This window comes from Equus caballus, chromosome 8 (assembly GCF_041296265.1).
Source record: "Equus caballus isolate H_3958 breed thoroughbred chromosome 8, TB-T2T, whole genome shotgun sequence".
NCBI classification, from domain to species: domain Eukaryota; kingdom Metazoa; phylum Chordata; class Mammalia; order Perissodactyla; family Equidae; genus Equus; species Equus caballus.
In genome coordinates this window covers 20213732-20485497 of record NC_091691.1, presented here as the reverse complement: position 1 = coordinate 20485497, position 271766 = coordinate 20213732, and the positions used below count along the sequence as shown (strand labels likewise).

General features: G+C 46.0%; 4 long non-coding RNA genes across 10 annotated transcripts; 1 reads left to right on the top strand and 3 right to left on the bottom strand.

Moving 5' to 3' along the window:
* Positions 1–38249: 38249 nt before the first annotated feature.
* Positions 38250–49814, bottom strand: LOC138925342 (uncharacterized). The gene is made up of 2 exons (XR_011441362.1): positions 49515–49814; positions 38250–39607 (listed from the first exon to the last, which is right to left on the bottom strand). It is a non-coding gene; the product is annotated as an uncharacterized lncRNA (long non-coding RNA).
* LOC111774641 (uncharacterized) lies at positions 49808–236840 on the top strand. 3 transcript variants are annotated; one of them, XR_011441357.1, is made up of 8 exons: positions 49808–50130; positions 57215–57294; positions 110012–110153; positions 185656–185799; positions 187434–187581; positions 229721–229888; positions 229996–230132; positions 233222–236833. It is a non-coding gene; the product is annotated as an uncharacterized lncRNA (long non-coding RNA). The 3 variants fall into 3 exon arrangements; XR_011441356.1 differs by lacking the exons at positions 49808–50130; positions 57215–57294; positions 110012–110153 and adding exons at positions 223823–223978; positions 226947–227074 and having other exon boundaries at positions 185522–185799; positions 233222–236840; XR_002809712.2 differs by lacking the exons at positions 49808–50130; positions 57215–57294; positions 110012–110153 and adding exons at positions 223823–223978; positions 226947–227074 and having other exon boundaries at positions 185523–185799; positions 229724–229888; positions 233222–236835.
* On the bottom strand, positions 94081–96786 carry LOC138915311 (uncharacterized). The gene is made up of 2 exons (XR_011421113.1): positions 96596–96786; positions 94081–95754 (listed from the first exon to the last, which is right to left on the bottom strand). It is a non-coding gene; the product is annotated as an uncharacterized lncRNA (long non-coding RNA).
* On the bottom strand, positions 165989–187535 carry LOC102148554 (uncharacterized). Of its 5 annotated transcripts, none has more exons than XR_011441358.1 (6): positions 187374–187535; positions 183406–183512; positions 180709–180816; positions 177029–177266; positions 166655–166842; positions 165989–166248 (listed from the first exon to the last, which is right to left on the bottom strand). It is a non-coding gene; the product is annotated as an uncharacterized lncRNA (long non-coding RNA). The 5 variants fall into 5 exon arrangements; XR_011441359.1 differs by having other exon boundaries at positions 165989–166245; positions 187374–187519; XR_011441360.1 differs by lacking the exons at positions 165989–166248; positions 166655–166842 and adding an exon at positions 178802–178910 and having other exon boundaries at positions 175131–177266; positions 187374–187532.
* Positions 236841–271766: the final 34926 nt, after the last annotated feature.

Sequence of the window (271766 nt, the reverse complement as noted above, 5' to 3'; positions counted from 1 at the left end):
CAGATTCAGCCATCGAGGCTGCGGTTTCGTGGTGATGGAAGAGAGGGCAGATTGTATCCCTTGCTCCCCAGGCTGATGGCTGTTCAAGTCACACGCCCCCTCTCTTTCTGCGTCTTTGTGAAAAATGGTGAGATTTTGCTGGCAAACAGGTTTTTCTGGCTGATCACCCTTCGGATGGATGCTTCCCTTGACTGAGGCAAGCCAGGGACACTCAGGAATGTTTGCAGGCGAAGGATCAGTGGTGTTTGGAGGAGCCCCGTGACTTGGCTATAGACCCGTTTCTAGACCTGCTCAGGGTAGTCACTGTTCCAGCTGGTCAGTCCTGGAAAAGCAGAGCATCAGCCCGACTTACGGATTGGAATTTCATGACCAGGTTGAACAGACAAGCTGGCAGAAAAACGAGCTAAGGGTTTTGAGCGCAGATAGCTAGCTTCAGACTCATCGATTCCTAATATTGTGAACAAAGTCAGCCAGACAACTTCTCCAACAGAAGCTTCCTGCGCTATCTCCTGGGGCCCCTGGATAAAATCCTTGACAAAGTTGAAAGTACAGAATGTTTGGAAGCTGTTTTAACGATGGCAATTACGACAATAAGGGCTAAACTTCTTGGGAGTGAAATTAATTGACATTTGTAAAACATGCGGAAATCTTCCTGCTCTTCATGCTGGAAAAGTGTGAATCCTTGGGAGCTGGAGAGATGGAGCAATAGGATTGCCATCCCAGCTGATGGACAGATAAGTTACTTTTCGGATATGAGGAAAGATAAATCCCAGGGTGCCGCATCCTCCGCGGATGTGAGTGGGGACACAGAAACACACACACTCACACGCATTCGAACACACACAGAATTGAAAGCTATGGGGCACGTGGAATTTTTATCACTTCTTGTCCAACCTGATCCCCTACGGCAGCCAGATGACTTGAGAAGCCAAATCGAATCGTTATTCACCACCATGCTATTCATTTCCAAGAGCTTCCCATTGCTCTTAAGAGAAAGACCAAAAATTTTAACTAGACCTGTGAGGTCCTGCCTTCTCCTCGGCTCAATGTGTCCCAAGTGCTCAGTTCTGTTTTTTAAGGTGGATTGGATTATTGACCCCAAATCTTCACACTCCTGTATCCATATCTTTTGCCGCGTATCTTGGCCGTTCCCCTCACTTATGATTAAGGTGATTCCCTGGCTGTTGGTTTTGGGGTTGGTCATGTGACCTGTTTGACCCATCAAAAGTGGGCAGAAATGACAGCGGCCAGTTCTGACCCCAGGCCTGAAGAGGCATCCCATGTTTCTATTTGTCCTCTTGTGCCTCTGCTACTGCCAGTCAAAGAGCTTTCCCTTAATCAGTGGTTACCCTTCGGCCTGGGCCCCAGCCAGGAGGAACACACACGGAACAGACTGGAAGCCCACCTGCATCTGGGAGCTAAGGCCTGTCAGACCCACAGCTTGAAGCAGAGAATCCTAGCTGAGCCCGGCCAAGATCAGCCAACCCCAAAACACACGAGAAACCAATGCTTCCTTTTGATGCCACTGAGGTATTGGGGTTGTTTGTTTCACAGCAGTAGCTAACTGATACAAGACATCCTAATTTTCTTTTCATCACCCATTCTTGCCACACTGACTCGGGCACAGGACCCAGGATACTGCCTGGGTTGTCTTCCCCTCCTTATCACCTAAATAACTCCTATTCATCCTTCAGACCTTGGTTCAAAGCTCACCTCTCTTGAGAAGCCTTTCCTGACCCTTCAGGTTGGGTGTAAACCCTCAGTTATACACTCTCAGGACGCTTATTACAGTTGTACCTTTATGGGATCATTCAGTTGTCATCTGTCTTCCTCCCTAAAGCCCCATGAGGTCAGGAACCTTTTGTTTGGTCCACCTTTGCATCCCCAGTCCCTAGAACAGAGCACTTCCAAGCACGTCATAGATCCTCAATACGTTTTGTCGAATGCATCAATGAATGAAGGAGTTGAGCACAGTTTCTCCAGGTTAAAAATATTGTAAGTCTAAGGTGAACAGCTTATATGGTCTAAAGGACCAGTGGAGAAAGAGAGAATGAAGGGTATGAAACAAAGGAGAATTTGTACACAGCAGCACATCAACAGAGATGACTGAATGCAGGTTGAGAAGAATCTAGAGAGGAGATCAAACTAAGATTGGGTTGGTCGCACTCGTCAGTCCTTCCTTCAAGTACATGCCTTAGAGTCGGCCACACAAAGCCAGGGAAGACTTCCAGAGTGGGTGACCCTTGGGCTGAGTCTCGAAGATTCTAATGTAGGGATGGGGACAGTGCTGTGGCCGACTAGAGCTGGGAGACGTGGCGGAGGGATGATGAGCTCTGGGGCACAGAGGGATGCTTGCCAAGGAAGGGGGCTTTTGAACGGGGCCATATAGAAGAGTTTAGTTCACCAGGCGGTGTTGGAGAAGAGAGGAGATATTTAGGAAGGGCTGGGGGAATAGCACACAGAAAGATGGAGGGGCGTGGAAGTGTTTAGAGGATGGTGAGTGGTGATGGTACAAACCAGAGAGGGCAAGGGCAAGGGCGTAAGATTGCCTGGCTGGTTAGCAAATAACGAGGGTTAATATTTATCAAGCACTTATCCTGTGCTGTGTTAAACACTTGACACATTTTATGAGTCTAATCCTACCCTCACCCACCTCCACCACCAAAGAGGTTGGTCCTCTTGTCTCCCCATTTTACACATCAGGAAACCAAAGCACAGAGAGGTCTAGTAACTTACCCAAGGTCACAAGGCGAGGAAGTGACAGCGTCAGGATTCGAACTCAGCCAGTCTGGCTGCAGACCCTGTGTCTTAGCTGTTAGGTGACTCTGCCAGCAGCCCAGGGAATGCTAGGCTTAGCAGTCAGATTGCTGTTCTTGAGTGAAGATAAGTCATGAACGGCTTTGCCTGGTTCGAGGGGAGTGCCATGGCCAGCTGTGGGACTCGTGGGAGCTGGGTTAGGGACAGTAGCTCGGGGCGTGCATTGGCTCAACTGACATGGAGGAAATGGGCTCCCGGGGGTGATGAGTCAACGGAGTTAGAGGTCAGTTTAACAAGCAGCCACAGCTCTATTGAGTTCTCAGAAGCGGGAAAGGAGAGATTGGCAGCCTGTGGGAGAAAATGAGAGAAGCCCAGAGATGCTCAGGAAAAGATAAAGAGGATTTAAGTAAATACTTCGATGCTCGGGGTGGGGTGGGTGGCGAGGGAGCCCAATTATTTTTTATGCTCAGACCTCAGAGCAGGAGCTAATGGGAAAGTGTGTAACCCAGGGTTATGGAGTCTGGGTGGGGAGAAGTCAGATGGAAAAGATAGAGGTATCAGAAGGAAAGGCTAATGGAACCACACGGGAGACATTAAAAGGCAATAAATCTGGCAGCCTGGATGGTGTTTGCCCAGGAATTCTGCAGAGGTTGGTTAACTCAGAACCCTGCTCACCTGGGGCTGGGGCTGGCCTGGAGGGGGTGCCACCCGGGCTTCCAACAATGGGTTGGATTCATCCTGAGATGAATTGGATCCTGGAGGAGATGTGATTCTAGGCTGGGGGCAGCCCAGCGAGGCTTTGGAGACAGAAGGGAGCCCCAAACTGTGGGAGGCGGGGCTGGCAAAGAGGCTCCGTCACCTCAATCATTTGGGAACATTCTCTGGAAGAGTTAATCAGCCCGTGGGGAAGGGAGAACCACAGGATATAATTTATTTACTTACTCCCTGACAAAATCCTTCCCAGAAGGCTGTGGATGGTAATTCTCTGTAATTATATCTCGTGCGAGGCTCTCAAACGTGTTAACTCCTTCATGCTCACCTGGGAGAAATGTTGGGGGGGTGCCGGTGACCAACTTCGTCAGCCAGATGGGGGAAACTGAGGCACCTCGTGGGAGGAGCAGAGTTAGAACTGTGATCTCCCAAAGGGAGGAGAGAAAGAGAGGAGGCATCGGGGCCTGGTTCAGTCTCTCCTTTCTGTGTGATCTGAGGAAAGTCACCCAACGTCTCTGGGCTGTGGTTTCCTGATCTACAAATGGAAAGCTGGGTGCGATGGACTGTATGATTCCTGACTCAATAGCCTGTTGGTCTGGAAGTTTAACTTCCCACGGAGTTGCGGAGAAACACCAAATTTGTTGTGTGATTGTGAGGGTGGATTTGGGTCAGACTGTGGGGTGAACTTTGCCATACTGTCCATAGGAGACACTGAGTTGAATGCCTCGTGACCTTCAGAGGTGGGTAAGTCTAGGATGAGGCTCTCCAGTGAAGGGAAGCCAATAATGAAGGACCAGCAAAGCCAGGACAGCAGCCTCATGCCACACAGCAGTTTGCTTGTGGGAGGACCGGAAGAGGGACTGGTGGATTTCAAGGATGGCTGCAAAAATTCCTCCCACGTTCCTTTGCTCTGTTTCTGCTCCTCCTGCCATCAAGAGGTGGGGTCTGCTTTCCCTCCCCTCGAACCTGGGCTGATCCCAGGACCGACTTTGACCAAGAGGATACAGTGGAAATGATGCTGCGTATCGTGCAGGGTGGGCCTTAAGAGATCTGTGCTTCTGTTCTCACTCTGCTGTGGCCACGGTGCCACGGGAAGAGGCTCCACCTGGGCTCCTGACTGATGGGACACAGGTGAAGAGACAGGTCCCACCCGCAGATGTCAGACGTGTGGGGGAGGCTGTCTGGGGGAATCGCATCCCCGAGACTCTCCAGCACCAGCCCACCCACCAGAGATCATACGCCACGGCTCTTTGAAGCCCTTCCATTTGGGGTGGTTTGTTTCAGAGCAACCAGTCACGGAGAGAGTGGATCACTGAAGTTTTCCGGTTGCTAGGAACGCTGATTTTTCTCGCTTTTTGACCCAAAGGCTGGTGCCTTCCGCTCTTGATCCAGTTGGTTGGAGACACTTCTAAGCTGTGTCCTTTCACCTCTAAGAGTTTCGGCTGGCCTGAAGGAACGAAACAACAGCCAAGAAGGTTTTTTGTGAACCATGAAGCAATCCTAATGTGTTGCTGTGACGATTGTTATAATTTTTTCTAGCCTCCTTACTTATTGGGTTAAGGACAGGAATCTAGGTAAAGGAAGAGTGAAGTTAAAGAGAAGGGGAAGAGAGATGAGGAGGGGGACGAGAATTGACTGATGGGACTAGGAACTACGAGCTCTGCTTTCCATCCACTATCCTGTCCCACTCAACAATCCTATGAGGTGGACATTATTCCCATTGTACAGACGAGCAAACTGAGGCTCAGGAAAGAGAAGTGGTGTGTCCAAGACTGCACAGCCAGGCTGTAAGAGTCAGGATTTGAGCCCAGGTCTGTCTGGATACGATGACCAGACTCAGTCCATTGTTCACCCTGGCCCAAGCTTGTATGAATAGGGCTGGAGAGATGGTGGTGTCTGAGGTCACGGAACGTCTTTGGATTTCTTCTACCTTGCCTTTGCCTGAACCTGGTTTTGGAGAGACAATTAGAAACCAGGATCTTTTCTTTCTAGTTCCACCTCTGACTTTACATCAGGCAAGGTCCTGGTAGGAAACAGAATTCATCCCAGACTATTCAACCAGGAGAAGTTTAACACAAGCGCTATTTACAAGGGGGTGGGCAGGGTTGAGGGGATCAACAAGAGATGCTGAAGCTCTCTGGGGCTAGCCACAGTGGGAGCTGTTACCACCCTCAGGGCTGCCGGGGCCAGGGGTGGGGTGCATGGAGCCAGCGAGGGCTGGAGCCCTGGAGACGGGCTGCCCAGCATGAGCCACAGTCATGGCGGGTCACTTGAGGGAGGCGCAGAGCAAAGATACCCCGACCTGACATCTCAATCCACCCTCCCTCCTGTCTGCAGCCAGTGTATCCCATAAGCTGAGCCTCATCAGAAGCCAGAGGGCAAGGGCCAGGTGATGTATCTGCAGGGGTCGACCCCGGGGCGCAGGGCAGAGCAGGGAAGGAGCATGGATCTGTGGGGGTGGGGAGGCTGGGGCGGGGTGGAGAATAAGCAGCGCAGACTCGGCCCCCTTGCCTGTCCTCTTTGAGCTCCGACTGGGAACACGTCCAGTGACCTTGAGGCTGTTTTCTGCAAAGAAAGGGGACTCTTGGGTGCACGTCAGTAGGTGCACGGGGAATTTCCTGGAACGGCGGCGTGCTCCCCAAGCCCTGCGCCAAACACTCTCCACCTGTCAGCGCCCAGATAGGCTCAAGTGTGTCGCTGTCACGCTTGGAGAGGAATTCAGAGCATATGTGTCTCCCAGCCACTCTCTGGCCCCATTTTATCGGGAGTCTTATTTATAAGGTCATGTTTATTCGCTGAATTAGTTGATTTTATTATTTACGTGCTGTGTGACTTTCGGGATGTTGTGTCCCTTCTCTGGGACTCAGTCTTCTCATCGTTAAATGGAGGATTCTAATGAGAACTGAATAGGCATGTCCATGTACAGCTCTGCGACAGCGCCAGACACCAGGCAAGCACAGTGTTGATAGTTCTTTTTCTTCTCTTCATCTCCTCCTCCTCCTCTTCCTTCTCCTTCTGTCATGGGGGATGGACCCTGCGTATCAGAGAAAGCAAGAGAGGCCCTAAGGTGGGTATTCTTTCACCAAGTTGCATGACCACAAATAACAAACAAGGGGATTCATAATTCCCTGAATACTTCCCACGCGCAGTGCCCGGTGAGGGGCTGTTGGTATATTTGGTTTCTGACTTTCAGACAGCCCTGGGAGTAGGGCTGGGGGGACTGGGGAGGACCGGCAGGTAGTCAATTCCATGACTTCTGTGCTGATCAAGAAACAGAAGCTCAGAGATTTAAGTTGCCCGAGGCCACTCACCAAGGAAACAGTAGGACCAAGATGGAAACCCCAGTCTGGGTGGGCTGGGGGAAAACCTTCACTAATTACCTACGATGTGCTACGTCAAGGAGTGCAAAGCCAAGGGATGTTGGGAGCCCACTCTTTGGATCTGAACATGCCTGTGATGGTGCAGTCGCCACCACCACGCCCTGTACCCTACACTCCGAGTGGCTGAAGATGCGTCCTGGATGTTCTCTCCCTATTTGAGATGGGCCGATACTCCACATCAGTGCTTTGAGCTGTGGAGGAACCAGGTGGTGAGGGGACCACAAGGGCCAGGAGGAGTTAGGAGCGGTGCTTGAGTGAGCCGAGCCAGGGCGCAGAGAAGAGAAGAGGAGGCGTCATCTGAATTACTCCTCGGACCTGTAGCCATCATTTTAGAATAGTTTACTTTTTTTTCTTTAATTGTATTTGTTTGCTTGGGCTGCCGTAACAAAATACCATAAACAGGAGGCTTAAACCTCAGGAAGGCATTTTCTCACAGTTCTGGAGGCTGGAAGTCCAAGATCAAGGTGCTGGTTGGGTCCGATTCCTCTGAGGCCTCTCTCCTTGGCTTGCAGGTGGCCACCTTCTCATTGTCTCTTCTCATGGTCGTCCCTTTGTGCATGCATTTCCTAGTGTCTCTCTGTGCATCCTAATTTCCTCTAAGGACACCAGTCAGACCAGATTAGGGCCCACCCTAAAAACCTCATTTAACTTAATCACCTCTAAAGGCCCCATCTCCAAACACAGTCACATTCTGAAGTCCTGAGGGTTAGGGCTCCAACAGATGAATTTGGGCGGACACAATTCAGTTCATAACAAACTTCTTTAGAATTATTATTTTTGTTTAGTTCCAAAATTATATGAGGTTGAACCTAATACTCAATTGTTTTTGTTTTTCTTTTTTTGCTGAGAAAGATTCGCCCTGAGCTAACACCTGTGCCAGTCCTCCTCTGTTTTGTACGTGGGTCGCTGCCACAGCACGGCCACCAACAAGTGGTGTAGGTCCACGCCCAGGAACCAAACCCAGGCTGCTGAAGGGGAGCGCACTGAACTTAATGAGTAGGTCATGGGGCCGGCCCCTCATTTGTGTTTGACCTACAAAGATGGCCATTTCTTTTGAAGCCTGTCCTGTGTTCCATGCTGTGGAGGACGAGTGTGCACGCACCTCCTGGCAGTTGCAGTATCACGATGTCACTAGGTGGACACCAGTGACAAGTGTGCAAGAAAAATGGCATGCGGGGAAAAACAACAGTGGCAGCTCTCTCAGAACTAGGAACAGGGGCTTTCTTGCGCTCACACATGCTAATTTTTGGGCCACAAATCTTCCTCGTCCTTCACCCACACAGGCAAGTTGTGTGCAGTGTGTGTCCAACCTATGTTTCTTGCCAAATGGAGTTCACTTTCTTGTCACTTCCTCCCTCTCCTCTACCCTGGATGATCTGTGTTCCATAGAGGATCTCGTGATGGGAAAAGCAGGCAAGCTTGTCTACATCTCAGTGGCTGCAAGGATCTAAGCATCTTATATGTGTGAATAACTTCATCCTGAGGTCAATCCTATAAGGAGGCGTGGTCATTGTCTCCATTTTACAAAAGGGGAAAATGAGGCATGGAAAGATTATATAACTTCCCCGGGGCCATACATGCTAGTAAGTGGCAAAGTTGGGCCGTGAACCCAGGCAGACTGTGGTTCTAGATGCTACGCTCTTAACCACTTTGCTCTGGTGCCTTTTGTGGGTCTGATGAATCCAGCTGGGGACGTCAGAGTGAGAACACAATGAACTGCAGCTCAGACAGGTCACTGGGGACAACAGCAGGATTTTCTTTCTCCAGTGTCCATCCAAGGGACAGAATTCTGTATCTTAGGCCAGGACTTCCTCCAGTTCTTGCAGTCTCTTGGGCAACCTGCGTATGTGTCTGTGGCGTTGTTTCTAAGGGACTGGGAGTGACAACTGAGACCCGCTTTGTGACATGACATCATGGGAACTGGAGAGCTCAGGCACTTTGAGGCTGGCGTGGTGATAGTAATTACTGGCCTCCTAGCATGATAGGCAGGATGAATGAGATGGAGCATGGAAGGGTGTTGGCCCAGGGCCGGGCACTTAGAAGACACCCAGTGTGGCCGTGGTGGCTGGCCTTGTCCATTGTTCTGTAGTCTGTTAGTTCCAAGGACTAGAATACAAATTCTATGGTTTGGGGGTACCTGATGGAACTTGTTTTTGCAAGAGGAGACGGGGAGGATGAGCTGAAATTTGCAGAGCACTTACAGTAAGCCAGGCACTGTGGGAAGCACTTGACGTATCATCTCGTAATCTTCACAAACGGCACAAGGGAACATGACATCCATTTTACAGACGAGAAGACTGAGGTTCAGAGATGAACTTGCTCAAGGTCACTCAGCTAGTAAGTGGTGGAACTGGGCTTTCCGTCATCTGTTTTGCTGAACCCTTTCTCTGATGCATCACTGATTTCTCTCTGTCCACTGCATCATTTCTCTCGGCAAGCAAATGGGTCCTGATAACTCCAGAACTTTTTTTATTGAGGGGTAATTTGGGTATGGTGCAATTCAGCTTTTTTAATGCATGGTTCTTTGAGTTTGATAAATACACGCAGTCACGTCACCACCACCATGATCAAGACCTAGAACATTTCCACCAGCCCCCCAAATTCCCTTGTGCCCCTTTCAAGTCAGCCCCTACCCCGCTAGCCAAGGCCTCCCCACCCCAACCTCAGAAAACTCCTGATCAGTTTTCAGAATGTCACGTAATGAACGGAATCCTACACGCTGTAACCTTTATGCCTGGCTTCCGTCACGCAGCAGAATGCATTCAAATCTCTCCAGTCTAAGAAAACAAAACAATTTAAGAGTTAGTTCTTTTTTCCCCATACCCCATCCCCTTCTAGCTAGTGCCCTTGTTTTTGTTCCTCTTGAGATTGATGTTTCTTTATAAAGTTTTTTGGGTATGATGGCTTTACTTCCCCAGTCTCCTTTACTCTTGAATCTAACGTCTATCTGCTCCCACCAAGCCTCTGAGATGGAGACCACAGCCACCATGGTGTGCTTGGAGCCCGGACCAATGGCTGGTCTTCTTCTCCACAGTCACTTCAGTCTGCACTCCTTCACTCTTGGCTCTGCCTGGCTGACCCTCTCCTCCACGCCCCTACATTTCTTCCACCTCTCTCCATCTCTGGGAATCTCCTGGATCTCCCAGCATTGGTGTGTCTCAGTTCTGGTCCCTCTTCTCTTTAGTGTGCCCCTATTAGATGCCCCTACACAGTTCTACGACTTTAAATGCCAGCTATTTGCTAAGCTTAGTCTCCCCTCCTATTCTGAGCGTAGAAATCAACCGCCCCATCTGCTTCGGATGTCCCAAGCAGAACTCTAAACTCTCTCCTTTGGAGACTTTTTTCTCTAGCATGACAATTTTCAGGGAAGGACATCACTTTCCATGTTGAGCACGGGACCCAAATATTGGCTACTCCTTTTCTCTCGCCCTTTTATATTATAGTCCAAACTCTTACCTAATTCTGTCAAGCTTTCCCTCAAACTCTGTCTCCAGTATGTCCAGATCTCTCCGACGTCACAGCCACCCGCATTGCTCACCTGGAGACAGTGGTGGCTTCCTTGTGGTTTCCTGGTCACTTCTGCTCCTCTCCTCTCCTTTCTCAGAATATCAGCCACAGAGATCTGGAGACTGTAAATTTAGGTCACATTATTCCCTTATGAAAAACTCTCTGATAACCTCCCAGTACACTTAACACAAAATCCAAACTCCTTCCTGGGGCTGGCAAGGCTCCCCACCATGTGGTCTTTACTGAGCCCTTGGTCCTTAACTCCTGCTTCTCTGCCCACATGCGTAAGGTTAAGCCACACTGATCTTTTCTCTTAACCTTGAGCATTGGATCAGTCAGCTACTGCAGCACAACAAATGATCCCAAACTTAATGCTTAAAACAACAACAAGCTTTTATTATCCCACATGATTCTGCAGATCAGGAATCTGGGCATAGCTTAGCTGGACAGATCTGGCTCATGAAGTTGCTGTCACAGTGTTGACTGGGGCTGCTGTCATCCGAAGGCTTGACCGGGGCTGCAGGATCCAATTGCAAGATGGCTCATTCACCTAGGTGATAAATTCCCACAGGTGGTGGCTGTTGGCTAGACACCTCAGTTTTCCCCGATATGGGTCTCTCCATGGGCTGCTTGAGTGTCTTTATGACAATGTGCAGGCATCCCCCTGGGGGAGAGAGTCAAGAGGGAGCAAGGTAGAAGCTACAATATCTTTTATGACCTCGCCTTGGAAGCCACACTCCATCATTTCTGCAATGTCCTGGTAGTTATGCCAGTTGGCCCTATCTGATGTGGGAGGGGACGACACATGGCCGGAATACCAGGAGGCAAGAATCACCGGACCCACCCTATCCCCTTCTCTCTGTCTCTCACTCATCCTTTAAACCTTAGCATTGGAGCTCATCTCCTTGAACAGCCCTTCTCCAACTGCCTAATTTATTCATTCCACGTCTGTTCATTGAACACCTACCAGGTGGCAGACTGTTCTAGCTGCCAAGATAGGTGCCGCCTTTTTGTGCTTCTCAGTATGTCCTCCTGGCTGGTTTTCATCTCCTTTCCCAAAGCTTTCCCCCTTCCCACCCAGGGACACCATGTGGCTGCTTCATCATTTATAGTGACAGCTGAATAACTGAATTGCTTTTGGTTTGGAGGAGGTGAGGGAGGGGGAGAAATTTTTGCTAAATGGTTTCTCCTTGGATAAGTTCTTATCCAAGAACTTGGAAATGGTTCATCTTCTGCCCAATCGTGATTGGTTTCTGCTGTTGGCAGTCTTGCTTTCTGGAACTTAATTCTGTAATTAGCATGGAAAGGGAAGTTGATAGTGGCGGGGTGCATGTCATGTGCGGGGTTTCTTTTGGATGTGAGATCTAGATGAAGTGTTAGCTTGAGTTTCTCCGCATATAGCGAGGTGGAATAGACATTCTGGGTGCTGCGAATCTCCGAGTGCCCCGTCTGTGCTTCTGGCCTCTCTCTGGGCTGCACAGCATGTTCTGATCTCTTGAACCCAGTGGGCCTAAGTGTCTGGTCATCTGCTATTTGTAGGAGCACCTTCACTTCCAGGATCACCTTTGGAAGGCGTTCACATCCACATTTTGCAGATGGGAAAACTGAGGCTCAGACTGGTGAAGGTCCTTCTACTGGTTATCTATTTTTCCATCACAAACCACCCCAAACTATTAACTTCCCCATCTCTGCTTCATGATGTCTGAGGCCTCAGCTTGGAAGACCTGAAGGACTGGGAGTGATTTGAACAGCTGGGAGCCTGAAGCCTCTGAAGGCTGGCTCACTCACATGTGTGGCTCCAGGGCTGGATGACTCCAAGGCTGGGCTCTGCTGAGACAGTTGATCAAAACAACAACCTAGGAAGAGGTGTGTAGCTTGACACTCTTCACATCATGGCAACCGGGTTCCAAGTAAGACCATCTTGAGATTGAACACCGGAGAACAAGTGTTCCAAGAGAACCAGATCAGATCTGAATGGTCTTTTCTACCCTAGCCTTAGAGTCAGGCTGTATCACTTGCTAGAGGAGAATCCAGGCCTAAAATCTGACCTGGATACCCAGTGGGGAGATAGAGCTAGGGCATTTCTGGAGGAAAGACACTACCCCTCCCACCAACCCTGCCAATGGATGTTTTTTGAAGAGGTCACCTTAGGGATGTCCCCATCAAGATCATTCTGTGTGATAGAAAAGGTGTATCCATTATATACATATATTGGCAGCAAGGACCAACTCAGTGGCCTCAAGTTATAAAGATAATTTTTTTTTCACATAATAAGAGCTCTAAAAGTAAGGACAGTTAGTTAACTTGATGGCTCAAAAAGTCATTGAGATACAGGTTCTTTCTGTCTTTTCTCTCTGCCATCTCAGCATATCGGCTTTGTTCTTAGGTCACCTCTTCTCATAATCACAAAATGGCTGCTGCAGTTCCAGGCATCACATCCAGATACAACAAGGTTTAGCAGGAAAAAAAGGACAATATCTTTCTCTTTCACTTTTTAACAACAAGGAAATCTCCCACTAGAACTTGTCCCCAACCCCATCCTCTGCCCCACCCAGCATTACTCCTGTCTTTGGCTGATTCCTAAAGACATCAGTGGCAAGAGGAATGGTGTGACCATGCTTGGTTTAGACTAATGAGGATTTACTTGCAAGTCCCATGAGGACAAAGTAGACACCACCCCAAAGTAGGGCCTTTGCTAGCAAAGAAAGTGAGAAGCAGAGTATCAGAGGGATGGCTTTGGGGGAGACAATCCACATTATTTGCTAGAAAAGATCTATGAATGGAGCCCCCCGAAGGTTCTTGGTAAGCTTTTAGCCATTCCAGCCAGAACCCTACATTGTGGGCCCAAGTTCATATTCCTGGCTACGAAATAATAATAGGTAACACTCATTCAGGGCTCACTGTCTGCCACGCACGCACTGTTAGAAGCACTTTGCATGTATTAACTCATTCGATCCCCATAACAATCCTCTGATTGTTATTACCCCCATTTTATAGATGAGCAAACTGATGCCTAGAGAAGTTAAGTAACCAATCCAGCGGAGCCTGGCTAGACAGTGGCAGAGCCAGATTCAAACCAAGGCCATCTGTCTCCAGAGCCCTTGCTTAAAGGCTTCATGCTATGCTTCTCTCATTTGGGAATGAGGGGAACAAGGGGCAGGAAAGAAAAATAACCATACCCCATGAGTGTTAAGTGGCAGCACCAGGATTTATACCCAAGTTCGAATCACGGGGCTTTCCCTGACATGTTCAACCTGTCTATTTGTGTTAGTCATGGTTCTCTAGAGAAACAGAACCAACTAGATATCTTCTATCCTCTTATATATGAGGAGATTTCTTAGGGGAATTGGCTCATGCAATTAGGGAGGCTGGGAAGTCCCGTGATTTGCCATCTGCAAGCGGGAGACGCAAGAGAGCTGGTGGTATAGTTAAGTCTAAGCCTGAAGACCTGAGAATTGGGGACCCATGATGTAAGTCCAAGGTGGAGCCCAAAGGCCCAAGAACAAGGAGCACTGATGTCTGAGGGCTGGAGAAGATGGATGTCCCAGCTCAAGCAAAGAGCGAATTCATCCTTCCTCCACCTTTTTGTTCCATGCAGGCCCTCAGTAGACTGGATGACGCCCATCCACATTGGTGAGGACCATCCTTTTTACCCGTCTACCAATTCATATGCTAATCTCTTCTGGAAACACCCTCACAGACACACCGAGAAACAATGTTTTACCAACTATCTGGGCATCCCTCAGCCCAGTCAAAAAATTAACCATCACACCACTCATCCTAGATCACCATCCCAACTTTTCAACTTTGATTAACTGCCTGAAATGAACAGGGGAAAACCTCTGCTGGGGGAAAGGGGCGCAGAATAAACAGGACTGGGTACCAAATTGCCATTAGGGCCCCAGAGATGAAGCAGGCAGGGTGCACACTCTGAGGTCCAATGGGTTCCTTGGGCCTGATGACAGTGGTTTCATTCCAGGGCTAAGTGTGTTTGCCGATGTGTCCCGGGGGCTGGCCCAGAGAGGGGCAGAGCCAGAGACCTCAGTGATGGGGCCTGAAGAGGTCCTAGCGAGAGATGCAGGTCTCAGGCAGGGTCAGCCTCTCCGGCAGCATACAGAGCTGGACCTTGGGAGAGGAAGATGGACACATGAGGACATCCAACCCCTCCTGTTTCCCCACCCACTGCCCAAATCAGAGAAACAGGCCAATGGGTGGTTTCCTCCCCCGGGCATTCCCCAGGCAGGGACCTCTCTTCCCGGTCCTGGTTGGCCCAGAGGGCCACACACAGACATACAGACAGAGGTTTCTCTGAAATGGACTGTTAATTGTCTCCAGGTCCGGGAGTCCTGCGGAATGAGGGCTTTCCGGACTGGACCAGGTCACATGGGACGGAGAGACCCTGCCCCCACCCCCTGGCAACTCTCATTTCCTTGCCGACTCTCCAGAAATCCAGGTCAGTTTCAAAGCCTCGGGCTGCAGCCTGCCTGAGCATGGGGTCGCTTCCGGGGTCACTGGCTGGACAAGCAGGTCAATTTTAGCAGGAAACCTACATGGAAGTGATGCTGACTGGGTCAGGATTCTGGACAAGGGGGCTCTGGCCTCTGCAATAGCCTGATCTTTCCACTTCATTTTACACCTGGGGAGGCTTGGCCCTCCAGAAACTAACATTTGTCATTTATTAAACAAACATATGCTTAATAAATCTGCTCGTGTATATATATATATGTATATATATATACACGCCAGGTATGATGACAGATACAAATCACTATCGTTTGAAATCCTCACAACCCTGAGGAGACTGTTCTTTTGTCTTTTTTTTACAAATTCCCATTTTAATAGAGTTTTTACACATTCCCATTGAATAGATTCCCATTTGATGGATGAGAATGCTGAGAGTCAGAGTAGCTAGGACGCTTGCTCAGGATCACTCAGCTGGGAGCTGCCAAGCAGGACTAGTACTCTTCTCCTCTGGCCCCCAGCCCTCTTGTCAGTCCCACCTGGAACCTGAACCCAAAGGGCTGCCTGACAGTAGGTCCCCTCTCTCACCTGGCTTCCAGGACAGGAGAGTAGGAGGAAGCACGGGCCTCCCTCTGACCCACCCAGCCACCTACCCCAGGTGCCATTAAAGTTAATTGTTTTTACTGCCAGTTTAACATAGTCTTGTAAATCTTTTTACGACGTGGCCCAGGAACACGGAGCTGCATGCAGAAGTGGGGACTAAATAGACTCGGAAGGCAGAAGGTCGGGCCCCACAACCAACTGGAGGGCGTAAGATGGGGGCACCCTCGGCTCTCCAGGGGCACCCCCTTCCCTCAACCGGTGTCGCTTGGGTGACAGTTTTCTTCCAGGCGAGACTATGATGGCACCAGAAGGCCTAGATCCTCCAGGCCACCCTAGCTAACTGGATAGGTATCCCTCTTGACCGGAATCCAAAAGCCCTAAGGCTGGTGCCAGGTTCTGGAGACTTCGGAAAGGCTGGGGCGTCTCCAGAGCTGAAAGTATGAGGCTGAGGTTCTGGGTCTCTCGCAGCTTCAGGTGTGCGGATGGGCTGGCAGGTGTTAGGGGTGTGAGGCGCATACGTTACAGGGTGCAGGGACCTGGAGGTGTGGGTCTTCCCTTTCTTCCATTGCCTGCTGGGAAAGCCTGACCTTCCCCAACAGCCCTTTTAAGACGGTTTACCCCAAGTTAGTGGAGAGGAAGACAGTGGTTGCCCAGCCTCGGGCAGACCTTGGCTTCCGCTGGAAAGATTTCCTGAGTCTCCTCTCTCCCTTGGTCTCAGTGCAGGGCATCCCCATGCTGAGGCTCCGTTTCAGCCTTGGTAGAATGGGTATGTCATCTTGCCTCCCCAGGTCGTTGCTAATATTAAACAGCCTGCTACTCCTAATGCACCCAGCAAAGTGCCAGGCACACCCTAAACACCTGTAAACGTGACATCTTTAGCATCTTTAGCAATCACAATTAAGCCCAAAGATTTATGCAGAGCCACGTGACAGGTGCTGTGGATGTACAGAGAGGACAGGCGTCCTTGTCCTTAAGGGGCTTTTAGTTTGGGAGGACGCCTTATCCTCAGATGCGAGAGCAGAGGAACTTAGCATCCAGGCAGCATATAAAGCAGTGTTCTCGGAGGCATTCTGGGCCCAGCAGCCTCTGCACCACGGGGAACCTGCAGAGATGCAAATTCTCCGGCCTCACCCAGAGCTACTGAATCCGGAGCCCTGGGGGTGGGCCGGGCAATCTGGTTGTAACCAGCCCTGCAGGTGACTGTGATGCTAGCTAAGGCTGTAGAACCGCTGATAGAAAGAACAGAGGCACAGACTTCGGAGTGTGCCGGCGCAGGTTCGACTTCTGTGCTTGTAATGAGGCTTCAGCCAAGAAATTGTAGGAAGCTCCGAGGAGGGTGGGGTTGGGAGCCGGAGGAGAGGGAGTGGAGTGGGGGTTGGGGAATTGGCCCCAACCCGGAGAGGATGACAAGGGCAATCAGAGGCCTCTCCCCAGCACGGCATCCTGGTCGGAGGCTGAATTTCTCAGGGGGAAGGACCACTGGCCTCGACCCAATTCGGGGAGCTCCCCGAAAGGCTTTCAGAACGTGGCCACCCGGATTTGAAACCTGCCAACCCTGAGTTCAGGCCAACTCCGTCTCTTCCTGGGGCACCCTAAGCTTTCCGAGCCTCAATTTCCCCCATCTTGCGGGATCCCTGAGGCTCGTATAAGGCACCTAGGAGGCTGCAGAGTCCCGCGTCATGACCCATTTCCGCCACTGCTCGGGTCAGTGGTTTACAGAAAGCTCCTCTCTGGAGGGGTCGACGAAGCCTGAGCCAGAGAAGTGGGCTGGGGCGCGCGCCGCGAGGGGCTGGGGGATTCGGGAGCTGGCGCGCTGATCTTCTCCGAGAACACCCACTTATGGGACATCGGGCAGTGCGAGCGGGGCGTGAGGATAACCTCCAGGCTTTTCTCTAAAGCGTCCTGGAATTATCCGGGGAACAAAACGAATACAAAATTAGCTGCGAAGCTAATGAATTGTCTGGGAGGCTGAGGTGGGGACTCTGACCCGGGGAGCCGCCGGTCGTGGACCTAGCGGCGCGCACGGCTGTCCCGGCACAGGAGCGCAGGGCGCACGGCGCGGGCTTGGAAGGCGACCCCAGCCTTCTCCCAGGCGGAGGGAAAGGGCGAGGAAGAGAGGATCCGGGGGCGGAAGGAGGGTTTGGGGGGTGGGGGGTCTGTCTTGATCCTACAATGGGGCGTTCAATAGGCTTTCCAGGTGTTCTTTGAGTAGACCCCAAATAATGCCCTGACCTCCAACGAAGGATCCCATGAGCGAATGATCTAGCCCCTGCCTACCTTTTGGGGCTCAGCTTTTACTACATGCTCCCCGCGGCCTCCCGGCTGGGAACGTCCTCCCCAAGTCCCCCCGGCCTCGCTTCATTTCGACCTGGGACCACTCCGCCAGCGCCTCTGGTTTCCAGCGCGCGAAGCACATGGAGGAGGGGACGAGAGGGACACTGCCATCCCAGGGGAGAGGAGACGGAGGTTGGGCTAATTTCCCCAATCCAGACCCCGTATCGGAACAGACACAGCCTCGCCTCGGCGGCCACGGCCCGCCCCCTCCCCGCGCCCCCCGGCCAGGCTTTGAAGAGCGCGTTTTAGGAACTTTTCCATTTTCCTTCTGGAGGCGTATTTGTTCTTCTCAGTCACCTCGCTTTTTTTTTATGAGCTTCAGAGCTGATCTGTATGTCCTTCGCTCCGTGTAATTTCAATTTGAACTCTCCCCGGAGCGGCCTTTTCCCTCTTGTTGCCTGCCAAGTCGTTTGAAGGCTGTGCAAACATTCTCCTCCTGTCCGCCAGAATCTCGGTCTACACCCGCGAGGGGAGGCGGAGGCGGCTGCCCCGAGAGTTCCGGTGGATGGGAGCCTTTTTCTGCAGACGCCTTCCCCTTTGGAGCGTTTGGGAGGACAAATTGGGGGAGGGGAGGGGAACCATCCCAATAACTGCCCTGTGGTCCCTCTTCTTAAGGATTGTGATGTGTTGTGATGTGTGTGTGTGTGTAAACATTCCTTACCCCATATTCGAAGTCTTAGGAAGAAAGACAGTGGAGACGCTGAAGACGCTCCAGCACTTACTGAGTGTCAGCACTGTTCTTTCCATCGAGGGCCTCCATTACTTCTCAGCCAGCTTCCTGGCAAGGCGGTGTTAGCCCTAATTTACAGATGAGAAAAACTGAGGCTGAGTCACGAGATCAGTTTCTCAGCCACCCTGTTGGGATTCAAATCCCATTTTCCATTGGGATTCAATCCAATTAATAATTATCATTACTTATGGCTTACTATAACATTATTAAATACTTGTAACAACTGCCCTTTAATAAGCACCTATGATCTCCTCGTTTATTTCCTACAAATATTTCTCACAATGTCTGTAGGGATCGTGTACTTTCCACAGGACAAACAGGAAAATCGTGGCCCAGAGAAGTTGTGATCTGCCCAAAGTCACACAGTGAGGAAGAGCTGGAGTCAGGATTTGAACTTGGGTGGAGGTATTCCTACCACCAGTGTTCCTGCTTCTGGGAGAGCCTTTCCCAGCTCTCTCCTGAGTCACAGGAAAGAAATCCCAGGTTTTTGGGCCCCAGGCTGCATTTTCCTCCCTGAGGTCACTCTGGGGACAAACAGGAAGATTGGGGGGGGGGTACATAAGGCCATGACTTCAAAGGCAGCCACCACAGGGGTGTACAGACTTGGCTCTGGGTGGCTGGGCAGGGGCACCAATCTGCCACCCGAGGGCTGTCCACCCCTCATCTCTGACTCCACTTCCTTGTAGTCCAAGGGCCCAGCGGGCGGTGGAGGAGGCTGAGGTGAGAACTGGGTGGGAGGTCTGTAACTGAAGGTGGGGGGAACAGAGATCAGGTGGGATAAGAAGAATAAAGTTAACAACAGCGGCCAGCATTTATTGAGCACTTACTATATGGATGCATGGTGCATGGTTCTTTTCTTATGTTAACAGCCCTATCAGTAGGACTTTCAATCATTCCCTTCAAACACACAGAGAGGTTAAGCCATTTGTTTAGAGTCACAGAGCAGGTAGTGGGTCCAGAACTCCATAGGGCGGAGGCCCTCAATGGGAGCTCACTTCGGGTAAATCTGGCACATTCTGGTAGAAGTGGGTTCTGACTTTCTCTGATACAAGCTGTGAAACAGACTTAGAGGGTCTCGGGACAGTGGGTCCGGCACCCTCCATTTGGGGAAACCAAGGCCTGGTGAGCAGTAGAGCATGACCTACAGTCCCACATCAAGTCAGGAGGGGAAACAAAAGTGGAACTCAAGTGGTCTGGGCTCACTGCCTCCCTCCCAGGCCGGGGTACTTCCCGAAGCTCTGAGGGAAGAAGGAAGGGCGTGGCCTGAGACATACGGCGGTTTTTCTTCTGTCCTCAACTTACTGTGCGACTTTGTGCAAGCCGATCAACCTCTCTGGGCCTCAGTTTTCCCGATTGCAAAATCATGGAGGTACAGGGGGCTAGGTTAATTAACTGCTGAGGCACTTGGTGATCATAATGTTCTGAGAAGCTCATGAGGCCACAGCCAAAAAAGCAGATTCAGAGGCAAGTAGAAGCAGTCCCCAGGCCCGGGGTTCTGTGCAATCAGGCTTCCCAAACTTCTGGAGGGTGGGTGGCAGTGGCAGGCTCACTGGATCGCTGAGGAAGGGCCCTTTCTTTGGCAGGCACCCCAAAGGCCTCTGGATCCCAGCCCAGGCATGGCTTATATGGGCTTCCACATGAGAAGTGGGTCATAACCCCATCACTGGGATTCCTCTGAGGCCCCCAAGGTGGGGGGCTAAAGGGCGAAGGGCTTGGCTGGAGTGATCAGGCTTGGCCTGGGGAGTCACTAGGACCCGGAAGCTTTGCAAGCTAATGCTTGCATAAATATTCAACTGGAGCGGCTTATGTAAGTCCTGGGTTTAGGCCCACAAAGGCACGGCACACCCCCGCTCAGCCCACCCTACTCCTCCTCCGAGTTCTTCTTCATCTCCTTCTCCTTCTCGCTGCTGTAATTTAAGGGCTCTGCTTTCTCTAGCCCCTACTCCAAGCCACTGCGTTGCAATTTTCAGTAATAACATCTGAGAGTCAGAGAGGTGGAGGCACCTGTTGAAGGTGCTCAGCCAGTGAGGGGCCCAGAGACAGAGAACATGGATCAGACTAGTCAGAGGACAGAGCCAGGAGGAAGGGGAGCAGGCAGCACCGCCCATCTCCCTGCCCATATCTGGCCCGGAGCTGGACCATCCTTGACCTGATCACACACACCAAAGCCAGAGTCTCTGGAAGTGGATTGTACCTGCAACTATGGGTAAGTCTGTGACGTGGTCAATGTCTCCAGAAATGTGCCCATGAATGCTCTGGGACTGATTTATGGAGATATTTCCATTTCTGGTGACTCTGTGGGGGAGCAGGCCTTTTCACTACAGAAATCTCAGCTTTCCTTATCTGCTCCAGGAAACGACAGGGATAAAGGATGCCAAGGAGGGAGCTGGAGCGCATGGCGGCAGAGGGAGTCTGCCTGGGGGCCTAGCTGGGAGGAGCCTGGCCAGGACGCTTACTGTGGGCCCCAGTTAATGCTTCAACTACCCTGGGGGCGGGGGCGGACCTGGGTGGATAAACCATTGTCCCTCCAGTTAGAGTCCGACGAGGTCTTGGACTTACTTTACAGATCCAGAGAAGGGCACTGACTCGGCCAAGGCCACTCCAGGGTCAGGGATGGGGTCCGGCCTCCAAAGGTCTCAAACTTGCCCTTAAGCCGCCCTGTGGACTAGCCAGCGGGGCTGTGAGCCGTAGGGGCAGGGATCCTGGGGTGGGGGTGTGGGGGGTGTGTCTCCTTAAGGCCCCAGGGGTCAGGTGGGGGTGGTCCAGCTTTGACTCTCCTCCTGGCCTCCCAGTGCCCAGGCGCTCCCGGGCGGGTGCGCATTTTTCCAGGTTCTGGGAAGGAGGAAGGGAAAGCAGGGCCTGGAAGGCGATGCCGGCGTGGGGGGAGTGTGGAGGAAGGAGCTGCGAACAAAGGGGCCCGCGCTGGATCCGGCAGGGCCGCTGAGTGACGATCCACAGGCCCGGGGGGTGGGGCGGCTGCGGGGGAGGCCTGGGGGCGGGGCGGGGCGCAGGGCCCTCCGGAGAGACAGGCTCACAGAGAAGGGAGACCCAGACAGAGGGCCCAGATAGAGAAAGAGTGAGATCGAGAGAGGCGCACACACAGAAAAGACAGAGGGAGAAACACAGAGACGGAAGGATACTGAGCACAGAGAGACACAGGAGATACAAGGTAGAGACGAGAGACTCAGAAAGGAGAGACAGAGAAAACTAGAGAGACAGACCTAGAGAGCGAAAATAAACACCCAAAACCTGGAGACAGAGTCAGAGAGACATTGTGTCAGGGAGAAACAGATGAACAGCCGGAGAGAGGAGAGAAAGGACAGAGAGAGGAGGAGAGGAGAGAGAGAGGCAGAGGCCCAGAGAGGAACGGAGCAGAGATGGATGTGATCTGTAGCTGATGTGGACAGAAAACCAAATCGATGTAAATTCGCTTTGGTGGCAAGGATCTGAGGTTATCCGTGTTGTGGGTCCTTGTCTGTCCTGGTCTGGGGACATCTGTCCCTCAGGCCCCAGCATAAGGGACTTCGGCCACAATTTGTAACAGGGTTAGTTCCCTTTCCAGATAAAGTGGCTTTTATAAGTGGCCTTTAATGCCGTCCCAACCCCAGCACACCCCATCTTCAGTTCTTAATTTTCATCCTGCCAGCTGTGGCGTGGGCACCTGCGGATGGGCTGTCCCAGGCCATCTGCAGCCAGGCACGGCCTCCAGTGGACACTCAGAGAATCCATGTCCAGCCGCAGGGACCCCCTTGCGTGCGCACACGTGTGTGCACAGGGTCATACAACCTCCCTTAGTTACCAGCATCCTCACCACATGTGTGTGCACACACCGTTATGGAAGTCCACCACACGCACGCACGCTTCGCTCACTGCAGCACGCGTGAACACACATGCATTCAGCATTTGTTGAGCATCTTCCACATGTGGGGCGCTGGACAGGGTGTTGCAGATAGAGAAAGAAGGGGACTCTGTCAGTCTCCCCCTAGAGGTGGGGATGCCAGGGCACCCTGAAGACGGGGTGAGCCAGAGCGAGGCTGCAGGGGCCGCGGGCATGGGGACTGTCCCTCTGTCTTTGTGAGTGTCCAAAGTCAGCGTGTGTGGCAGGGTAGAGAGCTCCAGTCCCCCACTGCGGTCAGGGCCAAGAGCACCCGAACTAGTACAGGTGAGCTTGGGGCGAGTTTGGGGCCTCCCAGGGTATATATTCTGTCTGTTCCTCACCCCCAAGCCCCCCACTGTTATGAGCGATCAGAGGGCTGGGGGTCCCCTCCCTCCGTCAAGTCTCAGAACTGCCCCTCTGTGTCTGTTTCTTTGGGGAGTCGGTCCTGCCTGGCTCCTGGGCCCAAGTTGGGGACCCCGGCCTCTACCCCAAAGGGGATCCTGTGAGGAGTGGGGAGAGACACTGGACTTCCTTTTGTATTTGTCCAGCGTCCTGGGAGGGTGTGCGTTTCCTTCGAGCTGGGCTGAGGGGAATGACAATGCCCAATTGCTGCTCCCAATGCCAGCTGGTGTTTCATGTCAAGCATCCTAATGATTGTAATGACAGCTAACGTTTATGGAGCGCCCACCACACGCTGTGCTAAGCACTTTGCAGCTACTGTCTCACGGAAGGCTCGAAACAGCCCCGTAACACGGGAGGAGTGACTGTGAATCCCATTGTACAGATGAAGAAACTGAGGCCAGGGGCGGGGAAAGCACTGGCCTAAAATCCTATGGCAAGAGTTCACACCCAGGCAGGCCAACTCCAGGAGTCAAGCTTGCAACCTTGTAACTAACACCTAACCTTGTGGCCAATAGTTCTGATCTATTTCGGCAGCTTCTAGAAATTGACAAGATGTGGGGGGTGGGTGTGCATGTGCATGCGTGGGTGTCGTGGGTGGTGTAGATTCCAGGGGTCAGCCAGGAGCCGCCCTGGATTCAAACAGCAGAGGCCCAGGCCGGGAAGAACTTTCCAGGAGAGCAGCCATTTCCTCTGACGGCAAGGGGGCCTTGCCCAAGCCCCCCAGCTCATTTAAGCTCGGCTTTGGTCCTGCTGCAGGATTGCAGAGCGGCCGGCTCTGCGCCCAGCCTGCCTGCCGTGTAACAGGATAGTTTATATTATACCGCGGAGCAGAAATAAAACTACTGAGTCGAACATTGCTAACAGATGCCGCCGCCAGAGCCCGGGGTCCGAGGCCAGAGGCGCTTGCAAGCACCCTGGGAGGGGGGACGCCGGGAGTCTGGTTCCTCCAGACCCTGCAGGTTGGGAGCAGTGGGGGGGTGCTGCTGGAATTGGAGGTTTGGGGTCACAAAGAGGCTTTTGGAAATGGAGAGGGGAAGATAGAAAGGAAGGAAAGGGACCTATCTTTTCTTTCCCTTGCTCTCCCCACGCGTTCGGAACATTCCAAACTTGCGACCTACCGATTTCTCGATTTTAATGGCCCTTCCTTCCGTGAAGAGGGGAAGCCCAGGAAGTGGTGGTTTTTGCATTCCTGAAATCCCCATTAGTTCTCCTAAAATACCCCCAAATAAACACGCTCTAAGTCCCGTAAACTCCCTTCTAATAAGGCTCTGCCTCTAACCTCACAAGAGAGTTCTGGAACTTCCATCTTCACATGGCCTCCTAACTCATCTTTCCACCCACCCCCCCTGCTGCACCACTTCATCTTCTAGACCGCAGCCAGCACGACCTTCCTTAAGACCCGCTCTGGTAAAGTCATGCTCTTGCCCCCACATCTTCAGTGGCTCCCCATTGTCCACAGTAGAGCTTCTGAAAGGGTGGTCTAAGGAGTGTCTGCATCAGAGTCCCCTGGGATGGTTGTTAAACTCCAGATTCCTGGACCACACCCCCGAGCTACTGAATCCATCTCGTTGGGGCCTAGGAATCTGCATTGTAAACAATCTGAGAACCTTTCTGGAAGGAGGCAAGGTAACCATCTTTTAAATGAGCGCATTGTAAAGTCATCAGGGTAATGTCAAGCTGAAAGCTTGTGCAGGCCTCTTCACCAGTGATTCGACAGATGTTCAGAGCACCTACTGTGTGCTCGGCACCTGCTAGGGGCTGGGTGCTGGGGATACAGCATGCACGAGGTAATTAAGATCGCCAGTGTTGTATTCCCGGCGACTTCAGAGGAGGAAGAACGTGATGGTGGCTGGATGGTTCCGGAAGACATCATGGGGTGGCATCTCGGGGCTAGGCTTGATGGAACAGTAGGTTATCCCCAAGGATTCAGGGTCGGTGCTCCAGGCGGAAGGCTGGTGTGAGCAAAGGCTCTGAGGTAGGGAACTGCAAAACAGGGTGGAAGGGCCTGGCAGTTCAGCAGCATCACAGACTTTGGAAGTAGGTGAGAGGGCCGGCCCGGTGGCACAGCGGTTAAGTTCACACATTCTGCCTCGGTGGCCTGGGGTTCGCTGGTTAGGATTCCAGATGCGCACCTCGGTACCACTTGTCGAGCCATGCTGTGGTAGGTGTCCCACATAGAAAACAGTAGAGGAAGATGGGCACAGATGTTAGCTTAAGGCCAGTCTTCCTCAGCAAAAAGGGGAGGATTGGTGGCAGATGTTAGCTCAGGGTTAATCTTCCTCAAAAAAGAAAAAAAAAATGGGGGAAGTAGATGAGAACGATGGGGAAATGGGGAATCCATGATTCTGCTCTCTTTTTCTGCTCATCTTTCCTGGAAAGTCAGAGTGTAGGGACCTTATCTCCCTTTTCCCGGAAGCTCCTGGAGGTGCCTGCGTTGCTCTGGAAATGCTTGTTGAATGAATGAGAGAAAGGTGGTAAGAGAGCAAGGCGGGGGGATAAAGATACACAGAAAGCAAAGAACAAAGAGAATGAATGAGGATGTAGGAGGAGGAGGGAGAGACAGATGAGCCCAGTGTGTAGTTCATAAACTCCAGAAGCTGTTTGGAGTAGGAGTAAACTAACGTGTGTGTGTGTGCATGTGTGTGCAGCTATGGGTAATGCCTTAGAGGATATTTAGGGTCTGTTGTTAGAAACCAAAGCATCACAGACACGCAGAAGTGGCTTCCGCCCTACCTTCCATTCTCTCCTGGGGGAGGAAGGAGGCAGGGGAGGCTGACAGAAAGAGTGGTGGTGGGGCCAGCCCGGTGGTGCAGCGGTTAAGTGCGCATGTTCCACTTCTCAGCGGCCCAGAGTTCGCTGGTTCAGATCCTGGGTGTGGACACGACACCGCTTGGCAAAAGCCATGCTGTGGCAGGCATCCCACATATCAAGTAGAGGCAGATGGGCATGGATGTGAGCTCAGGGCCAGTCTTCCTCAGCAAAAGAAGAGGAGGATTGGCAGTAGTTAGTTCAGGGCTAATCTTCCTCAAAAAAAAAAAAAAATATAAATAAAAGAAAGAAAGTGGTGGTGGTGGGGGGAGTAGGGAGCCGACCTGGCAGGATGTTGGTATCAGTGTAGGCAGTTACAGAGAAAAGGCGGTGGGGTGTGTGTGTGTAACAGAGACTTTCAAAGCAATCAAAATAACTCTGATTAACATTCTCTCCCACCCGCTCCCTCTCAGACCCATTTCCTCCCAGCCAAGGCCCAGGGCAGACACGCCTGATTGTAACCTTAAGAGACAGGGGAAGCTCGAGCAATTATTTTTACACTAAAAAAAAGGGAAGAAAAAGGCCTCAGAGATGTGGCGTGCTCGGGGCCCCTGAAGAAGGGCTTGGAGACGAAGCGGGGCCCTCAGTACCCCATCTCGGAGTGCTCCGTCTCTCCCAGCCCCCATGTGGTCTGGCCTCTATCTTCTGCCCGCCTGTGACAGACAGGCCAGGCCAGGCACCCCGGAGACCACCCCCTCCCCGGCCGGGGGCCTGTCCCCTCTGAAACTGATCCCCGGTCTTTGGATCTAATTTGTTTCTCTGTCTGCCGGGTTTGGGGGGGTCTTGCCTGGAGACGTGGTGGTCACAGGTGACATCAATCATGTCTGCATCTTCCGAGGGCTGGGGATAGGATATCAGAGAGGTGACCAAGGATTTGCCACATGATTCAAATCATCTCAGCATTGATTAATTGGGTTCATCCTGAGTTTCTGAATCATAACAACTGTTTTTCTCCTTCACCTAACGTCAACAGGCCCTTAAAGGGGAAGGATCCGTTTACGCCGCGCATGTGGCGCATTAAGTTGATCAGCTCCGATTAAATGTTAAATGCTGGATGCGTTTGAGACAAACTCGATTTGCTCAAGATACTTTTCAAAGCTTTTGTGATGATTACACATCTCTCTCCCGCCTCGCCCCTTCCTCCCCGGCTTTTTCCTGGGACGTGTTTTGGCTTCAACCTCTGACAGATGGGAAGAAGGAGCGTGTGGGCTGATGGAGAGGGTTCTCTGGAGCGGGGGACGGGGTGGGGGAGAGCCCCCACAGGCTGTTTAAAAGAGATACAGTTTCTGAAAAGTTTAATAAGGCAGAAAACAGTCCTGGATGCCAAATTTGCCTTCTAAAAGCCAAATATGCGGAATGCCTCCTGCCTCGGATGGAGGAGACAACGGCATATCCAGGGCCAAAGAAAGCAGTTTTCTAGAGAAGAGAAATTATGTTTCTGTGTTGGTATGGGTTCTGGAAGCTAAATGACTGAATATTCTTGGCGTGGAGACAAAATCCAGTTCCGATGCAGACCGGTGAGAGGAGGATCAGGAAAAAACAACAAAGTTCAGGCTCGTTTCCTGTTCTGTCTTCCATGTGAAAGGAGATGCTCAGCAGACCTCCCATCATACTGGCTGTGTGACCTTGGACAAGTCCCTGTGTTTCTTTGAATCTCGGTTTTCTGGTTTATAATGCAGTCATAGGATACATAGGATTTGCTGGCCTATTAAGAAGTATAAACTAAAAGAAAGAAGGTGAGGGAAATGGAGCAGCAAATGCGGGGCTGTTGGTAGACGCTCGATGAATGGATGTGTGTGTGTCGGGGGCGGGGTGCAGGCAGACCCTGGTCCTCCATGTGCGTGGACTCCTTTGGTTCATAAAGTTTCAAAATGTAGATGAGCTCCAAGGTTTAGCCAAAGGGACATTTTGGGCTGTGATAACTGGTGGAAAACGTGACACGGTGGAGCCAGTCTGTGAGGGTGGCCTTGGCAGCTCCTAGCAATGTTGAGATAGTGAATTGGAAATTGATTAGCAAGTCTGGAAGGTTGTCAGGAAGAGTGGAGGCTGTTCCACCCCGTGTAGCAAACATCCAGGAATCCCCATCAGCAGAATTCTCTCTCCCAAAAGCACTTTCAGGTATTTGAAACGACCTTGGTCCTCTGTGAGCCCATACTCGTTCTTAGTGATGGAGAGAAGGTGAGCGGGGCCTTGGACAGGTTCCCCCAAACCCTGTGAGCTTGGGTAGGCTCTGGGGTGGGGTGAATCTCATCAACCTGAGCCACATTTCCGTGGCGGCTGCTGTGGCCTCTGCTCAGTTGCTCTGTGGAATGACTGGGCTTTCCTGGTGCCCTGGGGAACAGAGATGGGGACAGGCAGGTGACATGGGGACAAAGAGAGGCGGAGAGGAGGTGGAAGGAGCCCAAAGAGGGACTGAGAGAGACAGAATAGAGAAAGAGAGACAGAGAGAGAGAAAAGCAGGAGAGAATAGGACGGAGAAGAGAGAAAAAAAGCAGAGAGAGACAGAGAATTATCCACATGCACACAAATACGCAGGAAGGGAGCCAGGAGAAGGTCGGAAACACCAGACATTTCCTGCAAAGAGAAACAGAAACACAAGGACACGGTCACACTAGGGGAAAGACCACAGAGGGAGAAACGGAGAACAAATGAGCAGGCAGGTAGGAACCTTGAGACTGAGTGTCCTGGGCGCAGGTGCTGGATTTGGGATACTGACGCTCGTTTTGCCCCCGGAACGTGGAATTCCCTGTCCGCGTCACCAGGCCTTCAAAGTCCCCTGCTAGCCTGGCGCCCTTGGGGACATTGCTGGGATGTCACAAATGAGACATCAGGGCTTCGAGGCAGGATTACATCAGGGGAGAGATGAAGTGCAGGAGGATCAAAGGGAGCCAGCGCCCTGGATTCACTGGCGGGACTCCCAGTGGGGCCCACAGGCCTGAATTCCTGGCAAAACCCCCAGGAAACATTCTGATGGGCAGATAGAGATGCTCCAACCACAGGCTCCCCTCCCTCCTCCTCATCCTGTTCATCTTGTGTGTTCGTTGAAATCAGAATTGTTGAAATCAGAACTGAGGGTTGGCAAATGCAGGGCACGCTGCTCCAAGGGCCCCCAGCTCTTGAGTCTTAGTTGCTGCGTATGGAAAACCCCAGAGGAATGGTGCGAAATGCTCAGGGGGCAGAAGAACGTGCTGGTTTGGAGTGACACACATTTAGGATTAAAGCAAGCCGCATCCCCCTGAAATTTACTCGTCTCAAAATGGGGATGATAGAAATACCTCTGGCTGCATTGCCCTGGGCATAATGTGGTCACCAGCGCTGAGACGGGGCCAGGCCTGCTGCATAGTAAGCGTGGGGCACATGGCGGCTGGACAGTGCCTACAAGACAGAAGCCAGATCGCTAGCCCACGACAGGGGGTAATATATGGCATCTTGCTCCAGCCCAGAATTGAATTCAACCTCAGCTAGAGAATGAGAACATTGTGATTAGAAACAAGAAGAGAGAAGGGACAAAACAGCCTGTCTTCAAGTGCATGATGACAGAGCGCAGACTCTCCTGGCAGCCCTGGGGGCTGGGGAAGGACAGGGCAGATCATATTAATAACCATAAATTATATCTGCACCGTGATTTATGGCTCCCGATGTGCTTCCCATTGTATTATCTTACAGTGTCAGGAAGGAGGTACCGTGCTGACTATCGTTACAGCAGTTTTAATGTAATTGCTGCTATTAGTGATGACGGTGTTATCAATGTGATTATGGATGTTATTTCTCCTTGTTTTTAAATTGGGGAAACCAAGGCTCAGAGAGAGCAAGTGACCTGGCCAAGGAAGCCAGGATTTAAATCCAGGTTTTTTGTCATCCTGAGTCTTTTCTGGCTGCTCCCTAGTTTCATCTCTGAGGGAGATGACCTCCTTTCCATCTGCCATTTTGTCACCTCCATGCACTGGGAGGGTGTTGGTGCCTTCTCTCCCCAGTGGTCTACTCCAGTCTCCTCTTCTTGTCACCCAAGGATGAAGGGGCTCAAGGATCCTTCTTGTCTGACCCAAAGCCCTCCATTTGCGTAACCAATCAGCAATCCATCCGCAGCCCCTGCTGCCACCGTGGGAGCTCCGAGAAAGAAAAGAATTCCCACCAGCAGCTGCCCATTGCGGGGCGGGCAGGGGTGACCTGGATGTGGACTTGTCTGGCCTCATCTCTGTCTTTGACCCCAGCAGCAGCCTGGCTGGCATGTTCACCTCCTGTCTCCCCTTCACCACCTCCTCCTTTCCCTCAGGAAACCCACACCCTGCTCAGGACCGAGTTGATTTGGGGACCAGGTTCATTTACCATTTGCAGAAGGAGCTATTTCAAGAATGTGCAGATTCAGTCCGGGGAATGGCCTAGAAGGAGACTGGCTTGGCTTTTAAGCAGGAGAACAAATGAGCCTGAGCCCCCCCGCCTCCCTGTACCCCGTCCTGCGATTTCCTTTGTCTCAATCCGAAATCCCCCTTTACATGATCCCAGAGGCTTCCTAATAAAATAGAACTGTAACTTTATCTAAGATGAGCGTAGCACATGTAGCATGGATAAGGTGTAATTAATAACAGAAAATAATGTTTCCCCCCTCCTGACCTTTCACCCCCATATAAGTGTCTTAAGTTTTATGATAGCTAAGCACAAAATGTGTGCATCCGTGCGTGCATATGTGTGTGTGTGTGTGTGCGTGTGCGTGCATGCTCCAGTGTGCGCATTTGAGCTGAGCCTACGTGGGGCCAATACGTCTGTCTGGTGAGGGTTCACCTAGCCCTGGCTGGAACTGGTTTACGTTTCTCGGTAGACTGGCCTCTCGCTGAACCCAGGCACTGCCTGAAACTGATCTGATTTCTTGAAGTGAGGATTCTGTCGAGATCTCAAAATACCCTGTGTCTATTTCCGTGCAAAACTTTGGGCCGTGCAGAAGCTGAATATAAGAAAGAGGGAGGGCACGTGTGTGCGCATGTGTGCATGCACACTATCTTTTCAATTACCTATTATATTTCAGAACCCCAGCAAATTCCAAGGAGGGGGTATTGATAGTTATTTGTGTCCCTGGTAACGGGCAGGAAACCAAGATGAACATTTCATTGGTTTTGACACAGTAAGTCCTTGGGCATACAAGCATCTTGTTATGGAAAATGCTCTGTTAAGTAATTGCAGTCCCCCGAACCCCAGTGTGGCATCATTCTTGCTGTTTAAGGAAAGAAGGCAAGAAGTGCGCTTGGCCCAGTGAGGCAGGGGCTGGAGGAAACAGGGGAAGGGGTGAAGGGAGCCCCATCTTCCAGTCTCCGCAGACAGTCGCCTGCAGTCAACATTGAAGGGCATTCAAACCAATACTGTTTATCTTAATGGTTCCACAACTATGTTCGTTTTGAGTAATATTATCTTGCTTTAAAGGTCACTGGGGTGGCCGGAGCTGTTGGTTTCTGGTGATTCATTACGTTTGATGCTCGACTTTTCGAGAAGTCTGCAGCACCAACCTCTGGGTTAATGGAAGCCACACCATCCACGAAGCCAGTAGCTTTGAATCCTCCCCGGATGGGGAAGCCTGGGCAGGGCCGAGGGAGCTGCCTCCTTTTGATCAGCAGCGCTGATGTGAACCAGAGAGGTCACGCATGTTCGGGGCCCGCGCGTTAGCTCTAGTAGACAGCAGCAACTGGGCCCTTGACATTCCCTCCCACCGCAAGCCCGGGGAGTTTTGTTTTCCATGGCTGTCCCTCTCCGGGCTGACTCTTCCAGGACCCCTAGGGCACCACAGGAACTTTTTTTGGAAGATCCGGAGCCCTAAATCATTAGCGAAGGCCCCTTTGTCCACTCCTCTGGCCTTCCTCTTTCCATCCTTGGCTCCTTCTGACGAAGATAAACTAATTCCTGCTCCCCTGGGGCAGGCCTGCTCCCTGCTGTTAGGTGACAGGCTGGGTTTGCAGGGAGATCTCTTTCTCCCCGGGGAGTCATTGGCTTGTGGAGTTCTTTCATGGGCATGCTTGAACTCTGGAGGGCCCCCAAACTGATAGCCACCTCTGCTAAATTGATCATATATTTTTCTGTCATTATGTCATTCCGTCATCCTTCTGCAAAAGCTTTGGCCTGCCATTTTTTTTTTTTATGGCTCTTCTTCCAAGAGGGGTTCCATGGAGGGTGGGTCAGCGTGATTTATCTTTAAGGAGAAGCGAAAGAGAATTTCTTATCGCTGGGTATCAGAAGGTAGGATTTCCATCTTCTCGCCCTCTCTTTTGCTTTGGGGTTTAAAGGCAATGCCACCAGCTGGATTAAGCAGTTTAGGGAGTTCCTTAGGCTGCTAGCTTTGTGAAGTTGACAATGACCAGAAATTGGGGACTCAGCTGTCTCCTAATTTCACATCCTCCTAGATACTTAAAATCGCGGTACGCCACTCCCAGAGTGTGCTGCCGGGACAAGAAGATGTTGATCGGATTAAAATATTTCCCAGTGGAGGTTTTGAGGGTTTGGCAAGGATAATGAGAGGAGAAGCTCTTCAGAAACACGACTTGGAAAATTAAACAAGTAATATATATTACTATAGGAAAAAACAGAAAAAGCAGATACAGAAAAAGAAGAAAATGAAAATCACCTGTAATCCCACCACATGGGACTATTTGTATTTTACCATCTATCTTTCCCGTCTTTTGCATATGGTATATGCATTTTAAATGAAAATAACATCATATTGCATATGCTGTTAATGACTTTTTATTAGCAAAAATTATATATACATACTGTAAAATATTTGAATAATATGGAAAATAACCAGACCAATAACAACAACAAAAATCCAAATTGCAGCTACTGTTTACCTTCAGGTGAACATATTTCTAGATTTCTCTTTCCATGTTGTTTGATCATCTGCTTTTAAAAATCTTCACAACATAGAATAGGCTTCTCCCTGTCAACAGATTTGTCTCTGCATCATTATTTCTTAGGGGCAGAGTTGTGTTCCATTGTAAGGATGTACTGTGGTTTGGCTAATACATCCCCCACGGCTGGACAATTAGGTTGTTTCCAACTGTCCATAAAGACCTCTTCTGATGGTTTAGGTGGTGTGTTACCAATACTTTACTGGGGGGGATCTGTGTCCCACTCACAGCTCACTGAGCAAAGCTGCACCATTCCCGCCAACAACTCTATATATAGCAAGACAGAAATACAAATCTGCTAGGAAGACCGTTAGTAGCAGGAAGTCTAACAGTAGTTTAAACAATGGTGGGTTTATTTTTCTCACATGATGAGTAATCCAGAGGTTGCTGCTGCTGACATTGATCCAGCTTCCCTATGAAGTCATCAGGATCCCGGCTTTCTCGTTGATCATTCCAACATCCTTGGCATTTTGGCTTTTTATTCTTGTACTGTCTTCTTCATGTTCAAAGATGGCTGCCTCAGCTCCAGGCATCACATCTGCATTAAGACAGAAAGGAGAAAGGAGTGGGCACCAGAAGCCTTTTCTCTTCAGCCTTTCTCCTTGAGAAGAAATCAATACTCTCCCCCAAATCCTCCCCAAAGACCTTTGCATACATTCTGTTGGCCTAAACTGTGCCACAGGGTCTGTTCTAGCTGCCAAGGGGCCAGGAAAATGAATCTTTTCTTTTGAAGACCCTATTGTAGGAGACAGGAAGGGAGAAGGATGTTGGGAATGGATTTGGATCAGCTAACCCGACGGCTTAGCCATAGCATCCAAAACATTCGCACCAATAGCCAGGCCTCTTCTGGGGCACTGCCTTCACTTACCCATCCCTGACCCCATCTACTCTGACTTCCTGTGTCTCACCTCTTACCATCTCTCTAATCCCTGCTTCCAACTCTTCTCATTTCCATCTGGCCTCTTGGTTTGGGAGACATTTAGACTCCCTCAGCCTTGACTTGGCTTTTCACTCAACTCTTGCCTCCATTGATAACATGCTTTCTAGTTTGCAAAGTCCTGGGTTATTGGAAGGACTTGTTCAAGTGAGAACGGATTCAGTGCTGGGTTCTGCAGTGTGGGGGCTAGGAATTCTCCTTCTCTGAATTCCCACCCTCCAGCAGAGAGCCTGGCACAATTCATGCCCATTAAACTCCAATAGAGAGAGGGCAGTGGGGCATCTTTTTAAAACCCTAGTTATTTCACAGATCTAATAGCTGCAGGACTGGCAAAGAATGGCCTGAGTCAGATTCTTCCACGGCACATTTCTTCAGTGTCCTGAGGCTAAATCTTGATTTGGGAAATTTTTCCTGAGAGGAGACACCCTGTAGCATCAAGATCCTGCATCCTTGAGAACTCTGCTTTGTGACGACATCGTGGGGTACCTTTGACTTGAACTGTGCTCTATTTTTTTCTTGGGAGGGTTTTCTTTGCCTTGTGGCCCCAAAGACCATGTGTTAAGTGAGCTATAAAGCTGTGTGGGGAGTCAGTGATGAGGTTTGCTATGATTCTTCAGCTTGGAGCCAGATGTGGATCCATTATGATCATCCCATGATTTTGTTTACCAACGTGACTCCATGGCCTAGACAGAATGGAAATAGCTAGAAAAGCCTAGTTTCCCAGTGTTTGTCAAATAAAACTGGAGGGAAAAAAGTCACTGTGGTCATAAAGAAAAAATACATATAAAGTGAAGGAGAAAGATTGATGCTCTCTGAGAGCCTCTTCTGGCGCTGAGGGAGAGCACTGACATATTTTAGCTAACTTAATCCTTACAACTGTCATCTGAGATAGTGTTCTGGTTGCTCTTGCTGTGTAACAAATCTCCCCCACGGTTAGCAGTTTAAAACAACTCATGGATTCTGTGGGTTAGGACTTAAGCCAGAATTCAGCGGGAATAGCTTATCTCTGCTCCATGATGTCTCAGGACTCAGGTGGGGAGACCCTAAGACTGGTGGTGATTTGATGGCTGGCTCTTTTATTTCGTCTGAAGAGTCAAGGCTGGGATGACTTGAAGATTCAGGTTGCCAATCAGGGCACCTAATGGGGCCTCTGCGTGTGGCCTGGGCTTCTTCACAACATGGCTGCCTCGGGGTACTAGACTTCTTCCACGGTGATTCAGGGCTCCAAGGCCCGGTGTTCCAGCAGATAAGGCAGGAGCCGCATCATGCTTTTATGACCCCTCTTGGAAGTGCAAAGCATTCTTTCTGCCATGGTCTATTGGTTGAAGTAGTCACAACCCATCCAGATTCAAGGAGAAGGGACGTAGACCCATATTTGGATGAGAAGAGTGCCAAAGAATTTGGGGATAGGCTTTTAAATTACCAGAGGTAGATATAATTCAACTCTATTTTACAGACAGAAAAGTGAGGCCAGAAAGCTTTGATAATCAGTCCAAGATAACATGCAAAGTATGATGTAGGGCCAGAAATTGAACCCAGGGTTAGGGAATAGAGAACTGAATGTGCAATTAAAATTATGCATTTATTGTATTAGTAAAAAGAAATGATCCATACACCTGGCTAAGTGCAACCTGAGCTGTTTACCGAAGGAGGAACTGGCTCCTTGCTGGGAGGCTGTGAGCTATCGGACTGGACACACAAGTGGTCACGGTGACGTCAACTGGGTGAGTATTGTTGGCCCAGTTTGGCGATTCCTCTCAGGGTGGGGTCATGCTGGCTTTGAGAGGTCAGTCACTCCAGCACCTAGCCTTTTAGCAGGCTCTCTCATAAACCTCGCTGGACTCAGGAATCAATCCAGGGTTTGAAGGCAACAAAGACTAATACGCTCACGGCACTTTACAGTTTACCAAGGACCTTTATGTACAATGTGTCCTTGCCTTGAAGTAGCTATCAGATCGATTCCACCTGCCTGGGATGTGGGGTCCCCTTCCTGCCTCCTCATAGCCGATATGTGTGGAGTGCTGGTGATGTGTTAGGCACAGTGTGGAGTTCTCCACCCGGGTCAGCTTATCGAATCATCACAACACCCCTGTGCGGGCGGAGGTTGATATTCCCATGTAACAGACGAGGAAACTGAGGCTGAGGAACTCGCCAAAGGTCACCTGACTTTAAAAAGGGCAAAGAGCGAATTTGGACTCAAGCAGCGTGATTGCACCCTTATCCAATATAGTGGCTGGGTCGTCACTTAGATGCTCACCACGACTCCATTCAGGGGTGCTGGTCAGGACAACGCGGGCTGGCTGAGTGTGTTCCCAGGACCCCTGAAGACATCCCTGGGCTGCAGCCAGCAATCAGAACACCGAGCCTCCAGCCCAGGGTTCTCAGGCTCAGCTCTGTGGACATTTGGGGCTGATGATTCTTAATTGCTGGGGGTGGGGAGTGCTTCCCTGGGCATTGCAGGATGTTGGGCGCATCCATGGCCTCCACTCTCTAGATGCTGGTAGCTCCCCCATCCTCAGGATAGGACAACCCAGAATGTCTCCAGACATTGCCCAAGGTCCCCTGGGGGCCCAAACTGCCCCTGGCTGAGAACCACTGCTAGCCACTACTTGAGTTTGAAGTTTTAACTCTGCCTCTTAAGTATCATGTCCTCTTGGCCAAGTGACTTTACCTAAGTCAGCCTCAATTTCTCACTTATAATTCGGGAGGAACAATGGGACTTAACTCAGGGGGTTATTTCCATTGAGTGACTATTTATAAAGTGGAAAAAACAGTGCCTGGCACTGAATAAATGCCAAAGGAGCTGTTACTCGTTCTCTTCCTCTTGCTACTTGAAGGCAAGAAGCAGATCGTTTATCTCTGCAAACTCAGTGTCTGGTACCTACTGACATTCGGAGGATGTTTGCTGAATGAATATATGACCTTTAAGTACTGTCTGCCACATGCAAAAAGTAGACATGTGAGCCTATACCTAAGTCTGTCTGAAGTCCCCCTTCCCAGCCTGTCCGCAGACCCAGGTGTCCTTGGGAGGTTTAGAGCATAGAGGAAGCCCCAGTTTGATCGTGTGGAAAATTCCGTAGATGCCCTTTCTGGTCCAGATCGCCCCTCCCCGCCCCCACCAGCTGAAGTTCTGCAGACATGCTGGAGAAAAGAGAAGGGAAAGGTGAAAACGATTCTGAATGCGGCAGTGAAGTCAGCTGGTGTGTGGGAGGCACAATGTTCCAAACACAATTAAAACCCAATCAGGGTCCGGAAAAGTGCATTAGTGTCCCTCCAGGAAACGGCAGAGCACATGTGGCGTGGGCATCTCTCTGGGGGCCACTTCTTCAAAGGCTGTCATGACGGCAGTGATGGCCCCCACCCGGGCAGAGCCGCTCGCTCTGTGGCCCAGGCCTGAGCCTGGGAGCGCAGGATCCCTGCTGCAGGAGGGCGCCCGGGGCCGCCTCGCCTCTGCCTGTCTGTGGTTTTAACTCTTGGTCCACATATGTGGATGCCGAAGGGGAGGGAACCCTCTGAATCTCCGCCAGTGTCCACTTATTTTCAGGAAAGGATGAGAGTGGTTTACTCATTCAATTGACAAATATTTCATCTATGAGCCAGCACTGGGCTGGGGCTGGGGTTCTCAAATGGGGGCGACGTCCCCAGGGGACCTTGGGCGCTGTCTCCAGAAAACTTAGTCACAACATGGGGCGCATCTAATTTGTAGAGGCCAGAGATGCTGCTAAACGTCCTGCAATGCACAGGATAACCGCTACGACAAAGAATCATCCAGTTCGAAATAGCAATAGTGCCGAGATTAGGAAACCTAGCGGAGGCCCAATGATACATATATATGGTGGCAAACAAGATGGATGTGGTCCCTGCCCTGGCTGGGTTTCTGTCCACATAGTCATCTTAACTATTTACTTTTTTTAATTTAAAAAAAAATTTAAAAACTTTTAATTGAGGTATAATTGACATGTAACATGTTAGTTTCAGGTATACAACACAATGATTCAATATTTGTACGTATTGTGACGTGGTCCCCACAATAAGTCCTAACTATGTCTGTAAGTGGCTGGACTTGGAAGGGGTCCCTTTAAGAACAATGCTGGCCTCTGTTTTGTCCTCTGTCCAAGTGTGGCCTGGTAGCTAGTGAGCGTGTGTGCGTGTGTGTGTATGCGTGTGTGTGTGTGTACTCAGGGCCGTGGGAGGTGCGTGTTTGGACTCGTGGGGTCATCTGTTTATGTCTGCGTGCCTCAGTGTGCCTGTGTTCCTAAGAATTTCTCTGTCATTTCCTTCCCCTGCTTGCCAAAGCAGCATGGGTGGCTTGCTCAGACCTTCTAAGGTGGAATTTGTCACCAGACGAGATTAAGAAACCATTAGGGACGACCCTTCTTTCCGTCTTCCTCCTCGCCACTTCCACTCCCTTCCCTACCCTCCCTGCCCCCACCTTAGCGATGAAACGAGAGGTCAGTAAACTTGCCCCTGAGCCGAGCCTTTGAACTTGAAGTTTAGTTTAGGCTAACTCCGCCGTGCCTGCGTGAGTAGCCAGGAAGCTTTAAAAACGGCGCTGCAGGAGAATCAAAGAGCAACCAGGAGGGATTGATCCGGACTTTTCAACCTCGGCATCTCTGAGGTTCTGGGCCAGATGATTCTCGGTCATGGGGGGCTGTCCTGTGTGTGATAGGGTGTTAAGCAGCATCCCTGGCCCGGACCCACTAGATGCACCCCAGTTGTAACAACCAAAGACGTCTCCAGACGTCACCCGACAGGAGGTAAAATTACTCCCTGTTGAAAATCATTGATCTACAAATACACAGAACGACATGGGTGAATCTCACACACTTAATTTTGAATAAAAGAAGCCAGATACTAAAGTGTGATGCCGTGTAGCACCATTTATACAAAGCACAAAAAGAGGCAGAGTGAAGCAGGATAGTGGTGCCCTTTGTTGGGAGGGGAGACCACCACAGGGACTTCCAGAGACGTCTTTTTTTTTTCTAGATGCTGAGTACACTTATGATATATGTGCTTTTCTCTGTGTATTTTACACCTGAATCAAAAGCTGTAAGTGTGTGTGTTGAGGGAGAAACATATATTAAATGAACCCATTTGGAGAACAGGAGAAGGCTGTCTTAAAAAAAAATCCAAATGGCACAGGTTTCTTCTGCTTTCCAAACCCCGTGGAGGACGGTTTATGAGCAGCTTTATTTAAACGATTCTCTAGAATCCTTCCCGCTGTTTCTAAAGCTACAGGAACAATAAGTCTACTAAGCACGGGTCTGACTGAGAACACGTCATCAGCCTCTATACAAACACACATACACACACACACACATGCACACGCACCCCAAACAGAGATGTCACCGGGCTTGTGTTGAATTGAATTTCCTGCCTTGTGGATTCTCCCAGCGGCCCCTTGGAGGGGAGCAAACTGCAAACTGACGTGTGAAATGGACCAATACGTCAGGTTGAGATTTCTGAAAACAAATGGTCCTTTTCATCTTCTGGAGGAGGGGGAAATAATCTACATGGGCAATGGTCAGAGCTGGTGTCTTTTCACTCATTTAGAGGAAAGGCTGGCCTTACACCTCTTTCCTGAACCCTTGTCACGCACACCAGCCCATCTCCATCCAGAGGACCCTAGATTATTATTCTTCTGGCATTTCTGGTCTTTATGAACAGCAGTACAGCCACGTGGATGCCCAAAGCAAAATACAATATAAGCATTCCATATTTTCTTTAACACCTCTTTTTTAGGGAAACCCAAGGAAGGTTCTAGAAGTAAGGAGGCCAAGAGATGTGTCTGAGAGACCCCAATCTCCCTCCCAGAGGCCTCCTTAGGCATCAGCATTTGGGAAAAGCTGTGTGGATGCTGGCTGCAGCCTCCCCAGCTGGTCAGCATTTATAAAGTGGGCCACATCTGTTCTTGACTGTTAGCATGGGGAAGGGGAGGGGGTCGGGTGAGAGGAGAAAACCCCAAATGCTGGGATTGGTCCCACCTAGTGCCAAGAGAAAATTGCTTCTAAGTTGGAGTCATGGAGAAGTGCTTCGTTAGGAGCAGCGGGCTCTTCATCAAAATGCCCCTCTTAGCCATCTCCCGTCCCATTTCTTTCCTTCATTTTAAAGTCTCCAGGTTCCAGCCAGTCTTGAGATTTACGGCGTGCTTTGCTTTGCGAACACCCTAAGATCGTATTCGGGTGATACAGAGCTGAGGGGTTTGCAGATAGCCTGTGGGTTGGGAGAGAGAGTGCAATGTACAATGAACAGAGTACATTTCTCAGTCGCTCTTTCGTGCACATCCATAAAGTTCTAAATGCCCCGGCGCGTGTGGCAAGCACCTTGGAGCCTCTGAAAATCACACAGCAATGATCTCAGAGATGGCACCCCCCCGTCGCATGCACAGAGAGACATCACATGCTTGCAAACACACGCAAAAGACCCACAGGCCTGTGGCAGCATGTTCCAACACAAGCAGACCCATTTCAACATGGAAAACTGCAGACAGACACAAACTTGACGTTCAGCATCAGATCAAGATGGGGAGACGCGCCCTGCTTCTCACGCGCCTCCCTGCGGCCACTCCAAAGATTTTAAATGACTGGGTTTGGAGGGGCCCCTTTTCACCCCCGTTTCTTGCTTCAGTTTTCCTTGTAATACAAATATCTTCTGAAATGCAGCGCTGGGGCCGGCAAATTGCACTTCATCGTGCTTTCTTCATAAGACCTCCAGGCCCGTAACAAGGCAGAAACCCCCGGAAATGGAATGTCACTCAATCCGAAGCGTGGGCCCGGCCCAAGACCGTTTGGATGTTGCTGTTTCTGCCTTCACAGCTGCTGCAATAAACTTTCTGAGGGGGACTTGGCATCGCAAGCGTTCCTGGAGACCCTCGCCGAAGGTGAATGAAAGATGGATGAACCAAGGACTCGTGATGGATAAGCCCCCTGACACCAGGACACAGGAGGACGGGGGGTGGGGGTCTCTTGGAGAGACAAAATAAAAACTGGCCCCCAATCTTCCACCCTTTTCTCTAAGATCTAATTACAGATGTCTTGACATTCTTTCTGCATAGAGTTTCCTTAAAAGATTTGCCAAGAAGAAACATTTGGAAACTGTGTTTTAGGTATAATCCCGTCTGGGAGTCATTCTTGCTCGCTTTGTCGTTAGATGACAGAGCGCTTAATTACAACGAGCACAACGTACGCGGCGTTTGGAAAACCGGATTCTTGACCCACATAATCTGTCCCATGCTGACAATGGCCTTTTGGCAAAACTCACGTCTCTGATCTCATGTTAACTACTACACAAACACACTTATTGTGGGTACCGAGTTTATGTGACTGAGTTTTCTTGACACATGTTCACAATAAAAACACATTTTTCTCCCTTCCCCTGACCCTAACAGAAAAAAAAGATGAACATTTTTCAAGATGCTGTTTTAATGGCATGAAACTGTCCGCTGAGCTTTCACTCAGCTTTTGTTCTTTTTCTTTTCTCTTTTTATTAAAAAGCCTTTGAAACCAAGCATTCCTGGCTTGTAATTCCTCTCTTGAGCTTTTATGCTGGGGGAGAGACAGATTAGATTAGATTAAAGAGCAGGAGACACCTCATGAAATACATTCCATCTAGAGGCAATATGGGCGACAGGGTCCATTTGTATGTGTGCGCGCGCGTGTGCGTGCGCATGCGTGGGAGAGTGTGTGTGTGTGTGTGTGTGTGTGTGTGTGTGTGTGTGTTTCTTCTTGTGGCTTACGGATGGTCTTTGTACAAATACAGGGTTCTGGTTTCTCGGAATGCATTTGCTCCTTTAGGTTTCTCCCCTCCACAAGTCTGCAGTCTTTGATTGTGCCCCGACGTTTAGGGGGTCTGTGGCATTTCCCGGGGGGTAGTAAATCCTCTTATTAACTCTTCCCTTTAGCGTCTCTCAGTTTCTCAAAACTCCTTCCAAAAGCAGCAGCCGTTTCCTCACAAACAGCAGATGAAAGAGGGAGTCTGTTTCAAAGACCTTCTCCTCGCCAGGCCCCCCACCCCACCGCCGTTTGTCTGATGACGTCACAGCAGTAACCAAGGCAACGCACTGTGACATCACAACCCAGAGGCTACTGACCTTGGCCTGGAATTCAAAGGCAAAGGGGCCCATAAACTTCTAAAGCAGGCAGGAGATAAATATCTTTAGTCATAAAAAGAACAAACGAACTTGGAGGGGGGCGGCGGGGTGCTGGGAAAAAAAAAAAAGCAGAACATTTTTTTTTTTAGAAATACAGTAAAATGCTCTGCCAAGTTCTCCAGGAAGTGCCAGGGGCCATTTTGATGATGTGAACTAGGCTTTAAAACAGAAAGAAGAAAAATGAATGTGGCCGAGAAGAGTCGTTTACAATATTAGAAATCATCAGGTGAAGCTTCCCCAAACTGTAATCTGTAAAATGAATCAGAGCCGAGAAAACAACGAGACAACATCCGTTTCTGAGTGTGAGGGGACATGAGCCGCCAAGAAAAAGGGAGAAAGCCGGGGAAGGAATTTACCAAAAACAGAAAGTGCTCAGGGCAACATGGCGCCCTCGGCTGGATCCTGGAACAGAAAAATGGGTGAAATCAGAATGAAATCTGGAGTTGAGTTAATAATAATGTACCAAGGTTGGTTTCTTAGTTTTGAGCAATGTCCCATGGCAACGCAAGCTGATGGCAGAAGGGGGAACTGAACCAAGTGTGTATGGGGATTCTTATATCGTCTTTGCAACTTTTCTGTCAATCTAAAATTATTCCACAATAAATGATTTATTTTGGGGGCCGGCCCAGTGAGTGGCCGAGTGGTTAAGTTCGTGCGCTCTGCTCCAGGTGGCCCGGGATTCGCTGGTTCAGATCCTGGGCACAGACATGGCACCGCTCATCAGGCCATGCTGAGGCAGCGTCCCACATGCCACAACTAGAAGAACCTACAACTAGAATATACAACTATGTACTGGGGGGCTTTGGGGAGAAGAAGAAAGAAAAAAAGCAGACTGTCAACAGATGTTAGCTCAGGTGCCAATCTTTAAAAAAAAAAAAAAGATTTGTTTTTAAAAAAGGGAGAAAGTGGGCCACTGTGCTTCAGGGTGTATCCAGGAAAGCCTTCCATTTTTTGGTCTGGAAATTCTGCTCATCCCAGATGGTCTGCAGTCCACATACTCAGGTGCTGCATTTCCTTGGCGGCAGTGAGCACGTGGCAAGCAGGTGGCTGGTTAGACTCACGGGAAAGAGACAGAGGCTGGAGTTGCCTCTGGACAACTTTTAAAAAGAAAAGTCGGTCCCCGGGGCCATCCTGTTCTTGTTCTCGGAAACTTCCTTGAGTCACCTGGCCCCAGTTTCACAAGAATGCATCTTTCTCTAGATGTCCCCAGGGTAGGTGGACCACACAGCATGAGGAGTTGAGCTCCAGAGGTCAGGAGAACAGCACTGAACTGGGAGAGGAGAGACCCTGTCCGTGCGCCCACGTGAACTTCCCTGTGGTCTCGGGAAAGCCAGTGCTCTCTCTGAGCCTCATTTTCCTTGCCTGCCAAATAGGGATGCTGGATAGCACATCACATGGGCAAATAGACTTCATTGTCAGGTGGTGGTTTGGATCAACTGGTAGGGACTGGCTGGGGCCCTGTGCTGAGCCTGGGATCAGTGAGAAGGAGTGCTGTGATCCATTAATAATGTCTGCCCTGGATGTGGGAGGGGAAAGTGGAGGCATGTTTGCCATACCAGGCCCCTGCACACTTGGGCCTAGCCTCTCTGGGGCCTGTTGGTCCGGATAGATTCTTGTGCTTCCGCTGACCCCCATGTGGGATAGTAGACAAAACACAGTCCCTGGAGTCAGCCAGTAGTGGCTTCTAATCCTGGCTTTCCTCTGTGCACTGGAGGTTGTGTGGCCCATGACATTTGAGGAATATGAACCACCATGTGCTAGCCCCCTTGTATATCCCCTGCCATCTGGAGCAGATGGACAAGTTAATGGGCAACAGGATGCACTGTGCTGAGCACCATCATGACAGTTAGGAAGCGTGTTCTTGGAGTACTGAGTAGGACAACCTGCCTCCCACCTGAGGGACAGGCAAAGAAGACTTCCTGGAGGAAGGGGCATCTAAGCTGGATTCTGAAGAATGAGTAGGTGTTATCCTGGGAAGGGAGCAGAGAGAGATGTGGATGGAGTTTGGCTGGGCTCAGATCATCCAGGGTCTGGTTAGCCTCTTTGGGGAACTTAGGCCTTATTCCGAGGGTCATAGGGAGCCACTGAGGAATTTTATGCAAGGGAGTTTCATTAGCAAAAAAAATGTCTTTCTGGCTTCAGAGATAGATTTGGGGTGGATGTAAGACCAGAGGCCATTTTTAGAATCCAAGTCAGAATTGATGCCAGTGGAGCAGAGGGAGGCAGACCATTGACAGATGTTCAGGGGTTGAGTGGACGGGGGAAACTCAAGTTACTTAGTTCCCTGAGCCTCAGTTTCCTCGTTTGTGTGACGTCGGTTTCCCCTACAGCCATTGCGAGGTTCGAATGGGATGAAATGTGTGCAGTGCTTAGCATGGGTCCCGGTATACTGTAGGTGCCCCATAAATGCTGCCATATCCATTACTTCCCAAGAGCCCCACGATGCAGCCAGGGATCAACAGATCCATTTTAAAAATGGTGAAACTGAGTCCCAAAATGAAGTCACGGACTGACCAGCATCACACAGCAAGTTAGTGGCCGACCCGAGATCTGAACCCAGTATCTGCACGATTCCCAGTCCACGGTTCTTTCCTCTCTTCTCCAACCAGCTGCCCTGCCCTGAGGGAGTTTCCTTTTGAACTGAGTTATCTGATGTCACAGGAAAATAAGGTCTCTGTACTGGGTTGAATTGTGTCCCTCAAAAAGATATGTTCAAGTCCTAACCAGGATACCCGTGAATGTGACCCTATTTGGAAGTAGGGTCTTTGCAGACATAACCGAGTTAAGGGAAGATGATACTGGATTAGGGTGAGCCCTAATCCGATGACTGGTGTCCTTATAAGGCGACCCTGCTGACACCTTGATTTCAGACTTCTGGTCTCCGGGACTGTGAGAGAATCAATTTCTGTTGTTTCCAGCCCCCCAGTCCGTGGTACTCTGTTAGGGCGGTCCCAGGAAACTAATGCAGCTCCCTTAGAGACGGGTCTCAGTGCCCTGGAACGAGCTCCAGGAGGTTTGGAAAGGAGGGGAGGGGCCTGGGAGGCTGGGGGCGGCTCACAGGTGCTCTCAGAGTTTCCTTGGCCAGTGATGCGGTTTCCTGAGTGTGTGCCTCAGCTGTCTGGATGTCAGTGGGAAGTCAAAGCTTTGTTCCCCACGGTAACCTTGAGGGATGACTCAGCAGAGAAGAGGGCAGGCCTCGGGGAGGGCAAAGTGGTCCATTCATCTACAGAAGAGAGCCCGCCCCTGGCCCAGACGAGGACAAGGCGGAAAAGCAACAACAACATGGTAATAACCACAACAGCAAAAACTACTGCCTGCTTCGGGGACCACCCTGGACCAAGTCACCTGCATCTCCCACCTGGATGACTCCTGGTGGCCTCACTCTCCTCCCTGTCCCCACCCTGGGCCCATTCTGCATCAGCATCTGTTTTGCTCCTTTTTTTTTTTTTTTCAAAAGTCTACTTTCTTGAGGTGTGATTTACACAAAATAAAATGCACCCATTTCAAGTATGCAGTTCAATGAGTTTTGACAAATGTCTGCATCCTTGTAACCAGCAACACAATCAAGATATACAACATTCTTCTTCACCCCCAAAGTTCCCTTCTGCCCCTTCCCAGTCACCTGTGTATCTCCACCTGTACACTCTGGCCCCAGGGACCACTGATCTGTCCCTTTCTGTCCCCAGTGACCACTTTCTGTCACTATAGGTGAGCTTGATCGTTTCTAGAGTTTCATATTAATGGAAGCATCCAGTGCGAACTCTTTTGTGTCTGGCTTCTTTTGCTCAGCGTTGTAGTCTTGAGAGCTATCCTCATTGTTGCATGGATCAGTGGTTCCTTTTTCTTGGCCAGTAACATTCTATTATATGGGAGTATGGCAGTATATCCATTCGCCTATAGATGGACATTGGGTTTTTCCAGTTTTTGTCTATTGTGAATAATGCTGATACGAACATTCAAGTGTAAGTGTTTTTGTGGACATGCGCCTTTTTTCTTGGGCAGATATCTAAGAGCGGAGTTGCTGAGATATATGGTAAGTGCATGTCTAACGTTTTAATATAAATGACATAAAGGTAAACCTAAACTTAAAACTGTATAACTTCTAGAAGAAAACATACCAGAAAACCTTTGTGACCTTGGAGTAGGCAACGATTTCTTAGTTAGGACACAAAAAGCATAAAGCGTAGAATAAAAATAAATGACAAATCGGACTTTATCAAGATTTAAAACTTCTGGTCTTTGAAGGACCTTGTTAAGAAAATGAAAAGAAAAGCCAAAGTCTGGGAGAACGTATCTGTAAATCATTTATCTGACAAACGACATGTATCCAGAATCTTAAAAAAAGTCCTCTAACTCACTAATAAGAAGACAAATGACTCAATTTAAAAATGGGCAGAAGATTTTAACAGACACTTCCCAGAAGCAGCTGTGGGAATAGTCAAGAAGCACATAAAAAGGTACTCAACACCATTCATCAGGAAAATAAAAAGACCATAATGAGACAGCACTACACACCCAACACAATGGCAAAAATGAAAAAAGACTGACCATTTCAAGTGTTGGCAAAGATGAGGAGCAACTGGAACACCCATACTCTGCTGGAGGGAATGCAAAATGGTACAGCCACTTGGGAAGAATTGGAGAGTTTCTTCAAAGTGTGCTTTTGTGAAAAAGTGAAACCGGTTTCTTTTACCGTTCTCCAGTGGCTTCCCATGGCTCTAAAATAAAATCCAAACTCTGTACTATGACCTCCAAAGTCCTCTGTGATCTGGCTCCTGCATGCCCCTAGTTCACTCCTTTCAGCCACACTGACCTTTCTTCTGACCTTGAAGCCCAGCAAGCACCTTTGTTCCCTCTGCCTGGATGCTTTCTCTAGCCCTTCATATGGTGCTCTCCACGATCAAGACTCCCCTCAACTATCCTCTCCTTACACAGACCTTTGCTGATCAGCCCATCAAAAGCTGGTCCCCCACTATTTCCCATATTTTTGCCTTGTGTTATTTACCTCTGAAAATCTTATGCGTATTTGCTCACTGCCTACCTCTCCTGCGTGCTCTACTCTTCCAACTAGAAAGCTCCAAGATGGCGGAGACCTTGTTTCTCTGTTCAACACTGTGCCCTGTAGCACAGATCCAGACACACAGTAGGATCTTTATGAGTGCTGAATCCATAACTGTCTGTCACAGGGACAAGGAAAATGCAGCTAGTTTGTGGCAGTACTGGGATTTGAACCCAGCTCGCTCTGGCTCTAAAGACTTGGATCTACATCTTTTCAAGGCTCACAGTCAAGATGGCGCCGACTTCCTGGAGATTATGACTCCGATTGCAACCTCAGTGTCTGGACTCTCATGCCAGTCAAATGAGGGAAAATTTCAGGCAGGAAAAAGCCAAGGTAGGCTCCCAGAATGGGAAGAGCCCGAGAGGGAGCCCAGGGTGTGTGCGGTGGGGCCAAAAGGAGCCCAGCTGTGACTTCAGACCTTCTCCCCTCACTCTTGGAAGTCAGCAAGAGAAACAGGGTGAATTTGTAGAAGTCTTCACCCGTCTTCCCTACGAAGAGAGAAATGTTCTGAGGAGGATGCAGGACTGGGATGGGGTTGGAGACAAGGGGGCTGCTGCTCCTGTATGGAGTTCTAGTTGTCCAGACTTGAGCTGGACCTACGGGCTCATCTAGTCCAGTTCCCTATTCCACAGGTGGGGAAACTGAGGCCTGGGGACAGAGATGGAGGGGGACCTGCAAGCCTGGATTGGGCCTCAGGGTTTGGCTGGGTGGGATTTTACTGGATTTTGGTACAGTCTTTTTGAGCAGAGACCTTTGTCAAAGTGTGGAGGCAGAAAAGCAGGCAATGTGTGGGGGCTGAAAGCCTGGGGTCAGCCAGAGTGAATTTCAGATTTGGCTCTGCCATTTACTAGCTTGCGTCTTTGGGTGAAGATTTTCCCCTCTCTGAGCCTTAGTTTTCTCGTCTGTGAAATGGCCATGATGATACAATAGCCATTTTGTAAAATTCTTAAATTCATCACAGGAAGAAATAAATGCATAACTCTTGGCTCAATGCCTAGCACTTAGCAAGTGCTTAATAAATAGAGCCAATTGTGGTGATTATGATGGTGATCATACTTTCTAGAACTATAGTGAGCTTCACAGAAGAATCGAGATTGGAAGAAGACCAGTTATGGAAGGACTAGACAGAAGGTGTCGGTTAACTGCCAGGAGCCTGGGAGTCTCCAGAAACCCAAATTCAGCCATCAAAGCAGAGACCCCCACTTGGAGGCCCCCATTGACCTGACCAGTCCTAGAGTGATTCCCTGGGTCCCAGGTAATTGCATCCGGGGGGTGGAGGGAGGAGAGTCCTAAATAGCCATCAGGACACCATTGAAGAGTAAAGAACAGTGAGTGTTCAGAATCAGGAGTTCTGTTCTTGCATTTCATAACCGAGGCTGTGGGCAAGTTGCTGAACTTCCCTGTGGATCAAATCTGTAAAAATGGGAACCCCAGGGCCAATCCCTGTCCCCCAGGTTGCGGGGACGATGAAATGGAGAGGGGTGTCTGAAAGGAGAGAGCGTGGCGCCAGCACTCAAGAGGTCTCGGAGCAGAGGACGCACATGGGCTGCCCCGCCAGTGCTTTCCCTCCGCCTGAGCAGTTGGAGTTTCTGAAGCTGCCCACTTGGCTCCAGAAGAGAGAGATTCCCAGACGTATTAAGCGCTCTGGACATGTCCGAACTTGCAGGTGCCATTTTGAATCTGAGAGGCCCTCAACTTAAAGGAGCGAGTTCAGGGAAAATGCATTTGTGCAACTTGTAACCCTATTTAGATCAAGGCAGTGTCTCCTCCTCCCCCAGCCTGGGCTTTATGGAGCCTCTGAAGACCTCACCCATGCTTTATCTCATCTGCTTGTCACAATAGTCTGGGAGATAGGCCAGGCGGATGCTAATGTCCCCAAGATCCTGCGGAGAGATCAGTTGCTGGCTTCAAAGAGACCATCTGAAGGGAGGGATGGAGGATGAGTGACTACCACAACCTTGCAAGCAGTGAGGTCCCCTGGCCAGGAGGACTGTCACCAGGGGACTGTCAAGTCTTGGGCATTCATTCAAATGAGGGATCGATCTGAGATGGTGATGGGGTTTTTCCACTTCATTCAAGTCTCCCAAGATGCTAAGTGAAACGAGGAAAGTCGAACTCATTAAAGATAATTGGAAAGGAACAAGGAAGCTAACATTTATTGAGTTCCACCTGGGTACCGCAGACCCTGGGAGGTAGAACTGATGATACCCATTTGACAGATGAGGGAATGGAGGCTTATAGCAGTGAAATTTCTTGCCCAAGGACCACTCAGCTGTTAAGAAAGCAGAGGGGCTGGCCCCGTGGCCGAGTGGTTAAGTTTGCACACTCTGCTTCGGTGGCCCAGGGTTTCGTTGGTTCGAATCCTGGGTGTGGACATGGCACCGCTCATCAGGCCGTGCTGAGGCGGCATCCCACATGCCACAACTAGAGGGACCCACAACTAAAAATACACAACTATGTACCGGGGGGATTTGGGGAGAAAAAGCAGAAAAAAAAAGAAAGAAGATTGGCAACAGTTGTTAGCTCAGGTGCCAATCTTAAAAAAACAAAAAGCAAGCAGAGACTATTGTAAACGATGCTTCCTCCTTTCACTCCTATTTTCACTAACTTGTATTTAGCACCCACTATCTGCTTATTGGGGAGGGCTCCCCCAGCCTCCCCGACCTCCTGTTACATTTCTAGCTACTTGTTCCCTGGCTTCCAGCCGCCCCACCTTCTTTCCCTTTGAATAAACCGTGCCTCACTGCCTTTGCTTGGAAGACTTCTTCCTCCCCAGCTTCTGCTTATCTTTCAGATTTGCACATGCAAGGAAGTCCTCCCTGACCCCAAGAGAAACTCAGATTCCTACTCGAGTGCCCAGGATACGCCCTGTACCTCTCCATCGCGAAACTTATCACCGCTTGGAAACTTACCTGAGAGGTTCTTTGGATAACGTCCGGACCACGCTGGAAGACTAAGCCCCATGAAAGCGGAGAGCCCACATGTCTTGTCCATGGCTGGATTGAAACACCGGTGGAAGGGTAGGGAAGTTCCCAACAAGACCCCAGCCAAGGGAAAAAGCTCAAGGAACACGCAGGCAAAGAGGAAGACAGAAGGACCCCAGAGGTCAGTAGCTTCCAAGATGCCCTAGAAAGGGCGCTTTTCATGCCTCCTGTCCCAGCTATTCAGATTCCAGGCAAACGTGAAGGACCAGACATTCTCCAGGGCTCCCCTCATGAAGCCAATATGTATTTTGTATGCCATGTGTTTACGTTTTTCCCTTTGAAGACTGCCTGGGAAAGGCTAACAGTCGTGGAAGTAACAAACACTTGGTCTTCTCTTCTCTTGCCAAAAGCAATCTTTAATCACCCCACCGAGTAATGGGCTCAGAATAGCATAATGGAAACAAAGTACTTAAAATACTTTCTTGGGTGGATAAACACAGCCGAGGGAAAAAAAAAAATCTTACACGCCCAGCTTCGTCCTTTTCACCGTAGAGACGGCTAGGAGACGAGGAAGGAAGAGAAGAAATCCTTCCCAAACAAACAGGTAATTCTAAATAACCAGAATGCACATATTTTAGATGGAAGCGTGGTGGGTCATCCATCCTGAGGATGAAGTCTTAATATTTGCTGGATTCCTCCCCCCACTCCTTTTTAAACCTTGTCACCAAATGACAAAAAGTAGGTCTGACATGACCAACCAGTGGGAGGCAGTTCTCAAAGGGTTTTAGAGCAGAGTGTTTCTTTCTCAAATCTCTTTAGATGTGGGGCCATTGGGGGAGGGGCAGGCATGGCGTTGGGTGGAGATCCTGGTGATTCTGAATGTTTGCCTTGTGTTCAGAGGAGGGGACTCTTTGCTGATGCCCGCTGTGGCAAAAGCCAAAGCCGGAAAGAAAGTGGCAGAGCTCTGGGTTGTGGAATCCAGGATGCAGCCTCCTAGGGGGATGCCAAGTTTGGTATTAGAGAAAACAGATATTCACACTGCGAAGACAGACTCTTGAAATTGCTATCTCCTCCGAGCAGACTTCCTGGATTTCCTCAGTTGGAGTCCATCTCTCTCGACCATAAAACAAACAAAACAAGAACTAGGAGGTTTCTAAAACTTCAAAACTGTATTATCTTGGACAAGTTACTTATTCTTTCTGAATTTTAGTTTTTGCATCTGTAACATTGAGACAAACATACCTCCTTTGTGAGTATCCCTAGGCATAGAATTAAATACCCTTGGTCAGTTTCTTGCTCAGAGCACTTCACCCCGTCTGCCTAGAAGTCAGAATTACCCAAGTATGTCTCAGGGGCTCCTTGAAGTGTGAGGGAGCGGGGAAGGGAGACGTGGGCATGGAACTAGCATCCTTTTCCTGGGCTCTTGCGTCCTGGCCATGGTGCTAGACCCTTTTACGCATATTGTCTCTTGTGTTCCTGACAAGAATAGCGATTTCAAGGAGGTATCATTATATCTACTTTTCAGACGGGGCGACTATGGTTCAGAATGTTCAAGTAACTTGGCCAAGGTCACACAGTAAGTGGCCAGCTCTGCAGGGAACATGCTACACTCCTCACCCCCTTGTCCCCTAGTGCCGGTACAATGTCTGGCACATGGCAGATGCTCGCTGCACATGTGTGGCAGCAGTCGAAGTGCCCCTGACTTCCTGAATGCCCATTCACTGACTGATCATCTATGAATAACTGCAGAAGTTTTTGACTTTTTTTTTTTTCGCATATTGAACCTGATGTCAGATGGGGACTAGTTAATCCTGGAGAAAACGAACATTTTGGAGCACTTGTAAAAATATTGCACAATGGACATTCATGCTCCTGGATGAGAAGTGTGATATGTTTCCTAAAAATGTGCTCTGTGTTAGGGTCAATAGATACAGCCCATGTGTAAGGAGAAACGCACAAGAGTTACATTTGATAAGGAGGTTAAGGTCATCTTTGCAACTGAAAGGAGATTTATTAACACGGGCCTTGTTGTAGGAGACCTGATCAAGTTGGAAGCTTGGTAATGCTGGTCAGCCCGTTTGACCCTTAAAACTGGGGACAGGGGACACCAGGTGTCATTGGAAGTTTGATGATTGACAGTCTGATGTCCCCACATCTACTGGCCCCTGGTCTTTCTGTCTACCGTTAGGGCAGCCCTGGTGACAGCTGACACATTCTTTCCCATTTGTCGTCCTTTTCTAGACCCTCCCTGCCCTGTGGCAAGGTGAACCGATTGCTGGCTTTGGGAACCAAAAGAACTGGGTTGGACTCTCCCAGCCCTGACATTTGTCTTTGGATAAATCACCGAATCTTTCTAAACTATGATTTTTCTCAATTGTAAAAGCAGCAGTAGACTTGTTGTGAGGATTAAAAGAGACAACAGAAGTAAATGGTTTAGTACAGCACAATTACCAAGTATAGTCTTGTGTCGCCTAACGAAGGAGATGCATTCTGAGCAATGCGTTGTTAAGCAATTTTGTTATTGCACTAACCTCATAGTGTGTACCTACACAAACCTAGATGGGACAGCCTACTACACACCTAGGCTGTATGGTACTAATCTTACGGGACCACCATTGTATATGTGGCCCGTTGTTGACTGAAAGGTCGTTATGCAGCATGACAGTACTCGGTTAAGATTACTACTGGTGGTGTCAGCATCACACTCATTTATACAAGTGCTTATTGAGCGCTGTATCTTCCACGTGCCATTGTAGGTGCTGGCGCAACACAAGGAGCAAAGCAAAGTGCCCACGTTGCCGTGAGGGGAGATAGACAATAAAATTACTATTGCATCCGTGGGCGATGAAGCACACATGTACAAAAGGCAGAAGGATAGAGTGATGGGAGGAAGGAAGTGCTATTTTATTTAGAGTAGTCAGGAGGTGACATTGGGGCAGAGACCTGAAGAAGTCAGGGAATCAAGCTTGTGAAATTTGGAGGAACGGCAAGTGCAAAGGCTCTGAGGCCAGACCAGGTTGGCATGTCTGAGGAAGAGGCAGGAGGCCACAGTGGCTGGAAGTAAAGTAGTTGAGAGGCTGCAATCGCCATTGAAAGGGACACCATTCAAATGGTGGCAGGAGATGAGTCCGGAGTGCTGGGAGCAGGGAGGGGACCAGATCCTGTAGATGTCGCAAGGGCTTTGGTAGTGCATCAATTAAAGGGGAAGCTATGTAAAAAAGGAGTGACATATCTCTCTTCCCACTACCCTCCCCCCCAAATTCTATTCTGAAAAATTTCAAGCATATAGAAAAGTTGAAAAATTGTATATGGAGCACGCATACACCAACCAACTGGATCCTACACTTAACATTTTGTTTATTTGCTTTATCACACTCTCCTCATTTATTCATCCCTCTGTCCTCATCAATTCACCTTATTGTGTTGTTGCATTTCAGAGTAAGTCCCAGATACCGGTTACCTCATCCCCGAACACTTCCGTGTGCAAATCACTAACTAGACTTCAAGATTTGTTGATGGATTTCCTTAGAAGGAAATTTACATACAGTGAAATGCCCGAATCTTATCTTCTTTGGATTTTTTTCTTTGAATTTTGACAAATTTTTGACATACCTGTGCAACTCAAACCCATATCAAGATAGAGGATATCATCATCGCCTCCGTCCCCACCCCCAGCCCCTGCCGCCCTGCCCCCAGGAAACTACTATTCTGATTTTTCCCACCGTGTTAGTTTGCCTATTCCAGAACTTTATATAAATGGGATCATACAGTGTATGGTCCTGTGGAAGGCTTCCTTCACTCAGCTATACTTTGTATCAGTAATTTCTTTTTTCTTGCGGGGTAGTATTTCTTTGTATGGATATGGATATATCATAGTTTATCCTTTCTCCTGTGAATGGACACCTGGGCAGTTTCCAGATTTGAGGCGCCTTATGTTTTCAAAAAATCCCTCTGGCTGCAGGGTGGAGAATAAATTCTTGGGTGAAAAAGCAGAAGCGTGGAGCAGATGGGAGGCTGCTGTAATTGTTCAGGCAGAGATGATATGGTAGTAGCATTGTTTTGACCAAAGCGTTGAGCTTTTTATATGCATTATCTCAGTTAACAAACATCTTCAGGGCTTAGAAAACTCCCTACCCCGGGAGATAACCCATTCCTTCTGAAGGAAAGACACGACTGCTATGCTTTTCTTTCATATTCAATCATGTCAGTCAGTTTGGTCAAAGGTTTTCTAAATCTTCTCAGTTACAAATTTGCAAAGAGGAACTTTGTAAGTGGACTCTGTCAGTTAAGGCCCCCTGTAATGGGATGAATTGCAGAAGCTCCTCAAAGCCTGTGTCAAATGGGAAATGCCAAGAGAAAGATTAAAGGCTCTAAGTGGCTTGTGATCCAGAGGATTGGGGTTGGGGTGGAGTTAGATGGAAAGTTCTAATAATAACAGCTCGGGGTTTTGAATACTTACTACAAGCCAGACATGGTGTTCAGCACTTTCCATACATTTTCTTACATATGAGGCATGAATTAGGAGCGCTCCCATTTTATGGAGGAAATCGAGAATTTGAACCCATTGTAGCTGACTTCCGAGCGGGCCCTCTTAACCACTGTGGCTATACCAATTTCCTTTCCCTTGGAAAAGATGGATAGAATGGATGTAAATGAACAAATTGATTTTCTTTTCTTCACAATAAAATTGACCCCAATTTGGTTAATATGTTTTCTGAGATTGCCATTGAAAACAATATACTATTCAAAATGGAGGCATGAGTTCAGAGTGGGACTCATGGGTAGGGTGACCAACTCATCCTAATTTGCCTGGGACTGTCCCCATTTTAGCACTGAAAGTCCCAGGCAGACTGGGATGGTGGGTCATCCTACTTGTGGAGGATGGTCAATGTCCGTGTGGAATGTTTCAATTTGTCAACTGGATTGAGTTGCGAGCTCTTAATTGACTCCAGCATGATGAACTTACCCACCACGCACTCCTTTAGCTCCTGCTCTGCTCAGCCTTAGGCTATCTGTTAGATAAGACCCACTGGAGGAACAACCTTAGCAACTTGTACCATCCATCAGTTGGCGTTTGAAGACACACAGGCAAATGAGCGTGCTTTTCCCTAGAGGGCAGGGGACTAGTCAGTGGTTCTTCAATATTAACTATAAGCTTTGAGATCCGGAAAGTATTTTTTCTCTCTCTGCATAGAACAGTGTCTCTCCATCAGAGCTTTGCCGTCTTGACTTCACTGCCGTGGGCTGCATTTAGATCACGTCCTTTCTTATTTGGATCAGGACATTAGCTTGCTAAACACTCTGGAGCCTTCCAAATCTCATCCCTTAATTCTTCCCACCTCCTAAGTAGATCGCCAAAGAGAACCATTAAATGCATCCAGTCTCTACTTGCTTCTAATGAAGACCCTACAGGATATGATCACACCCAGGCTGTCTGATTTCAGGGCCTGCCACATCAAGCACTATGCACAAGGACAGGGACACATAGAAACAATAGGTCCGTGAACTCAGTTAAAAAAAAAAAAAGATTTCATGAGGCCCTCGTGTTAGATAAGCTAAGGGTAGGTGGAATAGTTTAGACTAGCTCTCTGTAGAGTGGAGCCTTTTCAGGTGCTCACCCCTTGTCTCCCTTGCCTGGAACTCTCAACCTTTCTAATCCTATTGCTTGAAGAGTTCTTGGAACTGTTGACTCGTCTCCATTTTCTACCCAATGTCTTGGCTCAAACCACCTCCCTCTCTTACCTTAATTTCCACAGGAGCCGTCTAACTGGTCGACCGCTTCCACTCTTTCCCCCTCCATCCATTCTTCACCTCCAAACCCGAGTGATCTCCTGAAATTCAAATCCGATCATCACTGTCCTGCTCTAAACCCTTCCGTGGCTCCCACGTGTGCACGGGATAATGTCCAAAGCCTTCCAGATCTGGCCCACGTCTCCCTGTCCACACTCATCTCTTGCCACTGGCTTGGAAAGTATTTTAAAGAGTTCGTCTGCTATCTCTTTCTTGAGTCTAGTTGATCCCAAGTTCCTCTGACTTAGTTTCAGATTTTCCATTCTTGAATGCCCCATCCATTCAGGGATGTGAGATTTCAGTGTGTTAATTCCGTCTCCAGGCTTCACTCTCTCTTGTCTCTCTGGGGCTGCTGCCCTAGCCTTGCCCTGGAAGGCAGAAAGGAGATCCACACCTTGAGGTATGTGGGTGAGGGCGAAGTGGGCACCAGCATGGTGGGGTTCCATCAATAAGTCCAGCCAAGAACCCCCTTGTGATGCTGATTAGTGGGGCTCCCCTGATGTCAGCAGAAATTCCAAGAACCAGCTTCAAACTAAAAATCATCATAGATTGGGCTTCCAAGTTAGGCTCTTGAGGCCCAAGGAAGAGCCCAAATGTATTCCTGAGGTTGTGCCGTTCTCACACCCATTGGCCGTAGATTTCGCCAGCCCCCATTGGCCAATGTCAGTTCCACCACATACCACTTAGGACGCCAAATCACAGCGTTCCTCTGCCTAACCAGTCCTTTTTTTTTTTTATTTTAAAGATTGGCACCTAGGCTAACAACTGTTGCCAATCTTCCTTTTTTTTTTTTAAGGATTGGCACCTGGGCTAACAACTGTTGCCAATTTTTTTTTTTTCTGCTTTATTTCCCAAACCCCCCCTGTACACAGTTGTATATCTTAGTTGCAGGTCCTTCTAGTTGTGGGATGTGGGACGCCACCTCAACGTGGCCTGACGAGCGGTGCCACGTCCGCGCCCAGGATCTGAATCCTGGGCCGCCGCAGCGGAGCGCGCGAACTTAACCACTCGGCCACGGAGCCGGCCCCTGCCTAACCAATCTTGGCCTCTAGCATGGACCACTTGAAAAAGGACTAGAAATGAGCTCTACGGGGGACGTCACCATCCAGGTGGACCCACAGGGGCTGATTAATTGACTTTATACTGTATCCTGGGGCCCATGCGGGGCCACTGGAAGCTTTATGGTAGACTTTTCTGGTACAGGCAGACTGAGCTCCTAGCCAACTCTCGTGGAACGCGGAAGAATGAGAAAGATAAAACACGAGCAAATCCCAAAGATTGTAACAAACACAAAACACCTCGAAGAGAAAAAGAAAAGGAAAAAAATTGGAACAAAGCTGACAGCAACCTCAGCCTCCACTGTCACTGAGCAGAAACTCAATTTATTTGGTGCTGGCTTGGAGATGTGGCACAGCTTTTGAGAGATGTACTGTGCATCCTGTCATTCGGGCAGGTAGAGATGTCTCGATATGATTGGGAAAATTACAATTTTAATATCCTCTTTCCTCCTTCAAGCCTCCTTGCCTATTTTCCACTACACGAGTCTCTGGCTGCACACAGTTAAATATAAATGAGTTCCACAGATCTTTGCGTCCTTCTCTATTTTATCCGAATGCCATTATTTGAGTTGGACTTTGTGTGTGTGTGTTTATTTAATCTATGCAAGGAAAAAAAGGCAAAGCCACATATAAATGAGGAAGAAATAGGACAGAGAAAGACAAGAGAATCTCCTCTGGAAGCCGGGAGTTAGGATATTTATGGGTGTTGAGAACCGATATTTTTCAAAGTAACCATATCGACTGTATTTATCACCTTCTCTGTCACAGATCTGTTATATTTGCATTCTTTCTAATCTTTATAAATCTGTGAGCTATGCTAGTTTTCTATTTCCTTTACAGATGAGAAAACTGACCTGTATTTAGTGAGATCGCCATTTGCCCAAGGTCTGGAAAGTGGTGGAGCCAGGTTTTGAATGCAGGTACGTAGGACCCAGATCATAAATGTGCATTTAACCAGGCTGCTGAGCACGTGTGAACCAGCAGCACATACATAGTGGGCGTCTACAGTTTTTCCCGCTCAGGGTCCTCCTTTTGTGTAGCTCACCCCAATTTCCCCTTTGGAAACCGCTCTTCCTCTGCTCTGTGTCTTCTGATTATAGGGGGAGGCTGACCCTCCCTCCCCAAGGTCTAGGGCACAAGGTCTGCAAGTTCACCAAGCCAAAGTGATTGGATGGCCATGTGACATAAGCCAGGACAATGAGATTCATTCCTGGGACTTTTAAAAGGATGCTTAAGAAATGGGAGCACCTTTTCGGCTGAGGTTGCTAAATTGGTAGGACGGGGATATTGTCGTTTATAAGAAGTCTGTATTCGGTCTTCATCTCTGTTTGTGGCGCAGAGCTCCTAAAACCCTTGGAATTTCCTAAGTGATGAGAGTGATAAAGGTGTCTTTTGTTATGTGAAGGAGGTGACTTTTGGGAGCATCTAAGAATGGGGGCTGGTTGTTGGGAGAACCAGCCACGTGATTAGAGGGTTGGAACTTTCAGTCCTACCCCTATGACCTCCAGGGAGGGGAGAAGGGCTGGAGATAGAGATCCATCGCCAAGGGCTAATGATTTAATCAATTCTGTCCATGTAATGAGGCCCCCATAAAAACTCAGCGGGAGGGGGTTCAGGGAGCTTCCAGGTTGGTGAAAGCGCGGGGATTGGGGGAGAGCGGTGCTCAGAGAGCATGGAAGTCCACGCCTTTTCCTACATACGCTCGCCTATGCATCTCTTCTCTCTGGTTGTCCCTGCCTTATGTTCTTTTATAATAAAATGATCATCTAGCGAGTGAGCAGGTTTTCTGAGTTCTGTGAGCCTCTCTAGCAAATTAATTGAACCCAAGGAGGCGGCCACAGAACCTCTGGTTTATAGCCAGTCCGTCCAAGCACCGGTAACAACCTGGGCTTCAGCTGGCATCTGAAGGGGTCGGGGGCAGGCAGTGGTGTGAGATATGTGGGATTTGATGCTGTCTCCGGGTAGATAGAGTCAGAATTGAATTAAATTGTAGGACGCCCAGCTGCTGTCTGAAGAATTGCTTGTTGGTGTGGGAAAACCTACCTCCCACAAATTGGAATTGGAATCTGGACACCTTTAATATGATATTGCCAATATAGTTGTTCATTTTTGAATTATTTTACTTTTTTGTGAGGAAGATTGTCACTGAACTAATATCTGTGCCAATCATCCTCTACTTTATGTGGGATGCTGCCACAGCATGGCTTGATGAGCAGTGCTAGGTCCGTGCCTGGGCTCTGAACCTGCACACCCCGGGCTGATGAAGCGGAGCATGTGAACTTAACCACTGTGCCACTGGGTCAGCCCCTAGTTGTTCATTTTTTGACCTATAAAACTTGCGATTTCATAGTGTTTGACGTAATATCACCATTTGTCAGGTATGGAAATGAGGCTCAGAGGTATTAAGTGATACAGAGGATGAAAGAAAGAAGCCTTCCAGGCCCCAGAGGAAGTAACAGAGTGGGAATCAGAAGTGGGTTCTAGTCTCTACTCTGCCTCTCCTTTGCTGGGTGAGCTTAGCTGGATGCCTTCCTGTATCGCTTAGAATTCCCTGATTGCAAGCAGCAGAGAGTGACTTTCATTAACTTAATGCAAAGAAGGAATTTACTGGAAGGATAGAAGAACAAGGTCTCTGAATGAATAGGAGCAAGGGAAGCTGGGTAGCAGGAATTCAGGGACTCGGCTGAAGACGCGAATGAGCGTCTTTAGTCCTTGCTAAGGATGTAAATTCCTGGGAGGACGCATATGATTGGCAGAGCTTGGGTCATAAGCCCGCCCTATGGTTGTGACGTCATGATTGGCAGCTCCACTTTGATGATGCCCAGTAAAAGAAAGTTTGCTTTTCCAAAGCAACCTTGAGATGCTCTTACCTGGATAAAGAATATGGATGCAGGCGAGGTAAAAATTTCACAGCTTCTCCACGCTCCCCCTTGATGAGTTTGCTTTTAATCTCTAACATGAGAGATTGGGTCACGAGGGTCTGTATGAGCCCTTTCAGATGCAATGCTTAGAAATTTTGATTCAGCCAGGCCTGAAAGAAGCTAGAAAAAACACATTTCTGAAACCAGGATTTTGCATCATTCTGTGGAAAAAGCAAAAGGATGCAACACAATTTTCCCCAGTCCACCACCTTGCTGCCTGCCTGGCGGGAAGAGTGGGGAGGGATATACTGGCTCTGGCATTTATGGCTTGTGTGTAGGTGGTTGTCTCCAAACCCCTCTGAGCTTCATTTTCCTCATTTCCAAAATGAGGATATCCACTGCACAGCGTTACCATGGGGGTCACAAGAGAGAAACATATTTGCATGATATTCAGTGCTTGCTATGTCCCAGGCACTGTGCTAAGGGCAGGGCCCACAGCCTTCCAAAGACATCTCCCAGCACAGGGAGGAAGTGAGTACCCAGCACACAGCAGGGGCTCCATACATACTCCTTTCCTTCCCTTTGCCTCCGGGCAATGGCATGACTCCCTGAACTATCTCCTCGCCTTCCTGCCCCGTCTCCCCATTCTTGCCGGCCAGGCTGTTCTGATGAAAGTCTGAAGCCTACAGGTGCTAAAGGCAGAAAGTAGCAGGTCTGTGGATGTCCCTCTCCTGCTGTCTTCCTGCAGCCAGTCTGGACAACTGCTGAAGGGATCAGGTGTGAGTTCAAGGGGAGAGAAGGAAATTCAAACTCTTTTATTAAAGATTGGTCCTGAGCTAACATCTGTTGATAATCTTCTTCTTCTTCATCTCCCCAAAGCCCCCCCAGTATGTAGTTGTATATTCTAGTTGTAGGTCCTTCTAGTTCTGCTGTGTGGGATGCCGCCTCAGCATGGCCTGATGAGTGGTGCTAGGTCTGTGACCAGGATCCCAACCAGTGAAACCCTGGGCTGCTGAAGCCAAGTGCGTGAACTTAACCACTTGGCCAAGGGGCCGGCCCTGGAAATTCAAACTTTTGGTATATGGAAGGTTCTGGAATCTCTCAGATAATATGTTGGGAGGGTAGATCCCCTCCTTTCCTTTTTCAAAGTGCTGAGATAACTGGCTTACAATGGACGGGTTTGAAACCGGCCAGCTGTGAGCTGCTCAGCTGACAGAGGCCACAGCTGGAGCAAGAGCTGGGGCTGAGTCTCTTCCAGCTGCAAACGAAGGGGTCAACACCTTGCAAAAAAAACAAAAAGTCCAGGCATCGGCTGGTGGAAATGGTCCCTGGGTTCATAACAACTGAAAGGAAGGCAAGGAGTTGTGATTGTTTTAATTGGCAGCTGTCTCTGGATTCTTGTTCAAGAGGGTTTGGAAATTGTAAGCCAGGCAGGTGTGAGTGTGCGGGTGTGTGAGTGCGTGTGAACGCACGTGTGTGGAAGGGAAGGTGGGAGAAAGCTGTACGTCTGTGAATGTGAGAATGGACAAGTCCGGGAGGAGAGGAGGCAGCTGTGTGTGTTGGCAGTGGGGGTGAGAAGGCCGGCAGCCCTCCTCTGTCTGTCCAGAGCAGGAATGGAAATGTTTCAGGCGCGAGAAGAACAATCTTTATGGTGTGTGCGCGCACATGTAGGTAGGAAAATGGAAAGTGATGGATGAAAGAACAGGAAAAAACCCAAACGTGAGACCAGAGCAAACCATGTGTGGTGCAGGAGAGGGCAGGAGACAGACCCTGAGCCAACCTGGAATGAGCCAGGCTCCATTAGCTCCCTCCTGCCCAGCCAGAAATAGTTTCCGGGAACTGTGGTGCTTTCCCCGCCCGGCTCTTGGGCCAGTGGGGAGATAAAGCTGCCCGCTCCGCTTGTCTTGGCTGCCTCTCAGCTGACACTGCTGACAGCCCGCTTTGATCTCGGGTTATCAGGGCCTGACCCTGTGCCCCGGGCCTGCTCTGCCAGCTCCCACCCGCCGCTCACCTCTGCCGAAAGGGCGTTCCATAAGGTCACTGCTGGGAGGGGCAGGCCAGCCCTTGTGCCCGCTTGGCCTTGGGCAAGCCTGGGTGCTTGATGCAATGAGGGCACCATCCTCTAGTCTCAGAGCAGTGGTGAAAATGGGGCCCAACGGGGGCAAAAAAGCTTTTGAAGTGGAGCCATGCAAAATGGCGCCCACCATGAACACATGGAACTTCCTGTGTCCTAACCTCACGCTGGCTGGGCCTTCACCGCAGATGAGTGGTGAAAGGAAAGAAAACAAAATGGCAGCCAGAAAACTTGTGCTGTTGTCTCAGACTGCTGCTGAGTCATTGGGTGACTTTGGGCAAGTCCTACACCTCTGTGGACCTCAGTTTCTATCCCCAGCTCGTAAAATGAAAGTGCTTTTGTCACTCTGGGCATGTCTTTTCAAATAAAATCATGTGCAGAAATCCTGTATGTAAAGCAGATTAAAGCTGAGAGGGATGGGTTGAGGGGATGTGACGACCTGGTACCCCAATACTCAACTTAGCCTCTGACCTCTGTCTTAGTTGGTGTGTTAGATTGCTGTGGCCAGCATAACAAAGTACACAAAATGAGTGGCTTAGAACAACAGAGCTTTCTTGTCTCACAGGTCTGGAAGCCAGAAGTCCAAGGTCGAGGTGTTGGCAGGGCCATGCTCCCTCTGAGATCTGTAGGGGGGATCTTTCCTTGTCTCTTCCTCGCTTCCGGTGGTTTGCCTGGAATGTTCGGCATTCCTTGGCTTGTGGATGAGTCATGCCAATTTTCCATCTTCCCGTGGCCTTCTTGCTGTGTCTCTTCGCATCGTCTTTCCCCTGTGTGTGTGTGTGTGTGTGTGTGTATGTGTGTGTGTCTCCATGACCAAATTTCCTCTTTTTATAAGGACACCCATCATATTGGATTAGGTGTCCCAAAGGACCTCATTTTTCTTTTATTGAGGTCATAATACTTTAGTACATTGTGAAATTTCAGTTGTACATTAGTATTTGTCAGTCACCATAGAAGTGCCCCTTTGCCGCTAGTGCCCACCCCCAACCCCCTTCCTCCTGGTAACCACTAAACTGTTCTCTTTGTCCTGAGGACCTCATTTTAACCTGATTACCTCTGTAAAGACCCTACTTCCAAATCAGGTCACGTTCTAAGATACTGGCGGTGAAGACGTCAACGTCTCTTTCTTGGGGGACGCAATTCAACTCATAGTACCCACTATACCTTTTCTAAGTTTCCGACTCATGGACTCTGAGAGCATAGTACAAAGCTTGTATTGTTGCTTTGCATCACAAGTTTTGGGGTGATTTGTTACACAGCTATAGTAACTGCAACAGATGGTTCAATTGCGAGAACGTAGATGCTGGCGTTACACCTATCTGGGTTCAAGCCCAGCTATTCCGCTTAGCGTCTTAATTCATTCTATTGGCTTCTCTGGGCCTCATCTCCTCATCAGAAGAATGGGGTTTGATCGAAAGCACATCCGTAAAGACATTAGCATCATAGTAGGTTCTTGATAAAGGTCTTTTCTCTCTATTTTCTTCCTAAATTACTCCTTGCCTCACTATTCTTGAGATTTTGCGGAATAAGTCTGAGGTTCTGAATTCTGTGGGATGCCCTTGGGTCCCGGGAACCAGATCCTTATTTCATGCCTCCTTGGGTGAGGGAATGCATTCAGAGCCCCTTCTCTGCTCAGACTTTCAAGACAATTTAGTCTGAGCTAACCTTGGTTTCTTGTTACCAAAGAGAACCAAGGCTTATGCAAAGGCCTTGCAGAACGCCTCCGACATCGACATCAAACAGCAACTACCCTAGTGTGTTCTGAGGAGCTGAGTGTAAATAAATTAAAACCATACCGGCTCCCTTTCCCTGTGAGCACACACATGTAATTTCATTACAGCCGGAATGAAGTGCTGCAGGCGAGACGTGTTTGGGGCTTGGCTGAACCCGGAGTGCTCTTGGAAGACATGCATCTGTTGGGCCAACTAAAGAGGAAGCCCTGTTTGGCTCTGTCCCTCCACTCTGCACGTTGGGTGATCCGTAGGCGTGGGGCTGGCAGGAGGGCATTTGGTCTTAGAAGTTCACGGGACCACAGATGTTTGAGTTTTTTCTCTTTCACTTTTTAAAATTGTGATAAAATATGCATAACATAAAGTTTACCATTTCAATGATTTTTAACTGTACAATTCAGTGGCATCAGGTACATTTGCCTTGTCGTGCAACCGTCACCAACATCCATCTCCAGAACTTTTTCATCACCCCAGACTGAAACTTGGTACCCAGTAAACACTAAGTCCCTACTCCCCCTCCCCCCAGCTCCTGACAACCACCATTCTATTTGTCTCTATAAGTTGGACTATTCTGGGTCCCTTTTATAAGCGGAATCATACAGGATTTGTCCTTTTGTGACTGGCTTATTTCATTTAGCATAATGTCATCGATGTTGTAGCAGGTGTCAGAATTTCCTTCCTTTTTAAAGCTGAAGAGTGTTCCATTGTAGGTATACCCCACATTTTGTGTATCCGTCCATCTTTTGATGGACATTTGGATTGTTTCCATAGTCTGGCAATTGTGAGGAATTCTGCTATGAATATTTATGTGCAAATATCTGAGTTCCCACTTTGAGTTCACTTGGGCGTATACTCAGAAGTGCAGTTGCTGGATCAGATACAGATGTATGTTTTGAGTCACTAGTCGCCTTGAAGATCTTTCAGATTTTGGATGCCCTTCGAGAAATGGACAACAGCTCTGTGAGATTCTCTCCCTCTCAGTAGCTCCATATGCACAAGCTCTCCAAATTTCATGTGATATTGGTGTCCCAAAGTCCCCCTGGAGCTCAAGTTAAGATCTTGTGAACTGAAAGAACCAGAATATTTTTTAAATGACTTAAAGAATAATCATCTAGTAATAGTAATCATAATAAGATCTAAGGATCACCTTGTGTAAGGCACCATCCAAAGTACTTTGCATGTATCATATAATTTTATTTTCACAATAATCTTATGGGATACTGTTAATATCCCCATTTTACAGATGACGGAAGTGAGGCTCTGAGAGGCTACCTAACTTATTCAAGACCTAGAAGCTGGAATTCAAATCCACATTTGTCTCATTCAAGGGCACCCTCTCTGAAACACTCTGGAAATAATCCTTAATGTCTTAATCAAGGTTTCTTGTTTGGAAGAAACAAACCCCTCTATAGACTGACTCATGCAAGATGAGGCCATAAGGCCGTCATTGGAAGGGATCAGAATGGGAAACTGGAAGGTCGGGATTAGATGTTACTTTCTTGGTCTCCCTAGCCCATATGGCTTCTTACCTTTGTTCCTCTCTGTCCATCTGTTTCATTCTTTCTCTTTCTTTGAAGAACAGTTTGCTCTGGTTTGGCACCTGATGGATGGCAATGGCCACTCCAGCCCCAACTGTACACGATTGCTTTCAGTTCCAGCATCTGATACTGATTGACCAGAGCTTCTGTGTTTCAATTCTTGTGAGAAATTTCTGGTTTCTGGGAGAAAGAATGGATTGATCCAGTTAGGGTCAAAGATCTATTCTCATTCTGAATAGCTAGAGGCTGATAAAGTGGGGTTACATGGTACTAGCTAACTAACTAACAAATGCACCTCTTCCACAGGGTTGTCAGCAATGAGGGTGTGGACAGGTTGGGACTCCCAAAAGACGTACATACATGTGATAAAAGTAGCAATAGACACATCTGTAAGATATAGAATACAGAAGGAGGAGAGAGTAACTTTTTCTGGAGGATGAAAAAAACCCATTTCTCAGAGGAGACAACTTCTGGGTTAGGGTTTGAAGGTTGACGAAGAGGTTTTCCAAGGTATGCGTGTAAATCAGGACAGGCCAGGTTATGGTGTGGTAATGAACAGACCTCAACATCTTAGCAGCTTGACCCAGCAAAGGTTAGCTTCTGGCTAACCTTGCATGTCTATCCCAGGTTGGTGAACACGCTGCTCCACACAGCTACCGAGGGGCTGAGAAAATGGCAGCGCCGCCATTTTGTTGACTTACCAAATGGAGCGCTTGGCCTCCTTGGTCACCATGACAGGAGAAGAGAGAGACTGGGGAATCTTGCGTGGGCTTTTATTATTTCAACTTGGAAGTGAAGCGTATAGCTTCTACCTATAGTTCATTGGCTAGAACTTGTCACATGGCCCCAACCAACTGCAAGGGACTGGGAACGGAGGGGAGCAACGGAGTATTGGGGAGCATGACTGTGTCTGCTATGAATGTGAGATCATTCTTGGTCAAGGCAGTGGTTCTCAGCTACGGGAGGTTTGGCGATGTCCAGAGACATTTTGGGTTGTCACAATGGGGGATCCATTGGCAACTAGTGGGCAGAGGCCAGGGATGCTGTTCCTCCCGCACCAAGGAATGATCTTGCCTCAAATGTCAGTAGTGCTGAGGTTGAGAAACCTTGGGTCAAAGGAATACCTTGAATGAAGGGACAATCGTGAAAGAACCTGGTGGACTGGGAGAAATAATATGGCATAGTAGTTAGAAATTGGGACTCTGGAATCTGTCAGTCATGGATTCAACTCCAACCTCCTTTCCTTACTAGCTACACGACCTCTGGTGAATTGCCTAACATCTCTGAGACTCAGTGACTGAAAATAATAGTAGAATCCATTTAGCACCTAGCCGGACATTTAGAAAGTGTCAGCAATGGCAGCCGTGTTATGGTCATTTACGTTTGTAGCTTAGCGTGGCCGGAGCATGAAGAATACGAGCGGTAATCATGGTAGATGTGACTGGAGATGTTGGCAAAGGCCAGAACTTGGGCCCGGGATGGGGGAAGCTCTTGAATACTATGTATGTGAGCTGACTATTTTTTGAAATTGAAGTGAAATTCACATAATATACAATTAACGATTTGAAAGTATGTAATTCAGTGGCATTCATTCACAGTGTTGGGCCACCATTGCCTCCCTCTAGTCTCAAAATGTTTCCATTATCCCAGAAGAACACCCCATACCCGTTAAGTATTCATTCCCCATTTTCCCCTCCCTCCAGCCTTAGGCAACCACTGATCTGCTTTCTGTCTCTGGAGATTCACCTATTTTGAACATTGGATGTAGATGGACTCATACGATATGTGACCTTTCATGCCTGGGTTCTTTCACTTAGCGTAATGCGTTCGAGGTTCATCCATGTTGTAGCATGTGTCAGCACTTCATTCCTTTTTATGGGTGAGTAATATTCCATTGTGTAGGTCAACCATGTTTTGTTTATCCATTCATCTGTGGTTGGATATTTGAGTTGTTTCCATCTTTTGGCTCTTGTGACTAATGCTGCTATGAATATTCATGTACATGCGTGGACAAATGTTTTCATTACTTTTGGGTATTTACCTAAGAGTGGAATTGCTGGGTCATATGATAATTCTATGTTTGACTTTTTGAGGAGCTATCAAACTATTTTCCACAGTTTTTGAGCGCTTACTCTGTACCACACACTGCACTAAATGTTTTTACATGTCTCAACTCACCTCGTCCTCACAACAATCCCATGAGGTTGGTTACTATTATTATCCTCCTATCCTAGTTAAGGAAACTGAGGCACAGAGAGGTTAAGCAACTAGGCCAAGGCCACACAGATCGTAAGAGACAAAGCCAGGAAAATGGGACCTCCCTGAAGAGTTTTGAGCAGAGAAACAAGTCAGATTTAATTTCTTCCTTGTCATCCTCATTTTCCCCTGCAGCATTTTCAAGCACCAACGCTGGAGTGGGGGACAGTGGAATTAGCTTGGTAGGAATTTGAGGGCAAGAAAAAAAAAATCACGTGACCACTCCTGGAAGAGTTTCATTTCCCCTCACGCGCTTGGGTGTGGACACACAGGAGGCACGTGGATAAACGTGGCGAGAACATGCTTTCTTGCTAAATCACTGGGCTGTTTGACAAGGCTGAGAAAGAACTTGGGGCAGGCATAGAGCAGCCTGGTCCAGGCATGCTCGCTCGGGGCCAGAGTGACGTGACAAACACCCAATTTTCCTCTGCAGTTTGGGCAGTTGGGACTCTCCTCAGCTGTGTGGGTTTTCCAGTGTGGGTGTGTGTGCAGGTGTGGGAGGTGGGGGCACCCGGACGTCTGGATTCCTTCTCTTCCCCCGGGGACTGGCGGGTGCTAGAGGGTGGGGCTGAGGAGTAGGTTTTTCCACTTAATGTTCCTGTGTTGACCACCCCCATCAAGACAGAGCCATCAGTCAGGGCCTCTGCCCTTGTGGTCCCCACGGTCCAGTGAGGAAGGCAGGCTGGACAGTCCTTGATGACACCAATCACTGTTCATTATCAATCCTTTATTGAGCACCTTCTGTATGCCTGCATGGTTCTAAGCACTGAGGGTCAGCAATGAGAGAGACAAGGTCTGGCCTCGTGGATTCTCTCCTCTTGAGGGAGATTGACAAAGAGCTACAGGAAGTGTCCGATGGTGGCAGGTGCTCCGGGGGATAAAGGACTGAAGGACAACAGAGAGCGGAGGAGGATGCTGGTTTGGATCAGATGCAGGAAGCTTCTGGTAGGCAAAATGATGGCCCTGCAGAAATGCTCACGTCCTATCCCTGGAAGCTGTGAGTATGTTACGTGGTGAAAGGGACTCTGCAGAGGTGGTTAAGGAGCTTCTGATGGGGGATAATCCTGGATTATCCAGGTGGGCCTGATGCAATCACAAGATCCTTATAAGAAGGGGGCAGGAGAGTCCAGAGAAGATGTGACAACAGAAGCAGAGGTTGGAGTGATGCAGGCCCATGAGCCAAGGAATGTGGGCAGCCTCTAGAAGCTGGAAAAGTCAAGGAAACAAATTGTCCCCTAGAGCCTATAGAAGAAATGCAGCCTGACCAACCCATTTCACACTTCCGACTGCCAGAACAGTAAGATAATAAATTTGTGTTGTTTTAAGCCACTAGGCTTGTGGTATTTGTTACAGCAGCAGTAGGTAACTCATCCAGACCAGAATGAGGTGAAGACCTAAGACTCACTGGGGAAGAGCATTCCAGGTGGAAGGAACAGCTAGTGCAAAGGCCCTGGGGTACGAAGTGAGATAGTGCAGCAAGTGTTCTGATAGAGTTTACCTAGAGCATGCTTTGGGAACACACAGGAGTGCCCGGGTATTTGAGACTCGGTAATCATGGAAGAACTCCCAGAGGAGAGAATATGTAGACGGAGCCCACAGGGCTGTAATAAAAGCACAGGCTCTTGAGAACAACTGACCTGGGTTCAAATCCTGGCTGTGCCACGTGTGAAGTGGCTTTAGGCAAGCCACTTTCCCTCTCTAGGGCTCTGCTTCCTGATCTGTTACAAAGGCTAGCAATAATACCTAGTGACATAGTTGTGAGCTAATCGTGTAAAACCCTTAGTCTGTGGCATGTTCCAGGAGCTGAGTTCATGCTTGGTGTGAGGAGGAGGAGGATGAAGAAAGGGGAATGCATCTTGGGTGCAGGGAACTGTGCACCGCCCACTTGATGCATTCCTTATTCCACAATTTAATGCAGTTGGGGTGCCTCTCTAGACCCGCTTCTCTGCTGGCTCATCTGTGTCACTCACAGGGTCTGAGGCCGCCCTCAGGCGCCTTGCCCGGGAGACAGTTTCTGGCCAGTGGTGTGATCGTAAGACTAGCTCTGGGCTGCCTGTCCTCCTTGCAGTCTTGCCCTGGAAAAGGGGCAGGAGTGTGGGATGATTCTGTGCAGTCTGGCCCCAGCAGCAGCAGAGCGCATGGAAGGAGGAAAGAGGCTGAGTCGAACAGGCCGGGCCTTCACAGGGTGGCCACCTGCCCTGTGCCGGGCTCTGCCAACCTGCAGGCGAGTTATAACTGTGGCTCTGCTTCCCTGGAGGGCAGCCCGGGTCCTGGCAAAGGCTTGCCAACTGTATGCAAACAGAGTGGCCTGGATCCGCCTTTCAGCCTTTTCACAGCCTTCGGGTTTCTCTAGGCAAATGCTGTGCTGTGACATTCATTTTCTTTCCAGGCTGCGTACGTGCCTGTTTGGAGATGCCCCCACGTGGTGGGCAGGTGAGTCAGAAGGCGCTTGTTCTTGTCTCGGGGCTTTTGGACGAGGGCAAAGGATAAAGGTGGATAGGCATATGGGCATCCGAGGGGCCGAAGGGGCAGCAAGGGGGGTTTGCAGGCTGCCTACTCAAAGTGTGGTCCTTAGACCAGCAGGACTGGCCACCCGCGAATCAGAATCTGCATTTTTTTTTTTTTTTTAAGATTTTTTTTATTTTTTCCTTTTTCTCCCCAAAGCCCCCCGGTACATAGTTGTGTATTCTTCGTTGTGGGTTCCTCTAGTTGTGGCATGTGGGACGCTGCCTCAGCGTGGTCTGACGAGCAGTGCCATGTCCGCGCCCAGGATTCGAACCGACGAAACACTGGGACGCCTGCAGCAGAGCGCGCGAACTTAACCACTCGGCCACGGGGCCAGCCCCCAGAATCTGCATTTTAACAAGCTCCCAAGGTGTGTGGGCACATACGAAAGCTTGAGAAGCACTGATTTTGGCCGGTGGATCTCAAACTTCACTGTCCTTTGGAAATCCCCAAGAAGCTTTAAAAAATATTCACAGGTCCCACCCCGGAGATTCTGACTTCTCGTCTGAGATGATCTGAGATGGGGCCCTAACATTTGTATGTTTCGAAATCTCCCATGATAATTCTAACGGGGAATCACTGAGTTTTTACTTAGAGTGTTGGTTCTGAGATATTTCATACTTCGGAGTCACTAGGAGAGCATCTTAAAGCATAAGCTGCTGGGCCCCACCCACGGTGGGCTGGTAAAGGTTTAACCCCAGGCTCTGTGGGGTGGGCATGGGGGTCGAGGGGGAAGCCTGATCTGTAGCCCATTTCCATGCTCTAGATCTTCCCACTGTGGCTCGTGTGATCCGGTGCAGGCTGGCCCCACCGGCCACACCCTGGGGTTTCTGATTTAGAAGGTCTGGGGTGGAACCTGAGAATCTGCATTTCTAACACAGTCCCAGGTGGTGCTCATGCTCCTGCCCACTTTGAGGACCACTAGGTTAGCTGAGAAGTTGGAAACGTGGCATCTTGAGGGCCAACTCGAATCAATTTGTGGTAGGTCCTTGGAGGGCTGGGTTGAGTAGGATCCTGAGGCTGTGTGAAGCTCAGTGAGAAAAAGGGCCACACTCAATTAGCCAGGTCTCCCACAGGCATAAGATGGAGGCAGTGGCTGGCCCTGGATTCTGACTGCTACTTTATGATGCCTTTATAAAAATAGGAGTGAGGGGTTGGATGGAGTTCCATTTCCTAAGGACATAGAGGAATTAAGAAGAAAAGCTTCATGTGTGCAGGCCATCTCAACTATTTATTTTTTTGTTTGTTTTTTGAGGAAGGTTAGCTCTGAGCTAACATCTGCTGCCAATCCTCCACTTTTTTTTTTTTTTGCTGAGGAAGACTGGCCCTGAGCTAACATCCATGCCCATCTTCCTCTACTTTATATGTGGGACGCCTGCCACAGCATGGCTTGCCAAGCAGTGCCATGTCCACACCTGGGATCCAAACCGGGAACCCTAGGCTGCCAAAGCAGGGTGTTCGAACTTAACCGATGCACCACCGGGCCCGCCCCCCCCATCTGAACTATTAAGAGTAGCACCCATAAATACCAGAGCAGGTGAACATGGAAGATTAAAGTTGGAAGAGTCCCCAGAGATCAATTTTGGTGCAACTCCCTCATTTTAGAGAAACGGAGTCTTACAGAAGAGACGGGCTCCACCCAAACACAAACATCCTGTTTGTTCGGATTCACTTGGCCTAAAGCTCTCAGATCTTGAAAACAATCGGAAAAGACATTTACCAAGAAAATTACTCAGGCCTTCCCATGCCCAGCTCCGGGAGAGGGCCCATCAGGCAGCAACTGTGGAGGAAGTTTTTCCAACCCCAATGGCGGGCCAATCCGTGCCCTCCGGAGGCATTCCAGGAGCAGAGAGCTGGAAAACCAGAAGGGAGGGACCCCGAAAGCGGGGGTGATGGGAGATAAGAAATTCCGATTTCAATCTCCTTATTTCCTGTTTCCTTGGACCCCGGCTGTATATAAACTGTATGCAAATGGGTTTACTTTACATTTTATTTCAATCGGAGTCACTCAGCTGTCAGGAGCTGTATCAACATGCCAGTCGGGCTGAAGAAACCAGCGTTTTGAGTGGAAATATTTCAGATAAACAGACACAATGTTATGACATATCCAAACGACCCTAACACGGGAAGGCGGAGTGGAGATGGCGGAGGAGGGGAGGGAGGTAGAGCCGCAGAAAGTGGATCCATTTACCCTGGCACATGCGCTGGATGGTCAGCTGAAGACGGAATAGGTTATTTATTACTTGCGTTGCGCGGCGGGAGGGGGGCGTTTCCCTCCTCTGTGGCGCTAATGCATTTTGTCAGCTGAGGAGCAGGCTGCTTGGCGGGTTACCACGCACATTTCTCGCTGGTGTCCCTGCTGATTCCGCAGGAGGAAATCAGGCAAGAAAAGAAAAGACAAACCCACCGGATTAACTTAATTAGCGATGGGGAGACCAGTTGCTGGGCTAAATCTAACAGCCCGTTTGAAAGTTGTCCTCCTTTTCGATTCTCACTTGGGCTCTTAACAGACTCAATTCAGGGGAGCCCAAAGAGATGCCCTCGTTTGTGGTCGGGGCTGGGGTGGGGATGTGCAGGGAGGAGAAGTGACGGGGCCATTAGGGTGTCCCCACCCTACCCATCCCACGGGATGTCTAGTTTTTAATTTAATTTTTGGGGTAAGTAATACCATTGCCTGGTTCAATAACCAAAAATGCAAAAACGTGTTTAGAGAGCTGTCTTCTCTTTCCCAATCCACCGATTTTTCCGTCTCTCACTTCCCCAAACACACACAAACAGATTGTGTGTTGTTGGGCTAGGTCTGTTTTTAGTTCCCGAGCCATGGGTTTGATAGGATCTGTCTAAAAGAGAGTTCACATTTTCCTTAAAATAATAGTTACTGCTTTTCCGGCACCTACTGTGTGTCAACTGTGATGGATTTACATTCATGGCCGTTCCCAACCCTGCAAGGCTGGAGTTATTCATTCACCCCACGTTGGAGGTGAAAAGCTTGAGGCTCAGCAAGATGAAGGGCACACTCATGGCCATACAGCTGGCAAGGGAAAGAGCTCAAACTCAAACTCAGCGCCGTCTGGCTCCAAAGTCTGTGGGTTTTTTTTTTGTGAGGAAGATTGGCCCTGAGCTAACATCTGTTCCAGTCTTCCTCTTTCTTGCATGAGGAAGATTTTCACTGAGCTAACATCTGTGCCGGTCTTCCTCTATTTTATGTGGGATGTTTCCACAGCATGACTTGACGGACGGTGTCAGGTCTGTACCCAGGATCTGAACCCATGAACCGCTGGGCCGCCGAAGCAGAACACACAAACCCAACCACTACGCCACCAGGCCAGGCCCTCCAAAGTCTGTGTTCTTTCAACGACACCAAGAGCTTGGTCGAAGTTGGGAGGGAAAGGCTGTGCGGCAAGGTAACTCTGGGAGGTATTGGGAGCCGTCAGCCAGGCTGAGCTTGTCCCCCTCCCCGGAGATGAATTTGCCCAGGAAAAGAACCATGTGCTTGTTCCAATGTGGGACATGCTGGCAGCTGCCTCGGGGGTGTGCTTAGAAGATGTTGGCAAGTCCCCCACCGCTCAAAAATGTCTCCCCCTGCCACCTGTCACACGGCCTCAAATTCCACCATCAGAGAGGTATGCTCCTGGGCTTCAATTAAAGACTTTTTTTGGTCACGATTTAAGTGTAGACACTAACCCCAGGGAGGTTATACCTACGCCCTCCACCGAAAGCCCCCTCTTGGCGGGGCAGCTGGGCCAGGACATTGCCTGGGAGGTAGCTTTGTGGTAGGGGCATCCTGGGGGACAAGGGGAACCAGGAGAGGGGAGGTCCGTGGGGAGGTGAGCAGACCCGTGGCAGATCCCAAAGTGGGCACTCAACCACAGTGTGGACTGTGGGGCTGTTTTCCCAAAGAGACAGCCCCTCAAGGCCCCACCTGTCTCACTGCCAAGCCCCACTGCTGTGTTTTCGGCTGGAACCCTAAATAGCCATGCTCGGCGCAGGGGAAGCCCAGAAGCTTGTCATGGGGTCGCAGAATGTCACAGCTGCCGTTCAGCCAGTCTTGAATGCCAGTTAGTCACGTTCCTTCTTAGCCCTTTTTTCCATGATTACACCACCTGTAGGATTATTCTCTTAATATTTTCCTCCAAACGGACTCCCTTGGAAAAAAGAGAAACATCTATTTTAAGCCCAGCAGGCATGAGTTTCCTCCCCAATAAGGGATACAGACAAATTCAAACCCTCTAGCTTCTGGGTGGCGAGAATTTTTTTTTTTAAGAGGAAAATCGGCGTGAATGAAGAATTAAGAAGAAGTACATTTCCTTGCATCTCTATTGCTTAAAGTTTGATTGGCTAATTATATTTTTTCTAGTTTATGTTGAAATAACCATTAGGGTAAAAATTGATGCTCATCCATATGCTAGCATAAATCATACGATAGAAGTATCATATCTTGCTCAAACCTCCCATTTTGTATATGGAGAAGCTGAGGTTCAGAGAGAGAAAGTGTGTGCAGAGGGACAGTCGGCTGGGAGCAGGGCTAGGCCAGAGAAGCATCCTGGAGAGACAGGAAAAGAAGCTGCACGGGGAGTCAGGGGACCCCGGCTCCAGCTCAGAAGGAGGAGCAGAAACAACTTCTCTTTCCTTCCTGGGCCTTAATTTCCCCGACTATGAACGAAAAGAAGGATGCTATTTTGGGTTCTTCCTCTGCGAGTCTAGGAAGAGGGGGACCAAGAGATGGTCTTGAAGTCTCTGGAATTTTTAAACATTTTTTATCGAGGTGAGATTCACATAATGTAAAATTAGCCTTTTTAAAGCAAACAATCCCGGGGCGTTTGGTCCATTCACCATGTCGTGCACCCACCATCTCTATCTAGTTCCAGATCATTCCTGTCACCCCAAAAGGAAACCCTGAACCCCTTAAGCAGTTGGTCCTCATTCCTCGCTCCTTCCACCCCCTGGCAAGCACCAATCTGCTTGTCTCTAGGGGTTTATCTTTTCCGCTCGTTTCATATAAATGGAATTGTACGATCTGTGGTCTTTTGTGGCTGGCTTCTTTCCCTTAGCATCACGTTTTTGAGGTTTATCCACGTTACAGCACATATTAGTACTTTATTTCTTTATCTGGCTGAATAACATTCCATTGTGGGGAGAGACCACGTTTCGTTCATCCATTCCTCCGTCCATGGGCGTTGTGGCTGTTTCCACCGTTTGGCTCTTGTGAATAATGCTCTATGAACATTCACACATGAGTGTCGTGTGGATGTATTTTTTCATTCCTCTTGGGTACACAGCTTGGAGTGGACTTGCTGGATCCTTTGGTAATTCTGTGTTTAACTTTGTGAGGCCAGTCCTTGAAAATCTGCGGCATGTCCTTGAGCGTGTGCAATCAAGGAGGTGGTCCTGAGCTTTTTCATCAGATTCTCAAGAAAGGATAAGCTGCCTAGAAAATGCTGGCTCCCTCGGTCCCTCTAAGATCTCTTCCGACTTTGATGACTCCCAGCTCAGCGGCACCACCCTGAGAAGGCCTTGTCTTCCTTATTCTGTTGGCTTGCTTTAACCTGCCTACTGTATGCCAGGCAGTGCGCGGGGCGCGGCGGATACAACTGGACGGGCTTCTGTTGGCTGTGGGGGCAGAGGTGGGAGGACTGGGGTCAGGAGGCTCCCGGGAGAAGGAGGCCCTAGCTGAGTCTTGAAGGTTGCCTGAAAGACAGGTGGGCAGAGGTGGGAAGGGTTTTTCTGAGCGAGGGAGGAGACGGTGCACCCTCGTCCCCTTGGCAGGGACGGAGCTGGCTGGAGCTGCCTTTCCTTCCCCTGGCGACTCAGAGATGCTGGAAGCACCAGGGCTTGGAAACGCGGCCTCCTCACCCCACTGGCTCATCAGTGTGGCAGATGCGGGCCATTATTCTGATTGCTGCTGAAAGTGGTGGCGGGGGCCCAGGGCACGTCTGAGGATCACACTTTCCCCGGCCCACGCAGAGGATCTGCCCCCACACACCCCAGAGGCAGGTGTTCCGCCAGCTTCCCACACAGGCCTGCCAAAATTGTCCTCTCGCTATGCAGCACGCACGCAGGCGTGCTATTTCATCCCTGGGCTGCTCTCCGGGAGCAGCTGGCAGGGCCACCCGGGGCGTCTGCGGGTGGCACAGGGGATGGGGTCTGGAGCCCCAGGCTGACCCGCAGCCCTTGGGCCCCAAGCTTCTCCTTCTGCTTGTGTGCCCGGGTTGTAGGTTTCTGGGCACCTTCGTGAGAGAGGACAGGCTAGATCTGGTTTCACAGAGAATTTAGAGGGACAAAGCCACGCAGCGCTTTGCTGGAAGGCTGGCCCCGTGAAGAGTAGTGTCGTTAACGTTTTATTTATGGTGCCCTCCTGACTGGTCTCGCAATAGGCCTCTGGGTGGGGCACCAGTCAATCACCCCACCAACCCTCTGGGCTGACTAACCAGCATTAACCAGCTAGTTTTTCTTTCTCTTACAGGGGACCAAGCATTATTCTAGAAGCTGCAGGAAATGGGCCGTCCCATATCTTTTTGTGTACTCTGTGTGTGTGTTGCTTTGTTAATGTAACTTGTCATGCGGTATATTGGTTTGTTACTGTGGATCCTTCTTTTTAAAAAAATTTGACTTGTGATAAAAAACATGGGACAAAAATTTACCATCTTAACCATTTTTAAGTGTCCCGTTCAGTTGCGTTGCGTATATTCACCTTGTTGTGCAACAGATCTCCAAAATTCTTCTCGTCTTTCAAAACTGAAACTCTGTACCCATTAAACAACAACGACTCCCCATTTCTTCCTCCCAGCCAGCCCCGGGTAACCCCCGTTCTACTTCCCGTCCCTATGGATTGGACTACTCTAGGGACCTCCTCTAAGTGGATTCATACAAGATTTTTTCTTGTGACTGGCTTATTTCACTCGGCATAATGTCCTAAAGATTCGTCCACGTTGTAGCACGTGACAGGATTTCCTTCTTTTTAAAGGCTGAATAATGTTCCGTTGTGTGTATATTCCACATTTTGTTTATCCATCAGTGGACGTCTGGGTTGCTTCCACCTCTTGACTGTTGCCTGTAGTGTTGCTATGAACATGGGTATGGAAATAGTGGAGCCTTTCTTTGTTTAAATTAAAAGTGAACTACACAATTAACAAAATTAATAACACTTCTTATTTATTGATTGAGTATTGAGGTACAATTGGCATACATTATGTTAGTTTCAGGTATACCACATAAGGATTCGATATTTGTATATATTATGAAATTTAATAACACTTCTTGTAAAAAAATCACATCTATGCAGACAAGACTAAAGCCCCTTTAGCCAGCTCCTCCAACCCCCCATTGATAAATTAACTGCTATCATTTATCAGTTTTGCTCTATCTGTCCACATACACGCACATACATGCACATATATGTGTACGTATGTATGTATATCTTTAGAAAAAATTATGTGTGTACGGTCAATTCTGCTATAACTTGACATACGCATTCCCCAAATCACTGACTATGCAAAATTGCTCAATAAAAACCAAGGAGTTATGAGAAAAATAGGGCAATACTCAAAAACGTCATCAGTAACACATAAAACAATAGGGTCCTAATCAAAACGATAGTGCCATTTTACACACGTTAAATGGTGAAGAAGCTCATAAATACTGCAATGAAAATGGCATTTTACTTTGGAAAAGTCCTGAACTTTTCTTGTGGAAGTGGCGTCAGAAGGGTGGCAGCTTGTGAATTGCTGTGAATTGGTGGGAAGAGGTGGTCTGAAATCAGAGTTGTAAACCAGGGGGGGTGGGCGTGGCTCCCGGCGCGCACGCCGCACGGGGGGCAGCTGGTGGATGTTTGAAGGGGGGTTCTTGTGTGCTCAGTTCAGCTGGGCGCAATGTTCTACCCTGATCCAGTGTTGCTTGCGGATGAGATCATGCATGAACAAACACAAAATTTGGTTATGCTCAGATTGTCTCCAAACATATCAATCACGCTGGAACAAATTTATGTTTTCAAAACAAGCAGAACTGATGACACGCACACACACAAACAGAAATACATGGTACTTTTTTGGGGTGTGTGTTAGTATGTTTACATAAATGGAGTCATACTGGATGTATCAGTCTGCAACCTATTTTTTTTTTTTTTTTTTTTTTGCTCAACGCTATTCCTAAGAGACTTTTCTGTATTAGTCATGTAGACCCATCATATTTTCGCTGCCGTATAATGTTCCATTGAATGAATGCGCCCCATTTAGCTCTTCCTCTGTGGATGGTCATGTATGCTGTTTCCACTGGGTTATCGTCACATCTAAAAGTGGATTCACTGGGTCCCCATGGGACGTACACTTGATGTATTTTTTTCCCTTTAAGAATATCTTTCATTAATTAATTATATTGTGGTCAAATGTACAGAACAAAATCGACCATTTGCTTATTTTCAAGTGTCCAGTTCGGTGGCGTTAAGTACGCTTGCGCAACCACCCGTCTCTAGAACTTTTTCATCACCTCAAACTGAAACTCTGGACCCATCAAACAATAACTTCTGGCGTTCAAACCCTGGCCCACCACCTATTGCTGGGTGACTTTGAGCAATTTCTGTTCCTCTCTGAGCCTTGGTTTCTTCATCTGTAATTTGAAAGGAAGAACATATAGCTCCTGGATTTGGGCTGATGACTGCATGAGGTGACACAAGTGATGAGCCCACTCTTTCCTTGGTCCACTGTAGGTTCTAGTAAACAGCTTTTATTGTCATGTGAAATTGACCATATGTCCCATTATGCTCTGCTCTGATTTATCTGACATACAGTTCCTGTGATTGGGGGTGGTACATGGCATGGCTTGCTGGGGGACAGAGCTGAGGGATGGTGGAGTCTGGAAAGCTTCCTAGTGACGAGACCTTCACCCACGCTACTTTTACAGTTATTATTTTAGATGGAAGTTTCCAGGCCCCTCCCTGCTCACCCCCTGCCCCTGTCCAGGGCCCAGGCCAGCCCTCGGGGCTTTTGGGAGTGACCCATTTTCAGCCTCGGTCAGTGCCAGCCTGCCCACTGGGGCTGCCAGTTGCTATGTGCACAGTAGCAAATGGATTGAGGTCACGGAGCAGATGGCAGTAACTTTCAGTTGGGATCTGCCAGGCTGCGTCGGAACCAGTGACCCGGACGTAAACGGGTATGCGTCGCCCTCTCTCCCACTTGGGTCCGTAACTCTGAGACCTTGCCCCTTTCCAATGCCTGGTCAGGCTTCGCCCCAGGGCACCAGAGTGTCCTTTCAGGCTTCTTGGGCTCTTGTGAGTAGGGAGGAAAACCACATTCTCACAGGCAGCAGCCACATCTCAGCCCCTGGAGCTGCTGGCCTCACACTTTTTCAGGGAACTCAAAGCACCTTGGTCTCTTCATCTCATTATTCTGGTACATACTTGGGGGTTATCATTACCCCATTTTATAGATGGAGAAATAGAGGCGGGAGGAGGCTGACCCGGGGATCCCTTAATGCCTGTGGGTCAGAAAGAATTTATGTGGCCATATCTAAACACTTTGGTGAGTGGCTGGGAACACAGGAACTATTGGCTGGATTAGATCAGTGAAAAAAAAAAAAGCTACTGTTAAAACATTCCCAGTTGTAGAAGTATTTTTCCACCTTGTAATATCCTAACACTGCAGGCTTTTGGTTCACGGCTCTCGGAGAATTTGCAGGAAGCTGGGGATCCTCTGCACACAGATGCACAGATGTGTCTTACTCTTGGCTTTATCTACAGAGCCTAAAGCAGCACTGGGCACATGGTAGGTGCTCAAAAAAATATTTATGGAATGAATCAATGACTTGCTAAAGCTGTGGCTAGATGCCACTACAAAGGGAACAGTAAAAGAGAAAGAGAGAGAAGCCTTTTCCCATGCTCTTGATCCTAAGAAATTTAGCTACTCCTGTTCTACAGATGGGAAAGCTGAGTTACGGTTCTCAAGATGTGGGAGGTCTTACATAAATTCCCAGGTAGCTTGACTGTTAACGCAGAACGTTCCCATCGACTTGGCAGCCTTGGGACCAGCGATAGATGGGTTTGTAGTTGAGGACAATCCAAGCTGGAAGAAAATTCTCAATATTTTCTGAATCTATACAAAGACTCACTATAAAATGCTGTCTCTCTGAGGGTTGGTAAGATGCTGCCCTACTGTGTCCTCAAGAAAAGCGTGCCATGTCTTTCCAACTGATAGAAGCTGGAAACTTCTGGGGAAACGAAGGAGATGGATCCATCAGAGTGAGCAGGAGGGAAGGAAAGAACATCCGAGGCAAGATGCCCTTGTAGTGACTTTTCTCCTCTTTCTTGACCTCAGCTGCTGCACCAGCGTCTCCACTGGTCAGGAGATGGTGTGTGAGGAAGGGCCCGGAAGGTGTGGAACACGGTAGAAGGAGCTCCGGACTTGACATCTGAATTCTGGCTCGGTCCTACCCCAACCATCCCCTCACTGCCCTGGGCCTCGGTTTCTCGACTTATAGGTCAAGGATGGGGCAATAACACTGAAACTTCGGGGTTGTTACTGCAGTAGTTTATTGGATACCGTGTGGGGGAAATGCGTGGCACGTAGTAGGTACACAGCTCCTGCTAGTCCAGAGGAATCTGATTGGTGGACAAGAACTGGGGCCTTTTGGGGTTATGACCCTGAGATTTTCCTCAGAGTGCAGTGGAGGGAGCTTTACGAGCCATCCTCATAAGGACAGCTAATGACAGTGCTGCTTAATCACAGCTCTGCAGCAACACTTTCATGTAGAGGGATCGCTAGTCCTTCTCCAGCCACTGGCTAAAGCAGGGACCTGACCCACTCCGCCCTAATAGCACCACTCCTTTTATAGACTGCCTTTCATCCTGGCATCAGGCAGAGCTTAATAAGCATGATCTGTGGCCCCAACTCCACCCCAGCTTGCGGTTGAGCGGCCACATTATTAACCTTGATATTTTCTGCCCTAGGGGAGGAACTGTGGCACCAGAGAAGTGAAGGGACTTGCCCCAGGCTCTGCCATGAGCCAAACCAAATTCCGATGCCCAGTGTGCTCCTCTATCCTGTAGGTGCCCTCTTGGGAGGTGCAGAAGTGGCATAGAGTGACAGCTGGATTGTGCTTTTAGACATGCAGCATGACGGCTGAGATCCTTTTGTAGAGATTGAAAGAGATGATTTAATTGTTTACCTGTTAACTGGTCGTCTTCTCTCTACTAGATTAAAAATTCTGTGAGATCAGAGAGTTTGTTTCTCCTCTTCACTTCTATATCCCCAACACCTGGAACAATGACCAGCACACAGCAGGTACTGCATGAGCCTCTGGACTCATGAACAGATAAGTATAATATAGACTCTACTATGGGCCAACCCATTGACCATGGGGCGACTTCGAAGAGGAGAAACCATCTGAGCTGGGCTTGGAAGGAAGAGGAGCTCTCCAAGTGAAGACAGAAGCACATTCTGGGCAGATCATAAAGCAGAGCCAACGTCACGAAGGGAGATCCGAAAGTGATGGAGTTTAGGAGACGTGAGAAGGTCCAAGTGTCGGGCGAGAGGGGGTGAGTGATGGGAGGTGTGGCTTGAAGTCTTCGTTAGGCCCATATTCTTCAGTGAGGAACTTGGTGTTTGCTTTGGAGGTGACATGGAATGACAGCCAGCTTTGAACTTGAGCAAGACCCGCTGGGCAGTGATGACATCAATGGCTCGGGGCCTGTAGCCCATGGTCCTTGTCCCAGGGGAGAGAGGCTGAGGCTCTGAGCTAAAGGCGGTGGCCTTGAGAATGGAGTTGGTGGGCAGGGGATAGAGGCGGACTTGTTAAAAAAAGACTAACTGGTTGTCTCCACCCTTCATAAAGCTTCAATCATTCCATCCAGTGGGGTCCACACTTCCCTAACCTCAATAGTCGCTTGCTCACAACCATTGCTTCTCTGCCTTCTAAGCTGGATTTAAACAATGGTTGGCAACTTTTCCAAATTCCGTAATCTTTCAAAAAAAGATATTTTTTTGTGCACTTGTCAGACACTTAATCCGTAAGCACTTAATGAAAACCAAAAAATATCTTCTTCACCTTTCATTTCTTGGAGCTAAGCTCCAAGGCCATTGGACCGTCGCCTCCCTACCGTGCAGTACGGTGGGAAGAGATGGGACTCCTGAATTCTACCCTTGTCTGCCGGATGTGTGGCCTTAGGCAGGTTCATGTTCCCTCCCTGGGTCTCAGTTTGTCCATCCGTAAAATGAGAGGATTGGGTCATCATTAGTTTTTTGAAGTGTTTTCTATAGAATGCCTATTGTGATAGCTACTCCACTGAAAAAGGCAGGTGTTGTTGGTGTAATATATTGAGGAAACAGCGTGTTTTCTCTTCCCTGGCTGAAGATTGACGAAGATCATCTGTGTATTAAAGGCTCTGAGAAGTCCTATAGTCAAGGAACCATGTTTAATTTTGTTCATGTCATTATGTCTCCAGCAGTGGGACAGATAGAACTCGGTGATGACAGAACTCTGAAATCCTACAGGACTCTGGTTTTGTGATACTCTGGATTTGTCCAGAATGTTCTTTCAGTTTGAGCAGGCTGAGATTCCATGAGCAACTGCCCTGAATCCCGTTGGTTGAGTCTTTTGCTTGTGTTTTCCACACGGAGTAGACTGGCCTTGGGGATCTCAGTATCTCTTCCATCCCCAAGAACTCACCAGCAACTGTGATGAATGCCTGGGGCCAAGAGGAAGGGTGAGCGCTACACTGTGTGTCCCCATTCCAGACCCTCCCGGTCTCTCTCTTTGTATCTCAGATTTGACTGTCCTTAACCCACATCTTCGCAGGAGATGGTTCTTCCACCCCTGGTCCCTGCATCACAGTGAAAGATCATGTTCCAACGTGATCCATATTATTCCCACATTCTCCCAACATCTGATGACAGCTTTCCTTTCACAAACCACTATGGCTGGGGGCTGTTATATGAAAAAGGATTCTGTGGTGAATAGGTTTAGAATTAAAGAAAATCCAACAAATATTTTTTTTTTGCCCACAGGGCTTTTCAGAGCCTTTACGTGCTAATGTTTAATATGAATCTCTAAGGCGGGGAGTGTCAAGAATGCAATATTGATCACGGAGCATTTTTCCCTCTCACAGAGTATCTCAAGGCACTGGTTTGGTGGATGTCCATTTTTGGAAAGTCTGCCTTCCCAGGTTTGTTTAGGTCTCGAATGCCTATTTCTTGTGTATTTAATATTTCTCATCTATCAGTAAGAAAGCTTGCTGAGGGCAGAGTCCAGCCTTATAATCCTGTTGCATCTTCTTCCAACGGTTGTTTGTTCACAAAACCACTTATTTAGTGTACTTTGGTGGGCCACATTTGGGACTATGTCTTTCTTTCTTTCTTTTTTTGGTGAGGAAGATTGGCCCTGAGCTAACATCTGTTGCCAGTCTTCCTCTATTTTGTATGTGGGATGCTGCCACAGCATGGCTTGATGAGTGGTGTGGAGGTCTGTTCCCAGGATCTGAACCCACAAACCCTGGGCCACCAAAGCTGAGCACATGAACTTAATCGCTACACCAATGAGCTGGCCCCACGACTATTTATTTCTTTACAATGCTGTATATTTGTTGTTTTTTGCTATTCAACATCTACATATCTTTCCTATTTGGGAGAAATTCCAAAATAGGAGAGAGGTGGTCTCTATCTCCCTCTACACAAGCCAAGGAGGGGCAAATTCCCTCTCCCCCTTCCCTAGAAGCTAGGATATATCAAGTGATTACTGCTGGGCCAATTGGACATTCTTGCCTAGGACAGAAATCTTGGCGTGACATTGAAACTATGTAGCATTTATTCAGGAGCAGTGGACAGTGGTGGTGATGGTGAGAGCTGGGGCATCCTAATTTGCCTACTGCTGTGCTACGACATTGTTTGGGGTTTCAGCCTCCTAGCCTCCCTTGTTTCTTGCACACAATCCTTCTTGAAGATTCTGTCCTGCATCCCATGATCCAGTATCCTGAGCATTTATTTTCTGCCTCAGTTGGAGTTAGTTGTTTGGAACCAAGAATCCTGACTGCTGTGTCAAACCCATCCATGCCCACACCCATGTATCCATCCATTCAAAATATCTATCCATCCAAACATCCATCCATCTATCCATCCATCATTTACCCATCCATTCCTCTAACATAACAGACACTGAGCCAGGCACTTGGCACATTCCTAAGGTAAATAAATCAACAGGATCAGGAAACAGCAACAAACAGATGCCATATTCAAATCTGGGACTTTGTGGAGAGTTTCATGAAGGAGCAATTAACAAAAATGTGGGCTGTGTTTAGGAAAAGGGATGGTATAGAACTCCAGAACTGGAAATATTACCACCCTCAGACCTGAATGCGTGGAGAAAGGAAGCAGTTTTCAGAATCCAGAGATGGTATATGGAGAGGTCTGATAGCAGCTGTGGCCTTGGGTAGAGGGACACAGTCAAACTGTGGTGACCTGGCAGGGAGGGGATGGGAAGAAAAATGCCTTGTCACCACACTCCTCCCTCCCTCTGATCTCCTGCCAGTGCAAGAGAAAACATTGAATTAGGCCATAAAGGTCAGCCTCCCATGCAGAGAGCAGGATGGAGAAAGGTGGAGAGTCTATCTGGAGGATCAAATAGAAGACACCTGGCACCACAGTGTAAGGGGAGTCATGACACTTCTCCGCTCAAATCTTTCTTGTAGATTCTGAGTTGTCCAGCATCCAATCTAAAACCTTTATTTTCTGCCTCAATTAGGGTCAGTTGTTTGCAACCAAGAATCTTGACTGCTATGACAAATGCATTCATCCATCCATCCACCCATCCATCCATCCATCCATCCATCCACCCATCCATCCATCTATCCACCCATCCATCCATCCACCCATCCATCCATCCATCCATCCATCCCTCCCTCCCTCCCTCTCCCTTTCCCTCCCTCCCTCCCTCCCTCCATCCATCCATCCATCCATCCATGTATCTAGCCATCCAAACAGCCATCTGAACATCCCTCCCTCCATCCATTCCTCTATCCATCCATCCCTCCATCTATCCATCCATCCATTCATCCAAGCATCCATTCATCCAAACATCCATCCATCCAAACATCCATCCATCCATCCATCCACCCATCCACCCATCCATCCCTCCACCCATCCACCCATCCATCCACCCAAACATCCATCTAGTGGGTTTACACTACACATAGATAAAAGCCAAGGTATTAATGACCTACCAGACCTTCTATAACTTGTATCCCCTCCATTTCCCACCTGTCTTCATCTCCCCCAACTCTTCCCCTTGTTTCCTCACTTGAGCCACACTGACCTCCATGCTCCACTCTAGAAAAGCTCCTGCCCCAGCACCTTTTCACACGATGTTTCCTTTTCCTGGAACACTTTACCCTTACATATCCCCCTGGCTCCCTCACTCTCCTGCTGTCTCCCCAGCCTCTCCAAGTTTTTACTCAAATGTTATCTTCTCTGTTCACCTTTCATCCAATGGCAACTCCTCCCTACCACTCTCACTTATTTTCCTTAGCACTTTTCACCATCTCACATACTGTATATATTATTGGTCTTTGTTATTTATTGTGTGTCCCCACTCTCTGCCCCGACCTCCTGGTGGAATATAAATTCGAGGATGAAGGGATTTGTCTTGTTCTGTTTATTGCTATATTCCTAGTGCCCTGGCATAGAAGGTGTTTGGTAAATATTTATTGAATAAATGAATGCAGATATGGAAGCAGCTCTGTGAAATTTTCTGACCTGCTATTGGAGGGGATTCAGCTAAGCTGTGAGAGTTTCTGCAAACTCATGTCATCTCTAGTGCTGCACAGGCTGAAACTCAAATCAGAGTTAATGTGCTACTTGTGCCCTTAGGGGATGTCCTGAACTTTCCATGCAAGCCATGGAATTGGCTCTTAGTGACTTCTTGTCCTGCTTAGGAAAACCTGAGGGCAAGGAAGGGAAAAAGTGAGCACTTCACACATTTCATCTTCAAAGAGCTTAAGAAATGCTCAAGCAGTTAATTCCCCGGGCCCTCTGGGAAGTGGATTCTATTGTTTCTGTTCTGGCAATAGGGAAATGAGTGTGCTCAGGAGTTCTGTCATTTTCCCAGGACCACAGAGTGAGCTGTGAGTGGTGTCCAAATTGCATGGCATCCTCTGAGTTTCTGGCTGAGAGGCCTTCTATTTCCCTGTTGGTGGGCAGAGGAGTGGATGGGAAATGGTATAGACAGTCTTAGATGGTACCTTTCTCCCATTGTCAGAGGACCTTGGGATCTAAAAACTTAGGAGTTCACAAAGAAATGGAATCCACCAGAACTCATCTATCTTCTAGTGTTTCAGGTCTAAGTTGAGGCTTAAGTGTAAACTTGATAAATTCAGAGGAAATGAGCTTTTTCCCAATGCAGGTCATGGCAAAATAGGAAATAGATGCTGTGCTTGGCTAATCAGAGTCCCACCACAGTCCCAACACCTATGCTGTAGACTTTTCCTTTATCTCTTTGCCCCCAATGTTTACCTGATTTCCCATACCATCAGCAGTCTACTCTCTTGGAGAAAGGCCATCAAGAAGGTTAGCTACTTTGTATTAATAATATTGATGGGTGCTCCAGGGAATTTGTGTTCTTACAGGTATTATCTCCATGCCAATATTTTTCTATATGCTTTGGACTGAAAGTTGGGAGACCTGTTTTAGATTCTGTCACTAACTTGCTACGTATCAAGTTGGGTTTTGGTTTCCCATCTAATGAATAAATAATAACAATAAAAACACTTACATAAATATTTACCATGTATTAGACAATGCTCTGTGTGCTTTAAACATATTGTCCTACTTAACCCTCACAATTCTATGAGATAGGAGCTGTTTTTCTTCCACTTTTACAAATGAGGAAACTGAGGCATAGAGAGATTAAGTGATTAATCTCAGACTCAGAGCTGGAAGATATCAGAAGAGGGATTTGAATCCAGGCAGCCTGGTTCCAGAGTCTGGACTCTTAACCGCTACAGTATAAGGATTGGTTTGAACCACACATAGGAAGAGACTTCAATGAACAAGTCATTTCCAGCATAGCTTGTATTAAAATAACCCTTCCTCCAAAAACAATGATAAAAGCTGGACAAAAATACATGAAACAACTATTTATAAGAAAAGAATGCACCAACACAGAATTTGTGGGAATACGAGAGAGAAGGGAAGCATACTGAGATCTTCAAATTTATCCCAGCGTTTTCTTTAAAGACTTTGGTAAATTCACGGTGCAGGGGGATAGAAGATGAGCATAAAGTAGCCATCTTCCTGGGCTGAGGAGATAGAGGTTGAACTTTGGGGCTTCTAAAGTGGCTGGGACTTGAGAGGCATTTTCTGGAGAGGAGGGAACCACAGAGATATGAACCCAAAAATGTGTGTGCACTTTTTCCTTGAGGTATTTGCTGATTCCAAAGCTACTTACACATGGATCAAGACTTCCAGAAACCCAGAAAATAGTAGCATCTGGGAGGCTGAAGAACTGAGCATAGAGAGAACAGAAGCCCTTGTCTTCTGGGGAGACAGACGTTCAAGTTCAGTGTCCACCAAGGTGAAGGAGACCTCGTGAACACACCTGGTTTTCAGGAGTCATGAAATAAGAGTAAGTGCCACCCCTTAAGACTGAGAGCAAAACTGAATTGGAAAAGCCCAGAAAAGCCTAAAACAGAATCAAGGTCACATGCTTGTGGTCAATCTGCCTTCTGCACTCTCTGAAGGAAGTTAATTTCAGATGAATGGTTGAGTCAGACCTCAACCATTTTTCATGCATGATGTCCAACGTACAACGAAAAATTATGAAACGTACTAAAAACGGACCAAATGACCAAGATCAAGAGGAAAAAAACCCCCATACAATCAACACAAACCCACAGATAATTAAGGTAATGAAGTTATCAGACAGGGAAACAAACATGTATGGTTAAAATGGGGGAATTATCTGACAGAGACTTTAATAGTTAATATGTTTTAAAAATTAACAAAAAGATGTTGAATTTCAAAAGAGATCTGAAATCAATTTTTTAAAAACAAGAATCAAAGCAAAATTCTAGACCTAAAAAAAAAAATCTGAAATAATAAATCCCTAGATTGTTCTAATAGCTGATTAGACACAGAAGAAGAGAGAGTTAGTAAATTAAGAGAGAAATCAGTAAAAAATAAATATGCAGGATTGGGGCATAGAAAAATGATGATGAGTAATACAGAAAAGAGTGTGAGAGACATAGGGACTAAGTGAAAAGGTGTAAGAGACGTATAATTGGAATCCCAGAAAAAACAAGAGAAACAATGGGACAGAAGCAACATTTGAAGAAAAACTGGATGAGGATTTTGATTTTCCAAAAGTGAGAGGGACATTAAGCCACCCATTTGAGAAGTTCTGTAAAGCCAAAGCAAGTTCAATATAAGAAACCACACTTAGGCACATTATAGTGAAACTTCTGAAAACTAAAGACAAAGAGAAAATCTTAAAAGTGCCCAGGAAATAAGAGACATTCCCTTCAGTGAAACAGTAATGAGGCTGATGGTTGATTTTATTGAGGACCCTTGTAATATTCCAAGTGATACAAGGCTCAGATTGAACTCAGCTGAAAAGCACATGGTGATAGATTAGTAATGTCTGCCATGTACATGAAAGGGAGGAGTGACAATATCAATGCCACCTGTTTATTCTCTTTGATGTTCGTCGAGATTTCTTTCCCCTTTGTAAACATGGAGTGTCTGCTCATTACGAACCACTTTTCTGGATCCAGGCAGGAATACAGAGATTTAAATAAGATTCCAATCACTTAGTTGTAAACTCGAATGGCAGAGGTTTGGGCTATAGACAGCTTTGAGTTTAGATCTTAGTACGTTCTGCACTTACTAGCTGTGTGACCTTGAGCATGTCACTTAACCTGCTGGATCATTAGTTTATTCTGTTTTAAAGTAGATTCAGTAATAGTATCTCCTTTCAGTATTATTGGAGTCTTAAATGAACTAATGCATGCAAAGCATGCAAGATGATAGGTCCTCAAAACTAGGTTGGTATTATTTTTACTGTACATAGGAGCTGTCAGTCTCCAGCTGGCTGCTAAGTTCTGCTCATGCAGTGAACTTTTTTTTTCGCTCAATTTATTAATCACCCACTCTGTTGAAGGCAACATGTAGGATGGTTGGGTCCACAAAACAGATATAGTTCCTGAAATTCCTGGATCTTACCATCTAATGAACTTTGAGAACAAATGAATGGGCATCAGAATGAGTATTTTTCTTTGACTCTCCTGGAGTTTCTAAAGAGTTTCTATGGTGTATCCCCAAGAGGAGACATCCACAGGGACTACAGCCATCATTCATGAACTTCAGGTAGCTTGTCTGTAGGATGTTCCGCCTCTAAGGACATGTTGGGTCAGGCCAGCGGTAGCCACATGTGTCCCAACCTTCTTCCATCAAGGCTGCAGTATTGACTGTTTCAGGATCCAGAAGAGGATACTTCATGCCCTGAAATCCTTTGAGTTACTGCCCAAGATAGTTTCAGTCCATCCTTATCTCCATCTATGCCATAGCAATTTCAGCTGCTGGTGCTGTGGCCAATCATCTCAATTTCACCCTCCATCTTCCAGGTGAAGCATTGGCCAAAGAGATTGAATAAGGAGGACATCATAGTTTCCCAAAGGTTCTGACCAGTCTGTTGGCAAACAGAGAGTTTGGGGGGTGTCCTCGAGAAGGCTGAGAAAATGCCTATGATGCCTGGTTCCTAAGAGTCTTAGTATAGAGGAGCAAGATGTGGCTTGGGGTCAAAACCCTGGCTCTGCTAATGGCCAGGTGACATGTCTTTTTAAGTCAATTTACTGGTCTTTGTCAGTTTCCCCTCTCTATGAAATTGGTTTAACGATGCAGCCTTATCGTGAGAACTATCAAAGATGCGCATTGAGTCTCAGCACAGTGTAGCGCCATATTTTTGCTATTAGTCTATTTCGCATGTTCAGGGGATCTGGAAATTCCTGCCTCTGGAAAGACTCCCCACAAGTATTCTCATCAAAACACGAATTCATTCCCAGCCTTGTAAGGACTCGACGTGAACCCATTCACCTTCCTGTGAACAGAAAATGCTAACACAATGTTTTGGCCCCGAGAGCTGGTTCTGTCAAGAGTAGTAAAATGTTGTGGTTAAGCCCCTAGAGTTGTTTGGGAGAAGTGAGAGGTCTTGGGGGGAGCTAACAGGAAGTGTCTGGGCAGACCTCAGAATGTAGCATTGGGAAAGCTATGCTAGCAATTTGCAGCATCCAGCTGAATCTGGGTGAGTTCAGCTTCGTGGGCATCAGGAAGTCAAGAAGAGTGGTTGTCCCTCGGTCCTCCTGGGGCTGGGGTCAGCATCTGTGCTTGCAACTGTTCCACAAGCCTGGGTGTGGCAGAGATAGCTAGGTGTTCAACAAAAATTTGTGACCTCTCACCATTTCCTTAGTGAGGAGTTGTCACTTGGAGGTGATTGCACAGGCAGGGACTGTAGTTCCTGTCCCCACCCCGTCTCAAGCAAGTAGGGACACATGACTGGCTCTTACCCATGCAATATGAGTGTGTCATTCCTGGGCTAGAGACTTTAAAAAGCAATGGGGCTTCTTCATGCTCTCTTCTTCTGTGTGGTGATTGACTGCAGAGGACTCCGAGGTCCCAAGGGGTGGTGGACCCACAGGATGTCACGTGCCCTTGTGTCTGAGTCATTGTGTGGAGGAATCCCTACCCTAGACCTTTATGTGGGCACAAAAAATAAATTTCCATTGTGTTAAGCCACTACCATTTTTTGGTTTATTTGTTACAGCAGCTAATGTTGCCCTGATACCCCGAGTTAGGTATCCCCAAATTCAACAGATCCTTAGCCCTCCTGCTGTCTGTGACGCTGGGCCTCTGGGAGGCAGTTCTCGCTCCCCACCGCCCTCACTCCACCAGCTGTATCTTGACTCTTTACATTTGAATGAGTAAAAAATATTAACCATACCAAGCGTTGGTGAGGATGAGGAGGAACTGGAACTCTCATATGCTGCCGGGGGAGTGTAAAATGGTACAACCACTACAACAGGTTGGAAGTTTCTTAAAGAGTTAAACATACGCCTACCTTACGATCCAGTCATTTTGCTCCTAGGTATTTACCCAAGACAGATGAAAGCATATGTTCAAAAAAGACTTGTACACACATGTTCTTAGCAGCTTTATTTTACTCGCTGAAAACTGGACACTGAGTCCCCAGTATTCCCTAAGTGCCTGCTAAATGTCCTGCCCGTAGTTTCCACGAAATGTCCTAGAAAACTCCCCACTTTGGGCCTCACTCTACATAGAGCCCCTTAGAAAATCTTGAATCCCATGACTTCTTTTCATCTCCACCACTGCTGTAGTCCAAGCCACCATTTCCCAAAGACAATGACCACAGTATCCTATCTGGTCCTTCCATCTTTCCTCCTTTTCAATCTTTTCTCAGCATAGTGGCCAGGGAAGTCTCTAAAAACGTGGATCTGACTACAGTCATGCGCCACATAATGTTTCTGTCAACCATGGACCGCATATACGATGGTCGTCCCATGTGTAGTACCGTATAGCCTAGGTGTGTAGTAGGCTATATCATCTAGGTGTGTGTCAGTATACTCTATGATGTTTGCACAATGACAAAATCGCCTAACGACACGTTTCTCAGAATGTATCCCCATCATTAAATGACTCATGACTATATCCTTCCAATTGCTTCCCAATATACTTAGCATAAAATCCAGCATCCTTACTGTGCCCCACAAGGCACTAGATAACCTGACCACTGACTCTGTGGTTACTATCACTCTTTCCTTGACCACTGGCTCCAGCTACATTTGTCCCCTTGCTGCTTCTCAAATACCAACTCCTCTCTTCCTTAATGAAACCATGTGCTTTCCATTCTCTTTCCTTCTAAGACTATTCCCTCAGATCTGCCACATAGCTTCTTAATGGTCTCTGCTCAAATGTCACCTCATCAGAGAGGTGATCTCTGGACACCTCAGTAAAGGAACCCTCCACCTTACTTTACCTTACTTTATTTTTCTTCACGGTACTTGTTACTATCTATAATTATTCTGTTAACTTTCTATTGCCGTTTAAAAAAGTGACCACTAACTTAGTGCTTTAGAGCAATGCACATTTATCAGCTCACAGTTTCTTTGAGTCTGGAGTCTGGGTACCCCTTAGTGGAGTGCTCTGCTTTGGGTCTTCTCAAAAGGCTGCAATCAAAGTCTTGGCTGGGCTGCATTCTCATCTGGTGGCTTGACTGGGTAAGGATCCACTTTCAAGCTCACTGAAGTTTTGGAATAATTAATTTCCTTATAGTCACAAAAGTGAGGGTCCTGGCTTCTTGCTTGATGTCAGTTAGAGGCCACCTTCCGCTCTTAGAGGCGACCTGCAGTTGCCTAACGTGGCTGCTTACTTCATCGAGCCAGAAAGGAGGGTCTTCAGAGTGAGTCAACTAGCAAGACAGTCTTACATAAGGTCAGAGAAATGACACTTGCCATATTTGATTGGTTAGAAACAAGTCATAGGTCCCACTCATACTAAAGAGAAGGGGATGACAAAGCCATGAACACCGAGATGCAGGAATCATGGAAGGCGTAACTTAGAGTCTTTATATCACAATTCTATTCTATTTTTTTCATTTATTTCACTTTTCATCTATAACCTTCCTCATTAGCTCACAACCTTCAAGGCTACAGGACCTTATGTGTCTTGTCTGTGACTATATCCCCAGCACCTGGAACAATTACCGGCATATAGCAGGTATTCAAAATATATTTCTTGAATGAAAAAAATTAAGCTTATTTTAATTGAGCTAGCTTGAGTGAATTTTTGTTCCTTTAAAAAACAACAAAATTGGGGGCTGGCCCCGTGGCCGAGTGGTTAAGTTCGCGCGCTCCACTGCAGGCGGCCCAGTGTTTCGTTGGTTCGAATCCTGGGCGCGGACATGGCACTGCTCATCAAACCACGCTGAGGCAGCGTCCCACATGCCACAACTAGAAGGACCCACAACGAAGAATATACAACTATGTACCGGGGGGCTTTGGGGAGAAACAGGAAAAAAATAAAATCTTAAAAAAAACAAACAAACAAAAAAAAAACACAAAAAAACAACAAAATTGCCATTTGAAATATTGCTTTGAGGTTTAAAATGTGGTATCAATGAAAGAGCTTTGTAAACTGTAAAACATTCTGTAAATGCTAGGCGCTATGCTTATTATGGTCTCACCAGCTCATCTTCTTGGAAAATCATTGTGGTTTTTTTTTTTTAAATTAGTGTTGTACACTAGTTACTTCTCATTCTCCTTCTGCTTGGGAACATTATGGGATGCATTCCCGGTCCCTTAAAGTGGCCATAGGACTTGCACTGGCCATTGAACAGCAAGTGGTTGTGATGTATGTCACTTCTGGATGGAAGCTTTAAGAGCTGGCATGTATGATGACACTATTTCCCTTTGCTGTAGTGACCCACAATGCTTTTGGTTGTGGCTTCTTACTTCTTACTTCCTATCTCAGCCTCGGTCCCTAAATGCAGATGATGCTGAGCAGAATTCTCAGCTGATTTCAAAAGACATCACAGGGAAAGCAAGAAACAAACTTTTTTTGATTTAATCCACAGACATTTGGGGATTGCTTATTACTGCAGCATAACCTGGCCCATCTCGACTGATACAGCAACCAACCTTTCTTAGATAAATAGCTCTTTTATCTTGTGGCTCTTTATCCTGGAACAAACCAAATAAAGTTGCTCATGTGAGCAGCAGCTCGATTAAACAAAACCTCCTATCTGTCTCTGTGACTATGAGTTTGCCTTGTTCACAGTATCTTAACATGTGTGGGAGGTTACATAGCCACTCCACGTACATTGGATGTATTATTCTGAAGAATGACTGCCTATTGCTTTAAGGTCTGTACCTCTTTGCCCCTACCAGCCTCCCAAAGTAAATTTCAGGCATCCTCACCATGGCCATATTAACCCTCTTGCTTCCAACCCAAGACCCTGCTACTGGAGATCTGCACATGCCAAGTTGCTCCACTGAATTTCAATGCTTAACGCAGTTCCCCAGGACGCCCTGCATCCACCTAACTGAATTTCTCAGACGTCGCCCAGCATTTTGAGACCATCCCAGACATCTCACCATTTTTCAGATGAAGCTCCAGCTGTCCAACAAATGGAATGCAATGTTATTTAATCAGAGTCATAGGCTGAGGAACCAGACTCTGCGGACCTAAGTTAACTACCATTACGGCTTACCCTAGATCGGCAGAATCTGTAGAAGACTCATAGCAATGATTTTATTTTACTTGCCACTTCACAGCCCAACCCTTTTGTCCTACCACTCTCTCCTCATGTTAATTCCCGTCTTAATGAAGCCGTGTATACCAACCAGCTCTGTTGCAAAAGGCAGTTTTCCATGAAACCTGGATTTCAGTCAAGTAAGAGCTTTCATTGGAAGGAGCTGGAATCAGCCGACCCCACCAGCATGTATTTTTCAGATGTATCTACTCTATGACACCAGAGAAAACTGGTCCGTGTTTAGCCTAGTCGGGTTTTGAAGGCACAGCTGGTGGGGAAGAGGGTGTGTGTCTGAGATTCCTTCGCCCCGCGTTTGGCCTCCGTTAGGATAAGTCATCCCCAAAGTTATCCAAAAGCTCATCATGAGGGCTGGCTTTGGGATAAGAATGGCCCTTTCTCACTGTGGCTTTTATGATTAATACACCAGATTCATAAATACACATATGCATTATCCACACATCCATTTTTATATCAATAGCAAATGCTTTCCAGATGTGTGTTTGAGGTGACAGGCTCTGTGCTGCTGACTTTTTATTTTCTGTTAGGTCGCAGACCGGCCTGGCACACAGCCTATTGTTTTTATATCAAAAAGACGGGTCATACCTGCTTAATAAGCCTGAGGAATTCGCAGCAACCTGGGGGAAGTGAAGGAATGTGGCTTTCAGATCCGATTAGAGAGATGTGGCCAGGTCTCCAGGGTTCTCAGATTCAGCTCCCTCAGCCTACAATGTCATCCATTGTCTTCCTGGGCCGTGTGCTAAATGATTCAGGCTTCTGTACCCCCTCTTCCGTAGCCTGTGTGTGGAGCCCCCGAGCCGTGTACGCCCACAGGGAAGGTAACCACTGAGCTCTCTCTGCTGGCTTTCTGGTCTTCTGTTGTCTCTGCAAATGCTCTCTGTGGTGGCCTTTGTAGGGGCACAGAGAAGGAGGCCACAGGTGTGGATGTCTCTTAGGGAAGTCCAACTCCTCCCCAAGTTTGAAGAATCTTTGCTCTTTGACTTTTGGGTGACAGAGATCTCCAGAGCATGAGCTTTACAGTTAGAATCTTGGTCTGGCTGTTTACCAGCTGTGTAACCTTGGGCAAGCCCCTTAACCTCTCTGAGCCTCGGGTGGCTCGTCCGTATAGTGTAGATCTTAACACTTCATATCTCTTGGGTTATAGTGAAGATTAAATGATATGATGCATGGAAAGCTCTTAGCACAGAGTCTGGCATGTAGTAAACCCTGAATAACGAGGACCTATTGTCATTATCGTGATTACTACTCCTATTATTATGTTAACTTACAATTTAACAATATAACACTGATTTTCCCATGGTGGTCCCTTGGTTGAGAATTGAGTGGGAACAAACACTTTCTGGAAGTCCTCCCTGGCCCTACCTTAAAGTTTCTCTTGAAACATCCCCGTTCGGGAACTATTTCCCAGAGCCCTGGAAACCAACACCATGTCCTGATGGTCTGGAGCCACATCAGTGACTTTGAACTCTAGGCAAATTTTTTGTTGTTTTTAATTTTTTTCTTCTCTTTTTGGAAGGGCCCGAGCTGATTTAGGCCAGATCAGAGGTGCGACGTGAAGCCCGGGCCCCGGAGCCAAAGCTGGGTCTATTTCCCCTCTGATGGAGGCCTTCCTCCTCGCCAGGGTGGACCCCAGCGGGGCACATACGAGGCACTCAATGAGCGTGTGTCGAGTGAGTGGATGGGGAGGGGGCTTAGTGAAGAGTCATGCCAGAGGGAGTAATAGTATGACAATGATAATGAGAATGAGATCGTACCACTCATTTTCCGAGCGCTTAGGTACTCCACGGCAGGCAGCCGGCAGGCGTCTACCGATTTTCTCATTTACTCCTCATGAGGGGGACACGATGAAGCTCTTTCAAGAGATAAGGACACTGAGGTTTAGCCTGAGAGCCCATGATGGTCAAGGGTAGAGCCTTGGTTTGGGCCCAGGGAGTCTGATTAAAGGGCTCTTGCATCCGTCCACCGCGTCATAGGCCTGCCTGACTCAGTTGTCCAAGTGTTCAAGCTTTGAACTGAAGTCCCCACGGAGTGACCCTGCTCCCTTTCAGTTTGGGGTGACACAGGTGGAAGCATGAAACCGGAACAGCAACATTTCAATCCTCTCCTTTAAAGAAAGGGACCAGATGAAATAAATTATGTCTGTCAATAGATTAAACAGATCACGCTCTGAAGGAATTCTATGAAATCTTCAAAAAGGATGAAATAGATCTTTACAATATCCTCCAATGATTTCACTGTTGTTGAACAATTATATACATTACATATCTATGTTTCTATATACGAAGAGAAAAAAGTCTTCAAGGAACAACTACATATTTAAGAGCGGGTTAAATTTTATGTATATTATTCCAGTTTTAAAAATTAGATTTATATTTATAATTTTTATTTAAAGTTTATTTATACTTTTTGAATTAAAAATAAATCATAAGCCATAAAAGGATATACAGTGAAGAATTCCCCCTTCTGCTGACCAGGGGCGCCCAGTTCTCTTCCCAAAGAGCAATTCAATTTCTCATGTGTCGTTTTAGGAAGAGTCAGTTATCAGGGGTTTCAATTAGAGGGAGAGAATTTTCCTTCTAATGTATATCCAGTTTGTATCTATCGTTTGAATTTTTGACAACAAGCTTAGTGTAAAGAAAATTAAAAGTGGGGCTGGCCCGGTGACATAGCGGTTAAGGGCGCATGTTCCACTTCGGCAGCCTGGGGTTCACTGGTTCGGATCCTGGGTGCGGACATGGCACCGCTTGGCGAGCCATGCTGTGGCAGGCGTCCCACATATAAAGTAGAGGAAGATGGACACGGATGTTAGCTCAGGGCCAGTCTTCCTCAGCAAAAAGAGGAGGATTGGCAGTAGTTAGCTCAGGGCTAATCTTCCTCAAAAAAAAAAAAAAAAAAGAAAATTAAAGTTAATTACAAATAATCATTAAAGGACACGAATACCCCACCTTGACCATCTTCTATGTCTCAGCTTCAGAAGCAGATGCTAAGAAACTGTCCCAGAGAGTGGGACGACTAGCTGTGTTCCCTGCTTCTTCGGTAGCTACAACAGTTGATCCTTCAACTCCAACTAAGGAGAAAATCGTGGGGAGGCCTTTGATCTCTGGCCTCATCACCTTGACGCATCTCCCTGGCAACCACCAGGCCCCACGAGGTGGAGAATGCCTCTCATTGTTCCATCCTCCCCACCTTCACTCCACCTTAATTCCTGTGCGGGTTCCATCCCAGCCTTCTGTGGGCTTTGATGAGCCACGAAGACATTTGTGTAGATAAAATGACCCACTTCCCTCCTCAGCCTCCTCACTCCTTTCTTTGCTTGCCCCTCTGTCTACAAGGTGCCCCCATTGCCCTCATGGGCCCGGGTTCAAATCTCAGTTATCTGTGTGACTGAGTCCTATGAACCCTGTGTGGGGAGTCACTTTGCACCTCAGAGCCTCAGTTTTCTCATCTGCACAATGAGGATAATAGTGGTACCCATGTCTTAGGGCTGAAAACCAAACACCTTCAAAGCACAGTGGCTGGCACACAGCAAGTAATTAACAAAGGTGTTGTGTCTTTATTGAGAGAAAGCCTGGGGGCCTGGGTGACTTCTCTAGATTTGGTTATTAGGGTTGACCTCTCCATAGTGATTGAACTTTTATTGGCAATCTTGGTCTATCTATCTATCATCTATCTATCTATCTATCTATCTATCTATCTATCTATCTTCCTTTATTTTCCGTGTTCTGGTTTGATGGATGACCTTTCTCTTTGACACAAGCACCTGTTGGCTGTCTGTCTCCAGTGATCCCATCCTCTCATGCTTCTTCTCACCTCCAAGGCTTTGCATGTGCTGTTCCCACTGCTCTGAATGTCCATTCCTGTCCTCTCGTCCCCTGGTTACTCTGGTTTGCCCTTCAGATCTCAGCTGAGATGTCACTCTCTCCAGGGTTCTTCATTCACCAAGATGTTCACCTTAGCAGCTCCCAATCTTAGTATTTATCACATTGTATCACGATTTTCCCTTTGCTTACTTGTAACCCACTCCCTCAGTCTGTGAACACAGGAAAGCTGGATCTGTGCTCTGTCCAGTCTTTATCCCCAGCCAAGCATCTGACCTAGAAGGTTTTCAGTAGATATTTTGGTATGTTCATTTAACAAATATTTTTTGAGCTGCTACTAAGTATCAGGCACAGTGGTCATGAACAAAAGAAGAGGATGCTTACTCTCAGGGAGTTTATGTTCTAATGTGGGTGGATGTGTGGATGCTGGACTCTAGAACGCCTGATCGTCAGCAATATGGAACTTCTTGTAGTTATCTGGGCACGCTTGGCATTCCCATCTCTGTGCATTTGCACGTGCTGGTCTCACGGTCTGTAGCTCCCTTTCTCCAACGTCTGCTTCACCCCGCACCAGAGCTGGGGGAACAAATCACCAGGGAGAATCACCCCTGTGATTCTCATGCACTTGAAAATTCCATCAAAGCAGGGTCTTGAGTGTGTGGGCGCCAACTGGAGCACAGGCCCCAGAGGAGGCTCTCTCCTCCCCTCTGAAGCTCCAGGACCCAGGTCAGCTTGGCACTGAGAAGGCCCTTCGCGAACATGTGCTAAAGAATGAGTGAAATCATATTTTCGCTCTTTCTGCTTTTGGCTGAGAAAGGATTTCGTTTCCAAGGGGCCTTTTGCACAATTCTGATCTCATCCAGTGCTCGCCGATGTGATTAATTTAACACTGAGAGGCTGGTGGGTGAGGCCTGGCCAGGGGCGCTGGAATTATCCAGAAACATGTTGCTATAGAAATGCCAAGTGACCTGGTGGAACTTGCACGGCCCACTGATGTTAAATAACATGTACATTGTTTATTAACAATATTGATTGATTTTTATGTTAAAAGAGGCATTCCTTTCCCATGTAGAAAATGTTTAAATTAAGTTTTGTTGAGAAACAAACATTTATGCCATAGATGCACAATGGCAAATTTTTTGGGGGAAAGGGGAATTTATCCAAGGCTTAAGGGGAGGTAGGGATGGGGGTCGAACAGGGAAACAAAATAGAAAGAGAAAAATATGGGCAGGCTGCCTTCTACCCCAGGCAGGGCCTGGAAAAACCCTATCTGTGGCCAAGTTATTTTGCACGATTGTGTTTGATGAAGGCCCAGCTGGCTGCTTGGCTTTCTCTCTGCTTCTGAAGAGGGATTATGCTTCCGAAAGGGGGCATTCTACGTGGAATCCAGGATTCCTGACTCCTTTTCTAGAATTCTTTTCCTTACTCCACAGTCTTTCAAACCCAGGGCATGATTCCAGATATTGCTCTCTTTTTGAGTGAAAGGCGATCTTACCAGTTCCAGTGGTAGGAAATTCATTTCTGAGAGCAACAGATGAACTTATTGGACTCCTCTCATGCTCTCTATAAAATGCAAGTGTAGCTCAGGGTAGGAGATTCAAATATCTTCGAGGGCTGGGCAAGTAGGGCAAATGAGTGAAGCTGATCAAAGATGTATTTGTTAGGCGGGATTCTGGCAGGGACCAGATGGTACTCCCCAACTGGGCCATTGGATAAGCGGTTACTCAAGCGACTGTTTTCAAATGTCTGGGAAGGACGTAGGGGACTCACAGGGTAGGGGGAAACCAAGCAGAAAAGTACGGTACCCTGAGGCTAGGTGGGAGCGCTTACCTCCCCTAGGCTGAAGGAGAAGTTACTAGAGATGGCAACGCTATGGAGTGGCCCTGGACAGGAGACCTGACCTTGGATAGAAGGACTCAGCCAACCTGCTGAGACTGAGTGCCCCCACAGGGAGGGAGCTGGGGAGTATAGACTCCAGTGTCACTTCCACTCGCATTTCTTCCCCATGTCTCCTGTTGGCCAAGTCCAACTTGAAGTCAAAGAAGGGACTCATACAGATCCCCAAGGATCAATCTCCAGGGGCAGAGAGGAGGGCGGATAAGAGTGGACAGTGGGTCTGCAAGGACACAGGGAAGATGGTTAACATGGTACATAAGGCAGGTTTCATTTCTACAAAGAAATACATCCCATGTTCCTTGAAAAACATGGCTTTCTTTGCTACATTAATTTCCCTATGTCTTGGTTTCCCATTATCTAAAATGGGAATAATAATAATAATAATAAAAGTATCCACTTACCAACCCCCAGAGAGGAGTTATATTAAACGAATGGATTCCTGTAATGAACTTAGCATATTATTTTATTACACCATCGTGATCCTTTGTTTCTCTACTTTTCAAAGTGACATGGGTACAAGACCTATTTTACTGTCCCTTTAATTCTTCCGTAAGTAAAACAACAGTGAGAGCTCACTAATAGAGAGCAAATGACTCTGAGACACAGTGTAAGGAGACAATTGGGAGTGGTGGGGACTGTGGCAAAATGCAGGGTCCTGTCTCAAGGCACCACCCACCACTCACCTCTAGCTGATTACGACCTGGTAGGAATGTAGGCTGAGTGTTGCCAGAACTTTCAAGTTTTCAAGAAAACTGAAAAACTGGAATTTTTATGTGAAAGCTTCTGACTTTTTAAATGTTGGCAAATGGTTCAAATTTTTAAAAAAGTATATCGTCTGAGCCAACATTCGGTGAGCCAAACAAAACAGGTCTGGGGGCTGGATCCAGCTCACATGTAGCTGGTTGTCTCTTTGGTTAAGCTTACGCCCGTGGACCAGAGAAAGCTGTTGGCTTCTCCAGGAGGAAAGAGCATGACCTTGGCCCCCGGCAGAGGCCTCATTACTGAAGGCCTGAGCTGAAAGAGCAGAGATAAGATAAAGCATCCTTGACCTAAACTGTTAAGAGCTGGAAGAATGCATAGGAAGCAGAGACATTTAGCTGGCAGGAAAGGCAGAGTGAGTGACACTGGCCTTTCTCACTAAAAGGAGACATGGGGTGCATTTCACAGGATGCCAGTTCCGCTATCACATTCAGGACCCCAAAGTAGCCAGAATCCTGGTTTCATCTGGACGTCCCCATGAAGTGATTTTCCCTTCGGCCAGAGTTTTTTTTTTTTAACGTTCTTTGTAGGGGGGCAAGGAGAAATAAAACCCAACTCTGTGATAGTGTATCGATTCAAGGAATTAACATCAGCACACATGCAATATGCTTCTCGGGAGAAAGCGGGCTGCAGGCACTGCTCCCACGTGCTTCAGGGCTGTCCAACTTAATACACCCCTGGAGCGGCTTCAAGCTCTCCTCCCGCGGCCTTCCCTCACAAAAAATAAAAATGCCGGTTTGAATTCCCCATCTTCGGAGACAGACCGAGTGCACAGTCATGTATAGAAATCCTCTCCCCGCGCCCACATCTGTTAGACACATTGCCACGGTGTACTCCGGTTGTTCAACAATGAACAGAATTATTTCCTCTCATTACTCCCCATGTCGCTTGAAAACCGCACTCGGAAAAAGAAAACCACGAAGGGGGCTCCGCCAATCAAACAGCCTGGCCCGCTCGACTTTCCGAACATGGGAGCTGGGGGGCGGCGGGGAGGGGGGCGCTCGGGGCGGACGTGGGCTGCGTGGAGGGGAACAGAGCCACACTTGTGATGGATTTCTGTTGCTTCCCGTGTGTGTGTCTTTTTGTGTGTCTCAGCATGTGTGGGTCCGCGCACGTGTCTGCACAAATGTCTGTGCGTCTCTCTGGGTGTGTGTCTTTTTGTCTCTATCTGCCTGATGGTCTGTAAGTGTCAATCTGAGTGCTGTGTGTCAATTTCATTTCATTTCACTTTATCCTGCCATTGTTTTCCAGCTTTATTGAGATATTAACATATATGTAAGTTTAAGGTTTACAATGTGATGATTTGATACACGTATATATTGCCAAATGATTACACAATAAGGTTAGTTAGCACCTCCATCCTCTCATGTAATTACCGTTGTGTGCATGCGTGTGTGTGTGGTGAGAACATTTAAAATCTACTCCCTTAGCAACTTTCAAGTATACAATACAGTACCGTTAACTAGAGTCACCAGGCTGTGCACTGGACCCCCAGTAGTCATCTTATAGCTAGAAGTTTGTGCCCTGGGACCAGCGTCTCCCCATTTCCCCCACCCCCCCAGCCTGGCAACCACCATTCTACTCTCTGCTTCCATGAGTTTGGCTTGTTTAGATTCCGCATAGTAGTGAGAACATACAGTATTTGTCTTTCTCTGCCTGACTTATTTACTCAGCACGATGCTCTCCATGTTGTGCCAAAGGCAGATTTCCTGCTTTTTTATGGCTGAATAATATTCCATTGTATGTATATACCACATTTTCTTTATGCATTCATCCGTTGATGAGTGTGTGTCTCTTTTAAATAGCACCTATTTACCGAATGCTTACAATATGCCTGCCTCTGTACTAAACACCTTCTGAATGCGCGGGCGTTCCTACTCAGTCTTTACAGCCACCGTGCCTCAGAGATTGAGATCTTAACTATAGATGACTAAGCTGAGGCTTGCTCGTCCATTCATCCATTCACTCAAATATCTGTTCAGTACCTCCTGTGCACAGGCACTGTCGCGGACACGGGGGGAATGGCAATGAAGCAGACACACAAAGTCCCCAATGGCGGGGCTCTCGCATCTGAGTTGGGAAAGGCATGTTATAGACCAGTAAACAAATATTGTGTTTTCAGAGCTGGTGAGTGGTGGAGCTGCAATGTGTTCACAGAACTTGTTGACCGTGAGTGTTGTCAGTTCGAGCCCTGAGCTAGAAGTCCAGCAGGTGCCATGGTTGGCTTAACCCCTTTGCAAAGAGCACACCTATACCAGGTGCCAAGAGGGCCCAGTATTGAATGCTCCGTTTGGAGGTCGCCTGAGTCATTTGCCTGTAGGAATGATGCAACCTTCTGAGTCTGGGGTCTTGAAAATATTACAGCGCTCCAAATGGGGGATAAACTAGGCGAGACCCACTTTGTGCCTCTTTCTGCAGGTGCAGTGGCTGTGTGTGTGGAGACACAGATCTTGCTCTTTCTGTCCCGGATTCAATCGGACGCTGCTAAATGAAGGCAGGCTGCGGGCATCACCCAGATGTGAGCTGGAGCATTGGCGCAGCCACTTATGGGAGGTGTGACCTCAGGTGAAAGAACCACAAATTGGGCTCGAGGAGGATACAGATGCTTGGCTTCTGTAGATCTGGGGATTGTGGAGCTGAGAGTGGACTATGGGGTCCTGAGCTGACAGGGAGCCTCAATGAGTTCTGGTATCATTTCTTCTCTCCAGGAAACAAACCGAACAGAGTGTTCACTTAGGCAGCTGGATCTGTATTTTTTTTTTTTTTAAAGATTTTATTTTTTTCCTTTTTCTCCCCAAAGCCCTCCGGTACATAGTTGTGTATTCTTCGTTGTGGGTCCTTCTAGTTGTGGCATGTGGGATGCTGCCTCAGCGTGGTTTGATGAGCAGTGCCATGTCCGCGCCCAGGATTCGAACCAACAAAACACTGGGCCGCCTCCAGCGGAGCGTGCGAACTTAACCACTCGGCCACGGGGCCAGCCCCGGATCTGTTTTTCTTGGGAAGCACCAGGAATTAGGCACCAATTTCTTGTTTTAGGTCTAAAGGTGAGGAAAGGGCAATCTGGCCCTCTAGAACCACTTAAGGTATTTCAGGTGGTGAGCCTCCTATCCCTGGAGGCATGTAAGCAGAAGCTGCAGTATTCCATGGAAAGGAGTCTTTTATTGGGTAAGAGGTTGAACTAAATAATCTCTGGAGCTCTTTTCAATGCCCAATTCCAAGTTTCTGTGACATTTTGGAGTTTATTATATTCAGGGCAAACTGACTGAGATATATGCAGCATCCACCCCTTCCTCGGAGACTTAACCACTCAAGAATCACTTGGCAAGTTTTTTTTTTTCCCCTTGAATCTCAAGAATCCCTTTCTTTTGGTCTAAACTCAGGCACAAAGGTTGATGAGGCATTTAACCTACAGACATAGTACAGTGGAGTGGTTCTGAGCTGGAGTTAAAATCCTGCACTACCACTGACTAGCTGAGTGACCTTGAGCAAGTGACTAAATCTCTCTGAACCTCTGTTTTCCCATCTGTAAAATGGGGCTCAGGATAGAACCTGCCTCATAGTGTTGATATGGTGGTTGAATGAGAGGCTTCTTGTAAAAGATTATCAGAGTGCTTGACACAGAGTCAGCCCTTCATAAACATTAGTTATTACTATTATTTATTCAGCAGATATTAACTGAAGGCCAGTTAGTTATCAAACCTGAGGAATCGCGGATGCTGTTCGGAAAACCCTTATCGTCTTACTCTCAGGGGCATCGAAATGGACAGAGGAAATGCAAAGCAACACACCCCCCCCCCGCCTCTCGAGTTTCAAGATGTCTTTCCACGAGGTCACCTTTGGATCAAATGCAAGGCTTGGGTGCTGCTTGGGTCTTGCTTTTTTCAGAATCGGCTTTTCCCAACCAGACTGCACGTGCTATTGATATGTAAGATAGCGTTATTTATTACTTGTTGAATGCCCACAGTCTGTTCAGCCCTGTACAAGAGATAAAGGAGATAAGCCCCAGCCCCCGGGGCTTTGCGATTTAAGTTGCACAGACTCCAAGCGCGCCAGCTGAGACAGAGTTTGGATGCCCACGGCACGTCAACTCTCAGCTCACTCATTCCTCCCACAAAGACGACGATTAAGTGAGAAGCTGAGCTCAGGTCTTTGCAGAGTTTTTCTCGATATAGAAAAACAGTAACAGCAGATGCTATTAAAAATTAATTTAAAAAGAACTCTTTCTAAGCTGGAAACCACAGAGCAGTAAGTCTCCACAAACCATGAAACTGAGCGGATTTTGATTTCCTGTGCTTTACAAGTCTCTGACTTTAAAAATCTACCCTCTAAATTATTTACCCTATGCGGGTGGGGAAGGGAGAATGATGACTTTTCTTTTTTTTTCTTTTTTTTTTTTTCGGTGAGGAAGATTGTCCCTGAGCTAACATCTGTGTCAATCTTCCTGGATTTTGTATGTGGGATGCTGCCACAGCATGGCTTGATGAGCAGTGTGTGGGTCGGCATCCAAGATCTGAACCCATGAACCCCCAGGCTGCTGAAGCAGAGTGCTCGAACTTAACCACTATGCCACCGGGCCGGCCCCTCTGTAATGATGACTGTTTTAAGGTGGATAAAGAAGTACAAACGTGTGCCATTTTGCTTGGAAGTTTGGTGTGTTTAGGATCTCAGGCTTCTCCTGTGTTCTGGCAACCATGATGCTCTCACTGTGGTCCGTGCTCAGTGACATCATGAAGATGCTCCACAAGAGAACATTCCTTCAGTGCCATTCTGTTTCCAAAAAGAAGACAGACCCCAAACACCCAGTGGAAGAAGTATCTGGGTGTTGTTAGCAATGCAGTGGGCTTGGTCCTGGCTGGTCAATTCTGTCCAAAATTGCAGGGAGATTGGCCAGGGATGAAACACTGAGAGGTTCATCTGAAATGGGAGCTTCCCTTCTGTGGTCAGTCTGATCCTTCACTCCAGAGGGAAACTTGGGACTTACCCTGGACCCTTCACTGCTGCATTCTAGGCAGCTCTTCAATCCACTCTGCTCACACCCTGGTCCAGGCCACCATTCTCTCTCGTCTAGAAGACAGACCGACTTCCTAACTAGTTTTCTTTTCTTGCTGCTCTGTTAGGTTCTGTTTTGAACATCCATCCATTCATGCATAGTAAATGTCTTACTGTAGTTTGGCAGATGCATAGCAAAGTGCACGTATGGTGAAGGGCGCAGCTCCATAATGTTTTCCCCAGATGGAGCCAGCACCCAGGCACACAATGTTCCCAGCTCCCCGGGAGCCTCCTCATTGCCCTTCTCAGTCACCTCACCCCACCCAAGGGTAACTGCTATCCTGACTTACATAGAGAGGGCTTGACCTGGTTTTGAAGCTTCTATAAAATGGAATCATCCAATGTGCAGTCAGTTCTGCTATCACACTTGTTTTGAAAATGCAATTTTGTTCCAGTGTGATTAATCTATTAGGGAACAATGTGAACGTCAGGCAGATTTGGCATTGGCTGATGTGTGATTTTGTTGCAAGAAACACTAAATAAATGTAGAGAACAGCACCCAGCTGGCCTGAACCCTGGGGAAATACACAAAATGCGGACACCTCAAACATCTGCTGTCGACCTCAGTTCACTGTGTCTGTGATAAGACACACTCATCCATACCTGGAGTACAGTTTCCCATTTCAGACCACCCCTCCCACTGCTCCACAAGAACTCACACGCTGCAACCCTCTGATGTCACTTCCACAAGCAACTTCAGGGCTTTTCCAAAGTGCCATATTTATTGTAGCATTTATGCACTTTTTTTTTTAAAGCATTTAACATATGTAAAACTGTGATACCATTTTTATTAGTTTCCTATTTTTTTAATGCATCACTAACAAAGTTTTTAGTGTTGTCCCCCTCACCCCATGTCCCCTGCAAGCCCTGTGGTTTTTATTGAGTGATTTTGTGTAGAGCAGTGATTTTTAGGTACGCAGATGTCATGTCATGGCAGAACGGGCTGTATTTTTTTTGTCTCTGGCTTCTTGCTTTCACTACAGCTCATGTTTGTGAAATTCATCTATGTTACTGCACATACTTGTGGATTGGTCATTCTCAAGGTTGCATTTTATGACATTTGATAAGGATAACACAATTTATTTATCCATCCTACTATGGCTGGGCATTTGGGTTATTTCCAGTTTTGGGCTATTTCAAATAGGGTGACTATGGACGTTCGTGTCTGTGTATTTTAGCATTTCTCTTGAGTAGGAGTAGGAGTGTTGACTCTCAGGGTGGGAGCACATTCAGCTTTACTAGAAATTTCCCAACAGTCTTCTGAATTGGTCGTACCAATTTACCCTCCCAGCAGAAGCTAACGAAATGTCCCAGGTTGTCCATTCATTTGCCTACTGTGATAAAGTATAAATATCTGGTCTTTATCCTTGGTTCCTGGCACACAGCTCCTAAAACTCTTGGCCTTTCTGGAGAGGAGATTGTCCCTTGTATGATAAGGAGATGCCTGGTAGCTGGGGGCCACTGGGTAGCTTCAGAATAGGGGCTGGTTACCAGGAAGACCAGGGCATGACCGGAAGGTTGGAAACTTCAGCCCTGCAGTCCCACTTCTGCGGAGGGGAGAGGGGCTGGTGATCGAGTCGGTCACCAATGGCCAATGATCTCATCCCTCATGCCTTCATAACGAACCTCCATGAAAACCCCTCAACAATAGGGGGTGCAAAGCCTTTGGGTTGGTGAACACGTCAAGGTGCTGGGAGGGTGGTGTGCCCCAAGATGGCATGGAAGCTCCCCGAACCCCAACCCCACCCCAAACCCTGCCCTATGCATCTCTTCCATTTGCTTGCTCCTGAGTGGTATCCTTTATAATAAGTCAGTAAACACAAGTGAACTGTCTTCCCGAGTTCTCTGAGCCATTCTGGGAAACTGTTGAACCTAGGGGAGGGGTTTGTGGGAACTCCTGATCTGTAGCCAAGTCAGACAGAAGCGTGAGGACCCTGGGACCCAATGTTTGTGACTGAAGTGAGGGCCATCTGGGGGGACTGAGTTCTTAAACGTGGGGACTATGGCACTGACTCTAGGTAGGTAGTGTCAGAATTGAAATGAATTGTAAAACCCCTAGTTAGTGCCCGGAGAGCTGGAGAATTACTTGGTGTGAGGAAAAACCCCACACATTTGGTGCCGGAAGTGTTGTGAGTAAAAAAAGTTCACTAACATTTGTTGTTATTGGATTTTATTTTTCCTTTTAGCCATTCTGATGGATGTCTGTCCTCTATTCTTAACCCCTCCAGTAACTTCACCCATCCAACAGCCAGAATGAACTTAAAACTCTAGTCATGTCCCTTCCTTATTAAAAACCCTCAGTCACTCGATAGCGCCCTTAGGATAAAGTACAGACTTACTTGTGGAAGCCCTGACTTCAGCCTCCTACCAACTCATCTTTCATTTCTCTTCTTCTTGCTGATTACACTCCATTCTATTTGGATGCCTTTAAAATCCTTGAACATGCTTTGTTCTTTCTTGTAGCTCCATCTTTGAAACAATGTACCTTTTGACTCTTTGCCTGGAAAGCTCCATGTCAGCCCCACTCCTTTCTTCATAATGAACTTCTGAGCATCTTTCACGCCTCATCACGTCAGGATCTAACTGAGCTCTCACATTAGCTTAGATCAGGAGTCACCAAACAATGACCTGTGGGCCAAATTCGGCCTACCGTCTGCTTTTGTTAATAAAGTTTTATTGGAACACAACTATGCCCATGCATCTACACGTTCCCTGTGCCTGTTTTTGTGTATAATGACAGAGTAGAGTGTTGACACGGAGACCATATGGTACACAAAGTGTAAAAAATTTGCCATCTGGCCCTTTGAAGACAAAGTTTGTCACCCCCCTGGGACAGATCACCCAGTTTATATGATCCAATAGTACTTTAGAATGTTTCACTACACATAGTTCCGTTTAATGCCTCTGGTCTCTCCTGGAACTTGATTTTCACGAGAACAGGGGCTTCCCTTGTTCTCTGACGTAGCCCTGTCTGGCAGGCATGGTAATCACATAATAAATATTTATGGATCAATGAATTAATAAACCACGATTAGTTAAGGCAGATATGGCTAGTTGCTTTTACAATACTCTCTCTCTTCTATTTCCTTAGAAATAGAACCCCAATTTTCTGTGGGCAGCAATGCTCCCATCAAAAAGCTGTGTTTCTGAGCTTCCCTTGCAGCCAATATGTTCATATGACTAAATTTTGACCATTGATAGGTAAGCGGAAATGTGCACAATGCCTTGGGAAGACTGATTAGGAGAGTTGACTCAGCTGATAAGTGCACCCTTTGTCCTAAAATTCCTCATTTCTGTACTTGCAATCCGGAATGTTTATGTAATGGCAGGAGCTCTAGCAGCTGCCCTAAATTATGAGGTAACTTGGAGAAGGAAAAAAAAGAAGATCCTGCCTCTACCTTTCTGAAAACTTGATGGAATTGCCATATTGTCCCTGCTTGTCTATTTCAGGGATTCTTTTATGAGAGAAAAAGTGAAATCTTAAGTGTTTAAGTCACTGTAGTAGGGCTTAAATACCTAACCAATATAATTTGGGATCTTATTTCCCTTGATTTAGCTCTCTTTCTCTCCCCACACTTGGACTTCTCCTTTGGTAAGGCCAATCCAGACAGGTCCTTCCTTTTGTGATACCTTTCAGACTTTCATCTTGGTCTGCTGCTGCGTTTGAGCTCTGATGTTGCAATGCTCCTCTGTCTGACAAACTCCTGGCAATTCACCTTCATTATGTAGATCTCACCTAACAGTTTTTGACACCTGGCATCTACCTAACACTCATAGCTTGGAGAAAGGGAGTGTTGCTAATGGTTTGAGAATGGGAACCAAACTTCCCCTCCTTTGATCTTTATATGTTCATTTATCTGAGAGAAATTTTCAAACCTATACTGTGTGCCCGGCACTATGCTAAGCACAGCCCTCAGGGGGCTTACATTCTAATATCCCAAAGGGACAAAGACCATTTCTTTTGCTTAAAAAGAATCCTATTTATCTATCTATTATCTGTCAACCATCAATGTTCTACCTATCTATCCATCTATCTACCTGTTAAGACATTTCGTGTCATAAGAGGGAGGTTTCAAAATAAAAAGATGTTTGTAACAAAAAAGCATAAATGACAAGAAGATTTAATGCAGATGTTGGCAAACGAGGTCCTGTGAGCCAAATCCAGTCCACCTCCTCTTTTGTAAGGCTCGAGGATAAGAATGTTTTTTTTTTTTTTTTTACCTTTTTCGAAGGTTGAAGAAAACAAAAACAAAACAAAAACAAAGGGAGATTAATATTTTGTGAAACATGAAATTTATATGAAATTCAAGTTTGGGCATCATTAATAAAGTTTTATGGGAACACAGTCACACCCATTCACTTATGGCTGCTTTTGCACTAAAATGGCAGAATCGAGTAGTTGTGACAGAGACCACAAGGCCCACAAAGCCTAAAATATTCACCATCTGACCCTTTACAGGAAAATTTTGCTGGCCCCCAATTTAACAGAATCCCTCTTCATCTCAGTCCCAAATTAAGTGGGAAAATACTGTAATTACTAGGTCGGGCAAAGACACTAAGATGTCTAATGGTTGCTTGTAAGGGACTTTCAAAGTGAGTAGGTATTTCTGTAATCATTTGATTTTCTACTTCTCGCTTAAAGTCTGCTAAGAAATAATTCAACGAGATCATCATTTCTGGAACTTTCACCTGGAAAAATTCGAGAGATCTCTAAAATGACATATAATTCTCTCACGGGGGGGAGAAATGGCCCCAGAGAATGACTGTAGCTCAAAGACTTACCTACATCCTCCTTTCCAATGACTCCGATAGCTCAAGCAAATCTCTGGTTTTCCCCAGGCTGATGAATCCACCAGCAAAGGGGATATCTGATTGCTCAACGCCAGGAGTGGAGACGCGGAGGAAACCCGGGAACTTGGTCGGCCCAAGCTGCGCATGCTCCCAGGGCGGCCTTGGAGGCCACGTGTTGCAAGCGCACCAGGTATTTGCAAAGTCAAAGTCCCTGATCGTAGCCTTGGTCCAAAGGAACTCGGTGTTTTTCACTGTCATTGAAGTTGATTTGTTTTATATTTACCCTCTGGGGTCAGGGAAGTCTGGATCTAACGTCAACCCCTCTGCTCTTCCCTGAAGCATTTCTAGTCCCTTCTCCGCAGTGTAAATGGTCCACAGTTCCTCCATTCTCCTCTCACCCTTATTTTGCTCCTGTCATTGGGCCAACTCGGAGAAAACCTTCACTAAGCATATGAAATTCTTGATCACTGGGTCTGCACCTAAGCGGAGTCAGTCAATTTCTTTTACTTTTATGACCCTCGATATTGCTGTCATTATTTTGGTAACATCACGCGCTGGTAGCACCTAGCATTATTTTCTTGTAAAGAATTTCTTTGTCTCAAATCTGCTAAGCTAAATGAATGTTTGGCACCCATCTCAACGAAATATTTTTTTTGAAACAATAAGTGCATTTGTCAAATAAGAGAGAGCAGAGAAGGGGACTCTTGAAGGAGTGAGAAGCATTTTAACTTATTAAAATGGAAATTCTGGCCCCAGGGTTAAAAAAAATATTACACATGGTATGAATTCATTCTCTGCATAAAATATTTTAAACAATACAGAAGAATATTGAGTAAAATGTTCAGAGGTCCCTTTTCAGTCCCCACTCGTGCCTCCTTTTCTCCTCCCTGATGATCTAAGGATGTCAACAGTTTGGTATATATCTTTGAGCTCCTATTTCTGTGATAAGTTTTTTTTCCCACGGATTGCTTACATTTGGCCATGATAAACAACACTGCTATGGACGTATTCGCAAATGTGCAAGTAGTTTGGCAAGATTCCTAGAGGTGAGAATGCTGGGTCAAAAGATGGGTATATTTTACATTTTGATAGAGAAGTACCAATTTGCTTTCCAGAAAGACTGTCCTCATTTAAACACCCAACAGGATTGCATGGAAGTAATCATTTCCCTGCATCTTCACCAATGTTGGATGTTATTAATTTTGACAATTTTTGCCCCTTAGGCAAAGAAGGATAGCTCATTATTATTTTTTTAAATATATGAAATATTATATGTTTATAAATACAAATATTTATATGAAATAAATTAATATACAGTAAAGTTTACCCATTTTAAGATACAGTTTGATGAATCTGACATGTATCCATCACTGTAATCAAGAAATAGAACATTTCTATCACCCAAATGTTCCCTGATGCCCCTTTGTAATCAATTGCCTTCTTCTGCTTCCAGCCCCTGGAAACCACTGATCTGTTTTCTGTTCATTTAGATTTATCTTTTCCAAGATGTCATTAAATGGAAATTATTACGTAGTCTTTGGTGTCTTACTTTTTTCACTTGAGAGAATGAATGCTTTTGAGATTTGTCCACATTTTTGTATGTGCCCGTAATTTGATCCCTTTTCTTGGTGTATAATATTCCATTGGATGGGATATACCATGATTTGTTTATGCACGCATCAGTTGATAAACATTTGGGTTGTTTCAACAGTTCGGGCTATTGTAAATAATTATGTTATACATATTCATTTTGAGGTCTTTGTGTGAACATGTTTTCATTTCTCTCGGGTGAATACCCAGGAATGGAATTTCTGGGTTATATTGCTAGTATATGGTTTACTTCATAAAAAGGGGCAACCTGTTTTCTAAAGCGGCCACACCATTTTGCATCCCCATTGTATTGGTTTGCTAGGGTTGCTGTAACAAAGCACCGCAGACTGAACAACAGAAATTTGCTGTTTCACAATTCTGGAGGCTGGAAGTCCAAGATCGAGGGTCGGCAGGGTTGGTTTCTTCTGAGGCCTCTCTCCATGGCTTGTAGATGGTCATCTCCCTGTGGCTGTACGTGATCATCCTTCTGTACATGTTCGTGTCCTAATCTCTCATTACAAGGACACCAGTCAGATTGGATCAGGGCTCCCCCACCCCACACCGCCCCAGTGACCTCATTTCAACTCAATCACCATCTTAAAGACCAGTCTCCAAATACAGTCATATTCTGAGTTGCTAGAGTTAGAACTTCAACATCTGAAGGTTGGGAGGGACACAACGTGGTCTATCACACCCATCAACAAGGTGTGAGGGCTTCAGTCATCGAACATATTCACCTGCACTTGGTATTATCAGCCTTTTTAATTTTCGTCATTCTGCTGGTGTATAAAACTCATTATTGTTTTAATGTGCCTGCTTTTTTCTTTTTAAGCAAAGAAGAGCACTGCTTTCCGTGAGTTTGCTCAATCCTGTTCCTAAGAAGGTCAGGGTCATCATTGTATCCCCATAGTGACCACTGTGCCAGCCCTTCCAAAAGGCTGTGTCACTGTCATTAGAATCCAAGAAGGTATGGATGGTTCGGTGCAAAACTTTTACTGCTCCTCGCAAAATGACCTTTGTCTAACTGATGCTGTGAGGTCTTCACGCACTCTTGGAATTAATGAGAAATTGTGAAAGCACTTGACGTCAGGCGCAGCCAACACTTGGTGAAGGCTGATGGTTTCAACTTTTTCAAGATAACACTAAAGAGGGCAGTCTGGCCAATGGGAGAGTCTAGAAAAATAGAATTAAATAAAATGAGGCAAAGATTTGTGACATGAATGAGAGATGCCCTTTTTGGGGCGGGGGAGCAGGGTAACTCATCAACATATTGACTAGATTATGATCAAGCTTGCTTAATGCGACACAAGTGTCATTCAAGATAAAATTGGGCATTATCCTGGGACACTGGGCTTCAACCAAGAAGAAGGAACTGACAAGTGACATGCCTCCTAAAATTATCCTCTCAAGTAGTAGGATATATAGATACCGATACAGACACAGATTATTGCATTACTGTCTCTATATCTACCTATGTGTCTATCATCTATCTACAGCCGTTCCTTTCTGTTTGCATGGATGCTTCCATTTCAGATTCAGTGTACAAGAATTTTCATCCAGTCCATCCTCCCATTTCCCTCTGCCCGACCCACTCCCAAACCCAAGCCCACAAAAGCGACTGTGATAGATGTAGAGTGATATTACGATTGATTGGCCTGCCACTGATGGCGCATACGTGTTTTGTCGTTAGTGGGGAGGCTGAAAGGGGGCCGGGTAATAGAATGATTTGGCCTACAAGCCAGCTCCTCCTTGATGAACAATCAGACACAAATGTCAATAACAATTAGATTGTCTGTAAGCTACAGTCACTTAGGGCTCCCGGAGCCTGTCCACAGGGCCTGGATTGAAACCCTCAGCCTTGTGAACTCCAAATCAGGTTTGGCATCGGGAATGAAAAGCCATCAGCAGTAATACTATTACAAGGCTGTCGGTCAAAGAAGTGCAAAGGGCTTTGAATCGTGCTCAGGCTCTCGTGTGTTGCAGGGCAAAGAATGACTGCACAGCACCAGGAGATGAGAGGGAAAGCAAGATAGGGGCTGGGCAGCACCAAGGAGCACAGGAAAATGGGCAAGGAGTGATATTGCTTACAACCATGGAATTCGGAGTTATGGAGTCCTGGGTTGGAGTCCTGGCTCCACCATTTATAAGTTGTGCGACCTTGGACAAATGCTGCCAGTGCCTCAGTTTCCTCATCTTGAAATAGAGATGTAATAGGACCTAAAAGGATTAGGTATTATTTTATAGGGCCAATGTGCTAAGTTATCATCATAATGAATTATTGTTATCGGCAGAGCAGCAGGAGGTCAACAAAGTTAGCTTCTGAGTGTCTGGCATGTGGAAGTGCCAAAAAGCTTTTAAGTGCCAAAGCTCATGTCATCTCTACCACGGCCCATTTTGCAGTGGAGCAGATATAATCGTGTATGTCCAGCACCTAACTCGATGCCTGGCATTTAATAAATCATGATTATCTTCACAAAACATCTCCCCAGGATGGCGATGCAGGGGGCACTAGAAAAAAGTGAAAACCAGAAAGTGGTATCGCCCAGATCGTTGAAAACTCTCATTTTCTCAGTCCCTAACCTGCTGAAGAGCTCCATCTTTCAGGCAAGAGGGAGAGAGAAATGGAGTGTAGTGGGAAGGAAGATGGCCTGTGCTGGGACCTGCTTGCTGGGCGTCTCATCTGTGTGAATCAGACTTTGCGTGTTGGAAGGAGAAAACCTGGGGGTGGGCAAGGGCAGGAGGAATCAGGATTTCAAAGACAAGATCCTTCCCTGTTGAAGGAAGAGGTGTGAAGGTGAAGACAGCGTTCTATGCCCTCTGATCTGGGTGTTGGACAGCCGAGCAATGGATTCCTCTCCGGCGTTTGCATAGCAGGGACCGTCCCTAGCTGTGCCAGGTAGAGTGTGGCCTTGACTGATCTTAATTCCAATGGCAAATCTGCTTATTTCTTCTGGCTACTCTTGCTTTTTCTCTAAGCTCAGCCCTTGGCCATCTTTTCCACTATTTTCCACCATTCTTTCCAAACTCAAACGCTCTACACCCTCTAGATTGACCCGCTGATCTTCCCATCAACAAAGAATGTGGACTTGAGGTTGGACAGACTTTGGGTCAAATTCTGGCTATATGGCTTGTTCTCTGTGTGATGTGGGACAAGTGGCTTTGCCTCACTAAGCCTGAGTTTCTTCATCTGTAAAAAGGGGGAAAATGGTACATTTCTTGTACAGTCGTGGAGTGTCCATGGGCTCATCTTATGGTTATCTATTGCTGCATAACAAACCTGAATATTAGTGGGTTAAAACGAGCTACAATTTATTTTGCTCATAAATCTGCAACTTGGGTAGGGCTCCGTGGGGACAACCTCTATGCTCTACTTGGTGACAGCCGGAGCAGTCACCCAGCTGGAAGGCTGGGCGCTGGAATCATCTGGAAGCCTGCCCACTCATGTGTCTGGTGGTCGGGGACGCCTCAGTCAGGTCAGACAGCCAGAACACCTACAAGTGTCATCTCCATGTGGCTTCCTTATAAGATGGTGGCTGGGTTCCAAGGACGAGCATCCCAAGAGAGAGAAAGGCAGGTGGAAGGAATATTTATTGCCTTTTATGACCTCACCTGGAGGTCACAGAGGGTCACTGCTGCTGCTTTCTGCTCGTCATGAAAGTCACAACATTCTGCCCAGTTTCAAGGGGAGCAGAAAGACTCTCCATTGGTTAATGGGGGAAAGTTCTGGAAGGCCATACGGGACTGGCAAAATGCAGTGGCTGTTTTTTGGAAAATCCAGGGTGCCACAGTTGATACCCATACAACTCTTTGAACAGTAGCTGGCGCACAGGAAGTTGATGTTATCTCACGTTCGAGTTCTTTCTGCAACAGGAAATTGCAGGATCCCGGAGCGCAGAGATTCTATAGTTCTCTGTTACTCTGCGCCGTGCAAAATGCGCAGGCGATACTTGGCAAGTGTTTGTTGAGTGATTAATGAGCGATTTTCAATACTTCAACCCAGTGGTTCTCAGAACTGGCTGCTGATCAGAATCACTGAGGAGGTTGGTAAAAATATCCTCAGGTTCTACCCTCGACCTACTGAATCAGCATTCCCAAGGCCGGAGTCTGGGGACAAGCACATTTTATGACCTCCTCCAGTGGTTCCCATGTAGCTGGTGGGAGGACCAGCATTTCCAAACCATTGATTGAACTCAGGAGAATCCAAGATTCTAGGAGGAAAGAGCTAGCCCATTTTGCAGATGGACAAACTGAGGCTCAAGGGATGAAGGGACTTGCCCAAAGGCATACAGCGAATTAGAGTTCCTTCTGAGAAACAGTGGGTGCGGGAACTCCAGATACCGCGGCTGGTTGGGAGGGAAATATTTTTGGATCACGGGTTTGGCGGTGGCGGGGAGAAAGCATTGGCGGTTCTTTAAGTTGGCAATTCCCAAATTTGATCAATCCATTTGCTTCCCTTCCTTTTATTCTTTTGCCACATTTGAGTAGCATCTGCAGTTAATTCACCTCCTATTTTTCTTTAAACGGACTCACTTTTTTCCCACAAGTAAATCTGACCCCCTCCTAAGTAATAATAGCCAGCAAATCAGGGGCACGTTGACCTAGTTCCATGCTGGTTCTAACACAGACAGAAATGCGTCTGTGACTACTTAAACTGAGACAAGGTTACACGCACAGCGCCTAAAATCGTGTTGTGTACAGTGAGCGGTATGAGTCTCAGGCGGGATCAGCTACGTAATTTGTGGGCTCAGTGCAAAATGGAATGTGAACTGTGCAAAATGAAAATGCAGGGCCTCTCGTTCAAAAATTATTTAGAAATTCAAGGCAGGGATAGCAGAGCATTACACCAAGCTCGGGGCCCTTCTGCGTGCAGGGCAGCCGTACGCCGGTGAAGCCAGCCCTGCTGTAGGCTTTGAGAAATGCTGTTTTAAATAGGGCCAATGGGCCAGCTTGGCCCAGGTTCCTGGAGCAAAGGACATTGGGATCGGCCACCTACCCACATTCAAGGGGCACCCAGGAATCGAAAGGCTGGATGTGAAGTGTGGGGTCTTTATGCAGCTGGAAGAACACCTGGCCTTGCCAAGCCTCTAGCCTGGGGATTCTGAACCCAGCAGAGCCAGGAGACGTGTTCCAGAGACAATTCTCTTAGCCGGACCAGGAGAGATATAAGACAGGGATGTTCTCCAAAGACGAACTCAGAGTAACGCCTTTCTCTGTCTGCTTGGTGGGGAGGTCTGTGTGGTTAATACTTATGTGCGGGGATAAATATTTTCCTTCCATTGTCATGGAAGAGGGAAGGATAACGGAGCAGAAGGGGGTGGGGGAGGCAGGAGAGAAGGGATGGATCCAAAAAAAAACAGGGAAAAAATTTTAATGTGGATTTATAGAACCTGCAAAATAGTTTCAACATCCTTTTTGGCCTGGCTGTTGCTCTCTTACCTTCACGTGGCTGCCAATATCTCTGAAAAACTCGGGTTCCTGGCTTCATGGGTCGAAATATTGGGCGTATGCGTTGCTCAGAGCAAAGCGTCAGGGGACCCCTTCCGTTCTGTGGGTTTCGTGTTCTAGGACATCGGCAACAATTTTAGAAGCGTTGCTGTTTCAACAGGGTTGGTATTTCACACACGTTTTTAAATAGAGACAGCCGAGCCCAGAGCACCAAAATACCCCTTGCAGGGCCAGCTCTCCCTCCGAAAAGCCGTGAGGTTGGCAGCAATGGTTTCTGCGGCTGCTTAGAAGGAAACCAGTTCAAGCCGTTTTCAATTCACCAGGAGATTCTGTAGGAAAATCATGTTTTGTTGTAACGGATACTAGCTCTTACAAAAATCTTTGTCTTGATTTTTTTTTTCTTGCTCTCTAAAAGTTGAGCCAAAACAAGGAAATAAGTAAAACTGCTATTGAATGGAAATTCAAGCTATCGAGCCCCATAGCAAGGCAGTAGGACATTTTTATAAAAACTGTCATCTATCCTCTGCCGCACACGGGACAGTCATGGCGTCCCAACACAATCCTGGTGCTTTGGAGAGGTTGTTTATTCCATTCTCAACCGTAGGAGGCAGGGATGTTATTTCCCATTCCTAGAGGCCGAAACGGAGGTTTCAACGGATGAGGGGACTTCTGCAAACTGCACAATCTGTAGGCGCTGAAATCAATATTTGAATCCATGCTGGTCTGACTCTCGAGCCCCGTAGCGAAGCAGGGGCACGTTCATACCCTTAGGCAGACACATTGCTGTCATTCACTAACTTACGCCTTCAACAGATATTACTATGTGCCGGGCATTGTCTCAGGCACTGTTGGTACAACGATGAGCAAAACTAAATGCAGTCTGACTTTCATTGCTCTGTAAGATGCGCCCCCTCAGTTTTCTTCTGCCCCTTCAGGTGGATGCCACTCTGCAAAGTTCACTTGGAAAGCCATCCGCCTTTTGCTTTCCTCCGTGTAGCAGCTACGCACTGGGCTTTAGTTGTGGGTGGCTTGTCTTTCTTCTCCAGCAAACGATGAACCCCAGAACCAGGGGCTGTACCTCGAACTTAGCCCAGGACCTACAGCATGAACAACGGGTGTTTTGCTCTGCTCAGCACCCCCTCTTCTAGAAACATCTCTGTGCGCTTCCTTTTGAAACTCCTCCTCCCTAACTCCAAACATGGGGCTCCGGCAGGAGCAGCCAGGCTCAGCCGTCCACCCCTGGCTCCAGTGATTGGTCCAGGCGTGAGCATGTGACTCAGCCTTGGCCAATCAAATTGCTTCCCCAGGGTTTTTCTCAGGGAGCTGGACGCGCAAAATTTGTCATCGTTGTTCATTCAAGTGCAGCTACGATTCCTGCTTCCTGGTGGGAGCTGGCCTTGAAAGAAGTAGATTGAGGACTGCCAGGTCTGAGTCCTTGATTCTGAGCATCTCTAGGCCAGTTTCACCTTTGCTCTTTCTGTGGTTTGACAGGAGAATTACTGTCCTTCGACTTCTCCCCTTGGATTAATTTCAGTTTGAGTTGGCTTTCTCTCGTTGACACCCAAGGAGAGCTGACTGACACATCCTACGTAACCGTCATGTCATACACGTTGAAAAGAGCTGGAGTAGCGTGCCAAAGCCATTTATATCAGCTCGTGTGAGGCATCAGGCCACAGACTTAGGGGGTGGGTGGGTGTGTATGGGTGACAAGAGTGGGCAGGGGTGGTGGTGCAGGCACTGCTGGGAGAGTGAATATCACAGTAGTTGAAAGTCTGGGCTTTTAGAGACTAAAGGTCTTGGATTCAAATCCCAGCTGCTATCCAAGACTAGCTGTTTCACATTGGGAAAGTTGCTTAACCTCTCTGAGCCCATTATCATTAATACTAAGGGAAATGGGAAGGGCCCTGCAAGATGGTGTGTATCTGGGCCAAAATTCCTGGAGCTGAAAAGTGTCTAAAAGATCCCCACATCGTCTTTTGTGCTGGTAGCTTGCCTCATCACCTTTCACTTAACATGCATTCAGCACTGATCGAAAGTATTCTCTGTTTACGAGACATCGGGGGTACACCATCAAATAAAATAGACGTCGTCCCTGCTCTTTGGGAGTTTACACTCTCGTGGGTGGACCTGTAAATAAGCGGTTACAAACCTGTCCTGAGACAGGAGATGTTCAGGCTGCTGTGGGTGCATTTGTGAGGGAAATTGGATCCACAAACCATAGTTCAAGGAAGGCTGCCAGGGGAAAGTGATGTGTAAGCGCAGGCGTGAACAATGGGTAGAAATAGACCAGGTACAAGGGTGTTGAGGTAAAGACGGGGCTCCTGGTAGAGAACCCAGCACAGACAAAGGCTTGGAAGTGAGACTGAGCAGGGCTCCTTTTAGGAAAGTGACAGTAAACTTAGCATGGCTAAAGGGTGAAGTAGGAATGATCAGAAATGGGACTGGAAAAGCAAGTGGGGGTTATGCTGAGTCTGGGGTCTCATGTTAAGATGGTAAGACTTTTATCTTTTGAGCCATGGGGTCTCTTTGAAGAGTTTATGCAAGACCATTCCAGGTGTCCTATGGAGGTTGGAGCAGAGAAGAAATCAGACTAGAATCCTGGATCCAAGATGGAAAATTCTTGGAGATCCCAACCTTCCGTTTTCCAGATGGAAAAACTGAGCTCCCGAGAAGAAAAGTGACTTGGCCCAATGTCACAAAGCTGGTGAGCAAAGGGCTGGAACCAGAGCTCGGGTCTCTGGATCTCAAACCAGTGCTTTTTCTTGCGCCTGGAGTTCACCCACTCCAAGCCCCAACCTGGGCCATTCTGGCCCCTTGCAGCTCTTCTGAACTTGGGAAAATCTCCGATTCCTCACGTACACACAGCCATGCTGTCTCAGGAAGCTCTCAATAAATTCTTTTTCAGGCAACGCCTTGCTCCCATCTCTGCAAAACAATGTATTTATTATTGCTAAGCCTTTTCCATCTTTGAGAAGAAAATGCATACCACATGACTCCCCAAAGCCGAGTGGTCCCGGTTTACAAATACAGTACGTTAATAGCTTTGTAAACATTTATTCAGGATGACAGCTGAGGGAAACATGTGGCATTAATTAGAAGGCTCAGCAACGCGGCCTATTAAGAGGGAGGTTAAATCTGAATTAGTTAGTTTTGCAGAGGCAAGAGGCTCTGGGGAGCAAAACTTCGCTGTAATATGTTGTGACTCTGTTGATGCAGGGTGTGTTGGGGCGCACGGGGGTCTTGGCTCTTAGTGAGGAAGCTGTGTCTGGGTAAAATGGTCGCTGAGTCCTTGGGCTGCAGAATTGTCGGGGTCAGCCTCTCCTAAGGTCTCTGCCCTGGGTGCTGGCACACATTGTGGCTTCTGATGGTGGGACCGTCAAGCCACAGGGCGCTGAGAGCTTGCAGCCCATCAAGAGAGCAGAATCTGCTTCCCCAAGGCTGCTGGGTTGCGGGCAGAATGGCTTTCCGGGCTGGGAGTTGCCTCTTCCTCTGGTTTGCTGTTGTCTCTCCTCTTGCCCAGCAGAGTTCCCCCATCACAGCGCTGAGCATGCCGGATCATCTCTGCCCGGTGGTACCCAGGAGACTGCGTGCTCTGCGAGTCCAGCGGCCCTCCCGGTGCCATCTCCTCTTTGTCCTGTAAGGCTTGGCTTCAAGTAGATTCCTGAGGGGCTGTTTCATCTCAGCCTCATGTTCATGACAGGTTGCAAATTTAAATGTTTGTATCCCCAAACGGTTGAACATCTGCACACAGAAATGTCCTACCAGCATTGGAAGGAGGTGACATTTGTCACACGACTCTAAACTTATGTCCTATACTTGGAACACATCCCTTGTCCAGAGCTATACATGAACATCCTTTTAATTTTCATAAATCTTTTAATTACCTTGTGACTAGCACAGCGACATTGCTCTGTTTCCCTTGCGGTGGTGCTCAATGTGTTAGTATGTTACATGTAAATGTTACATTGCACCCAGGTTTACACGTGATTCTATTTAGACCTTTCTTCATCTGTGAATACTCTCGAGAGCTTCTAAATATGGAAGGGACCCAGGTCTCCTGTAACCTCCAAGAATCTGGCTGGTGCCCTGTGAATATGTGTTGAGTGGATACATGAAAAAAGGAGTGACTTTGGGAAGACGTGTCTTCTCTGGGGCTCAATTTTACCTTCTGTATAATGGGACGATGGGCAAGGAAGCGGGGCTGGCTAAGCGAGGGCTGGGGATGCAGTGAGCTGACTCACAGATATCTGGTTTCTGCTCTGTTGGCTCTGCCCACAGGACCCTCTGGTCCCTCTGTCCCGACACCCCTATCTTTGTCTCCCCCCTCACCAGCTCCTGGTTGAGCCATGCTCCCATCTTCCCACTGCTCTGAACAAGGGCTCACTTGGTGTCAGACTTGGATGGATGACCCAGAAACAAATCTGAGCCTCCTCCCTTTTGGCACCGTCTCCAAACCACCACCTTCCCCCTCTCTTCTCCACTCACTGAGCAGGCACCGGAAGCTTGAAGATATGTTCTTTCTTAGTGGTTTTCAAACATTGTTTTTTCCTATAAGCAAACAAGATCAGTAATGCAATATTTACACTAAGCCAACCAGTAGTGGCCCTGGATAAAGTAGGGGTAGGAGGCTTCCTCTCCCATTCTGGATTCTAGGATGTTGCAAAGCCCTGATGTTAGCAATACCCCCATTTAATGGATGGAGAACCTGTGGCCAGGAGGGGAAGTGCCTTGTCTGGCTGGGAAGTGCTGGGGCTAGAAGCCAGCTCTTTCCACTACATCTTGTCTAAGAGGGCAAGAGTTGAAAAGAGCCTCAGCAGTAACTCTGGTAGGGATCGTTGGAGGGGTAGGTAACATAGAGGTGACAAGGGGGTGGCCAGGAGCTAGAACCCCTGGGTTCCAATCCTGCTTTCACCTCTTAGGGACTGTGTGACCCTGGGCAAGTTGCCTTGTCTCTCTGTGCCTCAGTTTCTTCATCCTCAAAATGGGGGCAATAATAGATACCTCACTGGGTTGTTATGAGGGTCAAATGAGATGGGACACGTATAAAATACACAGCACTGGAGCCCAGCACCTAGTGGGGGCTCAATAAATGTCAGCTGTCATTGTGAACGGGGCCCATTTGGGGGCTGCCTCCAAGGAGGGAGGGTGCTGTGGAGATTAGACCAACGAGAAGGTGAGCTTTACAGCTAAACACTTGGGTTCCAATCCCAGTTCCCCACTGCCAGCTGTGTGACCCGGGGCGGGTGTCTTAACCTCTCAGAGCCTCCTTCCCCTCCTCTGGGATGGTAAGAGAATCTACTTCTCAGAATTCTCATGAGGACTAAGAGAAATCAGGCATGAAAAGCCCCATCCCAGGGCCTGGCATCGAATGTGTCCCCAAACCATGGTGGCTATTATTCTTAGTGCTGTATTTCTATTCTTCTTGATGATGGACATGGAGCGGAAAAGTCTTCTCTTTCCAGTTCACCAGGTCTCTCTCTGTGATAATAATGGTTTTTATCATTCTTATAATTATTACCAACCTAAAAACTGCCCAGGTTCAATCATAGCTCTGCCACTTGAAAGCTTAATCTCTTCGAGCCTCACTTTCCTATGGGTTGATACCAGTACCTTCTTCATGGTGTGGTGAAGATTGAAATGGGCTACATATGAAAGGCGCTTAGAACAGTGCCTGGCACGTAATAACCCTTCGAGGAGCATTAGTTTCACATTATTATTATTTATGATTGAAGAAAGCCTTTCACACCATCAGCATTGTCAGTGTTTGGCTCAACCTGGTGAAGTAGTTGGGGAAAGTTATAATCTGTGCCATTTGGCAAAAGAGGAAACTGAGTCTTCGAGAGATTAAGACACTTGTCCCAGCTCACAAGACCTATAGGAAGATGAGCAGGGACTTCAGCTCTGTAGCACGTCGCATAGAGCGTGGTGTCTCTGTCCCGTGCTCCTGACCTGGCAGTCCTCAGCTGGCCCTGGGAGTGATGGAAGACTCAGGAATTAAGGGATGGCAGCCTGCGGCTGGGAGAGGAGGCCAAGCCGGGTGGGACTGCAGCCCGTGGCCACTGCCCTGACTTCTTCCTGACTCTCTTCCTGGCATGGAGAGCAGCCTCTCATGGGGTTTGAATGCAGCAGTGGGAGCTTGGATTAGAACCAAGAAGCACATCTTGGTTACAACGTGATGTCACAGGTGACAAGAGAGGCTGCGGGGACGCCTCTTCCCAGGACTTCTAAACACCTCTCCCTCTAAAGGCTAGGAGTCAGGCCACCATGTTGGCGAGCTGGGCCTGCACCAGGGAGCTTGGGCTGTGTCCACTCTGCCACGGAAATGCTGTATAACCGTCGTGAGTTACTTAGCAACTCAGGCCTTCCATTTCCCCTTTGATATAATGACCAATCGTCTCAGAACCAACTTGCTTAAAAAGTCTCATCTAACTTTTCTTAATAGCCGCCATTTATTGAGGATCTCATATATGCCAGACACTGTAATACCGCTTTGTCAGGTACTCCCATAATCCTCTTGACGATCCTACTCTGCTTTGGCAGGTCTGGGTGGAGCCGGAGCGCTTGCGTTTCTCAAAAGTTTCCAGGTGATGCCAATGCTGCTGGTGCATGGACCACTCTGTGGGTAACAAGAGTCCAGATCAGCACTGTCCGATAGAAATATGTGAGCCATATAGGCAATTTTAAATTTTCTAGTAGCCACAGCAAAAAGGAAAAAGAAACAGGTGACTTTCATTTTGATATATTTTGTTTTGCCCAATGTAACAAAAATACCATTTCAACTCAATATAGATATATAAAACCAGTATAAAAAGGATAAAATACAAAGATAAAAAATGAAATAAAAGTATTTTACATTATTTTTTAGTGTACTAAGGCTTGGAAATCCAATGTGTGTTTTATACTTACAATATATCTCAGTTCAGACCAGCCTCATTCCAACTGTCAGTCGCCACACATGGCTGGTGGCTGCCATATTGGATCACGTGGTCTTTGGGACTGCCTGGCTTGCAAGTCTGGCTCTGCCACTTGTTTGCTGTGAAATTTGGGTAAGTTACTGAATTTCCCTAAACTTCAGTTTCTTCATGTGTAAAATGAGACTAAAATCGAGGTCACAGCCCCTGGCCAGATCATACTTCCTATAGCTATCAGGTTCCCCAGATCTGAGACACAGCATCCCACAGATATCTTAAGGAAGACTGAATACTTCCAAGACTCCTCAGACATTTTCTGACAATTTCATTGGACATTCACCCACTCCTTGGGTCTGGGTAAAGAGGGGCGCACCTGGGTTCTTCTCCGCTGGTTCTTCATTGTGTGGACGAGTTTTGCTTGTTTCCTGGAGGGCGCAGTTCCTATTGGCTGGCTGGCTGCTGGAGGAGGAGGCAAGGGATGGGAGGTAGGGAAGGGAAGACCTGGGCAGAAAGGCGGCCCAGCCTCTTGAGCATGCACAGTTTGTTGCAGTTACATTGAATAGCAGAGGTCCAGGTTCTGCGCTGCTCCTGGCCTTTCAGGTGTAGAGAATAAAAATTAGGTAAATGCGCAGGCGGATGAGCCGATTAATGGAGGTCAAGGCCAACCGACCGCAGGGAAAGAACCGAGACTAATGGGCCGTAGGTCTGCCAGGCTGCCTTTATAAACCTGCCCGGGGAAGCTTCTTTCTTTTCTTTCCTTTTTTTCTAATGCAGAAGGGGGAGGTGGCTTTCATTTATCCTGAGTATTTAGGCATTTCCATGGGTCCTCTGGACCCCTGGGCCCTGGGACTGCGTCCCCCTACCTCTGCTCCCCTCCAGCATGCCAAGGAACCCTGCAGATGGGGCTTAAGATTGAGAAGTCCCCATCCCTTCCCCAGAGAAACGGGGATGCTCCCCTTCCATGCCAGACCTCTGAGGGCTGCCAGACTCACGATGCAGCTGGAATCCCAGAGCAGTGCTGAGGGTGGGAAACGTGGAGACATCTTCTGGAGCTGGAATGGACCATGTCCCGCTCCATCACACGTTCCTGTCTGCTGGGTCTGTGGCAGACATGGGATAGTGATCTTAAACACACACACACGCACACGCTTCAAAAGACAAAGGAAGTGTGTCGCCTTTGGATGGCTCATTGGGTCGGTGAAATGGCAGAAGAGAGTTTTCTCCCATTTTCTCCACCCAGGTCCAGCTTTCCAAGCACGTTGCTGGCAAATTCACGTGTTGGCTTTCTGCTTTTCTAACTCTCCGTGCTAAAGAGAAAGGGTCATGTTTAAGAGAACATTTGAAGCACAGGCTTATGGGAGAGCAGACTTTTTCGTAGGATATGGACCAGACATCAGAAGTCCTGAGTCCAGTTCCGATTCTGCTGACCACAGAGTGGCCAGGACCAAAGACGTCACTCCACTCTGGGCCACTGTTTCCTCATCGTTAAACTGGGAATCATAGTATTTCTCCTGCATGGAAAGATTTGAAAGGAAATCTTTCTTGGAAAGACAACCAAGTCCACGTCTTTATTAGCGTTATCAACCCCTCGTGTATTTGTAGACGGGGCATGCTCATCTTCAATTTTTCTTTCGTCTATAATTTGGGAATCTTGAGATTTTCCTTGTAGAAGGATGGAGAGACAGAAGTAATGGCCATGGAAAGGGATTGTGGTTAAAAGGTGGTGGGGATGTGTGAAGTGTTAATAACCACAGCTCAGGCCAGGTTCATAGCTGGGTTCATGGCCAGGTTCATGGCCCAGTTCACGGCCACGTTCTGAAGTTGGCCTCCAAATCCTGTGCTTTAAGAAAAAGAAATCATTATTGGAGCTGCCAAACCAATATTAAAACCAGTGGCTTATGAAAGGCCTGGCAGGCGGTTCTGGGGATCTTTTTGCACCTCTTAATTTTGCAGCGAGAAGGAAGCGTCTCATCTGGGGCAGGTCTTACAGCGACACCACAACCAGAAATGGAAAAGATTTTCTCCAGTCGATTGTCTCATTTCTGGAAGTCTGAGATGGTTCACTTTGGAAATGTCCCAAGAAGCAAGTCAGAAGGGTGAGTTCCCCAGCTTCCACATAGGAAGAGATGCCCTCGTGACTGAGTGAAATAAGGTGACCTTTTAGAAACCCAGCGATGCTCGTAAATGGATCCCGGATGCCTCTGTTATGTGTTTTTTTTTCTAAGCAACATTTTACTCACATCAGTGAGGGAAGCCCAGCATCCTTGAACGCTGTCAGTGGGAGGGAAAATGGATAAATCCTTCTGGAAGGCAAGTTCCTTAAAAATGCACAAATTCCAATTCTGAGAGTTTATCGTGAGGATGTAATTGGAGGAGTTCACCGAGGTGTGAGGACAAAGACGGGCACTACAGCATTGGGGGCGGCAGTAAAAGCTGCGAACAGCCTGTATGTCAGCAACGGGAGGTTGGCCATGAAATGAGGCCGAAGTCAGGCACTGGAAGATTAAGCGCCTGTTAAAAATTACTCTCTCCTCTTTCCCTTCCACCTTCCTTCTTCATCTCCTTTACTCTTTCCTTATACAAATGCTTGTTGAATGCCTCCTACATCCCAGACACTTTGTATATCTAAGTGGACTGACACAGAAAGATGTTTATGATGTATTAAGTAATAAATACGTAATAAAATAAGTTAAAAAGCTAGTTTCATGGCTGTATTATATGATCCAGTCTTGTAAATGTATATTATATATTTATATAACGGGATATGAAATAAAATGTTTGAGAAGGCATGCATGGAAATATCACTGGTCAGTTTTCACAGGATGTTGAGATTATGGGTGACTATTATCTCTTTAAATCTTTTGCTTTATCGGCATTGTCTAAGTTGTTTATGGTGAGATTCTGTTCCTCACATAATTCAAGGTCAGAGAGGCTCTGCGTGATTTGGTCTGAGCCTCCCCTTCACTGCCTTCGTCTCCCATTACTGTCTCCCTGGCCTGCTCCAATCTAGCCACACAGCGTCTGTGTTCCTTAAGTGTGTCAGACGTGTCCCCACCTCAGGGCCTTTGCATGTGCTGTACATTCTGCCTACAGTATTCTTTTCCCAGGTCTCTGCCAGCTCCTTCTGGTCATTCCAGTCTCAACTCAAGTATCCCCTCCTCGGAGAGACCCTTCCTGCCCACTGAATTAAAATGAGCATGCCCAGCACATTTTATTGCATTCCTGTGTTATTGTCTTCACAGTACTTATAATCCTGAAATTCTCCTGGTTTTGCTCTAACTTGTTAATTTTTGTCTTTTCCACTTGAATGTAAGCTCTATGTGCACAGGGACCTTGTGTTCTTAGCTTCTGGAACAGAACCTGGCACATAACACGAAATCAATAAATATTTGCTGAATGAACAAATTCTGGGAAATATATATTCAAAAAAGAGGATTATTAAAAAAAAAACTCCTTCTTTTCTTGCTTGCCAGAGACTTGTAGGAAACCGGTGACCTTCAGCTGGAAGATTCTCTTTCTTCTGTCAGTGCACGATTTCTGATCTTGCAAGTGACCTTGTGTAGGCCCATATCCCAGAACCTGCAGTGCCCAGGGTCATGCAGGAGTTGGCATCTGCCCAGCTGGAATGAGGCACCAGACTTCTCATCCATGGATTGCGTAGTGAACAGTTTAGGAGCTTCAGACACGCAAGGTGTAATTCTTGCTTTCTGGTTGATTTGCTGGGTAACATCTGTCAAGTTGCTGAACCTCTCTGGGCTGCAGTTTTCCCATGTGTGTTGTGAGGGGGGAGATCCTATCCATTTCCAGACCATCAGGAAGCTAACACCACACCTTATGTGCCTGTCCACGTCTGTCTTCTTTCCTGTTGGGCATCATCTCCATTGTAAACCTCCCAGACCAGGCCTGGATAGTGGGAAAGGAAAAAGAATAATATTTGAGCAACTCCTTTGTGAACGCTGTGTCAACCTCATGACAACATCCCGAGGTGTGCTTATCCCTGTCTTACAGATGAGGAAACTGAGGTAATGACTTGCCCTGGGGATCAGAGGGGGTAAGGGGCAAAGAAAGATGTGACTCTCTATTTATGACTATAGCATTGAGGCAGGTCACCTCCAAGTCATACAGACACAGTTCTCTGTGGATGCAGATTTCCTTGTCAATCAAGCCAGGTTGCTCAGCAACCGAGACTGACAAAGGTCTGAATGGCCAACTCCCTTTAGATGTGTCAGAATTATTTTTCTGGAGGATAACAGGGTAAAGATTTAAGGGAAGAAGCTTGTGAAAATCCAGGTCTGCTGCAGCCATGTCCTATTCATACCCTTCCAAGAAGCAAGCCGGTTTGGTTATTCACCATCGGGGCCCATCCAGCTTAGTTTCAAGAGAGGAATTAAAGATCGTGGGAGGCCAGCTCTAGGAAAACACAGCTCTTGGCATTGAGCTGGAGGCCAGAATCTTCTAATGTAAAGTCATGTGTTCATGGTCCTTAGCCAATGGAGGGCAGGAAGTGGGCTCCAGCCTTTCTTTTAATTAAAATTTTTTTTATAGAGGTGAAATTCATATAACATAAAATTAACCATTTTAAAGTGTACCATTAAATGGCATTTAATGTATTCACAATGTTGTGCAACCATTCCCCCATCTCGTTCTAAATCAACGTCATCACTCCAAGGGAGACCCCAGTCCCATTACGCAGTTTCTCCCCATTGTCCCTCATCCCACCCCATTCCCCACCTCCAGCCCTTGGCCATCACTAATTTGTTTTTTGTCTCTATGCATTTGCCTCTTTTGGATACTTCATATAAATGGAATACTACAATATGCAACCTTTTGTGTCTGGCTCCTTTCACCGTATAATATTTTTGAGGTTTATCCATTTGGCAGCATGTGTCAGTACTCCATTCCTTTTTACGGCCGAGTAATATTCCACTGTATGCATAGACTGCATTTTGTTTATCCATTCATCTGTTGATGGAAACTTGGGTGATTTCCACCTTCTGGCTACTGTGAATCTTGCTGCCGTGAACATTTGTGTACAAATGTTTGTTCGAAGACCTGTTTTCAGTTCTCTTGGGTGTATATCTAGGTGCAGAATTGCTGTATCGTATGGTGGCTCTATGTTTAACATTTGGAGGAATGGCCAGACTGTTTTCCAGAGTCACTACACCCCTTTACGCCCCCACCAGCGACACACAAGGAACCCAATTTCTCCACATCCTCACCAACACTCGTTATTTTTCATTTTATTTTCTGTTTCTTTTTTCTTTTTGTATATTTTTTAATTGCAGTAACATTGGATTATATCATTGTATAGCTTTCAGATGTACATTGCAATATATTTCGAATTCTGTGTAGATTACATAATGTTCACCGCCCAAAAACTAATTATAGTCCATGCCTTCACATGTGAGCCTAGTCACCCCTCTTGCCCTCCCCCCGCCCCCCTTCCCCTATGGTAACCACCAATCCAATCTCCATTGCTATGTGTTTGTTTGTCGTTGTTTTTATCTTCTGCTTATGAGTGAGATCATATGGTATTTGACTTTCTCCCTCTGACTAATTTCACTCAGCATAATATCCTCAAGGACCGTCCATGTTGTCACAAATGGCCGGATTTCGTCATTTCTTATGGCTGAGTAGTATTCCATTGTGTATAAATACCGCATCTTCTTTATCCATTCGTCCCTTGATGGGCACCTAGGTTGCTTCCAAGTCTTGGCTATTGTGTACAATGCTTTGATGAATGTAGGGGTGCATGTATCTTTATGCATTTGTGTTTTCAAGTTCTTTGGATAAATACCCAGCAGTGGAAGAGCTGGATCATATGGTAGATCTATTCTTAATTTTCTGAGGATACTCCAAACTGCTTTCCATAGTGGCTGCACCAGTCTGCACTCCCACCAGCAGTGTACGAGAGTTCCCTTCTCTCCACACCCTCTCCAACATTTGTTGTTTCCTGTCTTGTTAATTATAGCCATTCTGACCAGAGTGAGGTGATACCTCATTGTAGTTTTGATTTGCATTTCCCTGATAGCTAATGATGTTGAGCATCTTTTCATATGCCTGTTGGCCATCTGTATATCTTCTGTGGAGAAATCTCTGTTCAGATCTTTTGCCCATTTTTTAATTGGGTTGTTGGTTTTTTTTTTGTTGAGCTGTATGAGCTCTTTGTATATTTTGGATATTAACCCCTTATCCGCTATATGGTTTGCAAATATCTTCTCCCAATTGTTAGATTGTCTTTTCCTTTTGTTGATGGTTTCCTTTGCTGTGCAGAAGCTTTTTAGTTTGATGCAGTGTCATTTATTCATTTTTTCTTTTGTTTCCCTTCCCTGGTCAGACATGGTACTTGAAAATATGCTGCTAAGACCAATGTCAGAGACAGTACTGCCTATGTTTTCTTCTAGAAGTTTCATGGTTTCGGGTCTCACATTCAAGTCTTTAATCCATTTTGAGTTGATTTTTGTGCATGGTGTAAGGGAATGGTCTACTTTCATTGTTTTGCATGTGGCTGTCCAGTTTTCCCAGCACCATTTATTGAAGAGACTCTCCTTTCTCCATCGTATGTTCTTGGCTCCCTTGTCGAATATTAGCTGTCCATAATCATTTTCTTGATCATAACCATCCTAGTGGGTGTGAAGTGGTGTCTCATTGTGGTTTTGATTTCCATTTCCCTGATGATTAATGATGTTGAACATCTTTTCATGTGCTTATTAGCCATTTGTATATCTTTTTTGAGAAACATCTATTCAAGCTTCCTGCCCAGTTCTTAATTGGGTCATTTGTCTATTTGTTGCTGGGCTCCGGGCTTTCTAGACCTCATCTGCTGTTTTGCTGTGAGGCCCACTGGTGAAGGAGCCAGAAGCAAAGACCTGCCCAGATAATCCTTGGACAAAACAGACTCAGGAAATGAAGGGAGGCTGTTCAAGTGACTCTAACTTTTTGAGTTTGGCCAAATTCGCAAAGAAGCTTAGAAGCTTTCCTTCTATATAGTACTAAAAAGACTTCTTCAATTCTTGCTCAAAAACACTCCAAATCTGAGACACGAACAGTTCTTCTCCTTATGAGAACACTCCACACCCTTAAGTCCCTTTAATCACTTATAACACTGTCTCTTTATCTCTCATATGGAAACAATATGTACTATTTTCCATATGCTGTAATTATCCCCTTTGATAAAACCATGTGCAAAAACATGCACAACACGCCAAGTATTATCCACCTGGCCCATTTACATATACTTATTTTTTTTTTTCTGCTTTAGATCTCGCTTCACGTATTTTTACAGCCACATTACACAGCACCCGTCAGAGAGACAGTAAATGGAAAATGTACCGTGATTCCAAATTTCCGTCTCTCCTTTCATCTTCGGCTTCTTCCCTGTAATTCCATTAACCCGTCACACCAAGAAAACAAAACCTGGAGCCAGGGATATCTCTCAACACCTCTGATGGAGGATGTGGGGCTAGTTGTGTCTTGGCATCGGTAAGGCCTTGGAAGTCCTGGAGGAGGGCCTGTCTTAGCTCACCTCCAGCCACCGGCCTGGGGCTGGAGCGAGGCCCCCAGCACCAACCTTACTGGAAAACTCATTGTAGGTCTCTGGCGTTTGATCGGTTCCGCTACACTCATGAGTCTTCGGGGAAAGTAGCGGAGTGTAGCGACAAGACCCTTGGCTCTGGAATCATGAGACTTTAAGTCAAAATCATGAGTCCTGCTCTAATGGATGTGGGACCTGGGGTGAGCCTCTGAAGCATTCTTGGACTCAGTTTCTTTGACTTTAAAAAGGGGGCAACAGTAGTGCCCACTCACAGGGTTTGTGTATGATAAGGATGGCCAATCTCGACCATCTTGTTACATGCCAAGCCCTGGAGACGTTTTACAACTTTAAAATTTAACCCTTTCCAAAATTCTACCTAAAGGCTCTTTTTGGCTCCATTTGCAGAAGGGGAACCTGAGGCCTAGGGACATGACTTTAACTTGGCCAGCTTCACAAAGCCGGCTCTTGGGGGAGCTGGGATGGGAACTTCTCTCCTTGGCGCCGCCGTCCTCTGTACTCTCCTGTTTCTCGGATGACGCCAAGTGGTCACTCTCCTGGAGGGGCTCAGCAAGTGGTAGCAGAGGTCCCACCGCATAGTAAATGTGCTGTGTTTATCCCTTTCCTGCCCTTTATGGCTCAGAATGGATCCTCCAGCGGGGGCCTTTCTCAGAGACTGGAGTTCAGGAGGGCAAAACGGAGTTCGGTGAGGGATTCGCCTAACGTTGCCAACGGCTTTCAAAGGTTTTGGGGTCTACAAAGCCCCTGAAGAATTTGGCTTTGAGCGGTTTTCCCCTTCGTTTCTAAATCCACAGGCAGATTAGGCGAAATGGAATCCGTATGTTTCTGATTCATTTACACTTAACTCATCAAAATGTTCCTTTTTATGAGCTATTTGATGTCCAGAAAGCCTTTTGAGTAGATTTTATAAGCCTTTTAAAGACTTTTCTCTTAGAAACAGGCGGTTGCATTTTGCCAAGAATAAACAAACTTGAACCTCAGAAGTGCAGAGCTTGCCAAGGATCTTGATGCCAGAGGGCAAGTTTTCGAAGTCACCCCTTCCTCGATCCCGACACCTTCTTCCATTTCTCCTCCCCGCCCCCCAATCTTGGCCCCTCTGGCTTCCTTGCAGAACTCTTTGCCCCAGTTCCAAACGTTTGCTCTTCCCCTCCAACATACTTCTTTCACAGCCGCTCACCTTAGCGGCAGCAGCCCCCAGCATTCCATCTCTCGCTGCCCCATTTCCTGCCTGGGAGCAACTGAGAATGCACGAAAAGGGGCAGTTAATCCCCCAGAGCTCTGAAATCAACACTAATGCGTATATCCTTCATTTACATTTACAAAGAACTCTCATCATTCCATGTGATTTTTTTTTTTTTTTTGAGGAAGATTAGCCCTGAGCTAACTACTGCCAGTCCTCCTCTTTTTTGCTGAGGAAGCCTGGCCCTGAGCTAACATCCGTGCCCGTCTTCTTCTACTTTATATGTGGGACACCTACCACAGCATGGCTTGCCAAGCGGTGCCATGTCCGCACCCGGGATCTGAACCGGCGGACCCCGGGCCGCTGAAGCAGAATGTGTGAACTTAACCGCTGCGCCACCGGGTTGGGCCCCATGTGATTTTTATAACAAGGGCGGACAGGATAGCCTCTCTGATTCCCATTTTATACTCGGGGAAACTGAGGCTCTGGGGCCTAAGTGATTGGCTAAGGTCCTCTAGGTCAAAGGTGGTGAACTCTTAGTCTGTTCATGCTGCTATAGCAGAATGCCATAGGCTGGGGCCTTATAAACAGCAGAAATTTATTTCTCACAGTTCTGGAGCCTGGGAAGTCCAAGATCAAGGCCCTGGCTGATTTGGTGTCTGGTGAGGGCCTGCTTCCTAGTTCGTAGGTAGTCAGGGTCCTCACATGGTGGAAAGGTCAGGGTGGATCTGTGAGGTCTCTTTCGTAAGGGCTCTAATCCCATGCATGAGGGGTCCACCCTCACGATCTAATCACCTCCCAAAGGCCCCATCTCCTAACACCGTCCTATGTGCGTTCTGGGGGGTACGCAAACACTCAGTCTATAGCAACTCCAAAGACTTTTTGTTTTGTTATGCTCTGCCACCTCCTAAGGATGGCTCAAAGACTATCTACAAAGGCTATCAAGGGGCTGTTCTTTCTAGGATGTTAGATCTAACGAAGAACCTTGGAAATCAAAACAAGGTTTAATGTATTATTAACTGCTCCCAACAACTCTGAGGGTCAGTGACGGCGTTTCCATGCTACAGATGAGAAAACTGAGGTTCGGAGTAATTAAGTTATTTCCATGAGGCCACACAGGTAGGCCAATGAGATAAGGTATTAAAAACCAGACTCACCCAGCTGGTCGTCTGTTTCCTAACAGGTGTGGATGATTCCAGATCATCCAAGGACTGAAAATCACTGATTTTGAATCACACGGGGAGAGTTTTTCCCCCTTGCAAGCCTCTTTCACGTCTCGCTGGCACAGAGAAAGTCTCACTTTCATCCCAATGTGTCCTTAACGCCTCTCTAATGCTTTCTGTTCTCCAGTTTGTAACATGGAGAGAACAGGCCTCGTGCTTAGAACCTCCCACAGACAACACCGTCTAGATAAAATTTAATAGCTTTGATTTGCTTTCACTATTTTTCTTTTTTAAGGTTACCTTTTATTTATGGAAGTGACACTGGATTTATCTATATGTAATTTTCTTGTGAGATTAAGTAAATGAAAGGAATAGACTTAAGAAAAAATATAGTAAGCGAATGATCCTGCAGAGGGTGAAGATGGCAAAAAATGCTGAAAGTGGCACCCAAATGACTGATGTTTAGGAAACACACATCAAATCCATTTTACAGGGCGTGAAACTGAGTCCTAGAGAGAAGCGACTGGCTCAAGAAATAGTGGGAGGGTCAAGGTAAGAGCTCAAGCGCCCTGGTCAGCTTTGGTAGTTCGGATCACGTCCTGGATGGTGTTTGCTTGGACATCTTTAAAATACTCAGGGGTTTGTCCCAGGGGATACTTGAGTATTGCCGCTACCATCATCAGTATACGCAGCATGAGGGAGTGAGGAGGCGAATGAGTGAATGAATGAAACGCTTGATGACTTTCATCCTAGTCCCTGACTTCAAGAAAGAAAAGGTATCTTAGAAGGGATCAGGCCAGGCTGGACTGGATCTCAAGTTGATCTTAACTCCTCCAAAATGTAGAGGTGCCTTTAGTCTTAGACCAATGGTTCCCAGCTGGGAGTGACTTTGTCTCTGGCCGGCACCCCCCGCCCCGCCCCCGTCCCGCCCCGCCCGGGGACATTAGGCAATGTCTGGAGATATTACTGGTTGTCATAGTTGGGGGGGGGGGGAGTGGTGTGCTACTGGTGTCTAGTGGATACAGGTCATGGATGCTTCTAAACATTCTTCAATGCTCAGGACAGCCCCACAACAAAGGATGATCTGGCCCAGAATGTCAATAGCGCTCAGGTTGAGAAACTCTCTTTTAAGCACCCGGTAGGATCATGGAGATTTGACAGTAGACAGGGTCTGAGGATGTCTTTGAGAGCACAATCTTCCTGAGTAATAAAAATATTGTCTTCTTACTGGCTGGCACCATTTAGTGAGCTTTCCCACATTTCCGTTTTGTTGATTGGTGCATAGACATGCAGGTATGTATTTATAAAACAAGATATTGATCAGCAGGAGTAGTAATTTGTTGACAGGTAATCTTTGATCACTGTGATAGTGCAAAAGTGTATTTGATTCCTGGATCCTCAATTTATACCTTAAATTGCCCAGCAGAAGCCCTCCGGATTTCTACAATAAATCCAAAATTTTTTGTTTGTTTCAGAGGAGAGCTTTTATGAAATATTTCTAGATAACTCTGAAATTATTTTGCCTGTCATTGCTCCAGGCGCTGGTCAGAATCTTAAGGACTACAATACAATACTAACATCAAAGAACCATCCATGGTCAATTGTATTGGTCTCTTTGCGTGTTTCTCTCCTGCACCAGACCATATGCTCCGTGAGGATAGGGGCTGTCATTTCATTGCAGTTTCCTCAGTACCTAGCATCTTGCCGGCCGCCTAAGAAGGGGTTAGTGAATATTATTTAAATGAATGAATCATATTTCTTAAGCTCATATTCTGTGCCAGTATTAAGCTATATTTCCCTTTTATAGATAAGAAAACTCATGTTCAGGTGGGTTAAGTTACTTATTCGAGGGCACACAGCTAAACTCATGGAAGAAGACATCAAGAAGTATTATGGACGGAAGTTAACTGGCCTTTCCATCCTGCCTAAAAAGAGCATGCGCCTGGCTAAAGGCTCCAGAAGATCAAAGCCTGTGCTACCATCCATCTGCTATTTATCCATCATAAGCAGGGAGAGCCTCAATCGTGAGAAAAAGGACAGGAAAGGAAAAGAGTGTTGTCTGGAGCATTGACTTTGAGGGACCTGAGTCCTGGATCATACTCAGTGTCTTTGGGGTACTTACTCTCAGAATCTCAGCCTCTTCATCTGCCAAATGGGCAGTCAAGAGTACCTGCCTCATCAGCCTGTCATGAAGGGAATTGAAGGACCATGTCCAGAGCCCAGGTCCTGGGTAGGTACTAAGAATTCTGAAAAACGTGAGCTCTTAGTAATGTGGGCGTGTGTGGGTGGCATTTCCCTTTAAAGAAAAAGAACCGCGTTTTGCTTTTGTGAGGTCTGACAGAATAATAGCAGTTGAGTGGTGGAAAGACAGAAAGCCAACTTCCTTTCTCCTCGAACGCTGAAAAATTAGCTCTTTTGCTTGAGAGCACATAGACCCTTGAGAAAAGTAAGACATAAAACACGAACAGACAGCAGATGCTGGGAGAATGCCATCTTTTTATTGGCACTATTAGGAGGAAATACATGAACTGTATAATACCATCATAAATACAGTTATTTGTAATGTCAAAGTAACAATGCCAGCTACAGTGTTCGTCTCTTTCATTCCCTCCTCTTGAAATGCTCCATAACCAAGCAAAAAATCACAGGAAAATGTGAATAATATTTTCATTCATTAGGGGTTTATAATGTTATATTAGCAATGTTAACCAGCATCCTTCGGGATGAAGTTCTTTACCTTCTTGCGAGAATATTAGTTCCTCTTTTTGTCTAAGCAGCAACGTTTTTTCTTTGAAAAGCGTTTGTAAAAGAATGAGGTGCTAGAGTGGATATCTTGACAAACCATCGAATGGCCCTCACACCCGTCCCCACCCCCATCCCAGTTGGCATGGGAACCTATTCTTCAGGTTGGGAGGAAATCATAATTTACTGGAGCAGAGAGTTATTAAAGTTGTTTTGAAAAGAAAAGAAAGAGTATTTTGCCCTTTTATTTTCTCTGTTTCTCTTCCAGGTATACACACACACACACACGTAAGCACATGCACGATGTTCGGACATCTGGTCAACCCAGCATCTTGGGGACAAAGACTAAGATCATGCGTCTCAGAACATCTAGTTGACGTGAGAGAAAGAGATACACACACACACACACACACACACACACACTACATCCCACCACTGTCACCAAACAACACAGTAAGGGGTATCTTGGCTCCCGAAAGATGCGGTATATTGACCGTTGCCATTTTCTAAGAATAGGGGCGGCATTCCCCAAATCCTGGGATTAAAGTTACTTGTTTGTCTCCATTTTTCTAAATTTAACATGCGATTGTCCCCTACAACTGAATCTATTTTGGATATGATTCTAAAATGGAACAGATTGTAATTTTTTGTTCCATTTTCAAGATTTTTTTTTTTTTTATCTGAAGACAGGAGCCTAGTTTAGCCTATGGAGGGGAATTGGTTTTTCTTTAAGTTTTCAGTTCAATGGTTTAAGACCAGAAGTGAAAATATTGTTTCTATAGGCAGAAGAGAAGGCGGAAATGGTGGCAATTGTATGCGTGTGGGTTGGGGCTGGAGAGTCAGTGTGGATAAAATTAACTTTTAATACCAGAACGTTTAAATCTGAAACAAAAAAGGAGGCAAGTTTCTCTCTCTCCATTGTGTCTCCTCCTAGTTTCCCACTCCCCGCTTCTCCATTATGAAAAGCATACATGCTGACTCTCTAAAATTTGGAAAATAGGTAAAGTATAAAGAAAAAAATCACCTAGAATCTGAAAACACAGAGGAAGCCACCATTAAACATTTTCATTTATTTTCTCCAGGTTGAGATAATCCTGTAAGTACAATTTTGAGTTGCTTTTCATGCACTGTACTGTCATGACCATTTTCTCCTGTCATTAAATGTTCACGAGTCATCATTTACAATGACTGCGAAATACTTCATTGGACCATGATTTTACTTAACCATTTTTAGTTGATGGATACTTAACTTTAAAAACAATTTATTCTGATAAACATCAGTGTAGTGACCATCTTTATGCATAAATCATTGCCCCGACGTTGAATTCAAAGACCAAAGAAGCTCAGCATGGCTGGTGCATAGAACGTAAGGGGTGAGACAACAGATAAGTTTGGTGGATAGGCAAGAAGTAGGTCTTGCCAGCCACTGTATTCCATGCTAAGCGTTCTGGACTTTATTCAAGTAATAACGATACTAATGATGATGATGAAGATGATAAAATAGGTAATACTAATTGAGTCTTTCCTATTCACTAGATACCTTTCCAAGTAGTTTTTATTGACTCGTTTAATCTTTGTAACAACCTGAGCAGCATTGAAGCGCAGAGAAGTTGAGCCATCTGGCCAAGGTTATAAGGCTGGTAGGATCCCAGAGTGAAGAAGGGACTTAGCTGACCACTTTGGCCCATTACCTTATAGCAATTGGGAGCGACTGGAGGATTTTGGATGGGGGCTGAGGGGCACAATGAATGGATTTGCTTATTGAGAAGGCCTACTCTGTCTGTTATGAGGAGAAGGGATGGAGGGAGCAGGAGTGGAAGCAGTAAGACCAAGCCAAGAGAGGGATGGAGGTAGTGAAAGCTGGTGGCAGTGGGGATGGAGGCAAGTGAATGGATTTAAGGAATGTTTGGGAGGGTGGATCGACGTGACTTCGGTCGGGCCACAGAGGGGCAGGGAAACTGTAAGACTGCCTTTCAGACTCGGGCAGTGAGGTAGAGGGTGCAGTCATGTGTTGAGCTGAAGGGACAGTTGCATGATCTGCCCAAGGTCACCCAGCTACTAAGTGGAGGAGGTGGGATTCTGAGCACTAAAGCCTGGAGTCTATGGAACTGGAGACAGTTTGGGAGAAGCAAGCCGTCCCGAATGAGAGTCCTTTCAGTAAGTGGAGGAAAGGAGCACAGAACCAGATTTGAGGGGGGAGACCAAAGAGCACATCCTGGAGCATCATCATGTCAAGAATGTCGTCCTTTATCTAGAGGGACTAGAATACAGAGCCTAGGTGCAGCCAGGGGCACCCCACATCAGTGATGCCCCGCACCACACATGCACATCCTCTTTGCGTGAGGAAGAGCCAGGAGACAGGAGGAGATGGAGGATCAGGAAGGGGTCACGTCACTCATTGCCTTAACTCCAGGAAGCTGCTCAGACAGAGGCGACGAACTCCATCCTGGGGCTTCTGTACGTGGTGTGACGGAGGGTTGGGTGCCTGTTTATTTTGAGGAGACGGGTACCAAAGATGGGTTAGGCCTTTCAGTATAAATCCAGTTGAGTAGCTTCTCTTTTAAGAATTTTTTTTGGCAAAGGAGGTAGCAAAGTGGGGAAAAAAAATATGAGTTTTGGAGAGTAGCCATTCTAAATTTGAATCCCAGCGTTTCCATGTTTTGTCTGGTGATGATGGAAACGCTGGTTTACCTCCTTGAACGTTTATTTATTTAACCATAAAATGGCAATAATATAGTTATCCCAAATGAAATTATATATATATATATATATATATATATATATATATATGCACATACATACACACGCAACCACAGAGCTTGAGATATATAAAATATATCAACATGAGCTCTATTTTCTTTCCCCTACAATCTAGACTTGAACTTCTTCTCCACTTGGAAGACTCTGCTCCTCCTCTCAGTGTTCATGGGCTTGTAATTTTGTAGTTCCTAAGATGAGAGTTGGCCCCTGCTGGGCTGGTGGACTATCTAATACTTGTGTAGCTCTTTATAATGTGTAAAGCACTTTCCATAAGCATTCTCACTGTACACGTCTTATCACAGCGCTGTCACTTCAGTGTTAAGAAAATTCCCATTGACTTGATGAAGAAACTGAGTCTCAGAGAGGTAAAATGACCAGCCCCGGCTCCAGAAAAGGTGCAACAAGGACTTGGAGCTTGGTCTCTTAAGTTTGGATTCCTTGCTCTTTATATAACCCTTCTTTCTCTTCTGTGGTTCCAGGAGGAAGCGAAGCCCTGAGCTCCTGTGCAAACTGTCCTTAGTTTAAAAATAAAGCACTGCGTTTCCATTACAACAGCCCTGTGTGGCCTGGGAATGGATTGTGCCAGCCAGGATTTCATCCTTGTTCCTTTTCGCATGCTGGCAATGACCCTGAGAGCTCAGAGATGCTAGCTATAACCCAACCAGCACTGAACCTTCATCCTTTCCTCCCCATCAGCTCTCTCTCTCTGGACTCAGAACCCGACCCCTCCATGAAAGTACGTGAGCCTACAGAGGTTGTCTATTGTGTTATTTGTGTTTGTATCTGATAGACGATGACCAAGCAGGAAGCATCCATGACAGAGGAGCTGATATTAAAAACAAAAACAAAACCTAGAAAACCAGAGAAGGTCAGTGCATCCTGAAAGGACAAATGAGTGCCTTTTATAAAGGCAGGACGTGTAATTGGTACAATTGTGACTTTGGAGTCAGGTGACTCTGGGGCTGAGTTGGCACTTTGCTGTGCGCAGCTTTGAGACTCAGTTTCCCCATCCACTAGATTGGAATCTGCAGGCTAGCAGAGGTTTTCCTCTGCTTCGATGGCTGCTGCATGGCCAATGCCAAGAACTGTGCCTGGAATGTAGCACTGTTCTGAAAATATTTGTTGAACGAATTGTTGAATGAATCTGTCAAACAAAGCTAATAATACTTCTCTCCCCAAGGTGTGGTGAGGCTGTAATGCGAAGAGGCCTGTGCACTCCTAGTTCTGTGGCTGGCCCTTTGTGAACGTTCTGATTATTGCTATCCTCTTTGGTGGTAGAATAGCTTAGTTCCATTATAAAACCCACGTAGGGGTGTTCGGTTCCCCCAGAATAAGGTGCTTTGCTGATCGCCACTTTGGGCAAGGGAGGAAACAGTGTCCACTGATATGCAGAGAGCAATGTTCTTGTGAAAGAAGGGAGAGGTCACGTTCTGTTGCCTCCAGCTCTCGTGGCCGGGCCACCTCCACCCCAAGTCTTTGCGAGTTTAGCAAACGTTTCTGAAGTGCTTAAGGGAAGAGGCAAGACTTGAGATTTGGCTCGCAGTTTCGTGTAGTTCGAGGGGAGGCTATTGCAATGAGCAAAACCAGAGAATCTGGTAATTAAAGACCCTCTTGCACTTTGCAGAAGGGACCTGGGGATTTGGACCTGGTGTTCAGCCAATTGTCAGTTTGGGTAATTGCGCTTTGATGACCCTGAGGTTTCCCTTGGGATTTCAGGAGACGTAGTTCTGTCTCATAGCTCCTGAGAGCCCTCAGCTTCTGTGCAGCAGGGCCACGTGGCAACAGTGGGAGGACAGGTTGGGTTTTGTTACCGGGAGAGTCAGTTCCATTGGTGAAGAAAACCAATACTTGATGGCTTCACTACAAGGCTGTCCCAACACAACACCACACTCCAATGCTACGTCAGAGTCCAACTCAACAACACCCTGAAACGAACACGGCATGGACCCCAACATGCCATCTGAAATCATATCACAACTCAACATGGCACCAGGGATCAAAATAATACTATGGAAACACAAGATTATGCACCAGTATTCCACTCTAATAGTACACACAAATCCAACGTCTTCAACACAGCACACCTCAACACGAAGTCTTGTTCAAACGCAGCGTAACTAATAAATCACTCTTCAACCCAGCATGGCTCTCCAAGACAGCCTTGGTCCAACAAACCCCCAAGCCATCCAGTGCCGATTCAGCAATACGTAATTGGCCCAATGAAATGGAAAGAAAATACCAAATAGAGTTATTGCTTTGGAAAACCCAGTCTTTCTCCTAACCAAATTTTGTGGCCATGTAGGACTGGGGTTTTCCCAGCCTTGGGGAATGAAGAAACCAAAATCTACTTCCTTGGATTTGCCAACATGCAATATTTCCTCTGACCTTGACTGCTGTCTCCCCTTTTTCTTGTTCCCTTGGCCACCATTAGGTTTGACTGACCACGATCGGGATGTTGGTGCCAACTTAGGCCTTGGAGACAGCTCCAAGAGAGAGTTGGGAGGAAGGTGCCAGCCTGGGGCACGCTGTGGATGGGAATTCTCAGCCTCGCTGGAAAGGGGGCTGTCCATTGGCAGCTCTGTGTGGTCTGCTTGTCCATCCAAGACAAACCTCAAACCCAACACTTGATTTGGCAGGCAGGGGAAAAAAATAGAACAAGGTTTGCTCCCTTTTTCAAGAAGTGGACCCAGGGATCCCAGGCTAGGCTCCGCTCTTGGTCTTTTTCCTTTTTAAACAAACCGCCTGGCTTTTAAGATCTTCAAAATCCCATTAAAGGCTTTTACCCCTTCATATATTGGAGGCGTTTGATGAAAGAGGGTAAAGTGAAGGGAAAAGATAATGGGGCCTCAGAGAACAGAGACCAGAGGCCTTAATTTTGCCTGTCTCCCCTGCCGGTAATGGTGTTGGATGTAAACACTGCCCTGGTGAATGCTGGAGCATGATTACAGGATGGCTGGGGAAAGAGGAAGTGTTTGCAAACCGCGAGGAGGAATGTCGCCCTTTGAAGGAGTTTGGCATTTATTTTTTACCCCCTCCGCTGTCCCCCCACAATCCCAACCCTACTACTTTTCTCCACTGCTTTCTTCTCTGGGTTCCTTGTACTGTAAACACAGTGACAGAAATTAGATGTGGGCAAATCTGTTAAACATTTTAAGTCGAAGTGGGGTTGGCAGTTGTCTCACTCCGCGGGATATGCGAGACGAAGCTAATAACTCCGTAATGGGTCTTTTGTTTTTGTCTGGGGCCTGGTGGGAGGGAAGTGGAGGACAGGGGCCAGCCACGGCTGAGGAGGGGGATGCAGGATGGAAAGCGGGGCCAGGCTGCTGTTATGGAACCAACCCAAGCTTCCAACGTTGTGGGGCCAAGCAAGTTCTGGACCCTCAGTGCGTTCAAAGGGCAGCCAGTGACCACCACCCGTCAGCCTGCTCCTCGCCCCTCATGATTTGGGGAACACTCTCTGGTTTCCCAGTCACAAAACACCTCCTCTTGACAGCTTCATGCTGCAGGCTTCTGCTGCCACCTCTTCATTTGTTCCATCCATGAAATTCCCGGTGACGTCAATGGGGTTCCATATGCAAAACACGTGCAACCCGTGGGACCGCTCAGCGACACCAGGGAGTAAAGCATTGGCTCTGTGGATTTTATGCCTACATGTTTGGCTGTCTGGAAACCTCCACGTGGGATCAAGTTCATGTTCTTAATTCTGGTCAGATGGTTGGAGTGGGAGCCTGGAAACCCACAGCTGGAAGCTCCATCAGGTGATCATTTAATTAATTCAACTGATACATATTGAGAGCATGCTATGTAGTGAGTGGGGCATGGTGCGAAATAAGACAAGTTTGGCCTTTGCCTTCATGGGGAGCTTAGAGTCTAAGGTGTTGTACATTAAATCAATAATTTCACAAATCCTTATTTAATCACAGCATCTTAGGAGCTACAAAGAAAGAGGAAGCTGTATGCTATAAAAGGGTCTGGGCAAGGAGGTAGGGTCGGTGGTGCATTCCTTACATTTAATAGGATGACTGTTTAATCCAGGGGTTTGTAACCTGGGGTTTGAGGACACTTAGTTTTCAAGAGTCCCGTGAATTCCAATGCATCCACTGTCCTCTGAGCTATCCAGAGTAGATGTTTCTTCTCTTTTCCTGGAACTTTCCAAGAATGGAAACATCACACTCTTTCATCAAAGCCCATTAGGTGTTTTGATCCTCCTGGCTATGTACCAAACGTCATTTTGGTGCTTTGTTAATTGTAACTACAATTGACAATGGTAGAGGCAGCTATATGATGTCTACTTTAGAGAAGGTACTGTGCTAAGTAGGTATGTTGCCATACATAATTGATTTCATTTTCACTGAAAGCTTTAACAGAGAAACGACAGCTCAGAGAGGTTAAGTCAATTCCCCAAGGTTACACAGCCACTAAATGATGGAACCAAGATTCCAACCCAGGACTTTACATTCTTAGTCCATTACTCTTCCCCAGGAATATCCTGCCTTTCATAGCCTTTCTAGTTTATTGATAACTGCCTTTTACAATGGATTATAAACCTACCAAAGGCGAGGAATATACTCGTTAACTGCTTTGTAATCAACATCCTCAGCAATAAATGGAGAATTTACATGTGTTTTCATATGTGGTTGGTTCTGTGCTATCACTGGGGATACTTAGCACTTGTGTCCAATTATAATCCCTTTTCTATTTCTGTTTATTGAAATTCCATTTGTTGTCGGTGGCACAGTTTAATCTGTGAGTTCCAGCCCTCTCTTTCTCAGATTTAATGCCCACGCTCCCTTTCATCTGTTCTCATGACCGTCACCTCACTGACCATTGCCGCTACTCTAGTACATTCTAGTACCTTTGGATGCTCTGGTTACTGCTTGCACAAAACGGAACAAGGTTACTCAGAAGGAGCCGTTGTAGAACTTCCCAGATGGACTGATATCAAAAGGAAGTATTTCCAAGTCTTAGCAGAGCGGGGATGAAAGCTGTTCCTGGGCTACAAGAATTCATGAGGCCCCTGGCTTTGTCAAGTCACCTGGAGAAGATGTGGCTACATTAATGATTGCCACAAATTCTTTATTATTCCAACTTTGAGAGGTGGAGTCTAATTCCCCTCTTCTTGAACTGGCTGGACTTTAGCGACTTGCTTGGCCGATAGAAAGTGGAGGGGTGCCCTTCCAGGACTTCCAGGCCTGGGGCATAAGAGCCCTGCAGCTTCGCCCTGGGCCTGTTGGCACACTTGCTCTTGGAACCAACAGCCAGGCTGTGAGGAAGCTCAGGCAGCCCACGAAGAGGTTTGTGTGGACAGGGACCAAGGTCCCAGGCTGACATGACAGCCTTGCCATGTGATGAGTCATCTTGGAAGGGAATCCTCCATCCTCAATTGAACCGTTCCATCTGACGGATGCTCCGTGGCACAGAGATGAGCCATCTCTGCAGAGTCCTGAGTTGTAGGCTTGTGAGCGAAATGAATGATTATTCTTATTGTAAGTTATTAAGTTTTGAGGTAGTTTGTTACACAGCAGTAGGTAACTGGAACAGACTGGTTGTCTGCCTTCCTGAAGCAGAGTAGGGGCTGATAAGCAATGGGAAGGCTTGGGCTAGCATAAGTAATTTTCAAAATCCCCTCACTGAGCCTTGCTTTTCAAGCAATGCTTTATCCTTAGGAGCTTTTCTGGGAATTGATGCAGAAGATGATTGGGTAGAGCTTCAGGTCCCCTTTCTTCTTCTGCTTTAACTCTTTTACATACTGGGATCCTAAGAAGAGCTAATGGTTAGCCATTTACAAAGTGATACTTCTATGAAATAATTAGCCTACGCACACTCCATGGATTAACTCATTTATCCCTCATAACAACCCTTGAGGTAGGTACTGTTACTGTCCCCATTTTACAGGTGAAGAGATTGAGGCACAAAGAGATTAAATAACTTTCCCAAAGCCACGTAACTGGTAAATGACGGACCAAGAATCAAATTTAGGCAATCTGGTTCCAGAACTGATGCTCTCAAAACCATTCTCTGTACTATTTTTACACAAGTTTTAATTTGAACCAAAAGATTTTCTGCTAAAACAAATGCCAAAAATCATTGCACTTAAGCATTAAAATTTAATATTTATTAAGTATTTATTAGTATTTATTTAAGTATTAAGCATTTGTTTAATATTTATTAAGTATTTTCTATGACCTATCACAGTGCTAGACGTGGGATTTGGAGATAAAATTGATAATAATTACAGCTAGGCATTGTGCTAAACGCTTTGCTAAAATGTGTTATCTCATTTGATTTTAACAACAATCGTGTAAGGTAACACTATCATTATCCCCATTGTATAGATGAGGAAATCAAGACTCAGAGAAATTCAGGAACCTGCTTGTGGCCACATAGGTGGTCTCACCATAGAGTCTGTGCTCTTAACTGCATTGTTCTTCGTTGTGGCCCTCTGATTTTTTGATCTAGTTGGGGAGACAGACTAACGAACAGATGCAACATGATGACATAGGTACTCTAAATTGGGGATCTTATAAGGTGCTGGGTTGGGAGGGCATAGAGGAGAAAGTACCCTACTTTGCCCAGGGAGATGGGGAAGGATTTTAGAGGTGGTGACAACTCGGAGACTCCTTGAATAATTAGACTTGGCCAGTCACACAAAGAGAGGTCCTTCCAGGTGGAGGTGGAGGCAAGGTGGGGAGAGGGTACAGCAAGTGAAAAAACTAAAAAGAAATGGTAAATGAGAGGGCCTAGCAGCAGCTCCGCACTGCCGGAGGACAAGGATGCTGGAGAAATAGGCAGGGCAGACTGAGAAGAGAGTTTAATGCCATACTAACTATTTTGGGCTCATCTCTGCCAATGACAATGCTTTCCAGGGGTGGACACTGACTCAAAAATAAGCGGACATCAACACGAGCCTGTTTCTTATCCAGCCATTTTGGTTTCAGCCCCTAGCCACTGTTTAAAAGCAGCATTTGCAGAAAGCAGAGGTCTCTGCAATTCATATAAGCCTGTCTCGTGCCCCAAGAACACATCATTTATTTCCTGTAAGTGCCTGTCTCACTCTTCCTCAAATATGCTCAGGGTTACAACTTTCTCTGCTTCCTGGGGGAGTTGCCCACTCCACACAGTAATTACTCACTCCATAAAGGCTGTCTCCAAACCCACTTTCGCAACCCTTTTTTCCTGACCCTTTGCAATGACCAGTTAAAGGGTAAGCCTGCTGTCTCTCTACTTGTGAAAAACAGCCGCCATTTTGGATCTTGTCTGGAAATGGATGCTCCTGGGGGAAAGCATCTTTTTCTGCTCCTTCCTTTTCTTAGTTTGAAGTCAGCGTAATTTATTTTGCGCCTCGCCACTTCTTTCCTACACATCCAACCGGGAAAATGGAGATTTATTTCCTTATAACTTAATTATAAAATTGATCTCAAGCCCAAGTCTTCTGATGTTGAGATAGATCAGAGGGGATGAATACACGCGTCTAAGTCATGCATATGACTGTGAATACAACTTCATTTGTCTTCTTTGGGTGTTCTTCTCATTGGTGAGGTGAAGACATGATTCCTGCTTAATTCATCTCTATCACACCCAGTGAGGTAGAAGGGACGAATATGCAAAAACATCTCACACATTATAAGGCAAGCTGCAAATAGAAAGTATCAAATAGTCATGATGTCGGGAGTAACAAAACCAGTGATGATGGCAGCTGGAAATGAGAAAGAATCGTTAGATAAGAGCCAGATCGCATGGGTTTGAATTCCACCTCCTCTATTTAATAGCTGTGTGATCTTGGGCAAGTGGTTTAGCCTGTCTGTGCCTCAGTTTCCTCAACTGTAAAAACATGATTAGCATCTTTCTCAAAAGGTTATCCTAAGAATGAAATCAATTCATGAAGACATGCTTAGAGTAGTGCTTGGCACATCATAAGCACTATACAAATATTTGTTACTGTTATTATTATTGTGTCATTAGTATTCTTTACAACTTGTTTCAACATTTGTCTCCGGAAATCTTGACTTCTTTGATGATAAAAATGTCTCTCCAGTTTTAGAAGCTTGCATTCTATACTATATCCTGGATAATGGTAAAAGCTAGTAATATCAAGAACTTGGTAGTAATGGACCCCTGAATCCTCAGGAAAGACTGTTATTTACAAAAAGGGATTTTTGCCATCAAGAGCCTAACCATCCCAGGCTCCTTCTAGACTCTTTGTTGCACAACTTTTAAGGGCTTAAGGCAGTGGGAGTTGAAGCAATTCTTTCTGATACACTTCAATGATTCACTCTTAGTAGGTCGTTGATAAAAACTGCTCATACATTTATGGCAAGAAGCCACTTTTGTGGTTTTCATAAGTGTGTATTTTTATTCATTAGAACCTTGTTAGTAATAACTCTGATGAAACGATCTGATAAGGTTCAGACTTGGCCTCATGATGAACCAAAACGAACACTTTGAGACCTCTGGCTCTTTTTTGTTGGCCATGCTATGCTTAGTTCTTGCCTAATACTCACCCGAGGGATGGTAAAACTTAAAAGAAAATAAAAAGAGGGAAAAATGTATGAAAGAGATTAAGGCCCGGTATGAAAACTATTTTTATAGGCAGTTTGGCCTTGGCTTTGAAGTTCAATGGGGAGTGATGTATTGCTATCAGGTTGGATTTCACACCTATTCAGTGCTGTAGCCAGGTAATGATGAACAACCTCCTTCGGGTATAGAGGCATGAAACAAAATTAAGGCAAGCTGTGAAACGGCCCCCTTGCTGCAATTTCATCTCCAGGAGACATTTGGATTTGCCAGAGTGTGTTTAAACATTTTTTTCCTTTCAATTAGAAAGATGGTGTGACAATATTTAAAAAATATATATTTGCAAAAAGGAAAAAGCAATAGCCACTCATAATCCTAACACCCAAAGACAGAAACATTTTCATTTCTGCCCGTTAGTCCTTAGTCTTGGTCCACGAGCAGATGTACGATTACAACGTTGCATGCAGAATTCACTTTGAAATGAGTTTCCGTTCTTAACTAGGCATTTTGTCATCCTTTCCACCATGCTTTTCCCAGCATCGTTAAAAATCCCAACATCATTATCTTGCTTGGAAAGTGAGAATTGCTGCATCGTGTTAGATACAAGGTGTCCTGTCTCAAATGGTACCCAGCTTTACGTTTGTGTCATTAACAGTTTTAAAATGGAGCTATCGGCATGTTGCATTTCTGCAACAAGCAGCATTAACTTAGACCCTTTGTCCGATGGAAAGTCTTTGTGTCCAATATTGGAAACAGAGTTATTCATGGGACTTCAGGTTGTCACAGTGAGACACCATCCACCCTCCCAGATGCCCCCATTGTGGACTGCAGCTCTTCTGTCCCAGAGCCTGCCGTTGGGCTGGGAACGGAGCCACCAACTCATTGCTCAACTAGCATCGCTTCATGTTTATTTCTTCATCTGCAAAATGGGCTTAATAATAGTAGGGGTGTTGTGGGCCAGATTAATTAACGTTTGGACAAGTTCTTTGAGATTCCCTGGATGAAAGGTGCGAGGGAAGCGCCGAGTTATTAACACAGAGGCATTTGCTGTGACTAATTTAGGACTCCCCGTGTTTCCCACTTGGCAGCCTCCACGGTCATCTCTGACTCAGGAAATACTTATCGGGGCAGGAGATCCCCCCAGCATCAGGTCTGGTGTGTGATGGCAGAGGGAACGGGTCGCGATGACTTTGAGTGGGAATGTTGCCTCACTCCTTGTTGGTGGTCTGTCCTTCCATGTTGGGAGCTATAATTCCGCCAATGCATGGCCCTTGGCTGGGCTTAATGATGTAAATGGAGAGGAATAACAGGATGGGTGAGGATCCACGGAATGGCTTCACTCCAACACAACCTTTCCCTCTGTGGGAAACATGATGACAGCCAGCTCCTTAGGTATCCCAAGAGCCTGGAAATCAAGCAAATGTGAAACAGGAACATTCAGCAGCTACCTATGAATGGAACAGATGGGTGATGAATAGATCTTACACAATGATGCCCACCTGGTCTCCGAAAGGCACAACCTGTATGGGATTGTTACTAAAAGAGCTGAAAAGAAATGCCCCCTCATTATTCTGCTTCTCTTTTCATTACACTGTTCAATTACACAGATGATTATTTTTTAAATAAACTTTTAATTTTAGAATAGTTTAGATTAACAGAAAAATTGTGAAGATAGTGCAGAGATTTACCATATACCTCACACCCAATTTTCCCTATTATTAACATTCTATGTTAGCATGATACGTTGTTGCAATTAACCAATACTGATATATTTTATTATTAAGGTCCCTACGTTATTCAAATTTACCGAGTTTTTACCTAATTTCATTTTTCTGTCCCTGGGATCCCATCCAAGACACCATATTACCTTTAGTCATCATATCTTCTTAAGCTCCTCTTGGCAGAGACCGTTTCCCAGACTTTCCTTGTTTTTGATGACCTTGACAGTTTGGAGGGATGCTGTTCTGGTATTTTGTAGAAGGTCCCTCAGTTGGGGTCAGTTTGATGTTTTTTTCATGATTAGACTGAGGTTGTTGGATTTGGGGAGACATGCCACACATTCCCATCACAGCGTCTCAAGGGTACATACCTGTCACTGTTGAGGCTTTTATCACGTGACTTCATTAGTGGTTGTCAGGAGCTGATGCCTGTTAAAATTTATTTTTATACCATGAACCGTGTCAAACCCATAGAAAAGAATATAGTGTAATTACTCCATCAATGTGTGTTTTAAACTCCATGAGGACTTGCTTTGGATGTTTCTAGCCCATAGCTTTGTGCTTGCTGAGCACCTAAATGAAAGCAGGAAATGAGCCTTGGCTTAAAAAAAAAAAGGCTGAAAGAAGATAGATGGTCCACACTGAACTTAGAAAAAGTGGAATCAGAACAAGCCTGTATCCGTGTTTGATGGGTGAATGAATGAATGAATATTGTCTCCAGCAGGTCCCGAAGATAAGCCGATTGGCTGGGGTGTTCTGGTCCTCATAGAATATTTCTCTCCGTAGTGGCGGGAGTTGACAAGAGCCATTGCCTATCGCCCAACGTGCACCCTCTGCTTTGATCGTGTATGTACCAAGCCCCTCCTGGTAACATCTCTTAAAGGAAGGGAATATGTTGATTGGTTAGCATAAACATGCTGGTTCTCTTAGACACCCTACTCACTTAAATCAATGAAGTCATTGACATGTAGCTTCATTCCTCTCCTTCTAGAGAATTTGGACTTTGCCTGCATGACTCTGCTGTCATTGATTCATTCCACAAACGTTGGTGGAGTGCCTCCTGTATGACAGGCACTGTATTAGACCCCCGAAGCAAGACAGACTTGGCTCCATCCCCAAGGACCTCACAATCTAGCAGAGAAGAACACGGTCCTCTTTGGATACATGGTTGGCTGGACAGTTACGGTCTCACTGAGGGATGCGCTCACTGCTTTAAAATGGCACACAGTGCTGGACAGAGCAGGAAGCCTCTTGTCTCACTTATTATCCTGGTGTTCTCTAACTGCAACAGAGGAAAACAGGTCCACCTATGAAAGGTGGTGGGTACCTGTAGAAGAGGGGACCGTCATCACCGACCCGTATCAGAGCAGAAACAAAGCTGATTGCCGAATCAGCTGCTGACTTCATCTGTCCTCCAGCCTCACTTGAAGGTTTAACTCACAAATCTGAATGCCCTGATCATTTTCATCAGACTTGCTCTTTTTCTGGTATAACTGAAGTTTTATTTTCATGCTCCCATGAAAATCTACTCCAGTATCTTCATCAGTTTAGCTATTTCATTAGTCAACCCAGAAGTTACTGGTAAGATGCCCTTCTGCTGGATAAGGATTTGCAAAGCTCTTCACCGAATCAGGCGTTATGGGGGTTTTCCCAGCTGCAGGATGCGGAAGGGCTCCAGGCACACTGGGTCCAGATTTTAGCTCTGCTCAGTGGCCTGGACTGCTAACTCTTAGTTTCTTCAGCTACAAAAAGGAATGAAAAGCCCTATTTCCCAGAATCTGTAAAAGATACGATATTGGTAAACTCCAAAGTCCTGTAGTAATGGGAAAAAAATATTTGGAGAATCACTAGATGGTAGCAGGGACTTTGTGTTGCTCATGGTTTTAATCCTCAGCACTTAGCACAGGGCCTGGCACGGAGCGTGATGTCAATGACTGCTTGCTAACTGAATGAATGGATGGATGGATGGAAGGAAGGAATGATGGATAGATGCATAAATGAATGAACGGATGGATGGGTAGAGGGATGGATGGATAGATGAATGAATGAATGATGAATAACTGAATGTCTAAGAGTGGTAATCAGGGTCCCTCCTACAAATGAATCTTTTCTCTCCAGTTCCTTGTGATCAGAGGAAGGCAATCATCCCAAATTTGGCTTCAGCTTTACAACTGTTTTGTGGCTTGGAGCCAGCCGACTAACCTCTCAGTTGCCCGACTTGTAAAAAACCGATAATGACACCTTCTATGGGGGCTGGTGGTGTAGTGGGTGTTGAGAAAATTAATTGGGTGGTGGTAAACGGCTTTGAGATCCCAAGATGAAAGGTGCCGCAGAGGTGAGCTGTTATTATCCTTGTTCCCTTGAGTTTCCTTTCACCACTTCTGCCTCCCTCGAGGTGGCTCCTCTCAGCCGCCTGGGGGCTCCTGGTGCCCCAGAAGTGAGCTTTACTTGGAGAGGGCAACTGTCTTTCATTGGACTGACTCTTCCCTGGGGTCATTTGGCAGAAGGCTTCCAGGTGAGAGGCATATAATCCTAGGAACTTGCTCGTTTCCTTCCAGAAGGATTGATTTTCCCAGATACCAACCAGGCCCTGAGGTGCTCAGCAGCCTGAAAACAGACTCTCGTTTCCCCTTTCCCGGCATGATGAAAGAAGGGATCCCTCTAGATCCTACGTTTGAAGGTCCCACCTGTTGGCAAGACCTGGCCTGAGAACTAGAGACCAGGTGTCTACCATCTGGTATCCAAAGAGACCTGGGATTTACATCCACTGCCAGTTCACAGCCTCCCTCCTTTCCATATGTGGCACCACGTGTTGAAGGCATGGGATACATGTATCTTTCAGTTTGTGCATTTCTGCTAGAGGGAAAAGGCCATAGGCTTTGGAGCTAGGAAGATGGTCTGGATCCAGCACTGTGTGCCTTGGACAAACTGCTTAGTCTCCTTGATGTTCTCTTTTTTTACATCTGTAAAATGGGGATATAATGTCGACCACACAGGATTGACGGAAGGGTTGATTGGGATGGTGCATCTTAAGGTGCCCTGCAATCTGGTTTCTTTTTCCTCCTCCTCTTGCATTCTTTTACTTCCAAGGCTGCTCCTGGGATTTCTTTTACTCTTAATGAGACTTGCTTTGTTTCTTGGGTTCCCACCCCAGGAAACGTCAAGTTCCTGGATCCAGAAACATGGGCCCAAGACTGATCTCACTTTCGACTCCCAATAGACCATCACTGTCCAAGGTCAGACTTTCTCCATTCTGTCCCCTTTCTTCTTTCTCTACCTGCCCCACTCTAGGCTAACCCACCACCTTTCTCTCCAGACACTGGCAACAGCCTCCTTGATGCTGTCACTTTGCTACCTTCCGCCTTCTCTCTGTAGAAGGCCTCGAGATCTTACAATATGCATTGGATCACACCATTCTCCCATTTTAAGCCCTCCAACACCTTCCCATTGGAACAGATGTCTCTGGTACCGCCTCATCGCACCTCCTCCGTCCACCTCTGGTTTTTCTGTCTCTTCCTCTTCCTACTCTCCCGTCCTCTCTCTTTGCCTATTTTTTCTCTTCTCCTCAAACTCCTCCTCTGCCTATTGGTCTTCCTGTCTCCTTATCTCCCTCTTTTTACCCGTCACTCATCTTTCTCATGAAGGCCTCTTCCCTGAACTGGCATGACAGAGAATCCCATATCTGTCATCACCACCTCTTGGTGTGGGGTGGAAGGGCATCAGGAAAGGCTCAAATAATGCATCCTTCACTGCAGACATAGCCATGCTTTGGGGAAGCCATTGAAGCTACCAAAAGCTGTTTGCCCACGTAGTTCTGATTGGAGAGTGACCTGGTACCACCCCTGCTTTCCTCTGTCCACCCCTACTCTCTTTGCCATGAACATGACACCTCAAAGGGTGTCTTCTCTCTTGGGAAATTTTAATAACTACCTTGTCTCTATTATTGTAGCACCTTATTTCCTGAGAATGAAAAGCAATCATATTGTTTCTTGGCTGTGAATTTCTTTTGGAGAGTGACCATATTTTATACATTTTTACATCTTCAACAGGGCCAGCACAGTGGCTGGGACATAGCTGGGGCTCAATCAATATTTGTTGAATTGGATGGAGTGAAGCAATGATGTCCTCCTGATTGGGGTCTTTCAGACTAAATCCTTTCTAGTTCTCACCCCTCCCTAAATGGATCAGATCATTCTATAGCCATAGGAAGCTTGGAAACTCCCTAGCTTTGGGCAGGGAAATTCCCACCCCAGTGTGGTTGATTCCAGATTAATCACATTGGTGATTTTCCTGCTCAAGGTGTCCAGAGACAGACTTTTTCACAGATGGACTCAATTGTCCTTTCAAATGTTTTATCTTTGGCCCTGTGTGCATTCTTCTGAATGTCCATTCAAACCCCCATTTCTGTTTAACTTGAAACCTGCTGCTTCTTGTTTAGATGTAGAGAGTACCTTCTTAGGGTGTTTGCCTTCAAATTACTCCCAGGGTTGAAGATAGCAGCTGAGATTTTCTCTCCTCTTTTGTTTCTGTAGACTACCAGTCTCTCAACATAGAAAGGAGAACTGGCTTCTGGTTCTGGCTCTGCTGCTAATTACTTTGAGCAAATCTCTTCTTTCTCTGGATTGCTTTCCTCACGTTAAGTGAAAGCCTAGATTAGATTAGAGATCCACAAGCTATGGCCCACAGTTTGTTTGTGTCAATAAAGTTTTATTGGCACACAGTCACTCCCACTGGTTTAACTTTGTCTATGGCTGCTTTTGCATTAGAAGGGTAGTGTTGAGAATTGCCACAGGGGCAGTACAGTTCGAAAAGACTAAAACATTTACAATCCAGTCCTTTCCAGAAAAAGTTTGCCAACTCTTGGAATAGATGGTTTCTTAAGGCCCTTTTAGTTTTAACATTCATGCCATGATGTTTAGCTGGCACTACTGAACATTCCTTATAAACAGGCATTGCCCCGTTGTGGGCGATAAGTGCCACTAGGATTCCTGGACATGACTGAGAGGGTCCCTGTCTGACATCAAGCCACAGGAAAATCCATCCTGAGCAAGTTCTTGTCTTCTTGTTTCTCTTCCAGTGCTTCCCACTGCAACTGGGAGAGAGGCTAGGTTGGTGCAGGAATGTTGAAGCAGGCTCCTCTCTGGCTCATTTCTTTAGGCATGCCACATAGTCAGCTGGAATTCAGTCATACTGTTTTGCCCCTCTGTATGGGTTCATAATCTCTTATGTGAAATTCCTAAATCCAAAATTCGCTGAAAATAGATTTTTTCCACAAATCATGTGATAGCCATACTTAACCCAAGAAGGTATGAGATCGTTGTTGGCCTTCTTAAAATCCGACTTAATGTGAATGTTGATAGGTTGTACTGCAGAAGTAGAAATGTATTTAATCCTGGGTGCAGTCCTGGGGGGTGTGTGCGCCATGTTCCCTTTCTAAAGTCTGGAAATTTCTGAATTCTGAATCACATCTGTCCCTGAGGTTTTGGGTTAGGGGTTGTGGACCCCTATTTCTTTTTATGATTAACTTTTATTTATGGCAAGCATTCAAAAGTGTATAAAATGAGTTAATTTAAGCAAAAAATACACAAAGTAAATAATAAGAAGAAGGGTGCTCAGATCTGGCTTAAATTGTAGTGTGGTACAGAAATGACTAAAGTTTAGGAAAACCTGTGCTGAGGGGTATTTTCCATCCCTTTAATGACCTCTCAACTCTTTTTTTCTCCTTCTTTTCCTTACTCTACTCCGTAATCACCAAGCCGCTCTCTTACTGCCTCCAAACCCAGAGCATCTCTGTGTGATGGTTAGTTAATGAACAATCCCGTCTTACCCATAAAACCATATGTGGCGCCAAGAGCTCATTTGACATTCCCAACACTTTCAGAGACCAACTTCGAGGTCGCCGAGGACCCTTGCAGGAAGGAGCTCCCCCGGAGATCCAGGGTCGGGGGGAGGAATTGCGTATCTCAGAGTCAGGGTCCTGGGGAATGGTTTGGGGTGAAGGTGGTGAGGTGGCTTCGAGGTCATACTTGAAGAGCATGGGTTCTGAAAGGGGCCGGTTCAACCCTTTTGAAGGGCAATATCCCTGGCTTTAAGTAGTTCTTAAAACGCCAAACATTAGCTCCCACAAATGAGGGAGGTTTGAACCTAAACCCGATTACAGCCCAGAGTGGCGAGGCGTCCAAGGTGCTATAAAGAAATGATGTTATAATGTCCAAGGGATGCCATTAAAACTCTGTTTACAAACCAAATGTGCCAGAGAATGGGTCAGGGAAAGAATTATTAGCAACAAAGCTATTTGATCTCTTTTATGATCCAGTGAGTCATATCGCTCCGTGCTCTAGAAGGTGCATAATGAAAACCTCAAGCCTGTTGATTTATAAACAGGCCCAGAATTCCCTGTTCTTTAACCTCAGATGCTCTCTTAAGTGTGACTTACCCTAAATCAAATGTGACATCAGATGCCACTGGGCCTCTCCCTCCTCCCGAGAGGTAATTGGAGAGGTGATTGGCGTGTAGTGTGCATAAAATCCCCATTCAAGATGACGGATGGCTGTGGGAAGGGTCAATGGCCAGGACTTAGAGACATGGCTTTGTTTCTGTGTGCCCCTTATCTGCAGGGCTCGGAGATCCAAAGCTGTCTTTGTTCAGGCTCCTGCATTCTCAGTAGACCCAGGAAAGGGAGACTCAGGGGTGGACATAACACTCTGTCCAACAACCACAACTTTGGCCCCTTCTCCCTCTTAAAGAGGTTACGAGGAGCAAGACCAATCTGGGTTTCCATCTGAACTCTACCCATTACTGAATGTAACCTCAGGGAAGTTACTTAAGGCCTCTGAGCTTCACTTTCCACACCTATAAAATGACACAGCCATGGTTAAAGGGGTTACTTTGCACCCGCACCACGCTAAGCTGCTTTCTACATGCCACATGCCAGCTCTTTCAATCCTCACAACCACCATGCTGACGTGATCATGACCTGACCGTGTGGTAGACACTCTTCTAATAACTTTTTTTTTTTCAAGGTTTTATTTTTCCTTTTTCTCCCCAAAGCCCCCTGGTACATAGTTGTGTATTTTTAGTTGTGGATCCTTCTGGTTGTGGCATGTGGGACGCCACCTCAGCATGGCCTGATGAGCAGTGCCATGTCCGCGCCCAGGATCTGAACCAGCAAAGCCCTGGGCCCCTGCAGCAGAGTGCAGGAACTTAACCACTGGGCCATGGGGCCCGCCCCTGTTCGAAGAACTTTGCATCTGTTTGCTTATTTGATCCTCACAATAACTCTATGAGGTGGTGCTAAGATCAGGATCCCACAGAAGATGCTGAGACGGGATTTGAGTGTAAGTGGTTAAGTTGGGAAATCTCAGGATGCACCATAAGGAAGTAAGAATATTAGATTGTAATGGGAAGAAGCTAGTCAAGCCCCAGCCTTTGCCCCATAATGTCAGCCTCCCTACTGTGAGCAACTGGGGATCTTTAGGAAGAGAGAATAGAACGTACCCAGAGATGTCTCACCAGAGGGTGAGGAAGTTGGGGTAGTTATGTGCCAACTCTAGTCCACCATGGCGGGGGCTCCTTCAGGAGTCGTAACCCCCGGCGCTCCCAGCTTGCCCCACATGCAGGCCAAGTGGGTCCTGGGGGGACAGAGAAATCCTTCAGGCAAAGACTTTTAAGTGCTTGCAGTTGGAAGCCATTGCGTTGGCCCAAATGGGAATGGTGTAGAGAGGGTATGGGGGTGTCCCCACAGTATCCACTACAGGTCCATGCTAATGACAAGAAGACTGAGCCACAGAGAATTTAGAGTCTTCCTAAAGGCTCCCCAGCTGGTAAGTGGGGGAGCCAGGATCTGAATCCACTGGTCTTCTGACTTCAGGGTCCCCAGTGAATGCTCTGGGCTTCGCGTCATAACCTTTCACAGAAGGTACTGCTGTCCCATTTCACAAATGGTGACTTGGAAGTTCGGAGGGGTGAATTGACTTTGTCCCATAGCAAATTAGCCACTGGTCCAGGACTGAAACTTAGCCCCCATTGACTTCAAAGTCAGAGTCAGCTTCAGCACGCTGCATCCCTTTTGTCTGCCAAGGGATCCCGAGTTGTCCTGAGTGGGAGCAATGCCCCAGTGTCTTGAACCAGAGGCTCAGGCTACAAGGATAGGAAGAAGGTTCAGGCTGTCTCATTTCCTTAAGGTCATCATCATGGCTGGAGGTGAGGGGAGGCCATGGGCAGAGCTTGGCCTGTGTGCCCAAACTCACTCAAAGCTCTAGTCCCATTCAATCTGATTCCAGTCCCTAGATCTGGCATGACTCAGCTCTTTATTGCTTCCGTCTCCTCTTGTCACCCAGGTCATCCTTCATGCTATTTGGGCATGTCAAAAATTATGCATCTTTGAAGCAGCACTGGCAGGAAAGTCTATAATTATGTGTCCTAAAATGGGATCTTTGAGGCCTTTAAGCAGAAACTCTACCTCCTTCGCTCCTTCCTCTTTGCCTCCCCTTCAAGGAGTGACACACAGAAAAAAAAGAAAGTCCCACCGGGCTCACAGCACCCTGGCAGACAGGGCAGAGAGCTGCATTAAGAAACCGCACGGCGCTTGTAGATGCTCTTGACATGCTGTGGTTTTCTGGTCCGCTTTGCTAGACCGGGCCCAGCAGTCCCGGAGCAGTTTGTCATTGTACTTAAAACTCACATCACATCCCGAATCAGCCTGTTACCCTGCGGAGCCAACTGCCTGGCCATTTTCATGCAAAACCAGCAAAAACAGACTGTCTGGTGAAGTCAGAAAATACACAGACGCCTGAGCATCTTCTTTTTTGCAGAAATAATAAATGACAACAGCACTGAGACTGACTGGGGCCGGGTGATGACAAGAAAAAGCCCCAGTATCTTCTAAGCCCTGGTGGGAGATTAGGCCTGGCCCTTGATGATCTTGGGCACGTGCCTTCCTCTCTCTGGGGCTCCTCTGTTTTCTCATCAGTAAAATGAAAATGTTGGGCTAGAAATGAATCTGAAGTTTCTTTCCAGAATTTGGGTATTGTATGAGGTTACTGGGGCTGCCGTAACCAAGGACCATAAACTTAGTGGCTTACAACAACTGAAGATTACTCTCTCACAGTTCTGGAGGCTGATGTCTGAAATCAAGGTGTGGGCAAGGCTGGGCTCCCTCTGAAGACTCCTGGGCAGAATCCTTCCCTGCCTCTCCAGCTTCTGGTGGTGGCCTGCAACCCTTGGCTTTCCTTGGCTTGCAGCTGCATCACTCGAATCTCTGCCTCCGTCTTCACAGAGCCTTCTCCCCTGTGTGTACCTCTGTTGGTGTTCATGGTTCCCTCTTCTTATAGGGACACCAGTCATATTGCATTAGAACTCACCCTGCTCACATCTGCAAAGACCTTATTTCTAAATAAGGTCACATCACAGGTACCAGGGGCGAGGACTTCAACATACTTTCTGGAGAACATACTTCAACCCAAAGCAGGATTACTGAGTGCTTTCCTAGTAAATTGACTTAGGGAGGTTCATTTCTGAAATGTGAACTACGAGACGTCAATGGCTTGGGCTTGATGGAGAAGAAACTGGCGAAACAAGAGCAGGGACCAGGATTAACTGCAACCAGGGCTGACATTAAGCTGGGATGCAGTGGTACCACTTTACAGGTTGTTAAAATAGCAGGGGACCTACCCTCTGGCCCTGAGATGTCTCTGTCCGTGCGCTCCCCTGTCCCCTGGCTGCCGTGGTGACAGGATGATTTGTTCAGAATTTTTCCATTACTAGAGTTTCTGATTGGTTTTGGTGACTATGCTGGGCAATACAGGGGACCCATTGTGATGTCAGGACACCTTCAGTGGAAGCCGAGGCTAGGGTGGATGAGTGCCACCTTCTCCCACATGCTGGCCATCCACTATAAACTCCATGAGAGCAGGGATGTTTGTCTTGTTCACTGATGTATGACCAGTGCCTGGTTCAGGCAATTAGGGGCTGGAACCTATAATAGATGCTCAATTAACGTTTGTTGAACGAACACACAAAGTCTTGGACAAAGCCGATGACAAACCAAAGGAAGCCTCAAGAAGGAATTTGCCCGCACCAAAATACTCTCTTAAAATGTTCAGAGTTCTAAAATTTTGAGTCTATGCATTCAAAAAACAGCCATTTCATAACTTGGGGTGCATCCAACCCTTTTACATCTTTGTAGCCACTGAGACATTGTCCCCATTTTCCAGCTAAGGCTGCTGAGACTGAGAGAGGCTGAAGGCTGGAAGGCTTCAAAAGAAGTGGCAGCAACTAGAACCCTGGCCACACCCTTCCAGCATGGCTGGGCCTTTTCTGTATTCCACACTCTAAGGGAATCACGTGATTTGTCTCCCACCTCCACCCCATGCATAATCACATATTTCCTCGTGTGATTACATAAGTAAAGCCTGTCACCCCGACAGACTGGGAACTCTGTATTGTTCAGATGCTTGAAATTGTTCGTGGCATTGAGTAGGTGCTTGTTGTAGGCAGTTTCCAAGATGGCCCTCAATGAGCCTTGCCTTCTGGTGTTCTTGCCCTTGTGGAGTCCCCTCACTTGTTGAATAGGGCTGACCTGTGTATCCAAGGACGTATTGTGAAAATAATGGTATGCAACATAAAAGACATTGCAGCTTCCACCTTGCTGTCTCTTAGGTCACTTCAGGTAGCACATAGCTGGCACTCAAGAAAGATGTGTTGTTCTGTCCTCTCTGCGTCTGTCTCTCTGCACTATTTTTGGAGGTCTCGCGCTGTTTTACGGGTTCTGTCCTTGTGTTGTGTGCCTTCGCTGCTACACCTGTGGTTCCTGGCTTTCCCTCCCCCGAGCAGATGAAGTGAACTCACCCTCCAAGAGACTTGGAGCTGCCAGGACTCAGACCCCCCCCCCCCCACCCCACCATCAGCATGAGCCTCCTCTGTTTGGAGAGATGAGAATAGCATTGGTGACTTGCTTTCCTTCCGCTCATAATTGCTAAGCCTGTGTTTCACGGGGTAAAGAAACCTCCTGGAGAACCCATTCTTTGCTCCTTGGTCAGCAAAGAAACCTGCTTTCACCCCAATTTTGGAACTAAAAAAGTCAGTTCTGAACCAAACTAAAACTCATTTCCACCACTCCCCTGCATGGGGACCTTGGGCATGTCACTTAGCCTCCCTGAGCCTCAGTTTCCCCATCTGTAAAAAGGGAACGACTGTAGTTCTTACCTTCTAGTAAGGACTTCAACAAGACAGTGCTTGGTACTATGTTTGACACTAGTAAGTGCTTCATAAATATCGGGTGGGTTACCATTGTTAGTGTTTTTATCGTGTGAGGTGCTAAATTATGCCTCTCTTTCCTAAAAGATTTCGTTCTCATGGAAAACATGGCTCCAGGCGAGATGAATCTCAGTTCTCCTTCCCACACATACCATACAGAGCACTCCCTTGAACTTCAAAGAGAAGCCCCTGCCGGGAAGCTGGGCTTGTTATAAGTGCGTGCAGCGGGAGAAAGATGGGAGCTGCCACAAGGACCTCTGAGCAGCTGTTTGGTATCACACCGGGGTGGCCAAGCCTCCAGGGACAGGCTTGTTTACTCCTCGCAGATAACATCTCAAATGGACCGTAGGGAAGGATGAGAAGTATGCTCAGGGTCAACCTTCACCTTTGTAGTTGTTTAAATATCGATTATAATGCATCTGAGGCTGATTTGGGCGAGGGTGAGGAGCGAGCGATGTGTTTGAAGATATTCCATCTATCCACTTGGAAACTTCATTTAGAGAGTCTTAAATCTCTTAACAAAATGGGCAATTCTCAACAGTCGTTTTTCTGGTTAAGAAAGTGTTAAGCAGCTCCTCGTTAACAATGCTGATTGTTGCAAACTCTTTTTAAGGTACTAAAGGCCTTCTCCATCTTAATTAAATTTGCCAGGGAATATTAATAGAAGATTGAGCTTTCTCACTGGTTGGAATGGGAGCAGGATGCTAATTGGATTTCAGGAAATCAGGATTCCACAGACAGAGATGGTTGGGAAAACAGCTTGTGTAAAAAATGCGGTCGTTGTCTCAACAGCAGGACTTCGCAGGGTCATCATCTACTCATAGGCATTTTGATTTTTTCTCCCTGAGAAGGATCGAGTAGGCCACATTTCTGCCAACACCTTTGGACCATGGAATCTTTAATTTATGAAGCACGTTGTAAGATTAGCATTCTGGGGAACATTTTGGTCAAGGCTATCACATGAAATAAAATAAATAAAGTACTTAGAACAGTGCATACAGCACATATAAATGCTTGGTAAGCAGCAAATATCGTTACTGTTCTTACAGAGGGGGGTTGAACTTCAAAGTCACCTCCAGGTCTCAAAATATCTATGATTCTAGATACAGTGTCCTCACTGAAAGTGATGTGGGCTTGTTGGCTTGGAAGAATTGAAAAAAAGAATTGGAATCTAATAACTAATCAGGCAAGTCAAATAATCTCCCAGATAAACTTCAGGACAGCCATTGCAGCATTTGGACGAAATGAGTTGTCTTGCAAAGGTGGTAAATTCTAGTGGACCCTGGGTTGAAGCCGTGTCCTACTTGGACGTGCATTAGCTAGGAACATATGGAAACCACCTCACTGCCTGGGCCCTGGGCTTCTTAACCACCCAACATAAACAAGAGATGAAAATATCGTCTTGCCGTTCGAAGTGTGGTCCACAGACCAGCAGCGTTGGCGTCGCCCGGGCGTTCTTCTCTCTCTTGCCGAGAATTAGGTTCTTTCCCATATCCTTCCCGCTTTCAGGTTTTGTTTGGCGCCTTGGTGAAGTGGCCGCTTACTTGGCCAGATGTACCTAAACAATTTGGAGCTCCAGGTCAAGAGGGCAGTTCCTGTTTTAGGGAGAAAGCTGGTGCTGATTCTAATTTTCATCTCTGGTTCTGCTCTGTATGAAAAAACCTCATCAACCTGGAAGACGAATGTTCCTGCTTTCAACTCGGAGTCCCCTGTCACCTCCCTGACCCCTGGTTCTCTCTCTCTCTCCTTCTCTCTTCTTTTCCATAATAAAACAGCAACATGATCAGACCCTGGAATGTGCTTTGGCACGAGGAGTAAACTCAGGCAACTTGGTTTACTAACTGTTTCCATGGGAGAGAACTTTTAGGGCCAAACAGATATTTACAAATATTGAAAGCACTGTGCGGATCCCCAGCAGTGCCATGGCTGTCTGGAGATAAATAGCTTCTCAGAGAAGTTGTGCTTTTCTCCACACCCTCTCATCTTCCATCCGGATCATCTATCCTGCTCTCAGCTGGATCATCTTATAATGAGAATGTCTCCAGACGAAATTCTTCACTGCCTTTGGGAGTTCAGGACCTGAGAACATAGGATTTACTACTTTGGGGGCTGAGACTAGAAATGGGGTTTTGAAAGATGAACATTTTGGTGTATTCTGTGATTTAGCCAGCTGAGAGTCTTTGTGAGTAGAGATGAGCGTCCCTTAAGGGGTGTTCCCAGCTTCACAGTTCCTCAGAGTGGTCAGAGGGCTGAGTTCAGAGTGATTATAGTCGCATCTTCTTGCTCCATGTATTCATTCATTTGACAAATGTGCAATGAATCCCCTGCACATGCAAGGCAATGCACTCAGACCCGGAGTTACCACATTATATCTGTCGGGATTCTGACAGAAAGTAAACATCATTGAAAGTCCTTCAAGCAGAGATAATTTAATGCAGGGGACTGATTCCATAAGTGATGGAAGAGCAGAGGAGGCAAACAGGGAAAGTGAGGCAACTCACAGAATACCAATAGGAGGAAATCACTGCTACCTTTATGGAAAAGGGGCAAAAAGAGGAACTTGTATTATCAGAGCCCAGGTGCCAGGACCTCCAAATGGAATCAAGGCCATGGAGTAGCTATAGCTGCTACCAAAGCAGGATGGGTGAGTGGAGTAGGAAATAGTTCGGCAGCTTCCTCTTGCCTCCCTCCAACTCTTCCACTGGTGCCTCTCATTGGCTGAGCCTGCCAGGAAGCGAGAAGGCGAAGGAGCTTGGGAAATGTAGTTCCCTGTGATTTGGAGCAGGCACAGGGCTGGCACAAGTGGTGAAAATGGGTTCTCTTGGAAAGATGTGGGTGCCAACTATTGTCTGGCCCTGCCCATACACTTGACATCCATCTCCCAAATCAAAAGTGAATGTAAAGGGTGAGAGACGACGATCTTCCAATTTTTGTTTTTCATCTGAAAATTTGGGAACTTGCCAAAGAGAAAGCAAGCTCACACCTCAGATGAAAACCCACTTAGTAGATGAGCAAAAACTTGGACGAATGAGTGCCCCCCAAACTGAACGTAACACTGTGGCTTCCTCCAGCCATGAAAACACCTGTCCTTGTACTAATAAGAAGTAATATTTATTGAATGCTTGGCATGTCATTGTGCTAAGTGCTTTCCATGCATTATCTCATTAAGCCTTACATCATTAGCCCTTGCATCAGTCCCATGAGGTAGGTACTCTTATTGTACCCAATTTAAGATTAGCAATCCAAGATCCAGCTAGGTTAAATCGCTTTCACTTATCACATTGCCAGGAACGGGTAGAACTGGATTTGGAGAAAGTTAATCTGACTTCAGAACCCCTATTTAACCACTCCTCTATACTGCCTCTAATTTCTTTGTTTTGTACATGGGAAATGCAAAATGAAGGTGTTTTTAATTGTGCAGCCAATAAAAGGAAAACGACACTATCTTGGGTAGGATATAGTTCTGCTGCTAGAGGAGCGACCCCAAATGACCATAGCTTAAATGAGGTTGACACTTATTCCTCTTGCACAGGAGAGACTGTGCCAGCTGGTATGGCAGCTCTGAACCTTGGAGTTTTCAGGGGCTCAGCCTTCTTCCATCTCTTTTCTTCATCATCCTTGGGTATTTTCTTTGTTGACACTTTTCTAGGTATTTTACACCAAGTCTGTAGTCTAGCCAGTGGAAAGAGGAAAATGAAGGCAGGGGAGAAATGCCCCTTCAGTCTTGGACATGATGGGAAATAGCACACATTTTTCTTGGTCCCATTGACCAGAACATAATCATGTATTCCCATCTAGCTGCAAGGGAGGCTGGAAATGGGCAGCCTGGCTAAAATCCAATTATTCTATCCATAGAATAGAAAAGGAAAGCTGATATGGAGGGACAACTCTGATTCCGCTTGCAGACACCTGTCTTTTTACTTCAATTTCCTGGTTGGGAAGCTTTTCCATGTTTCATCTCAACTAATGTGCAAATCTTCAATTGGGGCTTGTTTTGTCCACAATTTACACAGGAGGTGCCTGAGACCAAGAGAGGTGAAAAGATTTGCTTCAGGTCACCAAATGAGTCAATTATGTGGGGAATGAGGTCTGAAGGAGAATTAATTTTATAATTGGTCATTCACTTCTGAATTCTCTTTTATAGTATAGATGGCTTTTTGCTTCCAGATATAACCTCATTACTGTGTTAGAGTTAGATAATAAATTCTCATGTGATGAAGACCCCAGGCCTATAAACACCCTTTGTTTCATGCTCATTGCTGTTCAACTATTAGAAATTATGACTGAGAATATTACAAACCCCAGTCTTTTGATATTTGCACAATTCCAGCAAGTCTGAACTAAATAATTCATATGAAACAATAAAAAAGTAAGTGGGAGAGCTTGAGTGTCTGCAGGGTTTAGTGAAGAAATATGTGGTTTTGTGGACAGAAACTCACCCAGTCTAGCTCAAGCCAAGAGGATTAACCGTAACATGCATCACATGACATCCTGTGCACTCTAGGGTTGGAAACGAAGTTTAGGAGGTCCCATTAGTTGGGAATTCATTGTCTGAGCCCATGTTGCAGAGAGTTGTATAATGAAGCAAACATCATCATGATATGAAAAAAATTACCAATAAACTCATCACTTATACACATATTCCCTCCCAACACATCCCCTCCCCCAACTTTATACAAACGTAGCTACCCACCAGTGCATCGACACCTTTGCTGGACACTCCCTCATAGATCGCCAGCTGCTGTAGGTGTCTGACAGTACTATGCAAATACGATGCAAACGGATTGCAAAGTGGAATTGCAAATCTTGCAAAGGATTCAGGATTTCATAAAGTGGATGAAAATTTTGCTGGAGAGCATCTCTAATTACAAGCAAAGCATTTGATGGATGAGAATGTGGTAGCATCAGGCCAGTTGACACGACAGGTGCTTCAAATGAGAATGATTTGTGTATCAAAGGATTAAGAGAGGATTTAGGAAAATTTATGAAGCCCTCCAGTATTCCTGAAAAATTACCCTCTTTATGATCCTGCTGCAAAAAGTCAAATGTGAAGGGAATGTGTCATCTTATGATATTGTGTTATCTATCCATCTACCTCTCTATCTATCTATCTAGTCTCAGAAACTTGCCAAAACTTGATTCAAGCTTTGTTCATCCTAAGAATTAGAAAATGATTGACATGGCTCGACTGTTGTTAGATATGATAAAATAACTTTTTAAAATGATTTTCAGTTTGAAGAGTTTTCAAACTCCTGGGTCCCTTGAATGGTTTATTAGATTGTGAAGTTCGTTGAACATTCCTTCCTCCAAGGTGGGGATGGAGATCTTGACTTGCCTGTCGGCCATGTAGCTTTAGCCGGCCGGAAGGGATCGCTGTGCAAAGGAAATGTGGGAGAGCATCAATTCTTGGCAGCCTTTCTGGGCACTCGAGTAATAAGGATGCTGCTGCTGCTGCTAACAAAAGCATCAACAAACATTAATTAGGCTGTTCGTATATTCCAGGCGCTATGTCATGTCATTCAGTCCTCACCTAACTCTACATGGTGACTACTGTTTTAGCCCCATTTAATTGTTGAAGGTATTAAGGTTTAACAAAGCTAAATATTTTGCCACTAAGGTTCAACATTTGGTCCTTTGGGAGACTAAATTCCCTCTTTTTTAAATTGTAGTAAAAACACAACAAATTTTTAAGTGTACAGTATGGTATTGTACACAGATCTCTAGAACTTATCCATCTTGCATCACTGAAACATGGTATTCTTTGAACAACACCTCCTCATATCCCCTCCCCCCAGCCCATGGCAACCACCATTCTACACTCCAATTCTATGAGTTTGGCTGTTTTAGATTCCTCACGTACGTGGACTCATACAATGTTTGTCTTTCTCTGACTGGTTTATTTCACTTAGCACGATGTCCTCTAGGTTCCTCCATGTTGTCGCCTGTGGCAGGATTTCCTTCTTTTGTTAAGGCTAATACTCCATTGTATGTATATACCACATTTTCTTTGCGCTAAATTCCCTTTTGATTCTTGCAAGTTGATCAAACCTAGAAAGATAATTGGGAGACACTGTAGCATGGATCTGAGAACCAAATCAATCAAGAGTCACCCCTTACTAGTTAAAAAACGTTGGGCCAGCCCGGTGGCTCAGGGGTTAAGTGCGCACGTTCCACTTCAGCAGCCTGGGGTTTGCCAGTTTGGATCCTGGGTGCGGACATGGCACCGCTTGGCAAAGCCATGCTGTGGTAGGCGTCCCACATATAAAGTAGAGGAAGATGGGCACGAATGTTAGCTCAGAGCCAGTCTTCCTCAGCAAAAAGAGGAGGATTGGCAGCAGATGTTAGCTCAGGGCTAATCTTCCTCAAAAAAAAACCCTTGTGAAAGTGACTTAACCTGTGTCACATTATTACCACTATTTCTTTGTGTTGAGAGCATTTAAGATCTACTCTGTTAGCAACTGTAGAGTATATAGCACAGTATTATTAACTGTAATCGCCATGCCGTTCGTGAGATCCCCAGAACTTACTCATCTTGTAACTGGAAGTTTGTACTCTTGGTTAGAATGATATTGATGTCGTTTTTCTTCTTACAGTCTCAAAGCCAAATCTAGCCAAATCTCCCTATCTCTCATCACCTCTCCCGAGTTTTGCTCACAAGAATAACTCACATATGCACTTCAGGTTACAAAATACAAAGAATGTTACATTTATTCTCCTACTTTAGACCCACAGTGGCTCTGGGATGTAGGAAGGAATGACTAACCCCATTTGCAGATATAGAAAGTGAGGCTCAGAGAGGTTAAGTGACTGGCCTAAGATTACACAGCTAGTAAGCATTCTTTCTCATAGTGCTAGCATTATTCCTGACCCCAAACTTCTATTCTACTTTCCCAGCCTGGTCTCACCATCCACTACTCACTGTAAGCCTGCCGATGCCTGTCTTACAGCCTTCTTGGTGGAGGCAATTGCTTATTTATTCTTGCCTATTTCCCTACCAACTTAAAATTTAGCAGTGTGAATTAAGTGAACACTAAGTTGGTCTTTTCAGTGAGGGCACCCTTAGGTCACTTAGATACCAGGCTGTCAGGAAGGGCTAGCCATGTCTCTGCAAACTCAGCAATCACACTGTTGATGCTTTCCTTATGTATCATCCAAGCATGGCAAATGCAGTTACCCGGTGACATCCGTGCCCAAAGTTGAACTTATTTACAGTAACTACACCTGCTTCTCTAGCCAGGAGCTCCTGTGTAATTGAGTGGACCGGGCAGGAATTAGATCTGGGCCCCTGATCTATACAGCCTGCCCATAGCTTAATCTATGTCAATTATTTCCGCTGATCGCTGTTCTGGAGCAAAATGTAACCATGTGGCTTTTGAAAGGCCAAAAGAAGGGGCAGCAGCTGATGCATTCAGAAGAGGGTCATCAGGATGACATGACTTGTCAGTCCTGCAACTAGAATAGCTTTGGGGTGGGCTTGGTTATTTTTCACATAAACTCCATGTGACCTCCTCCCCTTTCCTGACATCCTGGGCACTTTCTTCTCCAAGAAGCTTTCCGTTCCCCCCCAACAGTATCCACCCTGTATTGGCATATCTTTATTTGTCCATCTCTCTGACTAGAGTTTCCTGGACACAAGGATTGTGTCTTGTTTATTTCTGTATCACTGGCATGTCATTCAGGGCTTGGCACACAGCAGACGCAGAGGGATTGCTAAATTGTTGAACTGGAAGTAACTGGAAGGAAAGGGGCGCCACCCTAATGCTCCATGCCCTCCCCCACACAGTTTCCTTCTTCTTTCTCACTAATGTCAGCATAGGGTGCGACATAATTGGTCGTCAGTAATGAACTTGGTGTGCCAGCATTGAGATGGGATGTGAAAGGTCACCTGAACTGGCCTGGAAACAAGTCCTTGATCAAGGGGTCCAAAGCTTTCTTTTTTCTAACTGGGACCCTGAATACTGTAGTTTTCTTTTGGAGTGTCCAATTGTATAATTACCAAATTGAAGGCTCTGAGAAGTCCTGTCCTAATAAAGAAACTAGAATCATTTCTTTAACTTAACATTCTACTAATTATTTTGACCATGGGACCATTTTTTCATGTCACCTCCTTTAGCAAAGTCCCTTTGAAAATGTCATGGTGGAGGGGTGTGTGACAGGGTGGGTGGGGGCGGGCTTGGTCTCTTTTGGAGAACTTTATTGTTCTCTTCGTAAGAATGTAGTTTGCCATGCATCCCTGGGTTCTGTCATCCAGGTGCTCTCAGACTCACCCTCTATTAGCCATTACTGTGTTGCTTGCAAGTGGCAGAAATTTAACTAAGGAAAAACAAAAAAGAACCAAAAAGTAATTTATTGGCTCATCTAACTGTAAACTTCAGAAATAGACCTGGTTTCAGGACTATAAAGACTCCAACAGTAGCACTCTCTCTCTCTCTCTCTTCCTCTTTTGCTCTCTCTCTCCATCTTTAACTCTGTTTCTCTTTCTATATTGGTATTGTTTTCTTCTACAACAAATGAGCTTATTCCTTCACTGAGCATGGGAAGGAAAGGGTCATGGTCACAGGCAGTTTCGAACTTACATTATCCCACCATAGGAACTCCAGAGGAAAAAACTCCTTTTCTCTAGCATTTTTGTAAAAATTCCCCAGGCAAAGAATATGATTGGCCAGTTTGTGTTAACCCCTCCCCCTTCCCTATGTCACTCATTCTGGCCTTTGGGATAGGATTCTATAATATGCAGTTTGGGTGACACCCCTGCACCAATGGACAGGGGGCTGGGAGAATTTGTGATTTTCAGCCCCTAAAACCTCAGGGAATGGGTTTCCCAAAGAAAGAGGGAATGCTCTTTCAAGAAGACAGGTTGGGCATGGAATGCCAGGCAGGCAAAAATAACAGATGCCATTATACCTTCTTATGCTATCCTCTTGTAACTTTTGACTTTTGTGTTGTGGCCCTTCAGGAATTTACATTATGCAAGATGACAGAAGTAGTCATTTGCTCTCTAGCTGGGCCATGCTCAGTTAGCGAGTCCCAGAGAATTTCTTTTGGGACGTGAAATGAATCAATATTCCTTGGATCTGAGGCTCAGTCATCTCGTAGAATAGAGCTCTCCTTGAGGGAGAACAAAATATGTCACAGCCTAAAGACGTCAGCATACCCCAGGACCTCATTTTACCAGGCATCTCAGATCCTACTGAGTGAAGTAGGTTATTTTTTTTCTCTATGGAAAGGCTACTCAGGTTAGTCCACCAGTATAACCACCTTGAGAAAGCCTAACGTGACTCTCTCAGCCAGTTATCATTCCCACAATCCCCTTCTGTGAAGACTGAGTGATTTTCTTTTGAGGCGGTGCTCACATCGGCGACTACTTGAATCAAGGCTCTTTGGCGTTTGAGGATATATGGCTCCTCAAACAAGTTCAAGTTAAAAGGAGTTTTATTGTAAGATTATTCTCAATACAGTCATGCGCCACTTAACAATGGGGATATATTTTGAGAAATGCATCATTAGGTGATTTCGTCATTGTGCGAACATCACAGACTGCACTCGCACAAACCTAGATGATATAGCCTACTACACATCTAGGCTCTATGGTACTCATCTTATGGGACCACTGCTGGATATTTGGTCTGGCATTGACTGAAACGCCATTATGTGCTACACGACTGTACTAGAAAATAATATTAATTATTATTATTAAGGGGTATAAATTATCTCAGAGCACAAAGGTAAGTGGGAGAAGGACACCTTGAGAGATCTGGAATTGAGAACCGGACAGCAAAAGCCACCATTTCTCCCTCTCCGGGGCCCTCTGGCCTCTTTCATCTTTGCTCTCCTCTGGAGTCCACTCAGTTCTTCTTGCACCTGGCCCTTCACTGCTCTGGGTGGCTGGGCTTATGGCCTCATCACTCCCCATCACGACCTCTCTACGTCCAGTGACCCATATCAACCAGCAGCTTGGTTTACCAATTCTAAATTCTTTGAACAGGATTTATGGCCTGGATCATGTCTTGGTGGACAGAGCCCTATATGACACACGGGTGACTGGCTAGCATATGGATGGTCTCCAGTGGGTCAGGTTTCCTCCCCCGGACCAGCCTGGGGCAGGGAGCATGTGACCTGCAGCCTGCTCATTGAAGGCTGTGGACAGGCATTCGCCCAGGAACTGTGGGCAGCCAGTTGACTTCTTTCTTACTCCACACTATTAGGGTAAGACACTGGGCTAGCATGACCCACAATTTTAATAAAATAAAGAGAAAGCACATCTCCAGTTCAGCTGGCAAAGCATGAATGCTCACTCAGTTCAATAAATGTGTCTGGAGGGGCAATTATGTGCCCAGCACCCGGTCCAGCAGCAAGACTAATCAAAGGTAAATTCTTTCCCCTTAAAACCTCAAAGGTCTATCACCCCTCTGTACAACACACCCCAGAGGAGAGTTTTCATCCATTTGTACAGGAAGGAAGTACTCAGAAGAGTAGTACCTCCTGAGACTCTTGCAATGACCAGGTCCGTGCAACAGCAATTTGGGACAAAGCATGCTAATGAACACCAGCTCATATTTGCATAGTGATTTATCCAGGGGGATCTAACATTTGACAAAGCTCACGCACATGCTGCAGTGTTCACGGTTACCTTGCAAGGCAATTGCCATTATTGTTACTGTAGATGAGGAGACAAGGACCAGAGAAGTTGTCCAACCTTCCCGAGGACCCCAGCCTGAGAACTCAGCTTAGTCTTCTGCCTCCATGGCTTGTCCTAGCCTTCGCCACAATAGCAGTGATGAAGGCTGGGTGGCGAATGCTGGACCCATCCTGTATCTATATATTATTTTTCTTCTAATGAGTCACTTAAAATTCTACATGTTAGTTAATATAAGATGTTCCTGCCATGACATGAGTTCTATTCTTCTTAATTCATCTTAGTGTAATAAGCGTTAAAATGGGACTTTCTGAGGTTTGGCTAGGGGTCAAAAGCAATCAGTCTGAACATTCCCAGCTTCCAAAGGGAGGTGTTAAAACTTCAACCACTTGGATGAGCGGTCCAAAAGAGTGGGTGGAAATAAGATTTCCAACACTTTGCCCTTGAGGGTACCCGAAGGTTCCAGGCTGACGCTTCCTGCCACATGGTCCGCTTGGCCCACATCTGCTCCATGGGCAACGTTCACACTAGCTTTGTCCCCTGACTGCTGGAAGTGCAGGGCTCTATCCACAGTGGTTATGTCTCCTGGCTCCATCTCAGTCATAGCCTCTCCTGGTGAGGGGACTTCAAGGAAACCATTCGATGAGCTTATCTACTGGTCTTTATTTCCTCGGGACCTCAGCCGAAACTAAGACAAGAAGAGAGTCCTATTTTAGCATCTTGGTACCCTTGAGCTTTCTTTCCAAATGCAAAGAACCCCTTTGGTTAATAAAGGAGAAATATCTGAAATCCAGGTTCAAACCCAAAGTTGATGATGATGCTAATATTAATAACTGATGCAATTTATTGAATGTTTCCCATTTGACCAGATTTCAGGCCATGCATTGGCCGCTACTCATGTAATCCTATTTAATTATTGTCACAACTATAGGAGGTAGACATTATTACGCACTTCATAGATGTGGAGCTGAGACTCAGACAGAATAAGGAACTTGCCAAAGACTAAGCAAGAAGTCAGTGTTACAGGCGGAACTTGAAGAGATGCTCTCATCATGAATTCCTGGTTGGGATGAGCAGGTGAGGCCCACACTTAGGACAGGTCTGAGCTTCTGGGTCTTTATAAGGAACTGTCTAAATTTCATTTTTCTAGTGATTTATCCCTGTGAAGACTTTGCTAGCAGAAATGATGCTCAGTCTTTCTTTTTCTTCCTTCTTTGCAGAATGAATTCAATATGTCTATATCCACATCTATGTCCATGTCCATTTCCATATCCATACCCGTTCTTGTACCTATATCTATACCTACATCTACGTCTATACCTATTCCTATATTTTAACTTATCCTAAACCAGGGTTTCTCAGTTCTGCTACTACTCACATTTTTGGCTGGATAATTTTTTGTTGTTAAGGGCTGTTCTGGGCATTATAGGATGTTTAGCAGCATCCCTGGGCTGTACCCACTAGATGCCAAATAGCATCCCCGCCCCAGTTGTGACAGTGGAAAATGTCTCTAGACATTCTCAAATATCCCTTGGAGAGCAAAATTATCTCCCTTGATTGAGAACCACTATCATAGAGTAAAGAGATGACAAAACAAGTGCTGACTTACTTTTGGCTAAGGTCCTAAGATCATAGATTTCAAAGGACCACCACATTTCAAAGCAAGGGGCTAAGTCACCTAGGCAAGATTTTCAAAGGAAGTGACTAAAAACCAGAGAGTGGTCCCAATGGCCTTAACCAGAGGCAACTCAATGAACATATCCTCCAAGTCATGCCACAGGGTAAACCTCCTTCACCCCCACTTATAGCCCAAGTCATGACTTCTTCCCTGGTTTCTTCTCTCCATTTATTCTTGGCCTGTTCAGGAAGGGGATGGCAGCACTCGTAGTCTACTCATTTATCATTTTAGTTGTTTTGTTTTTCAGTCCACAAGCTGCCCTGTCCCTATCTAATCAGGGGGCTGCTTCCTGTTTTTGTTCACTGCCATTCGTCCTGCTGGAGCGATTTTTATCATCAAACAGTATGAAAATAGAATGTTAGGAATTGGCACCCTTCTCCCGTTGAAAGGCCATGGGACTGACCAGTTGGCTTGGGCAGAAGATACGGAAACAGCATGAGATCCAGCCACATATTGTCTGCAAGACAAATACCAAAGTAGCCCTCTCGTTCCCTTCACATGGACTCCCCTCAAAAAATAAAAATAATGATGCAATTTGTTTAAACCTAAAGACATGTATTTACAAGCACTTCATGGTCCTTCTTCCTGGAGAGCGGGGGGAATTCTCATAGTTTGATGAATGGGTTCCTTCTGCCATCTGGAATGTGCACGAAGATGGGCATTCCCATTCAAGGGTGGCTCTTGACTTCCTCCCTGGTCAACGTCTGCAGCCCGGAAGGAGCCATGGTTCTCAGTATTGAAGGAGAATGGCGGTTTGTGGATGAGGACGTTGAGTTCAGATCTCTTGGTGAGCAGGAAAACTCAATGACGTAAAGGCCTGAAAAAGACTTTTTCTATAGGTTCAGCCATTTGCAGGTGCGTGACCTTAGGTTACTTACTATCTGCCTGGTGGGAGAAAGGGTGGCAATGGTTAAAATGTGTTTTGATGCCATCAGTCCTCCTCGGTGACTTCTAATTCAAAGTGTTGGGTGGGTGCTCATGTGTCAAGCACCTACTGGGTGGCTGGCATCAGGGGAGCTGCTGTGAGGGAAGGGCAAGAAACAGGAGACCAAGAAGGAGAAAGCATAGTCTCTATGTAGTGAACAGTTCCACATTTTTCAAGACTCAGCCGTATTTGCATTTCTTTTACATCGTCATTGACAAACCCAGCTTCTCCATCTCTTATTCCTCATTAAACAAAAAAATGACCCCAAGTTCAACACCCCAATGAGCCCATTTCTTACACATCATTACAAATCTGACCTATGGCTGTAAATATGTGGCTCACATGTCTTCATTCTCCATCCCAGACCCAAGGCAGACATTGCTAATCAATCATGACATTCTTTCCCCCAATTTTTGCTGTGGCTTTAGGATCCTTCTCAGAACAACACTCCAAAGTCAGAGGTGTTGTCCTCTTGTCCCCATTGGAAGCTCCCATTCCTTCAGAAACTGTCAGCTTCATGCTAAGCAAAGAGGAAACCAGTTGAATTAATTCACACCAATGTGCAAACTGCTCTTTACCTTTTCCTTACTTTAGACTTGCCAGATAAAATACAGAGTGCCCAGTTACATTAGAGTTTCAGATAAATAATTAAGAATTTTTAGTATAAGTATGCCCCCAAGTATTGTATGGGACATACTTGTACTAAAAGATTATTCATTGTTCATCTGCAATTCAAATTTTACTGGGAGTCTTGTATTTTTATTTGTGAACTCTGGCACCACTACCTAATGTCCACTTTTAAAAGCTGAGTTGGGAGGCTGTAAACTATATAAATCTGTAACATTGCCATTTCAGGCCTGGGCCACGAAGAGCTGAGACTTTTCTTGTAGATGTTGGGAGGGGAAATAATTTGGGGTCTGCTGTTGGTTGGGAAGGAGAGTCTTTCTTCGTTTTGAAATTACACTCCATCTTCCCACTCAGCCTATAAGCCAAGTAGTGGGGACTGAGACACGTCAGGCTCATAAAAGCTCAATAACTTTTTTTTTTTTTAATTAATGTTATGATAGATTACAACCTTGTGAGATTTCAGTTGTACATTTTTGTTAGTCATGTTGTGGGATAGCTTTTGGGTAAAAGTCTCCTTCAGCATTGCTTTGGGAATGGGAGCTGGCAAGACAAGTTGTTTCTAGCCAACCAAGTCACCTGCTCTGTCTTTGAGGATGTGGATTTTGTGCTCAAGAGCACAGTGGTAAGATCAGGGAGGAGGAAGAGAGGCAGAGCCCCGGGGATCTTAAAATATCTGTGCACGATTTAAGATGCCGAATGCCAACATTAAAACACTCCTCCACACCTACCTTGGCTGTGTCCACATCGCCTTCTCAGACAGAGCTGGTCTTTACATGGCACATACAGGTATGGCCTGTCTGGTTGTTTCCAGCAGGCACATTTTCTGATGGATGGCACCACACCCCGCAAGATATGAAGTGTGTTGTTACTATCCCTAATTTTAAAGCGTGCAAAGGTGACAGGTGGGCATGGATATTTGATAGCAAGTTCTCTTCCTTGAACAGTGGTTCTCAAACTTTTCTGCACATTTGAGTCACGTGGAGAGATTTTACAAATCGCGATGCTTGGATTACTCCCCAGACCAATCAAATCAGAATGCCTGGGGGTAAGGGCCAGGCATAGGTGTCTTTTGAAGTTATCTAGATGACCAATGTGTGGCCAAATTTGAGGACCACTGGTTTCTGCTAGATGTGTTTCTTCTGCTCCAGCAAACGCGTTCTCAGCTAGACATCCAGGGATGTGACTGGGGGAAAAGTCGCCCTTCCTTGTCCAGCCAGGGGGAGGACGAGGGAGGGGGGTCCCCTCAGGATAGAGTGGCATTGTTTTGTATCAGTTTCTGGCTTTCTAGCTTGGCTGGGCTGGCAGAACAAAGAAGGCTTCATGCAGGACAAAAGCCCACTGTTTCACCTAATGAGGAACAGTTGAGAGGTCTGGAGACAGCACCCCATCAGTGAGGGACAGAGGGCGGCAGAAGAGAGGGTTGTCGGCCCACATAATGAAGACCAGTTGAGAGGTGCCGGCCAGACACCAGACTCGCCTTTCTTTGTGAGCCCCCAACACCACCCCCTCCCACCTCTCCTGTCTCAAGAGGCTTGGCTCTGCTTCCAGAGAGAGAGAGTGAGAGACATGCTTAGATTCATCTGTCACAGTGACGGGTCCCGACCCCGTGACCTCTTGAGCCGTGCCCTCCGGCCTCTGGTTTTGACCTTTCCAAAGAGCCCTCAGTCTTTGGCCAGAAGGTCCCTATTGACTACCTGCTAGCGGCCACCTGCTGAAGCAGCCCCTGAGAAATTAAACCCGGCAAATGGTTCACCAGGGAGTCTTTGAGGCTTTGCTGGATGGAGTGCTGTGTCCGGGGCCCATGAACCAATCTCTCTAATTGTCTGCTGCAAGACACCTTTCCACATCTTTTTAGGACTTGGAGCTTCGTTGAACTTGGAGGCTTGTAAAAAGCAACACTGCGGGACCAAGAAGGAGGAGGAGAGTTGTTGGGGAGGCCTCTAACTTCCACCCGCTTGTCTCCAGGCCTTGCTGGGAAGAGGAGGGCATGGGCAGGCAGATGAGCCAGAAGGATTTTACTCTCCCAGGGTGCTGGCTTCCAGAAACCCAGCCAGCTACTGTAGGAGTCCCACTTTTGGACCTTTATGGGAACGAAGTGTCCATAGCTCCATAAGCAAGCCTGCATTTATCCAGACCCTCGAGTCCTTCCCTAGGTCAATGCAGAGGTTGTACCATATGCACTCGCCATTTTTATGGGTTAAAAATGGTCAAATATTGGAAGTTTCATATAATTTAAGCTAATAACTAAATTTGGGTAAATTGTATCTTCTCTAAAGAAAAAAGTGAAGATATATCAGTGATATCTCTGTTGTTGTAGAAGATTACCCTCAACTTAGAGGCTTAAAAGGACAAACATTTATCATCTCACAGTTTCGGAGAGTCAGACATTTGGGAGCTGCTTAGCTGGGTGGGTCTGGTTCAAGGTCTCTGGAAGGTGTAGTCGAGAAGCCAGGGCTGCGGTTTCACCCGAAGGCTTGACTGGGGTTGGAAGATCCATTTGCAAGAGGGTTCACTCATAGGGCTGTTTGCAAGAACCTCCGTTCCTTGCCAAATGGGTCTCTGCACAGGACTGCTTGCGTGTCTTCATAACAGGACAGCTGGTCTCCCTGTGAATGAGTCATACAAGAGAGAGTGAGGAGGAAGCTGCGTTACCTTTTATGATCCAGTCTTAGAAGTCACACCATGGTGTTTCCACAGTATCCTCTTGGTTACACAGGTCAGCCCTATTCACTGTAGGAGGGAAGCATACAAGTATGTGAACATCAAAAGGCAAGGGTCATTGGGTCCCATCTCAGAGGCTGGCTTCCACAGAAGGAGCTTGTTTTCCACCCTCCTCTGCAATGTAATAATTTACTGCTCCGTGGCCACTTGCTCTCCACACTTCCTGATGCATCTTGATAGTATTTGAAGGCTGAGTCTCTTTGTCACTCCTCTCCCCCTGCCTCTACTGTATTAAATAGGAGTCCGGCTAGCCAGGAGCTCTTAGAACTTGTAGCTAGAGGAGCAACTGGAACAGACAGTGTCAGCAAACACAGACGTCCTTCGCTTTCGGCCTCCAGGGTTTTGGTGCTCAAATCCTCATTTAAGGAAATTCCAAGTCTGACAAGAGGAACAAAAGTATGGCATTTATTTTGTGATTGATTTATTAGCTGTAGTTAAGCCTCTCAAGTAATGCTACCTTGTACGCTTTCCCACCAGCAATCATATGTCACCTACTAAGCAAGAACGAGATAGTCGTAGCTGGTTGTATTTATTGGGTATTTATTGTGTGCTGGACTCTTGCCTGAGGGCTTTGCCTCCCTTATCTCATTTAATTCTCATAATGACCCCGGATTGTAGGCACTATTATTGTCTTAGTTTATGGAAAATGAGACTCAGAAAGGTTGAAGATTGTTTGCTCTCACATGACTGTTACAGATTTGGAGTTTGAAAGCAAATGTGTGACTTTGGAGTCTGAGCTTATAACCATGATAATGAACCACCTTGAAGGACGAGTGGGGAGGTTAGAAGAGATGGCCCCTAATATCCATTCCACACTATGATTCAGTGATTCCAGACTTGGTTCCTGCTATGTCATTGCAGCTTAGGCTGTCTGGAAGTGAACCCTGAGTTGGAGATTAGCATGCAGGAGGTTTATTAGGGAGAGCTTTCAGGATCTATATCTGTGGAAGGGAGGGAAAGAAATCAGGATTAGGTGGAAGAAACAGCTGAGCTGCAGTGCATGAGGGACAGCTTCAGTCAACCCTATGGGGTGCTCTGGAGCTGAAATGGTCCTTCATAGGTGTCCCAAGATGTCCCAAGTCTCACCCCAAGTTGGGGTGAGAAGTCTGGTCTCTTATACCCTCACGTTGACCAGTCACCAAGTGTGGACCTCATCCATTTTGTCCTTCTTCCATCTTGGAAATCCCCAAAGAGGGCTAACTCCTGAGGACCACTCCCAAGAACGATGAGAATAAGTACTTCTTTCATAAAGGGGGATCTGGGTGGCGTGTCACATCATTCTATGTCAATTTCTAACTTAATTGAGAAAGCCATCCGTATTCACAGGCTCATAGGTATAAACACAGACACGTCCACACCTGCACTCATAATTGGCAATACCAGGCGGCACTAGATTATAAATTCAGCCATAAGAACTCACCTGAGTGTTCAGAGGAAGGGAAAAAATACACTTGAGGGTTTCACAGGAATTTCTTTCCTCGAAACTGCCCCCAGTTATCACTCCACTTCTACCCTCGGCACAGATATACCTGACCAGCAAACAAAATACCTATGTACATGATACACAATGCAAAAATATACACAGATTCACAACAGAACACACACTGTATTGCATACCTATATACAGACACGATCCATTTGCACACACACAACAAAAGCATACAATATCCACACATGCATTGACACATGTTCACAGTACACATATGCCCATTCAAACACAATGTATAGCTACATTCACCCAACATGCCTTCGTACATCCACAAACGCAGATGGTGGAGTTGGTCTAAAGACAGTGAGAAGATCTCTGAAAGATGAAATTATCTTTGAAAATCTATTAAGTTGCCACATTATAAGAGACACATGGGGACCTAGACAAGTGATGGGAACAACGGAGGCACATCTTACATCTTATGTCTTCCCCGGAGCATAAGACGCTCGTTGACTAGAATTGTGGGCAGAGTTCTGCTTATATTATTTACTGTATTTCTCTCTGCCTCTCTCTCTCTCTGTCTTTTTCTTCCCACCTTTCTCATCCTCTCTCGATAGCTGAATTAGTGTCAGTGTCTGTACTTTATCACATTACCTAGACACACACACACACACACACACACACCAACAATGGAAGAGAACTCCATCAAAGACAGAAAGCCAAGAATTCCCATCTTTCCTCTCTGGAGTCTCTTCATCTGAGTTCCAGGTCACCAGATCAGTGGAGAAGAGCCCCCAGCCATGGAGCAAACATTGCAGACCTGCCTTGTCCTCACCACCTCCGCATCGGGCACTGGGGCTACAAGCCTAGTTGTCAATAGGAGGAGAGTGTGGAGGGAGATTACCAGGCCCGGCAAAGCCCTCTATAGTAATTGCCAGTCGACCTCTTATTCCAGGAGCAAACACTTTGTAAGCCTGAAGGGGTCATATCAGATCCAATAAGGCTGGCTTCTCAACTTCACTCATAATTGGAACAGTGCTTTCTCTTCCCTTTCTGTTCTTTTCCTTAAGTAACAACTCTTTCCTTCCCTTTCCCACTTCCCTGAACCCTCTGTCTTTGCCCGTTCAGCTTTCATTGTTTTGAACAGATCACCCCTGTCTCCACCACTCCCAGAACACCCCTCTTCTCTCTCCGGAAGACTCATGCTGACTGTGGGCTGCCCCTCTCTGAGTTCACCCTTCATTTTTCATTAAGGGCTTCCTTCTGTCCCCAAGTCTCATTTCAACCTTCTCCTCCTGCTTTCCTACAGCCCATAACTCTCAGGTCAGGGGATTAACATGGTGATTTATCTGCAAAATTCCTTGAGTGAGGGATGAGGAGGAAGGAAAGCCCAGAGAGACCCTTGTCCCTGCCCATTGAGTGGTTATTCTGTACATTTAGCAAATGATGAAATAAGCTCTAGGGGTCTGGGATGGGGGGGAGGTGACTGGATGGTTTGCATTTGCTTAGGGGATATTGTCATTCTGGAAAGTTCCAAGATTTTCTCTCCATCCTCTGCCCAACCTATACATATAGCCTGGTCCATTTTTGCTAGCAATCTAACTCTCAGATGTACCCAAGGCTCTCCCAGCTCATCTACTTTCTTTCAAGACCCCCTAACCCATATGGTAGTAGCTGTTAGTTCTGTTAGGACCATACTTAGGAAAAGCACTGGGCAGAAGACCCAAGAAACTGTCTTCCTGTATCACCTAACAAGGAAGGAGTGAGGAAGAAAATAGGAGGAGGAGATAGAAATAGAAAGTGTGTTCAGAGTCTCTCTCCAACCCGCCTTTGACTATGATAGTTATGATTTGAGATTAATATCCTTAAAGATTTCTGTAAAGATATTTATTCATTACCTGTAGCTCCTTCTGTCATCGGTGCCTTTTCCACTAGTTGGGAAATCCAACAACATTCACTCTCGCCTGGATGGCTTAGAATCCCACGCCATCCGTTAACCAGCCAACCTAAACCAAAGGCACAGCTTGTTGATGTAACGTAAGAAACGGCCCAAGGCAGATTCTCTCACTTTTGTCTAGCCCACCACTTAATATTTTGAGGCATTTTGAGGGTTCCAGAACCTCAGGGAGGAGGGAGGTGGCAATGTCTCTTGGATACGACAAAAACGCAGAGGGAATGCTCAGAGGGAGATTGTGGGACCTGCATTGTGTGGTCCCTAGTCACACTTGAGACACAGATTAGACGCTTACTAAGGAAAGGTGAAGTGCATTTGGTTGGGGGAGGGCGGGGACCCTGCATGAATAGCCTGTGGGACCTGTGCTGTTGTGTGATTGCTGTTGATGTATCCAGAGGCTGGAGGAGCTGGGGAAGCTGAGCTAAGGAAAGAATAAAAATAAACATGGAGCGGAGAGAAATTGGCAAGGTGGTGACGGAGACGAGTCCCCAAGCCACCCCCTTCTTGCGTCTTCCCTTCATTCCAGCTGTTGACTCAGAAGACTTCAGGGTGACGTTCTAAAATGAAGCTCCGAGTTCACCAAAGGGTCCTTGTTCCAGATTTTTCAATCCCTCATGGTTTAACCTTCTCCACTTAAAGCACTCTCCCAACGCCCTTTATTGCCTCTTTTTCAAAAGGGTGTCAACAAGCCATTGGAGATCAATACACATTAGTCCATCTGTTTTCACTTTGAGGTGCTACATTCAGCATATGTCTTGCAATTCTTCTGATTGATTACTTTAAGCACTGCCATTTGGGTTTTGAGTCAGAGTTCTCTTGCCTTTCTGCAGTCATAATGTAACTGGTAATGAACCAAGTTTTCCAGAAGAGCTCGGGAGAACATCGCTTCTCCCCAGTTTTGGCGAAACCAGAGAATAAGGGAGCATGCTCCCATTCTGAAGGCTCAAACCAGGAATGTGTTCTCTGATTCCCTGACTTGGTTCATCCTTTTGGGTACCACTAGCTACCCAAAATCTAGCCCATAAAAATCTGTTTATTTATACAAGATTCCACAGAACTGTTTGACCTTCTCAAGCCAGATGCGAGCGCAACTAGTCGAATACGGAAGATGAAATGGTGCATAATGAAACCAGGAAGAGACTAACCCAGGTGTGGCATCCCCAAATGTATTAAGTTAGCTATTGATGATGGACTCTGGAAGGCTCCAGCAATGGTGTTCTGCCAACAAATATTTTACATACAAAATATAATGGCATTTTGTAATAGGGACTCTCAATGCTCAGCCATTAATTCCTGTCTAAGATGTGGAGTCAGATGACTTGGATCTGGGATCTTTCCATGGTTGCATTTGTGGAGGCAAAAGTACAAATTACTGATGGCGGACCAAACCACATCATGAAACCCCTAATTACCCATGTCCACCGAGAGGCGATTTAGCACGGATAATACAAAAATGGATACCCAAGATGTCATTTATCTCGGTTTTGGCTTATGTGTGATGACTGTTTCTTTTCGCATCAGATTTTCCATAGTCAATAATGTTATTGTTACCATTATTATTATTAATTTTACATAAAATCATAACATTGCAGAATTGCAGAGCCAGAAGGAATTTGGGGGGTTTGTCAATCTCCTGATTTTCAGACTGTGTTCAGTGAAGGTCCAGGGTATGGGAGAGGAGGCCTGGGGAGGACAAAGGGGGATGCAGTTCTCCCATCGTACGGATTGCAAAACTGAGTCCCAGGGAGAGAGAGGGTGAGACCTTCCAAGCCGATTAGTGCCAGAGCTGGACCTAAGACCCTGCTCTTCTGGTTCTGAGAGAAAAAAAATAACTATAATGTTAAGATTTAAGAGAATTTTTCCAAAATGCAAACCAGTCTCAAAAGCTGACCAATAGCACTTACAGAGTTTTAAAAGGTTTGATCAGAGAGTCATACCATGAAGATTTCAAATACAGAACGTTTAGTAGAAATTTTAGTTATCATCTATTTTACTTTATCAGAGTCGACCTGCAAATCAGAGTTATAAAAACATAGAGAACAAGTGTGCCAGCCAGACTGCTGGCCAGGGCAGTGTGTGTGTGTGTGTGTGTGTTTGGAGTGTGTATGGATGGAGTGTGATTGTATGGTATATGTGCCTAGAAGGGGTGTCTGTGTGTGTGTGTGGTGTGAGTATGTTGTGTTTGTGGGTATGTATAGGTGGTGTGAATGTATTTGTGTGAGTGGTATGTGTGTCTGTGCAGAGTGTGTGTGTGCGAATGTGTATGTGAGTATGTGTGTTTTGTATGTATCTGCATGGTGCATATGTGTGTGTGAGTGTAGTGTCTGAGTGTGAAGAGTGTGAGATATGTATGGGTGTGGTGTGTCTGTGTGTATGCAGTGCGGATAAATTTGATGCACATGTATGTGTGTTTGTGTGTCTGTGCATGTGGTGAGGGGATCTTGGGGGGTGTGTGTGTGTGTGTGTGAGACACTGAGAGCCAGAAAGACTTAGAGACACATTGAGAGAGGCAGAAACAAATGTCACAGACAGACAGACTAAGACAGAGAGATTTGCAACAGAAGTTCTAAAGGGGAAAAATAAAGACAGCCTCCCAGGAGAAGTGTTCAGTCTCCGGAGGCAGAAGGGTCTAGATTCTTACCTCGTTTCACTGCCTACAGTCCATGATCTAGGGGAGGACATGCCACTTCTTCAAGGTACAATTTCCTCTTCAGTAGAACACGTTAATCACAGTACTTTCCTGAAAGGCTTGCGTTGAGAAGGACAGGTGATAATAGACAAGATATTCAGTAGAATGCCCAGCACATACTTAGTATTTAAGAAATGGGAGCTATTATTATTATTATTTTGATCATTTCTATTTTTATGACTATTATTACCCAATTATATGCCAGTTATACAAAACTAAACATTTCCAATAAGGTAGAAATCCCTATTTCTGTCCCTATTTTTCATCCCCTCTTTTTATTTGTTTCCAGAATTCTTAGACTTTCTGTAAAAGTCTCCAGATATTTCAGGAGTGATTTTCAAGGATAGCAGCTTCTCAAATATAAGCTATCATTGCCATTATTTATTTGATTATTGAGGAAAAGAAAATCTACCTAAAGTAATGAAAGAATGGTAATTATATTCTGAGGGCCCAGATCTGTGGTCTTCTCCCACTGCAAGGACAAAAATTCTTCTTTTATTCATCTTTCAGATTTGGCCGATTAAAATTATTTTCCCCGGGTTGTTCCGGGTAGTTAATAGGAGAATTTGGATTTAGGGAGAGAAGAGAGGAAAAGGGAAGGAAACTAATATTTACCTCCTTATATCAGAACATTTGTGTAGTTTATTTCAGTAAATCCTTAAAAGAATCCAACGACATTCAGATTATCATCTCCATGTTTCAGACAGGGGCACTGGGACTTTAAGACATGACATCATTTCTTGCCTAAAGTAGCACAACCAGAAAGTCTCAGAGAGTGGCTGCCTTGCTGCACATGCCAACCCAAGAGTTCAGTTTTCCCACGAAGGGACATTAAGAAAAATAACAAACCAAAGAGGGACTCAATTCCACCCAGTAAAGATGGCGGCACCTGCAAATTCAGGATGGATTTTCAGGGTGTGGCTCCATGATTCTCTTCATAAAGTGAATGCAATAGCTCCCTGGTGGCTTGCTTTGCTTTCCTTGTCTTCTCTACAGACCAACAGAGCACCCAGCAGAGACAGAGCTCAAAATGCGCGGACCCCAAATTTACCCAGCCGAGGAGCATCCAATGGCCAATAATTTCCTGTCTCCCAATTTGGCTAGGAATCCTTTTCTTTGGTAATCACCCCCATTTTTCTTTTTCATTGCTCTTTTCTTCTTCTCACACGTCGCCCTTGGCGTGCTTCCATGCCACCCAGCTCCTACAATAGAAGGGATACGAGATTTTCCCCTAAAGGCAAATTCCTTGGGTGTTAAAGTTGCATTGTTTTAAAAAGGCTCATGGTGGCTTAGCCACAGAAGAATGAATATGACGCTTTTGCTCCTCACTGGGGAGGTGCCTGTGGGATGGTGTCACCTGTCAGTGGGAGACAAAGAAAGTTGTGTTCTGTCACTCTTTGACACTGGCAACTCTGTTGGCGTCACTGACCTTGTTTGTTCAAATCCCGCCTCTTGTCTGACAGGGTGCAGGCTTTTTTTAGGCGCTTTTCCAGATTTCTTTTGTGAATGCCACCCTCTGTGACAGAGATTTGGGGTTTTAGGACCCCTGTTTCTGGTGGCTTCCATGACTTCATCTTTCTGCTTGTTGCTCCTGAGGAAAGGGGTTCACACGATAGGGAGATTTGTGGCTCTGCTCAGCAGCTTTCAGAGTTGGCGGAATAAATGAGGGGACATCTTTTCTCTTTTCGCCTCGACCAGAATTTTGGGGTTGAAGAAACCACGCCTAGATTTCTTATCTGCCTACCTTCCATCAACCCTCAGATAAATGAGAACTAGTCTTATTTAAAGCAAGCAAACAGTGTCAATTATGAGGCTTGTGACTAAGTTAAAACAAAAACCTAATGAGTAACAAAAGATCAACATTAAAATGGTGGAGAAGAAAATTCTAGAATCCTCCTTGGTGCCACTCTTCCTGTGTAATCCTAAAAGTATGTAGTATTATATTCTACAAGCACTGACTGAATACATACTACATTTTAGACATTATAAAGCAGTAAACATACAAGAGCAAACCAGACAGACTTGTTTTCTCAGGGTGTTCATAAGCCACTGGAGAGGACAGACATCCAGGCAGTATTTCATCAGTATGAGTCCAGGGAAGAAGGGTGTACAGCAGGAAGGGAGTTTATAGGAGGAGGTCTTAGCTTTGGGGATCAGTGAAAACTCCCTGTATGAAGTGACGTTTGGATTCTCCTGCACCAGGTCCTCTTTCTCCATTCTGCTAGACCCAAGCTTAAATGGTATCATCTGAAAACTGAATTCGCTAACCCAGAAGATTCCATGACCATGACGGGGATGATAAACTCCATTAGCTCTGGACCATCCATCACAGCTCGACACTCAGAGGTGATGTCAAATCTTTGATAACAAATCTTCTTTGTGGTTTGTTTTCCATCGTGACAGGATTGTTGAGTACAGATCTGTCCTTCTATTTTATATGAGTAGTTAGTGATGGAGGGAGGCCTGTGTCTCTTTTCTTCCTCTGTATCTCAGATCTTCATTACAAAATGGTAACTAATATAGCCTATTCACTACTCTTTCTTGTAGGGGTTTAAGACCTATTAGAAACGATTCAATCCTCTCACATTTCTGGAGACTTATGAGGGGGAAAGACAGAGCTTTCATTATCACTGCGATCAAAGAGGAAAAGTAAGAAGACTTACCTCAGTTCCTCATTCTCTAAAACACTCAAGAGTTGGAATACCCATACACAGGAAAAAAATACCCTAAGAATTAGTAGATTATGACAAAGTATATCCCAACTATCATATAAGCAAACATTTGTATCAAGCTTCCATATGCTTTTGGGAAAGGTGCCTCTTCTTTTCATACCCTAATTTTGTAATTTGTGAAACCAGAAAGCTGAACTAATTAATCTCAAAGTTCACTTCTACCCAAAATTTCAAGTTGATGCCTTAGACCTTAAAGCATCGCATGGCATTGATACTCTAAGTCCTAGCCCATAGGGACTTCTGAAATAGTCTTTGATATACAATATTGGCTAAGCAACTGGACAAGCTTCAAAACATGACCTTAAGTAGAGCTGCAGAGAAAACCTTTAAACAGTTCCTTCTCTGAGGCACCATCTTGTTTTGGAAGACAAAGGTAGTCTCCTATAATCTGGGGTGTGGACATATTCTGGGAGCCAGTTTGAGAGACTGGTAAGGCAAAGTAGAGAAATTGCCATGGTAGGCACCCAATGAATGTGCAATAATTGGCTGATTCCATGGATGAGTGGATGGATGGAAGTCTTCATCTCCTACCTGGGAGGTGGTTCAATCACTAAAGTGGACCTCAATGAGGAAATCCATCTTTACTAAGATGGAATGGGTTCAATAACTGGTTTTCAAAGCTCTAGGTTCAAATCCTGCCCCCTCCTGCCATATATCCTTACTTGCTACGTGGTCTGGATGGGTTTAAGTAACCACTCTGACCCTCATATTATTCAATTGGTGCCATTTTTTGTGGGGATGCAAGGAGATTATATATTTAAGAGTTATTGGCTCATAGTGCATGCCCAATAAAACTGTTGACTCTGATTAGGACAATGATTTCTTCAACCTCCTGAGAAGCAGTTGGTCAAGTTGATAGTAAAAGTAATCAAGAATGGGTGCAGCTAGTTCGTTTTCATTGCAAACAGTCTGCACTTGAGAAAGAAAGTCTCTTTCATCGCACACCAGTGTCTCATCTTTTCATTTCCTCCAGTCTATACTTTGTCTTTCTTTAGAGCTTTTGCACGTGCTGTTCCCTCCACTTGGGACGCTCTTCCCTCACTTCCTTTACCTAGTGAGCTCTTGTTTTTATTCTCCAGGCCTCAGTTTAGATACCTCGGTCTTTCTCCAGGCGACCTCTCCTGCTCTCCTCCACCAAGCCCTGGTGACCTCTCTCATTGTGGGCTCCCACACCCTGTACTCACCCACCTCGGAACACTTAACCTATCAGCTTGCAATTGTCTTTTCCACGCCTCTCTTTCCCGCCAGACCTCAAGATCCGGAAAGACGGAGCCTGGGCGTTGTTCACTGTTGCATCCCCAGCACTCAGCCCAGTTTGGAAACAGACCAGACCCTCAACACACGTTCGACGGTTGAGTGAAGAATGCCTAGACCAATAGGAGCCCTCCGCAGCACGGTGAGTCTAGAGGAGTGATTACAAAATGGCAGCCGGGGATTACTTAGAACGGGGGCTGAGAGTCCTTGGCCTGCTACCATTTGTCCTCTGTCCAGCAGGCCCTCCAGTGAGGGGTCCGTTTCCAGTCCTGGCGCCATCAGGTATGGAACTGTGTGAGGGAGGCTCCCCCGTGGAAGCAGAGAAAGTCCCCTGGCCTGCCTAAAGGAGGCCTGCTTCTCTCAGCTCCCCAGGCCCCACTCCCTCCATTTTCCAGTCTGGGGCCCTGTCTGAGTTTGGAGTCAGGAGGGGACTGTCTGCACCGTTTGTGGAGACAGCGAGGGAACATGACGTCTCACTCTGGCCCCAACCCCAGCGCCATTGATGTTGGCTGGGGATCAAAGCCGCCGTTCCATTTTTAACCTTCATCGGGCCCCACCTCACCCTGAGCATGTGTTCCCGACATTTCATTGTGTGCCAGGGGGATAAACAAAACCCACCCCCTGAGTCTAGAGAAGGATGCCTTCGGGGGAGCTCTGGACCCGGCTGAGGCAGATAAGTGTTTCTCCCACCCAGGGCCCCCCTTGAGTGCTGGGGTTTTTCCTGAGCTTACACGACACCACGTAAGGGAGATGGATGGCTTTATTTTTGTGCAGAACAAATCTACAGATGGTGACCCCCGACCAAAGGAAAAAAAAAACAACTTCGTGTGCGGAGGCGGGGAGGAGCGGGCTGGGAATTCTATCCTCGGCTCTCCTCTCTCTGTCTGGGTCTCCTCTCTCTCCTCTGCTCTCGGGTGTCCTATAAATGTCGCCAAAGTTCCCATCTGTGGTTACTGGGGAAATTGACAGGAGACCATGTTATTTTGAAATTATCTGTTAATAAAGGGACAGGTATCTACGTGCTTTTAGAATTTTCAAGCAATTAGAAAAAAGGCATGAGGAAGAAAGATGGTGTCTGGTACAAAGTAGGAGCTCAATAAATGTTCATTTAAGGAAAGAAGGAAAGAATACATGCCCTCAAAGTCCATCACTATTAATATTTTGGTGAACATCCATCTATATATTCATGTCTATTCAAAGTACTAGACAGACTCATACTATAGTCATACACGATATATTCCTACTTTCTATATATGCGTAATAAATTCAATACCATATACATACATAGTATATTCGTAGCGTATATATACATACATGGTGTACATGTGTGTACATATACACATACACTATGTGTACATATATTATCTACTACACTCCTGTGTACTATATCATAATATATACCATTATGCTCTAAAAAGCCTGGTACTATGTCCATATTATACGTGCAAACAGGATCAAACTCCTAAGGTGTTTCACAATCTGCTTTTTTTCACCATGCCCTGGACATCTTTCCATGTCTATGAATTTAGAACAAATCCATCCCGTTTCACGGCTACCAAGTAGCCATTTGTGTAGCTGTGCTATCACTTACCCGACCAGTTCCAGAGAGCCAGTTTTGAAATCCCCACCGTAAGGTAAGCTCATGCATAATTTTTTCTCTTGTGATTCTCTGTCTCTGCTGTCTTCGGGCCATTGGATTTGAGGTCAGAGTTTCTCGCTTTCTCAATTGCACCCTTGTCAGCGCTGGGAGAGTGGACGCCCATTTGCCGGAATCCATCTGGATTTCTCTGCTATGCTTTGGCTTGGACAAAACAGTTGTCTCCTTTTTGCCTTTATCCACCTAATTTGTTTCCACATTTGTTTCTTTGTGGTGGCAATGACTGCATCAGACTTTCAAGGGATGGGGTCTGGAGATGGATAGTTTCTAAAAAGCTCTTTGTGTGTTCTGATGTACTGCCAGAACCAAGAAACAGGGAAAGATGGAAAAAAATGACCTCTGATTTCTAAAAGGGCCAAGATCTCACCCCCCTTTGACTTTGGCAAAGGGACTTAACTTGTATGCAATGCTGTTTCCTCAACTGCAAAATCAGGGAAATTATAATGGGAGCCGCTTTGCGGGGTTATTATGAGAAATACGGTAATTAAGTACTTGGTGCAAAATAGCTGCTTACTAATGTCAACTTTTCTTACTTTCTGAGGAGTGTGGATGTGGGAGATAGTAGGTTCTGGAATTAGCCATATCTGGGCTTGAATCTGAGCTCAACCTCTTCTCAGATGACTAACTTAACCCCTATGACTTTCCATTTCCTTGTCTGTAAATTGGAGCTGAAATATTCATCAAAAATCATTGTCCCAAAGCTTGAAGATGCATATGAAGGGCCTAGTCCAGGGCTCTCAAGTGATGGCTGCTCTTAGGGTTTACTAAATTCTAACCCTCCGTCTCCAAACTCTAGGCAAGTATTGAATTGCCTGCTATTGCCACACCTGTGGCCATGTTTTCATAGCTTTCTTGTCCTAAGAAGATGCCCGTTTAACATGTAGAAAATCTGGAGACCAAAGTCGGAAGCTTCATTCTAATCCTGCCGTACCTACTGACTTCCTGAATGATGTTGGACAAGGCGCCTAACCTCTCACTTTATTTGTTTCTAAATTGTCCACTCTGTTCGTAATAAAAACAACTCTGAGTATATCCTCGGTACTTAGCAGTTTATGGAGCATCTTTCACAGTCATTATTCTATGTGAACTTTCCAGCCAATGAGTTGAGGTTTATAAATACACATTTAATAAATCAGTGGTCTATCAAATTCAGAGTTCTTTTGGAAAATTTTTAGTTTTCTTTATTAGGAAGCAAGCTGTGGGCAGAGGAGTGGGAATGGGTGTGGATACTTCCTGGGCTATTAAGAGTACTCATTCATTTAACAAGCATTGCATAATTGCTTGTAATGTGCTAGTCACTGTACGATTTGGGGATAAAGGAAGGTGTTATCATTACTCTTGGGAGTCTCATTGTGAAATGGGAAAGATGTACATGGAAACAGTTAATACACTGGAGTGGCAGCAGGTCTTTTAATCAAGGTGTGTGAGGGGAAGGTGGAGGAGCGAACAATGCTGCTTGTAGGGCTGGGGGTCAGGGGTGACATTTAGACAGGCTTCAGGAGAAGGAAAGCCTTGAATCATCCTCAGTGATAAGAGTTCACTAGGTCAAGATGGCGTTGATGCTCTGGAGTGATGGGATCAGGAAGGGAGCTCTTGGCAGATGGTACTGTAGTCTAAAGGCTTAGAGGCAGGACCATTATGGTGTTTTCAAGGTATTCCAAGAACTCAGTAGAGCAATCTGTGTGGGAGAGCAGGATATGAAGCCAGAGCAGTCAGCAGGGGCCAGAGCTTGGAGAACCTTGTGCTCCCTGTTGAGGAACTGGTGTCTTCTGAGAGCAATGATGGGTTTTACATGGAGACTACAATGGCCCGTGTTGTGTTACTGGATGAGTAGGTCGAAGGTGATGACTTGGTTTGCGTTCTCCAAAATGCAGATCCTGAGACAAGGATTTGGGTGGAAGTGATTTACTTGGGATGTGTGCCCAGGAAGCACTGGGAGGGAGCGGGGACGTGAGTGAGAAAAGGGGACAAAGGCAAGGACGGGTGCAGTACAGGGCAAATGGGGCTCCATCCTCCAGGTCTCTGGGAGACACTGTGCTAATCCCAGGCTTTTTCTACTGTGGGTGAGGAAGCTGGGTATTTACCCAGCGGCTGCCTCCATCCCTGGTTGAGGGATGCTCCTGGGGCATCCACTCCCTGGCGTTTCCTGTATGTCCCCCCCGGGCTGAGCATACTCTGAGTCAGAGAGCACCCTCGGACAGAGACATGAGGTGGTTGAGGCAGGAAGTCAGGTATAGGGACTGTCGCTGAAACTTCAAGTGACGCCTGGGGTGGACTGAGGGCATATTGACCGGGCACCAACTGGGGGTGTCATGAGAGGAGACAGACAAGTGGAGGACCAGAAGCAGGGTGACCAAGAAAGACAAGATAAAGGCCTGAACTAGGGCAGTTATAGCAGAGATGGAGGGGAGAGGGCTATCGATTTTACCGAGTCGTGCCTGTAGCAGTCCGAAAGCTGACAATGGTCCTTCAGAATCGCTGAGGTGACAACACGGGGATTCCTCAGCCTGGGAAGGCAGGTGGCACCTACCTATATATATCCACTCTAGATTGCTCTTAGTTTTATTTTTTCCTTCCTCCTCCACTCTCTGCCTCCCTGTGTCTTAGACATCAAAGGTTTTGACCGCCTTGTTGACTCTCTTATCCTGTCCTCCTAAGAAACAGAGCCTCCGTGATGGTCAACTTTATGTAGCAGCTTGGCCAGGCTATAGTCCTCAGTGATACGTTCAAACGCTTATCTGGGGGCTGCTGTGAAGGTGTGTTGTAGAGGCGATGAAGGCCCGTCCATAATCAGGTGGTTTTAAGTAAGAGAGATTGTCCTAGGTAATCTGGATGGGCCCGATTTAATCAGATAAGAGGTCTTAGGAACAGAATCGAGACTTTCCTGATGAGGAAGAAATTCTGCCTGTGGGCAGCAGCTTCAGTTCACGCCCAGGGGTTCCAGACTGCCCTTCCTGATGGTCTGCCCTACAGAGTTCAGACTTGCCCAGCCAGCCGCCATAATCGTGTAAAGCAAGTCCTTGTCACAAACACCTTAATCAATATCTCTTAGTGGTTGTGTTTCTCTGGTCAAACCCTGATGGCCACAGCCTCCTTCTGGGAATTGTGATGGTAAGTTTTATATGTCAACTTGACTGAGCCATGGTGTATCCAGATATTTGGTCAAACGTTATTCTGATTGTTAATGTGAAGATGTTTTGGGATGAGATTAACATTTAGATTAGTAGATGGAATAAAGCACATTGCTGTCTCCAATGTGGGTGGGCCTCATCCAAACAGTTGAAGGCTTAAATAAAACAAGCAGACTGACACTTCCCACAGTAAGACAGAATTCTTCCCGTCTGTCTACGTTTGAACGGAGACATTGACTTTTTTCCTGCCTCTGGACTCCAATTGAATCGTTGCCTCTTCCTGAGTCTCGAGCTTACCAATCTTCAGATGGGAACTATACCATTGGCTCGCCAGGTTCTCAGGCTTTGGGATTCAGACTGGAACTAAACTGCCCGCTCTCCTGGGTCTCTAGATTGCCAACTGCCCCTACAGATCTTGGCACTTGTGAGCCTCCACAGTTGTGTGAGCTAATTCCTTGTAAAAAATCTCATTATTAATCGCTGTATCAATATATTCCATTGGTTCTGTGTTTCTGGAGAACCTTGACTAATACAGAAAATTAATATTCTTTGTGTGTAAATGTCTTGAGCACAAAAGTTGTCACATGACCAGAGCTTGGCCAGTCAGAATCCTATTTTGGCTCATCTGTTCTCCTTTGGTGCCTTTAGTTTTGTGCACTGGTGCCACTGACACCTTCTCTGAGCCTGGCTTTGAATGGGAGTGAGGACTCAGGTTTGGCTAACCTGGCCCTTCCTTAAATACTGCTTCTACAACTGCTCCTTAGATTCTGGAACTGCCTCTGTGTTTGGGTAAGAGCTGTTCCACCTGCCCGGACTCATTGTAGAAGATTTAACTCTTGTGTTTGTCTCTTCAGGATTCAGTCTCCCTTACTTTACCAAAAGTACCTTGATTTTTCTTGGGAGACTCTCCCTCCTCCAATTTTAACTCATGTGATTTTAACCACAGGCTCAATGATCAGGCACATGACCCAGTCTAGCCAATGAGAGTTCCAATTCCCTTTGACCATGGTGATTGGTGCAAAGCTGGGCACACGGTCTAAGCTGCCACGATCACAGCCAGTGAGGGGAGGCCCTTGGGTTTTCACTGGAACTATTGGACAACTGGAGTTCTCTTCCTAAGGGCTTGCCAGGTTGGTGGGGTGTCCGCATGAATCTGCCATCCTGAGAGTAAATTCAAGAAAATAGAACCAAGAGATGGGGAGAGAGACTACAACTTGATGACATCCTTTGAGTACCTGGATCCAATCATGCCTGCAAGTGGACAGCTCTACCCCTAGACTTTTTAATTATGTGAACCAACAATTATTTTTATTTTCTTAGACCCATTTGAGTTGGATTTCTCTCCCTTGCGAACATAAAAGTCTTAATTAAAGTCTTAATAAAGCCTTCGGGGCATAGCCCTAGCTCCCAGCATTCCAAGTTCCCTCTTTCTGGCGGTAGGTATCAGAGATGTTGAGATCTGGAACCATCCAAATAACAACAACTGCTACAACTTCAGCAACAGTTTATTGAGTCCTTCCATACAATATATCACTAACTATATCCCTAGGCACTATTACTAACCCTGCTTTATATATGAAGAAATCGAGGCCAGATAAGTTAAGCGACTTGCCAAAAGCCACACAGCTGGTAGGCAACTAGCCGCCAGTCTAAGGTCTCTCTATCTGCTGACTCTGCATGGTCAACATCAGCTTTCCACTGCTCCTGCCTTAGGAATTGGAAGTTCCCCACTGAATAGGCAGAGATGTGAGTTGAACTTTGCTAAACACCCGCTGAGCATCTGTAGTGTCACCTCATTATCAAGGTGTTAGGGGAGGTCAAGAAACAGACAAGAGAAAGGTCGTGCTCTCACTCTGAGCTTTTAGCTCATCTTCCCTCCCAGCCAGTCTGCCAGACTGCCAGCCTTGCTTGGAGAAATGTCTGTCACCAGATACTCACCCCATCTTGGAGTTTCTGTATACAATCTGATTTCCTGCCGTGATTGGAACCTCCATTATGAGGGCCATAGCAGAGTCTGCCCCACAAAGTATCTATACACAAACTCACTGTCTCCTGAGCCCCCAGAATCCAGACTGTCAGGTGTACTTATCTAGATATCTCCTAAAGCTTTGAAACATTAATCCCATTTGCTCCTAAGTCCTGGGTAACTTCATGCAAAAAGCAGGGAAAGAGTCCTGTCTTGTGGCTTTCCGAGATTAAAGATTTTGATAACATTGAGTGGTACCCAGCTATTGAAGTTCTAATAGCCATTTAACTGAGCTTCTGCACCAGCAGATGCAGAGTTAAATACCAGGATGTGTCTCGAGTCAGTAGTTGCAATTAGAGATATTAAAGCCAGTCCAGTATTCCAAAAAAAAAAAAAGTTCCCAGCCAATATAGTGTTAATGGTCGGTCTGCTAATGGTCTTAATGGCTGCCTCTACAAATGTGCAAAAAAAACCCACTTCTATTTCTCAGTTTGGTTTTAGCTATTTTCTGAACTCTGCTGGGCAGGGAGAAGGATAGAGCGTGGGTAGGGGCACCTCTGGGGAAAATGGGAAAGTGGTGATGGACTGAGGTTCAGCAGGATAGCACATGGTTTTCTGCAGCCTAAACGCTGAAGAAAAGAAGCTGGGATCCCCCATGTCTGTTCTAAGGACAAAGGACCTGAGAAAAAAATGCAGGGTCCGGAATTGAGGAATCGGAAGCCTGGATTGGAGTCCCATCTATGCCACTGATTGGCCTTGGATAAGTCATTTTCTTTTCTTGAGCCTCAGTTTCCCCATCTGTCATGACTGAGTGGGATCAGTGGCTCCAAAGGCCGCATTCAAATCATCTGGGGCAGAAGATGTCAAAGTGCAGATTCCCAGGTCCCGTCTTTATAGAGTTAGCATCTCCATCCCTGGGCCCGCCATATGTATTTTTATCAGTCTTCCCAAGGTGATTCTTAATCAAAGCTAGGTTTGGAAATCACCTAACCAGCTCAGCCCATGGTCCCATCCAGCCTCAGCATTCTTCAAGAATGGTTTGGGGACAAATTGCTGGTTTTTCTGTTCTCTGTTGGAAGAGAGAAGTTCTTGTGTTGGCTTCTTGGCTGTCTCTGTCTGGTCGCTCCTGATGATTGCTCCCAGCCTTCCCCAACTTTAAACAGAAAACATGAGTGTCCTGAAGAAAACAAGACAAAGAAGCCCAATGTTTTTGTTTCAAGACAGAACCTTACCTTTGATTTTTATACAGTGGTTGTTTTGGGGGCCCTTACAAAACGACCCGAGCCAGCGTTCTCAAACCCAGCTACAGGGCAAATATGCCGGAGAATCCAGACCTCAGGTTTATAGCTCTGAGAAGAACTAAACGAGAAACTCCATTTCCAGATTAACTGCACATGGCACCACGAGTTAATATTTATTGAGCACTTCCTTAGTCTGAGCCAGGCACTTTGCATGGACTATTCCTTTCAACCGCCCCATCCAGGGAGGTAGGTGCTATTATTACCATGCCACTGTGCATTTGAGGAAATCCAGGTACTTGAGGCTCAGTCATCCCCCTAAAGTTCTCTGGCTGATAAATGTGGGAGCCGTGATGACAAACCCAGGTAGTCTGGTTCCTGATCCCGAGCATCTCAAAACCGTGCTCTCCCGCCCCTGGTGCTGCTGCCAGCCTCGGTTTACTTAGCATCTGCCGTGTGCCTGAAATCCTGCAAAATCTTTCACTTTTGACTGTTCAGGAAAATTCTGTAAAGTAGGCATTGTTGTTGTTTTGGCTTTTTTTCCATTTTAGGGATTAAGAAGATGAGGCGAAGAGTGCTTTTCTGTATCTTACCTAGAGTTACACAGTAGCTGGATTTAAATATACGCACTTGGAGAAATTCCACCCATAACATAAACTTCTAAAGGGGTGTGTGTGTGTGAGCGCATCTGTGTGTATAGCTGGACTACGAAACAGGCCTTTATCTAAAAAGGGATGGCCTGTGCATTGTCCAGAAAAGTTTAGAGGGTGCAGACTCCAGCCTTTAATTCCCTTTTCGTAAGAAGCGTTGTCCAAATAAAATAAACAGAACTTGTAATGGCTCATTGTGCTACTGGCCTTAGCCTTCTCGCACGTCCGGCGTTCTGTTATCCCACCTGGCAGCTGCTCCCTTCACTAAAGGGAGCCAGAGGCATTAGCAAAGGAATATCTTTTTTAATTATAGAAAAGGATTGTTTAGACTGGTCTCAGGGCCATAACATGGAATAATAGAGTGACGGGTTGAGCGTGATTTTGCCAGACCAAGAAAGGACTGATTTCCTGATGATCTGGGTGATTCCGCTTCCCCACCGCGTTTAACATAATACTGAGATTTATAGCGTAATGGGAACTAGGCGGGATTTGATCCCTCTTGGCTTCCATTTACCAGTGACCGGAGCGCATGCCAGGTTTATTTAGTATGTCATTTCGGTGCAAAGTCTGAAGTGGAGGAAAGGAAAATGTGCTGGGCTAAGAGTCCATGCCTTTGTTCTCCGCGCAAATGGGGGCACCTGCTTTCCACCACGGGAATTTCAATTTGTTCCTCTGAACAATACGATGATGGGGTTGGAAGATTCCCAAACTCCTTTTCAACTCTAGCATTGGGGTTTGCTTTAATTCAGTTCTATTCAACCAACAGTCACAGAGCAGCTGCTCAAGGCCGGGATTTTTGCTAGAGACATGGGGACCCAGTCCAGAACAGCAACAGTCATCACACCCAGTTTGCAGGCACACGTTGCATAGTGCCAGGAGAACAGGACGTAGTGTGAGACGGGCCTCTGCCATCGTCCAGCTGGGTGACCTTGGGGGAGCCACTTCACCTCTCTAAGCCGGTTCCTCGTGTCATGAGGCTGACAGAAGGAAGTTTCTCAAAGTGTGGCCAGATGACTTTTTAGATGAGCAGACCCTGGGACGCTTGTTAACAACTCAATGCCTGGATCCCAGCCCAGATCTGCTGAACCAGGATCTCTTGGGGGAGCAGGCAGGGGAAGAGAGGGATGTGCATTTCAGCAAAGACCCAAGGTGATTCTTACACATATTGACACCGCATAATGTGTTAAAGGGCCTCACAATTTTTGAATGAGGCCTCCATGCATGTTTGATGACTTTTGTGAACTCATGCGCTGGAAAACCTTTGACTTCAACTACACTGGACTCCGCTGAGCTGTATCTTCTTATGGCATCCGTAGGTTTTCTCTTTATTTATAAATATGTGTGTATATGTGCATGCATGCGTGGGTACACACACACACGTTTATACGCAAAACTGTATATTAAACTCGTGCTGATTGAAGACTTATTATTTGCCAGAATTACTTATACAGCCTCATTTAATCCTCACAAGCACCCCCTGAGCCAAGTACTACTTAAAGTGAGGAATGTGAGCTTTGCAGAGGTTAAAGAGCTTGCTTGGGATCATGCTGTTGGTAAGAGATGGAAGCGAATGCGAAGCCAGGTCCATTTGACTCTAAAGCCCGTTATATAGACTACCTCCTGCTCTTTCTTAACCAGGGCTGCAGTGATGAACGTCTTCTGGGGGCACCACTCATGGGAAATACAACATGAACAGTGTCCCCAGGAGTCAGACAGCGACGGTGTCCTGTAACCATCGCACAGGCCTCTACTCCTCTTCTCAGTGCCCTTCCCTCATCTTCAACATCTCCTTTCACTCTTAGCTCAAGTCTCCTTGCTTCTGAGTAAAACAATCCGGTCCTGGGTGATAACGCCTTTATTTTCTACTCCTCAGTGCTCACGGGTCGCAACAGTAGTTCTCATGGGGAATGGACTGACATTTATCCCTGCCTCCCTCCCACACTCCTGAAACACTTTTTTTAGTTCCAGTTCTTTTGTTCCAGTTATCTCTGGCTGCGTACAAACTGCCCAAAACTTAGTGGCTTACAACAAAAATTGTATTATTTTTTAACGATTTTGTGGGTTAGGAATTTGGGTAAGACTCAGCCAGGCGATTCTTCCGTTCCATGTAGTATTAACAGAGGTCACTTGGGTTGGTTTAGAGCAGGGGTGAGAAAGCTATAGCCCACTGGCCAAATCCAGCCTGGCACCTGTTTTTGTAAATAAAGTTTTATTGGAACACGGTCATGCCCTTTCTTTTACCTACTGTCTATGACTGCTTTTATGCTGCAACAGTGGAGTTGATTGCTTGTGACACGACTATGTGGCCTGCAAAGCCTCAAATATTTACTCTCTGACGTTGTACAGAAAGAGTGCCTGACCCCTGTTGTAGAGGATCCCAAATGGTTTCACTCACTTCCCTGGTGCCTTGGCAGTCCTGTCCGGAAGGCTGGCTCAGTTAGCACTGTTACCTGGACTCTGCTAGACTGTCCAGTTATGTGTCCAGCATAGAGGCCCCGGTGTACTTGAGCTTCTTTCTTGGCAGCTGAGGCCTCATAGAAAGAATGTTCCAAGAGGTGGGACTCAGAAGGCCTCCGAAGTTTGAGAATGTCCTTTGTGCCGTATTCTATTGGTCAAAAAGTTCACGGGAATCAGTACAGATTCCAAGGAAGGAATTAGGTTTCATCTCTCAATGGGAGGAGTAGCAAAGAATCTATGGCCATCTTTAGTTTGCCGTACCTCATTTCTGAAAATCTTTCTAAAAGAGGTGCATCTCCTTTTTCCCTTGGCCAATGGTGATCACAATTGAAATCTTCCTTTGATGATTAAACATGGAAGAGACATTTCAGCGGGGAGGGACAAGCATTTATTCAGTCAATATTTACTGCAGTCCTACTAAGTGCTATGCCCTCTGCTAGACATTAAGGATGCAGCAGTGAAGTGAAAAATGTGGGACAGTCCTCATGGGGCTCACGGTCTGGGGAATGTAGATGAAAGAGATGCAAAAGGTACTGGCAATTAAGTTGAATATGTTCTGAGTTCCCCTTTGGACTAAATTTCTGAATCCAGCTTCATTTATTTTTCTGAGCCATTCTTTTTTCCTAAAAGTGAAATAGGAGAAAGGAATTCTAGTTAATTGAAGGTTCCAGACAGTCAGAAATTCCGTTAAATGCTATTTCATTTTTCACAGTGTTTGCGTGTAGATGATGTTTCATCATTCATACACTTTACAATTTACCTTCATTTCACTGTTATTTTTAACTCTGCCCAGTGGATTCTAAGTTGTGTCCATTGGCATTCTAAGTCCCATGGTGGTGGTGACTGTGTTCCTGTTCCCCATAGCCCCTAAATTGAGACTCAGAAATAGCAGTGGTCCAGTAAATGGTGTTGCACCTACATGGCTGCAAGTGAAAATGCCTTGTTGGAATCTGGAAGAAAAAGGGATCGATTCCAAGCTGAGCTCCAAGTGTCTAATTGATGGTTTACAGTTGTTCAGTGTCACCGTCTCTGACATGGAACGTTCTCCATGTGTCTGTTAGTTTGACCCACAGATAGTTCCTGACGTTCCTGACACTCGACCTATTGGCCCACCGGGAGCTGATGATCCCATGTCATGTCCTGGTGCCTTGGCGGCCAGGGTCTCAGGAAGAATAGAGGCTTTATGAGTCTTTTCCCACGTCTATCACATTACCATCAAATCTCTTCCCCCCTCGGACCCTTCAGTGTTGGATATCAGTGGCTTCACTGTAGTGCTAAGCTCTCATTACCTGAAAATTCCTCTTTGCTCACGTTCCTTTTTTCTTCCCTTAGCTCTGGGGGTGGAAGTTTGTGTATGTGTGTGTTAATGGATCTACTTATATATGCATTGATCTATTTTAACTTAGCATGTCATACCTAGAAAGTAGTACTTTTTTTTTAGGGTGTAAATAGTTGGAATCTTTTTTTTTTTTTGGACAACTGTATCGAGGTGTGATTGACACACAAAGAGCTGTACCTATATAATATACCACTTGATGAGTTTGAAGATAAGTGTACACCCATGAAGTCATCACCACATCTATACCATCACCGCAAATATTTCCTCCTGCCCTTATTATTATTATTCTTACAGTCACGCACCCCATAACGATGTTTCCCTCAGTGATGGATTGCATATATGGCAGTGATCCTGTAAGATTAGTACCATACTGCCTAGGTGTGCAGGTAGGCTGTACCATCTAGGTTTATGCAAGTACACTCTTTGATGTTTGCACAATGACAAAAATCACCTAACAACGTTTTTTTTTTTTTTTGATTTTTCTCCCCAAATCCCCCCAGTAGATAGTTGTATATTTTTAGTTGTGGGTCCTTCTAGTTGTGGCATGTGGGATGCCGCCTCAACGTGGCCAGACAAGTGGTGCCATGTCTGCGCCCAGGATCTGAACCGGGGAAACCCTGGGCCGCCGAAGCAGAGCGTGCGAACTTAATCACTCGGCCACGGGGCCGGCCCCTGTTATTATTATTTTTGATAAGAACACTTAGCATAAGATCTACTCTCTTAGCAAATTTCTAAGTATACGATACAGTGTCATTAACTATGGGCACTGCACTATACGGTAGTCTCTAGGATTTATTCATATCGCGTCACTGAAACTTACCCTTTGACCAACACCTCCCATTTCCTCCTCTCCCCAGCCCCTGGCATCTACCATTCTATTCTCTGATTCCATGAGTTTGACTATTTTAGATTCCTCATGTACGTGATACCATGTCGTATTTGTCCTTCTGTGTCTGGCTTCTCTTAGCATAATGTCCAGTTTCATCCATGTTGTTGCAAAGGTTAGGGTTTCCTTCTTTTTTAAGGCTGAATAATATTCTGTTGTATGTATGTACCACATTTTCTTTATCCATTCACCCATCAGTAGACATTTAAGTTGTTTCCATGTCTTGGCTGTTGTGAATAATGCTGCAGTGAACGTGGCAATGCAGGTATCGCTCAGAGATCCTGATTCCAGTTCCTTTGGTCATTGGGAATTGCTGGATCACATGGTAGTTCTATTTTTAATTTTTTGAGGAACCTCCATACAGTTTTCCATAGTGGCTGTACCAATTTACACGCCCACCAACAGCACAAGGGTTCCTTTTCCTACACATCCTTACCAACATTTGTTGTTTTTTTTGGTGTGTGTGTGTGTGTTTTATAATAACCATCCTAACAGAAGCAAGGTGAAGTCTCACTGTGGTTTTCATTTGCGCTTCCCTGATGATGAGTGATGTTGACTGCCTTTTCCTGTACCTGGAGGCCTGTATGTCTTTTTTGGAGAAACACCTGTTCAGTTCCTCCGCCCATTTTTTAATTGGGCTGTTTTTTCCCTATCGAGTCGTAAGAGTTCCTCATATATTTTGGATATTAATCCTTTATCAGATATGTGGTTTGCAAATATTTCCTCCCTTTCCATGGGTTGCCTTCTTATTTTGTTGATTATCTCTTTTCCTGTGCAGAAGTTTTTCATCTGGTATAGCTCCTTGTCCATTTTTGCTTGTTTTACTTCTGCTTTGGGTGAGTAATTCTGTTTGGAGGTGGCGCTTTACTTGAATCTTCTACCTGAATTCTCACATCAACCCATGTGTTAACTATGTGATGATGAGCTTATTCTCCGGGCCAGACACCATCGGAGTCCTTTCCTGGTTCTGCCATTTACTCTGTGACTTTGGGCAAGTTGTTTCATCTCTGAGCCTTGATTCTGTGTAAAATAGGGATGACAGCTCAAAGATTTGTGAGAATTAAGTGAACTAAAGGTACATAGTAACCATTCAACAAATATAACCTAGAATTATTAATTACCGGCCTCTTCCCAATTTGCAGAAAAGGCCACTGAGGTTCAGAAAGGTGAAGTAACGAGTTCAAATTCACACAGTTACCAAGAGCAGAGTCAGGATTTTGGTGCAGCTCAGCATGGTTTTAGTTTGTGTTCTTTCTCAATGTTCTACCAGCTTCTATCACCCGATCGTGCACACGTGGCTTTTGACAGCGTGCAGAGCACATCACTGTAGATGCAACATCACTTCTGCTTTTTTTCCTTCTCATTTTATTTCCCGTGGGGGGAGCTTCTCTTCCCTCTAGATGACCTTTGTTCTCTTTGGTGATTCTTCTAGATGGAGCAAAACACACAAGCAAACTAAACAGGGTCCATATTTGCAATCAAGAAAACACTTCACAGATGTCCTCAACTTGGAAAAAGTACAAAAATCAAAACAGATAAACAATCCTTGGCTAATATTGCCCAACACTTGGAAAGTAAAAATGCTTCCCGGAGACCCAGGATGGACCGGCCCGGCATCATGCCTGTTCACAAGAGTGGCCCCACGTGAGAGGGTTCAGCTGTGCCTGGAGACCCTCTGGAATCTCCACATATGTGTGACTGTGGGTGGGAAGCAGGAACATCTCGGCTCACAAAATTTGGCAGTTGTATTTTTTCAACATGTGCGTGGTTAACAGAATGAATTGTGAATTACTGGGGACTGCCAATCGCAATTGGGGAGGCCGGTAATGGTATGGAAAGTATTGAGTTGAGTTGAATTCCCCTTAGAATTCAAGCCAAATGCAAATTGAAGGAACTAGCTGAGATGAGGAAAAAAGTTATCATTTCAAATGCCCTTAGCTGACACTTAGGCTCCTGCCCCAGGTCTCTGTATCCTTCTCATCCTTCGCCTTGGTAATTCTCACAACCAACTGTTGAAATCAGCACCCCATTTTAAGGATGAGAAATGCAAGCTCCAGGGGTACGGTTGCTTTTAAAGCATTGCAGTAAAAATATCTTCCCAAATGCTTGGCCCACGGGGGAATAGTAAACAATATGGTTGCTAATGGAGGGAGAGGCTCTGGTTTAATGGGAGCTTAATATTAAGCAGTAATCACAACGTAACGTGTGAGTTCATGACCCTGAGAATCTAGCAGGCTTGGGTTTAACATTAGTCTCAGCTGTGTGACCTTGAGCAATGGTTTAACTTCTCTGATCCTCAGTTTCCTTTTCTGTGAAACGCCATTAATAACAACTCCTGCCTCTAGGATTGTTGGGAGGTTTGAGCTGACTTACGTCAAGCGCTTAGCACCACCCTGATAGGAAATGGCCAATGGGATATAGCTATTCTTAGCATTAAGAAAATGCAGTTGTCACGGTTATTAAAAAATCATTGTAATAATTATAAATTAACAATAGCAATTCCAATTTATTGATAACCTGATATTTATATGAGGTTTTATAACCAGCAAGTGCAGGGGCCTGAGGGATCTATTTCATTTCCTCTGAAAGCCATATATATATGTAGGCAGCAGGTCAAGGAAACCAATTTTGGCCTGTGCTCCAGGATAAAGAAATAACTCCAGAAGCATAGACTCACGTAAGTTTTGTGTTGGACTACAATACTGAAAATGCACGGTGAGTTTCTGAAATAATGCCTACTTTATTTCTCTTACGAAGGATACCACGACCTAGTTGGGATTTAAAAGATACTCTTCTCTCTGTGAATAATTCCAATGTACTTGGCTGGATGTACCAAGTTTTGGTACGGCATTGAAGATAAAGGCTGTTGAAAGCCATGCTTGGGTTTCTTTGAAGGACAGCGAGGAGTAACTTATTGACTTTCTTCCCGTTTACGATGGTTTAAACACACACAAGGAAATGTACTCTTATAAACATCAAACAGCTGCTCCAAAAACATGGGCTGAAAGAAATACCATCATCCAGTATTTCAGCCACAACAAACAACAGTTTATGAGAAACCACAATAGATTTGAGAGACACGGCGACATTCTTTAGTGTCTAATGTCAATTGGCAATCAGCAGGAGAGCCACAATAAACATGCAGCTGCAGGCGTGGCAGAAAAGTTACAAACCCACACCATATGGTGAAGCCGTCGCTGCTGTTGGCCAGAAAACCACCTACAGTCCCCTTGACTGCATAAACTAATGGCCAGGCCCAGCCATGTGGCAGTCAGGAGGCCATTGGCCTTGATGGATCCCCATCATTCCTTCAATATCCCAAAGCGTTAGAAACCCCACCCACTGTTTACAGACGGCCTTCGTTGTTCACTAGAATCTCAGCCATCGACCATCTCACCATTTCCCCCCCAGTCACCTAAAATACGTTCCCCAAACATCGTTCCACAAAGTGCTACTCCCAAGAGATGGTCCTTGACAAACTGGTTCTGAGGTCAAAGAGCACCAGAAATGCCACCTACTGCTCCTCCCACTTGGAGTTTCTCCCTCAAGAGAAACAGGCGCCTTCTTCTTTCTTGCTCTGCCCAATTTAGCACATCGATGCATTCAGGGTGGCGGGGAGAAGGAAGGCAGGAGAGAAAGCCCCTCCCTCTAAGAAAACTTCTTGGCAATAACACACAGAACTTCCACTTAAACTTTATTGACCTAAGTTAGGTCCCATAGCCTCTCTCGGCTAGAAGGCTGAGAGAAGTGGGCTTTCAGCTGGGATGTAACTGCGCTGTTAAAAGTCAGAGTGCTGGTGCTAAGAAGGAGGAGGAGAGGTGTCAGAGCGGGCATGTAGTATCCTGCCGTCCCACCACAGTCCACTTCTCAGTGAACACTGGACGCAGTAAAGACTGACATTTAACATTTATGGACTGTTTATTATGTACCAGGCACTATGGTAAACACGCTGCATCTATTACCTCGTTACTCCTCAAAACCACCCTTTGAAATTAGTACTCCTCGTTTATAGATGAGGAGAGCGAGGCTAAGAGAGGTTAAGTGATTTTCCCAAGGACACTCAGTTAGAAAGTGGTGCAGAAAAAGCTCAATTTCATCTTGATTTTGTAAAAGAGATGAACAGAAAAATCATACTCTTAACGTATTAGATCCTTTTATAATCCAGCACCCAGGCACCAGGCTCCTCCTCTGTCTGTACCTGACCATTGGCCTAGTGGACTCCTAGTCACCTGTCAAGACCTATCATAAATTTTCCTTCTGTGAAGTTTTCTTTAATCCCTCCAACCTCTGTAATGTGACAACACTGTCATTCATTCATTCCTTCAACAACCATTTACTGACATCTGTCCTATATGAATCCTTGCTCTAGGGCATAGGATAGAGGACAAATCACATGCCTGTCCTCAATGTTTGTAGATCTCTTAGAACACTGAGAGCAACGCTGCCCAATAGGACTTTCTGCAGGCGTGGAAGTGTTCTATATCCGTCCTGTCCAATATGGTAGCCCCTAGCCACTGGTGTGATTGAGCACTTGAAGGGTGGCTACCGCAACTGAATTTTCAAGTTTATTTCATGTTGATTGAGTCAAACTCATTTTTAAAAACTGACGTGATTCTGCTATTCGAAGGCTTTTAAGCATGTTTGGAACAACTTTAGTATGTGAATCTAGCCTTTTCAACTATAAATTTCATGAATTCTAAATTTCATGAATATAGATTAAGAATTTTCAATGAAAATTTGGTGTCCACATATGATGTGCTGTTAGTATAAAATATACATCATTTTGAAGACTTAGGACGAAAACAGAATGCAAAATATCCCATTGATATTTTTTATGTTGATCACGTGGTGAAATGATGATATTCTCTTTATACTGGGTCAAATAAAATGTGCTATTAAAGTTAATTTCGCCTGTTGCTTTTCCGTTTTTTCAAATGTGACTATTAGAAAATTAAAAATGACAAATGTGGCTTGTCTTAGATTTCTATTGGGCGATGCTAGGCTGGAATGTGGTAAATCACCGAAGAAAGACCATTTTGTAGATCTGTCCTTTCTGCTGAAGAACAGATACGGCATCTTAATCATCCGTGATCTCAGCATAAACCTAGCACGCACCAGGTCCTCATTTAACTACTGATGGAAGAACGAAGGTCTCTGCATAGCCTAAATGAAATGTCTTTTCCTTTCTGGGCTTCACCTCAGTTGCTGCCCTCTTCCATCTCATGTCTCTTGTCCCTGAATATTTCACATTTGGCAGAGATTGCATAGTTGACAACCTGAAATATTTTTCTTTTACTCAGCCTTCAGGCAAGATCTCAAAGTTGACATCAACCTAGAACTAAGGAAGGAAAGGATGCTCTCATTGGCTTCCTTCCTTCCTTCCTTCATCAAATAATAATTGAACCCCTACTATGTGCCCACCACTGTTCTAGGAGAAGGTGGATACAGCAGTGTTCGAGGCTCACATGGTGCCTTCCTCCTGGGGCTTACCTTCCAATGGGACGGAAAACATATAGCAAGAAACATGTAGATCCTTTAATGAGGAAGCTCATCTGCTGGATTTGCTTCCCTATGATCCTACAGTTATTTCTCTCACTGAGACTATTTTTTTCTTTTTTTACCCCCCTCTTTTCCTCCCAGGCAAGTTTAGGGAAAGCCCAAAAAAAAAGGAGATTGGTGATGAAGTCCTTGTTGCCACATAGATGGGCTCCGGGAGGAACCCAGGAGAGGAAGCCGCAAGCCAGGCCCCAGAATGAGACAATCCACCCAACACTCGTATGGCTTCTCCGCCTCCCATTTTTGACAGATTATCAAGACTAGTCAGCAGGAGAATTGACTGTGGGTCTTTAGAGGCGCATATAATTATAATGCTTGGTACTTAAGGAGCGTTTTTTATTTCCAGCTCTTTCAGCACGTGAGTCCTAACCCCGTAATCTTGGCAGTTTTTCACTACTTGATGATTTTTTTTTGTTAAATTGTAAAATGACCTACTTGAACTTCATTTTTAAAAAGCTTTTTTATTAAAAAAATATTAGTCTTCTATTCAGTGTTCTTCTTTGTCTCTTCCATTACTAATAGGTGGCTAAAACTTTTATGACCCTACTATGTGCTGCTTGAAGGCCAGGAGCTGTCATACCTATATGGTGTCATATAAATGCCTTTTTTTTGCTTTGATTTAAGAGAAAAGTTTGCTCCATTCTTCTACTCATTCATTGCTCCAGCACTAACGTGTTGAGTTAGTCAAGGAGATTTTATTTGTTGGGAGCAAAATTTTACCGTAAATTTATACAAAAAAAAAAAAAAAAAAAAGGAGCGTATCGGAGGACACTGGGGCATGTTGATGCAGGAAACGGCAAGGGTACATGCTGGACCTCACAAGGGGCTGGAACCAAGACTGAGAACTCAGGACTCAAGAGGGCTTTGTCCATCACCCCGGTTCATGTGGCTTCTCACCTCAGTTTCTCTCTCTCTGTCTATCAACTTCTCTTTTCTCTGTGGGCTGCTTTTCTCTGTTCTCTGGCACATGGGCCAGACTCCACGCCACTTCATGAGTACAGCAGAGACCACACACATGTACCTGTGTGTCCCATTACCAAGATCTCAAGAAGGAAACACCAATTGGTTCACTTTGGGTCATGTGCTCCCGTTTGGTCCAATCAGCTGTGGACAGGGATGAAGGCTCACACATTTCACAACTTCCTTAAGAAAAGGAGTCAATGGTTCAGTCACTTTGGAAAACAGTTTGGCAGTTACTCAAAATGTTAAACATGGATTTAGCATATGACTCAGCAGTTCCACTCTTAGGTATTTACCCGAGAAAAATGAAACTTACATCCACATAAAAGTTGCTCAAGAATGTTTGCAGCAGTCAATAAGTGAAAATAACTCAAATGTCCATCAGCTGGTGAGCAGATAAACAAAATGTGGTCTCTCCATGCAATGGAATGCTATTGGGCAATAAAAAGGAGCGAAGCGTGGATACACCCTACAACATAGATGGACCTCAGAAACATTATGTTAAGTCAAAGAAATTGATGCAAAAGGCTATATATTGCATGATTCCACGTATATGAATGTCCAGAAAAGGCAAATTTATAGAGACAGAGGGTAGATGAGAGGTTGCCTGGGGATGGGAGTGCGAATAAGAAGTAACTATAATTAGGCACAGAGTTTCTTTTTGGGTGATGGAAAAGTTCTAAAAATAGATTGCGTTGATGATTGCACTACACTGTAAATATATTAAACAGATTTAGTTGTTTCCTTTAAATGGGTAAATTTTATGATACGTAAATTACTTCTTGTTCAAGCTGTTAAAAAAAAAGGAAATAAGGTTGGGGAAGAAATGGCTTGCATCCCCAGTAGTTGGGTCTTTCTCCAGTTGCCCCAAGCTGCAGGGTGAAATCCTGCCTCTGTGTCGTTGTTTTCAAGATTCCTTCTGCTGCAACACCCTCCCCTGTGCATTTCAGTGGTAGGCTTCTGTTTCACAACCTCCTTAGGCATCTGCAACGTTAGGCACCAGGAATTTCTCTTTTCTATGAACTTCTTATTCTGAAGGCGCTACATTGCCTGGACTCACACTACACCAACTTCACTTCCTCAAACGCTTCCTCCAACTTGTGCAGTCTCACAACTAACCTCCTCTCCTTTATTCAGTCATGCCCAGCCAATCTCACCTTAGGTCCTTGCATTTGCTGTTCCCAATTCCCAAATCCTCTTTCCCCACATCTCTGCAAAGCTCTTTCACACCCCTCATTCAGGTCTCCCCTTCTAGGTTGCTTTCTCATGGAGATCATCCCTGACAACTGTTTCTAAAATAGTGTGTCAGTTTGAAGTATCTTCTGTTCCTCTCTAGATCACCCTCCACCTTTCCCCACCCTGCTCTCTGCCTCTGGAAACTGACTTATATGGACAGCATCAATGGGCTCCCTGCCCTCTGGCTTCTGGCTGGGCTTGGCCAGTGGGAAGCCGTAGTTGGAGTCAGAGGAAAGGAAGAGAATGAGGCCAAAGTATTTATCTCCTGGATCCGTCACTGTAAGATGGGCTGAGCTAGATGTGTCCCTCCACTGATGACCACTGTTCCTCTCCAGGCTGCGGGCTCCACATGACCTTTTCCATCTCGTCCTCCCCTGAGCTCTTCTAGGCATGGATGTAGTTTGCTGCTAGCCTGGGTTACTGTACTACCTGTTATGGTTCCCTGAACTAGAAGCCTTTGTAAATAGTCTCTTTCTAAGTGAATCGTCTTTGTGTCATCATATGTCAAGGGTGTAGTTTCCTGTGGAGATCCTAACACAACCTCCCTTTCCTTCTCCCAATTCTTGATCCCTTCCCCTGCTTTATTTTTCTTCCTGGCTTCATATATTTAGGTGCTTATTCTCTGTTTCTCTCTATTATCCAGGACAATTAACTCTAATTGCCACAACAGACAAACCTCCAAATCTCAGTGCCTAGCTCAAAAGAAGTTTCTTGCTCTCTCAAGGCCTAGTCCTACGTGCTTGCGCAGCCATTCTCCCCCCTGATGCTGAGAGCACGTGGCCCCCAGGGTCATCACAGCAGAGGAAGAAAGGACTGGAGAGTCACCTGGGCGTGTTTTTAAAGGCCGGGCCATTTCTGCCCACATTCCCCTTGAGCAGAATCCAGTCCTGGGACCCCACCCTTATTTCAAGGGCAGGTGGAAAATGTGGAGGACCACAGGGGGATTGGGTGAGTACCATTGCGTCTGCCATACCCTGCTAGGAGAACGAAAGCTGCTTGAGGGAAGGGACTTAGTTTAGCCTTGTCACTTTCTCTCCCTGGCACCTATCAAATGCTGAACACATGGTGGTCTCGAATGCACAAATAAATGAAGATGTGAATGAATGACAACTTTCTGCCTGAAACTCTCATTTGATTCTTAGCAATGTGCTGTGTTGCAACATTCATTGTCATGAGAGTGAGGACCCTATTTTGCTAATTCCATTTTCAACCTTACTAGGGTAGGGCTAATCTTGACATTCTTTGGATCCACTCTTTAATACCATCTCAAGTTCCTTGTTGATGTCCTTCCCTTTGTCCCTTGAGGACAATGGCTCCTGCATTTACCATAGACCCCAGAAGGAAAACTGATAACAAGACCCTAATTTATTTCATATGGTTTCTGTTCTTTCATTACTTTAATGATTTTACAAATACTTTTTTTACCTAACACCCTTACCATGTGTCAAGAATTAGATTCCTTGCCCCCTTCCTATACTTTCTCTCCCCAATCCACGTCTTTAATCTTCTGAAACCTTTAGGGCCTTGAGGCAGTCACCTTGATGATCCTATCATCCAGATATAAAAGCATCTGGGTACATCTGAGCAATTCCCACAAGCCACTTTTTCTGGTCTGGTTTGAGGCTCTGTAAGATGATGGCTTCATAAGCCAAAATCTAACTCCTCAGTCTTGGTCATGGACTCTATCTTCTAGATTTGGCCTTGGTCCCAAGAGGATTTGGGGATGGAGTATGGACGCCTCCATAAGGGCTCAACACCCTTGCTGGAGACATAGCTCCAACCACAGATCCTGGGGCCTCAGTTTCCCATCTGTGTTCAGTGGGAGTTCTATAAGAGGTCAAAAGTATTCTAACAGGAAGTGTTTCCCAGTGAAAGAAATCTGGGAAAAACTGCTTAGGACATCCTCCTTTTGGAAATTCACAACACAAAGAACAATATTAAAGGCTCTGAAAAGGACTATGAATAAACAAACAAAAGAAGCAAGCAAACATATTTAATTTTGTTTATCCTAGTTTATCCCGAACTTATTCAGCCATGGATCCCTTTTTCGTGCAATATGTGTTAACATCTTGTGGACTTAACAATCCTTCTGAGCACAATTTTGGAAACTCTACCTTTACCTATGTGATTTCCAATTCTTACATCCATCCTGCAATTTTTTCCATATGTCGGAATCAAGGCTCAGAGAAGTGAAGTAGCTTGTGCACAGTAACTTAAACTCATGAGTTGCATAGCTGGAATTTGAGCCCATGCCCAATGGATCAAAAGCCCATATTTTTTGCTTCCCTTCTCTACTATTCCCAAGGCATAGTGAATTGCCTGGAATTCATTTTAATTATTTGATAAAAATAATTTGTAATTAATCATTGATTGCCTGTCAGTAGATGCTATTCTGAAGAACTCGAAGACAGTTCATTCTCAACTGCAACGGTCTGCTTTGCATTATCAATTTGTTAAGAAACTCTCTTTTTTGTAGAGCTGTGCAAAGGGAAACTTCCATCCAGACTGTCTGAATTATCCAAAAATTCTGAACTCATGGCATCCAAATGAATAAGACTTTACAGAACTGTACTTGGAGAGTTGATTGGATTTGTCAGTTTTCCTGTGGATATGAAGCCCTGGGTGGCTCGCCGGAAAGTGCCCTACAACATAAATAATCACCACGTTTTCAGGTGAACTCCACAGAGTCCATGGGAAAAGGAAAACTCTGGCTATTTGCTTGGGAATCTACACGCTATCTGAGAAAACCCTTCGCCTAGTCCCAAAGTGTGAGCTCAGTGATGAGGGCGTTTGGAAAAAAACAGATTGATTTTTTTTTGGAGCCAAAGTACTTTCCAGCAAGCAGTGTTAAGATTTAACAGTCAAGAGGGTCATAGTTATGAACTTCCAATTGTTCAAGGACCAAAGGCGTTCAGTCAACTCCCCAAACTCTGGAAAGCTAGAGGGTCAGAAAGCAAGGAAAACATGTTTTTAGAACTAAAAAGATTATGTCTTGGATCGATCTATTTATTTCTTTATTTCCCACAAAGGGGTTTTTAGGATGTCATGTCTCTTGGCTTTCTGATCTCTTCTTCTTTTATTTCAGGGCGGGTGAGATAGGGGGCAAGGCCTTGCAGAACGAGACTTGGACCTTTCTCGTTGATATTTTTCAGAGGTTACATGCTGGTGATGAAAGATCCACCACAGGAATTTGAAGTTCATAAGTGGGGTGGGGTGGGGAGGGGGAGCTGGGAGGCCTCCCACCCCAGCTTCTCCTGCCCCCGTTGGCTGGACTCCAGCCACTCTCATTCTTGAAGGGTTGGATCAGCGGTGCAGTTCAATAGTGGATCCATCTTCCCTTGCAAGGAAATGGCTTTTGCTTCTTTCTGGGATTTGGGGTGTGGGAGGTGTTTATAGTTTATTCTCAGCAGAGTTTTGAATGGGTGTCAGTATCCACTCATTCATCCAATGGGTACTAATGGAGCATCTACTCTGTGCCTGGCACTCTGCTAAGCACTGAGGATGTTGGGAAGAGACAACACCATCTCTATCCTTTTGGGAATTCCCTTTTTTTTAAAAAAATTATGTGAAGCTAGCTCCCTTTATAGGTCGCTTGATCTCAGGGAGAAGGATTATATTAGAAATTGTCTTCTCCAATCCCCCTGTTTTACAGATGGGAGACAAAAGTCCAGAGAGGGGGAAGGGGCTTTGCTTGAGGTCACATGGGGGTCAGTTACAAAACCAGGAGAAGGATCCAGTCTTTTCTTTCTAACCCAAAGCTCTTTCCTTTGTACCATGTTGCCTCTCACAGTTCATTCAATTAGTCTTTGCTGAGCTGTCACTAGGCACCATAAACTGTGTTAGGTGCTGTATGAAACTCAAATATGTCACTCAAGAAACTGAAGATCCAAGCTGGAGTTGATGGACCCTTAAGCCATTAATTGGGAAATCTGGGGGAGAAAGTGTAGACTTGGGAATCAGACAAGCTTGGATTCAGATTCTGGTGTTCCATTTACTCGTGTTCTTTTGGGCAAGTTATTTAGCCTTTCTGAGCCTCAGTTTTCCCATTTTTAAAACAAGAATGATGATAGTACCTACTGCTTATGAGTGTTGGGAAAATAAGGAATTGTATAAAGAAAATATTTTGCAAAGTGCCTGGCACAAAATAGGGAACCCTGCATGGTTTTCGTGAATAATAACTACTGTGATCAATGCTATAGATAGTTATATGTACAGTGTTCTGGGAATACACAGGAAGGAGCAGCTAATTACGTCCCCAGGCAAGGATGAGAAAAAGGGGCTCTCTCTTTTGATTGGATTTTTCTGCCTGATTTGTGTGTGGGGAGGGTATATATTTTATGGCTGAAATCTCTCTATAGGCATTTCCACACTAAGAAGTTTATTTTCCTATAAGGAGTGACTACAAAGACAGAGCCACAAACTGGTGTAAAGGCAGAACAGGACCCTCCTGTAGCTGCCCAGCAGGTAATGGGTTCTCTGAATGGCTATGTCCACTTGCTCCAAGTGCAAGGATACCCCATGTCCAGGGGTTGATCCAAGACACAGGATCATCTCAATATGTCTTACGAATCATCAGAGATCAAATGAGTTGAATCATCCAGGATTATATACATTTTTCGTGTGTGTTGGACTGCTTTGAAAATTGGTAATTCTGTAGCGTTCATCCTCTGATGATGCTCATAGCAGTTGGTCTTCACAAGTTTATCCCAAAGCCTGCTTGGTGGAACACTAGACCCGTGACGTGCTCGGTAACTTTGGGCAAAATGTATAGTCAGATATTCCCAGCATACCAGAGAGCTAATGCACTGTGTGATCCAACAGGAAAGAATCCCATTTATGTTCCTTAGCCCAGTAGAATTTTCTTTAATCCCCGGATTATAAGGTTCTCGAATGCAGGAATGGTACCTTTCTTTTTCTCTATTGTATCTTAGCAACTAGCACACTTTCTGGGATGTAGTGTCCACTTAATACACGTTTATTAAAAATAATTATATATTTCCTAAACTTACTTAACCCAAACTCCCTTGTGTCCACAGTATATCTACCAGCATTTTGCAGAAATAAAGAAAGTTTCCTTCAAACCAAACTAGCAAAATTTGTTCTAGGTGGGGCTACATAGGTGTCTTAGAGTAGGGTTGGGGCAGGGGGAAATCAATGGGGCTCCAGACCCCAAATCCTGTCTCAGCCACAGCATCCTTGCCTTCATGGAAACTGCTTTATATTAAGAGTCTTTTGAGTGAAGAGTTATATGTTATAACACATTTGAAATATACTGTTTTAGTAGGAATTGCATCCCTGGGGGGTGCTGATATAATTGAAGGAAACAATGAAGGTTGAGCTTGACAGATTTATTTAGAAAAGTTTTAGAAAAAAATGTAACCCTAAAACTCGTTATGAATTCATTCATTCATCTATATTTATTGAATGTCTGTCTATGACAGATAGTCTTCTAGACCTTGAAGATACACGTATGTATGATAGACAAGGTTTCTGACCTTAAGAAGCTTACAGTTTGGGAGACGGGGAGAAAGATACTGGTTAATAAACCAGTAAACAATCACCTAACAAGCAGGATTTCATAGAGAGATGCAAACTATCAAGATGATATAGCAATGAGATAAAAGTAAGAGTGGTGCTAAGAGGAGGGATGGTGAAAAAAGATCTCTACTGGGAGAAGCCATTTGAGTTGAGAACCATAAGACATCTGAAGACTAGAAGGGAGGGCATCCTGGCTGGAGGGGATGGCAAGTGCAAAGACATTGAGGCAGGAACAAAATTGGTGTGCTCAAAGAACATAAGGGAAGCCAGAGCGGCCAGAATACAGCAAGCTAGGGAGTGAAATAAACCTGAGGATGTTAGCAGAGGGCTGCATCTGGCTCATCCATCTTCTCAGTGCCAAGAACTGTGTCTATCAAAGAGTAGGTACCAAGAAAATTTGATGAATGTACAGATTAATACAATGAATTAATTACGTCCTTGGTCCCTGTTTTCCATAATCTTTGGTGGTGTTGTCTGTGCATATTTTATAAAATAAAGCTAGTTTAAAAAAACACGAGATATTGTTTTTTGGTAAGTAAGACCCATATCCGTGGGGTCAGCATAAGAGACAATTTGATATTCACTGTCCCCCTAGAACCTAAGATTTAGATGATAAGTACTGCCCCATTAACTGCCTAGAGATACAGAGGAATTGCCATCTACTATAGAAGGACTCCCTTTAAGGAAAGAGGCCCGAGAAGTGCCCGTGATGTGGCCAATGTTACACAGGGCACTTGTCCAATACCAGGGGTGGGAACCCACCTTCTCACCTTGCGATTGAGCTCGTGGCTGGAAGGATTAGCTGATCCATTTAACTCCATTTACTTTGACATGCTCACACTTGAACCTTCCCCAGTACAATGTGCTCACTTCCCAAAATGTGGGATTTTAAGTGAAACCCTGACATTTAGCTCTAGGGCTAAACAGCAATACTTAAATCCCCCAATTAGAAGCAGAGATGGAGATGAAATGGTCCCAAGGAATCTGGAGACACAACAGTTTCAAAAGGCAGCAACAGGCTGGGGCAGAGAGGGAGAAGTTTTAGATCTCACACCAGGAATGCGAAGCTAAATGAGAACCATTCGAAAGCTCTGGGGTTATAAAGTGGAACTCCCTCTTGTACAGTACACAAGAGTTATTAAGTGTGTATATGAGACTCCTGTTTTACTTCATGTACATGATTATTTTATACAGGCGAGTTTGGAAAGAATTATAGGCTGAGAGCTGGCCAAGATGCAAGATGAGCAGCAGGGAATGGCGGGGGGGTGGGGGGGGTGGGGGGTGGTTGCAATGTCATTGTTGGGAGCTCGGGCTACTGGGAGAAAGCAAAGTGGGATCCATCATGGGTCAAGAGGTTAGGGAGAAGGAGAGTGCAGCGTTGGATTCTGTATGGACTTATCTCCTGTAGGAGATCCCGGGCTTAGCCTTCATAGGAAAGGACCTGGTTTGAGAACTAAGGGAGCAGAACCTGGGACCACGTCCAGCAAACTGGGTTTTGTCCACTAATGTCTAGAGACCAGGAAGGTAAAGAATTGATTTGACTTGCCTTGCTTTAAGACGGGAGAGAGATCATGGGCCATTCTCAACATACCCGATGGTTTCAAAAGTGAGAAATATACTGTCTTTCTGAAAGAAGTCCGGGAGGCAGGGAGCTGGGAACAAAGGGCTGCTTTTAGGAGAGACCCAATTACCAACAGCCTGGGCTGGTTGCATCTTTCCTGAAAGTGGTCAGAGACCGTGGAATTGGTCTACCCAGCTCTTATTGGGTTATGTTCCTGTATCGGGAGGCAGGGCTCTGGCAATAGGACAATTTGGACTCCTAAGTTTGCTTCTAACTCTGTGACCTTGAGAAAGTTAACTAATCCCTCCGAGCCTCAGTTTCACTCACTGTAAAATGGGGATTAAGATAGGTACTTATAATGAATATATAACATGGCAGAGGATATGCAAAGTTGCATCTCATTGAGTAACAGCCGTGAAATCAATAATAATGATTGTATTACTAATAATTCTCATGAAAAATGATTGCTTGGACAGGGGTGCAGGGCATTACTGGCACTGTGCATGCTATCTCTTGTTTGATGGGCAGGGGTCTCCTACCACCTGTTCTTTGTGCCCTGGGCCTGTGCCGTGGTGCAGCTACAAAAGCCTTACAAATTTCATTGAGTTGGCAGAGTGGTTTTGTAGCTTGAAAGAGGTTGTCTTCCTGGTGACTGACCTCTCACTCCTGGACGATTGAGATTCTTAGACTCTATTCTGGCTAAATGCCGACCATATCAGAGCCCAAAGCTCTCCTCTTGGAGACCCCCAAGACCTGCTTGAAGCTCTGTTTCCTTGGAGCTACAATCTACCAAAAGGGGAAAAAATGCATATATCATTTTGTATTATTAGGACTTTAATTCCACTTCTTTTATAGGGCTTAACCAAGATAGACATTTATTTCTCTCTCACTGCAAGGCAGTTTCCACTCCATAAGGCCATACAGAGACACAGGCTCCTCCTCTCTTGTTGCTCTGCCAGCTCTGAGACCTTGTCCTTAATCACATAGTCTAAGATGGAACATGACCACGTCCAGGTAGAAGACAGAGGACAAGAAGGGGGAGGTATGACCTTCCTTTTACGTGTATAATCACTGGTCAGATTGGAGTCATGTGATAGGCCCAGCCACAAGGGAGGCTGGGTAATGTAGTTTTTATTCTCAATATCCATGTGCCTAGCTAAGCATCAGGGGTTGTTAAGAAGAACGGGAAAATAGATAATGGCAGACAATTAACCATCAAGGTCTTAGTTTCCTTCTTGACAAAGTTAAGTAGCAAAGGTTCAGGCCTCAGCAAGACTTGGCTTGAATTCCAACTCTGCTGCTTGCTAAATAGAATAAACTTAGACAAACCTCATCTGCTCTGTTTTCTCAGTTGTAAAGTAGCAATAATATCATAATAATCTCAACTTCACAGGACTCTTGTGAAGACGCATGTAGAATATCTATTGCCAGGCCTCCAGCTAGTAGCAAAACCTTGATTGGTGTCCTCCTCTCCTTGATCTCATTGTGCTCCATCCAGATGGTAGCAGCTCCTGGAATGTTTCTTGCATTAGCTTGCTACATGCCTGCTCCTCCCAGGCTTTGAGGTCTTGAGAACAAGGACCATGCTTGTTATCATTTTGGCATTCTGAGTAGGTTGCATAGTGCCTGGAACAGACTTTGTAGTTATGTGCAGTCAAGTTGGCTCTGACTCCTGGTGACCCTATGAATAAGTGATGTCCACCGTGACCTGTCCTAAATAGCCCTATTCAGCTCTGTAGACTCAAGCCTGTGATTTCTTTTATGGAGTCAATCCATCTCATCATTGGTCTTCCTCTTTTCCTGCTGCCTTCTACTTTTCCAAGCATTATTGTCTTTTCCATTATTATCTTTCTCCTGATGTACCAAGTCCTTCATAATGTTTGCTCTCATGAATAAAGGAATGGAAAACCACTGTTGATGAAGCCAGACCTGACAGTATAGGGCCCATATATGCTGGCCCAAGATGGCACCCTACATGTGAGGTACTGCACTGTTTCCCACATGAGCTAACTCATTCATTCATCGTTAGTAGATGCTATTATTATCACTGTGCTTTTCAGGGACACAAACTGAGATAAAGAGATGCTGCTTAATTTGCCGAAACCCATACAGATATTAGGTGGAAGATCTGGGCTTTGAATCCAGGAAGCCCGGTATTAGGATCCATGCTCTTCACCACCATGTCATACAGACTCTGCTTTGGGATAGATGAAAGATGCTTCGTTTAAAGATAGATTAAGTTGTGCTTTTTCATATTTGATTTCAAAGAAAAAAATCATCCCCATATCCTCAGTTATTAGAAGAATCATTTCATCTAATCTGGTGGTCTTCCTTCCTTCCTTCTTCCCTCTCTTTTTCTTCTGTCACAGAAGAACAAGTTTTTTCTCTAATAAATCACCATAACATATAAAACAGAACACAGTAGTCTCAGATCTTACCTCCTAGGTTTCCCCATCACCTCTGCAGGTGTTTCTTAAACCAGTCCAAGATTCTATGAAATACACTTTGCAAACCATTCATTATTTCACCCCTTTTTGTACAAAGGGGAAAACAGAGTCTAGTACAGGAAAGGATTTGCCCAAGTCTGGATGAGAACTGTAGAAAGCATCCCGGTGCCCAGTTCAGTAACATACCCTATCAATCTCTGAGAAGGCCATAAGATACTTTCTACAAAGTCACCTAAACTCAAGACGAGGAGGTTACAGTTCAGTTACTGTGAATTACAGCTTCAGATAACTCAAGAGAACACATTGATTATTCAAGACTGTTGTTGTTAAGCAAAAATATATGTGGCCAATATTTGGAGTCAGGACATTTGTTGTGATCCACGCTCGAGAGGCAGATGTGTTGTTTATTCTATGGGTTTGCGAAGTGCCAAGTCCCCCGCAGTGAATAACTTAGTGACTCAAATACAAACCCCAAACTCCAAACTGGCTCGGGAGAGGTGGCGCTTGCAGAAAATCCTGCTTCATCTAGCCCAAGGAGCTGACCGCCCATGAGCCGGAAACAGACCTCAAAGCGGGAAAGAAACAGAAGTGTCCAAAGAAGAAATGGAAAACACAACCCAGAAGCAAAACCATGCTTCCAGAAAAACCATGGGTGAGCTGAGTCGAGGGTAGTATTCTGGGGTGGTTTCTCAAGGAGGCTGGGCTCCTGTGTTCTCCATGGGGGGATGCGATGTGAAGACAAGAACTGTCAACTTTAAAAGGCTCCAGAGAATTTGGATCCCAGAAGCATTATTAGGCTGTTGTCTTAGGTCTGGGGGTGCAAAGTCCATGTCCACCCAGGCTGGGCAGGAAATGTACACTAGTGAGTGAGCTGAGTGTAAGGTGACAAAAGACAGTTAACAGTCTCAATGTTGTGAGGCAATGGGGAGTTGTGGGCAGTAGGGGGGACACGCCTCAATTAAAGAGAGCAGCGGCCGACCCCTACCCAATTTTTGCCGTGTGGAAATGTGGGTCCAGTGTTGACAGATGTTTTGATTTGTCAAAAGAATTTAAAAACCTTGGTTTTCATGAGCAATCTGCTTTTAAAAACATTGTCAACTAGTGCACAGTTTTAAAAACAGTCTGGGAGTTCTCTGCTCTCCTTCATTAATGTGACCACTAATGGTGGCCATGGATTATCTGCTGTGGTCCCCCACTGAAGACCCTTGGAGCAGAGAGAGGACTTCTAATTCTGCCCCTTCATTCTACAGATGTCATCTTAAGTCACACAACTGTCATCTTAAGTCATCTTAAGTCACAAGACTGTCGTTGGCAGAGTTGGGATGAGAACCAGTTCTGAGTTCTATCTTTCTTTCCTTCACAATACAGATTCTAGAACAGTGTCAGTTTTCCAGAATTGAACAGCTGTGTGTACTGAGTAAGGACAAGCTAAGGCTCCTGCTTTCCATGGAGAAATCCTGATTCAAAGTGATTTAAACAATCCATGAAATTCTTATCTTTTGTATTCGGAAGATCAGAGAAAGGACAGGCTCCAGGTCCAATGTGAACATTGATATCAGGAATCTGGGTGCTTTCTGCCTTTCTGCTCTACTTGTCTCATTTTGCTTCATCCCAAGATTCCTTCCTTCCATCTCTTTCTCCCCTCCTCCTTCTTCTTCTCTCTCTCTTTTTTTCTCTCCCGCTCTCTTTTTCCTCTTAGTTACAAGACTGCCAATGGCAGATGAGTCTATGTCCATTGTTCCATCTGGCAGGAGAGAATGAAAAGCCTTGAAACCTCTCCCACAGGCATGGATTATAGATCTTCTGTGCCAGCTGGTTGAGCTTCCTGTCCATTCCTAGACCAATGCCAGTACACAAGGGAAAGCTGTGTGCTGGTTGGCTGGACTGTGCAATTTACTCCAGGAGTTGAGATGGGACCCTGTGGGGGAAGGGTTTGCATGTTTGTGACCGCCTTCTGCTCACCTGGATACCTCAGCTCTTCACGGAGCCCAATGAGTCAACCTGTGAATCTTCAGGATATCCTTATGGTAGGCTGGACTCGGGCTTTTCCACCAATATCCAGAAGCCTGGCTTTCTGTCTTCCTAGCAAAGCTAGTTTAAAGCAGGTCTTCTCAACCTTTAACTGCACCAGATTCCCCAAGGAGCCTGGTGAAAATGAACATTCCCAGTCTGCCATCCTGGAAGATTCCGATTCCATAGGTCAGAGAATTTGCGTATTTTACACTCTTCCCAGGTGATTTTGATTTGCGTGGTCAAATATCATAGTTTAAGGAATGCTTCTCTAGACTATGAAACCTGGATGGCCCACAACTCAAGAATATTCAAGAAGTAGCCACCAGTCATTACGGAAATGCTTAGACTCATGACAGGTAGAGTTTGAATCTGACGGCACTATAGAAATGTATTTTTTGCAACTATTTTTGAATTCTTGGAATCGAAAATTGCATCTGAGTTTCTAATCATGGTTTTCTGGAGTGTACTGAAGGAACCTTTGGAAAAGAGTGAGATCGTATTGGGAGGGTGATGGAAGGAATGTCATTTGTTCCTCCAGCTTTTATCCATATCTAGAATTATCCTTAGTGCATGGGTTACAAGACACTGGATGGGAGGTTGTCCTGATTGTAGTTAAATAGTGTAACCCTATTTGTGAGATTTTAGCCACTGAATGATTTAGGTTATACTTACATTAAACAAAGGTGAATCCCAAGTGAGAAAATTACTTCCTTTAATGCTTATTTAATCATTCTGATAACTCAGGGAGTTTGAGGCTAGCATTTCCCTCCTCTCTGTAACTTGCTATATCCATTTTTGACAAAGAGAGAGCAGAGCCTGGGTTCAGAGGCTTGAAATTAATATCAATATAATTATATTATCTTTAATATAATTAAAAGCATCTAGCTGTCATTTAATTATATGGTTTTGCTTTCATCGTGTTTCAGACAAGAGGCATGTTAGATTAGGCTGACCTAAAAAAAAAATTCCAGTGACCTAAGACAAACACAGTCTTATTTGATACTCACGCTGTTTGTCTGTCATGGATCTCAGAGGGGTTTTGCTCATGGAATCACTCAGGAACCTGGCTGATGGAATGGCCACTATGTCAAATATTGTTGCTTCTCACGGCGGGGAGCAAGAGAACTTTGAAAGTAGTTTTCACATTGACTGTTAAATATTGTGGTCTGCACGTGACACATGGAACTTCTGTTCACAACCATTGGCCAGAACTAGTCACATGGCTCCACCCAACTACAGAGTCCTCATGTGATTGGGCCGGGGGGTGAAATGGAGATATTTGTAAAGATCACAGATGCTCACTACACAACCTGGTTATTTGCTCTGTCTCCCAGCCGATGTTCTTCCATTGTTTTCTTTCAGATTCTGAGGGTCGGCACCTTCCCTAGGGATGCGTGAACACGGAAAGGGCAGCCAGACGTCCACGCAAAACAGTAACGGGACAGCCTGGCCTTCCTCCTGGGTTCACACCCTCCCTGTCTATGTGACTTTGGGCAAGTCACTTCACCTCACTGGTCCTCAGTTTCCTCATCTGTAAAGTGGGATAATAATAGTGACAGCAGCAACTTCAGAGGGTCGTTGAGAGATTGAAAGGGTTAATATTTGCAAAGCAGTGGGAGGGAACCCAGTTTAGGGCTTCATGAGGCAAAGTTCTCCTTGCAGAAGCAGAGCCTACAGGAGGAAGTGCGCTCAGCCAGGTGAATAGGGTGGCAATACGTGTTCCAGGCAAAAGGAATGGCAAAGTGTGGGATTGTGGCGAGCTTTGATGAACTTCCACCAGAAATTCTGGGTCGAGAGCCCCTTTGCATAAGAGTTTTGATGCTTTTCCTTTGGTGCCTTATGAGTGACGTTGGGTTCTTGGCTGTTGCAGAAGTCCCGCTTCTCAAGATGCGGCTCAGCCTTATCACCCAAGACCAGTTTTTTGAGACCTTGGAACTACTCTCTCCGGGTGGCCTGGAGATGACTGCCACCTGCAGAGTGGTAGAGAGGGACTTCTCTTAGATGAGTTTTGGAAACACAGGGACTAAGAAATGAGGGTTTGGATTACTTTAGCAAGTGAGTCCTTTTCAGAGCATAGAGAGCTGGGGTAGGGGTGTGTGTGTGTGGCAGGGCATAGGGAGAGCTGGTGAGGAAGAGGCGGGAAGAAATCCATGGGGAATTCTTCTAAAAGACAGAAAAATGCAGAGCTCTAGTTCAGAAGAGGTGGACCGTGACCTTGTTCATTTCACATCCATTTACCTTCCCAGGTCGCTTCGGCCTGGATTTGCTCACCAGGTGAGTGAGTTTCAGGAAACTGCTTTGAGCTCTAGTCTTGGCTTCAGCAGCCACCCAAGCTTGATGAGGCTGGTGGGTGGTATCATTTGGCTGGCACCCTGGCTAGAATGTCATTCACTGAGCAAACCTGACTTTCTGGAAAGAACTTCTGCTTCACTGCCAGGCAAGAGCAACGCTTGCCACCGTAAGGAACCGTGGAAGTTTCCTATCCTCCAGGAATCATTAGTCAAAGAAGCATGATGCTGATTAATTAACGAATGCAACAATCATGGCAGGGTATTTGCCACTGGGACTTAACCCCCTACTATGCCTCAGGCACAGCCAGAGTCCCTCTCCATAGATGAGCTCATTTGATTCCCACAAGCTTGAAAGGGAAGCACGATTTTGAGAGGGAACCTTTGCTACAGCTCATTGGAGGGAATGGCCATGGTGAAGTGTAAAATCAAAGTTCTTATTACTAGGAAACGTGTGGTAGTGCCCCAGATCTCTATCCTAATCCTGACTCTGTAACCCATCTCCTCACTCAAGAAAAAGTTTAAGGATTTAATATTTTACTGCTTTGGCCATGTCATTGGAAGGAAGATGTTCTGTATGCTGGTGCTGACATCTCCATTTTGAGATGAGGAAACTGAGGCTCAGAGAAGTCAAGTCATTTGGAGTTCCACAGTGGCAGAGCTGAGATTATTATTTTTTTTAAACCTTAGCTTTTTATTTTGACATAATTTCAGACTTGCACAGAAGTTGCCAAGAATCCCCGTCTACGCTTTATCCAGCTCTCGCAATGTTAATACTTTATTACATTGGCTTTACCCTTTCTCTTCTTTTTCATTCCAAAGCATTTGAGATCGGGTTGCAGACTTAACGTCCCTTTACCTCTCAATACGTTAGTTTACGTCCTAAAGACAAGGATGGTCTCTTACATAATCACAGTACAGCTACTGAGATCAGGGAATTGCTATTGATACAGATAGAATATTAGTATCAGGTCTACAGACTTTGATTATATTTCGCCAATTGGAAAATAGTCCCAACAGTGTCCTTTATAGCAAAATGATAAGGAATAAGAAGGAGTAGAAGGAGGAGAGAGAGAGAAAGAGAGAGAGAGGGAGAGAGAGAGAGAAGAAAAGGAAAAAAAGCAAAAGCAAAGAGAAATTCTTGAATCACTCAGTGCCTTCACTTGTCATGCCTCTTGTGTCTCTGGTGATCTGGAAGCATTCCTTGCTCTGTCTTTGTATCTCAGGACGTTGACAGTTTTAGAGTACAGGCCAATTATTCTGTAGAATGTTCATCAATTTGGCTTTGTCACATTGGATTTCTGTTATGTTCTTTTGACAGGAACACCCTAGAAATGATGTTATGTACTTCGCAGAACATCATAGCAGGAGGCACATGCCATCAGGATCGGTCCTGTGATTGGTGATGCTAGCTTTGATCATTTGCTTAAGGTGGTGTCTAATTTTTCCTTTGTTCTTAGTAAGTATCTTGTGGGGAAATACTTTGAAACTGTATGAAGATCAGAGCCGGGACTTTTCCCCCAGCAGTCCGACTCCAGAACTCACAATAATCGGCTACACTTACCATTTCCCCATTTGGCTGGCGTTTATTCAGGATTGACCAGGCGCTGTGCTGAGTAAGTTAAACCCATTATTTCTTTTCGCCCACCATGATTTCAGAGCTGTGAGGGTCCCATCTATCAGATTCATTCCCTCATCTACATTATGCCATATATTTCAGGACCCAGATGAGTTAATCACCTCTTGCTAAAAGAATTCTGAGAAAGGTGAGCTCCAGTTCCATCCTCTGGTCATAGAATGCAAACCAGGAGCTGCAATGGCTCTCACAGATTCCCGAGGAGCAGATGTGCCTCGGAGTATTAGCCAAACAAAACCCCTGCCAGAGATGAGAACTAAGAGGGAAAACCCGTGTGCGTGCGACTCAGACGGGGCTGCAGGAGTGGCTTTTTATGAGATTTAATATTCCCCTTGCTGGAGACACATTACTATCAAATAATAAACAGCGGAGTCTATAGTGTTGATCTTTAAAGTAAATCCTATTGCTATTAGCTTATCTACCCAACTATTAAAACTAATAAAATAATAAACCATACGACACAGTCACTTAGCTCAATTCAACCCCCCCCACTTCAATTTTCTCCTTCCATGACTGTTGGTTTTTCCAGCAATTTCCTGCTTATCACTCAGCTATCTGGAACGTTTTCATGTGTTTGGATGACAGAGTTCAGTTGCCCTGGGATGTTTTTATACTTTGCTCTCTCTCTCTTTTCCTATAAATTGAACTTTATTCTCTTTTTACTTTAGTCTGTAATGTTTGCAGCCTGTCATTCCAGCAGGCAAGAATGTCTCTCCTTATCGGATTCAAGATCACTGACCTCTTGGGGTCCACTGTGAACTTGCTAAAGAGAAGGAAAAATGCCAAAAAAAAAAAAAAAAAAAAATCACGCTCCATGTTAACCGGTGGTGGTGATGGGGAGACCCAGTACTCATTCAGGCTTCCTCTGGTCTGTGGTCTCTGAAAGCCTGGCAAAGTCATTTTATGAGCTTGGAATAGATCAGAAAAGAAAAGAAAAACAACATACAGAGGGATTGCTTCTTGTGTGAGGGTTAACTCCATGCAGAGTGAGAGTATAAGGCAGCATGTGAATAGAAAAAAAATCCTTGAATCTCTCTTGGGAGATTGTCTTATTAGAGACCAATATCTCATCTCTCCATAAGCCCGCCAGATCCAGTTTTGTTTCCACCCTTGAAGATCTCTTTCTATATTTGAGAACCAGAAAAAGTAGCTGGCTATAATTTAATGGCATGTTATATGAAAAAAATGTATATTGAAGGCCCAGCATGGCACTCAGCATGGCGGATGCTCATGCACTAGCAGGACATTGGAACTGGGTCTGACTGAGTGAGGACCAAATTCACCCTCACATCTCATACTCACTTGGGGGCACGCGCTCATGACTCTCGCTACTTCTGTCATCTCTCTCTGCCTCTTCCTCTTTGTCCCAGAACAGGTAGTTGGATTTCCTTACCATAACTATTGACATTAGACCATCTCACTGTGAGTAATTCTCCAACACACAGATCTCAGCAGGATGTGGATTTTACAGCTTCATTTGATTGATCTTGTTCTGGATTTAGTCTTAAGAGCATCTCCATGAGACAGTTTGACAGGAGTAAGAGACTGCTCTCCTGTCTCAGGGATCTTATATTCTGTTCTCAGTATCGTTCTGGGCAGAGTTCTGCCGATGATCAGGAAAGCATAGTATCAGGTAACAATCGACTGACTGAATGGTAATTTGACTCACTGCCCAAACCCCACAGGTCTTACACCTTCCCCTTTCTTTTAAATTTAGTGAATTTGTGTATGTCTGTGTCTGAATGAGGTGAGAAATATGTTATTCAGGTGAGAAGAAAGACGTGCTTAGGAAGATTTTTAATTTAGCCTGAGTACTTTTGTACTTTAAAAATGACCTTTCTCCACACCCTGCCCCCAATTGAGTATAGAGGAAACATACATTCATTCCAGAAAATACGGAAAAAGCGAGGTATCGGTCCGGGGACATGACTGTTAAGAAACATAAGCCAACTCTGACTGGCTTAAGCAAAACTTAATTTATTCGATGCACAGTCTGGATCTCTCAGAATTGGCAGGAGGCTTTGTAAACTAGGCTTAGAAAGTGGGAATTAATTATGGAAGCTAGAGGGGGCGGGGGAGAGAGGAGCACGGCTCCAGTGTCATGCTAGGAAGGTTCAGGTCAGCACACCTCTGCTGTGGTAAATGACCTGGAACTGCTCCTTCTAGTGCCTCATTCTCTAAGTGTTATGGACTGAATCATGTCCCCCAAAATTCATATGTTGATGCCCTAACCCCCAATACCTCAGGATATGATTGCATTTGGTGATAGTGCTTTTAAAGAGATAATTAAGTTAAAATGGTGTCACTCATCCAATATGAGTGGTATCCTTAAAAGGAGAGGAAATCTGGACACACAGCGAGACACCAGGAATATGTACACCCAGAGAAAAAGCCTTATATAGACACAATGAGAAGGCAGCCATTTGCAAGCCAAGGAGAGAGAAACTGACCCTGTAGTCACCTTGATCTTGGCCTTCCAGCCTCCAGAAGTGTGAGAAAATAAATTTCGGTTGTTTAAGCCAGCCAGTCTGTGGTATTTTGTTATGTTACTCCCAGCAAACTAATATGCTAAGGGGGCAGAGTCTTAGGAGAGGACATCCGATTGGCTGGGCTGAGGTCACATGACTGTTTCCTGGTTGTATCTCTTGACTTCTGTAGCGAAACTTGGGACACCTGGAATTATCTGGCCATCAGTGCACAACAAGGCAGAGATAATCCCTCTAAATAAAATTTGGATGTGGAGAAGCAGACACTGTTGATGCCTGTGGCAGCCAGTTTCTTTGATGGCCCCCAGTGATCCATGATCTTCACTCCCTGGTGTTCATACCCTTGTGTAGTCTCCTGCCATATTGAATCAGACCTGGTCTGTGTGGCCAGTAGATTACGCCAGAGGAAACTGTGTCTGGCTTCTGAGTTAGGTCATAAACGGCACTGTGCTTCTCCCTTAGTCTCCTGGCTTGCTTACTCTGGGGTAGTAGCTGTCATGTCATGAGAACACTCAAGCAACATGTGGAGAGGCCCCGGAGAGGAGAAACTGAGGCATCCTACCAAGAGTCAGCATCAACTTGCCAGCCATGTGAGTGACCAGCTTGGAGGCAGAGCCTCCAGCCCCAGTCTAGCCTTCGGGTGAGACTACAGCCCAAGCCAATCAAAACTGCAACATCATGAGAGGCTGTGAGCCAGAACCCCCAAGCTGAGCTTGACCCACAAAACTGTGAGGCAAAGTAAATGTTTATGATTGCTTTAAGTAGCTGAGTTTTAGAATAGGTTGTTACTCAACAGTAGGAAACTAAAACAGTGTCCCACCCACCTGGCTGTTGCAGGTGCTATTGAGGTGCCTGGGAGTTGTGTCTTTCCCCGGTCCCTCACCCCCAGGATGGCCTGCTGCCAACATTTGACTGGTTCATGGGTACAAAGTCCCTTCTCCCTTATGTCAAAGAGAAACTGACTTTGTGGTGCAACTTGTACTCCAGAGCTCCCCGCAAGATCAGGCTGAAGCTACACTGCATTTGAAAACTCATCTTTGCTGTATTCTCCCTTCCCTATCTTGCTTCCCTCACTCCCTTCCAGGTTGAGAACACACTCTCCAGAAATAACCTGGACAAAAATTCTCATCTCAGGTTCTGCTTCTAGGAAAACTGACCTCAGACGGAATGCATCTAGGGAGCAGCAGTGAATGCCAAGCAGTCAAAAACATTGTGTGACTAATACAGTCCATCCCTTCACTGACCCAACTTGAGTTTTTTCCATATACACACTTTTAAGTATGCTCTATCTAAACATCCACACCTCCCTGTACAAACAGAGACACAGTTTTCTTCTCCTTGAAGGGAAAGAATACATATCTCATCAATAAATGCATTTAACCAGAAGTTTGTGCTTCTTGCATCATGCTAAATCTTCTCCTATTCTTTTGTGACTCTATTTCAATATCTTGCAACCTATGAAATGGTAAATTTAATGATTACCAAGTGCCAGAGAGGGTGAAAGGGAGAAGAAAGAGAAGAAAGATTATTTAAAGTATATAAATATATATTTAACACACACCCCCACACAAATATAACAAGTTTCTGTGACTACTCACAAGGTTGTGGCTAGTATTTATTAATCCTACACTACGTACTCTGTATTCCCTGGTTGGGGTTGTTTGCCCAGTGAGGTGACCGAAAACTTTATTTCTCAGGTGGCTAAATCCTTGGTGTCCTTGCCTGAAAGAATTCGTCATAGTTTTCCATTAACTTTGACCCCTGGATGGGGCTACATGCGGGTGGGAGACACTCAGGACATCACTTGAATTCCATTCACCTTCCTCTGGCTCATGCTGTGAATCAGAATTTCTATTTTCCTTTGACAGAGAGAGTCATCAATCCCAGCCTGCTGACACTATAAACCTCTCTTTTTTTTATTGGGACATATGAATCCCAAAATCCAAAAAGCCAGCCTCACCTCCCAACTCAATGAAATCATCATTGAGTTCCCTCTTAGAAGCATCACACACAAGATTCAGATTCAGAGTTGTTAAAATCAACGTGCTCAAGGTCACCTGATGGTAGAGGCTAGACTCAAACCCACATCTGTGTGATCCAAAGCTGGAGCACTGAGCTCTTTGACCACTTCAGTGGGTGCAAAGACCCTGGCATTCTACGTGGCTCTTGGCAGAAGACAAGTGTAAAGGTGTATTAGGAGAGAAATGGCTCCCAGGGTTGGGGGGAGCGTGTGTTGCAGTGGAACAATCCATGGCTTGAATCCCAGCTCTGTACTTATATTTATTCAATGTATTAAAAATTATTTAATGAGTCTCTTCTCCGTGGCAGGCGCTGTCCTAGTTACTGCAAACAGAGCAGCATTCATAAGCAAAGTCCTGCATTTTCTTCCCTAGCTATTCGTCCACTGGCAAATTATTTCACTTCACTGAGCCTCAATTTCCTGACCTATAAAATGGGGCTATTAATACCTACTAGGTGAGAGAAGTCAATTGTTTTTGTCCATAGGAAAATGGGACCCATAATACCTGATCTTGCTGAGAGAATTAAATCAGACAAACGTGTACAGACTCATTCATTCAACAAATAGTTATTGACCATCTACTGTGTGCCAGTGATGGGGCTGAGCTCTGAGAACACATCAGTAAATGAGGCTAATGTGGTTTCTGCCCACTTGGACCTGACATTGAGTGAGGTTAGACGTTGAGCGAAAAATTGCAACTGTGATGAGGGTTTCTAAGAAACACGCAACCAACTATGGCCATTGCTATACTTCTTTGTCATAGCCTTGCTGGCTCTCTTCCTAAAGGTCCCCGGGGTTCAGAGAGCTTATAATGCCTTCCTTGTTTGTTTCCTGAATCCCAAAAAGGAGAGTAAGACGTTGGTGCTGGAGCAGCAAAGGCAAGTAAGAGTTAAAATTGAAAAGTTCCTCAAAGGAACAGCAACCAACGTGTGTCTGCTGCCATGTTGGCTGGGTCTCACTGTCACTTTGCCATGACTTTAGGTTTATGGAAAAAAAGTAAGCCCAACAGAGAGGAAGAGAGGAAGTCGTTTTTCCTACAGCACAGCTGAAAATCCCATCATTCCATGGAGTTTTTTTCCCCTTAATGTGCACAGTTTTTGGATGGATTTTGCTCCTCTGTCAGCTTCCTTTAGACGTTTTATTGTAAGGTGTATTTATGGACTCTGAAACCAGATATAAATGGCCGAGAACTAATTCTGTGCTTCTTCGGTTCTAGCAGAGTGTGCCCAGCATGGTGGCTGGTGTAGAGCAGATTCTTGGCAAATGTTGGCTGGATGAATTTTTGCCTGGAGACTTCAGGTCAATCACAATTTTCTGGAAGTTCCGTCCTGTTGACTCATCTTGTTCACAGAAGAAAAAGGTGTCAGTCTGTCTTTCTGCATCAGTGAGTTTGTTTTTGGTCTGTCAGGGTAGGAACACATCGGGGTTCTCAGGTAATTAATGGTTGAGGTGCACCTGCTGGTTGTAAGTCATTGCATTCGTGTTTTACAGGTCGGATCCTTGAGATATTTAAGAAACAAGGAGGTGAAGGCATCATGTCCATTGCCTCCTCCCATAAGAAGAGGTTATGAATTTATTTTACTTCGACCCCTAATTCATTTCCACGGAGATCATGCTTACCAGTTGCTGTAAGTCTCTCGCATCCGCTGAGATGTGTCTGTCTTCTTGTTGGCTAATGGTTTTGTCATTAGTCTGATGAATAGACTCAATATAACATTCTTCAACTCCGGAGTAGGAAGAGATTCTCATAACTACCCTGCTGACCCTGTCATCTTACAGGACAGAAACCTTCCAATTGGGCTTTCATAAGGAGACAGACTAAATGGGTGAAGTGTCTCTTTTTCTCTGGCCAAGTCATTTTGGATGGAGGGAATGCAAAAGTCACCTTCTAATTTGACGACTGCCCAAGAAAGTAAATTTCATTTTTAGTGCAGTGGTTAGAATTTGTTTGCTAGAAGGAAGTTGTAAGGAACCAGTGTGTCTTGCATATCATGGTCATCCCAAGCACATGATAGATATATTTATTGAATAAATAGTTATTGAAGAAGTTGAAAAAAATTAATGAAAGGGAAAGAACAAACAATGATATACACATAGTAGATACTGTCCAAATACTGATGAATAAGAGAAGAAAGGAATAAATGAATAAATGAATGAAAGTAATTCCCAAAGTGAAATAACATTAAATGGCTGAGTTTGAATGTATGAGAGAATTGCAGAGTGTCTTCCTGTGAATAATGGTGCCCTTGACGGTCTTCCCGCAATTTGCAGAGTTGGTTTCTCAGTGCCCGCCTTTGTCCAATGCGACTCATTCCTTCTGACCACAATTGTCTGGAACAGGATTGGCATCTAACCCAAGGAGACAAAGGAAAATATCTTCCCCGGGAAGAGCGGAGACTGAGATTCTGTCTTTGCCTGTTGTATTTACTGTAATGTGTTCATGTGGCTACTATGGGGAGCCGTCTTTCCCTCACCAAGAACATAAGGAAGAAGGAAAGATGGTTTTCCATGAAGCAGAAGAATAAATACAGAGAGAGAGAGAGAGAGAAGGAAAGTGTGAGTGAGCACTAGAGAAGAGAAATGGAGAAAGATAAATCTCTGGATTCCTGAGATTCTTCTAGTTCCTGGATATAATCCTGAATCTTTATAATTTCCCCAACGTTTTTGCTCCAGTTAGCACAAATTGATTTATGTCATTACACCCCAAACAGTCTTCACTCACATGCCCAGAAATGAGACGCTCTAGATCTCATGGCCTTTGTGCAAAGACAAAGACTGGATCTCTTAGCAGCTCGGCCACTTACGGCTCCCAGTTCCCTTCCTGCTTCTTCATCCCTTTGGATTTAAAGATGAAAAAAATAGAAGAAGGAGGAGAAAGAAAGAATGGAACACCTCTGCCCTCATCACTTGAAGCTGATGGGTGAGAAGTTGCTTGATTTGGTTTCCATTCAGCGCTGAGGTTTGTCTTCCCTGCTTTCGGCATGAGTCTCAGTTGCTTTATCTTGGCTCCTGGTTGCTCAAGAGGACTGAAGGGTGTCCAGGGCAGGGCTGTGGTATTTGCATTGGCTGTCAGAGCTGCTGGGTTAGTAGAAGGGCCTGACCTCAGCCTTCAGTGCATCAGACATTTGCTTTCTGGGGTTCCTTGCCCTGGTGATTAGGACAAAAGGCCCCCACAGTTGAGTCTCAGTGAAACCTGATTGGCGTCTCCTAGAAGTGTTGTGTTTTGTAGCGCTACCACTAGGGATCATGGGAAAGAAACGGTTCTTCTTTTCTCCCTTCTCCTCTCCAGCAAGGGAAGCTGGTGGTTTTGGCTGCGTCGGTGGAAAAACAAATACCCTTCCACAAATAAGTTCTTCTCACAGCCTTGAATTAGTGTTGGCAAAAACACCTCCGCGTGGGGATTCCACAAAGGCACAAGCCAACCACACCTTGAAGAGAGAGGACCTCAAAGAGGTGGGGTGGACGGGTTGGGTGGAGCGGTTTTGGGGCAAAGGAGGCAGTGAGTGTCCCTGAGAGGAAATGTCAAAACGAAGAGCTGGGAAGGCACAGAGAGACGAGGTCTCCTGGCAGCTTTCTCTGGATCAGGCCGGATACTTTCATTTCAACCGGTTTCTTAGGTGTTGGCAAAGGCATCGTGAGTCCTAGCAGCCAGCAAATCCATGGCTGCCTGGGAAAAGCACAGTCGTAACAAAAAGAAGAAGAAAGGAACTTGCTTTGCGAATGAACTTGCAGACCCTGGAAACTGCACATAAGGGAAAGTTTAAAATAATGGCGCTTTGATGGAATCTCTTTCTTCAGCCCAAAAACACACCTCTTTTTTTAGCATCGTTAAAAAGTTGCTCTTCCTCAGCATCACTGCTACCCTTTGCCACCCCGACCCCCTTGGCTGCCCTTTTCCTCTTCCAGCCTTCACCAATCAGCTGGGGCTGCCAGTCTGAAGGTTGGGGCATGACATATTTGCACCATGCGTAAACACCGCTCGCCATTAAGAGCTCCATCTAATGAGAAACAGAGCCATGGAGGGGAAGCTTCAAAGTGGTTAACGGAAGGAAGTGCCTGGAACGAAATCCGACTTGATGTCCCAATTAATACGTCCCCTAATTCTATTTCCTGCCCTTGCGGGCTTGCAGCCGCCTCCCTCTAATTTCTGTGGGAGACGGAGACTCGGCTGATGGGGAGGAAGGAACCTGGAAATGGGGCGGCTTCATGGATGACTTGATACGCAGGCAATGGGCATATTAGGACAAATTAGAGAATTAAGGAGGAGGAAAAAAAAGAGACAACGACAGTCAGAGGAAATGTCATCCTGAGTAATAGTATTAATGGAGACTGGGACTCTGCTGGAGAGGGTGGCTGGAGAAATTGAGAGCTGAGAGCGCCAGCCAAATAGTTTTTTATTTCAGCCTGGGAGAGAGGAATGGTTGCCAGACCCTTTCCTTGCTGCTCTAGGACCTTGGGGTAAAACCAGCTGTGGGTCTGTGCAGGAGGATAAAGGGCAGGTCCAGATCTCAGCCAAGAGCCTGTTGAATTTAGATGAAGCCTTTGCATGCAAATAAAGTTAAATAAGACATTAGCCCCCGAATAGTCAAGTTAGAATAAGTGGTGGGCTCTGTAGGTGTTAAAAGCTCTTTGTACTAACCCTATATAATCAGTTTGAAAGTCCACCATTCAATGGCTCTTTTCAGTTAAGCTGCCCTCTGTATTGTCCCTTCCAAAGGCAGATGCTTGTGGAGGATAAAGCATCTCTGATGCACTGGGATGAAGAATTTATCAGAGGCATTGGACACCCCAAGAGAACTGGTGACCAGGAGACCCACACCTACTCTGGGACAGCTTGAGCAATCTCCGGATGAGTTCCCCGACTCCAGTCTCTGCATTACTATAGTCTGTCCTCAGCCCACCTTGCACACATCTGCCTCATGATCTTTCTAAAATACACAGCCCATCTTCTTACCACCCGCCCTTAAATATCTGGTGGGGCTCTGCAGAACCTTTGTCAGCAGGTCTGACGGCCTTAGCATGGCATTCAAGGCCCGTCGTATTCCAAATGGGCTTTCTCTGGAGCTGTGCCTTCCTCTCCTCTCCTCCTGGGCCCCCGTTTCCCCAGCCTAGCACATTGCTTCCTTTTCTCTAGCTGTGCCCATGCTGTGCCTTCCCCCAGCTTTGCCTGCTTGCTCTTCTGTGCTTCCTCTTTATCCATCAAGTCTAAGTTTAAGAGTGCCCCGTGGCATTGTAATAGTTTGCTTTTGTGTCTGGCTTTCCTAAGAGGATGTCCCCCAGAACATGCACGGAGGACAGGACCAAGGGTTTAAGTTTCTTGACATTCGCTATGTGTGACATAACATTTGTTGTGGTGCCATGGAGTTGATTCCAACTCCTAGCAACCCTGTGTATGGCAGAGCAGAACCCTGCCCGGTCTTTTTGCACCATCCTCTCACCTTCTGGCGCTGTCTCAGGCAATGGTCTGCTGCTATTCACAGGGTTTTCATGGCCAATTTTTCAGAAGTCGGTGGCCAGGTCCTTCTTCCCAGTCTGTCTTAGTCTGGAAGCTCTGCTGAAATAGGTCCACCATGATGACCCTGCTGGTATTTGAAATCCCAGTCGCGTAGCTTTCAGCATCACAGCAACATGCAGCCACCACAGTATGAAAACAGACAGACAGGTGGTGTGGTTCCCTGACCCACGGATGAACCCGGACTGCGGCAGTGAGAGTTGAATCTTAACCACTGGACCACCAGGGCTGACTCTGACATAACCTAGGGGCTCAATAAATGGGGAGGGAAAGGAAGAAGGAGAAAAGGAAGGAAAGGAGAAAGCAGGAGATAGAGGAAAGAGGACGCAGAAGGAACAGGAAACATCTAGAGCTTGCATTGTCCATGGCCAAATTTTATCATTGTGTAACAGACAGCCGGTTGGACATACGATCAAGCTGAGTTCCATTTAGAACGTATTCAATTTAAGCAAATTTCCCAGGCTACACAATGTAGCTGGATTAAGAGCCTACACTTTGGAGACCTGGGTTCAAATCCTTCTGCAATCAATCAGTCATTGGGGAGGGCACTTCTCCTCTCTGAGCCTCAGTTCCCCTATCAGTCAAATGGGAAAAAGATGGTCATGAGGATCAAACAAGGTAAAGTACGTAGAATGTTTTGCCCAGTGCCTGGTGCAGAGTAAGTGATCAATAAAATTTAATATCCATGAGAGTTGAGCCTGGGAACTCTGCCATCCTTTCAGACCATCTGTGGTTCTCTCTTCCTCCTCTTACTGGCCTCTTCTGCCGAGGCCCTGCCCCTTAATCTGAACTGTTCACTCTTCTCGCTGCCAGGATAGACAAGCCAGGGAGTGGCCCCAGCATTCATGCCAACAGCCACTGGCATCTTGGTTACTGGGGAACAATATCGTTGCTGTGACTTGGTTCTTTAAAGGATCTGATGTCTGCCACAAACATACCCAAACAAAAACCTCCTGGTTACATCATTTGCTTGGGAGAAGAAGTGACAGCAAAAATGTGCAGGTCTGAGATCTGATGCCTCTGTTCTTCCACTGTGGTTTGTCAGCCAATGGGGAACCTAGAGGAGCTGCTGAGACCACACATGGGATCTTTTCCATCAAGATAAACCTCTACACCATCCAGATTCTTTTCCCTGTGTTCTTGGGAGCTGGTATTCCTGCCTGGAGCAGAAGTCACCACATCCTGGCCAGACAGTGCCTGTTGATGTAAATATTGATGCAGTGGCCCAAGAAATCCAGGTTGGAATTTCTCCTTAGGAAATCACTGAAGACAAGGAGAATGACCCTGAGGTCCATGGAGGATGGCTTCAGAGTGGGCCAAGGCTTCATGCAAGTTATTCTCCAAAGGGTTGAACTGGGCACTGGTGTCATTGAGAACTTGCTCAAGACAAGGCCTTCCCATTTGGATAGTCCATGGAGGTGTTCGAGCCCCATTCATTTCATTATTGACAAACTTTGATCAGGGATCAGAGAGTCTTCCTCTTCTGGCTATCTTATGACATTTGAAGAGTTCTTCCTTCTTTTTAGTTCCCAGTCGTCTCTGATTATTGTACTCTGCTGAGAAGATCCACTTTATTTATGATTTTGTCCCCTTCCAAGGACAGTTCACATCCAAAAACTGGTGATGCAAGAGAATAAAGTCCCAGCCCCTTGGCCCTAACAGAAGCATCATCTCACCTTCAGAACTCCCATCGGGTCAGCTGAGGCCTTTGTTCTGACTGCATCACATCTCAACTTCTCCCTCTACCCAACTCTAATTCCTTTCCTTCCCTTCCACCCCTAATAAATGTCCTGCACATTCATCCTTAGCCGGGCATCTGCTTCCCAGGGAACCCGCAACAGCAAGGTCACACAAAGGGAAAAGGGCCAAGATGAGGCTGGAATCCAAGTGCCAACACTCCTGCTCATTCAGGAGACCCCTGGCCCATTTCCGAGTACTTACTGGGTGCCAGGCACTGAGCCAGGAACTGGGGATGAAGTGACAAGGCTCACAGGGTCCTTGTCCTCATGGGTCCATGTCTGGAAGGACCACAGACACTGAATTTACAGTTATTTACAGAGGTGATGAGTTTTAAGGAGGAAAGGTACCAGATGCTAGGGAAATAAATAACAGGGGCATCAGACAAATTTAGAAGATCACATAAGGCTTCCCAGAACAGAGATGGTTGAAGTAGGAGCAAAGGATGATAAAGACAAGTTAGCCAGAAAAAGAACAACTTGTTCAAAGAACTAGACATTGGAGGGGGCATGGCATGATGGTGGAAATCACAGGACTCTTGGAGAGAATAGGGAGCATTGTATGGAAAGAGCGTGGGGGGCATGAGGCTGTGGCTTGGACCACTTTGATGATCAAGAAAGCTCTAGACTCTATGGTATGTGGCCTCCAAAGATGCCCACTGTTGAGGACTTCATCTCTGAACATACCTGATGTTCCACCCAAACTTTGAATCTAGGCTGGGCTTGGGCCAGGGCTAGGCCAATAGAATGCAGCAGAAGGGGATGCTGTGCCAGTTCTGGACCTCGTCCTTAAGAGGCCTGGTGGATTCCACTTTTACTTTGGAAAGTCTTTCATCAGGCCATAAAGAAGCTCACGCTACTACTGAATGATGAGATACCGTGTGGAGGATGAGAGGCCACATGGAAAGTACCAGACATGGGAAGACTTCTTCCTGGACCTTCCAGCTCAGGCTGGCCACCAGCTGAAAGCCATGAGTGAGCCCAGCCAACATCACATGGAGCCAAAAACCCACCCCACTGTGACCTACCCAGATTCTTGACCCCCCAGAATTGTGAGAAATAATAAATCCTTGTCATTTTCAACCTTGAGGTTTTGAATTGATTTATTATACAGCAATAGCTAAGTGAAGCCTTCTAGAAAACAATCCCAGATACACATCCATCTCCAACAGCTCACATTTACCCAGTACTGACAATGTGCCAGGCTTTGTGCTATGGGCTTTTATAACTTATTTCATTGAAACCTCACCAAAAATCCAATGAAGGAAGCATTTATGTTCATTTCACAGATGAAAAGGCTCAGAGCCAATGTGACTTCCCCAATTTGCATAGTTAATAAAGTGGAGGGACACGGACTTGCACCCAGGCAGCATGGCCTTGAGGCCTGCTCCTTCCATCACTACATTGACTGTTCTTGTATGAGCAAGGGGTCAACAAGACCTGAGCTAAAGCCTGAATCTGTAGGAAGACTCATCTGTTGATGGCAGACAGCACTGAGTGAAGACTCATATTTTTCAGACAGTAATCCCCCCATCTCAGACTCTTCCATGGCTGTCCAATGCCTCTTCAGATACCTGGCTCCTCACTCAGGAGAATTTATCCCATGAAAATCAGGATAGGGAGGTATGGACCCCAAACTGCAGCTAGAAGGGTGAGCTTGTAGCCCCAGTTCTGCCTCCGACTTGCCAGCAGCCTTTGGGGCATGACTCCTCTATCCTTGACACCTATTTCTCCATCTTTAAAATGAGGACATCGTTTTCCACACACTTCCAGCTTTGTCATATCGGCAAATGACCAAATCTATTACACACTTGTTTTGTAAATCATTGCACACTTGTAACTTAAATAAGCCTTGTCCAGAACTTTAAAATTTGTTGAAGATTTAAAGTGCTGGTTGCAGATTTTTTGAAAACACCCGAAAACAAATCTATAATTTTTTCAAAACATCCATTGGTTGCCACCAATAATCATGCCATGTGCTGCAGTGACGTGGGTGCTACTTGGGAGGTCTGGGGGTAGGTGGTTCAGATGGTCATATTGTTCTTGGTGAAGGCAAAGGCCTGGGCAAAGGAGTGGGTTTCAAGCTTGAGTCTCGCTAGACTGGCTAACTGTCACCTCGTCAACAAAGATGCTCTCCAGGCCCTTGGTAGCTCATCTGGCCCCACCTTCTTCTGTGGGTAGGGCGGAAGCTGGGGGCTTCTCATGCCACCCATTGTGGAATGGGTGATTTCACATTAGAGTGACAGTCGGGTTTGGGAGGAAGGGAAAAACAACCTGAGAAGAGAGACTGCAGTTTCTCCAACTGGCCTGTGGGAAGTTTCTCTTAATCTTTCCTTCTAGAGCAGTTTGGCATCTTAAGTGTCCCTGGTCTGAGGCTTGGCTGCCCAGAGATGGAGCAGGTCCAGCTTGAGATTGGTCTGCTGTTAATGGAGTAACTAAGTTGGAGAACAAGGCTGCTGGGAGAATTAGGTTTCATTTTCTCCACCTCTGGCTGGGGTACTGGCATGTTACATTATGTCTCAGAGCCAGCTGTATGGAGTAGAAGGAGCACTGGGTTGAAAGAGAATAACACTGCGTAATAATAGTACAGTAATAATGATCAACAGCAATCATCATCATCAGAGCTAACATTCATTGAGTGCCTCTACTCTTGACTTAACTTGCTTGATTGACCCCCACAACAACCCCCTATGAGATAGGTCCATTCTTCTCCCATTTTACATGGGAGAAACCAAGTTTAAACAGATTAGGTCATATGCTCAAGATTTTACACCTAGTGGGTGACAGGGATGAGATGTAGCTGCAAGATACAACATGCCACAAATCCCTTCCTCTCCTGATTTTGGTGGTCAATTCTGTAAAATGAGGGCGTTGGACCAGATGGATGGTGGTTTAGGGATTTTATTTTTTTTAATCGTGGACTCTTTCTTCAAATGCAGCCAGTCACAAAGCCTGATTTATAACAGGAGGTAAGTGGAATTGCTGTGTTGATGCAGAGTGAAGGGGGCGATGCAAAGTTGTGCTAACGGAACCAACCTTCACACCTGAGACACCTCCTGGCAACTTCCAGGATACTGTGGAACTCATTTACAAACCAGAGGGACAAGAGCTTCTCCCAAGTGGCTTCCTAGCTTTGTTGCTCGATGTTTCTGAGAATCCGGTCCCTGGAAACCTCGAGCTCTGTGGATGGCGTCAAGTGTAGCTTTTGGTGCTGCTGCTCAAGTTAGCAAACGTCCTTGATTGCACTTATTCCATCATTCATTCCTTCCACATTTGGGGCCCCTGTCTGCGTGTCTAGCTTGATGTTGAGTATATGGGATACAAGGAGACAAGAGAGGCTCTTTCTGCCTTCTCAGATTTGGTATCTTTTGGGGAAAGGAGAGTGGCGAGGGGGAGACAAGTTCGTGGGTGGTTACAAGGCTGAGTGAAAAGCATTTTAATAGGACTGAGCACAGAGCACTGAGAGAAGGGGCTTTTAGTTCAGACTCAGATTTCCGGAAGGCTTTCTGGCAGAAAAGATGGGTGATAGAAATACCAAAGGCAAGTGGGGGACATGAGGCAAGGAAGGCATTTCAGGCAGAGCAAGTCCCTCGTGCGAGGCTACAGAGGAGAGAGGCAATGAGGACTGTGAGCTGTATTATGTGACTGGGAATGTAGACAGGAGGGAGGGTGTTGGAATCGACAGCTGTCTCTTCCAGACTCCTCCAATACTTTATCTACTCCATCTTGGGTGCATTGAGGGGTACAGAGGTGGGAGGTCAAGGTTTGGCAGTTCCTTGGCACTTGGTTGAATACATTGCAAGAATCCATGAATAATTACCTTTTCCAAGAGGCTCAGCTCTTGCCCTCTTAATAAAAACAAGAAACAGGAAGCTGCTACCCACACTGACGGCAACCTGGACATTTTCAGATGGAGGAAATAAGATGAGGTGACGGGAGGAGGAGAGGCAGGAAAGCATGGGATGTTTCATTGCTACGAAAAGCAGCCTTTTGTGGGGGAAGCTGGCCCGAACCCCTCAAATCTCTTCCCACCCACTTCTCTCCCGGGTGTCAGATTCTTTCCGCTGCCTCTGCAGCTCAGTGTTTCATAAGGTGGTTTTCTTGTATGTTCCTCTCTGGTGACACATCATTACTGAAAAATAGGTCTCAAAGCTTGGGGTGGGGAACCAAAAAGGCGAGGGGTAGGAGAAAGTGGTTGCCCAAAGTGTGCCTCGTAAAGCCCCGCTGTGAAGTTTGAGTCCAGAGCCCAGCCTGCAAGGCGCCTGTGGGTCAGACCAGGCGGCCAGAGAGGCCAGGACACGAGTGTGGACAGTAAGAGCCCACGCTTGGGTGTCAGAGGGAGCTGGCTTGCCCCAAACTCTATTTTGTCTGAGACTCATATTATCACAGCAGCTTTCTCTTAGTTAGTGTTTACTTAGAATATCTTTTTTCTCATCTTTAGTATTCAACTTTTCTATTAATTTATGCCTGCCTTGAAAAAAAGCTCACAGCTGATTTTTAAAAAAATAATCCATTCCCAGTGTCTCTGTCTTTTAACTGAAGAGTTTAATCCCATTATGATGAATGTAATTACAGATTAGTTTGGACTTTATCTTCTGCTTCTAAGATTTCTATTTATTATATTTTTTTCCTTTGGTCTTTGCTTCTTTCTTTCTCCTCTTTCTCAGAGTGACAAAATTTCCTTTACCTCCTCCTCTCCACCCACCTTTTCCCTGCTCCTTGTTTAGCAGCTTTATGTTTTATTTCTAGTCTTTAAATGTGTCTATTAAATTCTTACTATGCATTTGAGTAATCGCTGTGGTCAATACCGTAACTCGTCTCACCTTCTCCTGAACAAAACAAAGCTCTCAGGACAATGAGCCTCCAACCTTTTCTCCTTTTTGACATTCACGTTATTTTTGTGCAAACCAGATTAGCGTCCCAACCTTGTCCTTCCTCTCTGTGTTAACTTGTAAGTAATTTCACCTCCCTGATTCTCAGATTCTTCAACCGAAAAAAGTGGGAGCCATAAAATTTCCCTTGGAAGGCTGTTGGATGGCCAGAAACAAGCTACGGGAGGTGAAGACGTTCCGTCTGTGTGTTGATCCCAAATCTTCTTAGAAGATGGAGAAGTCATAGATCTATTTCAGTGGCCTTGAAGGACTTTGGCTCCTTTCATTCTCCTGTCCTGTCTCTTCGTCATTTGGGTGTCTTTGGATATGATCTTTATTTTGTAATCAGTCTCTTTGGACCTCACACTGTGTCGAGGTGATGAAGTCTGATGGATGCATTGCAATTTAACTCCCCACCTGCACGGAGGTGTTGCCTTCTCTCTCTGCCTACATTCTTTTTTCTCTGCCTCTTTATCCCCTTCTGTCTCCAGGGATGTCTCTCCCACTGCTTGGTTCTTTCTTCCTCTTCTCGTCCTTCTAAGAGTCAGAATTTCTGCCTTGCTCCATCTCTCTCTCATCTGTCTCTCCACCTCTTTGTTTTTCTCGGTCTCCTTCTCTCTGTCTCTCTCTTTCTGTGTCCAAATCTCTTTTTCTCCATTCATCTCTCATCCCATCCCAGCTCTATCTGCCTCTCTGACTCTCTCTCGCATCTACCTCTTTGAACCTGATAGAGACTCTGTCCTGCCTTTTCCTTGTCTGTCTCCATCCATTTTCCTTTTGCCTCTCTCTGACCATGCATCTGCCACTGTTTCTACCATTTTCTCTCCATCTGGCTTCCTCCTTCTAGCATCTTCTTCCTCCTTGCCCATGCCTCTGCTCCCCATCCAGCTCATGATCTCTGATCCTCCTGCTCCATTTCTCTGCCTCTTGCTTGCATCACCACCTCCATCTCTCACTCTTTTTTACTCTCTCCCTGTCTCACTGCACACTCTTTGTACATCAGGCTCGGCCCCAGCCCGGGGTCTCTGGGCTCCAGGAAGCCAGCCAGAGACTGTGCAGGCTGCGCCATAACTCAGGAACTCCGCCAGCAATCATTTCATTAAGCAGGAATGGCGTTCCCATTACCAGATAGCAGGTCTGCTGCTTCCCCACCAGGGCCCCCTCCCCACCGCAAAGCCCCCTCACAACTTCCTGCTCAGAGCAGCCACACAAGGCCTCATTCTAATCCTGCGACTTGTCTGTTTAGTGTCTTTGGAGAGGGGAAAGGAGCAGAAAAGTAGCTTGTCTTTTATTTTTATTTGCCCTTTTTTTTTTTCCTTCCTCCAGATATCCCCCTGGGGCACCGGCCTAGAACAGAGCAACAAATATTTACTAATTCCATTAACAGAAGAGGTTTTTTTTTTTTTTTTTCGAGTGAATATCCGAGACCCCAAGTTCATGGTGAGCCTCCTCCCCCACGTGGTCCTCCCCCTCCTCCCTCCACGCCCAGGACTCATACATAGTTCATACTCAGTACCATTTCCCCGATTTTTTCTGAAGTTCAAGACAAGTTGAAGGGTCAAAAAGGCAAAGGGTGTTTTAGAAGTTTAGCAGACAGCTTTTGGTACAAGGGGAAGAAAGAAAAGAGAGGCAGGAGAGAGAGAAAGAGAGCGAGGAGGCTGGGATCTGGCTCACATTAAGGTGGAAAGTTCCAACCATTGATTCACTCTGGAATTATAGCCTTTTTTTTTTGAAATCACAAAATATGGTTTATTCATGAGGGTTTTTTTTTTTAATAGCAGCCAAAAGGTACACTTTAGTTTACCAAGATGGAGCCCCATCCTTCCTTTTTCTTTGCATTTTTCAGGTACAACTGGGAGAAATGGGATGAAAGTTGGAGACATGGATTCCCAAGGAAACGAGTCCTGAGAATACAGACATTGAGAGACCAATGTCTTTACCCATCCTTGTTTGTTAGGGAAACTCAAGGACATGCCCTCGCATGGGGAGAGGAGATCTCTTAGAGGAAAGAGAGCCAGTTCTGAAATGGCAGCTCCTGGTAAAGGAGAAAGGAGGGAGGAGAAAAGATTCATTAGGTCACGCTGAACAAAGGTCACATTGCAATGGGTTTGGTGACTGCGTTAGCTTCCCAGGGCTGCAGCAACCAAGCGCCACAAACTATGTGGCTGAAAACAATAGGAATGTATTCCTGCACAGTTCTGAAGGCCGGAAGTCTGAAATCACCGATGGCGAGGCCACACCCCCTCTGAAGGCTCTAGGGAAGAACCCTTCCTTGCCTCTTCCAGCTCCTGATGGCCCCAGGCATCCCTTGGCTTGCAGCTACGTAATTCCCATCTCTGCCTCCATCTTCACGTGGCCTTCATTGTGTGTGTCAAATCTCCTTCTCCTTTCTCTTACAAGGATGCTTGCCATTGGGTTTAGGGCCCACCCCGAATGCAGGAGGATCTCATCTTGAGATTCTCACATCTGCAGAGATCTTATTTCCAAATAAGGTCACACTCACGGGTATGGAGGGTTAGGACTTGGGCACATCTTTTGGGGGGACATCCTTAAACCCACTACAGCGATCATAGAGTTTTTCTCAACAATGTCCCATGGGGAGGCCTACCTAGAGTGACACAGCTAGAGAAATGCTCTGCTGTGTTCCCCTGTCTCTTCTCTCTCAGTCCTGACTAGGGCAGGGGGAAAGGCCCAGCTTGTGTTAGTACATCTCTAGCACCTTCCGGCCACTTGCTAATCCTCCTTTTTGAGGAAGAGAGAGGGCCCAGAACCTTCAGCAGGCACCTCCACCCAGTGTTTATCACATGTCTGACCCATGTGACTTTCTATTTATGAAAATAGACACTGGACTTTCATTTAGGGTCGTGACATATAGCTTCCTTTTGGACTGAGATAAAATGTAAGCCAACAGTAGGTGGTGGAGTTGAGAAAAATGCTAGTAAATAATACAAGTGGTACACAGACCTGGCCAATGTTGGTGGGTTGCTTCACAGACGAAGGAAGATTGGGGAACACTGGTGTGGTGTGCTGGTTTCCCATTCTTCACAGGAGCCCAGTGCCTGAGGGCTTTGCCAGGAAGAGGGTGGGTAAAAAGTATCTAGTCTGCTGGAGTTTGTCATTTCTTCTTGAACCCAAGACTCTATTTCTAACTGTTTCTCCATGAGATTTTGTTTGGGGGATGGGGGAAGCTCCAGAATAAAAAGCAAACTAAAGAATCAACTTCTTCTGCCACTCCACTTCTATTTTACAGGTGAAGAAATTAGAAAGGAAAAAAAAATTTTCCAAGGTCACCCAGGCATGTGGACTCCCATATGCTGAGTTCCTACTATTTACTGGGCAGCTGCGATACATGAATTCTTCAGTCCACGAGTTATTGTGTTAAGTCCTTGCAGCAGCACTGTGAAATCGCTGGAATTTTACAGGGGAAGAAACTGAGGCTCAGAGAGGTTAGGAGCTTGTCCAAAATGACAGAGTTGGTAAGGGGAGGAGCTGGGATTTCCACCCACATCTGGCTGACTCTCCATCTGGTGTTGTTGCTGCAGCAGCCTACTGCTTTCCCCCACTTGCAAATGTCTGTACGCCATTGCCCACCACACACAGGCACACACACACACACACACATTTGTGTGGATGAGGACATTCTGAGTCTTAGCTGTTTCTGCAGCCTCTACATTCATACACTTTATCCAGTTGACATTTCTCTGCTGGGTCCATTTGGAAATCCTTGCAGGTGACAACAGATTTCTGGCTTCCTCTGAAGGGAGTTGCGTGCAAGGGAGACATACGTCCTTGGGGAAAGAAGAGAAGCTGTGTGCAGAGAGAGATTTTGAGCCTAAGGGTGCCATGTTATTTCTCTCTATTCTAGAAGTTTCTAGATGTTGGAAGACGATCGAATGAAGCCAATTATATAGCTTTTTCTATTTTTCAAACAATCCGATGTTGGACACCCTCGAAGACCCTGACTCCAAGACCACAGGAGTGACCTGCCTCAGGTTCGTTAGCTGTTGAGTGTTAGCTTCGCTCATGGTGCTGTTGTATTCTAGATTCCTGGAGGGTCCTGAACAGACCGAGGCAATCCTGGGACAATAGCTTACTGGGAATCCAAGAGGGGGTTCCCCGGACTAAGGGATCTGCACTAAATTCCTGGGTTCAAATCCCAACTTATGGGCCATGAGGCTTTGGGTAAGTTATTTAATTTCTCTGTGCCTGTTTTTTTTTTTAATCAGCAAAATGGGAAGAATATTAGCATCTACTTCATAGAGTTACAGTGGAGATTAAGATAGAATCCAGGTAAACTTTTGAAATAGTGCCTGGCACACAGTACACATTCAATGAATAGTTGTTACTATTAACATCAATACTGTCATTAGTATTAGATATAGAGGGAGCACCCCTCCTTGTGGTATGGTACAGACGTCAGAGACAGGTGCCACTCCCACCTCACTCTGAGCCAGGAGACATTCTGCTTCAGGCACAAACTGGTCTTGGTGTTGGGGTGGTGGAACTGAGAGGTACCTGGAGCATAAGTGGCTTCACCTTCTGATTTTTAGGCAACAAAACCTACATTTCATAACCAACATAGAGAAATTAAGGGAGTGTTTGAAGATCCCATAGTTGCTTAGAGGCACAGCTAAGTCTCTGGAACCTTTAGTCTCACCACCCTCCCACTGTTTGAGGCATGTCCCCCACAAGATGTAATTCTGAAGAGGAGACGCTAGCTCCCATGACACTGAAGGGGTTAACTCTGAACCCTGCAGCCGACTTCTTGAGCTTCCTACCCTCTGATTTTCATTTGCAAAACAAACAAACAAGAGGCTCTCTAATAACTCCCAGACCTCCTTCCTTGTGGCTAAGATGTGAATTTTGCAAGGAGAAGACCTTCCAGAGATCCCTAATTGCTATGTTGTTGTTGAGACAACTAAAGGCTGTTTCAGGGCTGGCAAAAGCTTGCCATGCCCATTCATTCATTCACATTCACTCATTCACCACATGATTACTAAAGACCTACTTGAAGCCTTCAGTGGTGGATACAGACACCCACACCCTCCCAGCCCTCAAGAAGTACCCAGTATTCTTACAGCATTCCCGGAGTTGCTCCAACAGAGAGGTCAGCATGGCTATTCTCAAAGAAGAGATAGGAACAGGGAGCCATGCAGTAAATAAACGCCAATCCAAGAGGAACAGAGGAATCTTTTGGCACAGTAGAAGTCCACTTCTCCAGGTTGAATTTCTGGTTTGTTGCCTGGGTCAAAACCACGTCAGCATCCCAGACTGGCCATTCTTCTCTTCCTCTCCTCGTCTTCCTTCCCATCCTCTTCCTTCCTGTTCTGCTTTATGGCTACCACGAGCTGGAAGTTTACCATGTACCAGTTGTGGGTTATTTTTCGAGTTTTAATTGTTTTATTGAGGTCACATGGCTTTATAACATTGTGTAAATTTCAGTGTACATCATTACATCCCAGCTTCTGTATAGACTGCATCATATTCACAACCATGTGCCAGGTTTTGCACTAAGCACTTTAAAATTATTATTTCATTGTGTCCTTGCAACCAATCAATGCAGTATTCTGAGTCACCTCTTTTTTCCAGATGAGCAATGGAGGACAGAGAGATAAGACCACATGGTCAAAGACTCATTGATCATAAGTAATGGCAGGATTTGAACCCAGGTCTAAGGGTCTCCATGTCGCAGGCTCTTCTCTCCTAGCTTATTTGTATGTTTCTTCTTGCTCATCACATCAAAGATGGAAGGGGGGAAGACTAGTATCCACAGTGAATTTCCACAATAACTAGTACCTGGAGGAAACTCAGATCCTAGGATTGCAGCCACTTGAGGTTACAAGATAAATGCCCTTCTTTAGGAACATATCTGGGGTTTTGGAAGAAGGGGTAGGAGAAATGGTAAGTATGCTTTCATTGACTTTGAGCAAGTAGTGGCATCTACGAATGTGACTGATACTGAGAATGGCTTACACAGCATCCATTTCCCTGATTTTGCAATCAGATCCTTCAAATAGCCAATCCACAATAGACATGCATGTGAGAAAGAAATCTTTCTGTGATCCTTTCAGCTACTGAGATTGCAAGCTTGTTTGTTATTGCAGCATAACCCAGCCTCTCCTGACAGAAACAGATTCCCGTCAGCTTGATTGCAAGGCTTGGGGATCCTCTCCACAAATACTCTCAAGAATCCCAGAGTTGCTTTCTCTTCCTCTCGTACCTCTTGCTGCTTGCAGGGAGAATGAGAGAGGAAACATAGCTGTGACATCCCTGACCCTCACTCATCATCCCCCAGCTCTGCCTGTTGGTCTCCCTAGGGCTTCATTCTGGTTTCTCATGGTGGAGCCTGATGTGGAGGATGAGTTCCCTCATGGAGAGAGGGAAGATTTGCTTTCTTTCTGTGGCACACACAGCTAAAGGCATCCGCTGCAGAAGTCCTGGCGCAACCAGTGTTACGGCTTTTTGAATTCTCATGGAGGCTAGATCAGATGTTTCCAGATTCAGCTGCACGGGTACCCAGAGCATTTCTTCCCACTGACCTAGGCATGGGGTTGAGTCTGGGGCAACTGCCCTGCCCGCCTTTCCCCTCCCCTAGGACAAGTTCTGCTTTGGACTCTGTTGTACTTTCCTGCCACCTGACCTTGCTAGAGCCCACTCAGTCTGCTAGAACATACTTTTACCATCTTTGTAACTAGTGGAGAGGAGAGCATGTCTACATCATTTAAGTTGTACGATGCATATAAAAAATGTAATGGGCACTGGCTTAAACAATAAGAAAATGCACTGACAAGCACACCTGGAAGCCAGAAGCAGGGTGAGTTTCAGAGTTGACTTCACACAGTATCTCTGGTTCTGCTTTTCTGAGCTGCTTCGGTCTTGCTCTCCCCCAGGAACCAGCACTTTTGTCAGCCACAAGTCAAGTGGCTGCCCCAGGTCTGCTGCCTACACATGATCTTACTCAGAGGAATAAGAGAGTGAGCTGCTTCTGGAAACTCTGCTAGAAGATCAAAGAAGTTTCATAGGAGCCCCCAACAAACCTCTTCTTGCATCTCATTGTCCAGAATGGACCAAATGACCATGCCTGAACTATCACTCAGAGTAGCACCGAGTTAGTTTTAGATTAATTGGGTTGAGCACTGGAGGTGGGAGTGGTGTTGACATCCCTCGAGGAACACAGGCTGTGTGGAGAAGGGAGGGATGCAGGAGGGACAAAATTGAGATTCTATTAGGAGGAAGGATGGGGAAGATGGATGCTGGGTGGACCACCACCAGTGATTCCTACAGAGCCTTACCCTTCTTTTCCCAGGAGTCTTCTCTATCCCAATATAATTTTATAGATGTGAATAGATGCTGAGGGGGAAGTTCAGAAACAGTGCCAACACCCCAAACCTAACACAGATGGTTATTTTAGGTAACACGTGTCATCTAGCTCTACCCACCAGCAGTATATACTCAAGATCTGGACAAGGCAAAGTCATTTGATTCTTCTCTTTTCCCAACCAAAGCTCTATCTCCCCAAATAGATATTTTCTTACGTAATCAATTGGATGAGCACGTTGCTTGTGTCAGTTGAGTCTTATGGGAAGAAAATGCTAAGATAGAGTGAGAAATGCAAGAGATTTATTGGGGGGTGATACCTGTGAAAGATAAGGGGGGAAAGAAGCAGGATTAGGTAGGAAGAACATGGGGCCACACTAAAGATCAGAGAAAGTCTCAGGCAACTCAAGGGGGTGATCCAGAGCAAAGAGAGTCCATTGGAAGTGTCATGTGTGAGTGGAAATGGCCAGGCTCCGCTCAGTGTTTGGAGAGGGGCTTCCCAGGAAAGACGTGGCTTTGATTTAAAAGCTGAAGTGGATCCCAAAGGTGCTGTTGCTGGAAGCTGTCTGCTAATTGCACTCCTTGCAGCTGAATGACAAATTCTTTCTTGAAGGGAGATCTTAGCGTCCCATCTTGGTGGCTACCACACACCTTGATACCTACTATGCATTAGGACTGGACTAGGTCCTGAGAGGGAGGAAAGGAAGATGATACCCAGTTTCTTCCTTACATCATCTACATGGTTTAATATTGTCATTCTTTGATATGCAAACAAAATTGGGTCAAAAATGTCCTTTTGCAGATAAAAAGTCCTCAGAAGTAGCCATTAATTCCCATTACAACCAATGTAAAATCCAGAGCATTCTTGTTAATGGAGCAGTAAATTCAAGCAATAAGCTGGTGACACATAATATGGGTCATAATTATATGCCACAGATAACTGTAAAATCTGTTATTATACTAATAATTTGTAACAAGTCCTGCAAGAACTTGTTGGCAGCTACAGTGCCAATGCTTACCATTTTATCCATTGTTTGCAGGCTCTCCCAACGTGTGAATGTTGGTGTAGAAATACTTGACATTTGCTTGAGAATACTTATTTTCAGATTTGATACTGTATTGTGGCGCAAACATTTGGTATGTAAGAATGCATCAAATGGAAGTCTCTACCAAAGGGTGCCCAGAACAAAAAGCCATGATAATAATGATGATGATTGGTTTTCCATTTATCTACTGCTTCTTAAAAAACCTCTCTAAACTTAGTGCCCTAAAATGAGAAGCATTTTACTATGCCCATGGATTCGGTGGGTCAGGTAATGGCTAGGGCATGGCAGGATCATTTTGTCACTGCTCTATGATGACCAGGTTTCAACTGGGAAGATTCTTAAAGGTTGAGGGCTGGAAGCATCTGGAGCTTCTTCACTCATATGACTGATGCCTGGGCTTGGCTGGGAATTTCCATCAGAGAGCTTTACACATGGCCTCTCCCTGTGGCTTGGGCTTCCTCACAACATGGCAGCCTCAGGGCAGTCACACTCTTTTCATAGCCCAGGGTTCCAGTGTTCTAGCAAACAAAACAGAAACTGCATGGTTTTTTATGACCTAGCCTTGGAAATCAGACAGCATCACTTCTGCCATAATCTTTTGGTCAGAGAAATCACAGGTGCACCCAGATTTGAGTGAGGAGTGCACAGATGCCCCCTGTTGATGAGAGGAGGGTCGAAAAGTTTGTGAATATTTTAAAGAACTACCACAGTTGATAATAATAGTTATCACTAGCTGTGTGCAAACCCTGATGAATTTCTTCTTCACAACAACCTTATTAATTAGATATTACAATCTTAATTCTATAGAGGGGTTTGGTAACTCACCCAAAGTCACACAGCTAGAAAGAGACATGGCCATGATGAATTCCCAGATCTGTCAGAGTCTGTCACCCTTCGTCCTAATCTTAATTTCATGCCTAAATGTCACCTCATCCCTGAAATTCCATTCCTGGACTGGTATGGGGAGAGCAGACAATGGAGAGAAGAGGCTCAAAGATAAATTAAAGATATTTTCCTGTTGTGAAGGTAATTAAAACAAATAATTTCACTATTATTTCTCAGTCATATCCAAATTCCCGAGTTGAAAATACTAGACCAAAGTGGCCATTGAGAATGTTCCATGGCTTCCTAAAAGGCTGTGTTGCCTCGCCTTCCATGCCCAGCTCTAGATGGACGAACAATAGTGCCCTTAAGGGGCATCTGGGTCAGGCTAGACCTGGATGGGCAAAGGGATTGGCAAGAGAGAATGTGAGGTCCAGCTCCCAGATTGCAGTCCATGTGTTGTGCCTGTGCGGGGCTGGCCGAGTGTGTCCTTGTGGCAGGCAGGGCCTGGCAGACACCCAGGTCTTGGTTGGCAAGGATTTCACATCCAGGAAGATGACGTTGCAGAGAAAGGAGCCAATGCCCTGGTTTTAGCAGGTGGTCTGAGTGAGCCCAGGAGTCACTGGGGACAGCTCTGAGAGACGGGAAGGAGCCTCAGTCCACTTAGCCTGTCCCACGACTGTCCACATCCCACAGGTACCCAACCGTTTTACGTGGAAGTCTAAGAAGTGATACCTTCCGTACTCCTGGAGTTTGAGGTGACTTTGGATAGCATAACTTGCCCATTCCATTTCCCAAGGGTTATGTAATCTCCTGAAACCTCTTCCATCCTTACCATACTCTCGCATCCTCAGGATCCACCTACTATGCGCCTGGCACACAGTAGGTGATCAATTCATGTTGAAAGAATTGCATTTTGCATTCCACCAATTTTAAACTAGATAATAGGTTTTCGTCATGTGTATTTCTGTTTCCACCTCTGTCCATATTGTCCTCTTTGCCTTGGATTCTCTCTTCTCTCTCCAACTGCCTCTTATCCTTCCCACTCCTAAGGATGCTTCAAGACTGAATTCAGTTCTCCTTTTCCTCCAAGAGGTTTTCCTATAGCTAATCTCTGAAGTCTGGGTTAAAAGCCCCTCCCACTTACCCCCTACTCATAGGGCTGCCTCTTTCACAGTGGATGGTAATGAACTCATGTGTAGGAGGGTTCAGTTTCATATCCTATGATTCAGATGTGCCCAGAAGAATTTAATAAATAAAATACAGCTTTCTTCATTTTCTAGAAGTGATTTCATTTGGCCCTTAAGTCCCCATTTCCATTAATGGCAGGAAAAAATTAAATTTGTCAATAAGAGGTAACGATTTCTTCAGTAAGTATTCAGTCAATTCAGAATTGCAACCTCCTGATAAGGGCGCTGTCTCCTTTCTCAAGAGGTCCCTGCATCTCTGCCTCATTTCCAAGGCAGTCTCAGGGTGTGGGGAAGCTGAAATGCCCTCATGGTGACAGGGTGACCACCCTCCATTGGGTCTTCACTCTGCTCTGTTGTGGGTTGCCTGGACTTGCTTGTCTCCTAGGTACCATGCTGCCATGTGGTCTTTGACCCTTGTTATTGCCCATTTCTGATCATAGTCTCTTTCTGATTTTCTAGCCTCTTAGCACTTACCACTGGGACACATGGGAACTTCCAGATTCCTTAGATGCCCTGCTCAGACCCTGGGGAACCAAAGGCCCCCTCTTGAGTCATGCAACCAGCATGGGCATGCTCTGAACAGCTTGCAGTCTCCATTCTAGTGAATTGGGGCCACAATCCCAGATGTGCTTAGATTTCCTCCAAACCCATCAGGATGTTTCTACCTCCCCTGACTCCTCCAGGGTACAGAGTACTGCTGGGAGTTGGCCAAAGACTCTTCCATTCCTGACCACTCAGTGCTAAACGAACTTTCTCTTTCCCCTTATTTTCTAACAAGAACTTCCTTGATATCGTATTCTCCTTTACTCTTACTTGTTTGAATTCTTTATTCTAGGAAACATCCACCTGCCTGTTATCTGGGGCAATATCTCTGTGGCTTTGACTTAATGGAGGAAGGGATGTAGCTGAATTTAAAAAAAAGAGGGAGAGAAAGGAGAAAAGTCCATCAGTAGACAATCATCGACACACAGATATTTTCCTTGTTACACTAGTCTTTCTCTCTCCTGCTGCGACTCCTTGAGAACATGGGCTGTGTCTGACTCATTCCTGCAGCCTCAGGGCTTTGAATGCAGCTTGACGCAAAGGGATGCTTAAGGGGTGTCTCTTGAATGCGACCTTGATTTCCCAGATGCTGCCCTTGACTTCTGGAGACCCCGGTGGCTGGCACAAGATGCTCTGTACTGGCAGTTGGCTTCACGTCCCACTGGGAAAAAAATGGAGGGACATAACAATAAGGACAGGTACTAGATTTTGAGCATCTAATATATACCAGATATAATACCAGCCACTTTAATTAGATAGTCTGTAACTTCATACAACCCTATGGGTTGGACTCGATGATATTCCACTTACAGATGCAGAAACTGGTGTTCAGAGAAGTTAAATCTCTTATCTGAATATACTTTGCCAGTAAGTGAAAGAGCGAGGGTTTGAACCCATGGACCTGTTGCTCCAAAGCCCAGGGCCTTTTCATCAGCCACATTAGAAGTAAGAGGTCTGCGTGTGAGTCTTCCTTCAGAACTGTGGAAAGAACCCTGGTCTAAGATGGTCTTGGATTTCAACCTTTGCAAACCCACATCTCCAGAAGGGCAGGCCTTGCAACTGCAGGTTAGGGTTTGGAATTCATTGGTGCCAAATCTCTGTTGTATGGGACACACCATATGGAGCCTAGAATTCATCACAGCCTTTGGCAGGCAGCCTGGCCTGGAAATAACCCCAGAAGGCTACATTTTGATCAGGAAGCTTGCAGCTGTTTTTCAAAGTCATCGTCGGAAATTTTAATTTTATTTTATTTTTAGTAAACCTACGTGCGCCTCGTTTTTCAGCCAGTTTTCTAATTTCCTTGGTGTTCTGGGCCATCACGGTGGGTACACGGCACATGTTCGGAGAGATATTGGGAGGTTTGGAGAGGTTAGCATACCTCGTTGGGCCAAGCGAGGAATGGGGCCTCTGGAAAAAAAAATCCCAAGGAAAGTTAAACACATAAGCAGCTGTGGCCTTGTCTCGGGCCTCAAGGTTGCAGTGGGAAAAGGGAAGAAGAACAAAGGAGCTCTGAGGGCTCCAAGAAATGGGCAATGCCTCCTGCCCAAAAGCGAGGCATCTGGAAGGCCAGGCAGGCGCCCTCAGGATACAGAGTCCAGCCAGTGAGGTCAGTTTGCCACGGGGCCTGGGTGGGATGCACAGCCTTCTAGAGCTCTCCATTTTTGATTTTCTGAGTGATTCACCAGATCTCCGTCACGCTGGGGCCGAATTCTTGAAAGCGAAGCCACATTTGAATTCTCTAAAGTAAAGCCACGTTTTAAGCTTTGGCTGCAAGGGGCTTGGAATCCGGCCACCCTGGGACTTGAGAGAACAGCAATTCCATTTTTGAGGTTAGAGGAATCCTAGAATTCAGAGGTTGGGCCCAGCCTGGGAGAGAAACTGATTTCAATCTGATTTACTCTCCCACCTCCACCCTCCATCACCCCGGTCCAGGCTTACAGGACAGCATGGCTCATGCACATTCTTATTTGTAGGAACTGCGTTGTGAATCGATAAGGTGTCAGGTTTTTGCTAACCGGGGGAAAACTTCAAGATCCCACGAACACCCAACGGAAATAGTGTGTGTATGTCTTTCTTCTTTTCTCCCCCCAGGATGGCAGTTCTTCTGTGGTTGTGTCTACAGAACTGGTTGAGAGAGGGAAGAGGGAGAGAAAAAAGAAGCCACATGTAAAATTCAGGGTTTTGTTATTCTCTTTTGCCTGCGCAATACCACACAGATGGTGTGGTTGACTTATTTTTAACTGGCTGTTTGTGTGAATGAACCAAACTGGTCAGTTGCTTGGGCAATGTTGAGATCAGAAGCAAGCTGATCAAAGGCACCAAATGCAACCACTAATTTGACCACACGAAAAAAATCCCTCCACAATAGCTAGACAAAGACATGTCAGTTTGGACTGTGTATAGACGTGGCCCGCCTTGAAGTCTAATGATCGGTGTAGAGAACTACCAAAATGAACCATACTTCTGACCATCCAAGGAGCTGAGCCCAGACCTGTCCATCTGCCAATTTAGCTTGTCTGATCCAGTTTTCAAGAAAGCTTGGAGAAAACGGCATGCGTGTGCATGGGGGAGAGGGGAAGAGAATGGGAAAGGGGGTTTGTTATAAGGACAGTTATGACCATTGACTTTAATGATCAATCCAATAAAGAAGAAGGAATCCAATGATATAGTCAATTGATGACGCAGTGGCCAGTCCAATCAGCTGTATGACTTTTTATTCCTCATTTCTTTGGAGTTGGGAAACCTACTACATCTCTCTTCATACTCTGCTGAGATATGGGTTGAATATGGGTTAGACATTTTATGGGCCAAATTGTATACCCCCAGAAAGATTGTTGAACTCCTAACCCCTGATGTGGCGGTATCTGGAGATGGGGCCTTTGGGAGGTGAGTAGGTTTAAACGAGGTCATCAGGGTGGGGGCTCCATGATGGGATTAGTGTCCTTCTAAGACGAGGAAGAGGCTAGAACCCTCTTTCTCTCCCTTTCTCTGCCACGTGAGGACACAGCAAGAGGGTAGCTGCCTGCAAGCCGGGAAGAAGGTCTTCACCAGAACCTGATGACGCCGGCACCGTGATCTCAGACCTCCAGCTTCCAGAACTGTGACATAGATTTCTGTTGCTTAAGCCCCCAACTATGGTATTTTGTTACGGCAGCCATCTCTAAGATGCCTCCCAGTATGAAGGTTATATGACTATTGATCTTGCCTGTCTGTGGCTCGAAGATGTAATTTATCCTTGGATGGAAACCTCGATCTAAAGGGCCAAATTATTATTTTGGCCAATGATGTATTACACTTCCCTTGTCCATTTCTCGTCTTGGCCCTGTCAGCGAATTCAGTGCTGATGAGTTAATGTATATGAAAGTGCTTTGTAAATGGCAAGGCATTGCCCCAACAAAAGGACTGATTTTTATGCTGTTTAGGTTGAGAGCGTTGCAGCCAGTCTGAAGGCAAAGTGTATCTGATATCATGTGAGGTCATGGGTGGATGATATTTGTGTAAATGCGTGAGGAGTGTAGTACATGTGTGTTTCCATTTCAGTTTAAGTGAAAATTTAAGAAGCAACAGAGCAATATGTTTGTAAGCATGTGATCTCGAGAAGACTCTTCAAAGCTGCAAGCAGGTCCTAATTAACATCTCTGTGGTCTTGGATGAATAACTTATCCTCTTTGTGACTTGATTTCTTCTTCTGAAAATTGGGCATCATGGTAATTCTTACTTCAAAAGGTCGATAGGAAGATTAAACGAGGTGAAGCACGTTAAGAACAGAGCTCTGTATGCTCGCTACGTACACGCAAAGCTATTTTACGTATGAAGCGTGTGCAGGTGTCGTGTGCCTAGATGGTCTTTCCTTCTGTATTTTGCAAATTGCTGTGTTCCCTGGGGTTTGGCTCCTGTTCCCCAAGTAAGCCATTGGAAACAAGAAATAGAACATGGCATCTCAGAAGCATAACACTGGACAACCCAGCTTTGGAAGACGCTGAGGGATTCTCTTTCCCAACCTTCCAATGCCCGTATTCTCCTCTTCAACATCTTGTAATCACACATTTGAGACCAACACTTGGAGCTTTACAGCACTACCCACAATGGCCTGGATTGCACATTTCAGCCAATGACCCAAAGGAGTGGCCTCGCTTTGAGGAGGATGAAACCTTCCTCCGCGGTAGGGAAAATGAAGGATGTGTAGGAACAGCTGTGTTTCAGGCCACGTTAACCTCTCTGTCTTGGGCAATACGCTTGGCAGGCTACTGGAGAGTTTGCTGGAGAAGGGAAATGTTGAAGTCCATTATTTTAAAAGCAGCAGAAAATAGACTCTGGGAAAAAAAGTGCATTGGCCACAGGAACTTAATGGGCCATTTTGATCTCTTCCTCCTGCCTGACTGAGGGTGTCAGGAGCCATGCTCTCAGCTTGCAAAAAAATGTCATAATGAAGTGTTCAAGTAATGGAGAGTTAATGGAACTGGGAGCCGGAGTTATAACAAAAGGGCCTTAAAAGAGAGGTGGGGTATAATTTATTAACAGCAATATATGGAGCAGGGAGCCTGCAACATTTATGAGAAAAGGAAATGGGACTTTTCGCAAGATCCGAAGTTTCTGCTCTCCACGGGATCGAGCGACACTCATTGGAGAGCCCCGGGCACCTCTCCTTGCTCTGTTAGCATCCCAGCCCCTCTTCCTACAGAAGAGTGTGGCCTCTCTGCTGAGTATGATGGATCAAAGGTGCCTCTCTGCTTCTCCTGCAGATGGAGGAGTTTCTGTTTATGATAAGGATGCTGAGGTCCTTATCAGTGGAACATGGTTCCAGTGACTTCAGATGCTTGGGGTATCTCGCGTAACCTGGTATATTAGTCAGAGCTCTGTTGGGTGTGAGATGCAGAAACACAATTCGCACTGCCCTAAAACTGAAAAAAAAATTAAGTGTGGGTCTTATTTTGAACTCCCCCTGCAGCAGATCTTGAGACAGGGAGATGAGTTATGATCCCAGGAAACCATGGTTAGGTAGTGGAAGGATAAGACATGGAAAAAGGAAGGTCATTGTTAAGGGTGCTCGTTATCAAGCTGGTTATAATATGGCAATGGGGTTTAACGCATTTGCTCCAAACTCTGGATGGGAACTCTGGGTGATATTATAGAACATCTTTTTGTGTTATCCCAGTTGAGAGGAGGAGCTGGGGAAGTTATCCTTTCACCCCCTGCAGTCATTGGTTGATGGCTACTGCTGGGGTTTTAACTCTCTGGCATTCCTGGCTTTCCTTGCGTGATGCCCAGTGTACTCCTGAGCCCAGGGGCTGGGGCAGGGACCTTAAGACAGAAAGCCTGTTCTGTACAGCTATTTTCTGTAAAGAATTGTCAGCACGTAAAGGTGACTGCCAAGAAGATATGGATGTATCATCCACAACATCTGCCAAAGAGGGGTAGGTATTAATTGACTTAACTGATGGAAAAGTTCAAGTTTGTGCTAGCTTCAGGCATAGTTAGATCCAGGGGCTAAAGGAGTATTATCAGGACTTGGTGTATCACTTCATTATTGGTTTTTCTTTTCTCAGCAACAGCTCCATTCTTAGGCAGGGCTGCCCATGTGATGGTACGTTGACCACCAGTAACTACAAGCTTTTATCCAATTTGGCAATCTCAGTGAAAAAGAACACTTTTCCCCTACTCAAGCAATTTCAGTAGATGTTCTGGAATTTATTCTTATTGACTCAGCTTGGTTAGTTAAGGATAAGATATTTAACAATTAACTTAATCTACCTACACCCCCTGAGTCCTCACCTGCCCAAGGATGCTGCAACACTGTCTTCAGCTGGAATCATTTGGTTCTAAGTGATTCCCACGCTACCTCCTTCAGGGAATCCTCTTTATTTTCATGGCACATCTGTGCGAGTGTTATGTCAAGGGTAATCCTTTGACGAGTTCAGGTTCTGCTTTCTATATATGCTCTTCCTGACTAACTCCTCCATTCCCTGCTTAGCTCCCCCTTCTGAGTAGATGGCCTTCCAAACTGATCTCCTGAGCTACCAATTCAGAACTGTTTTGATAACGAGTGACAGAAATCCCATCAAAATTGTGTTCATATCCATATATATACACCTACATATACATACTTACATACACATGTACCTACATATAAATGTTCCTATAACTAGAAAAGCCAGGGACCAGCTGTGGTTTCTGTCTTGGCTTGATTCCAGGTCTCACGCAGCCTCACCCATCCACCCATCCAGCCACTTTGCCTTCCTTTGATTTTCTCTACTCTCAGACGTCACATCTCCTCATGATGACAAGACTCTCCAGTAGCTCCAGCCCTATCTTTTCCCGCTTTCGTTCAGAGAGAAGAGAGTTTGTTTTGCCAAAAATTCAAACAAAAGTGTCAGAACTCAATCTCACCTGCTCTAATGGGTCTGACTTGAATCACATGACTATTCCTGAACCAATCACTGGTCTTGGAAGAAGCTGATGTTCTGATTGGCCAGCCTTGCATCACGTGTTCACTCTTGACTCTAAAGTGAGCTTAGTTTGAGCAGAATCACAGAGACTAAAAATAGAGAAGGGCCGTTGCCAGAAATAGGAAGACCAAGGTCCTCCTCGCTTCTCCTATGTAGCTTTAGTTGTATTTTTGCCTACACACGGTCGTCACTAAATCGGCGTCTACAACACGTTCACACCACCTAAATCATTGTCTCGGGTCAGCTGTCCTCTGATACATTACCTAACAGCTTCCATCACAGGGTTCCCCCATCCTTCCCTCCTTGGATTTCACATTAGCCTGTGAGCTCCCTGAAGATACAGATGTTCTTATTCCTTTTGGTATCCTCAGCATCTAGCATAGAGGCTGGCATATATTGGGCATGCCGGAAAAGACAAAAGAGAGAAAGGAAGAAATAAGGGATTCTGAACTTGAAGTCCCAAATTCCCTTCTGAGCTAAAAATTTGGACTTGGATGTTGCACTGGTAACATGCACTATATTAATGTTGCACTTTCAACTCAGATGCCCCAAACTGAGCTTCCCCTCTTGTTTTCCAAGCCACACCCCACGTACTACATTTTGCTCACTTGGCTGTCTTCGACCTCAGGACGTCCTACCAGGGTTTTAATCTGGTGGCCGTAGACTTCGTGTTGCAGAGGGTCCATGAACCCTCTGAAATCATGTAAACTTTCTTATGCATGTGTCCCTGTGAATTGACTTGTGGTGCTGGGTCCATAGGTCGCATCACACTGACCTAGGGATCCCAAAGCCGAAACAATTTATAACCAGTTACTGTAGCCGTAAATGGAAATCGTGTCAGTTTCAAGGGATCTAGAATTTGATAAAACACAATGTAGGCATCTTCCCTTTCTTCAGCAGATACCCAATGGGAGAGTCAGATCTCAATGCACAACTTTGTTTTTCTATTGACTATTTATCACAGGGCTTAGTCACATTTATCAGAGAAAAGGGGTCATGACTATCCCTGCTCCTACACACAGCTTCCTCTTATCTCAAATCCTTTTAAAGTCAGAGCAATCAGTCACGGCAACTCATCATTATCTGCTTAATGATTTCCAGCTATTAAAACCTTTTCTCATAAAGTTGTTCAACCTTGTATTCCCGCAAAATTCCACCTTCGGAGTAAAGATTGACTCAATTAAGAATCCCCTTGGCTTCTAAATGACCTTCTGGTTACTGACTCTCTGAGGTCTGATTTTCTACTATATTCATTAGGAAAGTATTCAGCTGCAAGTAAAAGAGAACTTGATATTTGGCTTAAACACGTAGTTTCCTTATGTCACAAGAAGTTAGATAGTAGGTGGTTATTTCTCTTGGTTTAGTGGCTTGGTGATGCCCTTGTAGGCAAGGTTCTTTTTAGCTTCCTTTGCTTCGTGGATTGACTTTTTATCCCAAAGCTTGTTGCCTCCTGTTGCAAGATGGATGCTGAAGCACCAGATATATGCCTAAGTTGGAAGAAAAGAAGAGGGGTGGTAGATGGGCTGTGCCAGCTGTTTCTGTCCCTTATTATTAGGAAGGTAAACATTTCCCAGAGATCATCTCTCTCAGTAGACTTATGCTTATATCTTGTGGGTCTTTACTGGGTCATCTTTTAGCCTCTGCTAGCTGCTAGGAAGATTGTGAAAGCGAAGGATAAGCTTGTCATGTTTGGTTTTAGTTTAATCCATCTGGCACAGGGTGCGGTCATATCACGTCACTCCTCCTAAATGTCAGACCGTGTCCATGTCACTCTGAGTCAAAGCCGAAGTCTTCATAGCGGCCTGGAAAACCTGCGAGATCTGGCTCCTGTGGCATGTCTGGCCTCATCCCTTACCAGTCGCTCCCTCCCCCACTTCATTCCAGCCACACTGGCCTCCCAGGTCCCATTCCAGCCCTTTGCACTGGCTGTTCCCTCCACATGGGATGTTCCTCCCCCAGATTCCCACACAGTCACCTTACCTCCTTCATGTTTGTTTAAACGTTCCTTTCTCAACCAGGGCAACCCACAAGACCCCAGCCATACCTGAGCTGCCTTACCAGTGTATTAATTTCCTGTGACTGCAGTAAACAGAGTGCCATGAACAGGGTGGTTTAAAACAAGAGAAATTCATCGTCTCACAATTCTGGAGGCCAGAAGCCCAGAATCAAGGTGTTGTCAGGATTGTTTTCTTCTGAAAGCTGTGAGGAAGAACGAGTTCCTTGCCTCTCACCTGGCTTCTGGTGATTTCCAACAATCCTCGGCATTCCTCGGCTTGTAGATGCGTCACTCCCACCTCTGCCTCCATCCTCACGTGACCTGCTCCTGGTGTTTCTGGGTGTCTCGGTCTAAATTTTCCTCTTCTTATATGGGTACCAGTCACTGGATTAGGGCTCACTCCGATCCAGTGTGACCTTATCTTAACTTGGTTACGTCTGCAAAGACTCTTTTGCCATTGAGGTCACATTCTAAGATTCCAGGTAGGCATGAATTTGGGGGCGTAGTATTCAAACCAGTGCACCCAACTTTACTTTTCTTTCCTTCTAAAACCGCTATATACCTTCTAACTTTCTATAGATCTACTAAACTATTTCTCATTGTCTGCCTCCCCCTGTGAGGACAAAAGGCATTCCCTTTGTGGTGATTTATCCTTTGACATAGTAGGTGCATTGAGGGAGTGCATAAATAGGCATTGAGTGAATAAATTGCCACTCTGAACAAAATCAGGATTCCAGTAGCAAGAAAAAAACAGCAGAATGGAGAATTGAGCAGATTACTCTCAGCATCTGCTGTTGTCATTCCAGTTTTCAGGTCCTCTGGGAGCCCTGTCTCCCTTACTGTCATGTGTGTCTGCTATGGGTTGTGTGCTCCCCAAGAATTCACATGCTGAAGTCTTAACCCCCAGCACCTCAGAATGTGCTAGGATCTTTATAGCAGAAATCAAGTTAAAATGAGGTCATTGGGGTGGGTCCTAATCCAATATGGCTGATGTCCTTATAAAAAGGGAAAATTCGCACACAGATACACACGCAGGGAGAATGCCACGTGAACACGAGGTGGAGATCGGAGTGATATTTCCACAAGCCAAGGAACGCCAAAGATGGCCAGCAAAACCCCAGAAGCTAGGAGAGAGGCATTGGCCAGATTCTCCCTCAAAGCTCTCGGAAGGAACCAACCCTCCCTACACCTTGATCTCGGACTTCTAGACTCCAGCACTGTGGGATAATGCATGTCTGTGGATTAAACCATTCAACTTGTGGTAGTTTATTATGGCAATCCTAGCAAACTAATACAGCATCTATACAAAATACACTCACCTTTTAGGCAGGCCAAGAGGATTGCTTACTTTCATAGCTCCAAGCCCTCAACTGACTCCCACACCAAAAGGGACTCGGAGGTGAGAGGGAGGATGAGGTCATGGGTCCCAGCTGCCCGAGCATCTTCTCCACGCATCATGAGAACCAGGCATCAGCTTTTATCCTGTGCCCACATCCAGGAGGCCCTTATCTTTCGCTCCCCACCCCCACAGAAAGCGAGGCCCAGGAATTCATATGTTTGTTGTTGCTTGTGTTACTGAATATCCATGAAATGCAAAATGGCACCGTGACCTAATGAGGTATTAACCCTGCCTCATTACTACACATCAACCGTGAAAGCAGGCCCTTTTTGGCCAGGACTATTTCAAGGAGATTTAGGAAATATTTGAGGCTCCGGAAGAATGGCTGGAAATCAGGAACTCTTCAGATGGACCTCTCTGTGATCTCAGGGCAGGAGACGTGGACCAGGAGCCCCCTAATGCACCAGTGGATCCCCCTGCAGCTCTTCCTGCTCCTTCCTTCCACCCCCTGCTAAGACCTGCCCAACGCTGGAAAGAACAAGGACTCAGAGTCTACAGATCTGGGTTTACAGACCAGCTCTGTCACCAGGAAACCTGAGACAGACGGCTTTACCCTTCCGAGCCTCAGTTTCCACTTCTGTAGAATGGAAGTAATTATTGTAAATGCCTCACAGTGGTGTCAAAACGTGAGGAGGTGATATATATATAAGGCTCACGGAGGATGCTTGCTAACTTGGGGCTACTCTCGTGTTGCTTTCCTTCTTGTGATTTTTTGATAACATTGAAAGAAAACTTGGGCGGAGGAGGCTAATAATGGTCAGCCTGACCCAATTGAACACTTTGCTCCTCAGAGAGTGGAGAAATAGGAATGCATAATTCAAATAAGCACCATTTATTGCCTGCCTCCATTAAGCACTTTCTATATCTTATCTCAATATTTCTAGCAACAGCCCTCGGGGGCAGGCACTATTAGCCTCCCTGAGGAGGCAGAGGGTCAGAGAAGTTAAAAACCTTGCCGATGTCCAACAGCTGCTGGGAAGTGGCAAATCGGGGATTTGAACCTTGTTCATGTGACATCAGATGCCATGTCCGTCCTATGACACCAGCCCCAGACCCCCTGTTCTCTACGCACCTCTGTCTTTATCAGTTCTGGGGGTGAAAGGTCAGGGGTCCTGGTGTCCTAATCCAGACCTTGCTCTGGTTTTCCCATGAGGGCTTTGATCGCCTTGTGTGTCCACCGAGTCCTGGCTACAGTCGTTGGGAGGTCACCGTCCCCCACTACCTGGGGACTCCAGGGGCCAGGAGCTGTGTGGGCTGTGCCTGTAAAGCAGTTTGATGATGTGTTAAGTGTCACTGCTTAATGAGCTGCAGGACCAAACACTCAGGGTAGGGGTGAGGGAGGCCGACGCCGCCCCAGACACATGCTCCTGCCCAAGTTCAATCGTAAACGTCACAACCAAGGGTGGGTCTGGAGCCGCCCGCTCAGAGAACCCCGACTTCCGTTGCCCCACTGGCCTCTGACTAATTCACTCCCCACTCAACAGCTCGCCCGACTTCCTCTGCAGCCCTCCCGCCCCCTGCCCATCCTCAAGGTTGTCGCCATGGGAGGTCTCTTCTCACAACAGGGCAAAGCAATTAAGGCCAGACGGGGCGAATTAAACCAGAAAGAATGAGTTTCCTCCAGCGCCAGAGAAATATTTGGGGCCTTGCTGCAGAGGAGAAACCAGTAGGAGAGATGGACGGCAGCTGAGCGGGGAAGATGGAGATTGGTGGCACAGCATCAGGGAGCAGGAAGGAGAAAAGAGATGTACGCATGCAAGAAGTGCGTGACTTTCCCTGGGCTGTCTCTGGGCCAAACGTTAAAGTGGAACGAGTAAGTGGAGGGAGAACGGTAGAACCATTCATTCACTCACTCACCCATTCATTCATTCATCTGTAAGTCAAACTTCGACCTCGCTGTTTGGAATCCAAGGGCAGATTGGAGACCGTAATTAATTGATTAGAAGCAAGGGCTCTGGAATGAAGTGGACATGGCTGGTTCCATCATTCATTAGTGGGGTAACCCTGAGCAAGAGACCTGACCCCCTGAGCCTCAGGTTCTGTACCACGGAAATAAAATGCATTTGTTTTGCCAGGACTTTGGGGGAGAATTAAATGATATAATTTATATAAAGTAAACATTGCTTTGCACATAGTAGGTTTTCAAGAAAATTAGTACATCGTGTACAGGGTCCTTTATGAGTGTGTGTTGAATGAATAATTAACAGCTTACACTTATTTTTCTAAGTGTTTTGTGTACATTAACTTAGTTCTCAAAAATGCATGAGGAAGTCATCACGGCTGTCTTCCTTTCTTTTGAAATAGAAACCGAGGCACCTGAAGATGATGTTACCTTCCAAAGTCACACAGCTATTAAGTAGCAGAGGAGGAGTTTGAACCCCGGGAGTTTATCTTCAGAAACTATGTATCGAAAGGCCAAACTACACTGCCTTCTGGTGATGCTGGAAAAAGAAAAATAAAAGGAATGCTACCTTATGTGTTTAAGAATTGGGGATTGGGGCAGAGAGAGATCTCTTAAAAGAATTCTATTCAATGACTCCCCTGCCCGTGGCTGGGTGTGGACACACACACGCAAACACACGCTTGTGTGTGCACGCTTTTGCCTCTGCTGACCTCCAGCTGCTGCCCTCTGCATGCCCCACAGCAGTGGCTATTTCCTGAGAACGGGTGGATGGAGTTGCTGTGTGGATGCCTAAAGCAAAGGCTGCTGACCCCTGTAACCCCAATTCCATCCCACACTGCCCTCCTCCTCCCCACTTCCCCCCTTCCTTCCCTCCCTCCAGGGCCTGGTGCAAACACAGCATCCAATTTGTTACCTACACAGGAAGGTCAGGGCCCTATTGGCCCCTGCGCTTTTCTCAGCGTGGGTCACTTGGCTGGTGCTTGCTTGCTTTTCTCTCTGTTCTTTGAAAGGGTGAATGGGAGATGGAGGGGGAATTGGGACCAGACAGTGACCTCTGCCTATAAGAAATTCATCAGTGAGGGTGCTCTTCTGGGGTCCCGAATAGCTGTCAAAGTTGTCTAGGCATGACTATAGTGGGAGGATTTTGATGGAGAACTTGGGGTCCATCATGGACTGCAAGACAGACAACTTGCACCTCCTAAGCTAATTGGGGTTTGCAGACAAAACACTACGTGATATCGTGTGTGTGCACTGTATGTGTGTCCGTGTGTGTGTGTGTGTGTGTACGTGCTCCTATTGGCACTTTTCTGGCCAGAGCTTTCATAGGTGTCATCAGAATTTCAAGCACCTCTTGGCTTTCTACTTCTTGAAGTCTTTCAGAGATCCAGGCTGATACAGGGTTTCTCTTGACGTGTGCTTCCATGGTCACCACGGCAGGGGGAAATGAAGATGGTGAATCACTTATCATGGCTCTTAAAGCTGCTGCCTCAAGTGACACACGTCCATTCTGCTCATACTTCATTGGCTGAAGCAAATCACACGGCCATGCCAAACTGCAAAAGGGACAGAGAAGTACAATTCTTCCAAGTGCCCGGAAAGCAGAGAACTAGAAATATCTGATGGGTCGCACTATTGGTTACTGCACCAAGGGAATCCAGCAATTTAAGAGAATCTTTGAATAAAAATATGAGCTAGAATACATTGATAGCCTAACGCTGTAACTCCACTTACATTGTCTAACTTAATATGCCCTCTGCAAGATAGATGTGAATATACCCATTTCACAGAGTGGAAAACTGAAGATTGGAAAGACCATACAAATGCGCAAGTTCACCTGGCCAGTGAGTGATGGTTTTAACTTTGCACTTGGCTCGCTCTCTCTTTCCAGTGTCCATACTCTTAACCACCATGTTGTTGTCCTTGTTTTTTAAAATCTATTCCACGCTTTCTTTCAGAAGCAACATGTATTTCCAAGGCACCAGGTAAAGTACTATTAAGAAGGATGACTCTTTGGGAATTCACTGTGTGGCCATTAAAATGTTCATCATCTGTCTTTCATCAGACGAAAATTTCCATATCAGGCTTTCTTTAAAGCAGGGCACTCAGCAGCAAAACCAGTGAGCCAATATTAACACACCACAGGATTTAGCTTTCTCAGGGATTAAGTGTGGTGTGCAGAAGCTTATCAACTTTCTTTAGAGAGAGCCTGGTATAATCTTGCTGTCGAAAAAAGCTTCTGTTTATCCCAACCTTCACTGAAGTGCTTCTTTATAATTTTAAGAGCCATTTTTAATAGTCTATATTATTTTTTAGTGAATATTTACTCCCCACCCTCTTTCCCTCTGAGCAGAGAATGTTTTCCCCATGCTGTTGAGTTTGGACTAGGTTACGGGACATACTGTGGTCAAGGCAGTGTTAGGAAGCATGATATAAGCAGAGTTCTTAAACATGCTTGCATGTTCTGGCTTGACTCTTGAGCTCTCTTAATCCACCATGAGAAAGTCATCACCCAGGTAGTCACTGCGTTTTTATCCAAGACTCCAGAACAAACACGTGTGGAGCAGACATGGAGTCATGCAGCCAAGCCAAGCCTACCTAGGTCAGCAGAACCGCAGTCGATGGCAGATCCTTGAGTGTAAGAATAAATTCCTGTTGCTGTAAGCCACTGGATTGTGGAGTGGTTTGTTATGCAGCATCACCATGGCAATAGCTGACTAATACACCATTTATTTTGCATGCTGGTGGGAGATGAAAGCTAGCCACTGGGACATTTCAAGGGTTGTTTATTCAGGCCTATTTAATCTGGAGAGGTGGGGTAGATCTCCAGAGACTTCAAGTGGAATAATGAACTCTTGTCATTGAAAGGCATAGAACTGGGAAATAGGAACACTTGAGTTCTAATCTCAGTTTTGACTCACACATGCTATTTGAAGGTGGATAGGTCATTTCTCTTCCCTGGCTTTTTGTTTTATTTTATGTAAAGGGGCTTCTCTAGGTCAGAATGGCAAATAGGTCAAAGTGATCCACTGAGATTTATTAGTGATGGTTGTCTTGAGCATTCTCACAAATTTAGAAGATGCTTCCCGGCCTGGAACAAATGTTCTGTGATTGATTATTGATGTCTGCCATGGGAACAGATTTTTTGTGTGTGTCCATTCCTTCCCAAAGCATCCATCTGAGACTCTAGGAGACTAAGAAGCCAGTCTGTTGTCCTTGTGCCTTGACAAAGATTGAATCAGAGAGAAATCCGATCTCCTGTGAAAGAACAGGAAAGAACAGGAGGCACCAGAGTTCACAGACCATGTGAGGTTAGGGTGACTATTTTGTAAAATTCCTTGCATTTCCTCAGCAGAGGGTCTGTGGAGAGTCACAGCTGTGACAGTGAAGTTGGCTGGCTGCTTGGAGCACACACCCCTTTGCCCACCAAATGGTGGGGAAGCTAAGCTGACAAAATCTGGGGCTTTAAGAATTAAAGCTGATCAGGAGCGTTCAAAAGGAGTGGGGAGGGCTGGCAGCTTTGGTCCCTTTAAGAGCAGGTGCAAGTCCTCATAATGGGGTGACAGGTACCATTTGGTCCAGGAAACCAAATTGCCAAATCTATGGCCAATCTGAGTTGAGCAAGAATCAAAGTGGAGGCATCCAGCTGTCCATTGGTCCATGCATTGTTCTTTGGGAAATTTAATTGGTGGCCCCCAGGAGCTGATTTTGAAAGTATCCCCTCCTTTTAAAAAAATGCTTCCACCTGGCATGAGAGCTCTTTCTACAGCCTTTGGGTTAATCACCAAGCTTCATACTTTAGAGCAGTTTAGAGAACACAGATTCAACGATTAGTCTGCACACAGGGCAAGTGTTGAAATGCAAGAGCATCTTCTAGCAAGAGTGAGAAAAGATCAGTCAGAAGTTTGCTATAGTGAGGAAATGCTGGTTGGTCCTACCCCCTCAGAACCAGGTTCGGCCACCTGCTTGCTCACTGTCCTTGATGGTCTGGCCACACTGATGTCTGCTAGGTCAGTGGCCTGTCACTCTCCAGGCATTCAGTCTGCCGTGTTTTCTCTTGTGGATCCAGATCTATCAGGATGCCTAGCTCAAGGATGGATAGTAATCATCTGCTGGTGGAGTGAGTGCCTGCCATGGCAGGTGTGCATAGAAGCTTGTGCATGTCAGGGAATAGCATTAAGCAGAAAGGAGAAATTAAAAGGCCCCTATGCAAACTTTGCGACTGAGATTTGGCTCAATTTGATAAATATTAATTATAGTTAAAGTTTTCTGAGTGCTTACTGTGTACCAGATGCTGTTCGAAGCCCTCCTATGATAATCTCCTTTAATGCTCATATCAAGATCTGTGAGTTGGGCGCTCTTGGCATTCATATCTGGTAATATACTGAGACACCAGGAAGTTAAGTAGCACGTCCAAGGTCACTTAGCTCGTAAGAGCTAGGGCCAGGATCAGAACCCAGGAAATCAGACTGTGTATCTCACTGTTAGGCATGGTATTGTGTAAGCTGGGAGTTCCCAGAATCCTTTAGAGGGCTGGTTAGAACACAGATGGCTGGACCCCACCTGGAGAGTTTCTGATTTAGTCCATCTGGAACGGGTCCCAGGAATTTGCATTTTTTACAAATTCCAGGCGATGCTGCTGGATCAGGGGTCACACTTCGGGAGCCATTGATTTAGGGTGATGCTAAATGTTGGTGGCTTAACACAATGTAAGCTTATATTCTGCTCGCACAACAGATGTGAACATCCCTGGTTAGTGCGTAATTTGCCTTCAAGTGGGGACTCAGGCATCCAGATTGCTTCCGTCTTGTGACTTTGCTTCCCGCTAGGCTCAGCTGGTGGAGCGAAACCACAGGAAGGAGAAAGCTTCTTAAAAGACGTGGTCCAGAAGCAGCATATACCACGTCTGCCCACATTTCATTGACAAGAACTAGTCACATGGCCACCACCCGGGAAGAGGTTTGCTGGGAAATGTAGTCTTTGTCCAGGGAATGGCTTCCTGCCCACAGCTTTATGCTATGGTAGAGGGGCATGCATTCTGGTAGATAGCTAGCAGCCTCCACCAGAGATAATATGGCATACTGCCTCTGTGTCTAGATTTTCTGGCACCAGCTATTGGGAGCTCACACAATTGCTTTTCCAGCTTAGAAAAGTGATATAATTTTGTTATTTGGACTAAAACAATAGGCTGAATACTTCTCACTTGTGCTTCTGGCTCCCAGAATATCACAGCCAAATATAGGACTTAGATGAATGCCAAAAGCAGAGATCCATGAAAATATGAACAATGCGTGTGAGCTTTGTGTGTATGTATTTTTTTCTGGACAGAGGGTCCATAGTATCCATCAGATTTTCAAAAGGATGATGGAGACCCAAGAAACATGGAGAATCATACTTCTAAGGGAACACTGAGTTTTTCCTGGTAACTCAGTCACATTATTTCATCACTGTATACTACCTCTCTCTTAATTTCTTCCTAACAGATATGAGTAACTGATATATTTTGTCTCTTATCTGCTTCCCTCAGTTGAATGTCAGCTGCATTGTCTGTCCTGCTCATAGCTGTATCCTCAATAACCAGGACAGTATCTAGCTCATTGTAAATGCTCTGTAAGCAATCAATGAACAGATTGATGGAGTAACAAATATGGATTAAAACATTCTAGTTTATGTTTTGGGTTGCTTGCACCCAAGATTTTTTTCCAGCAATTGAGATGTAATTGTCGTATAAATATTGTGTAAGCTTAAAGTGTGCAATGTATTGAATTGATACACTTTTATATTGCAATACGATTACCACTGTCAGCTAACACCTCCATCCCGTCACATAATCACCATTTCTTTTTTGTGGTGAGAACACTTTAAGATGTACTTTTTTACCAACTTTTGAGAGTATAATGCAGTATTAGTAGCTGTATAATCACCATGCTGTACATCGGGTCCCCAGAACTTGTTAATCTTATCACTGGATGTTTATACCCTTTGACCGGTCTCTCCCCGTTTCCCACACGCAAGTCCCTGGTAGCCACTACTCTACTGTCTGCTTCTCTGAGTTCGGCTTTTTTAGATTCCATGTATAAATGAGATCACATAGTATTTGTTTTTCTCTGTCTGCCTTATTTCACTTAGCATAATGCCCTCAAGTTTCATCCAGGTTCTTACAAATGACACACACACCATATATACACAAACAGATCAGAATAAAATAGACCAAAATAACTGTCTTTAAAGGATGTAATTAGGGTTGACTTTAATTTTTTCTTTAGTCTATTCTTTAAAATGCCAAATTTTCTATAATAAACCAACACTACTATTTATGGGCAGGCTAAACAAGATGTGCTATCTTAAAATGATTGTCAAATATGCACTAATTCTGAGTTGTCTGAAAAGTATTTTCTAGAGAGAAAGGTAGAACCACCAGCAAGGACTTATGGAATATGAAGAGAAAAAAAAACGTGTACTGGTATATATTGGGTATTCAAAATAATCAAGTATCTTGTGACACATAGAAATAATTCTGATTTATAATTTTATAAATGGACATAGACATACAAAAATAATTTTGATTACATGGTGTAATTATAAATGCAGATTTTGGTAGACTGAAATTGATCAACATTATCTAGATTGACAATAAGCCCGTAATGTAGCATAATGGATTTTGAAAATGCGGCATAAATCTGTTTTAAAAAATATCTAGGCAGCCCAGCATCAAGACACATTAAAAACTGCCACGAGTTCCTGACCTGTGACTTCTGCATCAGCACCTTTCAGACTCAGCAAGTGCAGGAACTTACAGAGCAAATGCCTCGTCGTGGTCCAGAAGATAAGCTCTTAGGTGGTTCCTAAAGCAAAGTTCTATTCAAGTTGAGTGAGTGGGATCATTTTCTCTGTTTGAAACAAGAAAGAAGATGGAGATGTTTAGCTAGACTCTTTCTCCCCAAATGTAAAGCCATTTCTTGGAACAGGAACAAAAGGCATGAGTTAAAGGAAGGTTTTTGTAAGCAAAGGCAGACAGATGGAGCTACTGATGGACAGACAGACTTCAGATATAATAATTAGCCAGAGCCATACATTCTAGCAATTCTGAAGCTTTGTCCCTCTGAAAAGTGGGGCTGCTTTTTGAGGCTAACACAGATAAAAGGCATGGATTAATCCCTGAATTGAAGGTTCAAGAAATAATGAAGTCAATGAAGGAGGGTTTGGGGTGCATTATTATTTAGCTCCCTGGCCCGCTACTCTTTTTAAAAACCAACTTGGTATTTTGTTGAGTTAGTCCCACCACTATTCTCCTGCTCCCAGTATCTGAAAGCTGATAAAAACCAAAAATAGATGTAGAAACTATAAAGTAATTTCAGTTCTCCATTCATGCCTTCTGAATGTATACAGCATACATCTATTGTGTTTCAGGCCCAGATAAAGAAAACTCAAATTATACTTAATGTGCCATTCAGTTTTAACATTTTCAAGATCTCACTAGAAGTGGGACTTATAAGAATCATTCAAGAGTAGATAAAACAAAAACATAAGAAAAATGTCAGCAGAACCAAAGATAACTTAAAGATTCTATACAGGCGTAGTTAGCATGTTCAATTCAATTCAATTCAATTCAATTCATGGAAATAAAGTTGGAAGTGTCCTTAAAGTTAACCAAGTCCAATCTTTAATCTAGTAAGTACTTGTCAAGGAGTCCTACCATATAAACTTTTGGTTCTGTAATTGGTGTTTGGGGAAGTTAGGAATAGGAGAGGATCTTTGGTAAATATTTTCTGGATTGAGTGAATGAATGAATGAACAACAAAGGAATAAACACTGTTGAAAAAGCCAGATCTCCTTAGTGAAGGGTGCAGACACATGACAACCCGTGATGTGGAAATGATCTAATAATAACAAACAACAAACATTAATGAGTGCTCAGTATGTGCTAAGTATTGCTCTCATGCTTTACATGAGCTAACTTATCTCATTCTCATCTAACAGATGTATAAAGTAGATACTATTATGATCACATCCCCATTTATTGTTCAAGAAAGTGACACGCAGAAGGATGAGGTAAATTTCCTAAAGTCACAAAGTTAAACGTGGCAGAGTTCAAAACCATGCAGAGTGTTGCCACAACCCCCAGTCTTACCTATTATCCTCTGCTTCCTCTCAATTCTTAGAAGAACCATATGAAGTAGGATTTGACAGAACAAAAAACTAAGGCTCAGAGAAGTGATAGAGATGGAATTTGAGCCCAGGACTAAACTCTCTCTCTTCAGTAAGGCGATCTTCATATGCAAAGTCATCATCCTTTACGAACTTTTGGTAGCCAATCTAAAATGGTCCCTTTAGAAGAACTTTGTGCAAGAGATCACTGTCATCATTGGTGTGCTTTGCGTTCTTCCTGCTAGAAATCCACAGCACACCTGAATTCATCTAGAACCATGGACAGCACCCAGGTTTTAGGAATATCTTCTCCAGGCTTCAGACATAAGGTGCTGG